Source organism: Macaca nemestrina, chromosome 10, assembly GCF_043159975.1.
Source record: "Macaca nemestrina isolate mMacNem1 chromosome 10, mMacNem.hap1, whole genome shotgun sequence".
In the NCBI taxonomy this organism is placed as follows: Eukaryota; Metazoa; Chordata; class Mammalia; order Primates; family Cercopithecidae; genus Macaca; species Macaca nemestrina.
This window is the reverse complement of record NC_092134.1, coordinates 75,042,677-75,331,034: the sequence shown is the minus strand read 5'-3', so window position 1 is coordinate 75,331,034 and position 288,358 is coordinate 75,042,677. Positions and strand designations below refer to the sequence as shown.

The window sequence follows — 288,358 nt, the reverse complement described above, 5'->3', positions numbered from 1 at the left end:
CGTGAAGGGATTGAAAAATATTCCATACAAATGGAAACCAAAATACAACAGGGGTAGCTATACTTGTATCAGACAAAATACATTTTAAGTCAAAAACTGCAAAGGGGGACAAAGAAGCTCTTTATACAGTGATGAAGGGGTCGGTTCATAAAGAGGCTATAACAATTATGTGTGTGTGTGTGTGTGTGTATGTGTGTGTGTGTGTGTATATGAACTTAAATATATAAAGCAAATGTTAAATGATCTGATGGGAGAGGAAGACTTTAATACAATAATAGTAGGGGACTTGGAATACCTCACTTCCAATAATAGCCAGATCATCTCTAGACAGAAAATCAATAAAGAAATGGACTTGAATTACTCTTTAGGCCAAATGGAGCTAATAGATATATACAGAACATTTTGCCCAACAGCAACAGAGTACACATGCTTGTCAAGTACACACAGAACATTCTCTCAGATAGATCATATGTTAGGTCATATCAAGTCATGAGACTTGATATAAATAAAGTCTTAAATTTAAGAGGATTGAAATAATATCAAGTGTCTTTTCTGATCACAACGTTATAAAACTGGAAATCAATAACAAGAAATTCCAGACAATTCACAAATATGTGAAAGTTAAATAACATGTTCCTTAACAACCAATGGGTCAAAAGACAAATCAAAAGGGAAGTAAAAAAATAGCCTGAGACAAATTAAAATTTAAACACAATATACCAAAATTTATGAGATACAGCAAAAGCCATTCTAAGAGTAAAATTTACAGCAATAAATGCCTATATCAAAAAAGAAGAAAAATCTCACATAAACCATATAATGTTGCATCTCAGGGATTTAGAAAGAGAAGCACAAACTAAGCCCAAGGTTAGCAGAAGGAGGGAAACAACAAACAGAGCAGAAATAAGTAAAATGGAGACTAAAATAAAACAACAGAAAAATCCAACAATACTGAGTTGTTTTTTGAAAAGATAAAATAGACAAATTCTTAGCTAGATTGAAAAAAGAGAACTCAAAATCAGAATGCCATGGAAATACAAAGAATTGTATGAAACTATCAATTCTTATACACCAACAAATTGGATAACCTAGAGGAAACAGAAAAATTCCTAGACACATATGACCTACAAAAACTCAATCATGAAGGAATAGAAAATCTGAATAGAGCTACAATGAGTAAGGAGATTAAATGAGGTTCAAAAATCTTCAAGAAAAGCCCAGAACCAGATGACTTCATAACTGAATTCTACCAAACATTTAAAGAACTAATATAATCCTTCTCAAAAACTGAAGTGGAAGGAATACTTACAAACTAATTTTACAAGAGTAGCATTATTCTAATACCAAATCCAGGAAAGGACACCATAAGAAATGAAAATTACAGGCCAGTAACCTTGATAAACATAGATGCAAAAATCCTCAACAAAATACTAGGAAATAAAATTCAACAATACATTAGTATAATACAACAATACATTAAAAGAATCATTTACCATGATCAAGTGGGATTTATCCCTGGAATGCAAGGATGGTTCAACATATGCATCCTTGCACTCTAGGAAAACATACACACATTAAAAAATGTCATAAACCACATTAACAGGATGATCATCTCAACCACGTGATCATTTCAACAGATACGGAAAAATTATTGCACAAAATTCAACATCCTTTCATGATAAAACTCTCAATGGTTTCAATATGGAAGTAATGTATCTCAACACAATAAAAGCTATACATGACAAACCCACAGCAAACATCATGCTCAATGGTAAAAAGTTGATAGCTCTGTAATCCCAGTCCTTTGGGAGGCCGAGGCTGGTGGATGATGAGGTCAGGAGTTCAAGACCAGCCTGGCCAAGATGGTGAAACCCTGTCTCTACTAAAAATACAAAAGTTAGCCAGGCATGGTGGTGGGTGCCTATAATCCCAGCTACTTAGGAGGCTGAGGCAGAAAATTGCTTGCACCTGGGAGGTGGAGGTTGCAGTGAGCTGAGATTGCACCACTGCACTCCAGCCTGGGTGACAGAGTGAGACTCTGTCTCAAAAAAAAAAAAAAGTTGATAATTTTTCCTTTAAGATCAGGAACAAGATAAGGATGCTCTTTCTGACCACTTCTTTCAACATAGTACTGGAAGTCCAAGCCAGAGCAATTAGGCAAGATTAAAAAAAGACATCCTAATAAGAAAGGGAGAAGTAAAATTGTCTCTGTTTGCTGATGGCATAATTTTATACATAGAAACCAAAGACTCCACCAAAAAAACTGTTGCAAATGATAAATTCAAAGTAAAGCTGCAGGATACAAAATCAATATATAAAAAGCAGTGGCATTTCTATACACTAACAACAAACTATCTGAAAAAGAAATTAAGAAAATGATCCCATTTACAATAGCAACAGCAAAATACTTAGGTGTAAATTTAATCAAGGGAGTGAAAAATCTTTATTCTGAAAAGTATAAAACATGGATCAAAGAAATTGAAGAAAACACAAATACATGAAAAGATATCTCATGTCTTTGGATTGGAAGACTTAATATTGTTAAAATTTCAATATTACCCAAAGTGATCTACAGATTCAAAGTAATCCATATTAAAATTCCAATGTCATTTTCCATGCAAATGGAAAAAAACAATCCTAAAATTTGTACAGAACCATAAAGGATCCTGATTAACCAAACCAACTGTATTTGTCCATTTTCTTACTGCTATAAAGAACTGTCTGAGACTGGGTAATTTATACAGGAAAGATGTTTAATTGACTCACAGTTCAGCATGATTGGGAGGCCTCAGAAAACTTACAATTATGGCAGAAGGTGAAGGGGAAACAAGGCGCATTCTTCATAAGGTGGCAGGAAGAAGAAGTGCTGAGTGAAGTGGGAAGAGCCCCTTATAAAACGATCAGATCTTGTGAGAACTCACTCATTATCATGAGAACAGCATGAGGGAAACTACCTCTATGATTCATTACTTCCACCTGGTCTCTCCTTTGACACACGGGGATTATGGGGTTTACAATCAAGATGAGATTTGGGTGGGGACACAAAGGCTCACCATATCACCACCCTTCAGCAAAGATAACAAAGCTGAAGGCATCACACTACCTGACATCAAAATATACTAAAAACTGTGATAATCAAAACACCATAATATCAGCACAAAAACAGACACATCGACTAATGGAACAAGCTAGAGTCCAGGAATAAACCCATGCATTTATGGACAACTGATTTTTGACAAACTTGTCAAAAACACACAATGAGGAAAGGACAATCTTTTCCTTTAAATGGTGCTGAGAAAACTGGATATGTACATGCAAAAGAATGAAATTGATCCTTATCTCATACCATATAAAAATCGACTCAAAATGTACTAAAGGCTTAAATATAACACCTGAAACTGTAAAACTCCTAGAAGACAACATAGGAGAAAAGCTCCATGACATTGGTCTGGATAATAACTTTTTTGGATATTACCCCCAAAATACAAGGAACAAAAGCAAAAATAGACAAACAGGATTGTATCAAATTAAAAAGTTTCTGCACAACAAATGAAACAATTAAAGAGATAGTCCACAGAATGGGAGAAAATATTTGCAAATCATACCATCCGATAAGAAGTTAGTTTTCAAAATATATAAGAAAATCAACTCAATGGCAAGAAAACAAATAACCTGATTTAAAAATGGTCAAACGACCTGAATAGACAGTTATCAAAAAAAGACAAATAGTCAATAGGTTTATAGAAAAATGCTCAGTCAGTATCATGAATCCTTAGGGAAATACAAATTAAAGCCACAATGAGCTATCACATCACACCTGTAAGAATGGCGATTATTAAAAAGATGACAGATAACAAGTGTTAGCAAGGATGTGGAGAAAAAAGAATCCTTGTACACTCTTGGTGGGAATATACATTAGTATAGCCATTATGGAAACAGTATGGAGGTTCCTCAAAAAATTAAAAGTAGAACTCCCATATGATACAGGAATCCCACTTCTGAGTGTATATGCAAAGGAATTGAAGTCAATATATCAAAGAGATAGCTCCACTCTCAAATTCATTGCAGCATTATTTAGAATGCCCAATATATGAAATATGAAACTAAATATAAGATTAAATATAACATATAATTAAATACTATGCAGTCTGAAAAGAGAAGGAAATTCTGTCATTTGCAACAACATGGATGAACCTGGAGGATATTATGCTAAGTGAAATAAATCAGGCACAAAACACAAATACCATATGATCTCACTTATATGTGGAATCTAAAAAAGTAAAATGCATAGAAGTAGAGAGTAGAATATGGTTACCAGAGGCTGGAGGTGAGGAGTAGGAGGGAAGAAAATGGAGAGATGCTGGTCAAAGGGTGCAAAGTTTCAGTCTGACGGAAGGAATCAGTTTTTGAGATATATTGCACAGTGAAGTGACAATAGATAATAATAATGTAATGTAATATTTCAAAATTGCTAAGAGAGTAAACTTTCCATGTTCTCATCGAAAAAAATGTTAAGTAAGTGAGGTGATGGATATGTTCATTAGCTTGATTTATCATGCCACATTGTGTACATATTTCAAAAAAATCACATTTTACTCTACAAATATATACAGTTATTTGTCAATTGTAAAAAAGAACTTAGTTTTAGAAGGTGAATGCTGATAAGCCAGTCAAGTGGAGATGTTGAGTAGACAGCTGTATACCAGTCTGGAGTTCAAGAGTGAGAGGAGATAGGAACTTGGGAGTTGCAGAATACAGATGGCATTTAAAATCATGGGAGTAAATTAGCTCATTTAGGGAATGAGTCAAGATAGAGGAGAGGATGGCAGATTAAACACTGGGCCACCCCAATGTTTAAAGGTGTGGAGATAGATAGAGTTATGTAAAGTGCTTAGAAAAGGGTCAGGCACATGGCAAGTGCTCTTTAGCTGCCATTATGAATTGGGAAATGACTGACTTGGGGAACAGAGGTTTTCTAATGGAGATCAAACTCTTTGATCTTAATGACCTGTTAAAACACCTACAAAAGGGGGCCAGTGTTCAACATAGAAAAAACAAGTGGCAAACTGGCCCATTCATGTTTTTGAATTCATGTTTTTGAATGCAATGGTATCAGACTTAAAAATACTTGCTGATTCTGGCTCTTTGATGCAAAATTCAAATTAATCTATTAATAGATTTAATCATGGCAACTTCTTAATTCATGAAAATAGACTATGCCAAACTTTGAAAACAAAAAGCTAGACAAAGGCATAATAATGCTTTTCCTAATTTTTCTACCTTTCTTTTAGTTACCTTTTTAGTTATATGAATAGTCTACAGCAAAACAGCTAAGTGAGGTTAAAGTAGAAGTTAGCTGGTCATTCTGGCATAAGTGAAAATGTAGAACTTAGAGTGTACCTTTGCTTAAAGTCAGTTTTCTTTCAGGAATCCATTTTAATTTTGTGATAGTAGAGACCATGGGAAAAAATATGAAAAAACTCGAACAAGAAAATAATCTTTAAAGAAAATTTGAGAGCCTTCATTTCCAAAATTTTATAAGTAGTTTTTACAAAAGACATGCCCATTAAGCTTTGCCAGGCCACTGTCAGCGTGGATACCACATGGTTAAATCTACCACATGGCATTTCTTATGCTACGTGAGTCATGGGATGCAGAATGACAGAATTTATGCAACCTTATGAAACATGCCAGCACAATGTAGCACTTAAGCTAAGATATTTTAATGACCCGATTTGTTCAGACTGCTTGAGGATAAAAAGTGATTTCACAGGATTTGCTACTATTAGTCACAGCAGCTTCTAGTGTTTAGTACATAGTGGGCAGGTGCTTTTAGGATTATATTAATAACAAGAAAAACAAGAGTGTTTTTTAATAGTCAAATTATAATGAAAGACAATTAATGTAACATTTTAAATTGTATAAAATGTCAAGGTTAGCATAGTATAAACTATATAATTAATGTATTAAATGCAGATGAAATAATATTAATTCATTGAGCAATTACTCATTCTGCTTACGGTAAGTAATAGATTCAGATGGAACTTAACTGGAAGAAAATAAAAGGCATTGTTGCTTAACTCCTGGTGTCTAGGAAGGAGGGAGAATACACTATATTTTAAGAGACCTCTGAAAAAAGTTCATTTACAAAAATGCCAGGACTCAGGTTTATTATTATTCTCCTGGGGCACACACTTTGAAATTATATTTTCACACAAGGTGGAATCTGAAATTTGAATCCTGTCAGAGCCACAAAATGCTGAAAGTCCAGCTCTCACAGGAAATAACATTTAAATATTAAATGTCTATGTCCAAGGCAGAGATGACAAGAATAAAAATGACTCAATTTCAAGTAAAATCTCTGTCCTCTTTGTTTTATAAACTGGGTCAAATTGGCATTTTTTGTTCAGTTTGGCCTGAAGGAATACAAAATAAATATGATAAGAGTTTGCAACTGTAATGTTTACATAGTTAAAACGATTCTCAATTTCACTGAAGGCTCTCCTTTGCATGGAAGCTTAGGATTGTTATTTATAGGCTGTGACACCAAAAAGAATGGTCCATCAGCCAAACTGGAAGCTTAGTGCAGTGGAAAAAACCAAAGATTTGATTGACTGAATTTTTCACTTTGCAACAAATTGTTTTGGCGTCAGAGAGATCTTATAGTCGTTGCTGTTTGGTTCTTCCCTTCATTTTTAGGATTGATGTCTTTCTTACACATGTCAGTCACTGGATATCCTAAAGAGCTTCAGCCTTATGGGTCTACTCTTTCCTTAAATATTTAAATAAAAATAGCCAGAGTCCCCACATCCTTTGTGTTATGAGTATTTGAGGAGCACACAATAAACAGCCTCTTTTTTTTAAACTTAAGTTCTAAATTAGTGGAGGAAAAAAATGCAAGTGATTGTGTATCAAGTGAACATTCAAATGATTGCTGACAGAGGCTAAGATGTCACCCAGAAAGAGGTCCAGGTTGCTGTGCAAAGTGCTCTGCTATATTACCTAGCCCATCCAATGGTGCTTGAAGTGTCTGAATAGATTGGGATGTGTGTGGAGACTGTGGCAGGCTGCTCCAGGTGAATTAGAGTGCCTGTCTTTAGAATTTTGGAGCAAAGCTCTGCCATCCTTTTTAGATGGCTATTCTTTGAGAAACTGCTTATGGATTGTTCCTTGGCCTTAGCAGAGACTCAACACTTGGTCATGGGCCACCAAATGAACAGGAGCTGTGGACAATAAACTGGGTGTTTTCAGCCCTCTCAAAAAAATCAAGAAGTTGGGTATGCAGTACAGCTTAAGTAGATCCTGAAGGCATGAGTAAGTTGCTTGGCAAGTTTCCCAGTTGCCCCTCCTCATGTTATCTTGCCTCCTCTCTCTCAACCCACATAATCAGCCCTCCAAATCTGAGAGTTCTGCATTATAGAGTCAACCAACTGAAGATAAAAACTATTTTGAAAACAAAAAAAGAAATAACAATACAATAATAAAAGTCATTCAAAGAAAGATATAACAACTATTTATACACCATTTACATTGTGTTAGTTATTATAAGTAATCTGGAGATGAGTTAAAGTATATGGGAGGATGTGCAAAAGTTGTATGCAAATACTATTCTATTGGAACTTCCACATCTGTGGATTTTGGTATTTGAAGATCACCTAGAACCAATCCCGCATGGATATCTAAGGACAAATATATATGGCTTATTAGGGGGTTCCCTATGTCAAATATTGACCGAAGAAAAAAATAGTTCAGGCCTGGTTTATAGATTGGTATGATATGCTGGCACATCCTAAAAATGGATAGCTCAGCATTACTGCCCCACTCTGGGTAATGAAGGGAGCTCTTATTGTTGAACTATGGTAATGAAGGGAGCTCCTATTGTTGAACAGTACTTCAAGGAGTACACCTACTTATTAATTTTTCTTGGAAAAGGAGATGGCCCCAGGTATGGCCTTATACTGGTAGGTAGTGGCTAATGGTTTGACTAGATGGTTCGTGTTACGGACTGACTGCATCCCCCCAAGAAAGAACACAACTAGACATTTGGTGACAAGGAGGTGTGTGGATAGATCTTTCTGAATGGGAATAGAGAGTGAAGACTTTTGTTCCATGTGATTGCTCATCAAAGAGCAACCTCAGTAAAAGAGGATTTTAATAATCAGATGAACAAGATGCCCTGCTCTGTGGACATCAAGAGGCTTTTTCCACAGCCACTCCATCCATGCCCAACGGACACATGAACAAAGTGTCCATGGCAGCAGGCGTAGAAGTTACATATGGACTCAGCAATATGGACTTCCACTCACTAAGGCTGATCTGTCTATAGTCACTGTTGAATGCCCAGCCTACCAACAGCAGAGTTCAACTTTGAGCCCCTGACATGGTACCATTGCCCAGGAGGCTGAAATAGCCACCTGGAGGTAGGTTGATTGCACTGGACCACATCCATCTTAGAAGAGGCAGTGCTTTGTTCTCACTGGAAGAGAAATTTCCTCTAAATACGGATTTGTTTTCCTTGCCCTCAAGGCTTTTGTCAAAATCACCATCTGTGGACTTACATAGTATGATTCACATCAAGGTATGCTAATAACACTGCTTCTGACAAAGGAACTCAATAGCAATTGCAGTGTGGACTCATGCTTATAGAATCTACTGATATTACCATGTTCCTTGTTACCAAGAAGTAGCTGGTCTGATAGAATACTGAAATAGCCTTTCAAAATTTTTAGTTTCCATGCCCTCTGGGAAGGAACATTTCACAGGTTTGAGATAAAGTCTTCAGGATGTGGCATATGCTGTAAATCAGTGACGAATATACAATGCTATCTTTCACAGAGATAGGATCCATGGATTCAGGAAAGCTGTGTGAGATGGGAGTTATTCCTTTCACTATTACCCACAGTGAGCCACTCTGTGTGGAAGTTCAGTGTGGGGTACCAAGCCCTCTTGAAGATCATGCCTGTTGTCCCTGATCTCCTGCTCATCCTGTTAGCACAAGGCAGCAGCCAAGCCCACAGCTCCCTAGCACCTGCTGGATCACCTCCTTTAGTTTCTCCAGATCCTAAGCTGGGTGTGTGTATGGCTCTGTGGTGAAGCGTGCCAGCTCCTTCTGTGCCATTGAGGCTGGAGATAGAGAGAGGGAGATGAAGGTTCCAGCTGGTCTTTGTAGGTTCCAGTTTATCCTTGTCCTGCCTTTTAAATGTCCGGCTGTTCTTACCAACTGCTAGTACTGAGAGGCTCTACAGAGCCTGCAGGCCTACAACAGACAAGGACCAACAGCCTGCCATAGGGTTCCTCAACAGCTCCTACAATTACATAAGGTGGAATTCCTATAGCAAATCCCGTACAGTGGCTCTGCTTGTCATACAAAGCCTAAATGACACAGCATCTGTTCACTATCTCTGAAGATTCTCAGGGAGGATTTCGTCCTCTTAGTCATTTATTGGACTAATTTTCTGCTCCTCAGAGTTTTCGAATTTACTGTCACCTTGACTCCTGTGTCTGTTCCCCTTTCTATGCCCCAAGTCAACCAAAATGTGTAACACAATGCCTTTTCCTTAATTTACCTCAAATGCCACTCATAAAAGCAAGGAATTTCACAGAGGTTCTATGGTAAAAATGGCCATTGTATTAAAGCAAAATGCCTATAGCAGTTTACTTAAAATTGAATATTAGTTGCCCCATTTTGAAAAGTCCAGTTCCTTGGCCTCCTGCCAACTATCAGTTTTGTTTCTTTTCTCTCTTCAGTCTCCCTAATCTGTCCTCCTGCGTCTTTCTGTCAACTCAAAACTCCTTTCATTAAAAAAAAAAAGTAGAATAATTCAGCTCTCTCATTGTCTTCTTCTTGATCATTGATATGGTTTGGCTGTGTTCCCACCAAAATCTCATCTTGAATTCCCACGTGTTGTGGGAGGGGCCTAGTGAGAGGTAATTGAATCAAGGGGGAAAGTCTTTCCCATGCTGTTCTCCTGACAGTAAGTCTCATGAGATCTGATGGTTTTAAAAAGGGGAGTTGCTCTGCACAAGCTTGCTCTTTCTTTGCTTGCTGCCATCCATGTAAGAGATGACTTGCTCCTCCTTGCCTTCCACCATGGTTGTGAGGCTTCCCCAGCCACGTGGAACTGTAAATCCAATTAAACCTCTTTCTTTTGTAAATTGCCCAGTCTTGGGTTTGTCTTTATCAGCAGTGTGAAAACAGACTAATACAATCATTGTTATTGCATGCTTTCATTTTTATAACCAAAGGCCATCAAAGAAAAGAGACTTTCTCCTGAAGAGGAAGTTTGCTGCCAGTTGTAAAACACAGGCCCTTCCCTCCCCCCTGTATCTTGAACTATCTTGCGTTAGATCTCAGTGGAGAGGGATGCCATATACCATACCATCCTGCCACAGATTTACTCAAAATCAATTTTATAAAACCAAAACCTTAAAAGAAAGATTGGCAAAAACAATCGTATTAGGAGAAGTAGGTCCTGCTAAGAAACAGCTTTGAGAAAGTTTTGAATTACAGGCAGTTTGTAACAGCTGTGGATTGCAACATTTTCCCTGGTGAGTTGTTTAGTGTGTCATTGTGTATAAATTTCAAGCTATCCTTCTAGAAGCTTTCATTTAGAAAGTTGATCTTTTACTTCTTTAAGGGCATAAAAGGAAATTGCAGGCTGTGCCTTGGTATGTGAACTGTGGGCAAATTGTAGCATGTCAGTCTCCCCTTTGGAGACATGTATGTTTGCCAATTTTTAAAATACAATTTAAGGAAGCAACAGAATTGTAGTGAGATGGATATTTAAATTCAGAGATGGGAGAAAATACAGAAGGAAATGGAGGAAGGTAGGAGAGTTATTTTTTAAAAATTTATCAAGACATGAATACAAGCACTTTATCTTAACCAAAGGACTAGTTGTAGCCATGCTGAATTAATCATTCTAATTAGATTTCCAAGATATTTGAAAAAACTCTCCATATTGACAGACTGATAGTTTTTCACTGACACTTTGCTATTTTTGTATTATGGGTCCAGAGCCTTATAAGTTTAGAATTTTTAATTCAATAAATTAGAATAAAAAGTGAAAGGGAAAATTACTTCTTTTTGACTAGAGAGATTCTAATCACAGGTTTTTATGTTCACAGTGTATGGATGTCTTATCTATCTATTTTTTTTTTCTTCTCTCTCTCTCTCTCTTTTTTTTTTTTTTTTGCTATGTGCAAGATAGGAAGAAGCGTTTTGTGGGAGAGGACACTTGTGGGAAATGCCTTCAGCAGCAGCTATGCAAGAGGACAGATGAGAGAAGGCCTTGTAGGTTTGGCATCCACAGTGCTTTTGACAACCAGTTGACTTGATGTTTCTAGTGATATGGCCAGAGCACCAGGATTCAGAGTATGACCCAACCACTATCAGATTCTACTTTTGGAGTTCATTTCCTTGAACATTGGTCTGAAGCAGTAGTTTCTTAACCTATTTTGGTTCATGGAGGTGTATGAGGTCATAGACCCTTTCCAGAGAAAAATGCACATATGTATACAAAAAAATTTGCCAACAATATTGGAAGATTATAGGCCCTATGAAACCTACCCAAGGACTATAGGCTATAACTCCCATTCTAAATCACTATCTTTTGGAGAATTGTAAAGGCCTTTCTATTTCATGTTAAGGGTCCTTTTCAGATCTAAGCCTGAGTGTCACTCAATTCTTCTGTGACTCAGCAGAGGATGATACAGCTTCTTATACCTCACTGTTGTTTAACACAAGGCTAGATAAATTCTAAAGTGAGGGCAGCCACAGAGAAGCCACATTTGTGTCTTATTTACTGTTATATTCCAGGAACATAGTGGGTACTCAAGAAATAATTGTTGAAACTTTTGCTTTAGAGTATAATGTGGTGGTAAAGTGAGGTGAGAAATTAAAGTGGGCTTTGTGTACTCTTGGAGCAAGAGGAGTGCTCAAATGATAGGTAGAATGTGCAACTGGGTCTCCAGTAAACCAATTAACAAGGGACTCCTTGCTTTCCTTTAGTTTTGCTGGTCACGAGAGGAAACTTGGGGCTGCATAAAAATTTGAACTGTGGGTAAGGCTGCTGGAGGACCTGCCTGTCAAAGAGAATTCTGCATTTGTCTTCTTTGTTTCCTCTTGCCTAAGGAAGAAGAATCCTTACCCCCTCGAGAGGAAAGCAGATTTAAGTAATAAGGTGAAGAGACTGCTGGAGGTGGAAGAAAGAGAGGAATAACCACAGGATTTGTGGATTAAGAGAAGTTTTTGGAGAGAGAACACACACTTGCAAATATGCATTTCAGATGATTTCTTCAGGATTGAGTTCCCAAACTGAAATTACCTGGTCAAATGGGGTAGATGTTTTTAAGACTCTTGATGACAAAGTGCTTTTGAGAGAAGTCAAGTCAATCATTTAACCCCCTCTCTTTTCCATTCCTGAAACATAAGAAGGTGCTCATATGTTGTCAGTATTTTTTACATTTTATAACCAAGACAGCAGCATTTTGGAGAATGTAAATACTTGCACAAATTGGTAAATACTCTATTTGTTCAATTCCAAATGACATGCTTTCTCTTACACAGCACCATGGTTCAGTGTTGAGATCCACAGAAAATGTGACAAGGTTGGCCTTTGACTTAGGCCTAGCAGCCCTGAGAATACGGATGGGGACTGAGAGAGAGAGAGCACAAGCTAGAGAGAGCTGTGGATCCAGGCTTCAGGGATGCAATGAAGCCTGCAAACACCTTTCTCTCACAAGGCTCAAGAACATCCAGTCACCTCCCTGACCACACTTCTCAAATCTGCTTTCATCTGACTTTCATGTTCTCAAGGTTAACCTTGTCAGGCTTGATGATCAACAAGGTTGCAATGAGTATTCATAGAAATTGGTACAGAAGTTAATGTCCAGATCCACGTGAAACGCAGGCAGAAATGAAGACAGTGACACTTACCAATCTTGACAGAAGGGACAAAAGCCTAAACTCTACAAGGAAACATTTGTAACCCTCATCAGCATGGTGCTGCATATTGTAGACAATACATGCGCTTTAAAAATCACAGGATCTAAGCATTATGGAAATGACAATGACAACTTAAGGAGAGCTGTTGTCACTGGGGAAGGATGCTTAGAAATACGCACTGCTTTTCAACACCATTAGGAAATCTTGAAGTCCTTGGTTTTAGGTAATTTCTTTTGTAAGTTTATAAGATATAGCTCTCAAATTCTTTCCATGTCTTATTAGTTCCTGGATATTTATGACTAATTATTCATTAAGTGGAAAAATGAAAGGAGGGGAGGGAAGATAAATGAGTTCCCAGTTTTTATAAATATTGTTTCCTTTTTTGTTCTGAGTCCTGAAAATAATAATATGGGATACATTCACACAGTCCAGAGGATGATCTGTATTGAAGGCACAGAGAAGAATAGATGAGTACACAGTATACAAAGTGAACAAATTCCCCTTAATGAATATTCAAAGCCTGTCCACCAAAAATTTCCAGTTTTCTGGTTTCAGTAGGTTTTGGAGGTTTGATTTTGTAGGTCAGACCTGGTAGGTAGGGTGGGGACTGGGTTATCTGTGCTTTTATGCTTCACTAGTGTGGGCCTGCCTTATCATGCATCCCTAGAGTTAATTAAGGACAAGATGAATTTTTGGGGCCTCTCCAGTCACCTTTCTTAAGCTTCCACAAGAAAGGTGACTTCTAGTGCCTTTACCTGATCTTGCTTGAAAACAGTCAGGGGAATGCTATGGTCTGAATGTATATGTCCACCCAAAATTTATAAGTTGAAAACCTAATCACCAATGTGATGGTATTAGGTGGGGTCTTCTGGAGATGATTTGATCATGAGGTTGAAGCCCTCTTGAATGGTGTTAGTGCCTTTATAAAAGAGGCCCCAAAGACCTGTCTTGCCCCTTTCTAACATGTCAGTTTACAGCAAGAAGACAGCCCTTACCAGATACTGAATCTGCTAGTGCCTTGATTTTGGACTTCCCAGTCTTCAGAACTATGAGAAGTAAACGTCGTTTATAAGCTCTCCAGTCTATGGTATTTTGTGATAGCAATCTCCATGGACTAAGACAGAGGCTGTTGCCAAAATTATAGGAAATATATTTAGAAAAGAAATTATTTTAAAATACCAGAAATTTATTCATATGGAGAAAAGACTCTTCTCTTAGAGAAGTGTTATGGCCTATAAAGGCTATACTTATTCATATATATGCTTTTTCATTTAATGTTGATGGCAACTCTATGAGATAGACATTATTATTATCTCTCTTTTATGGATGAGGAAATTGTGGCTTGGAGGGGTTTAGGTGACTTGTTCCTGGCTACACACCTAGTGAGCAATGAAGAGAGGAGGACTCACACATAGATATTCTGAGATGAAATTGTTTGGTCTTTTTGTTACTTCATGTTTCTTTGGTTTAAGCCACGGTGTATTATTTATCTTCCATCATTAGCATCCCTCATCCATGAAGTGGTTTTCATCTTGTAGGTCTAACATTGGGAGGTGTTTCCAGTTAAAAATTAAGAAGTCAAGAAGTCTGAAAGTACAACTCTGAGCTTTGGCCATTTGGATGTGAAAACAGCCCAGTCTCATCAAAATTAAATGAGAAAAAAGTGAGCAATGTATCAAGTAGGAATGCATTTGGCTGTAAATAATAGAAAAATGGAAGAATCTGGTCAGAGTGGCTTAACCAAATAAGAATATATTATTTTTTTCATAACAAGAAGTTTAGAGGTGGGCAGTCCATGGCGGGGAGTAGCTCCACATGCATCTGAGTCCCTGCTACTCAAATCCTTCCACTCCACCATTTTTACTATGGGACTTCTGTCTTCAGGTTTGTTGTCTAGTGATTGTAAATTGGGTTTTCCATCTTTAGCTCCATATCCATATTCCATACTGGTAGAATATGGGCCCAATCTGTTTGCCTTTGAGTCTTTCTTCTTGTTTGGAAAGGGATATTCTCTCTGAAGACTTCCTTGTAACAATTGGCCAGGACTAGGTCTCAGGACCACCATAACTACAAGGGAATTTAGGAAGGTGAATATTTTCAGCTAGGCCCACTTTCATACTGGAAAAAACATGGATTATGTTAGAAAGAAAAAATAAAAGAATGAATGTAAAGTGAATTTTTTGGAGGCGTTGGGAGTGAGAGTTGTGAATGAATGGTAATGATTAAAAATCACTTAAACCAAATGCTAGTTGAGCTAGGCTTCTAAGGAGGAAACTAGAACCTTGTACTTGGGTGTGTTCTAATGAATGAGGAACTAGTTGGGACAGCTTAGGCAGGTAACTGCATTGAAGAGCAGGCAGAGCTAAGTGGCTGTAATGGTGGTGAGAGATAATGACAGCAAGGTGGAACTCAATTATGAAATGGCCAGAAAAGATTAGGATAGAGAGAAGATGCCAAAGTTTATGGGGTCATACTTTTTAAAAAAATTATACTTTAAGTTCTGGGATACATGTGCAGAACGTGCAGATTTGTTACATAGGTACACACATGCCATGGTGGTTTGCTGCACCCATCAACCCATCATCTACATTAGGTATTTCTCCTAATGCTATCCCTCCCTTAGCTCCCCACCCCCTGACAGACCCCAGTGTGTGATGTTTCCCTCCCTGTGTCCATGTGTTCTCATTGTTCAACTCCCACTTATGAGTGAGAACATGTGGTGTTTAGTTTTCTGTTCTTGTGTTAGTTTGCTGAGAATGATGGTTTTCAGCTTCATCCATGTCCCTGCAAAGGACATGAACTCATCCTTTTTTATGACTGTTTAGTATTCTATGGTGTATATATCTCACCTTTTCTTTATGCAGTCTATCATTGATGGGCATTTGGGTTGGTTCCAAGTCTTTGCTATTGTGAACAGTGCCACTATAAACATACGTGTGCATGTGTCTTTATAGTAGAATGATTTATAATCCTTTGGGTATATACCCAGTAATGGGATTGCTGGTCAAATGGAATTTCTGGTTCTAGATCCTTGAGGAATTGCCACACCGTTTTCCACAATGGTTGAACTGATTTACACTCTCACCAACAGTGAAAAAGCGTTCTTATTTCTCCACATCCTCTCCAGCATCTGTTGTTTCCTGACTTTTTAATGATCGCCATTCTAACTGGCATGAGATGGTATCTCATTGTGGTTTTGATTTGCATTTCTCTAATGACCAGTGATGATGAGCTTTTTTTTTTTTTTTTTTTTTTTTTGAGACGGAGTCTGGCTCTGTCGCTCAGGCTGGAGTGCAGTGGCGCGATCTCGGCTCACTGCAAGCTCCGCCTCCCGGGTTCCCGCCATTCTCCTGGCTCAGCCTCCCGAATAGCTGGGACTACAGGTGCCCGCAACCGCGCCTGGCTAATTTTTTTTTGTATTTTTAGTAGAGACGGGGTTTCACCGTGGTCTCGATCTCCTGACCTTGTGATCCGCCCGCCTCGGCCTCCCAAAGTACTGGGATTACAGGCGTGAGTCACCGCGCCCGGCCAGAGCATGGAATGTTTTTCTATTTGTTTGTGTCCACTCTTATTTCCTGGAGCAGTGGTTTGTAGTTCTCCTTGAAAAGGTCCTTCACATCCCTTGTAAGTTGTATTCCTGGGTATTTTATTCTCTTTGTAGCAGTTGTGAATGGGAGTTCACTTATGATTTAGCTCTCTCTTATTGTTGTACAGGAATGCTTGTGATTTTTGCACATTGATTTTGTATCCTGAGACTTTGTTGACATTGCTTCTCAGCTTAAGGAGATTTTGGGTTGAGATGGTGGGGTTTTCTAAATATACAATCATGTTGTCTGCAAAGAGAGACAAGTTGACTTACTCTCTTTTTTTTTTTTTTGAGATGGAGTCTCGCTCTGCCGCCCAGGCTGGAGTGCAGTGGCCGGATCTCAGTTCACTGCAAGCTCCGCCTCCCGGGTTCACGCCATTCTCCTGCCTCAGCCTCCCGAGTAGCTGGGATTACAGGCGCCCGCCACCTCGCCCGGCTAGTTTTTTGTATTTTTAGTAGAGACGGGGTTTCACTGTGTTAGCCAAGATGGTCTCGATCTCCTGACCTCGTGATCCGCCCGTCTCAGCCTCCCAAAGTGCTGGGATTACAGGCTTGAGCCACCGCGCCCGGCGACTTACTCTCTTCCTATTTGAACACCCTTTATTTCTTTCTTTTGTGTGATTGCCCTGGACAGAACTTCCAATACTATGTTGAATACGAGTCGTGAGAGAGGGCATCCTTGTCTTGTGCTGGTTTTCAAAGGGAATGCTTCTAGGTTTTGCACATTCAGTATGATATTGGCTGTGGGTTTGTCATAAATTGCTGTTATTGTTTTGAGATACGTTTCATCATTACCTAGTTTATTGAGAGTTTTTAGCATGAAGGGGTGTTGAATTTTATCGAAGGCCTTTTCTGCATCTATTGAGATAATCATGTGGTTTTTGTCATTGGTTCTGTTTATGTGATAGATTACATTTATTGATTTGGGTATATTGAACCAGCCTTGTATCCCAGGGATGAAGCCCACTTGATCGTGGTAGATAAGCTTTTTGATGTGCTGCTGGATACAGTTTACCTGTGTTTTATTGGGGATTTTCACATTGATGTTCATCAGGGATATTGGCCTAAAATTTTCTTTTTTGTTGTGTCTCTGCCAGGTTTTGGTATCAGGATGATGCTGGCCTCATAAAACGAGTTCCATCTTTTTCTATTGTTTGGCACAGTTTCAGAAGGAATGGTACTAACTCCTCTTTGTACCTCCAGCAGAATTTGGCTGTGAATCCATCTGGTCCTGGGCTTTTTTTTGGTTGTTAGGCTATTACTGCCTCAATTTCAGAACTTGTTATTGGTGTATTCTGGGATTTGACTTCTTTCTGGTTTAGTCTTGGGAGTGTGTATGTTTCTAGGAATTTATCCATTTCTTCTAGATTTTCTAGTTAATTTACATAGAGGTGTTTATAATATTCTCTAATGGTAGTTTGTATTTCTGTGGCATTGGTGAAGGGTTTTTTTTTTTTTGTGTGTGTGTGTGTCTCTATCTCTTTCAGTCCTGTTCTGATCTTAGTTATTTCTTGTCTCCTGCTAGCTTTTGAATTTGTTTGCTCTTGCTTCTCTAGTTCTTTTAATTATGATGTTAGGGTGTCGATTTTAGATTTTTCCCACTTTCTCCTGTGGGCATTTAGTGCTATAAATTTCCCTCTAAACACTGGTTTAGCTGTGTCCCAGAGATTCTGGTACATTGTATTTTCATTCTCATTGGTTTTAAATAACTTATTTATTTCTGCCTTAATATCATTGTTTACCCAGTTGTCATTCAGGAGCAGGTTGTTCAATTTCCACGTAGTTGTGCAGTTTTGAGAGAGTTTCTTAAACCTGAGTTCTCATTTGATTGAACTGCGGTCTGAGACATTGTTAGTTAGGATTTCTGTTCTTTCGCATTTGTTGAGGAGTGTTTTACTTCCAATTATGTGGTCAATTTTAGAATAAATACTGAGAAGTATGCATAGTCTGTTGATTTGGGGTGGAGAGTTCTGTAGATGTCTATTAGGTTTGGTTGGTCCAGAGCTGAGTTCAAGTCCTGAATATCCTTGTTAATTTTCTGTCTCGTTGATCTGTCTAATATTGACATGGGGGTGTTAAAGTATCCCACTATTATTGTGTGGGTGTCTAAGCCTCTTTGTAGGTCTCTAAGAACTTGCTTTATGAATCTGGGTGCTCCTGTATTGGGTGTATATATATTTAGGATAGTTAGCTCTTCTTGTTGCATTGCTCCCCTTACCATTACGTAATGCCCTTCTTTGTCTCTTTGATCTTTGTTGGTTTAAAGTCTGTTTTATCTGAGACTAGGATGGCAACCCTTGCTTTTTTTTTTTGCTTTCCATTTGCTTGGTAGATCTTCCTCCTTCCCTTTATTTTGAGCTTATGTGTGTCTCTGCATGTGAGATGGGTCTCCTGGATACAGCACTCCAATGGGTCTTGACTCTATCCAATTTGGCAGCCTATGTCTTTTAATTGGGGCATTTAGCCTGTTTACATTTAAGGTTAATATTGTTATGTGTAAATTTGATCCTGTCATTGTGATGCTAGCTGGTTATTTTGCCGATTAGTTGATGCAGTTTCTTCATAGTTTCAATGGTCTTTACAATTTAGTATGTTTTTTGCAGTGGCTGCTACCAGTTTTTCCTTTCTATGTTTACTGCTTTCTTCAGGACCTCTTGTAAAGCAGGCCTAGTGGTGACAAAATCCTTCAGCATTTGCTTGTCTGTAAAGGAGTTTATTTCTCCTTTGCTTATGAAGCTTAGTTTGGCTGGATATGAAATTCTGGTTTGAAAATTCTTTTCTTTAAGAATGTTAAATATTGGCCCCCACTTTCTTCTGGCTTGTAGGGTTTCTGCAGAGAAATTCGTTGTTAGTCTGATGGGCTTCCCTTTGTGCATAACCTGACCTTTCTTTCTGGCTGCCCTTAACATTTTTTCCTTCATTTCAACCTTGTTGAATCTGACAATTATGTGTCTTGGGGTTGCTTGTCCCAAGGAGTATCTTTGTGGTGTTCTCTGTATTTCCTGAATTTGAACGTTGGCCTGTGTTGCTAGGTTTGGGAAGGTCTCCTGGATAATATCCTAAAGAGTGTTTTCCAGTTTGGTTCCATTCTCCCCATCACTTTCAGGTATACCAATCAAACGTAGGTTTGGTCTTTTCACATAGTTCCATATTTCTTGGAGGCTTTGTTCATTCCTTTTCATTCTTTTTTTCCTCTAATCTTGTCTTCATGCCTAATTTCATTAAGTTGATCTTCAATCCCTGATATCCTTTCTTCCACTTGATTGATTTGGTTATCGATACCTGTGCATGCTTCATGAAGTTCTTGTGCTGTGTTTTTCAGCTCTGCCAGGTCATTTATTTTCTTCTCTAGGCTGGTTATTCTGGTTAGCAATTCCTCTAACCATTTTTTAAGGTTCTTAGCTTCCTTGCATTGGTTTAGAACATGCTCCTTTAGCTCAGAGGAGTTGGTTATTATCCACCTTCTGAAGCCTACTTCTGTCAATTCATCAAACTCATTCTTTGTCCAGTTTTGTTCCCTTGCTGGTGAGGAGTTGTGATCCTTTGGAGAAGAGGCATTCTGGTTTTTGGAATTTTTAGCCTTTCTGCACTGGTTTTTCTTAATCTTCATGGATTTATCTACCTCTGGTCTTTGATGTTGGTGATCTTTGGATGGAGTTTCTGTGTGGATGTCCTTTTTGTTGATGTTGATGCTATTCCTTTCTGTTTGTTAGTTTTCCTTCTAACAGTCAGGCCCCTTTGCTGCAGGTCTGCTGGAGTTTGCTAGAGGTCCACTCCTGACCCTGTTTGCCTGGGTATCACCAGCAGAGGCTGCAGAACAGCAAAGAATGCTGCCTGTTCCTTCCTCTGGAAGCTTCATTGCAGGGGGGCACCCACCGGATGCCAACCAGAGCTCTCCTATATGAGGTGTCTGTTGACCCCTGCTGGGAGGTGTCTTCTAGTCAGGAGGCGTGGGGGTCAGTCAGGGACCCACTTGAGGAGGCAGTCTGTCTCTTAGCAGAGCTTGATTGCTCTGCTGGGAGATCTGCTGCTCTCTTCAAAGCCAGTAGGCAAGAATGTTTAAGACTGCTGAAGCTGCACCCACAGCCACACCTTCCTCTAGGTGCTCTGTCCCAGGGAGATGGGAGTTTTATCTATAAATCTCTGACTGGGGCTGCTCCCTTTCTTTCAGAGATGCCCTGCCCAGAGAGGAGGAATCTAGAGAGGCAGTCCGGCTACCGTGGCTTTGCCAAGCTGTGGTGGGCTCCACCGAGTTTGAACTTCCCAGGGGCTTTGTTTACACTGTGAGGGGAAAACTTCGTACTCAAGCCTCAGTAATGGCAGACTCCCCTCCCCCAACCAAGCTCAAGCATCCCAGGTCAACTTCAGACTGCTGTGCTGGCAGCGAGAATTTCAAGCCAGTGGATCTCAGCTTGCTGGGCTTTGTGGGGGTGAGATATGCTGAGCTAGACCACTTGGTGCCCTGGCTCCAGCCCCCTTTCCAAGGGTGTGAACAATTCTGTCTCACTGACGTTCCAGGTGGCTACTCGGGTATGAAAAAAACTCCTGTAGCTAGCTTGGCGTCTGCCCAAATTGTCACCCGGTTTTGTGCTTGAAACCCAGGACCCTGGTGGCATAGGCTTCTGAGGGAATCTCCTCATCTGCGGGTTGTGAAGACCATGGGAAGTGCATAGTGTCTGGGGTGGAGTCCACCGTTCCTAACAGCACAGTCCCTCATGGCTTCCCTTGGCTAGGGGAGGGAGTTCCCCGACCCCTTGCCCTTCCTGAGTGAGGTGATGCCCTGTCCTGCTTCAGCTCACCCTCTGTGGGCTGCACCAACTGTCTAGCCAGTCCCAATGAGATGAGCTGGGTACCTTAGTTGGAAATGCAGAAATCACCTGCCCTCTGTGTTGATCTCGCTGGGAGCTGCAAATGGGAGCTGTTCCTCTTTGGCCATCTTGCCAGCCACCCTGGGGTCATACTTTAAAGCCAAGTCAAATAGTCAGCTTCTGGAAGCCTGGACTCTACTTTTTCCAAGAGGAAGAACTTGCTTGTCTTGAAGTGGCCTTGTTTGCAAGCTACCTGCTTACACCACAACTCAGAGTGTCTCAGGAAGCTGGAGTATTGCTCAGCAGAAAAGCCCCACATGCTGCCATTTTTTTGGTAGTACTGTTGATTATTTCAGGAGCAACACAGTGATAGTGCTGGATTTTGAGCAAGAAGACTATAATTATCCAATGCCCCTTCTGTTAGGGAGATTATGTGACAATCCCATGGCTTGTGGAATGTGCATCTTGGGGTTTTTGTCTTAACCACTAATTATCTTCGCTTTTCCCTTTTGTTCTCTGTAACAACATTAGGCTTCTGCAGCACTGCTGGCCAGTTACTGGTGATACATCTGTGGCCATAGAATGGTGAGGCTGCCTGGAGTCTTAGTCTGTGACTTTGTTCACTTTAGTCTCATGTTAAAGCCATTAGAATTACATAGAAGTACACTAGAGTCCACTGCTACTGGAGCTCTTGTCCTAGAGTGGAAACTGGGGCCATGAGGATACAGCCCCACCGACAAGCTGGCTGCGGCCTGTCCTATGAGTAATATGTGAGAGTATCAAGCCACAGGCTGGGTTCAGAGATGATCAGCAGCACCATGCTGAAGGAGAAGCCAGGAAGGAGAACTCAGGCACAGAAGCCAAGTTGAAGAGGAGAGTGCTGTGGTTAGGTAAGCCAATACAAGGGAATAAACAGAGAAGATACATTTTGTAGAAGCCAGAGTCTAGGGAGCTCAGAACCCTTGGGGGTCAAGGCAAGGGATGGGCACTAGGCCCCAGAAGGCACAGTTCTGAGACAGAGTCAGGTGGCATGAGTGTCAGCTGGGGTGGCAGTGGTGGTTGGTACTGGGCCAAGTGGGGAGAGGTGCTGAGAGAAGGTTGTTGAAAATGCACACGTCTGGTTCTCCCAGTCCTGAGGCTTATCTGTCTTACAATGGTGGTCTGAGACTGGCCACTGTGAAAATCTGGTGCCTGGACCTGATCAGCAAAGGCTTGGCACTTGCAATTTCTCAAAAGGGATTGTTGGAACTCATTTCCATTACCAGAAAACTGTTTTCTAATCTACTTGGTGCAAGATGTGGTCCAATCGCTACATGCCTGTTCTTTTCCATTGTTTAAAATGGAGACATTTCCTAGTTTGCAGCCTGGAAGAGATGTTATGAATCCAAACGAGATTATGTAGTTCTTGGAATTCCACCGAGGAAATAGCTATGTAAATTCAATGTGTTGTTATTCATGACGTGTGGTTGAGCTGAAAACTCTAGCTACTACCCAACCATGCAAGCCCTAAAATTAGACTTCCTATACTGTGCACAGTAATTCTCTTTCTTACAATAGAAACCACAAACCAATTTTGCCTTACAGAAATGTGCTGTCATCCAAAATTTTTAATGCACATTTTAAAAACCAGCTCAGTTTTACTGTGGAGTCACATCTGAGAAAAGTGACATAGTCAGGGAAATGTCTGTCTTACATACAGGAGGAGCATACATATTTTATAAGCTTACCAGGAGCTGATTATGAAGATCACCCATCAAAATGATCTAATAACTTTCATTTTCACATCACTAGTTCAATTAAGAAATAATTTCCAATAATATTAATCCAAATACATTTTCATTTCTGGACATACATGTATTCATGCTGTGGGCTTTATTTGATTTTTTTATTACTCTTTAATTCTTTAACAGTTGCATTTTTTTTTCTTTGCAAGCGCATAGTGGGTAATTTATGTTGTTTTGATAGTTTGTTTCTTTGATATAATTTGCAATTCTGCACCCAGAGTTGTAATATACTACAGTTGATCTAAACTACAGTTTAGATAAACGACATGGAAATACAGAGGTTATCTATGTAAAATGATTCATATTTCAAAATAGGGACTTCTGTAAAATGAAAAAAATATATATTGCTATTAATCACACTTTTTATATTACTTTTTCCTTGACTGAGATTTGTTGCATTTACTATTGTAACATATTTCCAAAACACATTAGTTAAATGGGGCTGAAAATCACGCATGCATGTTTTATGGAAAAAATGCGCAGATATATTTTCAATTTTAAGCTATAAACTATGGCTTTTTTTTTGATGATTAAAATATTCTGGCCCATTTAAAATGAGCTACATAATAAAAGTGATGTGCAATAATAATTTTACAATGCTTAATATACTTTATCTGAAAGATGCTTTTAAAAGATCTTATGCATAATTCAAGCACTTTTGTTCTCTTCTGTATAGAAAATAAGTGAGTGATATGCAAGTGAAATCAGAAATTGAAAAGAATTTAAAAAAATAATTAAAAAACTGGACAGATTTCTGCCTCTGCTAAAATTAAGAAGTAGTGACATGTTAAAATGTTTTATGCTATTGGCAACAGGGGGATGTAGGGCAGAGTGACACAATAGAAAACATTAGGCCCAAACTTTCTCTAATATAGGTTTTCTGGCTTTAAAAAAAGGGGTACAAAGGGTCACTGAAGTTTGTTGAATATGCTTCTTATTGTCAATTCATGTCGACGAAGAGAGTTTGCCCTTGCTCACACAAGAGAGGAGCTTTCAGATCTTCAACCAGATACCTGCCAGGATTATCTTTAACATGCAAACTAGCCCAGGGAGTTTGCCTGCCTCCCAGTCACCATCAAAGCACAAGCACCCGAAGAAAGAGTGCACACGTCCTCCTAGTGCTGCCCCAGAGCTATCCCTAAAGAAGACGCAGGAAAGCCAGGTTAGGGAATTGTAATGTGTTTATTAATGAAGACTGGGCTTTTGTTCACTTAGAATCGTCCAAAAGATTAAAATAATTTTGAAAGGGGCTTACGGTATAAAAAGAGGTGTGGAAAATCAGCCCCAGTAAGAAACAATTAATTACTAATTCACAGTGGAAACCATGCTCGACATTTTTTTTTTTTTTAAATCTGAAGACATGGTAAACTATGGGTAGAATTTTAAAAATTACATATGAACCGATGACTAGATTGTAAAATGTAAAAAAGTGCCAGAATATCCAGTTGCTTTGGTACAGAATTCCATATGTTGTTTGTAGGTTTTATCTACCTAACACCACACTTTTGTTTGGGTGAATTTTTGTTTGTACTTGGTAAAGGTTTTGGTTGTATTGTCTGGCTCATTTGAGTTGGGCAGCCTGATCTTTTGTTCTAACTTAATCTCCCATGAACAAATTTCTAAAAGGATGGTTTTACTATTTATAAATTTGGTGCTTCTCAGAGGTCATTTAGAAGTTAGTGTAATTAAAAAGGCATAAATAAAACAGGAACCTGTTGACCTGACCTAGATACAATCTTACCAGAAGGCAGAGTTGTCATGTGGTTTGTTTTTGTTTTTGTGGGTTTTTTGTTTTTTTTTTTTTGGTGGGAGGTATTTACTTGATTATAGCCTTAGAAAATTCAGACAGTAAATAGTGTCCTGGAACTTTGTTTGTAAGAAAAGTTGGTTATTCTGGCTTCTATGCTCTCACTCTATTCTATAATCTTTCATGATAATCATGTCCTAATAGGTCAAGGTAAAGCTTTGCTGCTCTGGTAATGACTGGGAAAGGCATAGAGAAAAAGAGTGCATAGATATGCTTCCATTTCCCTCTATGCTTTCTTGCTTTCTGGATTTGGCCTTCTCCTTGAGGTCCAACATCTTTATGTTGAAGGGCCTACAGAGTAAACCGTGGGACTCAATAAACATTTGTTACTTGATTGATTTTAGAGAAAATTTGAATATAGCCTAAATAGACACAAGACTTTGTTTTGTTGGGGCAATATTTACAGAATGTCCCACTTAGTGTAAAGAGTAAAATGTATTTTAAATTGGGTTGTCTTTGGTTTATCCTTCTATAAATTAAAACTAGGCATTTCTGTTGAGAACCACTTTGTTCCCTTTACTCTTTGCGTATGACATTCACTTGTGAAACAACAAGACTTTAAAAAATCCTACAAACCTGCACGTTATGCACATGTACCCTAGAACTTAAAGTATAATAATAATAATAAAAAATAATAAAAAAATTAAAAAAAAAAACACGTACTTGCCCCAAGGACACAATTGCTTTAATACGACTGGGTATGTTAAGCTGTGAATTGTCAGTGCCATAGTAAAAATGGACTTGTGTTTGTAGGTTGTGTCCTGGAGATTGTTGTGAATGATATGGATTTTAGGAAATAATAAACTTGTAATATGTTAAAAAAAAAAATCCTTAGCCAAGTTTAAATCAACTCTGAAAAATCACTTGTTTAATACTGTCTTTTTTTTTTTTTTGCCATCTGCTGTCATTTATTCTGGTTTTATTTTTTTACCCAGAGCAACTCCTTAGAAGAGCATTACATGGGTAGAAATAATTGTTGGTTGATTGATTATGATTGGAGAGTATGTGTCCTGAAGTTTTAGGTTAAATAGAGCCAACACCACAGGTCTACATGGAATATATGTGTGATTGATTTGATAGAGAAAAAACCCAATTCACTACAGAGAGGGCCGGCTGAGATGCCTTGAGGGCCTTGGACAACACTTTTGATTTCTAATCTACACAGATTACTTTGGAACTGACTATAAACTAGTTAAATGATTGGCTGGTGACAAAAAAAAAGATGAAGAAAGTAATGAATGCTTACTAGATGGCACAAAAGATTTAGAGGGATTTGTATTAGCTTTGTAACCAGACTGACACATGGGAAATAAAATTTATTGTTACTAAACATTGAACATTACTCTTGAGCACTAAAATAATGAACACAGTAAAAATAAATAACATTGAACTAACTAAAGCAGTAAGACTTTCAAAATAACCCTCCAGAGAGAGGAAGGAAGGGTTTTTCTTTCTCATTGTGTAGATAATATAAAGCCACACATCACCTATACAATAGCATTAGGCTAATTATTCCCAGATAGCTGGTCAGAGTGTTTAGTTATGCCCAATTTATTGACTCTTTCCTCTTAAATTCCTAAGGAAGCATCAATATTTCTTAAAATATACATGTCAAGATTTCAAATTCCCAAGCTTTTAAAAACATAGCAAAAAATCGTAATACAGTTTGGATTAGAAAATGATTAGAAAGGTTTCAACTTAGCATCTGTGTTGAGTGTTGAATAAACCCATTAGACCTTGAGATATTGCCTTGGAAAACCTAAATGACAACAAAAAGTGTTCGTTTAGGGAGTAGCCTTCCCGAAAAGAGTTAGAAACTCTTATCACTAGAGACATTCAAAATGGCCATAAAATGTGTCAAGGAAGTTATTTTCTCTCTGATGTTATTCTGAGTATACATAATGAAGAAAATTCTTTTTATTTTGTCAGTGTGTTTTTTACTCTCAGTTCACCATTAAGTGCATTACAAATCAGTTTTGAATTTCACAGTAAACATAGTCATGTTTTTCAGGGTCTCCTCAATAGGTCCAGATAGTCATAGATTAATTGCTTAGGACAGTATCAGGTTTGTCACTTACCCAGGTACTGAATTTCAAACTGTACCTCTCTTTAGGAATAAAATTAGTTTTTATTGTTGTTGTTGTTGTCGTCGTTTTATCTCCCTACTAACTGCATTTGTCCCTCTTCATCAAAGTACACTCTGAATAGCCATGCTTTTGCATCTTACTGATGCACAGAGGTTGATCAGTTGGATTGAAAGACAGAGCTCAAAAGGTGTTGTAATGCTTTGTTGGTAGCACCAGATCAAGGTGGTATGCTGTGGAGGGGATTCTAGCTTTAGCTCTGCCACTAAAAAGCAGCTGGACTTTAGGTCAGTTGATTGGCATCCCTAGGTCTTGGTTTCTTCATTTACAGATGAAAGAAAAGTCTTTGCCCCTGTTCCAGGATGCTCTCAAAACTGTTTTTTATCCTTCTAACCACCAGGCTTTATTCCATCCAAGGGAGAACAATATAAATGAACAGTGCTGCTTCTGGAGGTCTCATCTAATGAGGGCTGAAAAACTCTTTCTTAAGGGACCAGAGAGTAAATATTTCAATTTTGTGAGGCAAAATTGAGTGAATTACGTAAGTATTTATGTAACATTTAAAAATGTAACTATTAGGAAATGTAAAACCCATTCTTGTGAGTGATATAAAAACAAGTGGTGTGTTGAATTTGGCCCTGCTGTGGTTGTCCACCCCTGCTCTAGAGGAATAATATACACAGATAATCACACCCCAATCCACAAGACAGAGGTAAGTAAGAGGCAAATTCATCTGAACAATTTCCTTCCTTGACCAGACACTTTAGTTAAGACAGCCTTTCTAGGTCGTGCAAGAGCCCTTTGCCTCACTGGGGGCCATGGAGAGCCCTCCTGCCCGTTCTTTTTCTCTCTCCTCTCATCTTTCTTTCTCTTTGTTTTTTTTGACCTCAATCTACCATTCCCATTTGCTTCAAGAGCTTTTTTACTGGAACAAGATGAGGAGGCCTGGGGGAAGGGAGGAAGGGAAGGAGGAGGCCAGCAAGAATTTTAATTTCCCATGCGCCAACATAATTACAGAGCAGATACAATTGCCTCCAAATCTTTTGTGCTGCTTTATATGCATTCATTATTTTCCTCATCTTTTTGTCACCAGTCAGCCATTTAACTAGTTTACAGTCAGTTCCAGGGAAATTTATGTAGATTAGAAATCATCGACCTTAACTGAAGCCCTGAAGACATCTTACCTGTTAGCATGTCGATAGATATTGTGTTTTAATAAATTCAGTTCCTCTATCAGAAACTTCATGTCAGCTGCAAGCACCTCTTATCACAGAGGCATCTGAACTGCCCTAAGTATGAAATATGGACAATCAGAAAGCCTCAACTCAGATTGTTCTGGAGGTTTACTCCAGAGAGAGTCCATCATTTTGGAAATTCATTTAAATAGGTAGAAGGAAAATATCAAGAGCCTTAAAAATGCATGTGATGCCATGCATTTTCCTTTTCGATGATTAATTTAAGTTCCCCTGGGAAATGTTACCCTTTGAAGTTGTAGATGAATTAGAATTTTTCTCTCAGAATTATTAACACATACCATTTCTGAAAAGTAGTGTGTTTCCTTTAACAATCTTTGATTTTTCTCACATTTAAATGCCATTAATATTGAATAAATGTCCTGTTGTCTTTCTTAGTATGAATTTCCTTTTGGAAATGTGTAAGGATATATACATGTTCTAAGATAAGATTTTATCTAAAACATTCTGACCAGTATTGGGTGTGTATCAAAAAATATGTGTTTCTTGATTTGAAGTCCAGTAAAGACAAAATGAAAAGTGGTGGGATAAGGCTGGTAAATTGCAGCTTAAGCCCAAACAATGACTATTATGGAATATAAACATGTTTGAGCTTGTCTCTCAAACTGGTGGGATGCTGCTGCAATGAAGCCTTTTTTGGTCACTACAGGTACTGGATGAGCACTCATTCAGAGAGGAGACAGGCTTGAAAAGCTTCATCCATTATTAAAACCATAGTCACAGCCAGTGTATGTGTGGATGACACAGGGGACAGATGCCCACCACTTAGCCTTATACCTGGCCAGTCCCCCATGGACTCAAATCTGGGCTCTAGAAGAGAGAAGACCTTGACTAGATTTTCTGTGTATGGAAGGTGATATGGCAGAATTGGAATCTGTGGCAGACACTGTCAGTTGCCCTTCCTACCCCAATAGCCATTTCCCTTCCTTTTTGTAAACACAATCTTGTTTTCTTTGAGGGGGAGGGGGGAGCCTTATGCCCCACTATGAGGGCTAAAATCATGATTGGTTTAAGTCATTAATGGCAATTTCATTACTTTGATAGTCTCTCTTTCCCAGAGGTCCCAGAGCTATGATGACCATGTGACCTAGTTCTACTCAACGCTGTGCAAGGAGAAGGCTGCAGCTGGGTTTCTGGGAGAAACTCTCCTACCATTTTGCTCACCTGATATTGTGTGAAGATGTGCAGCTTGTACCTGTGGCAGTCATCTTGTGATCAAGAGGTGGCATGTCCAAGAATGAAAAGCTCACAGTTGAGAATGGCATGGTCGAGGCAGAAAGAAATTAGATAATGGATGGTGCTATGGAGCTGCTACACCAAACTTGGAGCTCCACATCTTCAGAATTCTTATATCATGAGATCAGTAAATACTTTTATTGCTTAAGCCACTGTGAGCTGGGTTTTCTCTTTCTTTCAGCTGCTTGAAATCAAATGAGCGTAACATCAAAATGAATTAATGCATTTGTTTAATTCACCACGAAGCTTGGAGGACTTTCAGTAATTTGAGGGCCCCAACTGAAGAGGTAGCAGAGTTCAGGAAGGGTGAGTGTGTTAGGCCAGAGCATTAGTACCCAGAATAAGCAGTGGAAGTGCCAGTGGAGGCAGCGGTGCCCAGAGGCTATGGCAACAATATCTGGTAATCCTAGCAGAAGAGGCAGATATGCCAGACTGAAGTAATGTGAGCGGGGAGGCCCAGCAGGTGTAGTGGTCCCTGGTTGACACTGGGGTGCCTCATGTTGCAGAAATAGAAATAAAGAAGTTATGGCACAGAGTAGCTTTCTGGATAGCTGATTTTACTTGTTTATAGGCATATTTGAGGCATCATTTTGTATATTAAAGAGGATAATCTGCTGCCTCATTTATGCTAAGAATGTTTAAAGGCTCAAACACAACAGGAGTCTGTGTTCTGCTCACCTAACGGTGTGGTGGCCAGTGGATGGTTCTCTCTTTTTCTGGTGATTCAGGGGCTTTGGAGACTTCCATTTGGAGATTCTGAAGTTCCTTGGGACCTGGTTGTCATGGCATTCAGCTGGTAGAAGAATAAAGAGCATGGGGGAGATATGCCTGCTCCTTAAAAAACCTGTCTAGAAGTGGCACAAATTACCCCCTTCTACTTCACAGTGGAAAGGAGTTATATGTTTCTACCTAACTGCAAATGGAGTGGGCAATGGGTTTCCCTGGCTTGGCAGTTGCTCCAGGTTATATCTGGAAATAGGAGAATGAAACATGATCAGCAATCTCCACCAGCCAGGTACTCCTGGAAATATGATACTTGTTTTGAGGTGGGATTGGGGTGGGGCAGATACTTTGCAGAACCCTACAGTTCTGAGCTAGCTGTTGGGGTAAGCCAGTGACACAGAGGTAACAAGGCCAGTGATTCACCCATGGATCTTCTAAGTGTTGCCAATTAGAGTAGCTTAGGCAGAAGGGGCATTTTTCCCCCTGATTCCTTGGAATTATTTGCTTGACTATATCAAATTACTGAATAATTGAAAAACCCTCTCTTTTGTCTAACTACAGTCATGTGTTGCTTAATGACAGGGATACATTCTGAGAAAAATGTCAATAAGTGATTTTGTCATTGTGTGAATATCCCAGAGTGTGCTTACAGAAACCTAGATGGTGTAGCCTTCTACACACCTATGCTATGACCTATTGTTCCTAGGCTACAAACCTGTACAGCATATTACTGTACTTAATACTGTAGGCAATTATAACATGATGCATTTGTGTATCTAAACATATTTAAACATAGAAACGGTACAGTAAAAACATGGTATGATCTTAGGGGACCACAGTCATATATGCAGTCTATCACTGACCAAAACATTGTTATGCAGAGCATGACTATATTTAGATCTGGTATGGCCATAGTATTGAATTTCATTTATGATTTAACATAAACCAAATACCGACAGTCTAAACTCTAATATATATACCTGCCAGTCCTTTTATTATTGGAAACAAAGCACTTAAAAGCATGTGGTAGTTTTTTCTTTTTAAAAGTATTTCTGATGACTGCATGGCCTGTGACTACTAAGAAATGGAATTTCAAAATGAGCATCAGACTTATTCTTCAAGTGCCTTGTCATAAATGCATTGCTACCCATGTAATAAAGTAATTTTCCCCTGTGAGATAAATATAGCGCTAAAGAAGAATGAGCCTTGTCTGATAAAATAGCTTTTATTAATCTTCTAATGTTTTTATTTTGTTCCAGAATTACGGTTAGTTTCAAGAGAGTAGCAAACAGGTTATGATCAGAGTTGAGTATTATTGCTATCCAGATATATTTGGTTAATGCCTGCTGTTTATTTCAAAAACAAAATGTTCCATTAAGAAAAAGCAATGATAATGGTTGGACTTTATTATCGAGAAATTATACCTGTTATGTAAACCTTGCTAATTATAAGTGCTTGGATTCATTTGGGTGATATAACAGATGAAAAAGGCCATTTATTAGGAGAAGTACTTGGCATTTGTACCAGCATAATAAAACTAAAATAATAAAACACAACCCAAGGAAAGAAAAAAATGTTAATGAGGAATGGAATTTGCCCAGGAATGAATTATACCAGGAGACAGCATGGAGTGTGGGATTAACACTGAGTGCTTCATCCTGGATATCAATTTCCTATGACACCTCAAACAGCCTGTCCTTGTCTTCTCCTCCTTCCACTTTACTTCTTACTTTTTCTGTCTGAGCTCATGCATGTACATGCTTCAGCTTCTGTTAACTCCTAAGTCTTTGTAAGCTCAGCGCTGACCTCTTGCCCATGGTTCAGTCTGCCCTCTGGCCATCTCTGCCCGTATGTCTCCTAGGAACCTGAACTCTTCGTGTTCAAATAGAGTTTATCTCTCATCCTCTCCTTGAATATCACAGTGACAGCCCTCACTCCTCCCTCCCTCACACCCATATCCAATCAGTCATACCTTTTTGTTTCCAGTCAGAAATTTCTCTCTCAAATCTAGAGTCTACATTTGCTCCCACTCCTACCACCTTAGTCTGGGCCATCATCACCTTTTGTTTTAATGACTGTAACCTATACATCTAACCAGCAGGCTCATAAGATGTAGTCACTAAAGCAATTTTGTTTTTGTCTTCTATAGTCGTTTATTTTAAAATTGTTCTCTCAACTTTTAATTTTCAAATATTTCAAATCAGCAGAAAAGTTGAAATAACAAAACAATAAACACATATATAAACTTGACCTTCTACATTCATCAGTTGCTAACACTTTGCGAGCTTGCTTTCTCTGTGTGAATTTCTCGCTTTCTCTCGCTTTCCACCACCAGCATCAACCAACAGACATGTGAACACGCCAGATGATTCCACTCCTCAGCTGTTGAGTAACCCTCAGTCTTTGAGGCTTCCTCCTTGAATACACAGCTCTCAGAGGGCAAAGACAAGCCCTCCCTCTGTGCTCTGTTCAAATTTTTGACCCACAGAATCTGTAAGCATAATAAAATGGCTGTTCTATACCACTGAGTTTTAGGGTGTTTGCTATGCAGCAGTAGCAACTGGAACAGCATATAACACTTTTTTCTGGTTTGATAACAACTCTGTGATTTTTGATCATTTAAAAATGTTTTATAAATGAATCAATTTGAAGACATTTTCTTTATCCTATATCATCAAGGTTGTAATCTGAGAAATATCTCTGTGAAGTCCTTTAATTCAAGCATGCCTGGGTAGTCAGAAGAGCCTGCCTGTCAGGTAATTTCCCTAACAGTCTTTGCATGGAAGACCAACAAACCTTTTGAGAAAGAACTTAACCTGAGCAAAGAGACTCTCTGCTTAAGAAGTTGGTGCCAGGATAATGGTCTAATGTTCCAGGGCTGGTGAACTTTGAGAATAGTTCAGTACCATCACTTGACTTGCCTTCCAGCCCAGCCACCATAGACCTATCCCTGAATCCCACAGAGAGAGGAATTGCAATGCAAGAAAGAGGAAAAGGAAAGAGTGCTTCAGTTGCTCTTCCTTGGGGCCTTGGGAATATAAGTCAACAGGTTCAGCAGCACTGGTATCAACTGCCTTGGCCACATAAGGAGGCAACTGACCTAGGATGTTGGGCATTGGGTGCCCCATTGTTGATTTTGGTGGACTTAGCAGAAAGCCAGAGGAGAGGGGCAAATAGTGCTTGGTATGTGGAAGCTGGGAGGACCATATTCATCCATTTATTAATTCACTCTGTGGTGGGCACTATTAACTGTCCATGACTTATGTTTTTCTTTTCTGTAATAACAAAATTGTAGTTGGCATGTGGCTGCCAAGCTATCCTATGTTTTTCAGCTTCCCTTGTAGTTAGGTGTTGTCATGTGGAATGTGATAAGTGATTTGTGCTTCTTGCAATGCTGGGACTTTATACACCCAATATGCATCTTCATGCTCTCTTTCTCCTCTCTACTGGCTGGAATTTATCAACTCAACCTTTGGGTCTCTGAATGACTCATACCATGGGTCTCTGAATGACTATGTGGAGCAAAGCCACCCACTGACATGGAATTGCTCACCACTAATTTTTAGGTAAATAACAAGCTATCTTTTTTCAATCTTTGAATTATTGTTGAGTTTCTTTGTTTTATCGTTTTACCCTTAACCTAAATATGCTTATCTATCCAACAAATATTTACTGAACTATATATTAGGTTCTGTGAAAGATGATGAGGATACAATGGCAAGCTTAAAGTTCACCAGGGGAAGCAGACAAAATATAATTACAATTGTGATCCATGTTAAATCCTCTAGAGGAGAGGTGCATGGTGAAATGAGTGTATATAGTCAGGAGAATTGATGCAGTCATGGGCATTAACAAAGTCCTCTGTGAAAAAAATAATTGATTGAAGTCTTCAGGAAGAGTGAGATTAATTTGTGGGTGGGAGGCAATAAGCAGAGATCCTTCTAGGCAGAAGGGATAGCATGTCCAAAGGCCTTGGGGTAGCAGTTTGCATGGTCAGACTGGTCTAGAACTCCTGATATCGTGATCTGCCTGCCTTGGCCTCCCAAAGTGCTGGGATTACAGGCATGAGCCACCGCGCTGGGCCAGATCACATAGTCTTTGATGTCTAGTTCAGTCTGCTGTCTTCTGCATTGGCAAGGGCCTACTGAACACTTTCTATAGTGAGTGTAGGTCACCCTCTGGCTTGTTCCACACACAGATGTGAGTGTGGTGCGTGCAATCCTTATAGCGAGAAGAATCCAGGAATACTATATTCCATTAATAACAAAGATTTGTGTAAAAATGGCAATTTGATCCTGACATAAAATATTTGCCAGTTGTTTCTAGTTCCCCTTTCCTGCTCTTCGTAGCTGTCCAGATCTTCTGACTGCATCATGGTGTGGATCTGTTTACTCTAGCAACTCCTCTGGCTTCTGAGGAGGCATTTCTTTCTTTTTTTTTTTTTTAAGAGTATCAAATCAAATGATTTTATTATGAAAGATAAGCCATTTATTGATCATTCACTTTTCTAAAAAAACACAAATGTGAGGATAAAATAAACATACCTAAGACTCACTGGCCCCTCCAGGACAGGAAGCAGCCCTGGACAGAGAGCCTGCAAACGAGTTTCCTTATGTCTAATGTCTGAACTTCTCACACATTCTAGGATTTCATGTCTCATTACCTACTACAAAGGAAAGGAAACTGGCTAGAAGATTCATGTACAAGAAGGTCACAAGCTATCTGATGCTAATGACTTGTACAATCTGGTTTGCAAACTCTGAGAGACAGTATCAAATAAACACTGTCAAAGACTACTCCCAGCTAAACTTTCTGTCATTGTTTTTTGAAATTGTCTTTGGGACTGGCTATGTTCTCACTGTAGCTTCCGTTTATTCCACAGCACAAACCCTCAAGTCCACTCGCAGTCTCCATGTTCAAGTATAAAAGTCTGTTTCAGGACAACCCTGGATTGCTGTAGTGTTTCTCTGTGTAGTGTCTACTTGGTGTCATGCCCTTGGGCAGGCTGGCCAAATGGCAGCACAATGCAGGGGGCCACAGGGTCAACTTTCCCACTGCGGAACTTGCTCCCCTTTCAATCTGGTCACTGCCCATGGTCAAGGTTGAATCTTGAGATCAGTGACGACCTTGGCCTATCTTCGGTCTGAAGTTGCACTCTTACATAACCGAATCCACTTCTTCACCAGAAATTAACTTTCAAAAGGTGTCAGGCATATTCTTAGGAAGTGTCCTGAGATGGAGCTGGAAGGTCCTGGCCTTCGGGCTCTGGTGGGGGTGCTGGCGCAGCTGCTTATTTCTGGGCCGCCAGGAATACATGAATTGCTCGTTCTATTTGTGGCCTGATGATGTGGTTAAGTTTTGGATCCACCATCTGAGAAATAATCCTGTCTACTCCAGCTTCCAACATCCCTGACTGAACCACACTCTTCCTCAGACCATTTCGCAATTGGTTTTTCTTCATTGTAGGATTCCATTCCTGCTTGTCCAGATGTGTTGACACAAAATTATCCACTTTCTGCCTCAGGTTTTGGTAAGCTGGCTTGGTGTCCACGTCGGCCAGGCAGTCCCGGCGGAAGCTGTCAAAAAAGCCCCGTCTCTTGAGCTGTTCCACGATGAGAGCGATGAGCAGCGGGTCGCCGGGAGGCAGCGAGGCCGGGTTGACCGGGCCACCGCCCCCGCTGTCCCCAGTAGCACCAGTCGCTGCCCCGGCAGAGGTCTGGCCGGCTCCGCCACCGCCCACCACGCCCATTCCCCCGCCGCCGCCGCGGTCCGCCATGGCTCTGCCCCGGGCCCGCAAGGGAGACCGACCATAGCTTCTTCTCCACGACAGAAGGCCTTGAACGTGTAGAGGTGGCGAACGGGGCGGTGAAGGAGGAGGGCCCCAAGGAGGCAGCGGCGGAGGTGACGGTGGTGGTGAAAGCGGTGGCGATGGCTGCGGGGGAGGTGGTGGGGGCGGCGGCGGCGAAGGCCAGCTCTGAGACAGCAGAGGTTGTGGTAGACGCCCTGAGGAGGCATTTCTATTTTAAAAAGAGGAGTTTGCTGAGGGCAGCTATCGCAGCAAGAGGGTGACTGGAAATAATTGCTAGCGGTCTCCTGGTGGCAAGTGAAAGAAACTGAACTAGAGAACGCGGAAAAGAGGATTTACTGGTTAATGGAACTAGAAGGGAGGGGCGGTGTCAACATTAGGGACAACTGGAACCAGGGACTTGAACATTATGAGGAATTCTGTTCCTGCTGGTCTTGGCTTCTCTGAGCATCAGCTTATCTGCTCACATTGGCTTCTCAGGTGGCTGGAGCCGTAGCTGCTCCAGTCTCCCACATTTACAGTTCCAAAACTAGAGAGGAAATGTCCTCTCTCCTAAGCTCAAGTTTGAAAAGACCAGAGGAGAATTCTGATTGGCTGTATGGGGGTCACATGTTTATTCCTGGGCCAATCACAGTGACCAAAGCATGAGACTTTATGATTGGCTCAATTGGATCAAGTACCCACCTCTTGGCACATATTGGAAACGTTCACCAGAACTACCTGGTTTGAAAAGGCATCTGCCTAAGGATGCTGTTCTAGGCACTGTTTTAATACATTTTTCCTTCCCTCTATTTCCTTGTATTTATGTATTTGTAAAATGACATCAAAGACGGAGCCTCTCTTAGGTCTTAATTTCTCTACCAAGTGGTAGCATCTGAATATCCTTAACAAAGGGGAGTGGCCAATGTCTCTTTTAACAAGGAGAGTGTGGTTAGGGCAGGCGCCTCAGGAGCCCAGGGCAGGGTTCAGGCCGGGTAGCCCTGAGAAACAGGGCCCATTTAATATGTGTGAAATGCGGAGCACACACTAAATGGGCTGCAGTGGAAATCCCGCATCTGAGATACTGGAGTGGTTTCTGTATTTCTGGATGCTGGTAGATAAGAACCAGAAATTTCTGTGTGCTGAAAACTAGAGCACAGAAAGATTGGTGCTTGTTATATGAGGTGAGAGAGGGAAAGAGAGAGAAACTGTGCCGATTTTGTTTCTGACCCTGTGCTCACCACCTTCCTCTCTTTTTTGGCATGTCTCTCAACTCAGAAGTTTGCTTGGGGGCTTCCCCAGCCAGTTCTGTGCTCCTCAAGGCAGGAAACAATGCTTGCCAATCTTTTTGACTCTTTTTTAATCGGCTTGGAAATTTAATCAGAATAGTGCCAGGTACCTGCAATTGTAAAAAAAAAAAAAAAAAATCTATTAATTAGCTACCCACAGGCTTGCCTTCTCAAGTTAAATTTAAATCCTGAGGAGAAAATGACATACAGCTCTGTTCTATACCTCCAGGTATGGAAACCACCGCCTGGGATTAAAGCATCAGTGAAGATGCTGCTTTGGAGAGATTCAGATTTTAGAGAAGAAAAGAGGTCATGAGAGATCATTACTTTATCACTGAACTGGTAAGAATTATAAAGAGGTTGCTTTTTGCTTTTCTTGTATATATGCACTACATTCTTTTTTTTTTTGGTGTGACAACAGTGTTTATAAAGGACCAAACATTCACTCTGCTAATGACAGTTGACATTTCTAGTCATCTGAGAAACAAGGATGCTTAATTTCAAGAGATGTGCATCAAGATGGTACCAATGGGTACAGAGTGTAGACTCTTTGGGAAATTAAACACTCAGAATGGATACAGGTTTAATTTAGCTCAAAACACACTTAACATATACAGTAGGGCAGTTTGTCTGCAATGCCTAACTATTCTTTATGCCCATGACCTTGGTTCATTTATCTCCCCAGAATTCGATCAGGAGTAGCCTCTTGCCACAGCGGTGGCAAGTCTGCTGCCAAGTGGCTAGCCTATTACTGGGAGCTTTGATAAAATAAAGATCTTGATTCAATAGCGCAGGGGTGGAATCTGAGACTCTGCATTTCTAATTAGTTTCTGGGTGATGCCAAGGCTGCTGGTCCCAGGGTCACACTTTGAGTAGCAAGGGACCAAGTCACAGAGACAGGGGGAGTTAAGAGCCCAGACACCTTAATTGTGTAGCTGATGTGAATGTCTGGGAGCTTCTGGTGCAGAGAATCCCAGACAAGCCCTAATTTGTCCTCCGAGTCCTGTTTGTCCCATTTTTATTTTCCCCCTGCACTTCCATGGATTCCACAAGAGATGTGTCCTTGAACAGAGCCCCTTTTCTGAGCTAATTTAAGGGGATTCTATCCTTTTCTTGCAACCAGATGAGCCCTTGCTAGTTCAAGAAACAATTACATCAGTATTTAGAGAAGAGTCCACAGGTTAGGCGTGTATGAGGTACAAATAACCAGACTCTGCCTTCCCCTGCCTATGGCCTGTAACTTTCTCTTTCTTCCTTACCTCTCCATCAGCTGAACACTTCGTCTGTGCCTTCAGGGCAAGACCTTCTTTTGACCCTGTTAGCTTGCTCATTTCTCTAATCGACTTGTCTAGTTAAGAGATATAGTTTCAGAATGGAAACACCTCCAGTACTACAAAGTGAAGAAAGCAGAGCATTTAGCTGTTTCATATAAAAACAATCTGAAAATACAGTAAATGAATCCATGGCTAAAAGGCTAAACAGTAAATTTATTTGCAAAGTGAATCACACATCAGTCGTGCTTTTACTGTAGCCCAGAATAATTTCTAGTTATAGCAACACTAAATAGAAAATAGCTTGTATTCCGTTATTTAAAATATTCACAAAGTGGGGGGAGAAGACTAGAAAGAACTGAGTGTATAAATGTGACCGTTCTGGGGCTGTTTTAATGCTTAGCCTTGCATGGCATCCACGCCCAGTTTGGTTCAAGTGATGAAAATGAAATGGACAAATATATTTGGTGACATAAATAACAGTAAAGTTAATAGGTTTTACTCAGCACTTGGCATGTGAATGCAAAAGGAACCGAAATCCTCTGAGGTCACTTAAGATATACTGAGCACCTGCTTTTACTCAGGGAACCCTACTAAGTGTGGTGGGAGTTCAAAAGTGAGCAAAATGCTTCTTCTTTCCCTTCAGCTTTTACAGTCTAGGAAGAAAATGACAAGCAATGTTTTGTTCTCCTCCCTCCATTTTCTATTAGCTGACAACTACATGGATCCTCTTTTCCTTAATCTGATGGACTGTCCCTCTAGTGGTGAAATTTTAGTGTCAGCACCAGGCCAAGGAGTGAGGTATTTTGAACATTTTCAGTGTTCCTCGGATCCCATGATGCAGGTGACAGTCCCCTCTTAAGGCCAGCCCCTTAGGAGTCCATGTTTTGTCCATGTTTTCAGTTTACCCCACCTTTCCTAATCAGAGCCACCTTTTGCTCAGAAAATCACAGACACTTCTGGCAAAACAACGCTTTCCCTACTCTTTCAACCCCCACAACGTCCCTGAGAAATTTCTGCCTTGGCCTCTGCAAAAGGTCCACCTGACAAAGCGATATTAGGAGGCACATTGCAAAAAGGACATAGCCTGTGAACTGGGGGAGCCCTGCTACTCACCAGCCACTCTCCCAGCACAGCTTCCTCAAAACTTTTTTTTAATGAAAAGATGGTGTGTCATGGTGAATAAGAGCATCAGTGTGCCAGGGCCAGGCGTGCTATAAACTGTATCCCATCCCTAAATTCATATGTTGGAGCCCTAACCCTTCATGTGGGCTATACTGGAGATAGGGCCTTAAAGGAGGTAATGAAGGTTAAATGGGGTCATAAGGCTGGAGCCTGCCCCAGGAGAACGGGTGCTCTTAGAAGAAAAGGAAGAGATACCAGAACTCTCTCTCACCATGTAAGGGCACCACGGGAAGGCAGACATCTGTAAGCCAGAAACAGAGACCTCACCAGAACCCAGTCGGGCTGGCAGGCTGATCTTGGGCTTTTAGCCTCCAGAACTGTGAGAAAATAAATGTCTGTTGTTTAAGCCAGCAGTCCCCAACTTTTTTGACACCAGGGACCAGTTTTGTGGAAGACAGCATTTCCACAGACTCGGGGAGGGGGTGAGATGGTTTTGGGATGATTCATGCACATTATATTTATTGGGTACTTTATTTCTATTATTATTACATTATAATACATAATGAAATACTTATACAGCTCACCATAATGTAGAATCAGTGGGAGCCCTGAGCTTGTTTTCTTGCAACTAGATGGTCCCATCTGGGGGTGATGAGAGACAGTGACAGATCATCAGGCATTAGATTCTCATAAGAAATGCACAACCTAGATCCCTTGCATGCACAATTTACCATAGGGTTTACACTCCTATGAGAATCTAATGCTGCTGTTGGTCTGACAGGTGGCGGAGCTCAGCTGGTAATTCAAGCAGTGGGGAGTGGCTGCAAATATAGATGAAGCTTAGCCTACTTGCCTGCAGCTCACCTCCTGCTGTGTGGCCCTGTTCCTAACAGGCCATGCAGGGACTGGTACTGGTGTGTGGCCCTAGGGATTGGGGGACCCCTGGTTTAAGCCACCAGTCTGTGGTACTTTGTTAGGGCAGCATAAAATGACTAATTAATACGAGGGAGACTCAGGGATGGGGAGGCAAGCTGAGGTGGGCAGAAGGAGAGGGTGAGGCAGCTGTGCATGCTGCAGGCTGGGAACCGAGATGGCTCTCAGTAGAGGTCAGCTTCATCCATTTCTTCAAACAGTTACCCAAAGGATTATAAATCATGCTGCTATAAAGACACATGCACACGTATGTTTATTGCGGCACTATTCACAATAGCAAAGACTTGGAATCAACCCAAATGTCCATCAGTGACAGACTGGATTCAGAAAATGTGGCACATATACACCATGGAATACTATGCAGCCATCAAAAAGGATGAGTTTGTGTCCTTTGTAGGGACATGGATGCAGCTGGAAACCATCATTCTTAGCAAACTATCACAAGAACAGAAAACCAAACACCGCATGTTCTCACTCATAGGTGGGAACTGAACAATGAGATCACTTGGACTCGGGAAGGGGAACATCACACACTGGGGCCTATCATGGGGAGGGGGGAGGGGGGAGGGGGGAGGGATTGCATTGGGAGTTATACCTGATGTAAATGACGAGTTGATGGGTGCTGACGAGTTGATGGGTGCAGCACAGCAACATGGCACAAGTATACATATGTAACAAACCTGCACGTTATGCACATGTACCCTAGAACTTAAGGTATAATAATAATAATAATAATAATTAAAAAAAAGAAAAAAAAGAAAAAAAAATCCACATCTGAGAACCGTTTCGCTTCTTATGGATGGGCAGCAAGAAAAGCTGCCTGCAACATTTAATTGCGGGACTTCTGGTAAGAACATTATTTTGTTTTAAACTACAAAGAACATGCAGTTCTTATGATATAGATAGTGAAAGAGTCACATAAAAATAGGCATTTGGCCTCAGAACCACAGTCTTATGGCAGTTTAAGTTTGAATCCTGAAATTAATTTTTGACAACCCCAATAAACTGCACATTGAGACCACACTTCCCAACGACTAATCTGATCATTAGAGTTTCTATTTCTCAGGAATTATTGGGAGGAAAACCAACTATATCCAAGCTACTGGAAGATGCACAACCACTGATAATTAGGAAGAAATAAAATTGATAACTAAATGAATGTGCAGTTTACACGCAAAGGTAACCTTTTATTCTTTCCAATTAGGCTTTCTCCTGTAGGCTTGGCAGATGAGGCTGTGTTATAAATAGAAGTGGTATTTTGTAGGGTTCTTCAAACTGATGTGTACATGAGGTCAAATTATAATCAAGGTAATATATATAAGTAATGAGCTGAGTCCACATTCCCAGGCATTTATACATTTAGTGGTAATAAATGAGCAAAGATGAAAAGAGAGCTTCCGGACAAACGCAGCAAAATAGTTACTTGTGTGGCTGGAGCACAGCAACTTATCTCTTTGTAATGAATGCTTGCCAGTGATAATTGACTTCATTTGTTAATTGTATTCATGATATTAATGAGATCATTAGCATAACAGTCACATCCTATTCTCCTGTGGTCAAAGTCTAGGGAATTACAAGTTTTGCACACCTTGTTGCTATAGATATACTTATGCATCCCAGTGATGTACAAATTCGAATGCCATCTGTGCTGACTTTTACAAGGACACCCTGAAATAATCCCTTGCCTGTTTTTAAGGGGGCTTTCTGAGAATTTGGGAGAGATCTTTTTTCTCAGGATAATGAGTTTCATATTTATGGGAAAGATCCAAGTTTATCTCTTGTCATCTTTTTCTCCCCTGAATTCTACTTATTAGTAAGACTTAGCCATGAGCTAAGAACCTGGAAGGAGGAAGAGAAAGTGGCAACAGCCAAGTCTCAGTAAGAGAGGAAAGGGAAGTGATGGGGCCCAGGAACATCAAAATATGGCAGCCTGCCATTTGAGAAAACTGCAGAAGTGGAATGTCTCCCTCAACTTACTCTTTCCCCTCTCCCCTGAAGCAGCTCATAAAACCCAGGAAGGACACTTTCTGACTTTCTTGGATCCTTCTTCCCTAAAGCAGGTCATAACATCCTCATTCAGGAGGTACCCTCCCTACACCCAGAAGAAAGGAACATCCTTATCTCTGAAGACACAGGGACACAGAAGAATCTGAACAAACAAACCTGCCTTACTAAGTTCCTCCAAGTTTATTCCCATTAGGTCATACCTCCTTTGTCCAATCATACTTCCCCATGACTGTCCATCTTCAACAAACCCAAGCGTAAAAATATACAAGTTTCCATTTCTCTGGGTCTTCATTTCTTAAGGCCCTTGTGTCACATAAAACTTATATTAAATAAACATGTATGCTTTTTTATTTTTGGTAATGAGGCTTTTCTTATAGGTGCCTCAGCTACGAACCTGGTGAAGAATGAGAAAAGAAATCTTTCTTCCCCTACAGAAGTAAGTGAAAGTTTATCCCTTCTGGCTTGGGGGGTTGTGGAAAGAAAAACATAGCAGTTGGGGAGGCAGTGGGGAGATGGGTATGTGGGATAAGACATTCAAGAATGGGGTGGAGGAGATTTGTTTCAGTTTAGGTGTGAGATTCTAGAAGGAAACTGGATTACCCTATTCTCCCAGGCAACTCTGGTACCAATTCATGTGATGAGGTGTAGAGGAGACCCAGATGTGCCCATGTACCTCTTCTAGCCCCAGGAGGGATAGTGAAAGGGACTGGACAAGATCCAAGCAAGCCTGCTTTAGAACCCAGCAAGACATGAGGAAGGTGACCCCCAGCAGCTGGTTGAAGGATGTGGCAGAGCTTGAGTGAGTAGCTGGGGAGAATCACCAGGCCATTGTGGAGCTGCAAGGGGCCAGCCTGGCCCAGTCCAGCCCAGCCTAGCTTCTGCAGGAGACACTGATACTCCTCTAGATGTTGGCTGCTCCATGAGGGTCACTCTCCAGGAGCAGCCCAGTCTAAACATTTTGCTGCAAGGGATGCCATATGGAATCAAGGACCCTTTCCCCTCCTTGAACATTATCTTGGGGAAGAGAAGAAGGAGGAAAGTAGGAAGGAAGGAAGGAAGGAAGGAAGAAAGGAAGGAAGGTCGGACATCTGAAAGGCTGAACATTTGTCCCAAAGACATCACATTACCTAAGGACTCTGTTCAGATTTTGGGATGGCCTGTAATTTTAGAATTGACCTAAAATCTTTAGTTCCTTCTTTCTGCTTGCAAAGAGAATGGGGAATTTAGAGAGATTAATTAATGAGAAAATAGTGAAACTTCATTTTCTCTGGATTTACGAAGGTAGTGTAAGTGAATTGCAACCCTGCTACATATGAAATTGCTATGAAGAGGAAACTTCTTTGGTCCTGTTACTTCCCCAGTGCCATTCCAATTATTTGTAATAATTGCTCAGTATAATTATGTATGGAAAGGCCAGCAGGTCTGGAAATGGCTCCGTGACTGCTCTGTCAACATGAACTAGTTCTCAGGCACCATCTGAAGTTCCTGAGATGTGGCCCTCCCCTGATTATCCCTGTGGTGTTTCCTTACCTGACTTTCTTCCTGATTCTGCTTGGTACCTGGGATTCCTCTGCTTTCCCCTATGACCTTGACATATGCCTGGTGGGGAAGCCACTCCATGTCCTCAGCTGCCTGGCAGGGCCCATATGCTGGCCTTATCCTTGCGGTGCATTTTTCAGATGGGCACAAGGAGGCTAGGTGACTTGCCTAATGTCATGCAGTTGGTGGCAAAGCCAAGGTTTGAACTCATGTCAGGTTTCATGGTCTCTGTGCCTAACTCTACCCTCTCCTTTGGATCCTATACTCTTCCAGACCCAGCTTTTCCTGCACGCATTTGGTTGGAAAGGAAGCTAGTACACTGACAACTTAGCACAATATTTCAACCGACATGGATGCATTTTGCTTTGAAGCCAACTTCATTGATACCTAATTTATTCACTGTTAAATTATATTATCCATTGTTTTTTATGATCGAAGTCTAAAATTCAGGGCAGGACTCTCAGGCGGTGGGTGGAACTTGTTCGGATTGTGGCCACTCCAGTGACGGGGAAGTCCCTTGTTGTTGTGATCCCCAAATCCACGGAGAAAAGGTACAAGAATGAGCTTGTTCTCACAATGCTGAGCAGTGAGAGTAAATAACTCCAAAAGAGGTGTTTTCTGTATAACTCGCCTTGCACTTTCGGGTTGACAGTCCCAAATGAGGAAGTGAGAAGGTTTTTTCTAGTGTCCAAAAGCACTCCTTCCACAGCTTGGTGGAAACCAAGTAGTGCTTTACAGAAGATCTTCAGATCCCCTTGATCCAAGAGTGTCACATCCCAAACTGAAGAGTCCCTGACCAGATGGGCCTTCAGCTTGTGGTTGTAAAAGACGGTCCAAACTTTGTGAGGTTTCTCATACAGGACCCTGCCAAATCCTTTCACACTATCCCTACAGATAGAAGGTTTAGTAAGAAGGGCCTGAGAGCATGTGTGGGCCAAATGAGTCTGCTATTCTACCCCCTCCCCTATTGTTGTTGCTTTCACTGCGTGCTGGTGTGTTTAGTGTGTCCCTGGCCATCACCATGGTGCCCCTCTCAGGTTGGTCCTGCTGGGCTACTCCATGTCCAAAAATGTCCCTGTCTCCCCATTACCACCTTCTCTGAGCCTTTTTAGCTGTTCTGATGGATGGATGCTGTGGTAGCTAATTTTATGTGCCAACTTCACTGGGCCACAGTACCCAGATACGTGGTCAAACATTATTCTGGGTGTTTCTGTGAGGCTGTTTTTGGACAAGATAAACATTTATTTATTTATTTATTTATTTAGAGAGACAGAATCTCGCTCTGTCAACCAGGCTAGAGTGCAGTGGTGTAGTCTTGGCTCACTGCAACCTCTGCCTCCTGGGTTTGAGTGATTCTCCTGCCTCAGCTTCCCAAGTAGCTGAGACTACAGGTGTGTGCCACCACACCCAGCTAATTTTTGTATTTTTAGTAGAGACAACAGGATTTCACTGTATGTTGGCCTGGTTGGTCTCGAACTCCTGACCTCAAGTGATCTGCCTGCCTTGGCCTCCTGAAGTGCTGGAATTACAGGCGTGAGCCACCACGCTAGGCCAATATTAACATTTAAATTGGTGAACTTTGAGTCAAGCAGGTTGCCCTCCCAAATTTCAGTGGGCCTTATCTAATCAGCTGAAGGCCTAAATAGAACAAAAAATTGACCTCCCCCAAGCAAGAGGGAATTCTGCCACGGCCTTTGGATGTGAACTGCAATATCAGCTTTTCTTGGGTCTCCAGCCTGATGGTCCACCTTGCAGATTTCAAACTTGCCAGTTTAATTACATGAGCCAGTTTCTTAACATACCTCTCTTTCTATGTGATTTTGTACCCTATTGGTTTTATTTCTCTGTAGAACCCTCACTAATAGAGATGTATACAGCTTAAAACAATGGTTGTAAAAGAACTGTACTTCAGTGTAGTGGTTAAGAATGTGGGCTCTGAAATCAAATGCCTGTGCTAAGATCCCTGCTCTTCTGTGAGATCTAGGATAAGATACTCAACCTCTCTGTGTCTGTTTACTCATGAGATAATATTAATACATGCAAGGCACTTAGCACAGTGCCTGACAGATAGTAAGTGCTCAACAAATTACATAACTGGTTAGTGGTGGAACTGGGATTTGAACTCAGGTAGTCTGCTACAGATTATGAGCCCTTACCATTATGTGATATGTCCTGACGAAAAAAAACAGACTGTTTTTCCCTCTCTCATTCTCATTGCAAATACTTCCCCTTTGGTCACCAAAATATGTAGGAATTTCTCCCCACCAGCCAGAATCAGTTTTCCAGTGGACACCAGCTGGATGTTCTATAATTCAACTCTGACACTGTCTATCCAGAGTTAGCATCAGATCCAACAGCTTAGTCCCACAAGACTGCCCCACACTTCAGATGCCAAGCACAAGTCCCAGGTTGTGACCTATATTTCTGACCAACTGGCTTTATATAAATTGGGGATTCTCACAACCCTTTCCCTGGGTTTGATTAATTTGCTAGAGTGGCTCACAGAACTCAGGGAAAAACACTTATATTTACTTATTGTCTTAGTCTGTTACGGCTGCTATAAAAAAATACCTTAGATGGGGTAATTTATAAATAATAAACACATGTTTCTTACAGTTCTAGAGACTGGGAAGTTCAAGATCAAGGCACCAGCAGATTCGGTGTCTGGTGAGGGCTACTCTGTGTTTCCAACATGGCATCTTCTTGCTGCATCCTCACATGGTAGAAGGGGCTGAAGGGGTTGGGGCAGTCCGTTCATTTTCTTTGATAAGGGCATTAATCCCATTCACAAGGGTACAACCCTCTTGACTTAATCACTTCACCAAAGATCCCACCTCTTTTTTTTTTTTTTTTTTTTTTTGAGACGGAGTCTCGCTCTGTCGCCGGGCTGGAGTGCAGTGGCCGGACCTCAGCTCACTGCAAGCTCCGCCTCCCGGGTTCCCGCCATTCTCCTGCCTCAGCCTCCCGAGTAGCTGGGATCACAGGCGCCCGCCACCTCGCCCGGCTAGTTTTTTTTTGTATTTTTAGTAGAGACGGGGTTTCACCGTATTAGCCAGGATGGTCTCGATCTCCTGACCTCGTGATCCGCCCGTCTCGGCCTCCCAAAGTGCTGGGATTACAGGCTTGAGCCACCGCGCCCGGCCAGATCCCACCTCTTAACACTATTACTTTTGAGTTTAAGTTCCAGCATATGAATTTTGGAGGGACACATACATCCAAACCATAATGCCTATTTATTATAAGAGATATTACAGAGGATACAGATGAACAGCTAGATGGAAGGGATGCATAGTCACGGTATGCAGGCATGTGGAGCTTCCATGCCCTCTCCAGGCACCTCTACATGCTCAGCATTCCAGAAGTTCTCCAAATCTCATCCTTTTGAGTTTTTATGGAGGCTTCACTATTTAGGCATGATTGATGAATTCATTGGCTAGTGGGGATAGACTGAACCTCAGCACCTCTCCCCTTCCAGGAAGTCAGGGAGTGAGGCTGAAAGTTCCAACCCTCCGGTCACATGGTTGATTTCCCTAGTGACCAACCCCCACCAGCTGTTACCTCATTAGAACAGAAGATGCTCCTATCACCCAAGAAATTCTAAGGGATTTTGGACCTCTGTGCCAGAAGCTCCTATCACTCAGGAAATTACAGAGGTCTTAGGAGATCTGTGTTAGGAACTGTGTTAGAGACCAAATATTAGCCCCAGAAATGGGGACAGAGACCAAATTCTTGTATCACAATATTACACTTCCTCTCTCTTATTCTGATGCTGTTTGTCTTCTCTTGAGGACCTCTTTGTAACTTGAACTGGTTGGGGTCCACTTTCTCCCCACTCCCTTCAATTTCAATAGATCCACTTTAATCTCTTTGGGGTTTCCTAAAATATTTTATTTATTATTTTTATTAAAAAATTAAAGTTCGTATTATATTTAATTGGCCGATCATAACTGTATATAATATTTTATTTAAATAAAGGTTTCTGTGGCTAAAATATTTGAAAAATGCTGGCATAACATATTATTTTCCCAGATAACATATTTGAATTAAAAATGTTTATAGTTCTCCAAACCTCAGTGACTTCTAGTACAACCTACAAAACATAACTTAGTGAGAGGTTAAGGTCAGTCTAGGCTGGACCTCCATGGGCTGAACTCTGAGGGCATTGCTAGACAGGCCCTTAGGTTTGCAGACTTGGAGCAACTTTTCCATCCCTACCCCAATCAAACAAATAAAATATATATTATTGTGGGGAAAAGAAAGATCAGACTGTTACTGTGTCTATATAGAAAGAAGCAGACATAGGAGACTCCATCTTGTTCTGTATTTGAGGTGCTGTTAATCTGTGACCCTACCCCCAACCTTGTCCTTGCAAGAGACATGTGCTGTGGTGACTCAAGGTTTAAAGGATTTTGGGCTGTGCAGGGTGTGTTTTGTTAAATAAGTGCCTGAAGGCAGCTTGCTGGTTAAAAGTCATCACCATTCTCTTAATCTCAAGTACCCAGGGACACGTAAGTCACCACAGCATGTGTCTCTTGCAAGGACAAGGTTGGGGGTAGGGTCACAGATTAACAGCACCTCAAATACAGAACAAGATGGAGTCTCTTATGTCTACTTCTTTCTATACAGACACAGTAACAGTCTGATCTTTCTTTTCTCCACATTATTATTTAAGAATACATGTTTATCTTCAAAACCAGCAGCATAGCATCTTCAAATCTCTCTCTGCTTCTGCCGTCACATCACCTTCTCTCACTTTGACCCTCCTGCTTCCCTTTATAAAGGCACTTGTCATGACATTGATCCCACTTGGATAACCGGGACAATCTTCCCGTCTCAAGATTCTTAATCACATCTGCAAAGCCTCTTTTGCCATGACAGGTAATATATTAACAGATTGTAATAATTATGACATGGACATTTTTGGGGGACTGTTTTTTTTTAAAGCCGTAGAGGACTTATGCTAGGATCTGGTTAATAGATGGGAAGAAAGAAAGAAAGATGTTGGGCATGAAGGAAATGATTAAAGCAAGCTCAGAAAGCCATAAGTTGAAAACTGTGAGCATACAGATGAGCTCCACCTGGTTACAATGGGAGGCTTGCTGTCTTCTTCACCTCGTCATCTCTATTCCTAAAACTTTATAATATATGTGAATGTGACTTCTATGTCTGCAAACAATAATTCGTATAAAGTTTGAAGCAATGAGTTAACAAATTTGCTCAAAGCCATACAGCTTGTTCGTAAGATTATAACACGAAGTTAATGGGGTGCTAAGCTGTTGCTTAGCTTGTCAGTCCTATTACCAATGCTCATACTGCTTGTAGCATTATTTATGTACCTAGAGCACAAATAAAAATGTAATTCTGAACAACTAAATACATATACATACAGCAAGCTCCATGTATCTCTCTTGATATACCCGTATTCCTCCATCATATATTTGAAAATCTTCTCTATTTTCTTGTTTCTTCCTTTCTTTCTCCTTCCATGGTCCCAGCTTGAGTCCTAGGTTTTCTCCCTCACCCCAGGATTTAAACATGTCTGGGGGCACTGCTGAGTCATGGAGACAGAGCTGTCTGAGTCCATTTTTTTTTTTTTTAAATCACTGCACACATAGTCAGCATAGTGCCTGACACCTGATGGGCCCTCAATATTTGTTGAACAAGTTAGGGAATGACCCTATTTGTGGCAGAAACCGTGGAGTCCCATGAGAAAGAACTCAACCCAAGGGAACAGGGAGTCAGGCACACAATTTTAGTGCAATATGAAAATTCCAGGCCAGGTGCAGTGGCTCACGGCTGTAATCCCAGCATTTGGGGAGGCTGAGGTGGGAAGATTGCTTGAGCCCAGGATTTGGAAACCAGCCTGGGCAACATGGTGAAACCTGGTCTTGACAAAAAATAAAAAATTAAGTGGGTGTGGTGGCATGCGTCTGTCCGCCCAGGTACTTGGGAAGCTGTGGTTGGAAGATTGCTTGAGCCTAGGAAGTTGAAGCTGCAGTGAGCTCCAGCCTGGGTGACAGAGCGAAACCCTGTCTCAAAAAAAAAAAAAAAAAAAAAAAAAAAAAAATTCCAGGCAAGGAGATCACTTGGAGTCCAGTTTTTGATCTGTCACTCAGATTGCCCTCTGCCCCACTGTGAACTGGGTCCTTGGAAGGAGAACCTGAAATTAGAATTCATTAAAGAATTTGGATGACACCAGGAGCACCTGGCAACACTGCAACACTGCTTTGGAGACTGTGGTATTAGACACTCAGCCCAAAGTGGCCACATCTTAATGTGGCAGGGATGCAGGTGGTGCTGCTGTGTTGGGGCACAATTGACCTAGCATCATGCTTTGTAGCTTTGACCTAGCAGGGTAGCATTAAGGTGCTGTAGTTTTGGCTAAGTGACTATGAGGAGCACAGTGGGAGCTTGACACCAGCAACAACCACAAGGCTCCTTCTATGAGTCTTGGGAGCCTGAGCTTCAGTTATTACTACGTGGCCACTGAGAGGTCTGAGCACACAGGACATCTCCATGGCCCCTGGGAACAGTTGGGAAGACACCAAGGGGAAGTGAAGGGGCCACAATAGTGTGTGAAGCAAAAATCAGAGAACTACTGTTCACTTTAATGTGATCTTATTTTTACCTTTCACTCAACCCAAGGGAATAGGGAGTCAGGTGCAGTGGCTCAAGGCTGTAATCCCAGCATTTGGGGAGGCTGAAGTGGGAAGATTGGGACCAGGCTTGGGAAAACATAGGTAATGCATAAACAAGACAGGTATTGGATGTGCAAAAAATATTTACTCATAATAGCAATATAGGTAGATTAAATGTATATATATTATATATTAACATTAATATACACACATAAGCAGTATTAAATATATTATAACCATCAGATATATGCCTGTGTATGTGTGTGTTGTGTGTAAACATTTGCATAAACAGAAATCAATTGGTGATTGGAGTTTTTATTGTCATAGATACTGATCAGCTCAGTCACATGCAGAAAAATGTGAAAACAGTAAAGGTCATTAAAAAGCAACAAATGGCCCAACCTAATTTGAATATGGTCAGGCTAATATCAGAAAGCCCATTGCACTTGTGGAGAGCATAAAGAATTAGCACCAGAAGATATTGTAAGGCAGTCAGGTGTTTTTTTCTTATTGTTGCTTTTTCTTTTTCTTTTTTTTTTTTTCAGTAAGAAGGGATAGAAGAAAGATAGTAAAAACTACACTGGGTGCCAGGATTTATTGCGTTTATTCAAAGTAAACACTCTTAATGGCTCTGTTTCTCTGAGCCTGAAAAGAAATATATGATAACTTTTTTTTCACAGACGAGATTCCCAAAAGTATTATATTGTTTCCTTATTAAGAAGAAGTTAATAGAACCTTTGATATCAAGAATTACAGAATATCATGAATGGTATTTCCATAGTTAATTCAGAAAAATGTGGCCTTTTGTTTTGTTTTGTTTTTCTGTTTCTTTCCTAGTTTCCAGGGAAATAAGTAAGAGTTTTAATTGTGAGGTGTGTTTTGGAGGGAGGATATTTGTCTGGCAGAGGGAAGACGACCCTGTCGCTGTGTTTTGAATTTGGGAGGTCAGTGTGTTTGTGTGAACGTGTGGGTGTGTGTAACTATTTGTGACTGTAGGGTATTTGGAGATTTTATATCATAAAGGTAGAGGAGGAGAATGGCTTGTGTGTGGTTTGATCCTCAAGACCGGGAAGAGGAATTGAGGGCTGGAGATTCTGAGGGTGACAGAGACACGAGCCTTCCGGAGCAGGGCACTCAGATGTGGCACAATCTCGTGTAGTATGTTAGTTTTCTATTGCTGCTTAGAATAGATTACCATAAACGTAATGACTTAAAACAATACAAATTTGTTACCTTACAGTTCTGTAGGCCAGAAGTCTAGCAGGCTCACCTGAGGCTCTTCAGACTAAAATCAAGGCGTTGGCAGGGCTTCTTTCCTTTCTGGAGGCTCTCGGGGAGAATCTATTTCCTTGTTCATTCATGTTGTTGGCAGAATTCAGTTCCTTGTGGTTGTAGGACCGAGGTCCCCAGTTCCTTGTTGGCTGCCATCTGAAGGCTGACAGCTTTCAGAGGCTGCCTGCATTCCTTGACTCCTGGTTCTATGCCTCTATCTTTAAAGCCAGCAATGGCAGGGCAAGTCCCTCTTAGGTTTTGAATGTTTCCTGCCTCTTTTTCCACCTCACCTCTGATGAACTGTTCTGCCTTCCTCTTTCATTTTTAAGGGCTCATGTGAATACATTGGAGCTGCTGGGTAATCCAGGATAATCTCCCTATTTTAAGGTCTGCAACCTTAATTTTATCTGCAAAGACCCGTTTGCCATATAATGTAATACACACAGGTGTAACACCAGGGGGTAAAGATCTTGGGAGTCAAAATTTTGCCTGCCACACATGGGAATTACTATTTGGGTTACTTTTTAGACTGAGGCCCTAAGAATCTCAGTGATCATCCCTTTGGCCAAACTTGGTAGAGAGGGTACAAAGTTGTCAGTGGAGCTGGAGACTCTTGAATGAATCTCAAGGGCCTGGGAAGGAGTCACAGCAGTGGTGGCCTCATAAGCCCCAGGATTCTTCTCTGATCCAAAGATAGAGGATTCTGAAAAATGACTGGTGTTGGACTTCTGGCCAAACTTGGAGACCTGGGGTATGTAGCAGTTACGATGCTTTTAGCTACAAATAACAAAAGCTTGGGTTCAGCTGGCTTAATAATAAGAACCTCTGTTACTGTAGACAACACAAAATGCAAAGGTAGGGAGAGCTAAAGAGTTGGTTAACCTTGTGGCTCAAAAATGCCATCAGGGACCTAGATTCTTCTCTCTTTCTTCTCTGCCATCTTCAACTGACTGGTCTTGTCTTCTGGCTGTGGTCCCTTGTGGCTTTAAGTTGCTGCCTTGATTTCACATCTAGAGATGCCTGTATCCAATGGAGAAGAGACCATCTCATTCTGTGTCTCCTTAAAAGATGGAAGGAAATGTTTCCCAGAAGCTTTCTGCTTTCCTGTGTGTCTCAGGCCAGAATTGTACCCCATCCTCCTTCTGACAAGGTGCTCTGTTGGGACCACTCAGGATTCACTCACCTGGGCTAGAGCTGGGGTGGCAAATGATGGACATCTGAACAAAAATCAGGGCTCAGCTAGGGAGAACATTGGAATGGATGTTGTGCAGGCCACCAGTGGTGTCCCTGACAGGGAGAGGATCAGATATAATTTGATTTGGGAAAATGAAGAAAAATAAATGTGACATTTATTACATTCTGTTTCCACACAGCATCAATGATCACATTAATCTTACTGCCATGAGCAGGGAGACCTGGTCAGAGAGTTTAAGAGACTTGCTCAGAGCTACACAGCAGGTAAATGGAGGGTCATGGCTTGGTCCCAGATTTTCTGACTCAAATCAACTTCTCTTTCCACTACCCTGAAGTTGTGATATAATAATTGAATAGATCTTTTTTTAATACCAAAATTATACCATGTTCTTCAACTATGCATTTTGATTTCTGGCACAAAACATGTTTATTTCTAAACCACCTATTATAGTTTTGCCTAGGTCTTAAACAGATACCAAATTAATACATTGGAAGGAGATAAATTTCTCCCTGCCTTAAACACTGTATATTCACATTAGGAGAGATGACTGCAGGAGAAGAGAAAGTCAAGACATTTGTGGATCTTTAGTTTGGCATTCAGTGGGACATTGATGTAAACTTCTCATTTTTTTTTTTCTCAAGAAAAAATTTAACAAGAAGAGACAAAACTACTAAATTTAAAATTGCATTTAAAAATACCATCCTCAAATAAACAAAAACAAAGCTATAGGCAAATGGATTTTCTAAACTCTGCCTCAAATCACATCTAGCTGAGAAGAAAACAGGAGAAGTTTTAGCATAAAATATAATTATTTGGGACCCAATAAGATGCAGAAAACAAAGGTTAAGTAAGAAAGGACATTCTGAGCCAGAATAGTAATAAGTAGAAGTAGCAAGTCAGTGTATTTCAGCAAGAATACATTATTTTGTATGGTTTTTTTTTTTTTTAAGAGACAGGCTCTTGCTATGTTGCTGAAGCTGGACTTGAACTCTGGGCTCAAGCGAGCCTCCTGCTTCAACCTCCTGAGGAGCTGGGACTACAGGCATATGCCACTGCACCCAGCTCTTATGTGGAATTTTTATATGGAATGTGTAATGCATAAACTATTCAAATCGCTGAATGCTTGTGAGGTATTCATTGCACCTGGAAATTAAACCAGGCTATCTCTTCATATAAAAGTAGAGGAAACACTAAACAGGCTAAAGAAAATTACCTCTCTACCCTTGCCTCCTGCTTTCTGTTAGTCTTATATGAAGCTTTTAAGGGATAGTCAACTGCACAAAAGCAACATCTGCTTGACAGATTTCCTTTAGTCCTGGTGCCCACCATTCCGTTCTATCTCACTGAACATGTTTACTGGAAAGTGGAAGCACAGATGCATTTATTTAAGTAACTGCTTCTTTGGAACTGCTCTTTTAAAATGAAGGCAAGAGTTTTGGGACTGGTTACAATGGGTGGTAATGTCTACTTGTGGGAAATGTTGAATGATGGATAATGTAACAGCTGCAATGAGAATCTGGCAGAATGGAAAATGTTCTAGATTTAGCTCCCTTGCATTCATGTCCAGGGAAGGATTAGCACGTTGGCATGATGAGATCAGTAAGTCATTTATTAGCCAAAACACTCTCCAAGGTCAGAAGGTTAACTTTTGATTGTCTGTTGTGTTTTTAAAGATCTGCTGACACAGGTCTTGGGTTTTGCTTTTGAAGGTCATTTTCTGAATTAATGGTTTTATGGCTAGGAAAATGGATTTCAGTAAAAATCAAGATTGTATTTTTTAAAAAGACATTTATTGATTATTTAGTAATACATATAAATGGTTAAGATACATTTCTTTTCCCATATTGGTAGCAACTATTAGGTTGCACATATATAATTGCCAATAGTTGACAGTTTTTATCTTAAAGAAGGCAATTTTATATGGTCCAACTGAATATATACTACATTTCAATTCAATCCAATACCTTAACCAATATTAAGTTCCTGATGAGGTATTATGTTAAGTGTTGAAGCTACAAGGCTGAACAAAATAGTCATGGGTCTTGTCTTCACAAAGCTTACAGTCTAGAAGGAGTGGCAGACAATTAAACCACTGCTTTGATAGCAGAAGGACAGTAACCGTGTGAATTCAGAGCAAGGGAAGCTAATCCATTTTAGAGTGGTCAAAAGAATCTTCCCAGAGGAATGAAAGCTAAGCTGAACTTGAAGGATGAGTAAGAGTTAAATGGAAGAGTAGAACAGGGGCGAAGAGGCTCCTGGTAATGTCAATAGCAGTGTGAAGACAGGGAGGTAAGAGCAATACAGTGTGTGACATGACGGGAGCTGAGCAACACTCAAAAAGTGGAGGTGGGCTGTGTAGAGAGATGATGCTGGGAGGGAAGAAAGCCCTATGGTGAAGAGAAGAATCTGGTAATTCTGTAATAAAATATTTACCTCTCTATTCTGAAGACATCGAGGAACTACTGGACAAGGAGTGACATGATCATGACAGTGCTGTATAAAAAGGACCACGTGGTTGCTGTATGGAGCATAGGTTGGAATGTGGGAAGTCACCTAGGAGGCTGTTCCGGGAATCCAGGCAATAAAAGATGGTGGCCTGTACTGGGGCAGTGAACATGGGGATGAAACATGGAAGACTCTGTGAGCTGCTTGGGAGGCAAATTGATGGGTCTTGGTGATTCCAGGGTGGAGGGGGAGGGGAGGGCGGGGATGGGTGACAGGGAGATAGGAAAGAGGATTGCTGTCTGAATGTAGAACTGCTTCTGGGCCACTGGAATTTTCACTGGCCACAGTGGTTTGACTTCTTCTTCTTTTTTTTTTTTTTTTATTATACTTTAAGTTCTAGGGTACATGTGCACAACGTGCAGGTTCGTTACATATGTATGCTTGTGCCATGTTGGTGTGCTGCACCCATCAACTCGTCAGCACCCATCAACTCGTCATTTGCATCAGGTACAATTCCCAGTGCCATCCCTCCCCCCTCCCCCCTCCCCATAGTAGGCCCCGGTGTGTGATGTTCCCCTTCCTGTGTCCAAGTGATCTCATTGTTCAATTCCCACCTATGAGTGAGAACGTGCAGTGTTTGGTTTTCTGTTCTTGCAATAGTTTGCTGAGAATGATGGTTTCCAGCTGCATCCATGTCCCTACAAAGGACACAAACTCATCCTTTTTTATGGCTGCATGGTATTCCATGGTGTATATGTGCCACATTTTTCTTAATCCAGTCTGTCACTGATGAACATTTGGGTTGATTCCAAGTCTTTGCTCTTGTGAATAGTGCTGCAGTGAACATACGTGTGCATGTGTCTTTATAGCAGCATGATTTGTAATCCTTTGGGTATATCCCCAGTAATGGGATGGCTGGGTCGTATGCTATTTCTAGTTCTAGATCCTTGAGGAATCGCCATACTGTTTTCCGTAATGGTTGAACTAGTTTACAATCCCACCAACAGTGTAAAAGTGTTCCTATTTCTCCACATCCTCTCCAGCACCTGTTGTTTCCTGACTTTTTAATGATTGCCATTCTAACTGGTGTGAGATGGTATCTCATTGTGGTTTTGATTTGCATCCCTCTGGTGGCCAGTGATGACGAGCATTTTTTCATGTGCCTGTTGGCTGTATGCATGTCTTCTTTTGAGAAATGTCTATTCATATCCTTTGCCCAGTTTTTGATGGAGTTGTTTGTTTTTTTCTTGTAAATTTGTTTGAGTTCTTTGTAGGTTCTGGATATTAGCCCTTTGTCAGATGAGTAGATTGCAAAAATTTTCTCCCATTCTGTAGGTTGCTTGTTCACTCTGATGGTAGTTTCTTAAATGACTCAATGGACTCCAGTATCACAACTTGCCACCAGGTGCTGCTCTCCAACATCTGAATTCTAGCTTAAAAACTCTCTAGGAGGTTTTGGGCTATGCAATAGTTATTAGATTTTAGCTTTAACAATTCCAAAATATGTGCATGGAATTTATTTAACATGGAGGAATATCAGCAGAGTTTTGTTACTTGAAATCTGATGATAAAAGTTTCAATGTATAGTTCAATCCTATGGACATGGTAAGACTTTGGTCTTTAACTCAGTTCCATGTTCTGCTTAGAGATGGTGTGGATTTGAATCCAGTAAAGCTAGAAAGGGGTGAAGCTGGTCCATTGTTAGAAGATTGATTCTTTGAAAAAAAAATAGGGCCTGGATTTTCATTTGACAGACCTCAGCTCAGTTAGATCAGTGCTTTCAAGATGGCTCTTTCCTCTAGACTAGGAGAAATGTGAAGAGAACACTTATTTATTGAGTACCTATTTTTTTCACATACTTTAAATTTTACTTTAGTCCCCACACCAGCCTTTTGAGGTAGATCTTTGTATCTCTATGTTATAGATGAAGAAATCTAGGGCGAGACAGATTAATTGACGTGCCCAAGGTTACATAGCTGCCAAATAACACAACTGAGGCTTGATTTCAAAGCATACTTTTGCCTTCCACTTTATGGTGTCATCTCTGTCATGTCTCATACCCAAAGTATATCATCATGCCCATCATGCACAGATGCATGATTAAAATAAAAGCTCTTTGATATCCAACTTCAATTTCAGTTAACTGTCTTCTAACACATTCATTTAATCAGCTATGGTAGCAATCTTGTTCAAGTAAGATTAGTAGATTCATGTTGATAATGAGCTTGATAAATGAGTTGGTAAAAGGATACTGTTTCAACTGAAGACATTTTTGAAGCAGTTATTTGTATGTTTTAATGGATAAAAAGTAATTGTTACTATAGGATCTTTTTGGGGCCTCAGTGCTCAGGGCAGATGGAATCCCGTCAATCAAACTTTCAGATAATAACAATTTAGCCACCAGAGAGAAAGAAGCAATGCCCATATTGATATATAGTAGTTTACAGGGCCACCGAACAGAAGCTATTATGGCTGCTTGTAGGACCACTGAGTGGGAAAGCCTACCATGTTGCTGTTATGGCAGATATGATTATCTGGAGGCTGTCTGCAAGGAGAATCCACCCATAAGTGATTCAGAAGCTATCATATTCTATCAAGGAAAAAAAAGGTGGCTGGAGTCATTTGGGCCTCTTGAACAAAGAGGTCAGAACATGGTCAACCATTTTCAATTTCTTAGCGTAGACTGACAACTGTAATAAAGTCCACATGATTAGAAAAAAAGATGATGAGCAATATTTCGGACAGAAGAGGCTTCAAGAAAAAGAGTATTAGAGATGAAGAGGGTTTCTACATAACAATAAGGTTCAATTCACCAGGGAGATATAAAAACTTAAATTGATATACACTAATATCATTTTTAAATACATAAAACAAAAGTTGACAGAACTGTAAAGAGACAACCATGCCAGACATATCTGGTAGGTGAGTGGGAGATTTTAATCTACTTTTCTCAGTAATTAATAAATAAAGCAGTTGAAAAATCAAAAAGGATATAGAAAATTTTAATAATACTAATTGTGTTATTGGTCCAACAGACATTCACAGATCACTGCACCACCAGTCTTAGGAAATTTTGAAACATACTTTATGTAATTTATGGATTAAAGCAAAAATTATAGTGAAAAACAAAATACTGAGCAATAATGAATATACAACAAATAATTTATAAGAGACATCAAAACAACACCTTCAAGAAAATGTACAGCCATGAATGTATATATTAAAAAAAGAAGAAAGGCTAAAAATTAAAGAACTAAGCATGCAACTTAAGACATTAGAAAAATAGCAGCAAAACAAATTTCTTCAACAAGGAGGAAGATTATAATAAAGATAACATATATTAATGAAAAAGAAAATAAAGATACCACAGAAAGACTCAAAAAAGATAATTGTTGTATTTTTGAAAAGATTAATAAATTAGCAGTCTTCCTCTGGGAAGAACAATCAAAAAAGGAGAGAAGGCACAAACAGAAGCTGCTTGGGTGAACAAAACAGCATAACCATAGGTGATGTGGAGATTAAAAAGAAAGTTTAAGAACATAATGAACAACATTTTGCCTATAGATTTTTTTAAAGCCAAAATGGATCCTTTATTTGTTTGCTTGTTTTTTGTTTTTGTTTGGGAGAAAAATAATTTGTTGGCTCATGTAACTGGATGTACAAGAATGGACTTAAGGCACGGCTGAATTCAGGGACTTATGTCATTATATCTGCTCCTTTCTCCTTCTCTTGACTCCACTTAAATTTTATTTCTTTTATTCAGGGAAAATATCCATATGCAATTTGTCATCTTTACCATTTCAAAATGTACAGTTCAGTGATAGTAAATACATTTATAACCTTTTTTTTCCCTTATCATCTTCCCCCTTTCCCTTCCAGGCCTCTGGTAACCACCAATCTCTAACTCCAGGAGATTCACTTTTTTAGCTTGCATGTATGAGTGAGAACATAGCTTGCACATATGAGTGAGAACATGTGTTTTTCTGTGCTTGGCTTATTTCATTTAACATGATGACCTCCAGTTCCATCCGTGTTGCTGCAAATGACAGAATTTCATTTTTTATGGCTAAATAATATTCCATTGTGTGTGCGCATGTGTGTAGGTACATATACACACATACATACATCCATACACATACATTTTCTTTATCCATTCACTTGTTGACGGTCACTTAGGTTGATTCCATATTTTGGCTATTTGTGAATAGAGCTGCAATAAACATGAGAATAAGATATCTCTTTAATACATTAATTTTCTTTCTTTCTTTCTTTCTTTTTTTTTTTGAGATGGAGTCTTGCTCCATTGCCCAGGCTAGAGTGCAATGGCGCGGTCTGGGCTCACTGCAACCTCTGCCTCCTGGGTTCAAGTGATTCTCCTGCCTCAGCCTCCGGAGTAGCTGGGATTACAGGTGCCCACCACCATGCCCAGCTAATTTTTGTATTTTTAGTAGAGACGGGGTTTCACCATGTTGGCCAGGCAGGTCTGGAACTACTGACCTCGTGATCCGCCCGCACTGGCCTCCCAAAATGCTGGGATTACAGGCGTGAGCCACTGCACCTAGCATTAATTTTCTTTATTTTGAATATATTCCCAGTAGTGAAATTGCTGGATCATCATATGAAAGTTCTATTTTTAGCTTTTTTGAGAAACCTCCATACTGTTCTCCATATTGGTTGTATGAATTTACATTCCCACCAATAATGTGTGAGGGTTCCTCTTTTTCCACATCCTTACCAGCATCTATTGCCTGTCTTTTTGATACAAGGCATTTTAAGTAGAGTGAGGTGATACCCTGTTATGGTTTTGATTTGAATTTTCCTAACAATTAGTGATGTTGTGTATTTTTTTCATATACCTGTTGGTCATTTGTATGTCTTCTTTTGAGAAATGTTCAGATATTTTGACCATTTTTTGATCGAATTATTTGTTTTGTTTTTTGCTGTTGAGACAAGGGTGATTAACTGGCACAATACGTAAGGATGGGTTGTTAAAAAATTCTGTTTAAAAGACAAAAATGTACACTATTACCACTTCTATTCAACTTTATATCTTGTCTAACAGGCCAGAAAAGAGAAATAAAAAGTATAAAAATTTGAGAAGATATAGGAAGATTAGAACTATTTTTAAATGATATGACTTAACTCCCAAGGGTCTGTAGACAAATTATTATACTTACAACCTTGTAAAAGAGTTTTACAAGGTTGCTTGATCTAAGACTATTATACAAAAATCGAATACACTTCCATACATCAACAATGAACAGTTAAAAAACAAAATTTTAGCATTTAGCATTTATAATAGTTTACAAAATAAAAGGTACCTAGGTAAAAATCTCATCAAAGATGTGTGAAATCTTTATAGAGAAAATGATGAAACTTTATTGAAAGACATTTAAAAATGAACAGCCATATCATTTTCAAAGACAAGAAGACTCAATATCATTAAGAAGTAATCTATCTCCAAATTAGTCAACAGATTTAATACAATTTCAGTAAAAAAAGAAAGGTATTTTTGTGAATCTTGAAAAACTTACTCTAAAATAGAAACTGAGAAGCAAAGAACCAAGAATAGCTAATATATTCCTGAAGAACATGAGGTTGGGGAACTGATTGTAGTATAATATTGTAGATGATGTGACATTGGTGGATGGGTAGACAAATAGGCCAGTGCAACAGAATAGAGAGTCCAGAAACAGACACATCCATATAAGGAAAGATATAATAAAAAAAGATATATTTCAGATCAGTGGTGAAAAATGAAGCACTCAATGGGAAATGCTGTCTTTATGGGAAACAGTGCATTACTACTCTTACCATACACAAAATCAGTTAAGGACCTAAATGTTAAAGATGGAAGTTTAAAACTTTTGGAAAAAGGTATTGGAGAATATTTTTATTTCCTCAGGGTTGGAAAGGTTTTTTCAAAAACAAGACACAGAGAGCATGTACATAAAGGAAATGACTGATAAACTATACATTACAAATAACTTCTGTTCATTAAAAAGCACAGAAATAGGATGAAAAGGTGAGACACAACTTAAGAGAAGATAATTTCAACTCTACATAACTGGGCAAAGGCTTTTTTTTTTGCAGTTCATACAGAATTTCTAAAATCAGTAAGAAAAATATGGCTCAAGTCATTCAATGGTTCTTGAAGTGTCCATGGCAGACCCCTATAGATAAATACTAGTGTAGGCCTTTAGGGTTTTGAAACAAAGCTCTGCCGCCCTCTTCTGATAACTAGTCTTCTTTTGAGAAACACCTGGCTTGCTAGTGGGCCTTAGTAGAAATTAAACATGGACCATGGGTCACCGAGTTACTCTGTGATGTGAAGTACCCACCATGAACACTAGGAGGAAGTTGCTGTGCTTCTGCAGCTCTTCCTGTTAATTTGTTTCCTGGTAAGCATGGTCCTGTTTTTTTTTTTTTTTTTTTTTTTCTTTCCATCATGGCAGCTTAGTAGACGCCTCAAAATCTCTTCTCTAACTTTATGAGTGTTGAGAAGCAGGATGTGGTGGCTCAGATAGCATCAGAGGATTCCTTGAAGCCAGTAGTAGGGGTGGTGGCTACCCAGTCCCCTACTTCCTGATCATGCAGATTGTAACTCCTTTGGTGGACCAGTTTTGTCCCATTGTACAGGAAGTTGTTCCTGGAAGTTTAGTGTGTCAGTTCAGGTCGGCTGAGAAGCAGATGTCAAGATAGAAATTTCTCATGTGAGAGATTTATGGAGGAAAACGTCTGTGAAGAATAAAACCAGAAGGGAGCTGGAGTGGGCAGGGAGAGGTGCAGACCATGATGAGGCTCTGACATCATCCATAAAATGAGAGGGGAAGGAAGGAGGGTTGAGCAGGAAGAGACCTGGACTGCAGTGCAGCTCTGAGAAAAGTCTCGGCTAGGCTGATGCGCCCTACCCAAGCACAGCCTGCTTGTCAGAGGGGTCCTGCACTGGGCAGGAGGAGCCTGGCTCTAGAACTCCCACTGTACTAACTACTCACTGGCTTGGAGTCACTGGTTTGGAGCAGGCTATGTAAGGCGTGGCCTCGTGTGGATGCTGGGGTAGGTGCTGAAAGTGGCAACTGCCAGTCAACTGATCTCAGGGCAGGTTCTTTCTCAAAGAGAGAGCTGAGCAGCACAGTCCCAGGGTTGTTTAACTCAGCCTGGAGGCTTCTTTTTCTGTTTTTCTAATGATTTTTTTTTTTAGAGCATCGAAATTCTGTTTCAAATCACTCATCTTAAACTAGCTTGTACAGTTTCTGTTACTTGTAGTTGAACCCTGACTAATATAACTCTAAAGCTCAGCAGACTATCTGATGTATTGTAGAGGATCAATAATATTTCTTGTATTAATTAATTTAAGCAGAACGGTTAAAGCTCTTTTAAGAACAGAATATATATACATATATATATTTATTTATTATACTTTAAGTTCTGGGATATATGTGCAGAACGTGCAGGTTTGTTACATAGGTATACACGTGCCATGGTGGTTTGCTGCATCCATCAACCCATCATTTACATTAGGTATTTCTCCTAATGCTATCCCCTCTCCTAGCCCCCGACCCGCTGACAGGCCCCGGTGTGTGATGTTCCCCTCCCTGTGTCCATGTGTTCTCATTGAAGAACAGGATATTTAACATTTAATTGCTGGTTGTTTGCGTTGCTGCAGATACTCCTTTTAGCAAATTCTGATAGACCCACAGATCCATATTTAGGGGTGATGTGGCTGCCACCATTCATCAATCTGCTGATGCTTATATTGGGGTAGCAGGAGAGGTTGTGGTCCAGGAGTTCCAGGCTGTGTTTGGTAGTGAGTGAATTATTCCTGATGCAGAGAAGCAGCTGCAACTTGAATTCCATGCAGGTGCTGATGAAAGGAAAAATATAGTGCAGGGAGGTCACCTTAGAATGGGTGGGTTGGTGGCAGGTGGAGGCTGGTATATGGGTTTACATACAAAGCAATGAATTCCATATGTATCTTTATAGTTCTTCCTCAGATTTAAACATCAGCCATCACAACCACCTCCTTTTCTCTCTCTTGCTGCCATCCCAAGGAATGTTCAGTTCTTTATTAAAGTTAATCTGCCCTCTTAAATGGAAGGAGTAAGGCAATCACCCTAATTCTGTCTACCCGCAGGAAGGCTCATTGTGCTTATAAAATCTTAGCTACTTTCTGAGAACTATGTTTACTAAACTTTGAACCCTACCATCAAATTCCCCTAAAATATTGAATATAATGCGGAAAAATATTTTTGAAAGAGGTTGATGTCAACAGTTTTGCAGAAAAATTCTTGGACAAAGGGGAAACACACAACACATCAAGACTTCTAAATTTAAAATTAGTCAGCACTTCTCTAAAAAAGCTCACCTTTTTGGTGGGAAGAGCTTCAGGGAAACACACTTAACTGATTGAGACTTTTAAAATTAAAATTTAGTCAGCACTTCCCAAAAAACACTCACTTTTTTGCTGAGAAGAACTGCAGGAAACTTAGGTGGAGGAGGTAATTTGTCCAGGTAATAAACATGTTAAGAACAAGAGCAGCAGTCAAAGTTTCTCCTCAACCATATCTCAGGCTAATGGAGCAGAGTGCTTTCTGGTCGGGCATTTTTCATTCTGCATCTGGAGCCACCCAGGCTGATGAAAGAAACTGATCTATAGTAGTATTTAGTTTTGCCAAGTAGTGTTTAATATTCCGAATGAAAAGCTGTGGGATCTCACTTGAAAAGGCGGACAAATTTAAACCAGTGTCTAATTCTCAGGCTTCTTTTTTCATTTCATTATGGTAAACTGGTACTCCCTGCTGTCTAGTGCTTTGGTTCATCATTGTGTCTGTACAGGGACTGCACCTGCCATATAAAAGTACTTAATTTAAGCATTTGGGAAGATGCTATTAATAGACTTAAAGAAAAATGTTATATATATAATGTATGTATGTATATTTGGACCCACTGATAATTTAATATTTTAAAAACATTTATTTAAAAATAACAATTCTTTAATATCATAACATGTCTAATAAATTATATATAATAAAATTTAAAATTTATTAGCTATGATATTAAATAATTGATAAAGATATCTAATAAAGATATCTAATAAAATTTAAAATTTATTTATTAAAGAATTGTTGTCTTATTCTTTGTTTAAATAGTGTTACTCTTTGCTTGAGTCAGGATGTCATTAAGTTTCACACATTGTGATTGACTGACGTGCATTTAAGCCTCTTTTTTATCTACCTGCTCTCCCCATTCTTATGTCTCTCTGTCTCTGTCTCCCCTTGCAGTTTTATTGGTTGAAGAAATGAGGTCATTTGTTCTGTAGAATTTCTTACAGTCTGGATCTTGCTGACTGCATCTCTGTGAAGCCTTTTAACATGTTCTTCAGTTCTTTGTATTTCTCATTAATTAGTAGTTGGATGCAGCCTTGATCAGATTCATGGTTGCCTTTTGGCAAGACTCCTTCATAGAGAGTGCTTTGTGCTCCCATCAGGAAGTACATGATGTCTAGTTGTTGTGTGTGTGTTTGTGTGTGATGGCAGCAACTACAGGGGAGATCACTGACGAGATAGATTATTAATTCATGAAGTGGCTGCTGACTTTTTATTTTGAAATAAATATAAATTCATAGGAAGATGGAAAAATAGTATAGAGTCACATGTACTCTTTACCTACCTTGCCTTATCTATGTAAGGAACATGTAACCCTAGTTCAATATCAAAACAGGGAAATTGACACCAGTACAATAATCATACACTTCTAAATGTGTTCTGATAAGAACATTTTTCTTTTAAAAGTCCAGTGAAAGAATCGTAAAAAACTGTTCATAATTTGGTTAATTACATGTGACTTTCATAAATTTGTTCCACCTCAAAATAAGAATATTTCTCTGAAAACTAATTTATGAACCTACGTTAAAATACATCAAAGCTAGCTTTATTTTGAGCTGAAGATAGAATTGGCACTGTCTGATCCTGTTCCAGGACACTTATTTGTAATTCAGTGGTTTAAGTGTGGATTCTGGGTGTCCAGAAAAAAATAATGCCAAAGGCCCACTTTTGTTAAATGCAAAAGAAACAACCTTAGAGATGAGGTCACCTTCCTTTCCCTTGAAATGCAGGCAATGCACTTACATAATGAGTCCATGGAAAACTAGCATAGAACAGAGCTAACAGGAATGACAAAAACATTTTTAGTACTTTCTAATTTACAAAGTACTTTAGTTAAATAAAACTACCCTGTAATAGGATGTCTGAGCCTAAGAATCAGTGGAGGGCATATCTTGCTTAGAATATGAATTCGTTCTTTTGTGATAGCAGAGAAAAACTCGGCAATTTTGACATAGTAACAGTGTTGCTTATAGCAGTTTAAACATTGTTGTTTGTTGGAATATTTCTGAGGATTCCTTCTGGTCTAGTTTTGAAATTTAAAATTATTCTTTAGGTTCATAACTTGTAAAAATTGGGAGAAAATTTTGAAATCAATTGCGTTATCTACTCAAGATACACATGAGAAACTGAAGTCTAGAGAAGTGAAATACAGTCGTCCCTCAGTAAACTGGCAAGATTGGGTCCAGGACCCCGCGGACACCAAAATCCACGGGTGCTTAAGTCCCTGATATAAAATGGTGTTGTATTTTTCCACAACCTATGCACACTCTCCCATGTACTTTAAATCTTCTCTAGATTACTTATATTACCTAATACAATGTAAATGCTATATAAATAGTGGTTATACTATATTGTTTAGGGACTAATGACAAGAAAAAAGTTTGTAACTGTTCAGTTCAGATATAATCCACCACCCCGACAAAATATCTTCAATTTGCCATTGGTTGACTCCACGGATAGAGAGTGCTAGGGATAGCCAGGTATTTCTTCTAAACCCCCACAGTATAGAGGGCTGACTGTAATTTGCTTAAGGTCACCCAGTGAGGCTTTGGCTGGGCCAGCAAAGTTATGTCTCTCCACCACTAAGCCAGGATTTGGGGCAGATGAGGAGCATGTGTGAAGGCCCAGAGGCCAAAGGGATCTGTTTCAGCCATGAGCATGTCTGTGGCTTCTTGTTCCCTGTAGTATCCCCAGGCTTTCTGCAGCATCTGACATGGAAGGGAGAGTTTGGCTTGCGAGTGTCCAGTGTGGCTCTGGTGCAAGATTAATGTGGGGGAGTGACAGGAGATGAGACACTGAAGAGGCTGGCAGGGACAAACCCTCACACACTTTGTACACCATGTTAAAGGGTTGGAACTTTGCGTTGGTAGATGACAGCCCTGAAGAATTTTAATGTGACATAATCAAATTACCACTTTAGGAAAATCATTCGGCAGCAGATGAAAGATGAACAGCTAGAAGCCGATGAGACTGGAGTGGAGACAGCACACAGAGCCCTGGTGGAAAGGAAGGGGCTGATGATAGGAATCCCACTAAGGCAGTGACATGGAGGATGGCGTTCACAGAACTGCATTTGGAAGATGCTCAGGGGTGGACTTGGTTAAACGGTGACAGAGTGAAGGCTGACTCCTGAGTTCCTGCAGTGAGTAAAGTGGTTGATGGTCTTTTGTTTGCTAAGATAAGGAAGGCAAGCTGGCTGGGGGAAAAGGAGGAGATTGACTCTTGAGATGATGGATGTGGTCTGGAGCTCAAGAGAGAAGCGGCAGCCCCTCAGGGAGGAGATAGTGTAGTGGAAGCTCACAAATTTAACTTTTATTTTTTTTTGAGATGGAGTTTTGTTCTTGTTGCCCAGGCTGGAGTGCAGTGGTGCCATCTGGGCTCACTGCAACATCCGCCTCCCGGGTTCAAGTGATTCTCCTGCCTCAGCCTCCCTAGTAGCTGGGATTACAGGCATGCACCGCCTGGTTAGTATTTTTGTATTTTTAGTAGAGACAGGGTTTCTCCAAGTTGGTCAGGCTGGTCTTGAACTCCCGACCTCAGGTGATCTGCCCGCCTTGGCGTCCCAAAGTGTTGGGATTACAGGCGTGAGCCACCGTGCCCGGCCTAACATCTTTTAAAGTAGCGTTTTGTCGACACGATACAGACCTCAGTGTGTTTCTGACACTAAGTCACCCAGTCTGTATCTTTGCAGCAGTGATGAAAATAAAAGTGCTTCTGGTGGTTTCAAAACCTTAAAACATGATGTTAATCTCTGCTGTTGCTTTTTCCATGCTTGTTTGGAGAAGCTGAGGTTTTCAAAGGTGAGCCAAAATTTGGACCAGCAGCGGGCATCGCCCCCACTTGCACACTCCACTCAGCAACCCTGGAGGCCTGCATTGAGGTCCAGAGGCTGCTGAACACCTGGTTCTCATTGCTCTCCTTCTCACCCCCACTGCTCTCTCCCCAAAGCAGTTTAGCCAGGTATTTCTTCTAACCTCTGATACTCTCCTGGAGAGGGGTTCTGGGAAATACAGTTTTCTCTGTCTTATTACATTTCCAGATTTTGAAACCTGGTTATTGATTTTATTACATTCATCTATTTTTGCTTCTGTATCTCAAATCATAAGTTGTTTGAAGGGAGGAAGTGCAACTTATTCCTCTTTTTTTTGAAACCCAGATCCCAGTTTGGATCTTAGTACAGCTCTTAATAAATGGAGTCAAAATGAAAGTATTTTAGTTTCAGGTTTCTAATTTTTTTTTTAATAAAATGAAGTTTCCATAAGAATTGTTACAAGAACTTTTATAAAAGAAACAAGTGCCCTATTCTTTCTCATTTGGTTCATTCAGAAATCTTTCTTACATTAACAAAAGTACTTAGAATATAGAACTATTTTCTATCAAAACTGTTTTTTGAACTCCAGAGATAGTCTACTTTAGTTATTTTTGGCACTTGAATTTTTTAATGCCTTTGATTTTATACACATGACTTTAAAAATGGGGAATGGTTGCCTTTCGGGCACATTGAATTTAAGCAAATGTGTTTAGGTCTCTCATGGGTGGTGGCAAAGGTGAGTTTAAGATAATGCATTTTGCAACAAACAATTCAAATGATAAATAAGCTGTTCTCTGAGTTAGCCACTTAGGAAAGGCTGGGGTGTATGGAAATTAATTCTGTGTAGCTGAACATTCTTTTTTTTTTGGATTAAAAAATGGTTAGTCTTCATTCAAAGCTTATATATGAAGTGTTTTGTGTATATATATATATACACGTATATATTTTATTTTGTTTTTTAAAATTTTATTTTAAGCTCTGGGATACATGTGCTGAACATGTGGATTTGTTACATAGGTATACATGTGCCATGGTGGTTTGCTGCACCTATCAACCTGTCATCTAGGTTTTAAGCTTGGCATGCATTAGGTGTTTGTCCTAATGCTCCCCCTCCTTTTTACCCCAACTCCCTGACAGGCCCCAGTTTGTGATGTTCCCCTCCCTGTGTCCATGTGCTCTCATTGTTCAGCTCTCACTTGTAAGTGAGAACATATGGCGTTTGGTTTTCTGTTCCTGTGTTAGTTTGCTGAGGATGATGGTTTCCAGCTTCATCCATGTCCCTGCAAAGGACATGAACTCATCCTTTTTTATGGCTGCATAGTAGTCCATGTTGTATATGTGCTACGTTTTCTTTATCCAGTCTATCATTGATGGGCATTTGGGTTGGTTCCAAGTCTTTGCTATTGTAAACAGCGCTGCAATAAACATACGCGTGCATGTGTATTTACAGTAGAATGATTTATAATCCTTTGGGTATATACCCAGTAATGGGATTGCTGGGTCAAATGGTATTTCTGGTTCTAGATCCTTGAGGAATTGCCACACTGTCTTCCACAATGGTTGAACTAGTTTACACTCCCACCAACAATGTAAAAGCATTCCTATTTCTCTGCATCCTTGCCAGCATCTGTTGTTTCCTGACTTTTTAAGGATTGCCATTCTAACTGGTGTGAGATGGTATCTCATTGTGGTTTTGATTTGCGTTTCTCTAATGATAAGTGATATAGAGGTTTTTTTCATATGTTTGTTGGCTGCATAAATGTCTTCTTTTGAGAAGTGTTTGTTCATATCCTTTACCCACTTTTGATGGGGTTGTTTGTTTTTTTTTCTTATAAATTTGTTTAAGTTCTTTGTAGATTCTGGACATTAGACCTTTGTCAGATGGATAGATTGCAAAAATTTTCTCCCATTCTCTAGGTTGCCTGTTCACTCTGATGATAAATAATTTCTTTTGCTGAGCAGAAGTTCTTTAGTTTAATTAGATCCCATTTGTCAATTTTGGCTTTTGTTGCAATTGCTTTTGGTATTGTGGTCATGAAGTCTTTGCCTATGCCTATGTTCTGAATGGTATTGCCTAAATTTTCTTCTAGGGTTTTTATAGTTTTAGCTTTTACGTTTAAGTCTTTAATCCATCATGAATTAATTTTTGTATAAGGTGTAAGGAAGGGGTCCAGTTTCAGTTTTCTGCATATGGCTAGCCAATTTTTCCAGTACCATTTATTAAATAGGGAGTCCTTTCCTCATTGCTTGTTTTTGTCAGGTTTGTTGAAGATCTGATGGTTGTAGACGTGTGGTGTTGTTTCTGAGGTCTCTGTTCTGTTTCATTGGTCTATATGTCTGTTGTTTTGGTTACTGTAGCTTATAGTATTGCCTCCAGCTTTGTTCTTTTTGCTTAGGATTATCTTGGCTCTGTGGGCTTTTTTTTTGGCTCCATATGAAATTTAAAGTAATTGTTTTTCTAATTCTGTGAAGAAAGTCAATGGTAGCTTGATGGGAATAGCATTGAATCTATAAATTTCTTTTGGCGGTATGGCCATTTTCAATGAAAATGTTAGAAGCATGGAAGTTTACAAGAGAGACAGGACTTCAAAGGGAATTTCTGTTTTAAAGGCCTGGTAATGGACAAACAAAGCCTCATGTCTGAACAATTTTGTTTTCTTCCTAGGATCAGAAATTAATTGGGTTATAGAGAAAACATTTTTAACCCCTTAATGAAAAAAAATAGACCTTTTGTATCTCATGTTTGCATTCAGTTCTTTCAATTATGCAGCTTTTAATTTTTTAATGAAAAGTAAATTTTTAAAGAAGCAATCCAAAATTATTCTATGTTCTTAAAAATTCAAATAATACAGAAGTATATAAAAGGAATTAAGTTCTTTTAGAATGTCCTGCTAGTTTACTACCTCCTCCTCAGCAGTGACTACTGTGAGTGATGCAGACTCCTTAGCCCTTGTCTGTGTATTCATATATATATATATATTTCCATGTAAGCGTGTAGTTTTTATTTTTATAATGTAAACAAGAATATTACATATATTGCTTTGTAATTTGCTATTGTTTTCTGAATAATATCTTTTTGGCATTTTTTTTTGTGTTACTACATATAAATGCACCTTATTCTATTTGGCGTTTGCCCAGTGTTATATAACATATATGGTAGAGAGCATGGTTATATATGCTTTTCCAATAATCCCTTGATTTGCCAGGCAGAGGGTAGATATCCCCTGATCTCAGGGAAGGCCTTTTCCCCAACCAATCATGGTCCTTTTTACAGGGACCAAGGTCCTTTACTTCTAAACCTCCCTAATAGCTACAGTGATCATGTGACATGGTTCTGGTCTATGAAATGTAAGGGAATGCCGGCATACAGGCTTCTGGGAAATTTCAGTGTTCTTTGATCAAAAAGCAAGAGTGTTACAAAGAAAGGTTTTTCTCTGCCCTGGCTGCCCTCCCCACACCCCTAACTTCCTGCCTTTGAATGCAGATGTGATTTCTGGAGTTTGAAACCATCTTGAGACCACATGCCACAGGCCTAAGGATGGAAAGTCAACATGCAAAATTTATTAGTTAGTTTTGCTGTCTAACAAACAACCTCAAAATTTCAGTGGCTTACAACAAAAATATTTGTTTTGTTGCTCACCGGTATTTGAGTTAGCTTTGGCTCTGCTTGGCTTATCCAGGATTGGCTGGGCTTGGCTGTAAGCTATGAGTTTGGTTCAGCTTTGTATTTCTTCATTCTTCTTGGGTCAGAGGTTTCTTAAGAAATAATTCTTATCATGGATCACAGGAGTGCAAGAGAGTTGGTAGAAACATGAGATCCTATTAAGATCTTGTCCTGGAACTGGCACATACACAATTACTTTTACCCACATTCAGTTGGCCAATGCATGTTGCAAGGCCAACTCCAACATCAGCCCATTCTAGCACACTGCAAGGTTATACTGCAGATAAAAGGGGTAGAGAGCTGAGAACAATAATCAAATTGACATAAAAGGATGGAGGAGCAGAAGGATGAGACCTCAGGTCCTTAATAACAACATGGAGCAGTTGTGCCAACAATGGCACTAGTTTTTTTCTAGACTTTTGTTAGAAGATGAAAATGAGCCCCTGTTTATTTAAAGCACAATTTCTACTTGCTGTTGAAAACATTCCAAAATGATAAAATGCAGTTGTATTCTAATTTAACTCTCTCTTTATTGATGGGCATTTAAGTTGTTTCTAATTTTCCAAATAATGCTACAATGAACGTCTTATATAAACCTTGACCAACTGTATGTGCATTCTAATTGATAGATTCTTAGAAATGAAATTGTTGGGTGGAAGAGTATTTACATTTAAAGTTTTGATAAATAATATCAAGTTGCCCTCTACAAGACTTCATCTATTCGTTCTTTATATTCTTACTAATTCTGATAGTATATAATTTTAATGCTTCCAATGTGGTGGGTGAAATATTCGGTTTCATTTGCATTGCTATGATTAGTGAAGTTGAATGTCTTTTCATATATTCATTGGCCATTTGTATTTCTTATTGTGTGATCACATGTTCATGTTGTTTGCTCATTTTTCTCTTGTGTTTTCCTTTTATCTTAGTAGTTGGAAAGGGATCATTTTATTTTGTGCTTTTCTTGTCTGTTTTACACTTGATAAATATTGTCGTTTATTTGTCTTTCCTTTTTTAAAATATAATTTTATTAGATACTACAGAGATACAAAAGAGTATATATGAAATACTCTCAAACTCTAAAAAATAAGAATACAATAAATTACCGAGAATTCATCATCCAAAGAATTTGTACATTCTCATTGCCTTTGAAGTCCATCCATTTCCTCCTACATTTAAGGTAACTGAAACCTTGAAATTTGTGTTTATTATTCTTGTTTTCCTTTATACTTTTACTACAAACATATGTATCTAGAAACAGTATTTAGTTCACATGTTTTGACCTTTATATAAATGGAATCATACTATAAATATCCTTTGTTGACTTTTTTCATTCAACACGTGTCTAAGATTCATTCACTTTGTTGCATGTAGCAGTAATTCACAATGGCAAAGAATTCTATTATATGAAATAACAAAGCGTATTTATCTCCTTTTATTTCTTAAACATAGTAAACGTACTTGTCTGTTTACTCCAATATCTGAAATACAGAGGTTAGTTTATGTTGTCTGTTGCTTCTGCTGGCTCTTAGTCATGATGCCTCATATGCTTCTGTGGTTTAAGATTTGCTATGATCTGAAAGCGTGTATCTCCCCTCAAGTTTCGTATGTTGAAAACCTAATTACCAATGTGAAGGTATTAGGTGGAGCCTTTGGGGAGTGATTAGATCAGAGAGTGTGCCCTTATGAAAGATACCCCAGAGAGCTGGCTTGCCCCCTTCCCCCATGTGAGGATGCAATGAGAAGGTGTTGTCTATGAGGAATGGGCCTTCACTAGACACTGAACCTGTTGGCACCTTAATCTTGAACTTTACAGTCTCCAGAACTGGAGACTGTCTTGAAAAATAACAATAATAAAGTCGCATGGGAAGATGAGCTCAGCTGTCAGGCCTGGTGATGAGAAATGCTGCTGACATGTGGCTACCCTACATTTGAATTTGGTCAGTGGGAATACAAGAATTCAAATACCAGTGGACATTTCAGAAACTTCTTTTCTTTTTTTTGAATGTCAAAGCCGAAACTGCATGAAGGCTTTGGGGAAATTTTCTGCCTGGAGAACTAATCAAGGACATTCTTTTTTAATGCATATTTTAGGGGTTTATTTTTATTTTATTTGATTTTTTTATTGTACTTTAAGTTCTTGAGTACATGTGCAGAACATGCAGATTTGTTACATAGGTATACACGTGCCACGGTGGTTTGCTGCACCCATCAACCTGTCATTTACATTACATATTTCTCCTAATGGTATCCCTCTCCTAGTCCCCCACCCACTGACAGGCCCCGGTGTGTAATGTTTCACTCTCTGTGTCCATGTGTTCTCATTGTTCAACTCCCACTTATGAGTGAGAACATGCGGTGTTTGGTTTTCTGTTCCTGTGTTAGTTTGCTGAGAATGATGGTTTCCAGCTTCATCCCTGTCCCTGCAAAGGACATGAACTCATCTTTTTTATGGCTGCATAGTATTCCATGGCATGTATGTGCCACATTTTCTTTATCCAGTCTAACATTGATGGGCATGTGGGTTGGTTCCAAGTCTTTGCTATTGTGAACAGTGCCGTAATAAACATACATGTGCATGAGTCTTTATAGTAGAATGATTTATAATCCTTTGGGTATATACCCAGTAATGGGATTGCTATGTCACATGATATTTCTAGTTCTACATCTTCTAATCAAGGACATTCTAAATGGTGGCTTTGATCCCCAAAAATCTGTTTATTATTGTCATTATCTATATAAATTGCTGATCTTTTATCTATAGTTGAAGTTCCTGCCACTTTTGAATGCCAATAATTGAGATTGCTTCAGGTCGTATGTGTGAATGCATGAATCAGATATATATCTATGTTATCACTTAGGGGTGGTATGCATTTTGTCCTTTATACTTGTTTCTCTCCTAAACTTGATTACAACCTTGGAGGCAGATCACCTGGAGCCAGTTTCCATTAACTTTCCTCTAGTTTATTCATTTAAAAATATTTGAATGTGTCCTGTGAGCCCAGGGCTGTGCTATGTGCTCATTCAAGTCAGTGAGTATTTATTGCACACTCTGTGTTTGCTAGATACTACCTGAATGAGTAATGTGCATTCTTGGCATGAGAACATCACAGTTTAGTTAGAGATAAAATTTTAAATTTTAGGACAAATTATTTGGCAGTTTTACACTGACACAAAATATTGGATATAGCCACTTGGACTTGCTGCTTGTGAAAACTACACTTTGTATAATTATGTGACTGGGCTGCAACCCCAGTGGTTTTGAAAAACAAGAATCAGCAGAATTTTGCAGCTTTAATAGAATGTACAAGCAACTAAACTATAGTTTACGTAATTATTACACTTCATGTAATCACTTACTCCAAGTGAACTAGGAAAATATTGCTTTTTATAATTCATTCTTCTTTTGTACTTCTTTCTGAAACAGAGTAAGGTATAATGTCTCTTTTCCCTTTAGCATTTAACAAATAAGATATAAATATGATTTCCAATATACAGAAATGACCCATGCCACAAACAAAGGAACTTTATCTTATATCCCTGCAGTTGGGGATATTTCACGTGGTGCAATTTTCCAAGATCTGAAAAGGATTTGACTGAACAAAAAGGAGCAAGCCTCAGGAACTGGTTGAACAGCCTAGGGTTGACTTTAGACACCAACATAAATAACTGTGGGGAAACTAATCTATGGAGAGGGTTTTTTTTTTTTTTTTAAAGGAATGCAGTTTTCCTACTTTCAAAGACACCTAATAACGTAAATGAAGCAACACAACAAGGAATTACTAGAACCTGCTAAAGATTCTAAGGAAATCTGCTGGACTGACTCAGTATGATAGAACTGTAAGTAGTTTATCATTTTGTTAAGACAATGATGCTTTCAGATAAGAATAATAACAACAATAATAGCTGGTACTACTGAGTGCTTATTGTGTTCCAGTAACTTTTCTAAGTGCATTATTAACTATAAATTTTATGACAACCTGCTATGAAGAATACACTATTATATTGCCAATACTTTTAGTGGCAAAAACTTCAGTTACTTTTGTACCAACATATTATCTCCATTTTACAGACAAGAAAACTTAGGCATGGTGAAGTTAAGTACTTTGTCTAAGGTCACGATAGTGGTGGGGGCAAGATTCTAATTCAGGTGAACTGGCTCCAGAATCCATGCTTTTAAGCTTTATTGTCTTAAGATTGTCTTTTAATTATAATGGTATGAACAGTCAAGCTTTTTATCTTATTTTTAATAACATTTTTACCCCATTAATTCACTTAGCAAATCTTTTCTTCATAAATCGTGAAAGTGCCACGCAAGAGACTGTCTAATTTATTGAAAGTTAAGATTAGCAGGGTCCAAATATACAACTTGCAGGATAGGATTGTTTTTTACTGATGGTGGCTTATATTCTAAAATAGTAGTTATGTGTATTTTTATCTCTAAAAAATATTATTAAGAAAGCAAAACAGAGACAAAAACCTCACGTATACACAAAAGTCCACGGTGGCAGACTGGATAATTCACAATGGTGTATAGTCCTTTTAGAGAGGGATTATTTTCTTCTAGTCTTTGAATGTTCACACTTTTATTTACTGTAGTGTATGCTCATTAACCCCTTCAATTAGATGGTGGTCAACATTATGCTTCTGCTGTGCTTCTGTTCTCCCTTGGGGAGAGAGAAATGATGGATTCAGCATAAAACTGGACTTCACTGTATTAGTAAGTAGCCTGACTGCTGTGCACATCAAGATAACTTTCATGATACATAGAGGTAACACAATGGAAATCACAGCTTAGAAATCCAATTTATCTTGCTGTGAATAGAATTGCCTTCAGTACAAATACCAATTAGTTTTGTTCCATAACACTGTGATAGAAATGTGACATTGAAAAACTACTTGCAAACTACTAAAGCATTCATCTACCATGAGTTCATGTCATGGAGGGAAAAATGTTAATTCTACTTATGTGAGAAAGCATAAAAGTGTTTTTTACAAAGAGTGGCCACAAGGTCAGAATACGACTCTGAGGTAATGAAGTGAAGGCTTCTCTGAAACTTTTAGTTGCTTATATATTCTATTAAAGCTGCAAAATTCTGCTGATTCTTGTTTCTCAAAACCACTGGGGTTGCAGCTCAGTCACATTATAGATTAAGTGGAGAGTGATGCCGGCTTTTAATGTTTCTTCTTGAATGGCATCTGGACCTGCTGCTGATGCTCTTGGCTGGCTTGGTTTTCCTCTTTGGCTCCAGCATCCTCCGACTCTTCCTGTAATCACTGGTCAGTTCACTACTTAGACCATTTACGGTAAAGCCTCAAAATGTACCTTCACATTCATTATAAGAATAAAAAGTCCCAGCTAGAGTACTCTAGAAGTTAAAAAAACTGAAGTGTAGCTAACATTTTCCCATTCATCTGTAGACAAGCACACATCATAAGAACATGGTTATGGTTTAATAAGATTGGACTCAGTCATCTTGCAACTCAATTGTACACATACTTGTTGATCATACACAAGATAAAAGACATTGTTTAGGAAAAGCATGATACGGTGGAAAGAATATAAGAGCTGGAGCAGGACAGACTGGGGTGGGAATTCAATCTCCACCATTTACCAGCTCTCTGGACCTGAGCCAGCACTTAATTTTCTAAATTTTGGCATACTTTTTGTTAAATGGAGATAATAGCTACCTTGCTTGTATGGTTATTGAGAATTAGACATTATGTATATAGAGTGCCTGGAATATAATGTGTTGAATGATGTCTATTATTATTAAGCTATGTGGGGGTAATTAAGGTGAGATGTAGTTCCCATCTTTAAGGAGCTTGTTCTAGAAGGGGAGAGAAAACATGTGAACAAATATTTGTGCTTCAAGCAGAAAGGATTAAAGGCCATAAAGGAGCTTCGAAATGCCTTGATGAGAGTGCTATGAAGGGAACCTATTGGCTGGGGTATTGCAGCAACCTCCTAATTGGTCTCCCTGACTACTGTCTTGCCCCATCTAGTCTACTCTTCATTAACAGCTAACATAATCTTCCTTAAACACAGATCTGATCACATCAATCTCATGGTAAAATACTGCTGTGACTTTTCATTCCCTTTGTGACAAAGTGTCTAGTGTGTGAACTCTGGCTTAAATTTCCAACTTCATCTCTCTCCTTCCTTCTGCCTTGCCCATCCCCAAAAATACCCTTCATGGACTAGCCTTACTAAACCTTTTTTCAGTTCCAGGTTAGTTAGGGTTCTACCCAGGAACAGAACCTATATATATATAGGAGAGATATATGTGTGTGTGTGTGTATACATATACATATACATATACATATACATATACATATACATACATAAAGAATTGGAGTTTGAGAAGTCCCAGGATCTGCAGTTGGCAAGCTGGAGACCTAGGACAGATAGTTGTAAGTTTCTGTCTAAGGGCAGAAGAAGACAATGTTCCAGTTCAAGTAGTCTGGCTGGCAAAATTCCCTCTTGATCAAACTTTTGTTCTATTCAGGTCTTCATTTGATTGAATGAAACCCACTCACATCAGGGAGGGCAATCTACTTTATTTAGTCCACCAATGCAAATGTTAATTTCATCCAGAAACACCCTCACAGATACACCCGTGATAATGTTTGGTTGAATGTCTGGGCATCCTATGGCCCAGTCAAGTTGACACACAAAATTAACCATCACAGATTCCAAGAGCACGACATGTTCTGTTTTTCATCTGTTCCTTTGTACATTAGTTCCGTCTGCCTAGGTTACTCTTGGTCTCCTGACCCCTGGTCCACTTCTACAGGCTGTTCCGGTCTCAGTTCACAAGTCTAACCCTTCCAGACTGGGTTAGATCCCTCTCCTATGGTACCCTTCAGTTCCTCTATTATAGCATGCATCTTTGTACACTGTAATTTCCTATTTACCTGTCTCTGTCACGTAGACTGTCAGCTCACAGAGAGTCAAGAACTTGTCTTTAATGTGTCCACAATATCTCCTGTGTCTAGGACTGGATTCAGCATGTTAAATCATCCAATAGTTATTTGTTAAATGAATGAATAAATAGATTTAGTGGAGCAGGTGGCAGCTAATATAGGTCTTAGAGGAGGAAGACTTTGGAAGAAATTTAATACCCAATTTGGGAAAATCAACAATAGATAATACCAAAATATTCATTTTGGGATTAAGACTTCAAACATTTGTATAGTGATTCTGAAGACTAATGGTTATTTCACTATACCAAAAATAATTGTAGCTATCATGAGACACTCTCCAGGAGGTAAGGGGATTTGTTTTTCATCATATTCGAAGGACAGTTTTTATTATGAGAAAATAGATGTTGAAAATAGTATAATGAAGCTCCACATGCTAATCTTAAGTACCTATTAACATATCATCATAATTGTTTTTATTTTTATTTTTTGGTTGAAGAATTTTAAAGCACATCCAGAAAAATCTGATACTTTTTGTGCTTAAATAGTTCAATACATTTATACATCTTTAAAAATAAGGATATTTTCTTCATAATCACTATACTATTGTAGAACCCAACAATATTAGCAATATTTCTATAATAATATTTAACACCCAGTCCATACTTGAATTTCTCCAAAGTGTCCTTTTCTAAACAGTTAGTTTGTTTGAATCAGAGTGCAAATAAGATACACACATTTGATTGTCATGTCTCTTGACTCTTTTTAATCTATAAAGGTACTCTTGCCACCACCGCTCCTTTTTACCACATGCCACCGATATGTTGAAGACTGGGAAGACTGGGTCATTTGTCACGTAGAATACTTCTCATTCTGGATATGTTTGATTGCTTCCAAATGATGTCATTTAACCTATTCTTCTTTCCCTTGTATTTCCCATGAATTGGAAGTTAGAGCTGGAGTCTTGATTAAGTGCAGATTCAACATTTTCAACAAGGATACTTCATAGACAGAGCTGGTATGCCATATTACAACCTATCAGAAGTATATGCTGCTTTCTAGTTTTAGGGATGCTAAGAGTGATCATCTGGTACTTCTGCAATAAAGTTGCACCCCCCCGCCCCACACCACCACCACTTGCTAATGCTTATGTCAAATCAGTGGTTTATTACTTTGGCATAGTTATTGTTATCCTTTCATCTAATTGTTTTTAGCAACTGTTAAAGGTTGCTTGAACTATTATTTCATTAGGAATTGCAAAACGGTGATTTTTTAATGCAGTAATTCTTGCTACATTTATTAGTTGAAATTTTTCTCCAGAGTTCTTTTTCTACCTAAACTAGAACTATTTGGTGTTCTAAAATATAGTTTTTTTTTTTTTTAAATAAGAAAGGCAAGATGAATTCTAAATTCATTCTTTTTAAAGAGATTTTCTTTTGTCTTTTAAAAAAGATTCATCATGTATTTTTATATATTCAGTGTATTCCAACCAATCACAATCATTATTCATTTTGATGCTCAAACTGTTCCATCTCTGGCCAGTTGAAGCCCCTTTAAGCTGCTTTCTAAGACTTTTGAAGAGTCTTTTTAAACTTTGATAGCTTCCTTAAGCTCATCTTATATATTTCACGCCCCAGACCTGGAAACAGCTTTTTCTTTTCCTTTTTTTTTCTTTACTTTAAGTTCCAGGATACTCTGCAGAATGTGCAGGTTTGTTACATGGGTATACGTGTGCCATGGTGGTTTGCTGCACCTATCAACCTGTCACCTAGGTCTTAAGCCCCACATGCGTTAGCTATTGTCCTGATTCTCTCCCACTGCTGCCTCAATAGGCCCTGGTGTGTGTTGTTCCCCTCCCTGTGTCCATGTGTTCTTATTGTTCAACTCCCACTTATGAGCGAGAACAAGTGGTGTTTAGTTTTCTGTTCCTGTGTTAGTTTGCTGAGGATGATGGCTTCCAGCTTCATCCATGTTCCTGCAAAGGACATGATTTCATTTCTTTTTATGGCTGCATAGTATTCCATATGTACCACATTTTCTTTATCCAGTCTATGATAGATGGGCATTTGGGTTGGTTTCATGTCTTTGCTATTGTGAATGGTGCTGCAATAAACGTATGTGTGCATGTATCTTTATAACTGAATGATTTATATTCCTTTGGGTGTATACCCAGTAATGATATTGCTGGGTTAAATGGTATTTCTGGTTCTAGATCCTTGAACCAGATGATTCCTCATCACCACACTATCTTCCACAATGGTTGAACTCATTTATATTCCCACCAACAGTGTAAAAGCATTCCTGTCTCTCCATAGCCTTGCCAGCATCTGTTGTTTCTTGACTTTTTAATGATCATCATTCTGACTGGCATGAGATGGTATCTCATTATGGTTTTAATTTTCATTTCTCTAATGATTTGTGATATTGAGCTTTTTCTCAAATGTCTTCTTTTGAGAAGTGTCTGTTCATATCCTTTGCCTACTTTTTGATGGGGTTGTTTTTTCCTGTAAATTTGTTTAAGTTCCTTGTAGATTCTGGATATTAGCCCTTTGTCAGATGGGTAGATTGCAAAAATTTTCTCTCATTCTGTAGGTTGCCTGTTCACTCTGATGATAGTTTCTCTTGCTGTGCAGAAGCTCTTTAGCTTAATTGGATCCCTTTGGCAATTTTAGCTTTTGTTGTAATTACTTTTGGTGATTTCATCATAAAATCTTTGCCTATGCCTATTGCCTAGGTTTTCTTCTAGAGCTTTTATGGTTTTGGGTTTTACATTTAAGTCTTTAATCCATATTGAGTTAATTTTTGTATAAGGTGTAAGGAAGGGGTCCAGTTTCAGTTTTCTGCATATGGCTAGCCAGTTTTCCCAGCATCATTTATTAAACAGGGAATCCTTTCCCCATTGCTTGTTTTCATCAGGTTTGTTGAATATCAGATACTTGAAGATGTGTGGTCTTATTTCTGAGGTCTCTGTTCTCTTCCATTGGTCTATATGTCTGTTTTGGTACCAGTACCATGCTGTTTTGGTTACTGTAGCCTTGTAGTATGGTTTGAAGTCAGGTAGCATGATACCTTCAGTTTTGTTCTTTTTGCTTAGGATTATCTTGGCTATGTGGGCTCTTTTTTGATTCCATATGAATTTTGAAGTAGTTTTTTTTTTTTCTAATTCTGTTAAGAATGTCAGTGGTAGTTTCATGGGAATAGTATTGAATATATAAATTACTTTTGGTGGTATGACCATTTTCATGATATATTGGTTCTTCCCATCCATGAGAATGAAATGTTTTTCCATTTATTTATGTCCTCTCTTCCTTTAGCAGTGGTTTGTAGTTCTCCTTGAAGAGGTCCTTCACTTACCTTGTTAGCTGTGGAATCAGCTTTTTCTTCAAGGAGTCCTGGTTCCTTTCAGTGGTATGCAATATTTGAATCCCAAATCTGGTCAGTAAACATGCTCATTCCTGAGTTGTTATTGCTTTCAAGTCTTTTTAGTAGACAAGCGCTAAGGAATCTGTATTAAAACACCCATAAGTTCATTGTAAGATTTCCAATTCCAATTTAAATTTAATAGGGTTTTTACTTCACTTAAAAAATTATACATTTGCTTCTTTCCTTTTCAGTGAAAATCTTAATTCCTAATAACAAGATATTTTTATAGCTTTATCTTCTATATATATAATGTATAAGTACAAATAGTTAAAAATAATAATACCAATACTACCACTAACCATTAGATTACTAAATTAAGTTTCAGGTTTTGTGGGTTTTTTTTTTTTGCCCTTAGAAATAACTCATTAAATAAATATGGCCCAAATACTGTGTCTTAAAGCCATTTGAGTTATTTCTTTTTTCTGTGTGGTAAATTATCTTTTCTAATGACTTATACAACACAACTAATGAGTCCTCATTATACTTGAAAAAGCAAGGTTTTCATTCTAATAGACCTGGTTCCTCTAGGGGAGGGGTGCTGGAGATTAGAGTTGTGTTCTAAATTAATTAGTTGAAGCAACAAAAACCAGAGGAAAATCTGTTATGTAAATACGTGGTCACAATGGACTTTATCTTGAAGAAACTTGTCAGGGAGTGAATAGTAGATGCAGAATTTTTCTGCCAATGTGAGTTAGTGGGCTGCCTGCTTCTGTAAATTTTTAAATATAATCCCTTAGCAACCTATGGACAATACCAGATTTCCTATCACCTACTTGATTTTCAGGTCATTTTTGGTATAAGCATATACTCAGTAGAGAGTTAAGAAAGAAGTTGGATTAGAGCCAAAGGCAGTTGCTTTTCACCATTGTTGAAAGTGGGGATTAAGAAATCCTGCTGCTTCAATAGTGTTTCTTTTGAGTACGATTGGAGTAGTAGGAGTGAAAGAAAAGGCAGATTTAGGGAAAGGAGATGGAAAGATAGGAAGAGGGATAGGAAGATAAAGATTATAATAGCTCTTCTCTCCTATACCAGACACAGTGCTAGGCATTTAAATTAATTTAAACACTCTCAGAATGCAACTTTCACATGATCTCTGTAGGATGAACTGAAGGTTGTGTATATCAACACAATTTTAGCAAGAGGTTTTAGTTTCTTCTTAGGTCTGGTGTAATGCAGTGATCTGTTGATTAAAACATTTTATTAGACTAAATGTGTACTTTGGTTTGAGGTTGAGACCAAGTTTTTCACTCAATGTTTTTGTAGAGAAATAATTAGGAACATCAGTATTATCATCACTTTTCATTTTGTTTTCTCAAGCCTGCTACCTAGGGCCTGGCACATAATAAGGGCTCAATAAATGTTTGTTGAGTGATTAAATCACTCGGTTATTTTTCATTCCTTCCAACCCTAGATGGAATGGAGAAGTAAAAATATATTATGAAATTTTATACGGGCAAACAATTTGTATAAGGAAATATAGTGAATGGAAATGCCATAAATGTTGAAATAAGCCTAACCACTCTACGGTAGTAAAAGGAAAAATCAGGAAAATATGTGGATGATATAGTAAGGTTTCAGGGCTAAAAGGAGCTTTAGAAATCATCTGAATCTTCATTTTGTAGATGAGGACTATGAGGATCAGACATGGTTGCGACTTGTGCAGAGCCACACTCATGGTTAGGGGAGTCAGCTGATCCTGGTTTTCTAATTTCTTCCTCCAGGTGCATACCCTACCCTTACATCGCACCCAATGCCCAACAAAGACAGAGAGTAGGACTTCCATGTTCATTGAACCCCAAGCAATTACTTTGAGAACCCTGAAAGAAATCATTTTGGGACATTTACCTGAGATAAGAATGAAGCCCATAATGCAATTCAGAAAGCAAACAAGGGAGTTTAGCAGATCACGTAAGCCTGTTTACATTGAGAACCAGATAGAGAACAGTTCCTCAAGAGACTAGATAGAGGCTGCAATATTAGGGACATTTCTGTAGTGATGACATAAAACTATTGGGATGTCTGGGAGAGAGTGAGTGTTCCATCCCACTGAGAGATTGGATAGACTGGGTCTATTTTCAATTCTCCTCATTTTCATTATCTGTGTTTGGGATGGACAATCACAATCGTAATGATTTCTTTTTGGGGTAAGGGTGGAGGGCAAACCTAATGATGTCACCAGAGAAAGCACACAGAGAGTATTTACCATCCTGGAGATCAGTCAACTGAAAATTTTGCTAGCACATCAGTCCTAGGGTGATGAGCTCTGTGGGAGCTGAGAGTCGCAATGAGTTGTGCCAGCTACCCACTGAGGGTGACAGTTTAAAAACAATGGACTGAAAAATGTTGTAAATTTGAAAAACAATGAACTGCCTGGTGTCAGTGTTTAGAGATTGATGGGACTGGTGCCTGGAAAGCCAGATAGAAGGAGTATAGAAATTCACACTATTTTAACATTCAAAGCATCCCTTGAAATGATTCATTAAGAGCCATATAGATATAAATGCGTATCTTTGTATACAGATTTATATGCATTTGTACACATACACACATGCACATTATTTATATTATTCTCTCTCTGTGTTTAAAATGCTCAGGAGTTGAAACTTGTTTGGAAATATTCAGTCAAGCGCAATGTTTCCTTTTGCAATATGCAGCAAGTAGCTCATGCTGCCTTTAACTTTCTTTTTCCTTCCTCCCTATATAATTAAAGGTGAAGGGCAAGCAGGAGAGAGAATTTTTACTTATGCTGGTGCTCTCCTGAGTGCTGCTCCATGTGGCCATACAGGCTCTGCATCGCACAACATATAGATTATGATGTGGATGGCGCCTTCCAAAGTGGTGTGACAAGGCTGTCAGTCCAGTGCTGTAGCCAGGTGGGAATTTGGGGTTTGAAAGTGTGTTAGTTAACTATTGGTACTTGCTATCCCAAAACTTTGGGTTTAAAATAATCGTCCTTTATTATATTTCATGAGTTAAAGGATCAGCTGGGAGGTTCTGCTGACGGTCTCTGCTCTGCATCTCTGTGGTCAGCTGGTGAATATGCTGGTGGCGGTGAGTCTAGGATGACCTTGACAGGGACAGTTCATTTGTCCTCCATGAATTTTTCACATCCTCTAACAGGCTAGCTAAGGCTTATTCTCATGTTAGTGGTAGTTAATGTACAAGTGTTTTTTCACTTTTTCATCTCTGGGATATGGTTTGGATGTTTGTCCCTTCCAAATCTCATGTTGAAATGTGATTCCCAATGTTGGAGGAGGGGTCTGGTGAGAGGTGATTGGATCATGGGGGCAGATCCCTCATGAATGGCTTAGCACCATGTCTGTGGTGATGAGTGAGTTCTTGCTCAGTTAGTTCATGTGAGATCTGGTTGTTTAAAAGCGTGTGGCACCTTTGCCCTCTCTCTCTTGCTCCCACTCTTGCCATGTGACATGCTGGCTCCTTGTTGCCTTCCACCATGTTTGTAAGTTTCCTGGGACCTCGCTAGAAGCAGATGCTAGCACAATACTTTCTGTAAAGCCTGTAAAACCATGAGCCAATTAAACCTCTTTTTAAAATAAGTTACCCAACCTCAGGTAGTTCTTTATAGCAATGGAAGGACAATCTAACACACTCTGCTTTGTCAAGTTTGCTGCTTTTTCATTGGCCAAAGCAAACCGCATGGTGAAGTCCAAAGTCATGTGGGAAGGTAGTTCCAAAGGGTGTGGATACAGAGAGAAATGAAAAATTGAGACTCTTAATTAAAGAGTCTTAATTAAAGAGTTAAAGCAGTCTAATACAGAGGGTGAGTTAGCAAACAAAAGGCTCAAAGAGAGGATCATGAATGTTGCTCTGGTTTGAATATCCCCTCCAAAACTCAAGTTGAAATTTAATTGCTGTTGTGATGGTATCAAGAGGTAGGACCTTTAAGAGGTAATTAGGTTATGAGGGTGGAACTGTTGTCATGAGAATAGGTTAGTATTGCTGGAGTGGGAATCTGATAAAAGGATGAGGTTCAGCTCCCTTTTTCTTTCTGTCTCATGCGCTGTCATCCTCTCTTGCCGTGTGATGCCTTCTGCCATGGGATAACACAACAAGAAGACCCTCACCAGATGCAGCCCCTTGATCTTGGGCTCCCCAACCTCCAGAACCATGAGCCAAATAAACTTCTATCATTTATTAATTATCCAGCCTGTAGTATTCTGTTATAGCAGCAGAAAACAGACTAAGACAAATATCAATAGTCATTGTTATTCAAACAGTACTATTTTTCTTTGAAGTTTGTATTTATTCGTTTATTAATCCATCCAGCTTTTATCAGGTCTACTGCATTTAGACACTATTCTAGAGACTAACTTTGTGCTTAAAATGGTTACCTGGTGAAACAGGCTTTTCTTTGAGCTCCACGTCTTCTATTTCTTCTCTCATCTCAGATATGAAGAGGGTATTTTGTAAAATGAAATATCAGAAGCTTGCTCTATGAAGCAGTTCATGTTAACTCAAGAAAGATTGAAAAGTCTTGAAGCTTGCTCATCAGAAACATTGCCTCACCTGTGAGGAGCTGGGACTCAGAAAGAGGGAAAGGAAATAGAAAGAGGCCAAGGAGATAGGGGTAGAGGAGAGAAGGAGGGAAAAGGGAGCAAGTCCAGAGAGAAAGAGAGAGAGAGAGAGAGAATTTAGATGCTTGTCTCGGGTGAACTGATTGAACTGAGGGTGATAGCAAAGACATTTTACATCTTCCTCTGGGTTTTGTGTGTGTGCATAACTGGCTAATTCTTTTTTGTAATGGCCTGTCCTAATGTTGTCTCCCAGATACTGTGGGGGGTAAGTAAAGAATTTCATTATGTAGAAATATGGAAGAAGAATAATCATTTATCCTTCTCTCATCTTGCCTTCAGGACTACCCAATCCTCTCTTTATTCTTGTCATGTGCTAGTCACCATTACCTTCTTTTTGGCTTCGGGAGCCTCCCCACTAACCTGGACTTCAATTATTAATCATTTAAATGTTGCATTTTGTGGAATTCTGGAAGTCTCCTCTTTTTTATCATGATTCTTCCACAACATTTCCACATTCTAGCTCCCAGGATATAGCTTGATTCTAACTTCATCCATTCATGGAACATTTAGAGAGCTCCATTGTTCATCCATTCATGGAACATTTAGAGAGCTCCATTGCTCATGCATGACAGTGTAGTTACAAACAATATTATGAAGATAATAATTGAATACTTACTATGTGTAAGACCTTAGTGTAGCACATTTACTTGTGTAAACTTTATTTCGCAACAATATCATTATTATCCTCATTTTACAGATGAGAAAATGGAAGCATAAAGAGATCAAATCACTTGCTTGAAATAACAGAATTGGGAATTGAATCCAAGTGGGTAGGCATAACTACACTGGATAAATAAGGCCCATTTCTGCCCTCAGGGAGTGATGATACCTTCATTTTCTTCTTTTGTTACTAGCCTCTTACTGCTTCAAACATTTTTGGCCTTCATCCATTCTTAAGAACATTTCCTTGACTTTTCAAAGTTAACTGTTTAATATTTCTATGCTATTTTAATTCCTGTTTTTACTGTTTTCCTTCCTCTTGTTCTCACATCCTCTGAGACAATGCTCTTTTCATTACCTTGACTTTTACTTTGATCTTCGTCTGTGCTAGCTCCTTTCCCTCAATAAACAAACAGGCTGAGCATTGACAAAATCCAATTATCCTCTAACTTGTACTTCCTTGAAGCATAAAATTAAAAAAACTGTAGATCTTTAATAATCCACCTCTCGATGGGGTCTTCTCTCATGGCGTCCCTGAAACCAATGTCTTTCCCATCATGGCCGTCCTTCACTTCTCTGAATATGCTCTCCTACTTCTCTGAGTGTGCTTTTCTGTCACCACAACTGAACTTTACTCCGTCTCCTCTTGTTCTTGTTCATACAGGGGCATTGCCCCGTGTTCTGTCCTGTAGGCTTGTCTCTAATCTTTTTACCTTCTTTCTCAGTGATAGGGTGGCCATAGAACTTACTGCTCAAACTGGGACAATATTGTCTGGGACAAATGCCAAACTGGATGTTGCCAAACTGGGCAACCAGAGTAAACCAGGACTGCGATCTTTCCCAAACCTTCCTCAGTTCCACATTTCCAACCCTTGGCTGGTGGTTTCTACTTGTGTGTTCGGGGCTTTCAGCTTTAGATATCCTAACTTATACTCTTTTTTTTTTTTTTCTTTTCTAATCCACAATTCCTAAATTCCCGACTTCTGAGGGAGCTGCCATCCTGCAGTGTCTGAGACGTGACAACCTGGGTCATTTCTGAATGTCTCTCATACACACTGTCCATAGTATCAGTCTTCAGGTCTATTGATTTGGCTTTTATAATGTTTCACTTCATTCCTTCTTTTTGATTTTCAGTGCTGCTATTTAGTTCAGGCCTTTATCACTTCAAGCTGGGATTACTGTGGTAGTCTGATCCCAACCAACTTTTTATCTGTATCTTCTCCTACTTGTTCTAGAACTCTATGCATATCTAATATAGACCCTTTCCTGTCTCCTGTCCTGCATGGATTACTTTGGCTTTTGTTTGAATATGATGTGTCTTTATATGAATGTCTTTCAGTTTGTCCTACTTGAAGTTCATTGAGCTTCTTGGATGTGATTAATGTATTTTTCATCAAATTTGGAAAATTTTTGGTCATTAGTTCTTTAAATATTCATTCTTTTTCTTGCATCCCTCTGTGTAGGGAAAAGAAAGAGAGATCAGACTGTTACTGTGTCTATGTAGAAAAGGAAGACATAAGAAACTCCATTTTGATCTGTACCCTGAACAATTGTTTTTTTGCCTTGAGATGCTGTTAATCTGTAACTTTAGCCCCAACCTTGTGCTCACAGAAACATGTGTTGTAAGGAATCAAGGTTTAAGGGATCTAGGGCTGTGTGGGATGTGCCTTGTTAAGAATATGTTTGCATACAGTAAGCTTGGTAAAAGTCATCGCCATTCTCCATTCTCGATAAACCAGGGGCACAATGCACTGCAGAAAGCTGCAGGGACCTCTGCCGAGGAAAGCTGGGTATTGTCCAAGGTTTCTCCCCACTGAGATAGGCTGAGATATGGCCTCGTGGGATGGGAAAGACCTGACTGTCCCCCAACCCAACACCCGTGAAGGGTCTGTGCTGAGGAGGATTAGTAAAAGAGGAAGGCCTCTTGCAGTTGAGATAAGAGAAAGGCCTCTGTCTCCTACATGCCCCGGGAATGGAATGTCTCGGCATAAAACCTGATTGTACATTCGTTCTATTCTGAGATAGGAGAAAACAGCCCTGTGACTGAAGGTGAGACATGCTGGTGGCAATGCTGCTCTGTTACTCTTTACTCCACTGAGATGTTTGGGTGGAGAAAAGTGTAAATCTGGCCTACTTGCACATCCAGGTATAGTACCTTCCCTTGAACTTATTTGTGACACAGATTCCTTTGCTCACGTTTTCTTGCTGACCTTCTCCCCACTATCACCCTATTCTCCTGCTGCTTTCCCCTTGCTGAGATAGTGAAAATAGTAATCAATAAATACTGAGGAAACTCAAGAGACCAGTGCTGGTGCAGGTCCTCTGTATGCAGAGCGCTGGTCCTCTGGGCCCACTGTTCTTTCTCTATACTTTGTCTCTGTGTCTTATTTCTTTTCTCAGTCTCTCATCTTGCCTGATGAGAAATACCCACAGGTATGGAGGGGCCGGCCCCCTTCACTTCTGAGATTCTCATTATTAGTATATGGCTATATTTGATGGTATTCTATAGGTATCTGAAACTTTTTATATTTTTATTATTTTTCATTTCTCTTCCTCAGAATAGAGAATTTCAACTGACCTGTCTTCGGGTTCACAGATTCTTTATTCTGCTGGGTCAAATTTGCTATTAAGCCTTTCTAGTGAATTTTTCACTTTAGTTTTTGTACTTTTCTCTTTTTAAACTTTTCTTTTAGGTTCAGGGGTACACGTGCAGGTTTGCTATATAGGTAAACTCATGTCATGGTTGTTTGTTGTACAGATTATTTTATCACCCAGGTACTGAGACTAGTATCCAATAGTTACTTTTTCGGATCCTCTCTCTCCTCCACCCTCGGCCCTCAAGTAGGTCCCAGTGTCTGTTGTTCCCTTCTTTGGATCCGTGAGTTCTTATCATTTAGCTCTCACTTATAAGTGAGAACATGCAGTATGTAGTTTTCTGCTCCTGCATTAGTTTGCTAAGGATAATAGCCTCAGTTCCATCCATGTTCCTACAAAAGACATGATCTGTTTCTTTTTTATGGCTGCATAGTATTCCGTGGTATATATGTATCACATTTTCTTTATCCAGTCTGCTATCGACAGGCATTTAGGTTGATTCCATGTCTTTGCTATTGTGAATAGTGCTGCAGTGAACATTCACTTTTTGTGTCTTGAAGGTAGAATGATTTATATTCCTTTGGGTATATACCCAGTAATGGGATTCCTGGGTCAAATAGTAGATCTGTTTTTAGCTCTTTGAGGAATTTCAACTTTGCTTTCCACAATGGTCAAACTGATTTACACTCCCGCCAATGGTGTATAAGTGTTCAATATGGCCATTTTAATGATATTGATTCTTCTGATCCATGAGCATGAAATTTTTTTCTGTTTGTTTGTGTCATCTCTGATTTCTTTGAGTAGAGTCTTGTAGTTTTCATTGTAGAGATCTTTCACCTCCCTGGTTATCTGCGTTCCTAGGTATTTTATTCTTTTTGTGGCAATTGTGAATGGGATTGCATTCCTGATTGGCTCTCTGCTTGCCTGTTATTGGTATATAGGAATGCCAGTGATTTTTGTACATTGATTTTGTATTCTGAAACTTTACTGAAGTTGTTTATCAGCTGTAGGAGCTTTTGAGCTGAGACTATGGGGTTTTTCTAGATATAGAATCATGTCATCAGCAAACAGGGATAGTTTGAGTTCCTCTCTTCCTATTTGGATGCTCTTTATTTCTTTCTCTTGCCTGATTGCTCTGGCCAGGACTTCCAATAGTATGTTGAATATTTGTGGTGAAAGAGAGCATCCTTGTCTTGTGCCAGTTTTCAAGGGGAATGCTTGCAGCTTATGCGCATTCAGTATGATGTTGACTGAGGATTTGTCTTAGATGGCTGCTATTATTTTGAGGTATGTTCCTTCAATATATAGTTTATTGAGAGTTTTTAACATGAAGGGGTGTTGAATTTTATTGAAAGCCTTTTCTGCATCTATTGAGATAATTGTGTGGTTTTTGTCTAATGTGATGAATCACATTTATTGATTTCTGTATGTTGAACCAACCTTACATCCTGGGGATGAAGTCTACTTGATCATGGTGGATTCGCTTTTCGATGTGCTGCTAGATTCACTTTGCAAGTATTTTATTGAGGATTTTTGCATTAATGTTAATCAATGATACTGCCCTGAAGTGTTTTTCTTTTTTATTTGTGTGTGTGTGTATGTCTGCCAGGTTTTGTCATTTCTGATTGTTTATTTGGATCCTCTCTCTTTTCTTTTTAGTCTACCTAGTGACCTATCTACTCAAGTATTTTTTTTTGCAAAATACCAACTCCTAGATTTGTTGATCTTTTGAATGGTTCTTCATGTCTCGATCTTCTTCAGTTCAGCTCTGATTTTGGTTATTTCTTGTATTCTGCTAGATTTGGGGTGGGTTTGCTCTTGCTTCTCTACTTCTTTTAGTTGTGGTATTAGGTTGTTGTTAACTTGAGATCTTTCTAACTTTTTAATGTGGGCATTTAGTGCTATAAATTTCCCTCTTAACACTGCCTCAGCTGTGTTCCAGAGATTCTGGCATGTTGTATCTTTGTTCTCATTAGTTTCAAAGAACTACTTGATTTCTCCCTTAATTTTGTTATTTACCCAAAAGTCGTTCAGTAGCAGGTAGTTTAATGTTCATGTAATTACATGGTTTGGGTGATTTTTTTAAGTCTTGATTTCTATTTTCATTGCACTGTTGGTCCAAGGATGTGTTTGGTATGATTTCAGTTCTTTTGCATTGGCTGAGGATTATTTTATGTCTGATTGTGTGGTTGATTTTAGAGTGTGTGCCATGTAGCGATGCGAAGAATGTATAGTCTGTTGTTTTTGGGTGGAGTGTTCTGTAGAGGTCTATCAGATCCATTTAGTCCAAATATCTTTGTTAATTTTCTGCATCAATGATCTTTCTAATACTGCCACTGGGGTGATGAAGTCTCCCACTTTAAAGAGACATCAGATTTCCCAGATTTTGCTTTTAAGTTTTTTTTCAGCTTTTTATTTGTCTTGTTATTGTTACCCATGGCAGTTATAATGCTAAACAATTGCCACTGATTATTTTTGATTGATGTTGCAAGCGGAAAGGCTATTTTCACTTAATGACCTCTGAGTCAGGTCAAATAAAGATGAACCTTGGAAGTGGGGGCTTCCAGGGAACTTCTAGACAGATCAAATAGTGGGATGTGACTTTTGGACAACCCTAAAATATTCTGTTCCTTCCAGTAGGTGCTGGGTGACTGTTTTTCATCACTATTGTGATTGTGAGGCTGTTGGTTTTCAAGGCTACTGAAGAGCAGGGGTGGGGGGAATGAGACGTGGGTACATTAGGAAAACGATGAAACTCCTTGTTCTTACCAAGATTCAACCACTTTTCTTGAATAAACACTTTTTGGATTGTTACAAGCCTTTTACTATTTTCTAGAGTTCTTAGAAAGTTGATTTTGATAATTTTTCTAGTATTCTCATTACTTTTATGGGAATAGCAGTTTTTTGGAGGTCCTTATTTCATCATTCTAAAACATAGAATCACTGTATGGAATACTTTGACTTTCAGTTTCTACTTAACAAAATCTTATTCATTAATACTGAATTTCTAAGCACTTCTCTCACCCTAACAGCTTATTTCTATAGTGAATTATGTATAGCACTTACATCATTTTTCTTAGATGTAGGTGCTCATACAAATAACCCCCAGAGATCTGTATTCTGGACATCTATGGGGGGCCCAAGGATCTGCATTTTAAACAAGTTCTAGTGTATTTGGGATGCCAGTGGCTCATGGACCAAATTTTAAGAAATGTCCATCTAAATGATATTCACAATACTTACCGTATACCAAATTTATATTACCTATATATCTCTAGTTATTATTAATATGATTTTTGCATATCCCTATCTTCCCTACTGGAATAATAACTCTTCATGGACAGAAGCAATTCCTGTACCCTGTGAATCCCCAAGGGCTTCAATTTTATACAAATATATAAAATATAAATAAATATAGTCATATTTGCTGAATGAATCAATAAGTAAGAGCATTGTTTTCTCTTGCTTCTCTAGCTCTAGAGCATTGGGCAAATATATTCCCAATTACGAACTGCTGATTGACCAAAAAAACCTTTTGGAGTTTGAGAACTCATTGGTAAATTGAAAACTGCCAGCAAGAAACTAAGAAGGCACTTAAGTTTGCAAACATTTAAACTTAAAAGCATCACCTCAATTGTTTTCACGAAAAGTGCTAAGTAGTCAAACTCCAGGAAAATGTGTAAATGAAAAAACTTTCATCTTGAACTCTTTGAGAGAAAGGATAGAAAACATTAAACTGCATAAAGACACACACACACACACACACACACACACACACACACACACACACACACATATATATATATACTGCAAGGTATTCATTTCTTACTCACTGGAAATGATGATTTTAGGTGAGTGAAATGTCAGCAGTTTTGTCATCATTCATCTTTTTAGTCTCAAAGACAATAATTTACAGACTTTCTCTGCCATATGGCCATCTGTCTCTTGTGTACAAAATAGGTATGGGTTGCCAGGACTGGTGAGTGTGGCTCAGACACAGACAGTGGTGTTGTCTCTGGTCTCCGATGGTCTCTGGTCCTGCTGGAGTGTGGAGTATTTCCTGGTTGGTGAATTAACATTCTCTTGCTTGAGAAGCTGTGAGATTTTAAAAAAATATTCTGGAAGAGAAAGGTGTGGTAGGATATTAGACTGCATGGGCACCATTCCAGTTCTCTGCCAGAGAGAAGTAGATTGTTGAGCTGTGAGCTCAACAAGTCTTCAGTAGAATTCAGTTAATTGGCTTTCTCAAATGAAAGGAGCTCGTTAGAAATTGGTTAGGTGGTCACAGGCTCTCTCTCAATGTATTATATAAGTAGATCTTAGTTTTTGGCATATTTAAGATGATAGCAGTAAAAAAAATCATAACCTTTCTTTTCTCCTTTCTTTTCTTTCTTTCTTTCTTTCTTTCTTTCTTTCTTTCTTTCTTTCTTTCTTTCTTTCTTTCTTTCTCTCTTTCTTTCTTTCTTTCTCTCTTTCTTTCTTTTTCTTTCTTTTCTCCCTCCCTTTCTCTCTCTCTTTCTCTCTCTTCCTTTTTCTTTCCTTTTCTTTTCTTTCTTCTTTTTTCTTTCTCTCTTTCTTTCTTTTTCTCCTTCTTTCTTTCTCTCTTTCTCCCTTTCTTTTTCCTTCTCTTTCTCCCTGTCTTTCTCCCTCTTTCTCTCTCTTTCTTTCTTTCTTTCTTTCTTTCTTTCTTTCTTTCTTTCTTTCTTTCTTTCTTTCTTTCTCCCTTTCTTTTTTCCTTTCTTTCCTTCCTTCCTTTCCCCTCCCTCCCTCCCTTTCTCTCTCTTTTCTTTCTTTCTTTCTTTCTTTCTTTCTTTCTTTCTTTCTTTCTTTCTTTCTTTCTTTCTTTCTTTCTTTTTTTCTTTCTCTCTCTCTCTCTCTTTCTTTCTCTTTCTCCTTTCTCTCTCTCTCTCTCTTTCTCTCTCTCTCTCTCTTTCTCTCTTTCTTTCTCTCCTTCTTTCCTTCTTTCCTCTTGCTCTGCTGCTCAGGGTAGAGTGCAGTGGCATGACCTCAGCTCACTCAAACCTCCACCTCCCAGCTTCAAGCGATTCTCCTGCCTCAGCCTCCCGAGTAGCTAGGATTACAGGTGCACACCACCACACCCAGCTAATTTTTGTATTTTTTAAGTAGAGACGGGGTTTCGCCATGTTGGCCAGACTGGTCTCGAACTCCTGACCTCAGGCAATCTACCCTCCTCGGCCTCCCAAAGTGCTGGGATTACAGGGATGAGCCACTGTGCCCAGCCAAAAAACCATAATATTTCTAAGTTGTGTTCATGCTAAACATGGTTAGAAATAGGGAGTCTCAATTGTATGATTCAGGAAGCAGAGGGTAACATCATGGGGAGTTTGTTTATTAATTGATAAAAACTCTATTTTGATACAATTGATATATAATAAACCGCATATAATAAACTGCATATATATATAAAATAAACAGCATTATTTTAAAGTATACAGTTTGGTAAGTCTTGACATATGTTTATACCAAGGAAGCCATCACTAAAATCAAGATAGTGACCATATTCCTACCCCTAGAAGTGCCCATGCTCCTTTGTAATTCTTCCAAACTGTTTCTTTCTTCTTTTTTTAGCTTTTTCTTTCTTCTTCTTTTTCTTTTTCTTTCTTTTTTTTAGCTTCAGGAAGCTACTGATCTGCATTCTGTCACTATAGATGAGTTGGCATTTTCTTGAATTTTACAGAAATGGAATCATAGAGTGTGCACTCTTTTTTGGGGGGTCTGGATTTTTTCACTCAGAATAATTATTTTGAGATTTCTTCATGTCACAGAGTTTATCAATAGTTCATTCCTTTTTTTTTTTCCTTGAGTAGTTGTATTAGTCAAGGTTCCCCAGATAACTTGGAGATTTATTATAAGGAATTGGCTCACCAGACTATGGAGGCCAACAAGTTCCAAGTTTTGCAATCAGTAAGCTGGAGACCCAGGAGAACTGATGGTATAGTACCAGTCCAAATGCTGGCAAACTTGAGACCTAGCAAGAACGGATGTTTCTGTTTGTGTCTGAAGGCAGGAAAAAACCAAAGTTCCAATTCAGGGCAGCCAGGCAGGAGGAGCTCCCCTTACTTGCAGGAGGAGAGGATGGTCCCTTTTGTTCTAGCCAGGCCTTCAACTGATTGAATGAGGCCCATCCAAATTAGGAAGGGAAATTTTCTTTACTTAGTTTACTAATTAAAATGTCAGTCTCATCTAAAACACCCTAAAAGACACTTGCATAATAATGTTTAACCAAATATCTGCACACCTCATGTATAGTCAAGTTGATACATAAAATCAGCCATCATAAGCCTACCCATTGTTAACTTGGCACCCATACGCATTTTTAAAGTCATACTTAATCTCCAAATGCATACGATAACAGGGTCATAGTTACACCAAATATGATACAACTACTCTGTATACAATTGAAAATGCCCTAACTCTTTTCCAGAAGAGGAGGTAGTCTTTGAGTGATGGTTACTCTTTCCCTGGTATCTCGTAACTTAAATACTATGATATAAAATTAACTATACTTAAATACTATTCCATAAAGTCGATACATCTTACGTTACACGGTAAGGGAATAAATAGAGGGAATAAAACAAAGATATTTTATGCACACACACGTATTCATAACAAAATAAGGAGAAAAGACTCATGACAATTTTAGTCCTCATTTTTATTCTGAAGTCCATTTTGCTGACTCCACACATAACCTCCATTATGGCCACTTTCTTTATGAGCTCATTGGGTGAGGACAGGGGTGGGTGGGGAAAGAAGCTGATTGCTATCCACAGAATGGGCCATTCTATCCACTTGATTATGAAAATTCTCCTCTGCTGAGGTCACACTTGGGTGAGCATTCACATGGGTCACATATATCTTTATATTTTTTACCCATTCAGAAAGGTATATCCACATACCTCTTCCCTCATATCTTTGTGACCAGTTTTCCAATCACATTTTTTCTAAGTCTCTGACCATCCAGCCAAATCACTGGCTATAGCCCATGAACTGGTATACAATGGCATATTAATTCATTTATTGTAAGTACAAGCTTATAGTAATCCACTGTCATTTTAAGCAAAGTGCACAACCAGGTGCACTGCCCAAATTTCTTCCCACTGGAAGGATTTCCCTTCACTACCATTCTTCAGGGGTATCCCAGAAAGTGGCTGTAGTGCTGTGGCTGTCCACTTTTGAGTGGCGCCTGCATATCATGCAGAACAATCTGTAAGACAGGACTGAGTCTTCTCTTTCTCTGTTAACTGATTGTAGGAAACCCCTTTTGAGGCCATAAGTGCAGGTGGGAGAGAGAGACAGGAGTGGGGACCATAAACATTTAGGCCACTTTTTCATGCAACATTTTTGTGCCATTAGGGCTTGCTTGAGGCTGATCACTTATATGCCATTTCCATTTGATGACTGAGTGTTCCTATGCATGCCTATTTTTATGGTTTGGTAGGTCAGATAATACCCAATTCATGATGGGCAGCTCAGGTCACGTGGTAACTTGATGGCTCATGTCAAGTTTCAGTCTCTACTCAGGCCCGGTAGCAGTCCAAGGGCTGTTTCTTAGGAGGAGAGTTGTTATCTATGGAGAGTAGGATCTTTCTCTAAAATTCCAAAGTCACGATCTGTGATTCACATACAGGGCCCTGGCAAAGCCTCCAAACGGCATCCCTGTCTGCCACTGACTCAAGCACCACTCCATCTGCAGATCATATGGCCTAAGTAGCACAGCAGCCTGCACAGCAGCCTAGACCTATTACAGAGTCTTTTCTTGTTCTGGGCCCTGCTCAAAACTAGCAGCTCTTTGGGTAATTTGGTTAAATGGGCCAGAGTAACACACCCAAGTGAGGGATATGTTGCCTCCAAAATCCGAAGATGCCTACTAGGTGTTTTTCCTCTTTCTTGGTTGTAGGAGGGGCCACATGCAACAATTTATCCTTTACCTTAAAAGGGATATCTTGACATGCCCCACACCTCTGGACTCCTATAGAAATGTGACTGAGAGAGAAGACCCATAAATTTTAGTTGGATTTATTTCCCACTTTATGACACACAAATGTCTTACCAATAAAAGTCTAGAATAGTTGCTACTTATTGCTCACTAGGTCCAATCAGCATAATGTCGTCAATGGAATGAATCAGTGTGATATCTTGTGGAAGAGAAAGTGATCAATATCCCTGTGAAGTAAATTATGACATGGGGCTGAAGAATTGACACGCCCTTGAGGCAGGACAGTGAAGGTGTATTGCTGGACTTGTCAGCTGAAAGTAAACTGCTTCTGGTAGGCTTTATGGACAAGGATGGAGAAAGGGCATTTGCAAGACCAGTAGCTAAATAACAGGTACCAGGGGATGTGTTAATTTGCTCGAGCAATTAAACATCTGGTACAGCAGCTACAATTAGTGTCACCACCTGGTTAAGCTTGCAATAATCCACTGTCATTCTCAAGCATCTGTCTTCTGTACAAGCCAAATAGGAAAGTTGAATGGGGATGTGGTGGGAAACAACACCCCTGCAATTTTCAAGTCCTTGTAGTGGCACTAATCTCTGAAATCCCTCTAGGAGTGTAGTATAGTATAGTTTACTTTCTAGGTAGATGCAGTTCTAATGGCTTCCACTTGGCTTTTCTCATCATAATAGCACTCACTCTACAGGTCAATAAATCAATGTGGGGCTTCCTCCAGTGGCTCTGCCTATTTCAATTATGCATTCTGGAACTGGGGAAATAACCACCGGCTGGGTTCAAGGATCCACTGAACCTACTGTGAGATGGACCTGAGCTAGAACTCTATTGATCACCTGACCCCCACAAGCCTCTACTCTGACTGGTGGGCCACAGTAATGTCTTGAGTCTCTTGGAATTAGTGTCAGTTCAGAGCCAGTGTCCAATAGTCCCCAAAAGGTCTGATTATTTCTTTTCCCCAAATGCGCAGCACCCAGGTAAAGCATCCTATGTTCCTTTGGGGAAGGCTTGGAGAAAGATTAATAGAATAAATTTTTTTGCAGTGTTTTAAGGTCTTTCTTCAAGGGGGCCTGGCCTTCTCTACATTCAAGGGGTTCTGGGTCTGTAAACTGACTCAAGTCTGGGAATTGATTGAGGGGCCCTGACACTCAGTTTTTATGATTTGAATGAGACTTCTATTCACTTAGCCTAGAACTTTTCTGCTCATACAGATCAAGCAAGAATTTAGTAGACTTCCTATCTACTTCACTTCTGGGAACATGATGATCAACTAGACAATGTCGCAGTCTGTGTGAATCAGACCATTCTGATTGCTGCTTCAACTCAGCTGTCCATTATGGTAACCACACTAACCTTGACTTGGTGAGTAAGTCCTGCCACTTGGCTCCTGCCACCCCTGGATGTAATTACTGTATGCATTTAGGTTTCCAGATTTAGTCATTCCAGTTCCCACTGTGAGTTCTGTCCTACAGAGAAGAGTAATCACAGAGATCTTCGAAGATGTTGGGCTCCTCTCATAAATTTATTTCTTACAGTAGTGGTGCAAGTCATGTCTTCTGAATCCTCTGAGTATGACTGAGTATATCTTAAATGATAGTTCTACTGTAACATTCCAATCTGCCTAAGCCTTGAATCCCTTCCTCTATGTTAAACAAAGGCATGTCTAGCATTTCTGATTTGCTCACTGTGGGCCATCTTCTGATCCATATTTCAGCCAACCAACCAAAATGTTAGCACCATTTCTAGCCCTCAGAGGTGCAACATTAATTGTAGAATCTTTGCTTAGTGGGACCATATCAATAAATTTGGCCTGATCTAACTTATGAAAGTTGTCATATTCAGAATGGATTCACTTATGTTACAAAACAAAACAAAACAAAATGAAACAAAAACGACTCTGACAAATAGAGTGCAGAAGCCCATGAAGAGAAGGGTTCTCATGTGCAAATGCCCAATAACAAAAATATCAAAAAGGCTCTGCGAAAAGCGCAACCTTGCGCAAAGGCTACCATAACATTACACAAAAAATACTTCTATGAGAACATCTGTCCAGCCACTGCCTGTCCAACCTTGGACTGATGTTACCCCTTGTTATTGATCCTTGTAACCAAGTATAATCTTATCAAAACAACTATGTAATCCTTCTCATTTTTCCTTTAAAAACCTTTGTCTTCCTTTACCTCCCTGAATATACACACACATAGTTTATTATAGCTCATGTATTCACATCGCAATGCTCTATTCCTGAATAAATATCATTTTCTTTTAGAGAGCCTCTCTCTGTTTGTTATTTCAGGTTGACAAACTTTATGTTACTTTCACCATTATCTACCCCACTAATATCCATTCCCACACATGTTCCCCAGATTTCTGCTCATATGAATTGGAAAACTCAAGTAGTTCTTTCGCAGTGTTGCAAACCTCTTTATGGGTCATATTTGTACCTCAACTTTAGGGACCTGCTTGAGTCTAGTTATAGGTCTAGAAGCAAAGGTAGGGTGGTGGGGGTGGGTCCTGAGGAGAATCAGTGTTGTCTTGCATTCTCCCATAACAACTGCCCCAGGGGAAGTCATTACCATTTCCTCAGGCAATAAAGGGTTAGTCCCCTAACACTGAGGAGGAAAGACTGATATGCTGGGGGAAGAGAGGCCAATACCACTGGAGTGGAGAGACTCTGCCACTGGGTGGGGGTGTGTGCTGCCACTGAGTTTGAGAAGGCCACTTCTGCTGGGAGTGGTGAGGCCAATTTCACTGGTAAAGACTCATCAGCATTTAGGAGCTCAATGTCTTCAGCTTCATCAGGTTCTTCCCACACATCCCCATCACAACTATAAATCCAATTCTTTCCAAACCAATGCCCCCACTTTAATAGTAGTCACCCTGCAAGGATAGGAGTTTAACTTGCATTGCACTTCAGCCTATCACAGGATCAGGTTCTGCATTTGATTTTCAGCAATTTCAGCCCTGTGTCTATAGGAGATAAGGGACTCCCTCAGGGCACACATAGAAGGTCTTAGGTCATTTATACAGAGATCAACCTAGGAATTCAAATCCCTGAGCTCATCCTTTTCACTCACCACTTTGTCCAGCAACATTAGGAGCAACCAACCAACATCATTGTATTCATTAATTTTTAAAAAATGTTAAAAAATATATACAGGGTCACCCAGTTACTTGCTTCTTGTAAGTGGTTGTTTAGAGTTTCCAATTGCAGATATTTTGAATGGTTTTATAAACAGTTCACACTACAGACTATCAGTGCTCTCTTTACTACTGGAAATAGAGTCATTAGCATCTTTAAATCTAAGCAGATTAGAGAGCCAATTACAGAAATCCTAGAGCTAGCTTAGAAAACTCATCCTTAAAATTCTGTTTTTCTTGAACTATTCTCAGTACCACAATCTATATTAATCAGGGTTCTTCAGAGGAAAAGAACCAGAAGGGTCTATATGGATTTACAGGAAGAGATGTATTATGAGGACTGACTCAAGTGATTATGGGGGCTGAGAAGTTCTACAATTTACCATTTGCAAGCTGGAGGCCTAGGAAATCCAGTGATATACTTCCAATTCAAATCCCAAAGTCTGAGAACCCAAGGAGCCAGTGGCGTAAGTCCCAGTCCAAGTCCAAAGGCTCAAGAACTGGGGAGACAATGGTGTAAGTCCCAGTCCAGGTCTGAAGACCTGAGAAACAGGAGCACTGCTCTCTGAGGGCAGGAGAAGATGGATGTCCCAGTGAAGGAGACAGCAAATTCATCCTTCCTTTACCTTTTGTTCTATTCAGGCCCTTAACAGATAGGATGATGCCTAGCCTCATTTGGTGAGGATGATCTTTACTCACTCTACTGATTCAAATGTTAACCTCTTTTGGAAACACCCTCACAGATACACCAAGAAATAGTGTTCTACCAGCTATCTGGACAATCCTTATCCCACTCGATTTGACACCTAAAATTAACCACTGCAGTGGTCTGTAGTTTTTATCAGGTTTGAAACAATTTTGTCTACTATTTGTTCAATTTTTTTTTCCTCTAGCTTCTCCACTGCGGGATTCCACTTGAAACTTTCCCATAGCTCACTGATGCTGTGTTCATTTTTAAAAATTCACTTTTCTCTCTGTGTTTGATTCTGGATAGTTTCTATTTAGCTGTTTTCAAGCTTACTAAACCTTTTCTTCTGTGATGTCTAATTTGCCATTAATTTCATCCAGTGCATTTTTCATCTCAGACATTGCAATATACATCTACAGACATTCAGTTTGAATATTTTTAGATCTTCACTTCTCTACTTAACATTTTGAACATGTGGAATACAGTTATGATAACTTTGAAATGCCTTGTCAGCTAATTCTAACATATATGTTGATTTGGGTTTGGTTTTGATGGATTGTTCTTTTTCTTCATTTTTGGTTGTATTTTCCTAGTTCTTTTCCTGTCTGGAAATTTTTTTCACGGGAAAGAAAATATTGTGACTTATACCTTGTTGGGTGCTGGATATCTTTTTCTTCCTATTAATATTCTTGAGTTTTGTTTATTGGCATAGTTAAGTTACTTGAAAACATTTGGTATTTTTTGGTCTTGCTTTTAAGGCTTGTTTTCAGGGATGGAGAAGTATTTAGTCTAGGGCTAACTATTCCACACTGTTGATGAAAGTGCCTTCTGTGTATACGTTACCCAGTGCCCTGAGAATCATAAGGTCTGGCTGGTAAGAATAGGCACCAATCCCACCATGTGTAAGTTCCAGACACGGTTACCTTTAATCTTTTCAGGTGATCTTTCCCTGGCAACCCAGGTAGTTTCTTCAGACACATGTACTGATCAGTACTCAGCTGAGTACTAGGGGGGGACCCTTTGCAGATACCTGGAATTATGTCTTTGTGCATCACTCTCCTTTCCAATGCTCTGTCCTTCAAACTCCAGCTGCCTCAGTCTCCCCACATGTCTAGCTCTGCCTCCTTATCTCAGGGAGTCTGCTAGGCTCTGTCCAGATTTCCCATCCTTGTGCTGGGGCCTGGAAACTCAGACAGTGAGCTGGAGCAATCATATGTTTCATCTCAATGTCTTCTTTCAGTGACCAGTGTCCTTTGTTGCCTTATGTCCCATGTCTTAAAAAATTTAATTTCACATTCTTGTCAATTTTTGGAGTTAAGTGGGAAGGTAAATCTGGTCTCTGCTGTCTAATCTTGGCCAGCAGTTGGAGTCTCTGAGGAGTGTTTTCAAACATGAACTTGCTTCATTAGCCTTGTGACCAAACCTGAAGACTAAGTTACATGCAGCTCCTAAGTAGACCTTTTATTCTCTCAACATAATAATTCATTAATTTTTACTTTTATCATTTGACATCCACAGTTATCCTGATATTTTCCTGTCTTAATGAAATCAATTTGCTCTTTAGCAGGGGGCCAGTTGAGTGGATTCTACTTTTAATTGAAAAGATATTATTGTGGCCATTCTGAGAAGAATAAAATTATTCTCTTTTTTGGAAGAACATCAATGTTTCACTGCCATTTAATATGTGGGAGTGAAAATCTATTCAGTTTACTGGCCTGAGTTGAAAGAGTTCACCTGTCACTAGAGAGTGGGAAATTATCCACTGGTTTAACTGAGCCCCCAGTTTTTCTGACTTTGTCTTTCTTGAATATTTCCCTCCATTTCTGAGAAGATAAAATGTTATTTTATCATACATCTGTTGTGGCAGAATGACATAAAAGAAAAAGCATCAGAGTGGGACTCAGGAGAGCTGATTCCTGTACCTACTTTTGCCCATTATTAGTCATTTAACCTTGAGCAAGCTAACAAACTTCTCTAAGTCTCACAATCTGTAAAATAAGGTTGAACACTAATTTCTAATATTCTAGGACATATCAATGACTTTTTGGATCTATGGTTCAGAGTACAGATTTTTAAGAACACATACAAAAAAATAAGTCTTTTGACACACCATGAAGATGAACTAATTCCTTGGGTGAAGATGAATTAATTCCTTGGGCAATGTGGAGATACCCTCATGGTCAGCATCCTACTCAAAAGGCAAACAGGAAATTTGCAAAGCATTTCTATGACCTCACAAAGTTCCTTTTTGCCTCTTTCCAGTCAGTTTCTACTCCACTCCTCTTGAACTTTTTACAAATGTAATCATACAGTGCATTTGCTTTTGGGCCTGGCTTTGTTCACTGAATGTAATCCTGCTGTTGTATGTATCAGTAGTGCTTTCTTTTAAAAATTGCTGTTAGTGTTCCTTTGTATGAACATGCAATGATCTATTTACCTATCTACCAGTTGATCAGCTTTTGGGTTGTTTCTAGCTTTCGGCTATCATGGTTATGAACATTCTTTTGTGTGTCTTTTGGTGGACACTTGTACTCATTTCTCTTGGGTAAATACTCAGGGATGCAATTGCCAGCCCATAGGGAAGGTTCATGTTTGACTTTAGTAAATGCTGGCCTGGGCCTGATTTGAGGTTTTAAGTAGCTTTGGCATTCTCATTTTCCAAGAAAAGAATCACTTTGAAAGACTCACAGAAGCAGAGGGTTAGGAAGTAAGACATAAAGAAGAGATGTACAGAGTGATTTTGTTTAGGCTTAGTGTATGCTTGCTTGTTAAATGATGGCAGGTGAGAGGTCTAGGTCAGACAGGTAGGAGGGATCAAACTTGCAGAAAACGTAGGCTTGGATCCTCAGAGAGAGCCCGGGACATAAGCAGAGCCTATGGCAGTGCTGAGTGCATCTGAGAAATTCTTGCATAGGTTGAGGGGTGTGACTCTGTAAGGACTAAGATTGGGGTGGACCCGAGGGATACCCACATGGGCCCTGTTTAGTCTCCCAAGAGGAGAGCCATATGGTTTGGCTGTGTCCCCACCCAAATCTCATCTTGAATTGTAGCTCCCATCATTCCCACATGTTGTGGGAGGAACCCAGTGGGAGATAATTGAATCATGGGGGCAGTTTTCCCCATGCTGTTCTCATGGTAGTGAATAAGTCTCATGAGATCTGATGGTTTTATAAGGGGTTTCCCCTTTCCCTTGGCTCTGATTTTCTCTTGCCATGTAAGATGTGCTTTTGCCTTCCGCCATGATTGTGAGGCCTCCCATGCCATGTGCAACTGGCCACATGAGTCCATTAAACCTCTTTTTCTTTATAAATTACTCAGTCTCAAGTATGCCTTTATAAGCAGTGTGAAAATGGACTAACATAGAAAGATATGGGGAATGGAGTTCAAGTCAGAAACTGGAGCCACATTTCAGAGTCCAAAGCAGGGAGGCTGCCTCACACAGAACAGCTGGCTGCTCTATGCTCTGCCTTGCTTTCCTGTGGGGTATGGAAGTTCTGCATCTTTAATATGCAAAGGCACAGGATCTGTCCATTAGTATTTTTTTGAAAGCCAAGGATACATAAAAGAAGAGGAAGAGAGATCAGAGCACCCTCCACTAGCTGAGAACAGTGTGAAGGCGGCCATTTGCAAGCCAAGGAAGAGAGCTCTCACCAAAACCTGACCATATTGGCAACCTCATTTCAGACTTGTAGCCTCTAGAACTGTGAGGTAACTTCTGTGGTTTAAGCCACGTAGTCTGTGGTACTTTGTTACGGCAGCCCTAATGAACATAGTCAGGGCTGAGAACTGCTGAGATGAGTGTGAGTTGCATACTCCGAGAGAGATGGGTTTGGCACAGAACCTCCAAACTGGTTTGCCAAAGCTCTGCAATTTATCCCAGGGGCTTAAAAATATGCCTGAATTGGTTCTAGGTGTGCCAAGGTATTGAGTTTCCTCTTAATCCTGGAGGTGGCTGGATTGCCAGAGTAGTTATTAATAACATTGTAAATAATGTTCTCTGTTTATTTTCAGTGTGTCAAACAAATGTTATCATTTTCTTTAGGTCCTGTGAAAGTGAAAAAGGGTGGAAGAAGTGAGAGCACTCACCCCTGCTGCTTAATGCGGAGCTTAGCCCTGTCACACAGGATTTCTAGCTGAGCACCAGGCCTGGTTATGTGTGTGTTGGCTGAGGTGGGGGAGTGAAGATCCCATTTCTATAATAATAAGCCAGAAGAATAATTGTATTTAGACTATTTGTACATTGAGTTGCTAAATGATGAGAGATGGGAAGTAGATGAAATTAGAAGTAACAGCTAAAAATGGTCAGCTGAGGTTAAGAAATGAGTTAGTCTTTCCAAACCATTTCTCCTTGATACTTGTACCAGACAAGTAGGCTTAAAGCTGATTCTAAATGCAATTCATTAAGACATTAGGTCTACAACTTGCTATCTCTAAAAGAGATCCCAAGGAGTAAAATGACTAAAAAAAATTACTTGCATAATTCTCTCTGTTCTACGAATATCATTAAAATGGAGAGGAGGAATTCCCTAGGGAAAAATCCATCAGTTTTCAACTGTTACCAATCATGACAGTGCAGATTTCGTGACCCCTTCCTATTCATTCTCTTCCACCTGCCACTCTCAAAGGGAAAGCTCCAAGCAAGGATGGATTCCTGGGTGGTCTGGAGTTTGCACCTGGTGCATCCAGGAGGCAGGTTACTCATCATGAAGGGATCAATAGGAGCTCGGTGTAGAGAAGTTTTACGAAGAGAAAAATACTGTAGGTTCTTTCCCTCTCAGAGTCGTGGCACACAGTGGGAGAAATGCATGGGCAAACATGAAAGATTGTTTTGGGAAGTATTCTTAGGTAGAATACGCCTGGCACTAGAAAGAATTTTTTTCTAAGGTGAGTCCTGAGAAGCACTTGTTTCATTCTTCTCAGAATTTTAATTGGTGTTCTATGAAAAATATGTGTTTAAGCCGGGTGCACAGTATTAGCCCTTTCCAAACTTGTTTAACTACAGAGCCATGTTTAGTGCTTCACAGAGTGCATGTTAAGAAACCATGTGTTAGAGACACATGAAAATGGTGTAGACTTTAGATTGTTTTCTAGAACACTCCACCTAAAGCCTCTCAAACGCTAGCGGTGGAAGAGATCCGAGTTATTCCAAGTTACTCCGAGTTACCAGCTGCGAATCCTTATGGGTCTGCAGCAACTTCAGCTCCTTGCCTCCTCAGAAGAAGAATTCAACTGAGGCTAAGAGGCAGGGGAGACAGAGGCAGGCTTCAGAGCAGGAGTGAAAGTTTATTGAAAAACTTTAGAACAGTAACAAAAGGAAGGAAGGAAAGTACAACTTGGAAGAGGGTCAAGCAGATGACAAGTGCACAGTTTGACCTCTTGACTTGGGGTTTTATATATATTGGCATACTTCCGTGATCTTGCCTTACTTCTCTCCCACTCTTGAGATCTTATTGGGAAGCTGCTGGTCAGTTTCAGGTGTTTTCTATCTATCAGGAGCCTGCTGTTCCCTGGTGCCAGCTGTGAGCAGTTATTATTTTAGAGAAACAGTTAACCACGCCTGACCATCACCTGATGGTTGCTCAACACTCCTGGTGTATGTGTGGGGAGCCCTCTCCTTCCCTGCTGATACCTGACTAGCTACCTACTGTAACAAAATCAGGACCCAGGAAACTTCCTTTTCCTCCTAGTTTTCTTTTCTAATTTCTTTCTTCAAGTCCCTGCCAAATAGAAGTTCTTTTTTTTTTTTTTTCTTATAGAGAAAAGGTTTTTCTCTGTTACCCCCAGGCTGGAGTGCAGTGGCAGGATCCTAGCTCAACTGCAACCTAGAACTCCTGGGCTAAAGTGATCCTCCTGCCTTAACCTTCCAACTATCTGGGACTACAGGCACAAGCCACCATGCCTGGATAAATTTTATTTTTTTCTTTTTGATAGAGACAGCGTCTTGCTATGTTGCTTAGGCTAGTCTTGAACTCCTGGTTTGAAGTGATCCTCAAGTTTCAGCCTTCCATAATGCTGGGATTACAGACTGAACCACCACACCTGGCCGTGAACAGTTCTGAGTCAAGTCCTTGTAATGTACCGTGGCACTTAAAGAGAAATAAGGCAAGTTATTTGTTTGGTCTGGATCTCAGTTTATTCATTTGTGAAACAGGAAGATTGAATTATGATTACTAACATCTCTCCCAAATCTTTAATTCTATGCTTTTTTAATTTAAAAAGCATGATCCCTGATCCCAAGGTGATAACTGCCCAGATTGGGGTACAAGGCTGTCACAAACGACATAACTAGCCATCAATTGAAATGGTACATATCTGTGTGTCAAATTGTGTGGTGCAGATTAGAGGGGCTATATAAGTGCAGAGAGGGGAAACCAATGAGGCTGGTGCACTTCTAGCTCTCTATGTTTTTTCTTGCTACATTAGGCACTCAACAGAGCCCCTAAAATAATGATTTAATGAGAATGCATTTGGCTATAGAGATTTAAAATGCATTTACTACATGGAAGGACTTTGTTCTATGTCTACTTAAGCTCCCTTAATAACCTTGCAGAGGTTAGCTACCATGTGAGATTAATGAAAACATCTCTGTCAATGTAAGCATTTAATACTCATTGAAATAATCATTAGATTACTAATGCCTTTTGCAGAACTCAAAGACTTGAGCTAAAAAATGTTTTAGGTTGAAGGCATGAATAGGATCCTAGCATGTTAGAGCTAGAAGAGTCCTAAGGGATCATTTAAGTCTAGGATCAGCAAACTTTTCTGTAAAGGGCCGGATAGTAAATATTTTAGGCTTTAGGGGCCATTAGATCATGCTGCAACTCTTCAACTCTGCCATTGTAGCACAAAAGCAGCATAGACAATATGTAAATAACTGGATGCGGCTGTGTTCCAATACAACTTTATATACAAAAACAGGAGGCAGGCTGACTTTGGCTGGTGGACTGCAGTTGTTGAACCTTGATCTGAATGCAATCCAGGTTAGTGAAGGGGGTTGATCAGGGTCACACAGAGCTATGGACTGAACTGTGTCTCCCAAAAAACCACATGTTGAAGCCCTACCCCACAATGTGGCAGTATTTAGAGACAGGGCCTACGAAGAGGTAATTTAAGTTAAATGAAGGCATAAGGGCAGAGCCCTGATATGATAGAATTAGTGTAGTTAGAAGAAGAGACACCAGAGTGCTCTTTCTGCCATGTGAACACACAGTGAGAAGGTGGCCATCTACAAGCCAGGAACAGAGCCCTGCCCAGACTATGCTGGCACGCTGACCTCAGACTTCCAGCCTCCAGTACTGCGAGAAAATAAATTTCAGTTGTTTAAGTCACCCAGTCTATGGCATTTTGTTATGGCTGCCTGAGCTGACTAATACCCACAGCAGATTAGGGGCAAAGTGAGGTCTGGTATCCAGATCTTCTGAAGGCATTTCAAACAGCATTGGGTGGGAAAAGAATGAGCATATTGGTTTATGTTTAAAAAGGAAAGCATTTAATTTTTCCCATTTCACCTCTTAATACTTTGACCCAATATATAGATTAATAGATCAAATAATTAGATCTTCATTTTGGAAAGCTGAAGTGTTGAGTTGGATATAAAATAAAACCCTTTAGGAGATTGAGCAAGGGATAGATAAAAGTTGGGGATTTAGACCACATTTCTAATTTTGCCTCCGTCTCTTTTGGGGACTTAATCTCTCTTTGGCTACTTCTATTATCCATGTGCCTCTCATTTCCTGCCCTTTGCTACATGTCCGTCTTCATCTTTAAAGCTTCATGAGAGTAGGGTCACATTTTGTTTACATAAACTACAGTGCTTAGCTTGTGCCATGCATTGCATGTGAATGGAATTTAACAGTCATGGATGTTACAAATCATTCATTCTGTCACCAAATATTTGTTAAGCATCTATTAGGTGCCTGACTCTGTATTAGATGCTGAGGATAATGGCAAACTGAAAAGAGTCCACCCTTGCCCTCATGGAGCTCATAGACTGGTGGGGAAGACCGATGCAATAACACAATCATTCAATTGAAAATTCATTTACAAATTATGATAAATGATATAAAGAAAAGGTACTGATATAATGAGGGTGTAAAATGGGGAAACCCAAGAAGGTTTTCCTAAGCAAGTGATGTTTGTGACAAGATATAAAAAATAAGTCTTAATCAGGTGAAAGAAAGATGTGGGTGGAGGGAAGAACATGGCCAGAGTCGTGAGATGAAAGAAAGCGGTTGCACCTTAGGAATTGGTAGGGGCCAGGAGGGCTGGAACACAGATACACAAATGAGTCTGGAGAGAATGACAAGGGCTTGGCTACTTGAAACCTTATAAACCAGATTTGGAGTTGTTCTAAGCATAATGAGAAACCATTGCAGAACTTTAAGCATCTTTAATATAACTCAGGTGGCATGCAATGTATTGTGGAGAACAAAAGTGATTGGGAGAAGGCCAGTTCAGAGATTCCTGCTGTATGATGGTGGTTTGAATCAGGGATCTCAGTGTTAGTTGAGATGGAGAGAAGAAAATGGAGTTGAGATACTTTGAGGAGAACTTGGTGAGGATTGGATACAGAGGTGAAAGAGTGCAAGGTGTAGGATAATTCCCAAATACTTGGATTGTTAAACTAGAGATATAGGGTGTTTTTTCCTTAGGTGGGGAACACTAGAGGAGAACTGGGTTTCAGAGAGGAGCAGGTGGGAGTGGGTTGTGGTTGAGTCTGAGTTACCCGTAGAGATGCTGAGTAGGCAGTTGGGCAAATGGGCCTTTGTTAGGCTCTGCCTTAATCATAATTAAAATTTGTAGTATCTTCAAAGAGTAAAGAGAAAGCAGAAGCATTTTTGGTTAAAATGAGTCCAGAAAACTAATCCACATGCCTCTGATTCATGATCCTGGGGAGCTGTGTCTGACAGAAAATCCCAGTGCTGGGGCTGGCTTGAAGTAAAATAATACAGACCATGACTCTTCAATGCCCTCCTATTGAAGGAGAGATCATTCTTCTAAAATCTTGTAACATCTTATAGATCTAATGGTAGCTTCTTCAGACTGCAATACTGCATCCTTTAGTATTTTCCCATTCACATTTGAAAGAAAATCTAAACTTCCTTCTCACAAGATCTTGCATGATTTGGCCTCGGCCAACCTCCCTAATGTCATCTGGCATGCCTCTTCCTAGATTCTAGCTAGGCTGGCTTCCTCCTGGTTCCTCTCACGATCCAGACTTGCTTCTGCCTCAGGCCTTTTGAACTTGAAGCCCTCTTCCTGATGTGCTCCTCCCTTGCACTCTTTTGGCAGCTTTGTGTGAGGTTTGTGCTTAAATCTCACTTCGTCAGTGGGACATTCCCTGTTCAACCAATTTAAGTATTCAGCCCCATTACATTCTATTCCATTACTTTGCTTTGTTTTTGCCCAAGGCCGTGGGAGTCCACCTTTTGCATCAGTGTGCCCTGCATGTGAGACATGGAATCAAAGGAGATTATTTTGGAGCTTTAAGATTTAATGACTGCCCTGTTGGATTTCAGACTTGCATGAGGCCTTTAGCGCCTTTGTTTTGGCCAGTTTCTCCCATTTGGAATGGGAGCATTTATCCAATGCCTGTACCCCCATTTGTATCTTGGAAGTAACTAACTTGCTTTTGATTTTACGGGCTTTTAGGTGGAAGGGGCTTGCTCTGTCTCAGATGATACTTTGTTAATGCTGGAATGAGTTAAGACTTTAGGGGACTGTTGAAAAGGCATGAGATTTGGGAAGGGGCAGGGATGAAATAATATGGTTTGGCTCTGAGTCCCCACCCAAATCTTATCTCAAATTGTAATCCCCACGTATTGAGGGAGGGAGGGAGGTAACTGAATCATGGGGGTGGCTTCTGCCATGCTGTTCTCGTGACAGTGAGTGAGTTCTCAGGAGATCCGATGGTTTTATAGGCATCTGGCATTTCCCCTGCTTTCACTTCTGTCTCCTGCCACCATGTGAAGAAGGCCCTTGCTTCCCTTTCCACTGCGATTGCAAGTTTCCTGAGGCCTCAGAAACCATGTGGAACTGTGAGTCAATTATACCTCTTTCGTTTATAAATTACCCAGTCTTGGGTGTTTCTTTATAGCAGTGTGAGAATGAAGTAATACAATTTTTTTATTGATCTTTTACCAGGTGAAATTGAGTTTGTATGTTTATTCATCTATTTCTCCCTGCTGAATGAAAGTTTCTTGAGAATGGGAACCGAGTCTGTCTTGTTCAGTGCCTTATCACCAGCAGTTGGAGGTGCTCAGAAAGCTTTTGTTTAATGAATGAGGTTTCTATTAGGTTTTATTGATTTATATCAGTGTGAGAATGAACTAATACAATTTTTTTATTCATCAGGTGAAATTGAGTTTGTATGTTTATTCATCTGTTTCTCCCTATCGAATCAAAGTTTCTTGAGAATGGGAACCGAGTCTGTTTTGTTCAGTGCCTTATCACCAGCACCTGTTCCAGTGCCTGTTTGGTTGGAGGTGCTCAGAAAGCTTTTGTTTAACAAATGAGATTTCTATTAGGCATTGGGGAAACACGGATAAACACGGATAAATAAAACACGGATATTGAGAAGGAATGCTAAGCCTTGCAGGCTGCAAATGTCAGACAATGGAGAAATGTTGGTGCTTTGGAGAGGAGTAGGGTGTGGGGGACAATTTCTGAGCAGAGATGTTACTGGTGGAACGCATACTTAGTTACCAGTGGCAAATCCATACGGGTCTATAGCAACCTCAATTCTTTTCTCCTCAGAAGAAAGAATTCAACTGAGAGACGTAAAGCAGAAAAAGAGGCTGAAACAAGTTTCAGAGCAGGAGTGAAAGTTTATTTAAAAAGGCCAAGTGGTCACCTTGAAGAAAAGCATGATGTTTAACCATAATTCTAGCACTTCATGGGCTGCCCCTTTTCCCGTGATTCTTCCCTTAGCATGGACTGCCTGCATGTACAGTGTCCCCCTTACCCTTGGGAAGTGAACATGCACAATGTGTTTAGGAAGTTGTACACTTGCCCATCTGAGGCTTTCTTCCCTTTTCCGGTGGACTTCCCCTGGAAGGTCATAATCCGCCATTTTGTCTCTTAATGCACGTGCCCGGGAAGTTGCTTCTCACTGGCATCTGCATTCAGTTAACACTTTAGTGCAACAGGTATAGACCATCAGGAAATGGCCTCTTCCTGAGGCGGGCTGCCAATTTATCACTTTTAGAGAGGCAATGTGATAATTGCAGAACCATCACTCAACATTCCTAGTGGGTGGGAGAGCCCTCTCCTGCCCCACTTATGCCTATCTGTGACAAAGATACTGAGGACAAACAGTTCGGATAATCCCACTCTTCAGTACTCAGCATGTCATAGTCCTGGCCACTAGTTGGCAAAAGCTTTCAACTGTATTAGGAAGTTTAGAGAAAACTCTCAATTTTATGACAGTCAAGAGGAAAATGGGATTGATTTTTTAAATATTTAAAGTAAACTTTAAGGAGAAAATCCATAAGTGGAGGATTTTGAATTCAAAATGGACAATCTTAGAAGGTTTCAGAAGATGACTTCATTTGTTTATTTATTTTTAATTAATTTTTTATTATAGTTTAAGTTCTAGGATACATGTGCACAATGGCAGGTTTGTTACACGTGTATACATATGCCATGTTGGTGCGTTGCACCCATTAACTCGTCATTTACATTAGGTATATCTCCTAATGCTATCCCTCCCCCCTCCCCCCACCCCATGACAATTTAAATAAGGATTCTGACTACATTACCAGGAGTTTTCTGCCCTTTGAAGAGATCTGGAAATCTGTGTAAACAATCCCACTTCCTTGGAAATCAGTGGTTTTACTGTCTGAATGATCACTATATAGTTCTATAGCCCACATTCAAGCCCCACTCTAGTAGAGCTCACTGTCATGTGTTGTAAATGTGTAACCTGTTGTTCATGAACCCCAAACAACACAGGGGTTATTTATTAGAGATTTGAAGGAAGTGCATACAGCTCATTCCTCAGTGTGTGAAGCTGCTGCTATTGCATATTAAAACTCGTTTTTGGGAGCAGGTGGATTTTAAATATGAAAGCTGACCTCTATGCAGGTGGCTAACTGTAATGAAGCCCTTGCCACACAGCTGTGCTGGAACTGCATTAAATAAGCCAGACTTAGGGGCCTGAATTACTAATTGCCCCCTACTAATTGCGGTAAAAGAAATGAAGAATTTTGAAGAGCATTACATTCAAAATGGTAGGAAAGAGCTTAGTCCATTTCTGGTTTTCCACCTAAGTAACTACACAATGTTGAATGAGATCAAGTCCCTGCCATTATGGAGGAAACAACAACAACAACAATAATTATAATAATAATAAAAAATATTTATTGAAGAATTCCTATGCACTAGGGAGCCCCTCCAACTGATACATATGAACTATCTCATTTAATCCTCCTAATAACTTTGAGGTAGATTCTGTTATTATGATTATTTTCCAGGTGAAGAAACTGAGACACAGAGTTGTTATATAACTTGCTTAAAGTTATGTAACTTGGAAGTAGCAAAGCCAGGTTTTGAACTCAGATGTCACAGTGTACTCTCTTAGCCACGTACCCTGATGGATAATTACAATATATAAGTGCTACAGGATAAGTACAGTGGAAGCATTCTGAACCCTCCCTACCTAATTGACCTACTGTATTACACTCTCCTTCCTTGTGTAAAACATACTTACAGATGTCTCTAGCACATTGAAAACTACAACTGGAAGGCTACTGTATAGCACACTTGAACACTGTTATTGCCAACAGGTAAGCTGTTTGTAGAGACAATATAAGCTCCCTCTTGGAGAAATAAAATATACAATTAAAAACATGAATCTCTTCTAAGAAGGACATCATCTTAAAGGGAAACTAGCAAACCATCTATTGGACCTATGTTACTTAGTTTCTGTGTGCTCTTAAATTTGATTTACAACTTAGTAAACCAAAAAAAGTGTTTTGGGTAGCTCAATAATTGAGATGAAGATTTTTGAGGAAGATAGAAATTTGATTATACTTTCTGTCCTCTACAGTCGGGTCAATTTTCTTCACTGGGTTTTTCTTCTATGTAATATAAAGAGATAAGGACTGTCCTGCTGTCAAATTTTCTTGTTACAAGACTAAACTTCGATGCTTGTAAAGCCTATTTTAATTATTGCAGAAATCATAAAACATGGCTGGGGTAGAAGATAATCAATTATAGGTTATAAATTTTACCCACTTTAATCAAGTCAGATACAACTGAACCTGCAATGAACCTTCTAGCAACAACGTAAAGAGTGAACCAAAAAATGGAGAGTTTGTTATAATCTAAATCCTTAATAACCTCAGGTAGTGATAGTCTGCTGTGGTTTTCCCTAGCACAAGCCAGGCAAGCTCCTAAGCTGAGGCCATTTCACCCCAGATGGCACCTGGAAGGTCACTTTCAATGTTTGTCTCTTTGATCTGTTTATATGCTTCAATCCTTGACCACCTCTCTATGATTGAGGTACTCTTTTAAAAATACCATCTTTTTTTTTGAATATAAAAGTTACATGTATGTATTGTAGAAAATACAGAAAAATATGAAGATGGATGTTAAACATTTCTGTAACATGTGTTCAAGAAAAAAAGTTAACATTGGGGATATTTTAACCCAGATTAAGTTGTTTTCTTTTTAGAAAATCTGTATTATAATGCTTTTGTTTCACTTAATATATCGTGAACATTTCCCCTGACATGTTTGGGTTTTTTCTTTGTGAAAATGATTTGTACTGGCCTTACAACATTCCGTTATTTAGATGACTTAACTCCTCTACTTTTGTGCAAGTGAATTGCTTCCAATCTCTTTCTCTTCCTTCTTTCTTTGAATTTTGTAAACCTCAATTCAGTTTTTCCTTATTTTCGAGATGGCAGATTGGGTTACAAATTTAAATTGTAACTTGAAAATCTTAGTAACAAGACATTTAATTAATATCAATTTATTCAAAGTAATCATGGAAAAAACAAAAAATATAGACCGAGAAGCAGTAGGAGAGACACATGAGTAAGTGTTGTCAAAGTCTACATTTTCATTTTTAGGAAAGTTACAGTTTCAGGCCCAACATTATACAACATTATACAGAGAAAGATTTCATTGTCATATACTCTAGTTTCTAATTAGTCCACAAACTGCTTCCTGCTCTCTTGGGCAGACTGAGATGCATTTACAGAACCTTCTTTGTTTGCAGCTTTAAATCTGAATTGCTCTTATCATTTGTCTCCTTTCCTGCCAAGCTGAGACACTGCGTTTTTGCTCTACCCATTGGCCATGTGATTCTGTTCCTTTTGGTACATCATATTCTGCACCGAGTTCTGGTAACTCAGGCAATTCTGTTCTTTCTTGTATTTTTTATTATGCAGCCAATTTTGGCACGAGTCCTTCAAGAACAGAAAATTTTTCTTATGGACATCAAACAGTGAGCATCTGAAGCAAGGCCTGCTGTCTTTTCCAAATTGACTAAATCCTGGATGTGTTTGATTGAAGCTTGTGTCACTCTGCTAGCTAGTTGAATTGTTGCTGACCAATTTTACCAGTGAATTCTAGATAGCATCCCTATTTTTTCAGCTACATAGTTGAGCAACAAAATGTTACTGTGGTAGAGAAAGTCATCAAAATAACAACAGAAATTTCTTCCATTAGAAAATACATGATAAACCCAGTACAAAGCATGTAAGGTGCTGGACTTCAGTTTTAGGATGAAGCTGGAAGAAATCCTCAGGGATCTCCTTTCTTGTTATTTTTCATCTACTCTTCCTCCATGTTCAGGAAGAGGTGATAACAGGTGAGATATGACAGCCTGGTGTAACAGAACCTTACTCTTTGATATAGTTTGGCTGTATTCCCACCCAAATCTCATCTTGAATTGTAGCTCCCATATTTCCCATGTCATGGGAGGGACCTGGTGGAAGGTAATTGAATCATGGGGGTGGGTTTTCCCTGTGCCGTTCTTGTGATAGTGAGATCCGATGGTTTTATAAAGGGGAGTTCCCCTGCACACGCTCTCTTGCCTGCCGCCATGTAAGATATGACATTGCTTCTTATTTGCCTTCCACCATGATTGTGAGGCCTCCCCAGCCATGTGGAACTGTGAGTCCATTAAACATCTTTCCTTCATAAATTACCCAGTCTCTCATATGTCTTTATTAGCAGTGTGAGAACAGACTAATATCATCTTCTTTACTCCCCTTTCAGGGAGAGCTGTGGTCTTTGGGGAGGAAGCTGTAATGGTGGTAGCAGACATCAGACATGTGGGACAAAATAGTGAGAGTCCAGGCAGTGGTTGCAGTACCCTTGTGGCCCAGATGGCACAACCATTCAGCTGTGGTGCTAAGATGGCAGCTTCTCACTTTTTAATCAATAATTTTTATGAATTTCTTTGATAGATTAGAGTTCTAGAAGTATTTAGCAAGACATAAGTGTTTGATCTGTTTTTCATACGAACACTTAGCTTATTCTGTGTTGGTGGAAGCCCCATGGTCAGTCCTTGGGAAGAGCCCTATAGAAGTCAGGTGAGAGGCCTGAGCTCACAGCACCTGAAACCAACGGTGCAATACTAGGCCAAGGGCAGGGCTCTGCTTGTAGCCAAAATTTCCCTTTAGAAAACATTTTTCCTTGCTCAGGCCTCATTTTTTAACATTGCTGCAAGTTCAAGATGCAATCAGGATGGAACCAGGTCCTTTGGGCCTGCATCAGGAGTGAAGAGGAGTGGAGGGTGTCTATCATTACTGGTGGTGGCGTCCTCACAGGATTGATTTTGTATGTTGATGAAAGTTCTTCCTGACCATGTTATTATTCATTGCAACAATTTTAGTTAGTTAATTATTTATTACATTGTTCCCCCTAGTAGATGTAATGGAACAAGAATCTTTATACAAGGACTATACAAATGCTGTCCTTCTACCCTATATAATAGAAGGCACTTTTGCGAGTTCAAGATAATTGCTATCATTAAATATTGATAGAGCACAGCTTTTTTTTTTTTTAATTTCTAGAAGTAGAAATAGAGGAAAGAACTCTGGGAAATATAATCAATGTGTCTTGGACTTATCATCCAATGGACACCAGGTCTCAAGGAGGAAGAAAATTATTTGGGAGAAGAATGCTTTTCTTTTTGATTTTTAATAAGAGACCTCCCAGGTGCTGACTATCGCCTGAGCTGTGAGAGAAAGGAGACATTTTACAAGGCAGAAGGGAAGAAAGAAAAAGCACTTTTAAAGATCAAGCCAGAGTACATCTGTGTGTGTTCTTTAACCTTGGGCATGCTGCCCAGAAAAGAATGCAGAAGGAAAATATAAGTTGGCTTCTGCAGTAGGAGTAAGACTAATTAGAAGAAGGAGGCAGAGGTCTTTGACATCACTATACAGAGTGGAGTCTCAGGCCGAACGATTAAATCTGAAACAACAGCAGGCCTTGGACAGATGAAAGCAAATCAAATTGTGAGTGAGAGTCAACTTTGCCTCAAGCAGGCTAAAGAACAGAGAAGGCAAGTTACAGGGTTCTCTCCAGCAGGGCCCTGGCCCACGTGGAAAAGGCAGAGTTATGCCCTCTTCCTCCTTTCCTAGTGCAGTCGGAGTGGTTTTATTCTCATAAAAATAAAATGAACGTATTCATTCACTTTCTCTTTCCAAAAACGGTTTGAAGAGTTAATAGAACATTAAGGGCAAGCTTGAAAGAAGGCAAATAACTCACAAAGGGGTAATGTGGGGGTCTCAAGTAGGAGTTTCTGCCCTAGGACCGGTGGAGGGGATGGATTTGCCTCGTTGCTTTGGTTATGGAGTGCGATGGTAGTGGTGGGAACAGGGGCTGTTTAACTCATGATCGCTGTGTGTGTGGGGGTTTGTGTGTAGGACTGATTTGGCTTAACCACCTATCACTAGGCTTCACAGCTTTGGAAGGGAGTATGTGTTTCACTTAGGACCAAGAGAATGGGGATATATGGGGTACTTCCCTAACATTTAGATGCCCTGCTGGCTCCTAGTCTGGTCATGAATGCTTCTGTGGAGGTCTCAGGACGCTTGACGTCACGAGGTGGAACCACGCGTGCACACTTCCTCCTAAGTCAGCACAGCTCCGGGACCCCACGGTGTGGAAACACCACCCCACTGGTTCTCCCAGGGAAGTGTGGACATTGTTTGGCCATCTTTTTCCAGCTCTCAATTTTTTTCTCAGGTGCATCTTGATGAGATGAGACCAGCAAAAGAAAAGAAATCTTAACTTGGGGTAGAAAAAAAGCATTTGAAATAAAATCTATCATCTTAGAATCGGGGCGTGGCAAAGGAACACTCAGGACTGTGGGTAGTGGTGGGATACACACATAAATCTCACACAGATGTGCAAAGCAAATGGAGTTGGTTTGTTACTTAAAACTTACGCGATCTTCCTTACTGATCGCACTCTCCTGGATGGTGGTAGTTAGGGAAAGATGTGGAAACCAACTTTAAACTTGCCAAGTAACGCTATCCCAGAACTTTGGGATTTAAATAGTCACTCTCGGATGACTTAGTTTCTTTTGGGTAAGTGTTCAGTTGTTTATATTTCCACCTCATGCCCCTCCCCCTCCCCCTCTATGATGGCCCCTGATAGATCAGGGTGTGGGGCATGTGTGACCTCATGTTAGCAGGGGAGATACGAGAGTTTCCAATGCATGCGGGGCTCTTTGCATTCTCGCTGGTCTTTACTGCGTGATAGCTGAACTAGTGTGCTCCCTGAGCTGGTGTTGGAGGTGGGCCTATCTGGCTATTTGGAGATCAGGTACCTAGCACCGAGTTCATGCTTTTGCCTCTGGCCATGTAGTTCTTGAATGCTATAACCTTTTAATCCTGATTGCAATCCTCCACAGGCCCTCCTGTCCTGCTACACCTGATCCAGGGCCTACAGGAGGTCTCAGATCTCTTGTGAACCTTCCTGGGCGTTGGGAAGCCAGGAACGCCGCCAGGCCTCCTCCGTTTAGCCTCCTTTCTCTACCAGTCTGAACTTTTGTTCCCATGCTCTTTGGGATGAGGCCCTGGGTATGTTTTCTCCTGTGTCTTGCAGGCTCCCCAGACTATGCCGAGGGGAGCTTGCCAGTACAAATCCCACTAACAGCTCAAGTGCTCACCCATATCTAGCTGGATGTTTCTATCGTGTCTTTTCCTCCCAGGGTTTCGCTTCAGAGGCGGTAAGTGAAGTCATGAGTATTTTATCTGTTATTACTTATCTCTCCTCCCCATATTCCACTGGGGTTTGAAACATGAAGGCTTTCCATTTTCTCTTCCGGTCTGGTCGGAACTTTCTCGACCCCATACTCTCCTTCTTCTTAAGGGGGCATGTACTTTCCCTCCCACCATAGCATAATGATGAAATGCCTGCCAGGGAACCCTCACCATATATCAGTAATAGTTTCAAAAATATTTTTCCCATTGTGTGTATCAGGAGACAGTGGTGAGCCCCCTTTGTCCTTACAATTGTTATGGAAGTTTTCTTTTGAAACAGTTGTCCAGGAATGGAATAGGACTGGTGACTGCTCAAATACTATTTATGGTTTACTATTTAAACATTAAAACTGTGAATGTGGAAACAGAAACCTTTGCCTCTGTAAATTGAGCATCTGCAATTTTTGTGTTACAAACTACCATTAACACTCTTTGTTTTCAGAGCTTGGGATATTGCAAAGGTCCTGAAAAAAAATTTTGCAGTTTGGCTGGAAATGTTCATGCTTGATTTCAACACATTCACAGAGCATTCACAAGAAATAATTGCAAGTTCACACAATACGCTCTGTGGGTGTGACTCGGATCAGCTCTCAAGAGCACGGAATGAAGGCTTTCAGCCATTTAGACAAAGAAACATTAAAATAATGATAAAAGGATCCCACTGCAATTGAAGGGAGTGAAAAAGAATTAGATAGTAAGGCACACGTTTTATCTTCCTTGGGATCACAAGCTGCTGGGCACACCAGTGGATCTGAATTCTATTATATTGAGAAGTATTCTTAGGGTTTTAAGGATTTGAGCCATGTTCATTTTGTTTGTTGAATCCTGGTCATAGTAACATTTCACTTTGTGGGGGAATAATAGGAGGTAGGAGCAGGGAAGGCTCACGGAATGGAGCTTACTCTTTATGAGAAGAAAAGTGTGCTAAAGATTTGAGACTTTATTGTTACCAAATGTGGAAGAAAGGATTTTTATGAAGCCAGTCTTGTCTCCTGAGACCTCTCAGTTGCTAACATTGATCTAAACACTGTGAGGGCTGAACAGGAAAATGCGAGATGGGACCCTTACCTTAACATTCATATGCGCTATTTTGGGAGGTAAAACATGCTTCTGTGGAAGGACTAAATGAAAGTTAACACAAATTAAAGTGTGCCCAGCCTAAGAAACAGAAATCTGAATACCTAAGCACAGAAGACCAAAATCTTAGTGTATATAAAACAGTGATTTGTATAGCCAATGATCAAATATAGAATACACTAAAAATGTAAATATACTTCAATTTATTAATAATAATAGCTTGCATCTGTGTTGCCCTTGACTGTTTTCACAGCATTTTCACATACTTATTTCCACATTTCTCACTACTGTTGACCCATTGACCCATTTTTCTGGGACGCAGATACAAGGCAATTGTTAGAGCATCATACAATTATTATGCCATAGAATTGTCACTACTATTTCCTTTTCAGTTGGTTTTTAAAACATTTTTTTCTTTTGGTAGAGACAGTCTCATTCTGTTGCCTAAGCTGGTCTTGAACTCTTGGCCTCAAGCAATCCTTCTGCCTTGGCCTCCCAAAGTGCTGAGATTATAGGCTTGAGCCACCATGTCTGGTCTGATTTAACTTAGTAAGAATATTGCTTTTACCGTAACACTGTACTCCAAAAATCGTATGTCTGCTACAAAAGTCTTTATTTTCACTGTTGAATTTTTTCATGAGATAGACAGAAATATTGGAAATACTGGAGCTATTTTTGGAAAGAACAGATAGTGTATTTGAAACTTCAGTGATGACAATGATATTAAACTGACAGTTTTTAACTTTTGAAGTTTTTTCTACTTATGGAGTCACTCCATACGGCTTTCACTTTACCTTTTGTATATGCACAGAAATATTTGGAATAAAAAGTCAGTGAAATTTATTTAGAAGAACAGTCATTTGATGTAAATAAAAAGTCATGTCTCACAGAATAATACATAAATACATGTTCTGCAGCTGAAAGTGCTAAATCTTCATCTTTGGGCATAGTTGTCTTAAAATAATTAACTTTTGAAGTAGACGAGGATGGTTCTTAGGTTTGTCTTCAGGTTTTCACGTGGTCAGTGATCTCCTGATGGCCCTCATGGTGGATGGTAAGTCTTAACAAATATTCTTGAGACATAGAAATTCAGTACTTAATTTTTTATTAATAGTCACTTTTAAAAAGATCATTGCAGCTGAAAGAGTTTATTACAAAATAAAAAAATTACTGAACACCATATTATAAATGACAAAATCACTTTAGTAAGAGCTTTCAGACTACTTTCTATGATACATTCTATGGTAAAACTGTTCAGACTCTACTCTGATGTGTAATGTAATTTCCCACATTTCCCACTCAATGGTTAGCTGGGAGCCTGGCGTATCTGTGCATTTAGGCATTTCACACAGGCTGGTCCACCTGGTTCATTCGTGAAATCGCCAGCAGAGGGAGGAATGACTACATCTCCTACCACCTGACACTGGAAGTTTGCAAGTGCTTGTATCTGAGTATCTTTTGTCATGTGGGCAAGCATGCACCCTGCATGCTGTTCTTGAAAGTGAGCTATTAATCACGTTGCCTCTGAAAAGGGTTGGGAAAAGAGAGATGGATTGTTGATCATCTTTTGGTTTTAAACCATGTGTTAAAGTGAGATCTCTGTTCACTTCCCTGTGCACATTACACAAAGCCAAGTAAGAATTATGGCAGAAGCTGGAAGTACAAAGTGGAAGTCTACCAAACCTATCCTGACTTATTTTAATGCAGCTTTAATAAACATTCTTCAAATGGGACAAATGCTAAACTAGTCCTGGGTCAACAGGCATAAGCTAGTGCTGGCCTAGGGACGAGGAGAATGATGTTCACTCTAGTTAAGGAGAAGTAACCTCTTTTCTTTACCACATTTATCCCTTCACATTTGAAACTTTCTTCTCTGCCCCAAATGGATCTCTTCTCTAAGCCAAGCATCCTTAGTTCTTTCCTCTGTTCATCATATGAGGTGGATCCCCGCATTATCCCCTTCTTGGGTGAAGGGTAGGACTACTCAGTGTCCAGACGTTGACTTCATGTTTGATGGACTGTTCAGTCAGTTGTTTCTACCTGTGTGGATTAGCTTCTCTGGCTCTGCCCTTTGACATGATGGGCTTAAGAGGGGTTTATAGGAAAAGAAATTGAGGGACCAAAGAGGCAACCATTTCATGTTCCAAATTCTACCTGGAGAACAAGTGTGATCCCATCCTGTTCATTTTTACTCTCTCCTGTACTGTCTTCTTCATCTGCTTCCTCCATGACATTTCAGAGCTCTCTGTGCATCTGGGTCTGTCTCACTTTATGTAAAAGCAGGTGTAGAGGCCGCTGAGTCTGCTTTCTTTATCTAATCACAGTGGTCTAGCTCACCTTCACCTTTCCTTTAACCTGGGGGATAGATATGCTTACCACATCCTGTAGTTTTTTTTTCAAGACTTGACTTCCCAGGCTCAAGTGAGTCTCCTGCCACAGCTTTCTAAGCGGCTGGCACTACAGGTGTGCACCATGATGCCTGGCTAATTTTTTATATTTTTGTAGAGATGGAGTTTTGCCATGTTGCCCAGGCTGGTCTCAAACTCCTAGGCTCAAGCCATCCACCTGCCTCAGCTTCCCAAAGTGCTGGGACTACAGGTATGAGCCACTATGGCTGGCCCTCTGTTGTTCTTATAGAACTCATGTATTACTGTAAGTTAGCACCCTTCTAATGATCCAGAAAGAGGAGATACACTTTGTTCTGGAAACAGAATTAAAATAATTTCTTAGATTTCTTCTACAGCTTATTTCCACAAAACGTGATCCATGCCCTTATGAGGCTACTGGTTGCTCTTTAATTTAGATAGCTGTTGTGTAAACCATCAGGCATGAGGAACATACTAGTTCTCTAATCTCCTGCTAGAGATGCCTCCCTAGATCTCCTTTCCCTACTTCATCTGTGTTCGTTACATTCCCCCCACATTGCTCCAGGCAGAAAGTGAAAACGTTGGAGCGGGAGATAGCAAGGAGGTGAGTGCAAGACTGGACAACTTCACAAAGTGATTAGAAAGAGCAGAAGACTGTAGAAGGTGGTGAAAGTGATTCCTGTCCCACTCTTCACCCATAAAAATGGTGCAGAATTTGGCTTTGTCAATAGGATCATAGAATGCTGCTATTACTGATCAGAATCTTTGCAATCATATGGTTCCAGTCCCTTCATTTCATAAAACAGAAATAAGAAGTTGAAGGAGGCATCAGTCTGGGAGTAGAATATGGGTCTCTTAATTCTTTTCATCATGATATCTTCTTATTCATGGGTGCCTGGCATAGCAAAAGCTGGGGGACAGAGGAGGAAAGACTAGGAGTATTGGAAATAGTATTATTTTGGGAGTCAGAAAATTTATGTTCTAGTACCAGCTCTGCCATCAAATATCTGTGTAATTTTAGGGAGTCGATTTCCCTTTCTAAACATTAGTGTTCTCATTTATAAATTGATAATATCTAAAGTCTCTTTTGTTTCTAAATCTCCACTGAATTGCTGCTTTCCTTCTAGCATTCACTAAGCTTTACTTTTAGCTAGATCCTATTCTAAATACATAATCATATTTAACCTATAAGGAATTCTGAGGTACATTCTGTTACTATTCTATTTTACAGATGAAGAATCTGGAAAGCAGAGAGATTAAGTAACTTGCTCCAAGTCATGGGGCTAATAAATGGAAGATGAAACATGACTCCAAAGCCCACTCAGTGGGTGAAAGATAAATTTTGTGTGTGTGTGTGTGTGAGTGTGAGTGTGCGTGCACAAATGAAGGAGCTTCTGAATCTGCAATATTCACTGAGGGGGGTGTCCAGTAATAAAGAGCTGAGAAACATCAGCTTGAGTCCTACAAGTCTATGTAAGATATATATATTGGATACATTTATGGGCTGCTGATGCTTGAAGTCTTTGTGCAAATTGTCAAAAATGAAAGCATTTTCTTATTGAGCAACCAGGCACAAGAGGCACAGCTCTTAATTCTTAGATCTCAGAACACTTACCAATCACTCCGGCTTCATAAAATGCCTTTGTTCACCTTGGCTTGCAATCACATTTCCCTGATTCTCTCCTTGAGTTAAAATATTTTTCTCTACTCTTCTAAAAAAGAGGCTAAAAATAATAGACAATATTATAACAGGCAATTCATAATCAGAGAATTGATTTAAGACCTATTATGGCAGGTAAGCAAAAGTGAAATTTTAATGAGGGCTTGGAACAACACTTTTTCCTCTTTGATTCTGCAAATGACTGACGGTTTGTCATTTTTAAAAGGGCTTATATTTTGCACTGTCATTATGCTAGGTATAATGCCATATATTCTCTCCTATGAGGTGGTTTCTCAAATAGAACATACCTGAGGTTTTCCAGCTCCCAAGGAAAAATGCTCATAGCATTACTTCTTGAGGTGCATAGTTCTTCTAAAATGGTAATCTTCAAAATCTTTTGCTTTATTGAGAAAAAATTTACATACAGTAAAATGCACAGACCATAATTAAGTTCAATGGCTTCTGACAAATATATGCACCCATATATCATTATTGAAATTGAGATGCAAAACATTTTTATTATCCTCAAAATTTTCTGTGTGGCCCTTTTTAGTCAATTATCTCACTAAAGACAATCATTATAGATATGGTGGGTTTTTTTTTTTTTTTTTTTTACATTGTCTTCAACTTCACTTAAATGAAAGAATACAACATTTACTTTTTTTACTGGCTTTTTTTCCCCCATTCAACATACTGTTTTGAGCTTCACACAGGTAACACATCACAAGGTGGTGAGTTATCACAGTCATGGACAGGGTGCCAGAGAAGCAGCAGATGGTGCACAAAACCACTTGTGTGGGTTAGGCAAGGTCTCCTAGAGGAAATGATGCTGAGTTGATCCCTGAAGACAGGTAGTACTTCAGGAGGTGGGTCTTTGGGAAAAATCCTTTACCTGTCTTCTGACCGACACATATATGTCAGCACTGAGGCCTAGGGCAGAAGAGGTGCCATTAAAGGTGGGGGAAATGGGAGAGAGAGCAGATAGGTTTTCCCATCATACACCTGTGCCTGATATTAGCCCAGGTGAGAATGAAGCAGGCTGTCTGAGGTGGGCAGATATGGCAGATTGTTTTTGAAAGATCACAGTGATGCAGAATCCATAGGGTGTCAACTTCCGGTGAGAGGAATTTCAGGGTCCTTGAGGCCTGGGAGGCCCTGACACCACTGAGTACCATTGCTCTGCACTAGGGCTTCTCTCTGGATTCAGTGCATCATTGAACATGGCTTCACGGGATCGCTGATTATGGTGTTGAAAGGGGTGTTAAGCAATTTTCTGGTTCTCTAATTTTAGAGTGGAAGAAACCAAGTGACTTGCCCAATGCTGCACCATTGAGTGGGGACTGGTGTGCATGCTTCCTTGGCTAGCAGTCTGGACTGAGAGTGACAGTGGTAAAGGCAAATGACTAGCCATTTGGTCTGTGGCACTTCTGGAGAATGAGGGAGGGTGGGAAAGACGCTGGATTTGTCAATACTTAGGTGTTGAGGAGGGTGAATCTGGCAGGGACCACACATCAACATCAGCAATACATTGCTATTATCTTTCATTTTCACAGTTGTGCTTAGTGTGGGCAGAGATAGATCTTTGGGATCTTGACCACCCTTTTCATCTGGCTTAAAGCCTCTACCTCCAAATGGTAAACACATCTCTGGAGCCCTATATCAGCCTGGTTCCAGGCTGCTGCAGGTTTCCCCTCCTAGGTATTCCAGGGAGCTAATGCTACATTGAGGAGGCAGTGCTTCTGTGAGCCTTAAACCTCCCTGGTAAGGAGGTTTATTGTTTAGACTCTTCCTCTGAGCTGACATTCCGTGGGCGTAACAACATTGGGAAGATAGAATCCTACCTAGCATTTTAGAGCTAGAATCCAGGCCATGTGAAAGTGATATAAAGAAAAAGAGAAGAGGCTATATACATTTACAAACTGGGACACTCAAGGTACTTTTGAGAAGCACCTGGTTTGCTTTTTGTTTGTTGGGCTATAAATCCCTCTTCTCCCTCCCATCATTCTTCACTACCCCAATGAGATATATGCTTGGATGGTATTTTATAAACAACAACAACAACAAATGACAAGAATAGAGTTGTATAGAAAGCCAAAATTTAACAGTAAAGTACAGAGATAAAAGTTTATTTCTCTTTCTGATCAAGTCTGGGTGGCTGGTTCAGAGGTATGCCCCTCCACGGTGTCAGACACCCAGGCTTCTGCTATCTTATTGTTTGACCATGTGTGACTGCAGCCTCGAGATCCAAGATGTCAGGCTTGTATTCTAACTTGCAGGAGAAAGAGACAAAGAACAAGCAAAGGGCACCCTCACATGCTTTCTCTTAAGGATGGTGAATGACAGCTACCACGTGACTGCCATCTGCTTTCCATGGCCATGATAGTCACAGGCCAAGACTCCACTGAAAGGGAACCTGGGAAATGCAGTATTTATTTCAGGTAGCCCAGTGCCTAGCTAAAAATTGGGAGCCCTTACAGCAATCATCAGCCACATGAACCTGATGTCACATGATCCTCACATTAGCTCAGTCAGATGGACATTGTTGACCCCCTTTTACAAATGAGGAAAGCAAACATCGAGGAGGCCATGCAGGAGGTGCCTGAAGCTGAGCCCAGGTTTTCTGATTATTAATACTGCATCCATCCCAAATGGGATACCTGGCCCCTAATGCTTAGCAAGCGCTTCACACGTAGTAACTACTCAGTCAGTGATAGTTATTTTTATTTCTGTAACCATACATGGTATAAAACAGACCTCTTCTCTTGGTTTGGATGATCATAGGCCTCTTTTTAGTTCCTGGGGTCCCAGTCTTCTGTAGTATGCACCTCTCTCATATCGCAGGGTAATTTCAGCCCTATGACAAGAGCATTTCTCTCCCACACCGAAGAGTCTACCAAAATATTTGAATTGCTTGGATCTGCATTGCTTTCCAAAGTGAATCAAGCCAATAGTGTATGAAGGGCAATGGATACACCCAAATCTTAATAATTAGATGGGTTTTCTCATTTTGGCCTCATTAGTCAATTCAGTGCAGTACAATTAAATCAGGAGAGAGGAGACATTCAGGCAAATCGCTTCTCTTCCAGCCTCCAGCCTCTCTCTCCTGCGCTGGAACATTGTGGGATGAGAGATTTTCTTTCTTTCTGCCTGAGGTAACCAATGTGCAGCGGCTTAATAGAGTTGTATGAGTTTTGTTTTCATGCGACCAAAGGTTATGAGATTGTATTAGGAAAAGGATTAATACAGGTGGTGAAATTATTGAACTAATCGACTGATTAAGTCATGTAAATCTGGCCTCAGAGGTGACTCATAGCAATTGAGTGTTATGTGAACTATTCTATCTCTTTATTTTGCTTTTTAAAATAACTTTTTCCTGTGCCTGCGAATGCACCATGGACACCAAATTAAACATTAATTCTCTACAATTTAAATGTATTGTCTTATATTTGTTAATCTTATAGCCACTTAGATATTATCTGAGTAAAAGAAAGGCCTTACAGTTTGTATATGTCTAAAAAGCCATTTTATATGGTTATAACATTTTTCTCACCATAAGATTTTCTTTCCTCTTTATTGCCCCTTTATGGCTTCGCAAAGAAAATACAAGTCTAAGAGTGTTTTGAACAAAAAAGAACATGAGTATACGAACGGAATATCTATTTATTGAATTGAATCATTCACCTCTACCTCCCAAAATACTTTGTCGAGAAGTGTGTTATTCCAAACCTCAATTAGTAAAGCTACTTCTGAAAGCCTCAGCCATTGCTTTACACAGACAGTGGGAATATGCAGATGAGAGCACAATCTCTGTGAGAGCACAGTCTCTGTGTAGAATGGTGGCGAGGACTCTAGCCCTGGCCCCAGCCTGGCTGTGTTTGAATCTCAGCTCCTCCACTTGCCAGCCATGTCACCTTTACTTAATTTCCCCATGTTGCGAATTACTATCTGTAAATTAGGGTTGACAATAATAATAGTTAACTTGCAGGGTTTTGAGAATTAAAAATAAACCTCTATCATATTTTACAGTGCCTGACACAAAATAAATGCAAACATCAAGAGCTTGCTATAATTATTTGGCATTCTTCTCTAAGGCATGGTTTTTACTTGATGTGAACATTAGTGAAAGACCTACAGCACCCCCAAGATGGCCTGAGAGATATACAGCATCCCACCAAATGGCCTGAAGTAGTCGCTACTTGCGCCATTTAGCTCTCAGGATGGCTCATGTGAGTGGAGACCGGGGTGGTGTTGCCACTAATGAGGGCTTTGGAGTCAAACAGCTCAGGAATTAAATCTTGGCTCTGCCACTTGTAAGCTGCGTGACCTTGAGCAGATCATTTACCCCTTCTGCACCATGGAAAGGATCACCTGGAGGATTCAAAAGGGATAGGATGGAAAGCACTTTGCACTTTACCTGGTCCATGGTAAGTGCTCAATAAAAGGTAGGGTTTTATTATTGTGGCTAAGTCCTAGAAGGAGCCAATCCAAAAGATTTGAGTAAAAATGAGTAAAATATTTTTTCCTTGTTATTTCTGTATTTTCTCTGAGTGTAAGGTTAAAAACTACCCAAACAAATCCTTTGCTGAAATAATGTCTTAAAAAGTTACTAATGTTAATTGCATGTTAGCTAGTTAAATTCATTCATTCAGAGTATGTGGGAAACCTTTTGACAAATTAGACCGAATTACAGCTGAAGTATAAGAATATGAACATTCCAGTTCACAGCACGTGCAAAAATATCACTGTAGGGCTGTGTCTATACACATACAATTTAAAAATCTACATTTTCTTAATCACCAGCTTGATGAAATTATTTTGCTTTTCAAACAGCTGATTTGTTACCATGTTACTCAAACTAAGGTGTAAATTAAGCTATATACATATTTAAATACAAAAATCACTACTGTGGATAATTTATCTGCAATTTTGTACATCACACTGGTAAACTATTGTGAGGTGAGAACATAATTACATGTACAGTATTATATACAGCTGTCTTGTAGCTGTAACAACTACTATATTTTGCATATTGTATGACATGAACAAGTATTGATTGCATTTAACATGCAGAGTAGCTTGATAAATTCAGAAGGAACCTTAAGGCAATTCCCCCAAAACTTGCCTTAAATAAATGGCTTTTTGTTTTAACCCAGTTCAAACCATTACTCAATAGTGAAATGAACTCTCTCTGATAGTTTTTCACATGATGTGAAAAGGGATGGAGAAAGCAATTGAGCTCCAACAGCCTGGGAACAAAGCTCTGGCCCTGTCCTCTGCCCTTTGCTCCCCTGGGTACCCACAGGCTCTGGGGCTCCATTATTCCTGCTCCAGAGAGTACATCAACTTCCTGGAGAAACCACCTGGTCCCTCTCAGTGGCTCCCTGTGGGTTACTGGTCATTTGGGACAGACATTAGTGGCAAGATTTTGCCAGTCCATCTAGGCTGTTCAATGAATGCTAACTATCATAAGAAGATTTATTAGAGAGTTCCTGGTTTTCAATATTTGTTTCATTGTACATCTTTCTACATGAAAATTATAAAAATAAAACAGATTTAAGAGATTTACTGTAAAAAGTATATAAAAAAGAATGTAAATAGTACCCACAATCACACCTTTAATTCATAAGTACTGTATCATAGTATATATCTTATTATGAGGACTTTAAAAAAACATATGGTCTTGGAACCAAGAGAAAACTTGGAATGGTACCATATTGCTTTAAATGAAAAATGCCGGCCAGGCATGGTGGCTCAGGATTGTCATCCCAATAATTTGCAGCACTTTGGGAGGCTGAGGTGGAGGATCTCTTGAACCCAGGAGTTCAAGACCAGCCTAGGCAACATAGTGAGACCCTGTCTCTACAAAAAAGAAAAAAATCAGCCAGGCACGGTGGCACATGTGCCTGTGGTCTCAGCTACTCAGGAGGATGAGGTAGGAGGATGGTTTGAGCCCAGGAGGTCAAGGCTGCAGTGAACTGTGATTGCACCACTGCACTCTAGACTGGACAACAGAGACAGACCCTATCTCAGTTAAAAAAAAAAAAAAAAGCTGGAATTGAGTTCTTAGGATTAACTTGTCTTCAGTTCCAGCCTTTTCTGTACCTCAGTCCCATGCACTACTTGGCACACATTGCGTTCCCCACCTCACTGTTTCCCACTCAGCATTTTAAGTTTAAGTCTAACTTGCTACCATAACATAATGATAGTTACCATTTATTGTTAGCTAACGATATACTAAGCACTACATTAGAGTTTCTGACATTTCATTCTTACAGTTACTCTACAAGGCAGGTACCCTCATTTAACAAGTTAACAAAAGATGAGGTGTAGTGAAGTGATGAGCTTGTCCAAAGTCACATGTTAAGTGGCAGAGTGAGAAAATCAACCCATGCCTGACATTTAAAGCCTTCTTCCACCTGGACCCTGTTAGGAAACTCCTTACTCTGGCCCTATAAGTCTATTTACTGTTCTCCAACCTCTCCATCAGGGTTCTGTGTATATACTACCACTCTGTAAGGTCCAGTTAAGTCCATCTTCACTCATTTACCCATCCATTCATTCATTTAACATTGCTTGCATGCTGCAGGCACTGTGCTAGATGCCACTAGGAATCATTTCCCAGTCTGTGCTGTTTCCTGATTGCCATATCATCTATTGTATATCTTCCTCTAGATTATAAACCAATTGTTCTGAACTAGTGGTGGTGCTGTCACTTTAGAGAACACTGGAAAATGTATGGAAATCTTTGTTATTATAATGACTATCATGTATATTATAATGAGGCACCCCTGGCATTTAGTGTCCAGAGGCCTGGAGTATTAAATATTGCCCAATGTGCGGGATAGGACTGCACAATGGAAAATTGTTTCACCCAAAATGGCTATAGTACCCTCCTCCAGAAACAAGGTTGCAAACAGATCTAGAGCAAAATCTTTTTATAAACTTTCTGTATTTTTATCAAGCCTGGTATCCTGCTTACAGAGAGTGTTGGTTAGCTGAAATGATGACGTTCTTTTCATTAACTAAAAATTTTAAGCAGCATTTTCAGAGAGAGATTCTTTAATTGGAGATGTGGAATGTCATGTTTTCTAAAATTTATTTAGATAAAAGAAAGTCATGTTTTCTAAAACAAATGGAAACCCCTCTCTGCATATGTGAAATCTTAAGGTTATAGGAATACAAAAACTCCTTCCTTGACTTGTAAATCATTCCCCCATAATATTTCCATAAATGTCTTAAATAAGCTGGTAGAGTTCACTGCTGTTACTAGAGTTATGTCTACTTGTTTTCTAGGCCATGAACCAGAACTACCGCCCCTTTAAGATCCATTAACTTTAAGCAGATTAATGAGATGATAAAAGATAGTTAAGAGAAACTATATATTCATCTGTAGTGGACATTTGCCATTTTTATTTGGTCATCTAGTATCTAATCTCCCTTCTTATTTTTGGAGAATCCCTCATTATATGTAGTCTTGGTGGGAGATAGGATTTCCATTACACCCTTCTTGGATGCCAGGACATGAGCACATGAATTAGGCATGGGCAATCAGATACTGTGGCCCAGGACTCTGGCTCTCAAGTAAGTGACTAAAAGGATAAACAGACAGCTAGAATTTATTCACAGCAGTAGGAAGAAATGCATTATGTTAATGGTGGTAGTGCTCTTAGGTACCCCAGCTGACTGTTCTTTCTTAAAGATAATTGTTTCTTCTTCTTTGTCATCCAGAGCTTCCTGGGTTACTGTGGCAGAGACTGCCAATTCTCCCACATCCATTCCCCTTTTTTCCTTTTTGAAATAGACTTCATACACCCCAAATATTAGCTGGGTATTTAGCTACCTAGCTAGTGACTAGATTTTTCTGGCTCCCTTGCAGCTAGGGGTGACCATGTGACTATTTTTGGCCAGTTGGCTGTAAGTGGAAGTGATGTGCATAACTTTTAGGTCCCATCTTTAAAAGGAAGTGGTTTACTCTTTACTTCCTCTTCTTCTTTCCATGGGCTGGAGCCTGGATGTGGTACTGGTGATGCAGCCATGCAAATTAAAACAACATCTTAGACAATGAAAAGACAGGTGGAAGGGACCCAGGGAAGAATAGCTCACACCCCTTGCACCCTTTCTCCCGACATGATCCAGAAATGAATCTTCTATCTTGTTTAAGTCACTGTTATTTGGCCTCTGTTGAAGAAGCAGAATTCATATCCTAATTAGTACAGTTTCTATTTATTTTCTAAGCCTCGTACTCCAACGTCCTTTTGTTCCATAAATCCTTAATAACTTTTCAACAATTTCCCTTTTCATTTAGGATTGTCAAAAACCGCTTTAGTTGTTTGCAACTGTTAATGTATTTGAAGTGAAGACACCTAAAAATGTGGAATTGGCCAAACCCAGGAAGTTGAGTGGACTGCAGGTCTCACTATTCAAGTCTGGAAAATTATCTATTCTTATTTCTAGTAGTAAAATAGCTGATTGACCTAAGGCTTGCATGTAGTTTGGTGCTTAGATCTTTTGCCTATAAAGGCAGTAGTATGCTTAGCCTGAAATCGAAAAGAAAGGGAAAAAACCCTACAACTTTGTGAAGAGAGGCCTTTTATGCAGTAGTCTATAATCCAAAGTGGCTTAAAGTCTAGCAGTCTGAAAAGCTTCCTTTCCAAGCTAAAGTTAGTGCAAGCAAAAGCAAAGAAAGTAAAACACTCAGCTGAAGATAAAGGTCAGAGCTGAGAGAAGCCTGATTCCCCCGACTCCTCTCAGGAATCTCTGCTGTGTTCTCCCTGCTGAGAGCAGAAACGGTGATTTCTTTCATGAAGCTGCAGCAGGATGCAACCTTTGGGGAAGTCTTTTAGTGGTGCCTTCCCTGTACAGTCTATCTGAAATTGGCCCAAGGTAAAGACCATTAAATAAAGGACTGTACAGGATTGTTAGAAGAGAAAAATTCCCAGTCTTAGACTCAAAGTCTGTGACTTGACAAGATCTCTGCCTCGGTTACTAGTCACATTGGTTGGTTTTGGGTTAGGCACAGCATTCACACCGAGAATTAAAAAGAAGTTTCTGGAATCTTCTGGAAGGGGAATTTACCTGATGTTCTGTGGGTGGTACCTAGAAAGCTGGTCTTTGTCCCTGGGCTTAACTAAGCTAGCATGTAGCCCTAGAAGCTATCTGTGACAATGAAGGAAGCAGGCTTAGGATAAAGCAGACTCTGTGAGAGGCAGAGAAGAGAGATGGCAAGAAGTTGGATGTTTTGTAATATAGTGAGCTGCTATATATCAAGCCCAACCTAAGCCCCTGTTTATCTCTGAACTTTCTAGTTAGGTGAGCTAATAAATCTTCTTTGCTATTTAATCCAGGTCAAATTAAATTTTCTGTTAGTTGCAACATAAAGTATCATAAGTGATATATCTTTTTGTCAATCACCTAATTTAGAAGGTGGGCCATTTAACATTGGAGATTCTGCAAGGTCTATACCAATATTACCCAAACTGATTATGACAAGTCTTGTCAATGAGAGATTTTAAGTGCTGAATATTTGACCCTAAGTCCAACCTTCTCCCCAAATTTCAATATCATCTTAGTTAAGATCTGAGTGGTTCTTGTAGATATTTCTAAAACCCCAGGTACCTTTTCTTTCACCTTTATAGTTATCCCACTCAACTCTGTGAATAACAGTCTAATTTCAGGTGCTTCCTGGGGCAATATCCTCCCCAAAGGTTTGCCTTCAAGCATTCCATCTTTAGTGAGAACTTCTACTACCATTTGTTTCAGGAACCCTTAGTGAAGTCACCATAAAAATCACCATATTTAATATTTCCCACATCTTGGGAAAGATCTGGAGCTAACAAAGTGTTGTTATATAAATATCACCAAAATTGGTTTGTTCCTTTTTCTGGAGATATATGTCATTGCCCCAAATGGCATATGTAATACTTGCAAAACTACTGTGAAAAATCTTGTTCCAAAAATGGTGCCAGATTTCTCTTTAACATGGTTAGCAAAGATCAGCGAGGAACATGATTCATTCAATAATTCTTGAATGGGGTGACTGAGTTATGACTGGAGTTCATCACAGTCATTTCTGTCTAAACAGATTACAATGGGTATTGGATCAATTTCTTTTCAAGCAGGCACTTGTCTGAGGGCTAAATCCTCTACATATACTTACCAGGGTGAGAGGTTGAAATCTGCTTGTTCATATGCAATAAAAAATCACTGCACAGGGGGCTTAGACAAGGGTGATAATACCTGAAAGCTGTGTACAGAGAAGTAATGAGAGAATAACTCTTGACTCACCTCGACATCTTTTGGTTAGACCTGAAATTTCTACTTCATTGCTTATTTATTTATTTTTTGAGACAGAGTCTTGCTCTGTTGCCAGTCTTGCTCTGTTGGAGTGCAGTGGCACTATCTCGGTTCATTGCAACCTCTGCCTCCCAGTTTTAGGCGATTCTCAGGCTTTAGCCAACCGAGTAACTGGGATTACAGGTGTGTGCCACTACATCTGGCTAATTTTAAAATTGTTCATAGAGAAGGGATTTTGGCATGTTGGCCAGGCTGGTCTTGAACTCCTGGCCTCAAGCAATCTGCCTGCCTTGGCCTCCCAAAGTACTGGGATTATAGGTGTGAACCACCACATCCTACCCTCATTGCTTATTTTTAAAGAACCTAAAATTAGGTCTAACCTTAAGAAGAGAATCACTAAGTTGTAGCAGACATCTACTGCACCAGTGAAAATCCTCTGGCAGTGAAGGTGATGTGCCTCCCTAATCTTTAAGAAATGAAGGATACACCATGGGTATTGTTTACTCTGTTTCAGATCTCAACAAAGTTAGTGTTTATCCAGTGAGTTTAAAATGACTTGATGAGAATACACTTTGGAGTAAGTCATCCTGTATGCAGAAAGGAAATGCATTTTGCTTTGACACCTCTTCTTCTGCTCAGAAATTATGATCTGTGCCGTAGGCTATCAAACATCAGTACACAAAATTATTCACAAAGGGTTTATGGTTCAAGTGGTAAATCTAGGCATTTGCAAAATGTTGACCCAAGTGAGTCAGCACAGAAAGCTTGATCTTTCAGTTTGATGAAAATGTAATTTTATGGATGTCAAGTTGAAGTTCAAAAGTGACATATCGTGTCACACAGATAAATAGTTTTGCCTAAAGCAATGCCATAATTCATAAGCACTTGTCTGGCCAATAGTAACTATCAGGCTGATTAAGCGAAGTGCTTGCTAATAAATGCAGTCTTTATCCTCTATTATACATCAGTCTTCTCTGAATAATAAAGATTGCCCTATGTAAGAACTGAAATTAGTACTGCAAGCCGATATCCAACACAAAAATACTTACATATGTGCTTCTTTTGCCCTCAGAAGATCAATTTTAGAACAATGCTAAGTTACAAAACGTAAGTATCTGATATTATTTCCCTCCTTGGACCCCCACAGACCAACTGGATAATTATGCCGGAGGTTAAAAAAAAAAAAAGTAAATACAATAATAACAATAAATTATAATAAATAGCTGCTGTTCTTCAAATGCTTTTAGTGCTGAGGAGGAAACAGACTGGAAAAATAAATAATTCTCATATTCTGGCCCTGACCAGCTTTCCTGTCGATCTTGTGTTACCACCCTGCCTCCCCTCTAGCTCACAGAGATTTCTCCTGGCTCTCTGGCCCAGCCAGCCACACAGAGCTCCCTGCTGCACTCTGGATGCCCCATGCTCTGCAAATTTTGCGTGGTTGTATGTGTGGAATGACCTTTTCTCCCACTCTTCTGGTGGGACTTTTGTTCCTCTCTCAACACTAAATTTAGTTTCTGCCTTTTGAAAACATCTCTAATTTGCAGGGGAGAACTATTTTTCTCTTTTAATTTGATTACACTGTTACTGCCATCATCCCTTTGTTTTTTTATTTTTTTAATGAAAAGCAAGTTTCTTTAAAAATTTATATTTTTTCATTGCAAGTTGATAAATTATGGTTGTGTATATTTATGGGGCACAAATATCTGATTCATGAATACAATGTGGAATATGATTCATTAATACAATGTGGAATAATTAAAGTGATTAACATAACCATCACTTCAAATACTTAACATTTTTTGTGATGAGAACATTTGAAATTTACTTTCTTGGAGATTTGGAGATGTACAATACATTATTATTTGCAATATTCACTACCCTGTGCAATATATCTCAAAATTTAAAAAACCCATACTCCCTCTGGGTAATTGAGACTTTGGACCATTTGACCATTATCTGCCTCCCCTGCCCCCCACCCCCACCCCACCCAGTCTCTTGTAACCACCATTCTACCCTCTGCTTCTTTGAGTTCAATTGTTTTAGATTCCACATATAAGTGAGATGATTAGTATTTGTCTTTCTGTGCCTGGCTTATTTCACTTAACATAATGTTCTCCAATTCCATCCATGTTGTCACAAATGACCACATTTTTTCCTTTTTAAAGGCTGACTAGTATTCCATTGTGTATATATACCACATTTTCTTTATCCATTCGTCCATTCATGGACACTTAGGTTTATTCCATAACTTGGCTATAGTGAATAGCATTGCAGCACATATAGAACGGCAGATATCTCCTTAACATACTGATTTCAAATCTTTTGGGTAAATACCCAAAAGCGAGATTGCTGGATCATATGGTAATCCTATTTTTAGGTTTTTGAGGAACCTCCATACCATTTTTTTTTTTACAATGGCTATCCTAATTTACATTCCTGCCACTAGTGTATGATGGCTTCCTTTTCTCCACATCCTTGCTGACTTTTGTTACCTTTTGTTTTTTTCATGATAGCCATTATGACAGATGTGAGGTGATATCTCATCATGCTTTTAATTTGCATTTCCCTAACTATTAGTGATGTTGAGCATTTTTCATATGTCTGTTGACCTTTTGTATGTATTCTTTTGAGAAATGTAAATGTCTAATCAGATCTCTAGCCCATTTCTAAATTAAATTATTTATTTTCTTTCTATAGAGTTGAGTTCCTACTACTTTGGATATTAACCTCTTATCAGATGTGTGGCTTGCAAATATTGTCTCCCAATCTGTAGGTTGTCTCTTTACCACATGAATTATTTCCTTTATTGTGCAGAAGCTTTTAATTTTGATTGTCTATTTTTGCTTTTGTTGCCTGTGCTTTTGGAGTTAAATCTAAAATCAAGACCAACGCCATGTAGATTCCCCTTGTTTCCTTCTAACAGTTTTACAGATTCCAGTCTTGTATTTAAGTCTTTAATCCATTTTGAGTTGTTTTTGTATGCGATGTGAGATGTGTCCAATTTTATTTTTCTGTATATGAATATCTAGTTTTCCCAACACCATTTATTGAAGAGACTGTCCTTTCCCCAATATGTATACTTGTCACCTCTGTTGAAAATCAAATGACCAGTCATATGTGGATTCACTACTGGGCTCTTTATTCTGTTCCATTGGTCGATGAGTCTATTTTTACATTAGTAACATGCTGTTTTAATGATTATCACTCGTGGTATAGTTTGAAATCAGGTAGTGTGGTGCCTGTAGTTTTACTCTCTTTCACTCTCAATTTCCTTGGCTAGTCAGGTTTTTTTGTGGTTCCATATGAATTTGAGGATTATTTTTTCTATTTCTATAAAAATGATGTTGGAATTTTGATAGGGATTGCATTGAATCTGTAGATTGTGTTGGGTAGTATGGACATGTTAGCAATATTAATTCTTCTGATCCATGAACATGGGATATCTTTTCACTTATTTGTGTTTTCTTCAATTTCTTTCATCATCATTTTATAGTTTTCAGTCTACAAGTCTTTTGCTCTTTAGTTAAATTTATTTCTAAGGTTTTTTTTGTTGCTATTATAAATAAGATTGTTCTCTTGGTTTCTTTTAAACATAGTTCATTTTTAGTGTGTAGAAATGTTACTTGTTTTGTGTGTTCATTTTGTATCCTATGACTTAATTTTATTTGTTTATTAGTTCTAATAATGAAATCTCTAGGATTTTCTATATATGAGATCATGTCAGCAAACAATAATAATTTCACTTCTTTATTTCTGTTTTGGATGCCTTTTATTTCTTTCTCTTGCCTGATTGCTCTGGCAAGAACTTCTAGTACCAGGTTGAATAGAAAAGGTGAGAGTGGGCATTTTTGTCTTGTTCTGGATCTTGGAGGAAAAAGTTTCAAATTTTAACTGTTGAGTATAATGTTAGCTGTGGGCTTATATATAGCCTTTATTGTGTTGAGATGCATTCCCTCTGTAACTGATCTGTTGAGTGTTTTGTCAAATGCTTTTTTCTGCAGCTGATGCGATGATCATATGGTTTTTGTGCTTCATTTTGTTAATGTGATCTATCATATTTATTGATTTGTGTATGTTAAATCATCCTCATATCGCAGGGGTAAACCACATTTGATCATGGTGTATGATCTTTTTAATGTTTTGTTGAATTAAAGTTGCTTTTATTTTGTTGAGGACTTTTTCATGTATATTCACTGTGAATATTGTCCTGTAGTTTCATTTTCTTGTGATGTTCTTGTTTGGCCTTGGTTACAGGGCTTTGTAAAAATAGTTTGAAAGTATTTCCTTCTCTTCAATTTTTTGGAGGAGTTTGTGAAAGATTGATATTAGTTCTTTAAATGTTTGGTAGAATTAAGCTGTAAGACCATTAGGTCCTGGACTTTATGGGAGACTTTTTATTAGTGTTTCAATAACCTTACTTGTTATTAGTCTGTTCATATTTTCTGTTTCTTCATCATTCAGTCTTGGTAGGTTTTATGTGTCTTATTTATTTATTTCTAGGCTATCCTTTTTTTTGTATATAATTGTCCATAATAGTCTCTTATGATCCTTTGTATTCTGTGGCATCACAGAATACAAAGCATGTAATATTTCCTTTTTCATTTCTGGTTTTATTTATTTGAGTCTTCTTTTTTTCTTAGTCTAGCTAATATTTTTTCTATTTTGTTTATTTTTTCAAGAAGCTAACTCTTCATTGGTCTTTTTCCCCCCATATGTAATTTTATCTATATAAAATGTCCAGTTCAGGGAAATGCAGACAGAGTAGGTTATTTGTTGCTTAGGTTTGGGGGAGTTGGTTGGAGGGAATAGAAGTGTAAGACTTAAATAATATAGGGTTCTTTTGAGGTAATAAAAATATTCTAAAGTTGACTGTGGTGTTACTTGCACATACAAGTGAGTACGTAAAAAACACTGTATTGTATACTTTATTTTTTTAACTTTTATTTTAGGTTCAGGGGGTCCATGTGAGGGTTTGTTACATAGGTAGACTCCTGTCATGGGGGTTTGTTGTACAGATTACTTTATCACCCAGGTGTTAAGCCTAGTATCCAACAGTTACCTTTTCTGCTCCTCTCCCTCCTTCCACCCTTCACCCTCAAATAGACCCCAGTGTCTGTTGTTTCCTTCTTTGTGTTCATAAGTTCTCATCATTTAGCTCCCACTTAAAGTGAGAACATGTGGCATTTGATTTTCTGTTCCTGTGTTAGTTTGCTAAGGATAATGGCCTCCAGCTCCATCCACATTTCTGTAAATGACATGATCTCATTATTATGGCTGCATACTATCCTGTGGTGTAAATGTGCCACATTTTCTTTATCCAATCTGTCACTGGTGGCATTTAAGTTGATTCCATGTCTTTGTTATTGTGAACAGTGCCACAAGGAAATTTGGTGTGCATTTGTCTTTATGGTAGAATGATTTATATTCATCTGGGATGAATGGGATTGTATGGGTCAAATGATAATTCTGCTTTTAGCTCTTCGAGGAATTGCCATATTGCTTTCCTCAATGGTCGAACTAATTTACACTCTCACCAACAGTATATAGGGTTCCCTTTTCTCCACAACCTTGTGATATTGAGCTTTTTTCATATGCTTATTGGCCGCATGTATATCTTCTTTAGAGAAGTGTCTGTTCATGTCCTTTGCCCACTTTTTGATGGGGTTGCTTGTTTGTTTTCTTGTAAATTTGTTTAAGCTCCTTATAGATGCTGGATATTAGACCTCTGTCAGATGCATAGCTTGCAAAAAGTTTCTCCTATTCTGTAGGTTGTTTGTTTACTCTGTTGATAGTTTATTTTGCTGTGCAGAAGCTCTTAAGTTTAATTAGATCCCATTTGTCAATTTTTGTTTTTGTAGCAATTACTTTTGTTGTTTTTGCCATGAAATCTTTGTCCATTCCTATGTCCAGGATGGTATTGCCTGGGTTGTCTTTCAAAGTTTTTATACTTTTGGGTTTTACATTCAAGTCTTTAATGTATCTTGAGTTGGTTTTTATATATAGTGTAAGAAAGGGGTCCAGCTTGAATCTTCTGCATATGGCTAGCCAGTTATTCCAGCACCATTTATTGAACATGGATTCTTTTCTCTATTGCTTGTTTTTGTCACCTTTATTGAAGTTCAGGTGGTTATAGGTGTGTGGCATTATTTCTGGGCTCTCATTTCTGTTCCATTCGTCTATGTGCCTGTTTTTGTACCAGTACCATGCTGTTTTGATTATTCTAGTCCTGTAGTATAGTTTGAAGTCAAGTAACATGATTCCTCCAGCTTTGTTCTTTTTGCTTAGGATTGCTGTAGCTATTTGGGCTCTTTTAGTTGGTTACATATACATTTTAAAATAGTTTTTTTTCTCATTTTGAAGAATGTGGTTGGTAGTTTTATAGGAATAGCATCAAATCTGTAAATTGTTTTGGGTAGTATGGCTGTTTTAATATTGATTCTTCCTATTCATGAACATGGGATGTTTTTCCATTTGTTGGTGTCTTTTCTGATTTCTTTGAGCAGTGTTTTGTAGTTCTCATTGTAGAGATCTTTCACCTCTGTGGTTAGCTGTATTTCTAGGTATTTTGTTGTTTCTATGGCAACTGTGAATGGAATTACCTTTCTGATTTGGTTCTTGGCTTGGCTGTTGTTGATGCACAGGAATGCTAGTGGTTTCTATAAATTGATTTTGTATCCTGAAACCTTGTGAAGTTGTTTATCAGCTGAAGGAACTTTTTGGCCAAGACTACTGATTGGGATATGCAAGACCAGTTGCCTTCTCTGTGGAAATACATTATTGAGGTTTGCCTCCTTGCCTATTTGGAGTCTTTGGGTGGGCTTTGAGGCTAGCTGAATACTGTTTAAACTCCTGTGTCTGGCAGACCTAGCTCTGCTCTTTGCCAAAATTATCTGTGACAATTGTCTCCCTCCCCGGGTAGAATCTAGGGGTGGACTTTGAGGTTGCATGGGATGCTATGAAACTCCTGAGTATGGCACAACTAGCTCTTGCTCTTTTCTATAATTTGTTGCAGCAGTCATTTTCTTCCCTGGGCAAGATCCTGAGGTAAGATCTAAGGCTTGTCTTGTAGGCTAGTTGTTTAGGGATTCAAGCAAAGTAGCACTTCCCTATGCTTCTGGGAGCAATCAGATCAGCTTTATGGGTGGGCTGTGTTCTTAGCTGGAACTTCTGATTGGGCACTGTTGCTGCCAGGTACATAGAGCTATCAGCAAGATCTGCATGCTTGTGTGAGCTCTGCCTCCTTGCTTTGTTTCTACCTGAACCCAGATGGTCTAGCCATGCCGTTTTTTCTTGTGTTTCCTTTAGGTACAATGGGAGTGGGTTTCCTGGGAAGTATCTTGGAATGCTAGGGAAGCTGGGTGTCCACCTCTGGTTCTCTTTTTTCTTTGTAGAAACCATGGGCCATAGGGAATTCTTGTGTGTGTGTGTGTGTGTGTGTGTGTGTTGGAGGGGGCGGCGGGCGGGGGGTGGCACTGTGCTGACTTGGGGGTTGAGATGAGAGAGGTAACATAGTCAAAGTGAGACCATTTCTCCTACACTTTCTCTGTGGTTTTTATTCCATTTTGTGGATCGTGCAGGTGATTCAGGGTTATTTCTATTTTTTTTAAATTGTTTTCACCAAGGCGTTCTTATCTTTGGATGGTGACTAGTTGAACTTTCTTTGGGGGTAGTGAAGCCTGGGACTTCCTATTCTACCATCTTGCGGATGTCACTCCCCCACTCTCATTACTTTAAATTTAGGAGATTCACCCCTACTGCCCTCTTTGAGGTTAGGATTCAGGTATTTTACTTTCTGTATTTGTATAACCCAGCACAGTGACTGGCACATACTAAGTAGTGAATGAACAAATGAGAGTTAATTTAAAGAGACAATTTAGAAAGGTGAGCAGAAGGTCATAGAAAAGCAAGATTTTGATAAGCTACTTCCCTCTAGACTCAATTTAAAATCTGACTTGTTCAAAAACCTTTCCCAGAATAACAGCCTGCCTGCTCTCTAATTCTACAGAAATCATTCTGTTATTTGTCATTCTCCCAGCTGTTAGAGACACTCTTTGTATCAAATGGTTTTGCCCTTGTAGATATACTACTTTGCATTTTTAGCATCATGTTATTAATAATTTTGCCTGCAGAGGCAAGTTCTTTGTACTTCTTAATAAAAGTTTTGCCTCCTCAAAGTGAAGTCTTCATTTTATTTCATTTTTCTTAATTCTCCTCCTTCATGTTATATATAGCACAGTGTGCTGCTTTTAGGAGAAACTGCATACACACTTGTTGAAAAGATGAAATTAAAGAGATAATCAGGTATATTGAAATTTTATTTCTTTTGTTCTTCTCTCATATGATTATTTACAAGAAATCAAAATGGTATTAGGCACACTTTTAATTTTAAAAAGTTGATTTATATTCAAAAAGTTAGTATGGTTATTATCTTGAATTTATAAGGAAAGGTGCTCTTTGAATTTCTGTGAAAAGTAAAGGTCAAACCATAAATAATTAGGTGTATTAATGCTGGCTATTCCTGTCAGACATGAAACAGAGAGGGAATGTATATATTTTCTATGGAAAGACCTTTTGGTCACAAATCACCTTTCAGACATTCTTGACAAATTGATAGCAAGGACTTTTTTTTTTTTTTAATAGACTTGCTGAACGTTTTTAAAAAAAGAATAGTATTTGTTGCATTTCTTGAAATAATACAGGTGAATTTCTTAATTCCTAACTGATTTGATCCTTGAAGGTGTGAAGTAGTTCGTGAAAAAAGGAGGGAGCCATTGTAATATCATCACAGAGAAATGGTTTATTTATTTGAATGTAGGCAATTCAATATTATCATATTTCCTTGGCACACTGAAAATACACATCTTATGCATTAATAGCAGATTCTGAGACTTTCTTACAAATAATAGTAGAGATGCTTCTGAAGTACCAAACTCACATTGTGGGAGAGGCTGCCCATTGACAACACAGACTTTGTACTTGACCTTTAGGTCTGCTAGGTAGGTATTGACAACAGGGAAGATTTCATGTCATTATCCTAATATGTATGTGTCTTTTTTTTTTTTTTCTCCAGAGACATAATCCACTGTCAGATAAGCGGGAGTGCAGTGGTGCAATCATAGCTCACTGCAGCCTCCAACTCCTGTGCCCAAGCAATCCTGTTGCTTTAGCCTCTTGAGTAGTTAGGATTACAGGTATGAGCACCATGCTTCGCTGTTGTAATATACCTCTTTTGTAGTTCTTTTCCACCGACCTTTTTTCAACCTTTGGAAGCTCATAAAAATGCTCTTTTCTTATTGTCCAAGTAGATTACACAGAAGCATTTCCACTTTAAGGGAATATTTTCTTTATACGATACTGTCTGTACTAATTAATCAGCAACTTGTGCTACAAATGTTCCACTGGATCAGTAAGCTCCAGGCTTGGTGAAGGCTATGACATGTCTGTAACTTTGGAACCGATCTAACTTATCACTAGTTTACTTCATCTCTGACAGAAATATTACTTATTATGAATATGGACATGCTTAAGAGTATCCTTTAGTTTCAAGTGTTTTATCTTATTCACAACCTTCTTTTTGCTTTCAGTTAAATACATGTTATTATATATTGGTTGAAGTTCAACATGTTGACCTTGCCTCATTCTTATTTCCAAAAGTATTGTGTGGGAGATTTCATGTTTTTTTCTTTGCAAGATTTTTCTTGAAACAATTTTCTACTATTTGAAAAACCCAATGTGTAGATTTTGCCCTACAAAGCGCTTAATAATTTAAGGTATATGTAGGTTCAAGAAGTGGAATTGAAATAGCTAAATTTGTCATGTTTTGTTTTGGGGATTTTAAAAAGTGGTCTTAATTCTATCTGTATCCAGAACCATTTTTTCCCTGACATGTCCTTTCCTTTGTGTGTTTTGGTAAGTTATTTCCTACAAAATACAGAATCACTGTGTTTCATTTCAGCATTCTATTTTATATTATTTACTTCATCGCAATGATTGGAGCATGACATCAAGGCTCTCTGGGCTGATCCAGGGAGCAAGCCCTTTTGATAAGGTGGGAAAGAGTGTGCTGCTGTGAGATAACTGCCTCTTCTCCTATGTAGGTCTCTCCCAGTCTCACCTCTAAATGAAGCTGCCTCATGTCTTCAACAACCTACTGAAGACCCAGTCCGCAATAAAATAGCCAAGAGGCAGATTACATCTAGTAGGGGAATGTAGAGATCTTACAGATCACCGAAATCAAGGGGAAACTATCTTTCCCACCATCCCTCTCCTTTCAAAAAAGAAGTAAAGGAAATGCATAATAGGCCAAAAAAAAAAAAAAAAAAAAAAAAAGAAAAGGCAAATAAAGCTGACAAAGAGGAGCAAGATGGCCGAATAGGAACAGCTCCAGTCTCCAACTCCCAGCGCGAGCGACACAGAAGACCGGTGATTTCTGCATTTTCAACTGAGGTACTGGGTTCATCTCACTGGGGAGTACCGGACGATCGGTGCTGGTCAGCTGCTGCAGCCCGACCAGCGAGAGCTGAAGCAGGGCGAGGCATTGCCTCACCTGGGAAGCGCAAGGGGGAAGGGAATCCCTTTTCCTAGCCAGGGGAACGGAGACACACAACACCTGGAAAATTGGGTAACTCCCACCCCAATACTGCGCTTTAAGCAAACAGGCACGCCAGGAGATCATATCCCACACCTGGCCGGGAGGGTCCCACACCCACGGAGCCTCCCTCATTGCTAGCACAGCAGTCTGTGATCTACCGGCAAGGCAGCATCGAGGCTGGGGGAGGGGCGCCCGCCATTGCTGAGGCTTAAGTAGGTAAACAAAGCTGCTGGGAAGCTCGAACTGGGTGGAGCTCACAGCAGCTCAAGGAAACCTGCCTGTCTCTGTAGACTCCACCTCTGGGGACAGGGCAATAACAAACACAGCCGAAACCTCTGCAGACGCAAACGACTCTGTCTGACAGCTTTGAAGAGAGCAGTGGATCTCCCAACATGGAGGTTGAGATCTGAGAAGGGACAGACTCCCTGCTCAAGTGGGTCCCTGACCCCTGAGTAGCCTAACTGGGAGACATCCCCCACTAGGGGCAGTCTGACACCCCACACCTCACAGGGTGGAGTACACTCCTGAGAGGAAGCTTCCAAAGCAAGAATCAGACAGGTACACTCGCTGTTCAGAAATATTCTATCTTCTGCAGCCTCTGCTGCTGATACCCAGGCAAACAGGGTCTAGAGTGGACCTCAAGCAATCTCCAACAGACCTACAGCTGAGGGTCCTGACTGTTAGAAGGAAAACTATCAAACAGGAAGGACACCTACACCAAAACCCCATCAGTACATCACCATCATCAAAGACCAGAGGCAGATAAAACCACAAAGATGGGGAAAAAGCAGGGCAGAAAAGCTGGAAATTCAAAAAATAAGAGCGCATCTCCCCCGGCAAAGGAGCGCAGCTCATTGCCAGCAACGGATCAAAGCTGGACGGAGAATGACTTTGACGAGATGAGAGAAGAAGGCTTCAGTCCATCAAATTTCTTAGAGCTAAAGGAGGAATTACGTACCCAGCGCAAAGAAACTAAAAATCTTGAAAAAAAAGTGGAAGAATTGATGGCTAGAGTAATTAATGCAGAGAAGGTCCTAAACGAAATGAAAGAGATGAAAACCACGACACGAGAAATACGTGACAAATGCACAAGCTTCAGTAACCGACTCTATCAACTGGAAGAAAGAGTATCTGCGATTGAGGATCAAATGAATGAAATGAAGCGAGAAGAGAAACCAAAAGAAAAAAGAAGAAAAAGAAATGAACAAAGCCTGCAAGAAGTATGGGATTATGTAAAAAGACCAAATCTACGTCTGATTGGGGTGCCTGAAAGTGAGGGGGAAAATGGAACCAAGTTGGAAAACACTCTTCAGGATATCATCCAGGAGAACTTCCCCAACCTAGTAGGGCAGGCCAACATTCAAATCCAGGAAATACAGAGAACGCCACAAAGATACTCCTCGAGAAGAGCAACTCCAAGACACATAATTGCCAGATTCACCAAAGTTGAAATGAAGGAAAAAATGTTAAGGGCAGCCAGAGAGAAAGGTCGGGTTACCCACAAAGGGAAGCCCATCAGACTAACAGCAGATCTCTCGGCAGAAACTCTACAAGCCAGAAGAGAGTGGGGACCAATATTCAACATTCTTAAAGAAAAGAATTTTCAACCCAGATTTCATATCCAGCCAAACTAAGTTTCATAAGTGAAGGAGAAATAAAATCCTTTACAGATAAGCAAATGCTTAGAGATTTTGTCACCACTAGGCCTGCCTTACAAGAGATCCTGAAGGAAGCACTAAACATGGAAAGGAACAACCGGTACCAGCCATTGCAAAAACATGCCAAAATGTAAAGACCATCGAGGCTAGGAAGAAACTGCATCAACTAACGAGCAAAATAACCAGTTAATATCATAATGGCAGGATCAAGTTCACACATAACAATCTTAACCTTAAATATCAATGGACTAAATGCTCCAATTAAAAGACACAGACTGGCAAACTGGATAAAGAGTCAAGACCCATCAGTCTGCTGTATTCAGGAGACCCATCTCACACGCAGAGACATACATAGGCTCAAAATAAAGGGATGGAGGAAGATTTACCAAGCAAATGGAGAACAAAAAAAAGCGGGGGTTGCAATACTAGTCTCTGATAAAACAGACTTTAAACCATCAAAGATCAAAGAGACAAAGAAGGCCATTACATAATGGTAAAGGGATCAATTCAACAGGAAGAGCTAACTATCCTAAATATATATGCACCCAATACAGGAGCACCCAGATTCATAAAGCAAGTCCTTAGAGACTTACAAAGAGACTTAGACTCCCATACAATAATAATGGGAGACTTCAACACTCCACTGTCAACATTAGACAGATCAACGAGACAGAAAGTTAACAAGGATATCCAGGAATTGAACTCATCTCTGCAGCAAGCAGACCTAATAGACATCTATAGAACTCTCCACCCCAAATCAACAGAATATACATTCTTCTCAGCACCACATCGTACTTACTCCAAAATCGACCACGTAATTGGAAGTAAAGCACTCCTCAGCAAATGTACAAGAACAGAAATTATAACAAACTGTCTCTCAGACCACAGTGCAATCAAACTAGAACTCAGGACTAAGAAACTCAATCAAAACCTCTCAACTACATGGAAACTGAACAACCTGCTCCTGAATGACTACTGGGTACATAACGAAATGAAGGCAGAAATAAAGATGTTCTTTGAAACCAATGAGAACAAAGATACAACATACCAGAATCTCTGGGACACATTTAAAGCAGTGTGTAGAGGGAAATTTATAGCACTAAATGCCCACAAGAGAAAGCAGGAAAGATCTAAAATTGACACTCTAACATCGCAATTAAAAGAACTAGAGAAGCAAGAGCAAACACATTCGAAAGCTAGCAGAAGGCTAGAAATAACTAAGATCAGAGCAGAACTGAAGGAGATAGAGACACAAAAAACTCTCCAAAAAATCAATGAATCCAGGAATTGGTTTTTTGAAAAGATCAACAAAATTGACAGACCACTAGCCAGACTAATAAAGAAGAAAAGAGAGAAGAATCAAATCGACGCAATTAAAAATGATAAAGGGGATATCACCACCGACCCCACAGAAATACAAACTACCATCAGAGAATACTATAAACACCTCTACGCAAATAAACTGGAAAATCTAGAAGAAATGGATAATTTCCTGGACACTTACACTCTCCCAAGACTAAACCAGGAAGACGCTGAATCCCTGAATAGACCAATAGTAGGCTCTGAAATTGAGGCAATAATTAATAGCCTACCAACCAACCAAAGTCTAGGACCAGATGGATTCACAGCTGAATTCTACCAGAGGTACAAGGAGGAGTTGGTACCATTCCTTCTGAAACTATTCCAATCAATAGAAAAAGAGGAAATCCTCCCTAACTCATTTTATGAGGCCAACATCATCCTGATACCAAAGCCTGGCAGAGACACAACAAAAAAAGAGAATTTTAGACCAATATCCCTGATGAACATCGATGCAAAAACCCTCAATAAAATACTGGCAAACCGGATTCAGCAACACATCAAAAAGCTTATCCACCATGATCAAGTGGGCTTCATCCCTGGGATGCAAGGCTGGTTCAACATTCACAAATCAATAAACATAATCCAGCATATAAACAGAACCAAAGACAAGAACCACATGATTATCTCAATAGATGCAGAAAAGGCTTTTGACAAAATTCAACAGCCCTTCATGCTGAAAACGCTCAATAAATTCGGTATTGATGGAACGTACCTCAAAATAATAAGAGCTATTTATGACAAACCCATAGCCAATATCATACTGAATGGGCAAAAACTGGAAAAATTCCCTTTGAAAACAGGCACAAGACAGGGATGCCCTCTCTCACCACTCCTATTCAACATAGTGTTGGAAGTTCTGGCTAGGGCAATCAGGCAAGAGAAAGAAATCAAGGGTATTCAGTTAGGAAAAGAAGAAGTCAAACTGTCCCTGTTTGCAGATGACATGATTGTATATTTAGAAAACCCCATTGTCTCAGCCCAAAATCTCCTTAAGCTGATAAGCAACTTCAGCAAAGTCTCAGGATACAAAATTAATGTGCAAAAATCACAAGCATTCTTATACACCAGTAACAGACAAACAGAGAACCAAATCAGGAATGAAATTCCATTCACAATTGCTTCAAAGAGAATCAAATACCTAGGAATCCAACTTACAAGGGATGTAAAGGACCTCTTCAAGGAGAACTACAAACCACTGCTCAGTGAAATCAAAGAGGACACAAACAAATGGAAGAACATACCATGCTCATGGATAGGAAGAATCAATATCGTGAAAATGGCCATACTGCCCAAGGTAATTTATAGATTCAATGCCATCCCCATCAAGCTACCAGTGAGTTTCTTCACAGAATTGTAAAAAACTGCTTTAAAGTTCATATGGAACCAAAAAAGAGCCTGCATCTCCAAGACAATCCTAAGTCAAAAGAACAAAGCTGGAGGCATCACGCTACCTGACTTCAAACTATACTACAAGGCTACAGTAACCAAAACAGCATGGTACTGGTACCAAAACAGAGATGTAGACCAATGGAACAGAACAGAGTCCTCAGAAATAATACCACACATCTACAGCCATCTGATCTTTGACAAACCTGAGAGAAACAAGAAATGGGGAAAGGATTCCCTATTTAATAAATGGTGCTGGGAAAATTGGCTAGCCATAAGTAGAAAGCTGAAACTGGATCCTTTCCTTACTCCTTATACGAAAATTAATTCAAGATGGATTAGAGACTTAAATGTTAGACCTAATACCATAAAAATCCTAGAGGAAAACCTAGGTAGTACCATTCAGGACATAGGCATGGGCAAAGACTTCATGTCTAAAACACCAAAAGCAACGACAGCAAAAGCCAAAATTGACAAATGGGATCTCATTAAACTAAAGAGCTTCTGCGCAGCAAAGGAAACTACCATCAGAGTGAACAGGCAACCTACAGAATGGGAGAAAATTTTTGCAATCTACTCATCTGACAAAGGGCTAATATCCAGAACCTACAAAGAACTCAAACAAATTTACAAGAAACAAACAAACAACCCCATCAAAAAGTGGGCAAAGGATATGAACAGACATTTCTCAAAAGAAGACATTCATACAGCCAACAGACACATGAAAAAATGTTCATCATCACTGGCCATCAGAGAAATGCAAATCAAAACCACAATGAGATACCATCTCACACCAGTTAGAATGGCGATCATTAAAAAGTCAGGAAACAACAGGTGCTGGAGAGGATGTGGAGAAATAGGAACACTTTTACACTGTTGGTGGGATTGTAAACTAGTTCAACCATTATGGAAAACAGTATGGCGATTCCTCAAGGATCTAGAACTAGATGTACCATATGACCCAGCCATCCCATTACTGGGTATATACCCAAAGGATTATAAATTATGCTGCTATAAAGACACATGCACACGTATGTTTATTGCAGCACTATTCACAATAGCAAAGACTTGGAATCAACCCAAATGTCCATCAGTGACAGATTGGATTAAGAAAATGTGGCACATATACACCATGGAATACTATGCAGCCATCAAAAAGGATGAGTTTGCGTCCTTTGTAGGGACATGGATGCAGCTGGAAACCATCATTCTTAGCAAACTATCACAAGAACAGAAAACCAAACACCACATGTTCTCACTCATAGGTGGGAACTGAACAATAAGATCACTTGGACTCAGGAAGGGGAACATCACACACAGGGGCCTATCATGGGGAGGGGGGCGGGGGGAGGGATTGCATTGGGAGTTATACCTGATGTAAATGATGAGTTGATGGGTGCAGCACACCAACATGGCACAAGTATACATATGTAAGAAACCTGCACGTTATGCACATGTACCCTACAACTTAAAGTATAATAATAATAAATAAATTTAAAAAAAAAAAAAAGCTGACAAAGAAAAGGTACTTGTTTGTTTAGCTTAGTCCTCATCATTAAAAGTGTTCACTCACACTGGCCACCTTAGAGAGTAGGTTCAGAGAGCATGGTTTTTGTCATTTGAAGTTTTAAACATGTAAACAGACAGATAAGAGATTTGCCAACAGTTAAACAATAATCATTGAACCAATAAAAGAATAAATATTCATATTTGACAGAATGGTTAACATATGCTTATGTAATGCCTCTCATGTGCCTGTCACTATTCTCACCATTATAAATAGTAATTCATTTAATCCTCATAGCAACTCTAGAGGGAAGTATAATTATTCTTCTTCTTTCCCTGCATGGGGAAACTGAGACACAAAGCAGTTAAGCAACTTGCTCATATCACTCACCTTGTAAGGGGCAGAGCCAAGATAGAACCTAGATACTCTGGGACTCAAGAGGCCAACACTTAATGACTGTGCTGTGCTCCCTCCAGATGTTTCAGAGGCATCCAAATGAGGAGTTCCAAAGCTGATGTGGGCAATGTCAATGACATTGTCTGTGACTTCTTAATGACGTCACCCTGGTAGTGCTTTAGTCCTTTCATGGAAAACTTATTTATTCCTATCTGGATATAGCTCATATTGAAATTCGATTTATTGTATAAGCTATTTGAGATGCTGACAACCTTGCTATGACAAGAGAGGGGACTGGAGAAGTGAGCACAACTAGATCATGGTGGACCTTGTGTGCCAAGCCAAGAAACATCGGCTTTATCCTGAAAATAATAAGAAGTCATTAGAATTCATTCTCTCTCTCTCTCTCTCTCTCTCTCTCTCTCTCTCTCTCTGTGTGTGTTTATAAATTATAAATACATGTGGAGAGGGACTCTAAGTATATATAGCTGGTAAATACTATGTATTAGGGTTGATAGTAAGAAAAACTAATTTTCAAATAAATATTTGTACATAGAATTATAAATGTATGCCTTACAAATCACTTAATATTCCACCAAAAGGCATGTTTTGACACAGGTCTCTGCCTCTGAACATTACTCAGTCTCCCTGGAAAAATTTTCCTATTTTTTCCCACCAAGTTAACTTATCTCTCAAGATTCAGTTATAATAGTTTCTTTGGGAAGAATCCTTTGACTTTACCTTCCCTCTGTCACCTATAGAATAACTCAGGAGCAGCCCATCCTGTGTGCCCACAAGACCCTCTGAAGCCCTTTCATTGTACCTGCCATATTCTTCAGCAATAACTGGTTTTCTTGCTAGTTTTTTTCCCCACTGGACTGTGATTGGAAGACAGAGATGGAATATTTTAGCTGTGTCTATCTGGGGACTCTAAGCGTCTGGCAAAGTGGAGATCCTCAGTGCATGTTAGTTGAATAGATGGACAAATGGGATGTGGAGTTCCTATTTATTCTACAGGTTGTGATTATATATGGGAATCAACCCTCTTCAGCATTAGTTCAGGAACTATTGTGGAAGTAGAATTTCTAGAATGGAGTCAATGGAGGGGGAGAGAGAGAAAGAGGAGAGAGAGGAGTGGAGGTGGCGTGGCTGAGACCTGACGTGTCTTATAGAATGAATATCATGTAAAAGAAAACTGAAGAATTTGAGGAACAATCAATAACCTTTTTGTTTACTGAAAATTCTTGTTCAGTTATTACAGGCCAGGCATTATGGAGGATACCGACTAAAAGGAATAAGTTCCAGTTCTCCAGTGCTCTCAAATGTAAGAAAAACAACAATTTTAGGTTCAAGCACTTGAATTTTGACAGTTTCATTAACTTCAACCTCTTCAAGGCAGGGTAAGAGAATAAACACAAGAAAGGTTGGGAGTTCAAGGGAGAATGAAATCTTCTTCAGGTGGAGAAACCAGAAGCGTCTTCATGGGGTAGACAGCCTTTCAAATGAGTGTGAAAAGAGGGCACGGTATCAGCTGCAGAGACAGGTCAAGAGGGCAGCTTAAGCCAGTTCTGCAGAAGTGAGAACCCCTAGGGCATGTTCTGGAACAAACAATAAACCATTCTGGCTGGATCCTAGTGGGGACAGGGGTTGCTGATGAGGACTTTGAATGTGAGGCCAATGGTGGGCAATGTGGAGCCCTTGATAATTTCTGAGCAGAGGAAACATTTGAGTGGAATTTCTTTTATTTTTCATTTATTAATTTATTTTTTAAATGGAGATGAAGTCTCACTATGTTGCCCAGGCTGGTCTTGTACTCCTGGGCTCAAGTGATGCTCCTGCCTCGGGCTCCCAAAGTGCTGGGATTACAGGTGGGAGCCACTCTGCCTGGCCTGATTGGGACTTGTTATAGGAAGAATCTGATGTCAGTTTGAGAATGGATCGGTATGCTCTACTTCCCTTTGCCTCTGCTTTTCCCTTTCCTCTCAACTGGGCTCATGATTATGACACATGTTTATTAAGCCTCTGCTGCATGGATACTGTGCTAGGATGTAGGATATCAGGAAGAGAGACATATAATCCTTGTGTTCAAGGGGCTTATTCTGATGCTCACCAAGTCACTTCCCAAATTGGTGCCTTCCTCTGATTTGCCTTCAATACAGTTAGGCAGTATTTACGTGGTATTCTGTAGAGTATATGTATTGGTATCTTTATGTATCTAGAAAGAGATTTATTATAACGTATTGGCTCACATAATTATGGAGGTTGAGAAGTCCCACAACCTGTTGTCTGCAAGCTGGAGACTCAGGAGAGTGGATGGTATAGTTTGAAGGCCTGAGAGCTAGAGAGTCAATGGTGTGAACTCCAGTCTGGATTTGCAGGCCTGAGAACCAGGCACATTGAGGGCAGGAGAAGATAGATGTCCCAGCTGAAGCGGTCAAGCAGAGAACAAATTCAGCCTTCCTCCATCTTTTCATTCAATTCAGGCCCTCAGTGAACTGGATGATACCCGACCACATGGAGAGGACCATCTGCTTTAACTTAGTCTACCAATTCAAATGCTAATCTCTTCCAGAAATACTCAGAGACATGCCCCCGAATAATGTTTAACCAGAGATCTGTGCATCCCATAACCCAGTCAAACTGACATATGAGACTAACCTTCGGAGGCAGCTATTGACATGTGCCCCTTAGTGTTGTACAATGCACTGGCAGTGTTCCTAAGCCTTGAGAGAGGCAGTTATCTCTGGTTCTGAACCCATTACTGCTGATTTGCTCTTGATGTTGACCTAGAGGTAAATGTGGTATCATGAAGAGTCCTAAGCTAAGAGTTAGATGGTCTGTTTTCTCAGCCTGACTCCACCACTAATTAAAACTCTGACCTCATGTCAATGCCTTAACCTCTCTGAGACTCAGTTTTATCATTCTTAAATGGGCATAATGCCACCAGCTCTGTCTACCTGGCAGAGTAGTGAGCTCAAATGAGACATGTATAAGTATTGTGTTTTGACTGTTAAAAAGTCCTATGCACTTTTATTGTCACTTTTATATTTACCATTAGAGAAGATTGTTGTGGAACTTACCTGCTGTGTTATGGCATAAAGAATATTGCTTAATTTTAAGGCTTAAAAATTATCTAGTAAACCACCCATGAAATCTTGAATTTGCCTCTAGTGTCAAAGATACAGACTCAAAAAAAAAAAAAAAAAAAAAAAGAATTAAAGATTTAAATCAAAACTAGGCCAAAGCTTAGCCCTGTAACTGGTGATAGAACTTGCGCGATAAGGCCACTGTAGTCAGTTTTCCTGCATTGAATTTGCTAAAAGCAATTTCCTGTTTTTAACCCAAGTAGACAGCCCTGGTCCCCAAGGGGTTCATTAGCTTGGTGTTCCATGGGCAGTCTCTTTCCTGCTATTTGTTGGCAGCATGAAGGCACAATAGCAGATGGGGGAGGTTCAGCCTCACCTTTGTTGTTAATACTTACAATCTTATTAAAGGTTAAAGAAATACATGATCAGCTAACTCCTTGTATTACTAAAAACTGATTTACCAGCATCACATCAAATATTTACCTTGCCCTAAGCTACCAGTAATTACAAGCTGATATTGTTCAGGCTCAAACAAACACAGAGTAATGAATTTCTACTAATTATTAGGCACTGATGAAAAATGTGATTTGCCCACTCCCAGACTTATCCTGGGCATCTCATCTTTCTGCACAAGGGAAAATTTCAATTGATATGATATATTCTATGCTGCCGGAAAGCACTTCAGTGGTGTCAACCAGAAGTAATTACCAGTGTATCTGGAAAAGTGATTAAAATGACTTAAAATTAAGATTTTGGTTTTCCATAGTTATTTCTATGCAAATACATCATATTTTTCAACTGACATGGGTGTCTTAATTAAAAACAGGCTAAAGTTTTAGAATAACAAGAGATTTTTAAAATCCACTAAACCTTACACTATAAAAATAATGATTCCAGCCTTAGCTGCAAATGAAAGTAATCTTTCTTCTTGTAGATCTTGCTGGGCTTTAAAAAAAGTTACATTGCACCGTGTTATTGAATCATGCATTTCCTGATAAAGTGCTCAAATATTTCAGATGCTTTACTTCGCTTTGCAGGAAGACGAGTGAGTCTGCTGTCTGTCTGTTCTGTCTGTGAGAGCCAGGCGATGGCTTCTTATTTTTCCCTATGGTTGGCACCATCAAGGGGCATCCAGAGATGACTGATTTTTTCCCCTCCTAACTTAGAGGGAGGGCGAAAAGAGTACAGAAACCTACTGTAGGCCCAGACCCCAAAGCTTGAGGCCCTCCTTCTTTCTTTGCGGTAAATATTTCTTGCTTCTGTTTTCCTTAACTCTTCAAGGTGATCATATATAGAGTGTCCGACAGATACATCAGGGAGTCTTTAATTCTCTGTTAATTCCTTTAGGCCCAACCTGGGAATTAATTATAAACCAAGGGTTTTTAGGGTGGTCATATACTCAATAGGTAGGACCTGTTACCTCATTGCATTTCCCCTCTCTCCTTTTTGGAAGTTATGTGCTCTAAATCCATTCTCTCAGTGGTTATCCTAGCCATTTTAACATGTATATGCAAAGTTTAAAGTTACATATGTAGCATCTATATTACTTTAAAAAGCCTTTGGTATCTTAACCCAAGGCAGGAGTAAGGTGAAAATTCTAGTTGTTGCTGCAAGCTCAGTAGGGAAAAATTTACACTAGAGAGAACTCCACATGAAAACAGCTCCATTCTCCGTCTTCTTCTCTCCTCCTTCTGTACCTGCTTCCTGGACAAATGCAGTAATTCCTAGGGCTTCAGTTATCCCATAACCATGCACCTTTCAAAAGCACTTCTCCAGCCCACGCCTCTCTTGCAAGGTTCAGATCCTGTTATCTGCCGGATACTGCCACCTCGGTGTCAAAACATGTCCAGAACTGTATCTATTTCCCACCCTTGCCTTCCTTGGGACAGTCATCAAACTGCTTATATTCTTAATCTTGGTTATTGGTACTACCATTCAGCCAGCTGCTAGAGCCAGAAGTCAGAGCACTGTCCCTAACTACCCAACATTTCTCATTCCCAAATTCTCCAAGTTATGCTTCTAACCGTAATGTGGTGTCCATCAAATTGTACCCTCCCACCCCCAGCATCCATTTACTCCTCTAGTATCAGTAGCACCGTTACTGACTCTCTATGTAAAATTAGAGCCACAGTGAAACCAGGTGCAAAAGGAGAGATCAGTAATATGGATCCTGTCTTTATTTAACATTTTGATATTTTGTTCATCACAGATTTCCTTGTGTTAATTTAGATTTTAAAAAAATATTGCACTAAAATAATATTTATTTTTATTACAGAGTTTTTGGGTGCCCCTTCAAATTTTGTGTATGATGTGGCCAGTGCCTCACTTGCCTTACCGTAGTCCAGGTTCTGGGTGTGATTCTGGAAATTTCTATGTGGAATCTGAAAATGAAGGCAACCCAGATGAAGACTGATGCCATCATTTAAACCATGACTTGAACTGTGCCTGAAGCCTACACTTGGATCTTTCAGTTTCATGAAACAATGAATATCCTCCTTTTATTTATTTATTTTTATTTTTATTTTTTGCCTAAACCAGTGTTTTTTACTCTTAGCAGAAAAGATCTTGAATGATAAATTGGGCATTGAAGGTTCCTTATGACATGGCCACTCCTTGTACTTCTCTGGCCTCATCCCTTACTAGTTCATGGGAGCATCCCATGCCTCTGTCACATTGCAAGTCATGCTGGTTGCTGAATGCACTGTGCTGTCTTGTACTATCTTCCTCTGTGCACAGCGTGCCCTCTCCTGTGGACATTCTGGAATGTTCTTCCTCACCTGGTCTATCTGATGAAAACCTACTTATTTTTAAATACACAGTTTAAATGTCACCTAATATGTGACTGAATTACATCCATGGTTATTTTCTTTTGTTCCGGAGCTTACTATATTTTTCCCCAAACATATAACAAGTCATCCAGTTGTAATTGTGTTAAATTCCCTACTCAATCTATTCTCCTTTGCAGAGTTAGACTTTTTCTCCCCAAGTGAAATATAATGCAACATAACTGTGGAAATTAAAAACGTGGAGCACTCTGATAAGTAGTGCCAAATTCTAGATGTCTCTTCAGAGAGGCCCTAAGTGCCTTCTCACTCTCTTTCTCTTAATACACACTGGCTCAATAATGGAATTTTTCTTCTTATAAAATAAATATGGTATTTAATAACATAAATGGTGAGTGCTGGGTTTTCTATATTTTAGGCCATCCTAAGAGCCTCATTATTAGGAAAAGAAAATGAAAAAAGGAAATAGTTTAGTAGACCCCAACCTTCCAAGACTTACACGCCCACTTCCGTGGTATTTTTTTGTTCATGAATCCACAATTAACACAGATTGTCTTCTGCTTGGAAAACCATTTTTCCCCTTCTAGCTTCGATTTTACACTGCATGATTGACAGCTTCAGAACATATGCTACCTCATCTGCTACACGGGGAAAAGAGTAATCACTTTACAAAGTTAGAGCCCAAAGTGTCATTCCAGATACAATGAATCCACCTTTTTTCCTACAGTTCTGAATTTTGCACTTGGATTTCCTAAGCTATGGAAGGGTGGTGAGAACAAAGAAGACAAAAGCAAGGCTGGCACTTGAAGGTCTTTCCAGGGTTCTTAGCGATTGAAGTTTGAGCGTCCAAGTTTCTGCTATATGGTGCACATGCTCAGTCCTTCAAGGCTCCTGTCCCTAGGTGTGAGCCTGTTAGGATCCTGGGCCCCCTTGGGAAAACTTTGCAGGCATGAGTCTCTTTGACCCTTTCCAAGAGCCTCCTGTCATCACAGCTAATGGAATGTGAGGGAAGGCAGGTGATATGGTTTGGCTTTGTGTTCCCACCCAAATCTAATCTTGAATTGTAATCCCCATAATCCCATGTTGTCAAAGGGGAGACCAGGTGCAGGTAATGGAATCATGGAGGTGGTTTCCCCCATGCTTTTCTCATGATAGTAAGTGAGTTCTCGGGAGATCTGATGGTTTTATGAGGGGCCTTTCCCCCTTCTCTGGGCAATTCCTCCTGCTGCCTTGTGAAGAAGGTGCCTTGCTTCCCTTTGGCCTTCCCCAGGATTGTAAGTTTCCTGAGTCCTCTCTGCTGCACTGAGTCAATTAAACCTCTTCCCTTTATAAATTACCCAGTCTCAGGTATGTCTTTATTTGCAGTGTGAGAATAGACTAATACAGGGAGCTGGGGAGAAAGGACAGAACTCACCTTCGGGAATATTTTGAAGAAGGCTCCTTCTCAGATCTGTCTCTGCGCCCCTGTTTCCTTGCCACTTAGCCCTTTTGACCCATCCTCTCATGCTGTCTCCTGCATATATAAAGCTCCCAATTCCGAGACTCCCTCAAATCTGCTTTCCTCAAAGAGGCCCATGCTCCAAAATCACCTCCCCTGCTTTCTGGAGCAACCTTACGTATTTGTGCCAGAGGAGGCCTAAGGGATCATGTTGTCAATCCACAAACATTTCCCCATTAAGATAGTATTTGCTGTAGGCTTTTCATCTTTTTATCAGGCTAAGAATGTGGTCTTTGATTACAAATATGTTAGGTGTTTTTTAAAAATCATGGATTGATGTTAAATTTTATCAAATCATTTTCTGCATTGAGAGAGTTATGTGGTATTTCTCTTTTAATTAATGTTGTAAACTCTATTTATGGATTTTCTAATATGAAAATCCATAAATTGCATATTGTGAAAACCCTAACTTGATAATGGCATATTGGGGGATATCTTGAAAACATTGCTCTATTGTCTTTTATCCAATGTAACTGTTGAAAAATCAGATATCCATCTTTCTTGATCTTTTTTTGTACTGGTTGCTCATTCTTTCTGTAAGATTTAAAGTTTTCTTTTTGTATCGACATCTTCAAATTACACTAAAAGAGACTTTTTTTCTCTCTCCCCATTGACACTCCACCCTATGGCACTTTCAATCTAAGGTCTTTCATTTTTTTCTGTTTTAATTTCAGGAAATTTATTTTCATTATTTCTTCAAATACTTCTAATCACCTTTGAAAAACGTTTTATCTTTGAAACTTCAAACCCACACAAAAATTGAAATATCTTCTTCATTTTCATGTTTTTCTCTGTCCAAGATTCCTATTATTTGGATATTAGCATTTCTACTTGTACGTTCCGTTTTTCTTAGCTCTGTTGTATATTCTATTGCTTTGTCTTTTCTTTCTTTTTTGCAGGAGGTTGCCATAATAAATTCTTCTAGCTCTCCAATTGGTCCCTTGGCTGTTTCCATTCTGTTATTTATTTTTCTATTGCATTCTTTATTTCACTATTCTATACTATATATCTCATATTTCTTCTTGATTTTATGTTTTCCCCTTACCCACAAAACAACTCATCAGGTCAGAACTTCACCCTTTTCCCCTCCCTGTATAATAAGCTACCTTAGGAAGACACTGTCCCTCCAGGGTTATTCATAGCCCTGGGGCTGTGTTGGCAAGGATGGGGAAACAACTGCCAGGAGCAGTCAGTCTTCACCCATTTTCCTTCGCTCCTCTTGTAAGCTTAGGGGTTCCATTCCGCCCTGATTTTACTCCATTAGACACCTGGGCCAGGTGTGGGGCAGGCACTGCGTCCTAGGGCAGTGGCGAGGAGGGTGTGGGGTAGTCCAGAGCAGTGCTTCTTCCTCTTACCCCAGGGTCTCCCGGGGTTTCTCCATTTTCTCATGGTAGTTGCCACTCTTTGAGGGCAGGACTAGCAGATAGGCTGGCTTGGCACTTTGGTCCATTAGCTGTTCCTTTGCTCTGCTGCACTGTCCAACTCCAAATGGGCTTGTTCAGAGGTTGAGAAAAGCCCCAGGCCAATTTTCAAAAGATCTTTCTATATTAAGAAGTGAAGAAGTAGCCAAATACGACTAAGAAAATTGGACTAAGAAAACATTTAAAAGTTTTACTTTTAATAAATTAACACTTTTCATGTAACAGATAACACTGATTATGCTTTAAGCTTAATTTGGAGACCACATACCAAATCTAAACTGGGGCCGTTTCTCAGATATGAAACAGTTCTCTTTTTCTCACCTATGTTAGCCCTGCCCTTATCTGGCTGGAGTCTGGCATTGGGCCATACAGTTAAGTCATTTTGCTCTCCCTTTTTACTGAATTTCAGTTGTTAGCACTTTTAAAAAATCTGAGCTCTTCCTAACTGATTACAGCCAATTTCTCATTAGGGAGCCTGCAGATTTTCCTTGTGGGTATATGAGATGGCTATTTGAAACTGCATGTGCTTTCTACTGTTACACTTCTTTAGTTACTGGCAAACAATAGCTACAGACCAAGACTGTTCACTGAACTTTCTCTTCCCTCTCTGGTTGAGTTCTTTCTATCCCAGGTACAGCAATCAGGGGACTGCTCCTGAAGGCTTGGGAACCAGAACCTAGGGACTAGCCTTAGCCCAATCTGACCCGTCATTGTCTCTCCCAGGCGGCTAAAGAGGCTGCATGTTAATACCTAACGTGGCCTGATTCAAGAGCTTTTCCTGGATTTTCAGTGGTACTGGATCTAGGCTGGGGATCAAACTCAGATGCCCTAATGTGAAAAGTGTGAGAAAAGTTGGTAGGTGAAAAAATAATAATTATGGCCGTGCGCGGTGGCTCACGCCTGTAAATCCCAGCACTTTGGGAGGCCGAGGCGGGTGGATCACGAGGTCAGGAGATCCAGACCATCCTGGCTAACACGGTGAAACCCCGTCTCTACTACAAATACAAAAAATTAGCCGGGCATGGTGGCGGGCGCCTGTAGTTCCAGCTATTCGGGAGGCTGAGGCAGGAGAATGGCGTGAACCCAGGAGGTGGAGCTTGCAGTGAGTCGAGATCGCGTCACTTCACTCCAGCCTGGGCGACAGAGCAACACTCCGTCTCAAAAATGAAAAAAAAAAAAAAAAACAAAACCAATTATGAAGACGAGATTTGCCCAGGTACTGTCAATTTATAATTTCTGAATCTCATGTTCTACATTAATAAAAAAACGAAGGCTCAGAGAGGTTGCAACAGAAGTAGTAAAACTGTGCTAGATCTTAAAAGCTGTGAATGAGAAGAAATCACTCAAAATAATTATTTCCGAAGGCCCATCTAATTTTCTCAAATAGATGGAAAAAAGTACAAACAACTCTATATTCCTAAAATTGCTGACCACTAAAATTGTGTCTTGTTTATTTGCTGGTAGAAAAACTCGGAGAATCTTCAGGGAGAAAAATATATTTTTCCTTAGCATCTTAACATTTCTAAATACTCAAGCATGAAAATTTAATGAGAAAGAAACTTGTACATAATTTGTTTTTTATTTCTGCATTTAAAAAATGATTTTATGACTATCCTGGATATTTATAAGTCTTTATTCACAAATTTCTCTTAAAAGCTCTCTCAATTCTCTTAAAAAATTTCTCCACCCACACACCAGTGGTTCCAGGACTTACTGTTCTCCTTTATCAAAACCCTTCTTGAACTGATATTTTTTAATATAAGAAAATAATCTGATAAAACAAATGTAAGCTTACTTTTTGGCTATTACACAAGGTGTTTCTGCTTAGCCTAATGAGTCTCTAATGGGTCAAATCTCTATCAAATGGTAAGAGAGGCTGTGTGTGAAAATAGGCAGCCATAGGTGCTTGAATTATAGATGGAGGGTTTTAGGAGAGGCATTGGAGCAGGATTTCTCAATCTCAGCACTACTGACATTTTAGGCCAGATCATTCTTTATTGTGGGGGACTGTCTTGTGCACTGTAGGATGTTTAGCAGCATCTCTGGCCTCTACTCAGTAGGCCAATAGATGCTAGGAGCAGTTTGCCCACACTCCAGTTGGGACAATAATAAATATATGCCAAATGTCCTTGTGGGTGTGTGTATATGTATGTGTGTGCAAAATCTCCATTGGTTGAGAACCACTGCTGTTATTCGTTATAACAACAAAAGAAAACCAGCAGTAGCTGTTTTATGGAATATTTTATTAAATATTTTATTGAGTATATCCCATGAGACAGGTGCTATACTAAGATCTCTGTGTGTGTGTGGGTGTGTGTGTACATAATCTCTGTGGTTCTCAAAGTGTGGTTCCTAATTTAACAGCATTAATAAATTCTAGGCCCTATCTGCCAAAGTGGAAACTGGAGGTTGGCCGGGAGGAGTGGGGCCCAGAAATCTTTTTAGCAAGCCTTCCAGGTGATTCTGATGCTTGATTCAGGTTGAGTTTCAGAACCTTTGAGGTGTGTGTGTGTGTGTGTGTGTGTGTGTGTGTATGTGTGCGTGTATAAAGGGTCAATAATAAAGCGACAGCACAGATTTCTATGAGAATCAAAATAAGCAAATGCTAGTAATATGGCTATCAGTTATTGTGTACATTCTTCCTTTTCTAAATTATCACTGTGCTACAGTAACAATTGTTATATTAAAAGTGTAGAAAAAGCTCTACAGATGTGCTGTAGCTTCATTGTGCATGCATTATAATTGTTTTCTCAGGATTTAAAACAACTTAGGAGAACTAAGCAAACCTATCGTGAGAGAGACACTGAGGAGGAAAAGATGAATATGAGCTCAGAGTCCATCAAAAGAGATACCATGTAAACATAATTCAGCGCGTTTTTAGGCATTTGCAGATAACAGGGAAAAGTGAGTGTGTGTTGGGGTCTGGTCATAGGGATGCGTCTCCTGCTCTGAAAACCCAGAGACTCCCTTAATGATGACAGCACTTCATGAACTTTCGCACTTTTAATCCATTAATCACCCTACATGGGAAGAACTAGTATATACATTTTATCAATGTGTAAAACAAGACATAAGAAAGTTAAAACTTGCCCAGAATCATAGGCATAGTGAAAGGCAGAACTGGCATTTGAATCTAGCTCTATATGATTTAAAATCTTGTAGGCTTCAGCACTAGGCTCCACCACCTCTCTCTCTAATCAGTACCGGAAGGTCATCAGGCCCTGAGTGGCTGGCATTTATTAATTAGAATGTACTTGGGGCTGATTGGGGCACCAGAATGTCAATTTACTAATCTACAGTGAGAAGGAGCTTCACAGGAGCCAGAGTGTATGATTAGGTCCGTATGAGCAGATCATTCCCTTCCACACCCCCGTCCCCCCATTTTTGGGTACCAAATCAGTAAGCAGGTCAAAATGAAAGAAATGTAGTTAATCTCAGGGTAACATCCCTTAGTGATATTGCTCCAGGGGCTCCACACCTCTAGATGCAGCTGTGATGTGGGCCAAGGTACTCCAGGTCAGCATTTTCTCTTTTTTTTTTTTTTCCTATGGGGGCAGTTCTGAATGTTTTCTATGGAGTTTTTCTCTATTTTTCTCTTTTTCTGGACTTCAGATATTCCACAGCTTTAACATAATCATAAACTTTGCTTTGAGTTACCCTCCAATTACTTAATTTGAGGAAGTTCTCCAGCTGCTATGACAGATAATTTCTCCCAGCAAAGTTGATTTTGTAGTTTGACTCTCAGAGGAAGATCTTATTTTTCTTATTTTCAAGTTCTTGGGAGATAGCTTTCTGCAGTCTTCCAGTATCAATGAGATTAGTGGATAAAATATAAGTACATTTAAATATTTATTACTTTTAATGGCCCAAACTGTAATTACTTTTGCACCAACCTGTAACTCAATTAAAAAGCATATTTATTATGTCTTATAAATATTAAATTTATTTTGACAAACTGTGAATAAAGGCAGACATAAAAATTCCAAACATTTATCGAACTTTTATTAATAACAATTTAGCCAGTATGCTGTGGTATAATCCCAAAGTTTTGTAGCTGGTGTGTGTTCTGATTGGTAGATGACTATGCCATATTGATGGTAAAATATTTTGAATGTCATCCCTGGCTTCTATCAGGTTCTGGACACTGTTCTAGGTGCTTTCACAAAAGTTAGTCAGTTGGGTTTCAGTATTAAATTATATTTTCTCCTACAATCCTGATGGCTATAACTCTGGCATTTTTGAAAGTTTAGGATCTACTCAAAATCTATAGTAGTTTTTTGTTGTTTCCAACTTTTATTTTGGGTTCAAAGGGTACATGTGCAGGTTTGTTGCATGGGTAAATTGCATGTTGTGGGGGTTTGATGTACAGATATTTTTGTCACTCAGGTAATCAGCATAATACCTCATAGGGAGTTTTTCAGTCCTCACCCTTCTCCTACCCTCCACCCTCAAATAGGCCCTAGTGTCTTCTTTGTGTCCATGTGTACTCAATATTTAGCTCCCACTTATAAGTGAAAACATGTGGTGTTTAGTTTTTTGTCCCTGTGTTGGTTTGCTAAGGATTATGGCCTCTATCTCCATCCATGTTGCTGCAAAGGTCACAATCTCATTTTTTCTTATAGCTGCATAGTATTCCATGGTGTATATATACTACCTTTTCTTTATCCAGTCCACCATTGATGGCCATCTAGGTTGCCTCCATGTCTTTGCTATTGTGAATAGTGCTATGGTGAACATATACGTGCAAGTGTCTTTATGGTAGAGTGATTTATATTCCTTTGGGTATATCCCCAGTAATGGAATTGCTGGGTGAAATGGTAATTCTGTTTTGAGTTATTTGAGAAATCTCTGGACTGCTTTCCACAGTGGCTGAACTAATTTACATTCCCACCAGCAGTGTATAAGTATTCCCTTTTCTCTGCAAAGTGGCCAGCATTGGTAATTTTTTGACTTTTTGGTTATAGCCATTCTGACTGGTATGAGATAGTATCTCATTGTGGTTTTGATTGACATTGTCTTAATGATTAATGATATTGAGCAGTTTTTCATATGCTTGTTGGTCGTGTGTATCTTCTTTTGAGAAGTGTCAGTTCATGTCCTTTGCCCATTTTTTTTTAGTGGGGTTGTTTTTTGCTTGATTTGAGTTTCTTATAGATTCTGGATATTAGACCTTTGTCAGATGCATAGTTGGCAAGTATTTTCTCCCATTCTGTAGGTTGTCTGTTTACTATGTCAATAGTTTCTTTTGCTGTACAGAAGCTCTTTATTTTAATTAGGTACCACTTGTCAATTTTTAGTTTTTGTTGCAGTTGCTTTTGGAGTCTTCCTCATAGAATCTCTGCATGGGCTGATGACTAGAATGGTATTTCCTAGATTTTCTTCTACGGTCTTCATTGTTTTAGGTTTTACATTTAAGTCTTTAATCCATCTTGAGCTGATTTTTATAAATGGTGAATGATAGGGGTTCAGTTTTGACCCTCTGAAAGATAGGGATCCCGTTTTGACCAGCTGCGTATGGCTAGCTAGTTATTCCAGTACCATTTATTGAATAGAGAATACTTTCCCTGTTGCTTGTTTGTGTTGGATTTGCCAAAAATCAGATGGTTTTAGGTGTGTGGCTTTATTTCTGGGTTCTCTAAAGTGTTCCATTGGTCTGTGTGTCTGTTATTCTATCAGTGCCATGCTGTTTTAGTTACTGTAGCCTTGTAGTATAGTTTGTGTTTTAGTTACTGTAGCCTTGTAGTATAGTTTGAAGTTAGGTAGTGTCTTGCCTCCAGCTTTGTTCTTTTTGCTTAGAATTGCTTTGGCTATTCAGGCTCTTTTTTGGTTCCAAATGAATTTTAGAATAGTTTTTTCTAATTCTGTGAAAAAGGTCATTGGTAGTTTGATAGAAATAGCACTGAATCTGTAAATTGTTTTGGGCAGTATGGCCTTTTTAACAATATTGAGTCTTCCTATCCATGAGCATGGAATGATTTTCCATTTACATGTGTTGTCTCTGATTTCTTTCTGCAGTGTTTCCTAATTCTCATTGTAGAAATCTTTCACCTCCCTAGTTAGCCATATTCGTAGGTATTTTATTCTTTCTGTGGCTATTGCGAATGTTACTATATTGTTGATTTGGCTCTCAGCTTGGATGTTGTTGGTGTATAGAAATGCTACTAATTTTTTACATTGATTTTGTATCTTGAAATTTTGAAGTTCTTTGTCAGATCTAGGAGCCTTTGGGCAGAGACTATGGGGTTTTCTAGGAATAGCATCATATTGTCTATGAAAAGAGATTGTTTGAGTTCCTCTTTTCCTATTTGGATGCCTTTTATTTCTTTCTCTTGATTCATTGCTCTGGCTAGGACTTTTTACAGTAGTTTGAGATTAAAAGTCAGAAATTGTGATGGTTAATCTTATGTGTAAACTTGATAGGGCTAAGGGATGTCCACATAGCCAATAAAACGTTATTTCTGGGTGTATTTGTAAAAATGTTTCTGGAAGAGATTAGCATTTGAGTTGGTGGACTGAGTAACTCAGGCTGCCCTCCCCAATGTGGGTGGGCATCATCCAGTCTCTTTAGGGCCCACATAGAGCAAAAAGGCAGAGAAAGAGCAACTTCTCGCTCTGCTGGAGCTGGGATATCCATCTTCTCCTGCCCTTGGTCAGCAGTGTTCTGGGTTCTTGAGCCTGTGGACTCAGATCAGAACTTGCACATCGTTCTCCCTGATTCTCAGCCTGCAGACATAGGACCAAATTACACCACTGCCTTCATGGTTCTTCAGCTTGCAGGTGGCATATCTTGGGACCTCTTGTCCTTCATCACCATGTGAGTCAATTCCTATAATCTTCTTACATGTATCTCTATATATCCCACTGGTTCTGTTTCTCTGGAGAACCCTGAGTAAGACAGGGGTAAATATGTGTATGTGTGTAAGTGTATGTGTGTGTGTGGGAGTACAAAATACATGATAGATTTAAATAGAACCTAAAGTTTAAGGGGCCCTCCAGAGAGCATCCATGTCACCTCTCTGACTATAGAAAGGACAAACTCGACATATTTTATGTGGTGACCTGTCCTAGGTTCAAAACACTTGAGGGATTAACATCCCACCTGGAGACACATTAAGAAGTAGTTTTTTACATCTAGACCAAATGCTTTTGCTAAACTTTTTTTATTCAAAGGGCATTCAAAATATATAGTGGAATTTACATTTTGGGCTCTAGCTCTGGAAATAAGATTGACATTTGGTTGCACAAGAATTTTTTTCCCTCAATTTACAATGCAAAACCTGTCATCTAATTTAAATACAGTATTCAAAACAAGAAATCAGACTTTTAGAGATGGTAGAGATGGGTTGTACCATGTAGTGGAATTGCTTGACAGCCTCTCAATTTTCTCTGGAGACAAAACAGCTCTTCTACCAGCAAGAAAGTTTCAATGGAGATGGTAATATCCATAGCTATATTTCAAATTATGGTTGATAGAGTTATTTTTCTCAAACTGAATTGAAAAGCATATATTTGTTGATTTAAATTGTCCTCATTCTCATATTATTTGAATTAAATGATGAGCTTTTCAAAACATGGGAGACAGATAAAGTCTAGGAAGCCTTAATAAGAAATCACAATGTGAAGGAAACAATGTCATTTGAACTGATATGTGAGCCAGTCAGTCACAGACAAACACCTCTGCTTCAACACAGCTTACTGAGTTGAAGAGGGATAGTCAGGGAGAATGATTCAAGACATTCTTATTGACACTTTTATTATTTTTACAATAATTTAAAAAGGGAATATATGAACACTATAGAAAATTAATGCATTGAAGGGATATATGAAGAAAAATAAAAAGTGATCCCTGCTTCACTTTTATTCCTTCACTTTTATTCCTTCACTCATTGTTAATAATTTGGTATATATCATTTCTGTTTACTTTCAATGCACTTAGAAATATATGTGCACATTTATTAGTATGTATGTATTTATGCATGTATATTGTATATAAAAAGGAAATTATACAATATATTTCACACATTCTCATTTATATTAAATGTGTTAGAAACATAAGTGAGTCAGGTTTCAAGACTGGACATCAGACAGCAAAGCTCAGGGATCCTGGAAAGACAGGGAAAAGATGAAGTAAATTCTCTTTTGGTTTGTTTGTTTAAGGTAGGGTCTCACTCTGTTGCCCAGGTTGGAGCGCAGTGGCGTGATCATGGCTCACTGAAGCCTCAAACTCCTAAGCTCAAGTGATCTTCCTGCCTCAGCCTCCTGAGTAGCTAGGACTACAGGTGCCCACAACCACTTGAATTATTATTATTATTTTTTGTAGAGATGATCTTGCTATGTTGCCCAGGCTAGTTTTGAACTCTTGATCTCAAGTGATCCTCCTGCCTTGGCCTCCCAGTTGGGATTACAGGTTTGAGCCACACGGCACCCACCCGAGATGGGGCGATTTCTATAATTGCTCCAACTTTTTGTCTTTGGTGTCTGTTCAAATCTTTGGCTTGCTTACTGTGTCACAGATATACATACAAATATGGAAAGATGCTAGTAGGAAACAGAATACTTTTATATTGAATGAAGAAGGCCTTTCTTAGCATGGCATTAAAAGTACAAGCATGAAAGAATGATTTAAAACTTTTGTAGAGTGACATATTTCACAAGCAAAATTAAGGTCCAAAAGAAGACTAAAACAATATTTGCAAAAGCTATTAGAAATATAAGAAGATTCATATTAGAACACTTTAATACATCTTGTTCAGAAATTAACAGATTAAATAAATTAAAAAAAAGTGGGCTATACATGCCTGGATTGATCAAATAATCAATTTTCATACAATTTATATATTTGTCCAGTAAATTAAGAATAAATATTTCAGATGCATATGAAGCATTTTGCATTGTCCATGAGAAATGATACTGGTGATAATGATTATTGTGATAGGCAATATTTATTGAGTGCTGACTGTGGGCCAGCCACTGGGTTAAGCCTGTTACATGTACTTCTATTCCTCATGAACTGAGGTAAATATTCTTGTTATTCCCATTTTATAGATGAGGAAATCAAGGATTAAAAAGATTAAATAGACCATCCTGGCTAACACGGTGAATCCGCGTCTCTACTAAAAATAAAAAAAAACTAGCCGGGCATAGTGGCGGGCGCCTGTAGTCCCAGCTGCTCTGGAGGCTGAGGCGGGAGAATGGCGGGAACCCGGGCTGGGGGAGCTTGCAGTGAGCTGAGATCGCGCCACCGCACTCCAGCCTGGGCGACTGAGCAAGACTCCATCTCAAAACAAAACAAAACAAAACAAAACAAAACAAAACAAAACAAAAAACTAGCCGGGCGAGGTGGCGGGCGCCTGTAGTCCCAGCTACTCGGGAGCCTGAGGCAGGAGAATGACGTGAACCCGGGAGGCGGAGCTTGCAGTGAGCCGAGATCGCGCCACTGCCCTCCAGCCTGGGTGACAGAGCAAGACTCCGTCTCAAAAAAGAAAACAAAAAAAAAAGATTAAATAATTTCCAAAGACCACATAGCATCACAGTTTTCTTTTCTGTATGATAAAATATCAATTAAAGAATAATGTTCCATTTTCATTCTCTTTCACAGGAATTCTCTGTGAAAATCTAATGTTTAAATGTCTTCCACATTCTTAAGCAAATGACTATTTCTTTGCTGACTCCCCTTTATATCTCATCCCAGGCTCTTCTGTCCTCAAATTCCTTGAGCAGCTTTGAACAGCTCTGAATGTATTCTGTTGAAGTATTGGGTCTAATATGTCTTAGCCAATTCCATTCCGTAAATAATTGCTTACTGTGAGGCCTGTGGTTCACCTCTTAATGCTTCCGGGCTTGGATCTTGGCCCTCTTCTCCTAGTTCCATGGCTTTCAACGCCATCTATGTGCTTATGACTCCCAGATCTGTATCTCCATTCCAAACTTATATAAACAATTTTACTTGGTACTCATCTTGGACACTTGGATATCTTACAGGAGTATTGGACTTAACTCATCCAAAATGGAACACTTGATTCCTAATGCCTGGCCCCCATCCCTAAACGTTTTGTCCTCCACCCCACTACATCTTCATCTGAGTAAATGGTACATCTTTCACGTAAGTGCTCCGCTAAAATATCTAATGGTCATTTTTGATTTTTCTCTCTCCTCATGCCTTACAGTCAACCATTCAGCAAGTCCCACTGGTTCTACTTTCAAGACATATCTCAAATCCAACCCCATTTTTTTGTCTTCACTGTCCAAGTGGCATCTTCACCTATAAGAATTATGGTAATAGCATCAAATTATTTTACCAACTTCAACTCTCTTGCTCCATTTTCCATTCTCTGTAGAGCAGCCGGAACAATTGTCTCAATGTTAATTCAATTCACTCCACTTGCTTGAAAACTTTTAGTGACTTTCCATCACATTTTTAATACAAGAGAAACTGCTTTCCTTGGCTACTGAGCTCCTCTATGCTATAAATTCCGCCTACCTCTTCCTCTTCATTTCTCACCACTTGGCCCTCCTCTCTAAGCTCTGGCTGTGCTGGGCTCCTTTCTGTTCTCAAACACTCTGCATGCATTCCAGTTTCAGCACCTTTGCACTCACTGTTGCAGCTTCCTGTAACTCTTTCCCCAAGCTTGTGTCATGGTTGCATCCTTTCATCTTTCTTATTTCAGCTCAAACATTACCCCTTCAAGGGTTCTTCCCTGACCATCCTATTTAACATAGGATTATTCATTCCCACTTACTTACCTTCAAACCATCTTGTTTGTTTCCTTTTCAACACCCCAATTTGAAACTTTTGTCTTGTTTTTTATTTACTTGATTTTTAAACTTGATTTTTGTTTTTAATAAATACATACACATAGTTTAAAAAGTTAAATAGTAATACAAGATCTAGGTCAAAAAATGGTAATCCTCTCATCCTCTCCTCCATTCTTCCTCATACCTTTTCCTTAGAGGCATATACTTAGATTTCTTGTATTTTCTTTCAAAATTCTAAATAATCTTACATGATGATTTTGTAAATATTGTTTCATAACTGATCTTCAAAATGTAAAGACCAGATTTCCTTTCTTACAGAACCATGTGCTTTGCTTTTTTTTTCATTTGATTTATCCCCTAATTTAGCCTCTAAATGTCTGGAGGAAAAAACAAAACAAAGCAAAGCAAAACCTTCAAATGTCCTCTCAGAATAGGCAAATACATCAGGCAGTCTCTTAACTCATTTTTTTTTTCCTCTCCCCATCTTGGAACTCTCGACGATGGAGTCTTCTCTTTTCCTGCCCAATTTGTGCCATTCTGGGACTGCCTTTCCTATCATTCTGGACATTTCCTTTACCTCTTTCCTATGTTGGAAATTTGTTTTCTAAATTCCATTGCCATCTTTATTGTTTATGTCTTCATTTCAGCAAAGCACATCTTTTAATATCTTAGGAGCAGTGTATGAAAGGCACTATTATATCTTGTGATGTTACATGTCTGTAATCTACCTTCATCCTTGATATTTCAGTTAGTTATAAAATTCTAGATTGGATGTACTGCCCCTCAGAACTTTGAAGTTACTGAGTTCCAGTATGGCTGTTGAAATTCTGTCATCTGGATTCCTGACCTTTTATAAATAGCTCCTCTTCTTCCCTTATGTTATGAAACTTCATTGTATGTGCATTAATGGAGGTCTTTTCTACTAATCTCACAACACATTGGCTGGGCCTTTTCAATCTGGTAATTTATTTATGTTGTTCAGTTCTTAGAATATCTTTTTTGTAACTTATTTCTCAAATACTTTCCTTTCTGCCATTTTCTCTGCTTGCTCTGTCTACAACTGCTGTTAGTCCTGGATTGATTCACTAATTTCTTTATCTTTTATCAGCTATTTTCCATCTCTTCAGCTTTTGCTTTTCTTTCAGGGAGTTTCCTAACGTTGTCTTCAAATCTTTGATATTTTAACAGTTTAGCTTTAATATATGTAATTTCTAAAGAACACTTTCTTATTCCCTGAATGTTTTTCTGTAGTGATTTGTTCTATTAATGGATGTGATATCTTCTCTTATTTCTTTGAAGCTATTCATTATGAATTTTTTAAAAAAGTTTTTTTCTGTCCCCTGAATTGTTTAAATTTCTTCCAGTTTTTTCCCTGTTTCTTGTTTGATTTCTGTCTTCTATGATAGACAATTTACTTAAATATCTTATGATCTTTGGCTATCTATTTATGCCTAAGATTTCTGAATCATTACTTTAGGGGTGAGGCACTAAAAATCAAATTGGCAGTTATGCTCGTATGCACAGAATTTGCTAACTGATAGATTACCTAGGGTTTTATTGGGACACTCACTAATGACAGTATGTGTAGTTCTTTTCTATTGGTGGGCTCATTTTCCCCAGAAAGGAATCATTCAGACTTTGCCTGGGATGTTTGAGGCCAACTGCCAAGGTTCTGGGGGCTGATCAGGGGAAGGGAACTGGGACCTCACTGTTCAGTACGCCTACTTTTACTCAACACCCGTTTTCAATACAGTGCCTCTGTCCTGCTCCAGATTTCGTCCCTGAGTCCAGACTCTCTCTGCTTCAACCTCTGCAAAGCGTAAACCCCTGTTTTCTGGCCAGAGGAGAAGTGGAAGCCTGGGGAATGAAATCTAGAGATGGCTGTCTCACTGCTCCTTCAACTTTCAACCCAGCTCCTGTTTTCAGTACCCCCTGAAGCTCAACCTTAAGAGATGCCCTGTGCTTCCATCCCAAGACTTTCTGGGGCTTTGAAACTTGCTTCTTATTACTTTTCACACTGTAAGCAATTGGGTTTCATATTTCTCAGCTCTTCTAAATCGGATACTATTTCTCTGTTTTCCATAGTTAAAATTTTTGTTGTCATGGCTTGTCTGGGGTTATTTTCCGTTTTGTTCTCTTTGTCCCTTCTTTTTAGACCTTTTAAACCCTTGGCAGTCACTTTACTGGAATTTGGGAGAGGGTGGCATACCAAAGGGCCTGTGTTAAATTCATTGTGTTTATGTAGTTCCTTGAGATTTTACTTGTTGTCTGTTTCCCATCTCCCTAAAGTATAAATGCCTTGAGGGCACGCAGGAATTTTTTTGTGTTTATCATTTTGTACAGGCCTCTAACATACTTGGCATAGAGTAGGGACTTAAAATATTTGTTGAATAAATAGATAAAGGAATTTCATAGGTATAGTAACTTTGTGACATTTTAAAAAGTTCATTAAAATATAATTTACATACCATACAGTTCACCATGTTTAAAGTGTAGTGTTCGATGGTTTATAGTATAGTCACAGAGTCATATAACCACCACCATGATTAAGTTTACAACATTTCGTTATCCCCCAAAGAAACCCTGTACTCGTTAGCAGTCATTTTCCATTTCCCCAAACCCCAGACCCTAGGCAAACACTAATCTACTTTCTATCTCTAAAGATTTTCCTATTCTGGATATTTCATATATATATAATCATACCATGTGTGATCTTCTGTAACTTGCTTCTTTGACTTAACATTTTCAGGTTCATCTAAGTGGTAGCATGTATCAGTACTTCATTCTTTTTAATGGTCTAATCATATTATGTTGTATAGATAAACCACATTTCATTTATCCATTCATCAGTTGATGGACATTTGGGTTGTTTCCACTTTTTGGCTATTTTAAATAATGCTACTAAGAGCATTGAGGTACACATTTTTATTTGTATTTCTTGTGGGTGTATACATAGGAGTGGAATTGCTGGGTCATTTGGTAACTCTGTGTGTAGCATTTTGGGGAAGTGACTGTTTTCCAAAGAACCTACACCACTTCACATTCCCACCAGCAGTGTATGAGAGTCCCACTTATTCCATATCCCTTATACTCACATTTGTTATTATCTGTCTTTTTGATTACAGCCATCCTTGTGGGTGTGGAGTAGTATCTCACTGTGGAATCTTACGACTTTTAAACAAATAAACGTTTGCTGAATACTAATATATGCTGCGCACTGTGCTCTGGAAGATTAAACTATAAATGAATGAAGAACCTGGTTTCCTGCAGAGAGGGCAAATGCGTGGTATCTGAGCTGGGTGGTCCTGTCTTCTTTTCAGTTCTTCCTCAGTTACCTTTTCTTCTTTTGCTGCTTTTTTCCCCTTTCATTCATAGCTAAGTACAACATTTGTCATGACTGAGGAGCATGAGCAATGCTGCCGAAGTATCTGTATGAAGCAAAAAGGGAAGCTCTGCATTCTCAAGTGAAATGAGAAATAATTAGTCCCCAAGAGTACTCCAATTCTCATCAGAATAACTTCAACGTGTTTCTGTCTCCTGTCTGGGGTGATATTCCTTTCCTCATTTTACAGGATTAGAAGTCACCTCGACTTCTTTAGTATTTAGGGCATATCTCTAGGCTTCTCATTCTGTTTTCTTGTCATCCTCCCACCCCTCCAGACTTCTATAGCTTCTTGGTGGCAGGCTGTCAATCTGGTGGAAACCAGGATATTCTTGTTAAATGAATACTTATTAAAACTGCTTTTCTTTAACTATCAACATTCAAGATAACAGAAATCTGGAACTTCACTTTGGAATCGATTGCTTTTCTGTTTTCTCTGAATTGTTAATCATAAGAATTGCAAAAATACTGCTTTTTACTGTATTTTCTATAATATAGTAAATGATATTGCAGTTTTATCGTAATTTAAATATATTTCTATGAGTTGTCTTGGCACCAACCCACCACTTCTCACTTGTTTCTATGGGAACAATGCCATTCAAATTTTAACCCACTCCTTTGCCAAGATTGTGAGCACTACTTGGTTGTAATGCAGAAGTCCTTAACAGGTAAACCAGGGTATGAGCATAGTATCCCTTTAGTAGGAAAAGGTGAAGCCAATATGTCAGAGCCTGTGGTCATTTAGTACCAACAGTAAAGGGGATGGCATTTTACTTAGCAAATTTCAATCTGAAGTCCCTGTTGTGTACTGGAAAGAGCGTCTCTAAGGAAAGAAGTGACCTTGGGCAAGTCATCAATGCTCCTTGGATCCCACTTTCCTCATCTGTAAAATGAAAGAACTGGATGAGATGATTTCAAAGGACTCTTTTAGCTTTAACAGGGTTCAGTATATAAAAGCCAAACTCACTATGTTAAGTTGTGATTTTTCATTCCAAGTTTAAGATCTTTTAATAATCGATTCTTCATTCCTCAAACAGACTCATAAAAACAGCACTGAGGGTAAAATCTGACTCCAGCTGAATTGAGGTCATACCCTACTAGAGTAAGTCAGAGCTGCTGGAGATTTTCCATTTATTTGCTATAGATGTCTCTTCCAGCTTTATCCTTGAAGTCATTGGACTTCTGACCAAAGTAATTAAATCCAAGTGTACAATTCACCAAGTCTGCTTTTCCGTAATAAAAATATAATAAAAATCAATAGTTTCTTCTCATGGATGGACTACACTCATATATTTACCTTGTCTGGGAAAGGGTATGTTAGGAATGTTAACTAAGTAAATCGTGAATTCAAACCACAGACTAAGGTTCTGGAGAAGTGCAAAGGTGCTGTGTATTGAATGGGGATGTGGGCTGTCAGTATTCCTCTGATATGGCGGGTGTTTCCAGGACCTGTTAGAAACTTCCCTTTAATATTGTGACCTCAATATTAGGGACCCTTGGGATGTTTTTAGTTGCATTGTTTTTTTCCTCTGTTGAAAGCCTAGGAGGATTAGAATTAAGGTGCTTTCTGTATTGCAGCTGTGTTTTGTTAAGCTGCTAATGGTGCCCAACTTCTTCCCCGAGGAAGTTCTTGGACTTTGGCTTGGCAGATGACAGTTAATTTGTCAAAATGTTTGAATGCCTTATGTAAACAAGACCAAAGCTCTGTCTACACACAGATAAAATTTCTTGAAAAATACAGCATTCAGTCAAACACTAGGCTCTTTGGAGAAATACTTGTTAATGACCATTTGCATTTTAGTTCTTTGAGTAAAACTATTTCTGAAGAGTAGCCTGAAGCAGCATTTTTGAATTGTCATGGGTAGTCATTCTTGGGTTATTTAAATTTTCTAAAGTGCTTTAGCCCTGGGTACTTTAAAAAAAAAAAAGCCAAGGCACAGTGAGATTCATACTCTAGATACTGAGCTCCTCAAGTCATGGCCAGAGGTGTTTGGGAAGGAATCTATGAGTTAAATGTGGCCTTATACAAAGCCCCTCAGGCCTCCATCTATAGGAGTGGGTTCTAGACCCATAGTCCTAGTTTGCTCTAAACAGAGTTGTTGCCCCCACTTCCCAAGGTGAATTGCCCAGCCCTGATCCTCCTATGCAGCCTTGACACCATCATACCGCTGCTCCTGTGACTGCTGGTCTCTCTGCACTCCTCCTGCACATTTGGTCTTGTTAGTGCTCTCTGGCCTCACGTGGTACATTCTGGAGAACCATGACATCTGGTGTTCCAAATAAAATTAGGTTGGTGAAAAAGTAATTGCAGTTTTTGTCATTGAAAGTAATGGGAAAAAGTGATACGTTGAACTACAAAGTGTTACACTGAAATACAAAGTAACACATTGAAACACAAAGTAATACAGTGAAAGTAATACAATGAACAGGTGTGAGCTGGGTATGGGCCTGTGTGCATGTGTGTGTGGTGAAAGCACATATTGGCTGTAAAACATAGAGGTCCTTAAGAGTTAACCAGGGTACTGAGCATAGTGTCTCTTTCGCAGAAAAGAGTGCATATTCACTTTTCACATCCTGAGAATCCTACTTCTGTCAACTTAGCTTTTTCTAGTCCTGTGCTTTGGATGCCACATTTCCACAAGAATAAATTCTTAATTTTTTGTATTCTCCTTTTTTTTTTAAACTAAGTGGTGGTTTTATTTTGAACTCTTCCCCAGAATGACATTAAGGTGCTCATGGCTCTGGGGAGTGTTTTTTCTTATAAGAAAACAATGATCAGTTTGAGAATGGAATTTTTCTACTTACATATACACACATGCATGCATGCACACACTGGGGTTGGGAAGGTTTGTGTCTTTCATTATCTGAATGCAGTAGAGGATTGGGTAGCTGACCTCTGTTTTCATCTAGAGTTCCAGCTAGTAACAGAAGTCCACCACAGGGCTAACTGGGCCAGGCTCTTTTTCTTTCATCATCTCTTTTCTTCTTTCCAACAACCCTGTAAGGGTGGTACTGCTAGTATCCCTATTTTAAAGGCAAAAAAAGCAAGGATCAGACTAGTTGTAACTTGCTGAGGTTCATACAACCAGTAAGTGGATATTCATCTGTCTGATTTCAAATTGATGCATTTAACTATTGTGCTCACTGCCTGTGACTTCCTAAGAAGTCTAGAGCCTCCTTTTTTTTCACTGGTTGATTCTCACTTTCTGCAGGGAAGTATGAAGGCTGGGGGTGGGCAGGAATGGCTGGGTGTACAGACTTTTCCTTCCCACCCTCAAGATCCATTGATTTCTTTCCTTGGTCACTCTTCTGCTACTGACACTTCCTGACACTAGTTTAATTTCTCTCTTTATTGTTCTGTTTATTCTACTTTGAATATATCTTTAATGAAATCTTCCAAGGGGGATGAGGAGTAAGGAAATGACTTTCAAGGTGTTGAATGAAACTTCAGATGTTGGCAGCAGCTGACAAGAGAAAGGGAGAGAGTGGGAGGTTGGTCATTGGATTCATAAATGCAAATAACACTTTGTGGTTTAATTTTAGACCTTTCCTTCCTATAGAAACAGCTCTTTCAAAGGTCATCAGTTTGATACATAATCCTTACTGCCATGTGCTAGGCCCCGCCCAGTGTGAAACTAATCAACTGCCTTGGAGACCTATTGCAACTAGCAGCCCAGGAAGCCAGATGCCAGATCTGGAAGACACCAGCCCTTTTCTTCCTTTGCTGGGGCCCCACCTCCACCTGTTGATATACTCACCACCTGACCTATCCCAAATGGTGACCATGGGGTCATTGTTACCTTTGAACACTTATATATCTCTATGATATGTATGTTGCTTTATCTACAGTTGCAGTGATTAGTGTAATTGATCTATCTCTCTTGTTGGACTGTGGGATCTTGGAAGGCTAGGACTATCTGAGTCCACTCCAGATCTCCAGTGTGTTATATAGGGCCTAGTTCTTGGTAACTCCTCCAGAGACTGGAGACAGATATTGAATCAAGAAAAGCCACATTCTAGCAGGTGTCTGATTGTGCTGATGAATGTGTTGTTTATTCCAGGATCACGACCCTTCTTTTCATTCTCTATATCTTCCCTCTCTACTGGTTTTACGTAAAAGAACAGGCACGCACAGTAAAGAAATGATGCCTCTAAACTTTAATGTTTGGTTTACCTTTACAAGGAAGATGGCCCTATATCACCATCAACAGAGACTTATTTTATTTTTAGATGGTTTTAATAGTAGTTGCTTTGAGTGGGATCTTGTTCTGGAAAATACTCTAGAGTTCATCATGTAATATATGGTTAGATGAAGAAGTATTATAAGTCATTTTGTGATGCTGTAATTCCATGGTAAACTAGATAATTTGTAAGTTTTAATTTATGGCCTCATAATTGGGTTGAAATCTCCCAGGGTTTTTGTGGACTAAAAATTGGGGAAAACGTTGATTATCTCCTCTTAGTTTCTCCTTGTCTCCTCCTAGGTATCACATTATATCTGTCCTCACAGGCTTATTGACAAGAAAGGCTCAATTGAAGCAGGCCACATGGTGTAGTGAAAAGATCATCGCCTTTGGGGTCAGACTAAATACAAACTTTAGTTCAAACACTTAGGGATGTCACTCTGATCCTCAATTTTTAAATCTGTAAAATGTAGAGTAAAATATTCATTGCATATGGTTATGCAATGCGATAATATGTTAAAAGTGACTGATAAGCTCCAGTCAGTGCCCAATTAATGTAAATCTTCTTCCTTCTCATTAGAACTAATATTATTCGGTATCTAAAATGTAAGAAATTCATCTGCTGTATTTAAATGGCAACATTTACATGATCCATCATAATGATGAGAGGGATTTATATGAGTATAACAAAAACTCTTTTTAAAATCTGGGTTTATTTTATGAAGATAGTGTTTAAACCTTTTATAAACTTTATATGGATGTACATAAATTCGTGAATATGCTGTTCTTTCCTTTACAAAAGGTTGAGTATCATGAGTTCCTTATTTTTAATATAGTTTATGTTTTTATATTGTCATTTTTATCTTTAAAGCTTTAGCATTTTTTATTTCTTTATCGGATTAATATTGTCAATGAAAACACATAACCATTAAGAAGCGTAGTAGTGGGAATCGAAGACTTGAAAAAACTGTGAAAAGCAAAAAGCCAATTTAATTGCCTGGCTAGTGGGAATATAAATAATGAGCTAACATACTGAATTCCTCATTTTGGATGCTTTTGAAGGTGAACACTATACACATTAGTCATATAGATAGGAAACACCTAATTCCTTAGAGCTGAACCAAATCAGAAACATTTAAAAAGTGATTATCTTGCTATCCAAAAAATACTGTATTATGGAAGTAGTATTTAATTATTTTCATTTAATAACTACATACAAATCTGAAGTTAATTTTTAAGGAAAAATATAGAAAATTATCTACCTTATCTGTTTCATTTGAAAGATCTGGTAGTACACTAATGAAAGAGAAAATAGCAGAACTGGCATATAAAGTGAAGCAAAAGCAATATAACCAGAGAGAGGAGCAACCATAGAGAAGATATATATTCCTAATTATAAGGAAGCAGTCTCATTTTAATTTTGGCAAAAGTTATTTGCTATGATTAGTTCAAGGCTAAAGTAACTTTGTTTAGAACTGTGTGATATCAGGATTCTAGAAAGCCATTCCTTGCAGAATTGGTCAGGGCTAGCTGTCTGTACTAGCATGTATTAAATGCCCTGTTGTGAGTTATTGTTGGGACTGAGATGGGGCATATTCAATGTTCTGCTGGTCCAATCTACATCCAGAATTTAGATGACAGGAGAATTCTGTGCAGGTTTGATGATGATCCTTCCCTTTTAATGAAGTTCTTCACAGAGGAGATGTGATAGTCGTTGGGTCTTAAATGATGGGTACTATTTAGCTAAGCTATTATGGTTGGAGGGCTTTTATTGCAGAATGAACAAAATCAGCAGAGATAGGAAGATGAGAAAACACATGGCTATTTGGGAAAAAATATATTTAGAAGTGAAAAAGCTTTGTTATAAACTAAGAAGATTACCTGTTTGAATTTGGGAGTTGAGTACTGAAAGGTGTGTAGTGACACAACTCAAAATTGTTTTAGAGTGATGGTTGGAAGAGCCCTGAAGTAGGCCCATAGAAGGCAGCAGTTTCCATGTTTACCACATGCACATCCAAAGATTCCTGATGCTATTCTCATCATCCTTCCAGATCTCAGAGCTGCAGGTTCAGGGAGAAGTTATAGAGTAGGATAAGTTTATCTTTAGTCAACCCCGTGCCCTTCCTTTGTGCTCCCTCGCTCAGCAGACACCCATTGTTCTGTGCTGGCTGTCCAGACCCTTTCACTGGTGTGTCCACCTAACCTTGTCCTTACTAGTAGTGCAATATCTTGGATGTTTGGTTATGGGAAAAGCTGTTTCAAAGAGTGTCTCATGTGTAGCAGGCCATCAGGGGAGGCAGCTTTGGCTGAGGGGGAGGAAGAACGTGGGCTCCTCTTAGAGCCAGCCATGCATTCAGGGGAGTGTTGGGCATCTCCCCAGGAGAAGTCATGGAAACAGTGGGTGGTACATTTCTCTCCGTGTCACAGGAAAGAGGCTGTTCATTCCATAGGGTGAAATTCATCACGTGCATGAGCATGGCTGTTTTTCTGTCGGTGATGTGCCGTCCTCTGAGCCTGATGGTGGGGGGGCAAAGCTAAAAGCCTGGAACAGAGCTTGTCACCTTGAATACCCAATAGTAATTGGTAGCCAGAGTGTATTTTGTGTTTGAGACCTATTTGATATTTGAGAGATTTTGGAATATAAGTGTTTTTCAGCTCTTTGTCTTGACAGACTGAGATGATTAATGATATGTGATGTTTAAGGAGATAAAATGAACAAGGCTAGAATGCGTGTAGTGTTCCTGACAGGGGACTTTTAGAAGGCATTGGAGAAGCATGAATATGTTTCTCTAAGTGACACCTTGGTGATTTGTCCTTCACCCTGACTGACAAGTAGGAGACCTCCCAATCTCCTTACGCGAGCATTCTCTGGAGAATAAACCGATTGCGCGTTACAATAGGCATGGCTCAGATTTAGGATTCTACTTACTTTTAAATCAAGTAGAGCTTTAGTTTCAGTTATTGCACTGTGAAAACTGAAAAACTGTGTTTAGAAAAGATTTCCTCCCTTCTATTTAAATGTCCTTTTTTCCTTGAAAGTTAAGCTTATTTTGAAAGAAAAAAATGTTTACGCCTCACAATAAAAAATTTTTTCTGTAATTCTATGACTACTTTGCTGGAGATTAAAACCTCTTATTTGCAAGGAAACTTCATTAACCAAGGTAACAATCTTGGTGGAAAGCTTTTGAGGCACCCATAGAGTTAATAATTATTAGCATGCAAGTTCCTTTCAGGTGATCATCAGTCATTTTGGGTGTAGCTGGGAAGATGAGCAACATCATCTGTTAATTGGGAGTTTCTCCCAGTTACAAACTGTGCCATTATCTTAAGTTAGGAAGAATACTAAAATGTCCTGTTTTAATGTGTTGCCTCTGAGTGGAATAAATGAGATTCTCGAGGGGTCCCTGTTCATCATGTTTCTTCGTTATACTAGTTATTCCACTCTCACCCCTCTGAAAAAGAATGTTTCTATGATAGTTTCCTGGGGAAAGGATAACACTCCTATGGGAAATTTCACATATTCATCTATTCACACACGCACAAATTATCAGGTGCTTCTATTTTGCAGGGCACCATGTTAAGTGTTGGGCGGAATAATGAAGGAGGAATTAAGTCAGAAGTTGGGGGCTCTGGGTCGAGTTTATATAAAGAGATCACACTTAGCTTTTGTTACTTTAAAAGTCTCATTTCAAATATGTAAAATCCTTCCCTCTTTCCATATGTATATATATTTTACATCCTACATTTTTGTCCTCAGAGATTGAATTGGTAAGAAGATTGAAGATGTCAGTTTCAGGACCTGCCAGGCTTGCTACTAAAGCTAATTATTTTGCAGTGTGCAAATAATATGATTGGGGTGGGGGAGCGAGGAGAGAAAATGGAAAAGCATCTCAAGATGTGTAAGTATTCTTGGTCATCTCCATATATCTTTTGCCTTTAATTAAAAATCAGGTTAACTTTATTTCTGGTATAAAATCAATCTTTTTTATTGGGCAGTTATTGCTGAATTCTCCAATTTCAACTTATTCTTTTTACAGGCATCACAGTTAGACTGATGCTAGACTAACATGTGTGAAATAGATTTCTGGCAACTGAAATATGTAGACCCATTTGGGAGAATATATTTTCAGTATATGTATGTTTCCCTAAACGTAACACAGACTTCTATATTTAAAATACATAAAAGTCAGTTCTAAAAGCACACTTCAAAGGTGGAAAGGGGGAAAAATCAACACTCTATTTATTAGCTATAACATCACACAGAATTTCTATTCATAGATAAGAAAAAAATTCCTGCCTTTGGTACAAAAAAATTAAGAAGAACAATAATAAAATTAAAAAAAAGAAAAATCCCCTTTTTTTATCTTTTGTCAACATAAATAACTAGCTTTGCTTTAAAATAATTTGTCTTCTTTCACATGTAAGTTCTTGCGTCTTTAAAAATGCATACAAAATGATAAAACAGTAAAAAAAAAACCATCAGTAAATTGCAATTATCATGTGCTGCAGTTTTTAAAATCAATTATCTAACACTGTCTGTGGATAAAAAGCAGATCTTAAGTGAACACAGATTTGACACAACTTTGCTATTCGAGAAATTAGTATTATAAGAGCTACTTTTCTTTCATTGTCAAAAGAAAGTGGCTATTCAAATTTGAGGAAAAGGGTGTCCAGAGAATACTGTCACATTATTGGCTAGATAGGCTTTTGCTTCTTTCTGGCTTAATTCAAGTTGCCTCCATAGAGAAGGATGCAGATTTGGACATGTGCTGTGTAGGGAAGGCGCCTTCTCATACAACATTAAATCCACTTCCATTTATCCCATGCCTTTTCTTTCCTTCTGTTCTCTTTTTTTCAAGGTGTTACTTAGATTAGCAGAGTGATTGCACTGGGTGAGGAAGGAGAAACAGAGCGAACAACTGATGGTCCTTCTTGCCTTTGGCTTTTTAGCTGGGAGAAACCAGCAAAGGAGATCTTCTGAAATTCATTATAAACATTGAGAAACTTAGTAGTTTGCTGCCAAGGCAAATAACTAAGATGTATTTATATGTTTTATGTTGCATATTTGACAATTTGGTGAAATAAGTATTTTGCTTTTGGTAATGCCTTTTCTGTTAACACATTCCAAAATGTATAGAAATTGGAGCAAAGTTCTTGGATGACTAAGATCTATCTTAGGTCTTGGTTGGACCATCTGGATGGCCCTAATGAGCTTTCTGAAAGTCTTATAACAGGACAGAGGTGCATAAGACTGGCCAGGGGTACCCTTATTCCAGACCATGCCTCTGTACACGGTAAATCCCATGGCAGGAAAAGAGGTGACACCCTCACTGCCAGGACAAGCTAGCTAATTGGTAATTCCCAAACATCCATTCGAACTATTGCAGGAGGAAAAAAGAACACGTGATAAGAAATATTTAAAATGATGTAAATGCTTTATGTTGTAGAGAGGGAAAAACCAGGAAAAATATTCTTAAAGTACTAATGTCTTATTTTTTTCTTTGAATAGAGATTTGTTATTGGGACTGTTTTATTCATTGGCAATGACAGAAAAAGTACTTAATGAACAAGTACTTTTCAAGGGTTTAAAGCTTAAATAAGCTTTTCAAGAGCCTAGAAAAATCATTTAAAAATTTAAATTCCTTTGTTGGCTCCAAAATTAAAACAATATCCTGAAAAATTGAGATTAATTAATATTTAATTTAAATATCTTTAAAATATAAAATTTTAGCAGTCTACTGCAATTCAACTTGTAAAATTGTAAATAATTTCATAAATTATTTTAATACGTTTGATATGTTATTGAGGTGGTACCTCCAAAGTAGGAAGCCCTAGATCTTTCAAAGATCTTAAAATTTGGTGTGTGTGTGTGTGGGGAGGATAGGAGTTGGGGATGATAGCATGCAGCTACGAGAGGAAGTTGTAGGTGCGGGAAAAAGTTCTTGAAAGCTTTTGGTCAAAATTAAAAGCGATATCGTTCAATATGATAATTTTCAAGAAACTCATATGCAATTTCCAAAAGTGCTGCTAAAGACCAAATTGTTTCTTTTTGAACAAAGACCACAACTTAACTTTGAAATGATAAATGGGATTAAATAGAAGTCGTGATGTACAACTCAAATAAGTTTCAGAGTTGGCAGTCATCATTCCCCAAGCAATGAGTTAGAAAATCTATTCTTAATAATCATCATTAACATATGTGCAGATGTGCTTTCCTTGAAAACCAGATACATTGAAATTGGAATTCACAAAATGGCTATGTTAAAGAGTTACTTTATCAAACAATTCTTTGCTTTATAAAAGGGGTTTCTTGAAAATTAAGTCCTTTTAAAGGAGTGCACATGCTTGAAGCATTTGTTTAGAGGCCACTGTCTAATTGGAGGGGGAAGAGATGGGGAGATGATTAGAGAATCACAAAGTCCAGGCTGGGGGTGGTGTGGCTTACCCCTGTAATCCCAGAACTTTGGGCGGCTGAGGTGAGCGGATCGCTTGAGCCCAGTGGTTTGAGACTAGCCTGGGAAACATGGCAAAACCCTGACTCTACAACAAATACAAAAATTAGCCAAGCCTGTTGATGCACACCTGTAGTCCCAGCTACTCTAGAAGCTGAGATGGGAAGATCAGCTGAGCTCGGGGAGGTTGAGGCTGCAGTGAGTCATGATCATGCCACTGCACTCCAGCCTGGCCGACAGAGTAAGACCCTGTCTCAAAAAGAAAACAGAACAAAACAACCACCACAATGAAGAGAAGCACAAAGTCCAAACCCAACATGTCTAAAATTCAACCTGTTATCATCCAAAGCTGAACCCATTGCCATCCTTCCTCACATCCTCTACTCATCCTATCCTCTTCCTTGCTTACCTCAGTGCAAGGCACTTTTGTTCACTCAGAGCCTAGGTTGCGAGACTTTCCCCCATCTCCCAGAAGTTCTCTTTGCTACTTCTTGTACAGTTACCAATTAATTCGATTACCTGTGCCTCTTCCACTTGTCTTAAGTCTTGGAAGGAGATCTTTTTGCTATGTAATTTTATTTCAGCAATTCTTTTTCCTATGGAAGGATTTTTGCAATGAATCAGATGCTCCCAATATTTTCTTGCATTATCCTATAATTACTTCTTCCAGTTTTCTTGTAATGCAGATTATTCATATTAGGAGCCAAGGCAGAGAGATTAGAGGGAGTGAAGGTTGGGATGTGTGAAGAGGTAATACACTAACATTTACTGAGTCCCAGTTATGGTTCTGGCACTCTACTTGGTGCTTCGTATACTTTATCTGGTTTAATTCTTACAACCACTCTTGAGGTAGAAATTATATCCCCTTTCACGAATGAGGAGGAAACTGAGCTTTAGGGGTTAAGACATGGGCTCAAAGTTACATAAGCAGTAGCTGGTGAGCTTGGACTTGGGAGCCAGGCTGGTTTCTCTTCGTCACATGGTCCTTCCTTCACTGTATTCTCCGTCAAGGAAACCAATGATTAACATTAAAGTCTTTTGATTTCAATTCTAGTTTCCAAATGCCTTTATACAGGTATATACTTTTAATGAGTTAATATGTCTGGCAACAATTAGTAGAACACATGTTTATAACTAGTAATTGTTCTATTGCTAGAGAACTCTATTTCAACATAAGTCATTTTGAAATGACTCTTTGCTTTAATTTGTTAAAATATTTCTTATTTCTTTGAGTTCTTTGTAGGTTCTGGATATTAGCCCTTTGTCAGATGAGTAGATTGCAAAAATTTTCTCCCATTCTGTAGGTTGCCTGTTCACTCTGATGGTAGTTTCTTTTGCTGTGCAGAAGCTCTTTAGTTTAATAAGATCCCATTTGTCAATTTTGGCGTTTGCTGCCGTTGCTTTTGGTGTTTTAGACATGAAGTCTTTGCCCATGCCTATGTCCTGAATGGTACTACCTAGGTTTTCCTCTAGGATTTTTATGGTATTAGGTCTAACATTTAAGTCTCTAATCCATCTTGAATTAATTTTCGTAAAAGGAGTAAGGAATGGATCCAGTTTCAGGAATCACCATACTGTTTTCCATAATGGTTGAACTAGTTTACAATCCCACCAACAGTGTAAAAGTGTTCCTATTTCTCCACATCCTCTCCAGCACCTGTTGTTTCCTGACTTTTTATTGATTGCCATTCTAACTGGTGTGAGATGGTATCTCATTGTGGTTTTGATTTGCATTTCTCTGATGGCCAGTGATGATGAGCATTTTTTCATGTGTCTGTTGGCTGTATGAATGTCTTCTTTTGAGAAATGTCTGTTCATATCCTTTGCCCACTTTTTGATGGGGTTGTTTGTTTTTTTCTTGTAAATTTGTTTGGATCTAGAACTAGATGTACTATATGACCCAGCCATCCCATTACTGGGAATATACCCAAAGGATTATAAATCATGCTGCTATAGACACATGCACACGTATGTTTATTGCGGCACTATTCACAATAGCAAAGACTTGGAATCAACCCAAATGTCCATCAGTGACAGACTGGATTAAGAAAATGTGGCACATATACACCATAGAATACTATGCAGCCATAAAAAAGGATGAGTTTGTGTCCTTTGTAGGGACATGGATGCAGCTGGAAACCATCATTCTCAGCAAAGTATCACAAGAACAGAAAACCAAACACCGCATGTTCTCACTCATAGGTGGGAACTGAACAATGAGATCACTTGGACTCGGGAAGGGGAACATCACACACTGGGGCCTATCATGGGGAGGAGGGAGGGGGGAGGGATTGCATTGGGAGTTATACCTGATGTAAATGAAGAGTTGATGGGTGCTGATGAGTTGATGGGTGTAGCACACCAACATGGCACAAGTATACATATGTAACAAACCAGCACGTTGTGCACATGTACCCTAGAACTCAAAGTATAATAATAAAAAAAAAGGGGGGCGGAGCAAGATGGCCGAATAGGAGCAGCTCCAGTCTCCAACTCCCAGCACGAGCGACACAGAAGACCAGTGATTTCTGCATTTTCAACTGAGGTACTGGGTTCATCTCACTGGGGAGTACCGGACGATCGGTGCTGGTCAGCTGCTGCAGCCCGACCAGAGAGAGCTGAAGCAGGGCGAGGCATTGCCTCACCTGGGAAGCGCAAGGGGGAAGGGAGTCCCTTTTCCTAGCCAGGGGAACTGAGACACACAACACCTGGAAAATCGGGTAACTCCCACCCCAATACTGCGCTTTAAGCAAACAGGCACACCAGGAGATCATATCCCACACCTGGCCGGGAGGGTCCCACACCCACGGAGCCTCCCTCATTGCTAGCACAGCAGTCTGTGATCTACCAGCAAGGCAGCATCAAGGCTGGGGGAGGGGCGCCCGCCATTGCTGAGGCTTAAGTAGGTAAACAAAGCTGCTGGGAAGCTCGAACTGGGTGGAGCTCACAGCAGCTCAAGGAAACCTGCCTGTCTCTGTAGACTCCACCTCTGGGGACAGGGCACAGTAAACTAAACAAACGCAGCAGACACCTCTGCAGACGCAAACGACTCTGTCTGACAGCTTTGAAGAGAGCAGTGGATCTCCCAACACGGAGGTTGAGATCTGAGAAGGGACAGACTCTCTGCTCAAGTGGGTCCCTGACCCCTGAGTAGCCTAACTGGGAGACATCCCCCACTAGGGGCAGTCTGACACCCCACACCTCACAGGGAGGAGTACACCCTTGAGAGGAAGCTTCCAAAGCAAGAATCAGACAGGTACACTCGCTGTTCAGAAATATTCTATCTTCTGCAGCCTCTGCTGCTGATACCCAGGCAAACAGGGTCTGGAGTGGACCTCAAGCAATCTCCAACAGACCTACAGCTGAGGGTCCTGACTGTTAGAAGGAAAACTATCAAACAGGAAGGACACCTACACCAAAACCCCATCAGTACATCACCATCATCAAAGACCAGAGGCAGATAAAACCACAAAGATGGGGAAAAAGCAGGGCAGAAAAGCTGGAAATTCAAAAAATAAGAGCGCATCTCCCCCGGCAAAGGAGCGCAGCTCATCGCCAGCAACGGATCAAAGCTGGACGGAGAATGACTTTGACGAGATGAGAGAAGAAGGCTTCAGTCCATCAAATTTCTCAGAGCTAAAGGAGGAATTATGTACCCAGCGCAAAGAAACTAAAAATCTTGAAAAAAAAGTGGAAGAATTGATGGCTAGCGTAATTAATGCAGAGAAGGTCCTAAACGAAATGAAAGAGATGAAAACCATGACACGAGAAATACGTGACAAATGCACAAGCTTCAGTAACCGACTCGATCAACTGGAAGAAAGAGTATCAGCGATTGAGGATCAAATGAATGAAATGAAGCGAGAAGAGAAACCAAAAGAAAAAAGAAGAAAAAGAAATGAACAAAGCCTGCAAGAAGTATGGGATTATGTAAAAAGACCAAATCTACGTCTGATTGGGGTGCCTGAAAGTGAGGGGGAAAATGGAACCAAGTTGGAAAACACTCTTCAGGATATCATCCAGGAGAACTTCCCCAACCTAGTAGGGCAGGCCGACATTCAAATCCAGGAAATACAGAGAACGCCACAAAGATACTCCTCGAGAAGAGCAACTCCAAGACACATAATTGCCAGATTCACCAAAGTTGAAATGAAGGAAAAAATCTTAAGGGCAGCCAGAGAGAAAGGTTGGGTTACCCACAAAGGGAAGTCCATCAGACTAACAGCAGATCTCTCGGCAGAAACTCTCCAAGCCAGAAGAGAGTGGGGGCCAATATTCAACATTCTTAAAGAAAAGAATTTTCAACCCAGAATTTCGTATCCAGCCAAACTAAGTTTCATAAGTGAAGGAGAGATAAAATCCTTTACAGACAAGCAAATGCTTAGAGATTTTGTCACCACCAGGCCTGCCCTACAAGAGATTCTGAAAGAAGCACTAAACATGGAAAGGAACAACAGGTACCAGTCATTGCAAAAACATGTCAAAATGTAAAGTCCATCGAGGCTAGGAAGAAACTGCATCAACTAGTGAGCAAAATAACCAGCTAATATCATAATGACAGGATCAAGTTCACACATAACAATATTAACCTAAATGTAAATGGACTAAATGGTCCAATTAAAAGATGCAGACTGGCAAATCGGATAAAGAGTCAAGACCCATCAGTCTGCTGTATTCAGGAGACCCATCTCACACGCAGAGACATACATAGGCTCAAAATAAAGGGATGGAGGAAGATTTACCAAGCAAATGGAGAACAAAAAAAAGCAGGGGTTGCAATACTAGTCTCTGATAAAACAGACTGTAAACCATCAAAGATCAAAAGAGACAAAGAAGGCCACTACATAATGGTAAAGGGATCAATTCAACAGGAAGAGCTAACTATCCTAAATATATATGCACCCAATACGGGAGCACCCAGATTCATAAAGCAAGTCCTTAGAGACTTACAAAGAGACTTAGACTCCCATACAATAATAATGGGAGACTTCAACATCCCACTGTCAACATTAGACAGATCAACGAGACAGAAAGTTAACAAGGATATCCAGGAATTGAACTCATCTCTGCAGCAAGCAGACCTAATAGACATCTATAGAACTCTCCACCCCAAATCAACAGAATATACATTCTTCTCAGCACCACATCATACTTACTCCAAAATTGACCACGTAATTGGAAGTAAAGCACTCCTCAGCAAATGTACAAGAACAGAAATTATAACAAACGGTCTCTCAGACCACAGTGCAATCAAACTAGAACTCAGGACTAAGAAACTCAATCAAAACCGCTCAACTACATGAAAACTGAACAACCTGCTCCTGAATGACTACTGGGTACATAACGAAATGAAGGCAGAAATAAAGATGTTCTTTGAAACCAATGAGAACAAAGATACAACATACCAGAATCTCTGGGACACATTTAAAGCAGTGTGTAGAGGGAAATTTATAGCACTAAATGCCCACAAGAGAAAGCTGGAAAGATCTAAAATTGACACTCTAACATCGCAATTAAAAGAACTAGAGAAGCAAGAGCAAACACATTCGAAAGCTAGCAGAAGGCAAGAAATAACTAAGATCAGAGCAGAACTGAAGGAGATAGAGACACAAAAAACCCTCCAAAAAATCAATGAATCCAGGAGTTGGTTTTTTGAAAAGATCAACAAAATTGACAGACCACTAGCCAGACTAATAAAGAAGAAAAGAGAGAAGAATCAAATCGACGCAATTAAAAATGATAAAGGGGATATCACCACTGACCCCACAGAAATACAAACTACCATCAGAGAATACTATAAACACCTCTACGCAAATAAACTGGAAATCTAGAAGAAATGGATAATTTCCTGGACACTTACACTCTTCCAAGACTAAACCAGGAAGAAGTTGAATCCCTGAATAGACCAATAGCAGGCTCTGAAATTGAGGCAACAATTAATAGCCTACCAAACAAAAAAAGTCCAGGACCAGATGGATTCACAGCTGAATTCTACCAGAGGTACAAGGAGGAGTTGGTACCATTCCTTCTGAAACTATTCCAATCAATAGAAAAAGAGGGAATCCTCCTTAACTCATTTTATGAGGCCAACATCATCCTGATACCAAAGCCTGACAGAGACACAACAAAAAAAGAGAATTTTAGACCAATATCCCTGATGAACATCGATGCAAAAATCCTCAATAAAATACTGGCAAACCGGATTCAGCAACACATCAAACAGCTTATCCACCATGATCAAGTGGGCTTCATCCCTGGGATGCAAGGCTGGTTCAACATTTGCAAATCAATAAACATAATCCAGCATATAAACAGAACCAAAGACAAGAACCACATGATTATCTCAATTGATGCAGAAAAGGCTTTTGACAAAATTCAACAGCCCTTCATGCTAAAAACGCTCAATAAATTCGGTATTGATGGAACGTACCTCAAAATCATAAGAGCTATTTATGACAAACCCACAGCCAATATCATACTGAATGGGCAAAAACTGGACAAATTCCCTTTGAAAACTGGCATGAGACAGGGATGCCCTCTCTCACCACTCCTATTCAACATAGTGTTGGAAGTTCTGGCTAGGGCAATCAGGCAAGAGAAAGAAATCAAGGGTATTCAGTTAGGAAAAGAAGAAGTCAAATTGTCCCTCTTTGCAGAAGACATGATTGTATATTTAGAAAACCCCATTGTCTCAGCCCAAAATCTCCTTAAGCTGATAAGCAACTTCAGCAAAGTCTCAGGATACAAAATTAATGTGCAAAAATCACAAGCATTCTTATACACCAGTAACAGACAAACAGAGAGCCAAATCAGGAATGAACTTCCATTCACAATTGCTTCAAAGAGAATAAAATACCTAGGAATCCAACTTACAAGGGATGTAAAGGACCTCTTCAAGGAGAACTACAAACCACTGCTCAGTGAAATAAAAGAGGACACAAACAAATGGAAGAACATACCATGCTCATGGATAGGAAGAATCAATATCGTGAAAATGGCCATACTGCCCAAGGTAATTTATAGATTCAATGCCATCCCCATCAAGCTACCAATGAGTTTCTTCACAGAATTGGAAAAAACTGCTTTAATGTTCATATGGAACCAAAAAAGAGCCCGCATCTCCAAGACAATCCTAAGCCAAAAGAACATAGCTGGAGTCATCACGCTACCTGACTTCAAACTATACTACAAGGCTACAGTAACCAAAACAGCATGGTACTGGTACCAAAACAGAGATATAGACCAATGGAACAGAACAGAGTCCTCAGAAATAATACCACACATCTACAGCCATTTGTTCTTTGACAAACCTGAGAGAAACAAGAAATGGGGAAAGGACTCCCTGTTTAATAAATGGTGCTGGGAAAATTGGCTAGCCATAAGTAGAAAGCTGAAACTGGATCCTTTCCTTACTCCTTATACGAAAATTAATTCAAGATGGATTAGAGACTTAAATGTTAGACCTAATACCATAAAAATCCTAGAGGAAAACCTAGGTAGTACCATTCAGGACATAGGCATGGGCAAAGACTTCATGTCTAAAACACCAAAAGCAACGACAGCAAAAGCCAAAATTGACAAATGGGATCTAATTAAACTAAAGAGCTTCTGCACAGCAAAAGAAACTACCATCAGAGTGAACAGGCAACAGAATGGGAGAAAATTTTTGCAATCTACTCATCTGACAAAGGGCTAATATCCAGAACCTACAAAGAACTCAAACAAATTTACGAGAAAAAAACAAACAACCCCATCAAAAAGTGGGCAAAGGATATGAACAGACACTTCTCAAAAGAAGACATTCATACAGCCAACAGACACATGAAAAAATGCTCATCATCACTGGCCATCAGAGACATGCAAATCAAAACCACAATGAGATACCATCTCACACCAGTTAGAATGGCAATCATTAAAAAGTCAGGAAACAACAGGTGCTGGAGAGGATGTGGAGAAATAGGAACACTTTTACACTGTTGGTGGGATTGTAAACTAGTTCAACCATTATGGAAAACAGTATGGCGATTCCTCAAGGATCTAGAACTAGATGTACCATATGACCCAGCCATCCCATTACTGGGTATATGCCCAAAGGATTATAAATTATGCTGCTATAAAGACACATGCACACGTATGTTTATTGCGGCACTATTCACAATAGCAAAGACTTGGAATCAACCCAAATGTCCATCAGTGACAGATTGGATTAAGAAAATGTGGCACATATACACCATGGAATACTATGCAGCCATAAAAAAGGATGAGTTTGAGTCCTTTGTAGGGACTTGGATGCAGTTGGAATCCATCATTCTTAGCAAACTATCACAAGAACAGAAAACCAAACACCGCATGTTCTCACTCATAGGTGGGAACTGAACAATGAGATCACTCGGACTCAGGAAGGGGAACATCACACACCAGGGCCTATCATGGGGAGGGGGGAGGGGGGAGGGATTGCATTGGGAGTTATACCTGATGTAAATGACGAGTTGATGGGTGCAGCACAGCAACATGGCACAAGTATACATATGTAACAAACCTGCACGTTATGCACATGTACCCTACAACTTAAAGTATAATAATAATAAACAAATTAAAAAAAAAATAATAATACAAAAAAAAATGAAAAAAAAATATTTCTTATTTCTTTGTTAAGGAGTATTGCTTCTCCAGAAAGGGCCCTAACAACCTCAGAGATTGCAATTCCTTACATGCAATGGAATGTCAATGGACTTTCAGTGGAACTTTTAAACACAGGCATTAAATATATGAGGACACAGTCAGTGGTGAGTAGCCTGGAAGCTTTCATTGTAAGGTCATAACACTAAACACCTATATAGAAATGCTCAAGTGTATAACTATAGACAATGTTAACAGAGCCAAGAAATTATTAACAATAGAATTCACATAGCATGAATATAAACAAAGAGTAGATAAATACTAAGAAGTGGACTAGGCCGTAAGTGCTCAAAAATGGATTGACTGGATATTTATATTGAGGAGCTCTTGTTAAGTGCATTTAAAAAAGCACTCACATAAAAGAAAGACTCTTGAATGTTTAAAAAAATTGGAATTAGGGGAAAATTCTCCCCTTTTGTGGGTCAGTGAAAAGGTCCTGATTTTGGGAACCTGGAGGTCTGTACCATCTTTGCCATTAACTCACCACATAAAGGTGAGTGAGTTCCTTGAAAATGTTGATTCCCAATTGCCTTTCGGTAATTAGAAGGGGTTAGACTAATTCTCTGAGGCTCTTCCAGCTCTCACATTCCAATATACACCAAGATTCAAATTTGTTGCGACAGTTCTTTTCACCTCATAAAGAAAAAGATAATAATTCACTTCTTTCCATATTCATGAAGATTAATGTCATAACAGTGCTCAGTCTTCATGTTCATTCTCTTTATGAATTGCAACCCCAGAACTTGTGCTAGGCTGTATTCATGGAAAAACAAATGACTTTCATGCATAATGAGGCTCATATCTTGCTAATCTGTCTTGTATAAACTAAGTCCCTAAGGTATAACAATCATTTTTTAACTACACATTTGTTTAGATTTTCTGACATGCAACTGTAGTCATTTAAAAAGAGGCTTATGCTTTTATAATACTGAAATAAGACATTGATTTGTTATTATTACTTTTCTGGAAATGATTCCATCTATTTGCAAAACCACAATTGAACTGAATCACCTTAAATAATATAAATAGGTATCATGAATAAAGTAAAAATTCAACTGCCCCTTAAAACATGCCGTATGTTCTAGTAAATTTATGTTTATATGCCAATTAAGATGTGAGGTCAAAATTTATTTCATAACCCCAGAAAAGAGCTGAGGAATTGTAGCTAGGAGAGCAAACTGCCAAATATAAGCTCTGACAGCTAAATGCAACCTCCTCCCCCTCCCTCCCATCCTCCCCATTCTGTCCTCTGTACTTGATCATGCAGAGCTCCATGGGGGAGGAAATGAAAGCTCTCAAGTCCCAGGCAGCCCTGTTGAGGCTGCTTCACAGGACATTTCTGAGGAGATTTTGTTTGTGAGCCACAAAATTGGATCCATAACAAGATCCATAAGCAGGTCACTGAGGGGGAAACAAAAGCCAGAGACTTGTAGGACAGACTAAAGTGCCTCAAAATTCTTTATGGAGGAAAGACTTCATGGAGTTGAATGAAGCAGGAAATAGAAGAGCGGACCAAGCAAAAAGATTGAGGTACAACTTGGCCTTATTTGACTTTTAAAATAGATCAATCCCTGTAAGGGTTGGGCAACTAAACATAAAGGTTCTCTCAGAAAGATCAGCCATTAGCAATTCCATTCCAGTAGGGCTAAAGCTGGGTCTCTCAGATGAGATTCCAGTTGGTTTTCCCATTACGGGGTCCTCTGTTTTGCTCCCTTAGGGCTACTTCTCATTGTAAACTTTTCACATTCTCCCTAACTTCCCTATTTTTTGATATTCTCTTCCATGTTGCCCACTGCGGAGGCCAAAGCAACTCCATCTTGGAAGCTAATCTGTCCATCACGTCGGCTTCTGACTAATTCTTGTTCCAGGAAGGCTTTTAAAACTTACAGTTTATCTACTGTTCCTTGTGTAAGAGCAGGTACTGTAAATCCTTCCTTTGGGTAAAATAATCTTGACATTATCATTATCATACTTCAATTGCCCTATAAATCCCTTCTGAATCATTCTTTTCCCTGTGGTCTGTAATCCCTGGGTCTGGGGGGTACTGGGGGGATCCATCATCTTGTCTTGCAGCTGCCTGAGACCAGACATGTCCTTTGTTCATAAATCCCTATTAAATGTTTCTTCCTAAGAAACAAAAAAACTGAATTTGTCAGCCTCTTTCTTTGGCCCCTCAGCTTCCTCAGACTTTTGGGGATAGGTTTGCATAAACCTGCCCACTGCAGAACACCCTCCATGAACATTAGTAATATTTCACATTTTATCAAAGCCCTCTTTATCATTTTTCCTTAAGATTCTGAGTACCCATCAGCCATGTCACTCAGCAAGAGAACCTATTATACCCTAATGGTTTCCCCATGAATATGAATGCAGTATGCAGTTTGTGGGGCAGAAGATAAATGTCCCTCAAAGCTGAGCTCAAGAAGCCTTCCTAGAAAGTTTTTCTGACCAGTGTGGCTGTGGGCTCCAGGCCATGTTGTCTCCACCTGCCTGGAAGCCTCCAGCACTGGCTTGGAAGACAGCCTTGCTGTCTTCTCTGGGTCTTGGAAAACCTGTACTTCTTAGGACTCATTCAGGATGAGCATGTTCTGCACAAGGACTTCTTCAGGAAAGGCACTCCCTCCCAACTAAAGGAACGTTCCTCAAAGCAATCTGAGAAGTGCAGTCCACCTGCCTCCAGCTGGGTGGCCACAGACACCTCAGGCTCCTGCCTCCCTGTATTTTCATGCCCCACAGCAAAAAACATGGCGGGTATTTCTTTCCAGTTATGCCCTGAGCCAAATATTGAGCTTTTCTGCCCAAGAAGCACAAAATTCTAGCACTGGCAGGGGTGCAACCCAAGGGGTGGCTGGGGTTCTCACTGCCTTTGGCCATGGGGCAGACTGGTCTAGATAGCGGGGGGGATGTTTTCAGGGTGGAAGTTTCCCCTCCACCTACTTATGAAGACATTGGGTGCTGGAGCACCTGTGTTCCCATGAGGCCAGTGTGGGCCAGTCGTGACTTCAAAAGGCCCTTGAGGCTCAACTAAGTGTGCCAGTTTCATTCTGAACATGCTGCTGAGCATCCCTGCTGAGCCACAGGAGGATCAGATACTGTGAGCTTCTGGTCTGTTAATGCTCAAGAGCCAGGGCATGTGGGGAAGACTCCAGAACTCCTAACTCTTGCTAACCTTACATCTGGGATTCTTACACCCTCAGCTGAAGACCTTGATGAATTTCAACTTTGAAGAGTTTCTTCTTTTACTTGGCCATTTCAACCAGGCTTTGCTAAAGTCCTCTGAAATTGGGGCACTGAAAGTCAATTACTTGGATCACAAGTTGCCTGTGAAATCTGCAAGGATCTGCTGTCAGGGCTCATTAAACCCCAAAGTATGGCACTTTGGCATGCAGACTACTCTGACCCAGAGAAACTGGAAGGCCTCAGTAGCCAGGTCTTTGTCCTTCCCTCCTGGTTCCTGCCCCTTTTTCTCACCCAAAGTGAGTCACAGAAACTGGAATTCTTTTTCCTCAAGGAAGGTCATAGAAACTAGAACTCCTGTCTCCCAAAGCCAGCCATAAAACCTAGCAAGGTCACTCTCTCCCTTCTCCCTGGAAGACCTTCATTCCCGTGGGGTCCTGCCCCATACACAGGTGAAAGGGAATTGTACAGAGCAACCTTGCTGGGTTTCCTCACTCCATCCATCACTGTTAAGTCAGATCCTCTGTGTCCAATCATGTTTCTGCATGGCTGTTCATTCATCAAACCTAAATATAAAAATAAAGGTTTTCGAATCCTTTGACCCAGATGGTGGACTAGGAACAACTCCAGCCTCCAGCTCCCAGCGTGAGCAACACAGAAGACAGGTGATTTCTGCATTTTCAACTGAGGTACCGGGTTCTTCTCACTGGGTCATGTTGGACAGTTGGCGCTGGTCCGTGGGTGCAGCCCGACCAGCAAGAGCTGAAGCAAGGCGAGGCATCAACTCACCTGGGAAGTGCAAGGGGGAAGGAAATTCCTTTTCCTAGCCAAAGGAAATTGAGATGCACAACACCTGGAAAATCAGGTAACTCCCACCCTGATACTGCGTTTTACCAAGGGTGTTAGCAAATGGCACACCAGGAGATTATATCCTACACCTGGCCCAGAGGGTCCCATGCCCATGGAGCCTCCCTCATTGCTAGCACAGCAGTCTGAGATCTAACTGCAAGGTGGCAGCGAGGCTGGGGGAGGGGCGCCTGCCATTGCTGAGGCTTAAGTAGGTAAACAAAGCCGCTGGGAAGCTCGAATTGGGTGGAGCCCACCACAGCTCAAGGAGGCCGGCCTGCCTCTATAGACTCCTCCTCTGGGGACGCGTCATAGCTAAACAAAAAGCAGCAGAAACCTTGGCAGAGGTAAATGCCCCCGTCTGACAGCTTTGAAGAGAGCAGTTGATCTCCCAGCATGGAGGTTGAGATCTGAGAACGGACAGACTGCCTGCTCAAGTGGGTCCCTGACCCCTGAGTAGCCTAACTGGGAGACATCCCCCACTAGGTGCAGACTGACACCTCACACCTCACACGGTGGGGTACACCCCTGAGATGAAGCTTCAAGAGCAAGAATCAGACAGCAACACTTGCTGTTCAGCAATATTCTATCTTCTGCAGCCTCTGCTGCTGATACCCAGGCAAGCAGGGTCTGGAGTGGACCTCAAGCAAACTCCAACAGACCTACAGCTGAGGGTCCTGATTGTTAGAAGGAAAACTAACAAACAGAAAGGACACCCATACCAAAACCCCATCAGTACGTCACCATCATCAAAGACCAAAGGCAGATAAAACCACAAAGATGGGGGAAAATGCAGGGCAGAAAAGCTGGAAATTCAAAAAATCAGAGCGCATCTCCCCCTCCAAAGGAACGCAGCTCATTGCCAGCAACGGAACAAAGCTGGATGGAGAGTGACTTTGACGAGTCAAGAGAAGAAGGCTTCAGTCAATGAAACTTCTCAGAGCTAAAGGAGGAACTACGTAACCAGCGCAAAGAAACTAAAAACCTGGAAAAAATATTTGATAAATGGCTAACTAGAATAACCAATGTAGAGAAGTCCTTAAAAGAACTGATAGAGATGAAAACCATAACACAAGAACTACGTGACAAATGCACAAGCTTCAGTAACTGACTCGATCATCTGGAAGAAAGAGTATCAGCGATTGAAGAGCAAATGAATGAAATGAAGCGAGAAGAGAAGTGTAGAGAAAAAAGAGTAAAAAGAAATGAACAAAGCCTCCAAGAAATATGGGATTATGTGAAAAGACCAAATCTACGTCTGATTGGTGTGCCTGAAAGTGACGGGAAAAATGGAACCAAGTTGGAAAACACTCTGCAGGATATCATCCAGGAGAACTCCCCTAACCTAGTAAGGCAGGCAAACATTCAAATTCAGGAAATACAGAGAACGCCACAAAGATACTCCTCAAGAAGAGCAACTCCAAGACACATAATTGTCAGATTCACCAAAGTTGAAATGAAGGATAAAATGTTAAGGGCAGCCAGAGAGAAAGGTTGGGTTACACACAAAGGGAAGCCCATCAGACTAACAGCAGATCTCTCGGCAGAAACTCTCCAAGCCAGAAGAGAGTGGGGGCCAATATTCAACATTCTTAAAGAAAAGAATTTTCAACCCAGAATTTCGTATCCAGCCAAACTAAGTTTCATAAGTGAAGGAGAGATAAAATCCTTTACAGACAAGCAAATGCTTAGAGATTTTGTCACCACCAGGCCTGCCCTACAAGAGATTCTGAAAGAAGCACTAAACATGGAAAGGAACAACAGGTACCAGTCATTGCAAAAACATGTCAAAATGTAAAGTCCATCGAGGCTAGGAAGAAACTGCATCAACTAGTGAGCAAAATAACCAGCTAATATCATAATGACAGGATCAAGTTCACACATAACAATATTAACCTAAATGTAAATGGACTGAATGGTCCAATTAAAAGATGCAGACTGGCAAATTGGATAAAGAGTCAAGACCCATCAGTTTACTGTATTCAGGAGACTCATCTCATATGCAGAGACACACATAGGCTCAAAATAAAGGGATGGTGGAAAAGCAGGGGTTGCAATCCTAGTCTCTGATAAATCAGACTTTAAACCATCAAAGATCAAAAGAGACAAAGAAGGCCATTACATAATGGTAAAGGGATCAATTCATCAGGAAGAGCTAACTATCCTAAATATATATGCACCCAATACGGGAGCACCCAGATTCATAAAGCAAGTCCTTAGAGACTTACAAAGAGACTTAGACTCCCATACAATAATAATGGGAGACTTTAACACCCCACTGTCAACATTAGACACGTCAATGAGACAGAAAGTCAACAAGGATATCCAGGAATAGAATTCAACTCTGCACCAAGCAGACCTAATAGACATCTACAGAACCCTGCACCCTATATCAACAGAATATACATTCTTCTCAGCACCACATAGCACTTATTCCAAAATTGACCTCATAGTTGGAAGTAAAGCACTCCTTAGCAAATGTAAAAGAACAGAAATTATAACAAACTGTCTCTCAGACCACAGTGCAATCAAACTAGAACTCAGGACTAAGAAACTCAATCAAAAACACTCAACTACATGGAAACTGAACAACCTGCTCCTGAATGACTACTGGGTACATAACAAAATGAAGGCAGAAATAAAGATGTTCTTTGAAACCAATGAGAGCAAAGATACAACATACCAGAATCTCTGGGACACATTTAAAGCAGTGTGTAGAGGGAAATTTATAGCACTAAATGCCCACAAGAGAAAGCTGGAAAGATCTAAAATTGACACCCTAACATCACAATTAAAAGAACTAGAGAAGCAAGAGCAAACACATTCGAAAGCTAGCAGAAGGCAAGAAATAACTAAGATCAGAGCAGAACTGAAGGAGATAGAGACACAAAAAACCCTCCAAAAAGTCAATGAATCCAGTAGCTGGTTTTTTGAAAAGATCAACAAAATTGATAGACTGCTAGCAAGACTAATAAAGAAGAAAAGAGAGAAGAATCAAAGAGATGCAATAAAAAATGATAAAGGGGATATCACCACCGACCCCACAGAAATACAAACTACCATCAGAGAATACTATAAACACCTCTATGCAAATAAACTAGAAAATCTAGAAGAAATGGAAAATTTCCTGGACACTTACACTCTTCCAAGACTAAACCAGGAAGAGTTTGAATCCCTGAATAGACCAATAGCAGGCTCTGAAATTGAGGCAATAATTAATAGCCTACCAACCAAAAAAAGTTCAGGACCAGACAGTTTCACAGTCGAATTCTAACAGAAGTATGAGGAGGAGTTGGTACCATTCCTTCTGAAACTATTCCAATCAATAGAAAAAGAGGGAATCCTCCCTAACTCATTTTACGAGGCCAACATCATCCTGATACCAAAGCCTGACAGAGATACAACAAAAAAAGAGAATTTTAGACCAATATCCCTGATGAACATCGTTGCAAAAATCCTCAATAAAATAGTGGCAAACCGAATCCAGCAGCACATCAAAAAGCTTATCCACCATGATCAAGTGGGCTTCATCCCTGGGATGCAAGGCTAGTTCAACATACGCAAATCAATAAATGTAATCCGGCATATAAACAGAACCAATGACAAAAAACACATGATTATCTCAATAGATGCAGAAAAGGCCTTTGACAAAATTCAACAGCCCTTCATGCTAAAAACTCTGAAAAAATTCGGTATTGATGGAATGTATCTCAAAATAATAAGAGCTATTTATGACAAACCCACAGCCAATATCATACTGAATGGGCAAAAATTGGAAGCGTTCCCTTTGAAAACTGGCATGAGACAGGGATGCCCTCTCTCACCACTCCTATTCAACATAGTGTTGGAAGTTCTGGCTAGGGCAACCAGGCAAGGGAAAGAAATCAAGTGTATTCAGTTAGGAAAAGAAGAAGTCAAATTGTCCCTCTTTGCAGAAGACATGATTGTATATTTAGAAAACCCCATTGTCTCAGCCCAAAATCTCCTTAAGCTGATAAGCAACTTCAGCAAAGTCTCAGGATACAAAATCAATGTGCAAAAATCACAAGCATTCTTATATACACCAGTAACAGACAAACACAGAGCCAAATCATGAATGAACTCCCATTCACAATAGCTTCAAAGAGAATAAAATACCTAGGAATCCAACTTACAAGGGATGTAAAGGACCTCTTCAAGGAGAACTACAAACCACTGCTCAGTGAAATAAAAGAGGACACAAACAAATGGAAGAACATACCATGCTCATGGATAGGAAGAATCAATATCGTGAAAATGGCCATACTGCCCAAGGTAATTTATAGATTCAATGCCATCCCCATTAAGCTACCAATGACTTTCTTCACAGAGTTGGAAAAAACTGCTTTAAAGTTCATATGGAACCAAAAAAGAGCCCGCATCTCCAAGACAATCCTAAGCCAAAAGAACAAAGCTGGAGTCATCATGCTACCTGACTTCAAACTATACTACAAGGCTACAGTAACCAAAACAGCATGGTACTGGTACCAAAACAGAGATATAGACCAATGGAACAGAACAGAGCCCTCAGAAATAATACCATATATCTACAGTCATCTGATGTTTGACAAACCTGACAGAAACAAGAAATGGTGAAAGGATTCCCTATTTAATAAATGGTGCTGGGAAAATTGGCTAGCCATAAGTAGAAAGCTGAAACAGGATCCTTTCCTTACTCCTTATACGAAAATTAATTCAAGCTGGATTAGAGATCTAACTAAAACCATAAAAACCCTAGAAGAAAACCTAGATAATACCATTCAGGACATAGGCATGGGCAAGGACTTCATGTCTAAAACACCAAAAGCAATGGCAGCAAAAGCCAAAATTGACAAATGGGATCTAATTAAACTAAAGAGCTTCTGCGCAGCAAAGGAAACTACCATCAGAGTGAACAGGCAACCTACAGAATGGGAGAAAATTTTTGCAATCTACTCATCTGACAAAGGGCTAATATCCAGAACTTATAAAGGACTCAATCAATTTACAAGAAAAAAACAAACAACCCCATCAAAAAGTGGGCAAAGGATATGAACAGACACTTCTCAAAAGAAGACATTCATAGAGCCAGCAGACACATGAAAAAATGCTCATCATTAGTCTCCATCAGAGACATGCAAATCAAAACCACAATGAGATACCATCTCACACCAGTTAGAATGGCAATCATTAAAAAGTCAGGAAACAACAGGTGCTGGAGAGGATGTGAAGTAGGAACACTTTTACACTGTTTGTGGGACTGTAACCTAGTTCAACCATTGTGGAAAACAGTGTGGTGATTCCTCAAGGATCTAGAACTAGAAATACCATTTGACCCAGCCATCCCATTACTGGGGATATACCCAAAGGATTAGAAGTCATGCTGCTATAAAGACACATGCACACGTATGTTTATTGCGGCACTATTCACAATAGCAAAGACTTGGAATCAACCCAAATGTCCATCAGTGACAGACTGGATTAAGAAAATGTGGCACATATACACCATAGAATACTATGCAGCCATAAAAAAGGATGAGTTTGTGTCCTTTGTAGGGACATGGATGCAGCTGGAAACCATCATTCTCAGCAAACTATCGCAAGAACAGAAAACCAAATACCACATGTTCTCACTTGTAGGTGGGAATTGAACAATGAGATCACTTGGACACAGGAAGGGGAACATCACACACCAGGTCCTATTGTCGGGAGTGGGGAGGGGGAAGGATAGCATTAGGAGATATACCTAATGTAAATGACAAGTTAATGGGTGCAGCACACCAACATGGCACATGTATACATATGTAACAAACCTGCATGTTGTGCACATGTACCCTAGAACTTAAAGTTAAAAAAAAAAAATCCTTTGACCTAAAAAAAATAAATAAATAAAAAATAAATAAAATAAATAAATAAAGGTTTTCCCTGGGCGGGGGGGCGGGGAGGGGGTGTTGAAGTTTCTCTGACCTCTTCAGTGTGCGTATCTGTAAGAGCTACATTTATTAAGGTACTGATAGTGTTCTAGTCACCAAAATTTTAATGCATTAAGTCACTGAAAACTTACAATGGCCTCGTGAGAGAAATACTCTTATTGTTTCCATTTCATAGATGGGGAAGCTGAGGTACAGAGAGATTAAGAAATGTGATCAAACTTACATAGCTGGTAGGGGTAGGACCTGGCTTTCCAACTACACTGGTTTAGAGCGCTATCTTCTCCTCTGTCACTTGGGTACTAGACTTAACTCTTGATTTTGGCCTGTCACCTGACTTGTCATTGGAAACTCTTCTCAGTTTTGGTGACCTAGCTTTTGCGTGAACCACTTGGCTCATGGATTCCATGTACATTTGGATTTGTTTTCAGATTATATTCTTGGCTTGGTAACATAGCATTCCCCATGGCTAAAATTAAACATGACCCCTTTTCTTTCTCTTTCCTCCCTTAGCTTTATATTATTGCCTGGCCCAACTGTGTAAGGGATAAAGTTTGGATAGGATCCATTCATTCCCACTTTCTAGGACAGAATGCTGGCAAGAACATGATTTCAGAGTTGGGTCAAATGATTTGATTTCAGTGTTGAGCCAAATGACTTAGGATTGAGGATGGAGTTCTAGAACCTGTCCGCCTAACTGAAGGCACCATGAGGACATGTACTGTCTCAGTTTCGTTTACCTTTATATCTTCAGCACTGGCATGGCACTTGGCACATACTGAGCCCTCAATAAATGTTTATTGAATGAAGACATGAATTAATGACTGAAGAGGGGGAGGCAATGGTACTGGGCAGACTGTGGAGTGAGGTGTCAAAGTAAGGCCACTTAGATGCTTAGGCTTGGTGCCTTATCAACCAGGTGCCAGGTCTGTTGGATATATCCACAAGAGCCAGGAAAAGCCCCACCAGATGGTGGAAGACCCTGGATATACTTCCTGCTCCTGGTGGGGTCTGGTGTAACCGAAAGCAAACAGGTTCGCCGGTAGACTTTGTAGAAAAGACAAAGTTAGGAGAACTGGTCAAAATTCCCTAGTCTGCCATTCTTGTAAGCAAAAGTCTGAGGCAGGTCTCCTGTAGCTTCTTTAAAAAGTACTACTACTTCTCCTGTAGTAGTTGTACAGTCTCCCTTTAGCTTCTTTACAGGCAATGCTAATCATTTGCTTCAACCTTGCATGGACGCCTAGACTCTACACACATGCAGGGCATTAGCTCTGGGCACATTTGCCCCATTTCCTTTTTTTTTTTTCTTTTTCTGAGACAGAGTCTCACTCTGTCACCCAGGCTGGAGTGGAGTGCAGTGGTACGATCTCAGCTCACTGTAAGCTCCGCCTCCCGGGTTCATGCCATTCTCCTGCCTCAGCCTCCGGAGTAGCTGGGACTACAGGCGCCCGCCACCATGCCCAGCTAATTTTTTGTATTTTCAGTAAAGACGGGGTTTCACCGTGTTAGCCAGGATGGTCTCAATCTCCTGACCTCGTGATCTGCCTGCCTCGGCCTCCCAACATGCTGGGATTACAGGCATGAGCCACCGCGCCCGGCGGCCCCATTTCTTTAACTCAGCAAGGCACTGTGTTGGGAGGTAGCTGGGCATCTTCCTTAATCAGCCTCTATCATCATGCTACTGAAAACCCTCACTGCTATCACTTATGGCCTTCTGTGGCCTCTCACACTCTCACTAGAGATTATGTCTGTATTAGTCCGTTCTCACACTGCTATGAAGGCACACCTGAGACTGGGTAATTTGTGAAGAAAAGAGGTTTAATTGACTTACAGTTCCGCAGGCTGTATAGGAAGCATGTTTGGGAAGGCTTCAGGAAACTTACAATCATGGCAGAAGAAGGGGAAGCCAGTACACTGTCTTACATGACAGGAGCAGGAGAAAGAGACTGGAGGGGGAAGTGCTGCACACTTTTAAACAACATCTCATGAGAACTCACTATCACGAGAATAGCAAGGGGGAAATCCACTCCTATGATCCAATCACTTCCCACCAGGTCCCTGCTCCAACATTGGGGATTACATTTCAGCATGAGATTTGGGTGGGAACAGAAATCCAAACCATATCAATGTCTTATTTCATATCTGTATCCTCAGTGCCTAGCGAAGTGCCTGGCTTCGGATAGAGTTGATGCTCAAGAAATGCTTATTTCTTAAATAAATGAATGCATGGGAGACATATGACTTGGGCACATAGGTCAGTAGGGAATAGGTCAATAGGGTCAATAGGGAAAGTGCTAAGCATTGTGTGTCTCTGACACCAACTTCTTTTTTTGCATGCAAACATATCACCATTTCTATTTTTATTCTCCATTTTACATTTTGTACATTGAGTTCTCTGAACTTTTTATTTCATTCTTGTATTTCATTACTATGGATATATTTTGTGCTTGAATAAAGGCAGGCATTAAAGATATTGAGAATTTTAACTACAAATTTTTTCATAAATAGGGGAAATTTTGGATTTCACCCTTAGAAATACAAATCTTGAGAGAAAACCTTGAGTGAATAAGTAGAATGGATCATCTTCATCCTTCAAAAATAAAATTAAAAAAACTTTTGAGCCTTATTCCTTTGACTTATGATGTTGAAATTATGACCCAAAATATTAACTTGTGTTATTACCATATATTTTTTTTCAGTTAATTCAGCCTGAATAATGAATTTGGATGATTAAATTTGCATGCCTGAATATGAGACCCACTCTTGAATATGAAAAATACCAAGGGATAGGAATAGCAGAGGTAATTAAAATGATCCCCAGATCTACCCCTCTCATTTCAATAATTTATCTCAGTATCTCACACTAAGCTTTTTAGTAACAGGTAAGCAGAATCAACTAACTTGAGTGCCGTCTTCTCTAGTCCCCATTCGCCCTCCCACAGAAGTCCTGACCTGCGGTGCAGTGGCCACAGCTTGGCAGTGGGAGCTGCAACAGGAAACAGATTCCAGTTAGTTCACATTTCCCAGTCGGCTCCTGGAATAACTGAGGGTCAGCTGTAACAAATCTGGCTTTTATCTTAGAGGCAAATAATGCCAGGCATCAACTCTGTATTTGTTTTCCCTCTCAAGACCATCCCCCACTATAATATTTCATTTCTATTACTTTAAAAATAATCAAATAAAAATAAACCTTTATTTTTTCTCGCCCCAAATACCTTGCCTTTTATCCAGAGAAATAAAAATCTCATTTGCCTTTTATCCAGAGACATAAAAATCTTGGCAATAGAGCATATTTTTTGGATTTAAGTGTGACACCTGGGATGAGTATATTTATCTTTTTTTCTGACTTTTGTTTTGCGTTTAAGAAATGAAAGAACTGGTTCTGATTCATTACTTGCAAATACACTGGAGATTTCCTGCTCTGTCAGGATAAATTATTTTACATAATGAGTATTTGCAATTGTACCTTCCCCTTGCCATCCATGGAGGTGGGACTTTTTTGTTCTCTTGAAACGACCTCAGTTGTGCTGAATGAGGGGCGGGGAGGCGAATGGTAGCAGCCAAGTTGCAAAGGGGGCAGATTACATTAGAAAAGACGAGGGAGGAGAAGGGTGGACAAGGAAATTCAAGGGCAGAGATGTAGGGAAGGAGAGAGACATGGGGAAGGGGAGAGGATGATGAAGAATTACTGATAGTGAGAGACTTTGGATGTATTATGTGCTGAGGCTGGTTTCCAGGAAGCCCAGTTTTATGCAGGTTATGCTACTAAACATAGAGGGTTCAGCATTTATAAGAGTACGACCATTCTCACTATAAATATATACATCTTCATGACTTTTTTACTCATGTCTTTTATGTAGTGTATTTTTGCATTTTTTTTTATTCTCGTGAGCAACTCAAGCAACTTAAACAATGATGGATATATTGTTTTTATAACATACAATTCTATTGAGGGTGAAATTTAATTTTTATAGTCTGGCATTGGAGTGGTTTGTTTCAGGAACTCTTAAGTATACTTTCTCCTTTAACATATTTACATATTTATAAATGTTTATAAGTTGAGAAAGCGTTATTAAAAAAATCAGCTAAGTCCCAATCTGTACTCTGAAAGTACTATTATACAAGAACATTAACATAATTTTGATACTATTCTATGTATCACATTTGATACTCTGTGAATATCTTTCCTTTTCCTTTTTTTTTTTTAAAAAAAAAAAACAGATTCCAGGGTTTTTTTTGTTTTGTTTTGTTTTTTTTGCACTGGTTTCTAACATAATTTTAAAAATCTGTTTTTATTGTAGTTTTAAATTCATCCCTCCTTAATTTTGTTTGTTTCGGGGAGGGTATTTTTGCTCTTGCTACTGCTTAACTTGTTATTACATTCTGTAGCTTTCTATGCAGTAAGGTAGCTTTTGTCTAGTGTGTAGCATAGGGCTTTGTTTACAGCAGAATAAATGTTAGTATACTAACAGCGTTCCCTAACTACTTCTAGGGGACAATGGGTATGATGGCTTTTTCATATGTCAACTTGATGAGGCTGAATTATAGTCCCTAGTTATTCAATCAAACATTAATTTAAGTGCCACCATGAAGGGATTTTGCACATTAAAGCCTCTAATCAGTTGACTTTAAATTAATCAAGAGATTATCCTGGGTGACCTAATTAGGTGAGCCCTGTCAAAGAGGCCATCCCTGTGCTTAGAGATTGCAAATGGCTGCTGGGTCCACAATTCCTCTCCCCCTACTCTGAATCCTGGGGTTCTAGTCTACTTATTACTTTCCCTACCTAATGGCCAGTAAGCCTCAGCTGTGCCTGTAGAGTTCCAATCTACTTATGATCTTTCCTTCCCAACTGCCTGTGGAAGGAGCTTTAGCCTGTGCCTGTGGGTAACTGCTTTCTCATTTCTTCTCTAAGTGTCTAGCCTATAAACTTTTATAAACTTTAGACTTGTTTAACCACCCTTATGATTGGGCAAACCAATTCCTTGTAACAAATAACAGATACATGCACACACACATACACCCCTACTGGTTCTGCTTGCTTGGTTGAACCCTGACTCAGAGAGTGGGTATCTGATTCCTTCTCTTTTCTCCCCAGTGACTCTCATTAAGTTTAGTTCTCAGTAAACTTAACTGAGAGTGAATGATTTCTGGAATCCTCAAGGTCTAAAATGCAGTCTATCTACCTGAAGTATAATTTTAATAAACTTATAGGCTTTGGTCAAACTAGTGTACCTGAGAGTTCAGTGTTTCCTTTTTCATTTCAAATGTTTTCCTTTTTAATTGTTTTAAACGCTTTCTCAACTTATAAACCCTTCTTTTGACAAAAGAAAAACAGCTAAAGATTTTGAATATATTTGTCCTAGTTTCCCTCTCAAGTGAGCAATGAGACTGTGGACCTAGAAGGGACCGCTCCTGTTGGAGCTCCAAACAGCTCCATCTCAGTCAATGAAAGATGCTTGGGGGTTGAGGGCTGATCTTATCTGAGGGTGCTGGGCCAGGAGGATCTGTGTCATGTACTCACATCTTTAGTGGGAGGTCAACATTCTCTCCAGCCCCCTCACTTGTCCTGTTGAGGAGATAAGGGTAAAGGGCAAATAATAAAGTCACTAAATGGGTGGTATGGAAAGTAAGAAATACAGCTTTTAATTGGAGGAATGGTGAAATTGGAAATAGTAACTATCTTTCTGCCTGTCTGCTTTCTTTCCTTCCCTCCTCTTTCCCTCCCTGCCTATTTTTCTTTCCTTCCTTCCTGCCTTCCTGCCTTCCTTCCTTTTTCTCCCTATCATCTTTTTCCCTCCATGCAGCAGTTACGGTGAGGTAAGTTGTGATAAGATGGGTTGGAAAATATTTCTCAATGTCAGGTTATCAGACACTTGGAAGGCCAAGCAGTATGTGGTCAGGGTGAAGGTTGGGTTGGAGACTGATTGACATGTGAGGAAAGGAAGCAGGAAGTGGACAGGTTGATCACAGTGGGACCCAGATGGAAGGGGAAAAAAAGTTGGCTATCATCCAGACCTGTGTCAAAAGGCAAGAGAGATCCTGAGCCTCATAGCTACTCCCACTCGGTTCACTGGGATGGGATGCAAGCCGACTCAGGCACCAGGACCCAGAGCACATTTTCCTGGAGTGTCTTCTTGCTTGGACCTCTGGGAGAATATGGGGTAGGTGAACTGTCCATGGTGCTGGAGGAAGTGGCTGGCCATGGTCATGACAGACAGGTGGTCTTGGATTTAGAGACTCAGGATCCTGTCTGTCTCTTGGTTGCATGACTAATGGGAAGGTGTTCTAGTTCTGGCAGATTGGCTGGGACAACATGAAAGCCGCGTCAAAAATGTCTTATTTTACTTAGCCCTAATCCTACCGCATTTACTTTATAGGAGCAAAGTACATAGAGAAATAAGAGGTATAGAAGATTACCTAGACTTCTTTTGGGGGGCCTATTTAGTTTGGCTTGTGATGAAGAATAATTCTGAGGAACAATCTGCTAGAGAGATTTCAGAGAGATTAAGGGGATTATTAAAATGTTCTTCTTTGGTTATAGCAGAGGTTTGTAACACTTTTAAATCACTGTCAAGAAAACAAAGGGATGTCTAGGTAATGTTGTATGGAATACATAGAGCAGGATATTTTAATATTAATCTCTGTTTTACCTCCAGGAACACCAAATAATGGAGCAATTGTATTCTGCACCCAAAAATTATAGTTTATCATAAAAGGGTCACATGCTCCATTGCCTTACAAGAGAAATTTTATTTGAATTATAAGGCATTTCTAAACCTTGTGAATGATTGGTAGGAGGTGTAGTCTTTTGTAACACAGAAAACCACTGACTAGAGTTACAGTTCCCATTAACAGGAGTGTAAGTGAAATAATTTTGTTTCAACAGTCATATCCTCAGGGTGAATGGGTCATAGGAAGTGATTAAATTGAAAACATGAACCCAGTAATAATCACTATATATGTATCCCCTGTGGATGACCTCCCTTTTTTTCCCTCAGAACTTTAGCATTCTCTGACATTTACCATTGTATAAAGATATACTGATAACAATAATAAGGTGATTGAATATGCCATTAGATTTTTTCACTCTAAAAGTATTCTCAGCACAGGAAACTGCATATTGATATTCTTTTCTAAATTGAAATCTTATACAGAGGGCAAAAGGATTAGATAGATATAACAAATAATTTGATGGCAAGAAAAATACCATACATCAGAAACAATGAACTTTTGTAGTAAAAATACAAGTACGGTAATAATAAAAACAATGCTTTGCAAAGTTATAGGGCATATATTTGAATCAGAACAGCTCTTCAAACAGAAAATAATGGAAATGTTATGAATGTTTATTTAAAGTGATTATTCTGACCTGATAATCCTGAACAATTGGCAAAAATTAGAATTTATGCTTTAGCTCATAAAATGGAGGCTCTACTTCAGAAAATTATGTATGTCTTCAGAGCAATATGACTCTCTGAAGGCTGCTTATTTCTAGTGTATTTTTGGAGTTGCTTTAGCTTGGGCCACAATGGAGCTCTGGATTGTTAATGCTAGGGTTAATCCCAACATTATCTGCTCTCTATTGTACCTCCTTGCAGCTGAGTGAGGAGGAACACCTCCTCTGACAGATGTCAATACCTGATTTGTATACATTACACATGTGCTAACAGTCGCCTACAGCCTTGTGTACATTTCAGGGTCAAAACAGGTGTTGAGTGAGGAACAAGAGTGAGGTGCTAGGCATGGATGGAGACACAGAGACACAGAGGCAAGCACAGCAGGCAGCTAATCTGGAAATGGCCATTCTGATGCATGGAGAAACCAAAGGCATGAGATATATCAGAATCAAGCCTCAGTGATGGAATAGAAAGAAAGGAGAGCTGAATTAGGGGAAGAGGGTGGTGAATGCCAGTCAGGAAACTTCCACTAGGAATCCCCTCTCCTCCACCAGACAAATTCTTGCATAATGTAGAAGGGAGAGATTGCTTAATTCAAGATGTTCGTTGAATAAATGAATCCGTGAATGACTTATCATCTCTTCCTGCTCATTCCATTTAGGCATTTCCAAACTTCTGTTCTAAGCTCTCATCTTTTATCTTTCCCTCAGGTGATCACCTCTGCTTCCTGGGTTGAACTTTATGATACCATGTGTACAGCTCCCAGAGCTTCTTCTTCAGAACTTATTTCTCTCTTTTGAACTTCAGATCTGAATTTCCATTTGTTTGTTGTATGTCCCAAAAGTGCTTCCAATTCATCATGCCCAAGAGGGAATTAATTTCCTTCCTCAAGTCTGATCTTCCTTTTCCTTTGTTCTGTATCTTGAATTTTGTGATCGTGCCTTTCCTTGATTAACTCAATCTTGAAGTGTTGTTGTTATCTCCCTTACTTCTTGCATCCATTTAGTAAGAAATCACGTTCATTTTCCCTCTTCAAGATTTCTTGACTCATTCCCTCTGTGCCATTCCCATGGATAATGCCCTAGTTCAGAACTTTATTATCTCTACATTGCTCTTTGAATTATTTTCTGAAACACCCATGGCCATGTCATTCCCCACATGAAGTGCTCAGCAGAGCTGCCTGAGGATGCTGGCTTACCAATTCTCTGCAAAGTCCAAAAGAACCCAGTCTCTCAGGGTGAGGCAGGACTCACATTTGAGGATGTTTTACAAAAGTTGCTACTGCAAAATCCTTTTAAAAGTTCAATATATTCTAGAGATGGAGGTGCTTCTGACTTGATTTAGCCATGACCTAATTGTCTTGGTGAAAGCTATTAATATGCTGGAAGGAATTCCTTCAGGTCCCTTCCTTCTCATAATGAATTTTTTAAGGGCAACATTCAAAATCAAGGTCAGCACACAAAGGCGTCACTTGCCTTATGGTACTAGTTAGAGGTTTTAAGCCAATTTGACTCTGGGTTAATTTTTTTTTTTTTCCATGTAAAAACTAGCTGTAGCTAATTTCATTTAAGAAATCACAGTACATATAATACAGGAGACCTTATGACATTTCCCCCCCTCAAAGCAGTACCCTATAGATGACCATAAATGTCTGAAGTGGTCGTCCTAAGGCACTGGGCACTGGGCACAGAAGGGGTTTCTGGACCATGAGTGAGCTGTCTTCTGCCTTTATAATATGTAACACTTAGTCTGTTTTTCTCCATTAACACCTTGGTTTCTTTTTCCTTTTCTTTTCTTTTCTTTTTTTTTCTTTTCTGAAGTATTTTGAGATGGAGTCTTGCTCTGTCACCCAGGCTGGAGTGCAGTTGTGCGATCTCAGCTCACTGCAACCTCCACTTCCCAAGTTCAAGCAATTTTCGTGCCTCAGCCTCCTGAATAGCTGGGATTACAGGTGTGCACCACCACATCTGGCTATTTTTTTTTTTTCTATTTTTAGTAGAGATGAGGTTTCACCATGTTGGCCAGACTGGTTTTGAACTCTTGACCTCAAGTGATCCACCCGCCTTGGCCTCCCAAAGTGCTGGGATTACAGGCGTGAGCCACTGCACTCAGCCAGTTTCTTTTTCTTTAGTGACATTTTCTCCCTTTTGGACTATCTAGCTCAGGTTAAGCTTTTAAAATGTGTTTGTCTCAGTAAATTAAAACATTGAATTATATTGACTAGGGCTCTTGAGTTAAGTGAATACTATTGTATTCTAATTTTAAGAATACTGTATACATATACACAATATATTCCGGCAGTTCAGCCAGGCACCTAATTCTCAAACCAAGAAGCATTACAAAATGTGTGCTCTGTTGCTAGTGAAGTGTAGGCATAGTTTTTTTTTTTTTTTTCTTTTTTTAATGAAAGGATATTTGGTTTTGGTAAGGTGCTTGTTTTCTTTAATAATTGGAAATAGAAACTTAAGAGTAGTAATGAAACTGGTTTAAAATAAGAAAGGAGGTGGAAGTGTCCCAGTGGAGTGAGGTTAATTCCCTGTTGCGGAATTTGGGTTTTAGGTGCCTGAGGCACAGGAAAGCAGGAATGTTTGTGTAGTTTTCTAAAAGTACTTGAGAGTCCCTAGGCAATGTGGGATTGAAGGAGGGAAACACCAGGCCAAAGTCTCTCTGCCCTTAGGAGTTAAAATGCATTTGCTTAATTCAAGGCATGAGGATGCATATCTCATGGAGTCATGAGTATTGACACTTGCATTCTCAGAACTTTTCTAGGAAACACAGTTTATGAAGCAGAATTGTAGATTTATCCCACTTTAAACATGTCACATATTAAAATCCGATTTTTACAAAGCAAATTAAGTATTAATAACTTGTTTTATAAAAAGATTCACCATATGATTATTTAAAATGCAAACTCTCCTAGCATGGTTCATATGTGCTAGCTTTTTAATTTAATTTTATTTTACTTTATTTAAGTTCTGGGATACATGTGCTGAACGTGCAGGTTTGTTACATAGGTATACATGTGCCGTGGTAGATTGCTGCTCCTATCAACCTGCCATCTAGGTTTTAAGCCCTGCATGCAGTAGGTGTTTGTCCTAGTGCTCTCCCTCCCCTTGCTCTCCACCCCCGAATAGGCCCCAGCGTGTGATGTTCCCCTCCCTGTGTCCATGTGTTCTCATTGTTCAACTCCCACTTATGAGTGAGAACATGCGGTGTTTCGTTTTCTGTTCTTGTGTTAGTTTGCTGAGGATGATGGTTTCCAGCTTCATCCATGTCCCTGCAAAGGACATGAACTCATTTTTTTTTTTTTTATTATTATACTTTGAGTTCTAGGGTACATGTGCATAATGTGCAGGTTTGTTACATATGTATACTTGTGCCATGTTGGTGTGCTACACCCATCAACTCATCAGCACCCATCAACTCATCATTTACATCAGGTATAACTCCCAATGCAATCCCTCCCCCCTCCCCCCTCCCCATGATAGGCCCCCGTGTGTGATGTTCCCCTTCCTGAGTCCAAGTGATCTCATTGTTCAGTTCCCACCTATGAGTGAGAACATGCGGTGTTTGGTTTTCTGTTCTTGTGATACTTTGCTAAGAATGATGGTTTCCAGCTGCATCCATGTCCCTACAAAGGACACAAACTCATCCTTTTTTATGGCTGCATAGTATTCCATGGTGTATATGTGCCACATTTTCTGAATCCAGTCTGTCACTGATGGACATTTGGGTTGATTCCAAGTCTTTGCTATTGTGAATAGTGCTGCAATAAACATACGTGTGCATGTGTCTTTATAGCAGCATGATTTAGAATCCTTTGGGTATATTCCCAGTAATGGGATGGCTGGGTCATATGGTACATCTAGTTCTAGATCCTTGAGGAATCGCCATACTGTTTTCCATAATGGTTGAACTAGTTTACAATCCCACCAACAGTGTAAAAGTGTTCCTATTTCTCCACATCCTCTCCAGCACCTGTTGTTTCCTGACTTTTTAATGATTGCCATTCTAACTGGTGTGAGATGGTATCTCATTGTGGTTTTGATTTGCATTTCTCTGATGGCCAGTGATGATGAGCATTTTTTCATGTGTCTGTTGGCTGTATGAATGTCTTCTTTTGAGAAATGTCTGTTCATATCCTTTGCCCACTTTTTGATGGGGTTGTTTGTTTTTTTCTTGTAAATTTGTTTGGAACTCATTATTTTTTATGGCTGCATAGTATTCCCATCAAGCTACCACTGACTTTCTTCACAGAACTGGAAGAAACTACTTTAAATTTCATGTGGAACCAAAAAAGAGCCCATATAGCCAAGACAATCCTAAGCAAAAAGAACAAAGCTGGAGGCATCATGCTACCTGACTTCAAACTATACTACAAGGCTACAATAACCAAAACAGCATGGTACTGGTACCAAAACAGATATATAGACCAATGGAATAGAACAGAGGCCTCAGAAATAACACCACACATCTACAACCATCTGGTCTTTGACAAACCTGACAAAAACACGCAATGGGGAAAGGATTCTCTATTTAATAAATAGTGTTGGGAAAACTGGCTAGCCATATGCAGAAAACAGAAACTGGAGTTCTTCCTTACACCTTATACAAAAATTAAGATGGATTAAAGACTTAAATGTAAAACCTAAAACCATAAAAACCCTAGAAGAAAACTTAGGCAATACCATTCAGGACATAGGCATGGTCAAAGACTTCATGACTAAAACACCAAAAGCAATGGCAATATGTACTAGCTTTAAATCATAGTAACTACCCAGAACTTTCAGGAGCACCTTGCAGAGAGTAAGGAGGAGCTCTAGTTGCACATATGAACTTGGTGCACACTTGCTTCTATGTGAAAATGATCTGGATAAAGGGCATCCTCAGATGATCCTGCAATCCCTGTTGGGCCAAGAGTTTAAGTAAAGTTTTAGAACTTGCAGTTTCTGTAGAGGTATGATTTCTGCTGTTGCGACAGAACCAAAAATGGGGAGTCAGGCTCTGTCAGCTAGCTTCCTTTCTCTCTCTTTCTCTTTGACACTCAAGAAGGAAATACTATTTTCTCCTGATTTGAACTTTTCTCTAAATCTATTAGTAAAAAAGGGTAAAACAAATGATGTCTTTCCTTTGTCCTCTCTCTAGTAAAGATGGCCTGAAAGGAGATAAAGTGTAAGAAAATAAGGAAATCAAAGGGTATATAATGACTGTATAAAGTAATCTGAGAACTTATTTTTTAAGAATCTTAATGGTTTTATCTATGATGCACTTAGGAACTCAGATTTTTTAACTATGTTTTTATTTCTCTTCCTCCTTACATTTTTAGCTCCCCAAACACTTGACTTTTTATATTTTACTTTTGAAATAACATTTCCTTATAATTTTAATTATAAAATACTTGGGAAACATAAACCCAAAAAGCAAAGGAAACAACTGTAGTCCTGCCATTTAAAGGTAAGCATTTTAGTATACACACTTACAATCTTTTTTTTTTTTTTTTTTTTTTTTTTGAGACAGTCTCACTCTGTTGCCCAGGCTGGAGTGCAGTGGCACAATCTCAGCTCACTGCAACCTCTGCCTCCCAGGTTCAAGTGATTCTCCTGCCTCAGCCTCCTGAGTAGCTGGGACTATAGGTGCATGCCACCACATCCGGCTTATTTTTGTATTTTTAGTAGAAATGGGTTTTCGCCATGTTGGCCAGGCTGGTCTCGAACTCCTGACCTCAGGTGATCCGCCTGCCTTGGCCTCCCAGTGTGCTGGGATTACAGACGTGAGCTACTGCCCCTGGCCCACAATCTTTTATTTTTAAAATCATACAAAATTATATCAGTTAGCTATAATTAAAAAATACTACATAACAAACTACCCTCAAACATAGTGAGATACAATAATACCCATTTTATTCTCGTGTTCTTAGAAGAGTTCAGGTTAACTGCATATTGGTCAGTATGGACTTGGCTTGGCTGAGTCTCTGCTTCATACTGCACGTCCAATTACACTTTGGTCCTCACCAAAGCTGGGCTCAGGTATGCTCCACGTATATTCATTTTGGAGTCTAGGCTTAAAGAGCTCAGGCTGCCATAACAAAATACCATAGACTTGGTGACTTAAATAACAGAATTTATTTTCTTACCATTCTGGAGGCTGGATGTCCAAGATCAGGCTGCCAGCACGGTCAGGTTTTGGTGAAGGCTGTCTTCCTGTCTTGCAGATGGCCACCATCTTGCTGTGTGCTCACATAGGGCCTTTCCTCAGTGTGTGCACTCAGGGCAAACTCACTGGTGTTTCTTCTTATAAGGGCACTAATCTTACCATACCAGGGCCCTACCCTCGTGATCTTATCTAATCTTAATTACCTCTAGAGGTCCCATCTCCACCCTCTAACACATTGAAGGGTGGGAATTCAATATGTGAATTTGGGGAGGATGTAAACAGTCCATAAGAGGCAGCTCTTCTAACGGCTGTGGCAGAAGTATGCAAGCAATAACTCGAGCATGTTTCAAATCTTCTTGCATCACATTTGTTAAGTAAGATCCCATTGGCCGAGGCAAATCACAGAGGAGCCAAGAGTCAAGGGGTGGGGAATAGCAAAAGTGGGAGGAGCAGCCTAGTGGCATGGCAAAAGGAGTAGAATAAGGAGGGGTGAAGAACTGGGGCCAATAATTCTATCTACTGTGTATATGTATACATTTTCATTAAAACAATGATAGCAATATTGAGAATTATGGCTAACATTTATGTACTAAACTCTGTTGAGTGCATTAATGAACTCATTTAAACTTCAGCCTCAGTCCTATAAACTAGGTAGTATGAATAGTCTCATGTTTATGGATAAGAAAATAGAAGCACAGAGAAATTGAGTAACTTGCTACAAGTTCAGGGATGTGGACAATGACAGGTTTGCTGTAGACCCTGTGTTCTTAAGTACTACATTAAATAGTAAAAGCTCCCCTTTGCCCTCTTCTCATGCCACTAATCCTATTCCACTTCTCACAGGTAACTTTCTGTCAATAGTTTGGGTTATAAACTTTGGAGCTGTCCATGTGCAAACATACATATTTATATTATATGTACATTTGCACATACATATGCATATATAATATGTATATTTACACATATAAATGCATATATATACAACTAATATAACACAACTAGTTAGTTGCTGTGTATATATATACAACTAACATATACATACGTATATATACAACTAACATATTGTATCTTTTACATATATATGTATATACAACTAACATATAACATATTAGTTGTAAATATACTATATGTGTATATACATATACACAACTATATACATATATATAGACAACTGACATACACATACATGTTGTGTGTATGTATATTGACATAGATATACATGTACACACACACAAGTTACAAAATCAGACCATGCTATACATATTAAATATTTTTATTTTTATTTTGGCAACCTTGTTTTTCATCTCCAAGAACCCTTTCTTGCTTCTTTTTCTTGATAATCTGTTGGGAATACTAATCTTACTTTTCTCGAGTTTTTGTTCTTTTATTCTAGCTTTGGAGTTTACTGCTTATTCTGGCATCCAGGGAAAGCACAGGCAAAGTTATTATTTCTTTTTCTTGGTGCATCTATTTTTCTCAAAGATTGAAAAGAAATTTACATTATTAAAACAAGCAGCTTTACAGAGTGAAATTCAGAATTTGCAAGTATGTTATAAAAGAGGCCTTAAAGAGGGTTAGGAGAGAGGTTGAGTGAGTAGGGAGGGTGGCCTTTGGTGTATCCCATCTTTGGAAGCACTGGTCCTTCTCCTCACCCTTGCCTCTATGGGTTATTGTGGTCCATGGATCTAAGCATTTGCAGCCAGAACATTTCACTCTCAGGTTGGAAGGACCTGGCCAGCCAAGGAATAGCAGGACTGTTGTGTGTGGGTGGGATGGGTACGGATGGTCTTTTCCAGCTTCTTGGGGGGTTTGGAAGCTCCTACAGCAGCACTCAGGACTAACGAGTCTATAGTCTTTTATTTCTTTTTCTTTCTTTTTTTTTTTTGGAGACGGAGTCTCGCTCTGTCGCCCAGGCTGGAGTGCAGTGGCTTGATCTCGGCTCACTGCAAGCTCCGCCTCCCGGGTTCACGCCATTCTTCAGCCTCAGCCTTCCGAGTAGCTGGGGCTACGGGCGCCCGCCACCACGCCCGGCTAATTTTTTGTATTTTCAGTAGAGACGGCGTTTCACTGTGTTAGCCAGGATGGTCTCGATCTCCTGACCTTGTAATCCACCCGCCTCGGCCTCCCAAAGTGCTGGGATTACAGGTGGGAGCCACTGCGCCCGGCCTATAGTCTTTTCTTTGGTGAGCTTGCTCCCACCTTCTGAGACAAAAGGCATGCTCCCCTCTCCTCTGAATAGACCCTCTCCAGAATCCTACAACCATTTAGCCAAACTTCATTTGTTTCCAAGAAAAATGTAGGTATGCTTTTCCCTCTGTCAATATTTGACTTTGTTTCAGAGCCGATTTTACTAGTTTAAGCTTTGGTATTTGGGGGAGAAGTGTAAGAAGCAGCGTATATAAGGAATATCTGCCTCTGCAGAACAGGCTTAACTTAGCGGTTCAGCTCTCAAGCTTGTCAAAATTTTCTTCAGTGGATTCCAAAGTAGACAATGCAATATCAACATGTAGTTCAGTATAAAAATTGTATCTCATTTCCCCAGTCTTTTCATGAAATGTTTGATGATGGAGCATCACATGATTTGTCTCCCTGAGAGTGAATACCCTGGGAAGGAGAGAAAACTGTAAGTCCTTCATATTACTTTTATTTTCATTTGGGCTTTGGAACAGACAAATTAAAATCCTAGGGGATTAATTGAGGTGGGGCTTAAGGAGACGGGCACATGTGGGAGGGAAGGAAATTAACACTCAGGACCTACTGGATGCCAGTTGTTAAACCAGTGGCTTCATGAGTGTTCACAAGATATCTCAGTCTTTACAAGAGTCAACAAGCCTGCAGGTTGTTGGTGTTAATGGCAGGATTCTTAACTCTTTGTCATGTAACTGAGTAGCACCCTTCCACTTGATTATATATTGGCCCTGTGACTTGCTTTGACCAAGTGAATGCAAGCAAATGTGATGCAAGCAAGGGATGAAAAAATATTGTGTGATTGGTTTGGAAGTTAATCACACAAATTGGGTCATTCTTGTCATACCCAATTAAAATAGGGGCAAGAGACCAGGGAGAGAAAGCACTCAGGGCATGTAGCATTGATCCAAGAATGTAATTTTCTGCAAGCCTGGCTGCTGAAACTACCTATTGTAATCTGAAACTGGTTTTGTCTAATGTTACTGAAACAACCTGCTGCTACTCTAAGACTAGTTCTGTCTGTGGCTGTCACTCACCAATCAGAGCTTGCCCGCTCCCTAAAACTTTACTAATGCCAATGAACTTTCTTTAAAAACAATTCATATTTCTCCTTTTTATAAAACCTTCAACCTCCTCTTTGTTCTTTGGACATACGGAAGACTACCAAGTCTGTGTGTATGCCCCAGATTATAATTTTCTTGCTTTCCAGATATATTGTTTTAAATTTAGAGATTTGTCTCTATATTTTATTTGACTTTGACACTGGGCTTGTTCTCTTTTAGCATCTTTGCCATCTCATTTTTTTTTTTTTTTTTTGAGACAGAGTCTCACTCTGTCACCCAGGCTGGAGTGCAGTGGCCGGATCTCAGCTCACTGCAAGCTCCGCCTCCTAGGTTTACGCCATTCTCCTGCCTCAGCCTCCAGAGTAGCTGGGACTATAGGCTTTGCCATCTCATTTGAACAAGCCCAGGCTAGCCAGCTGGAGGTTGGGAGACACATGAAGCAGGACAAAACGGCCCGAATTGTGCAAGCTGAGGCCATCTTAGATCAATTAGCAGGTAGTCTAGCCCTGGCAGAGCCAACCACAGACTCATGAGCAGGTCAGCCACGTTGCAGGCACATGGATGTGTACAGCTAAGCCTGACTGAGCTCAGCTTGATCACCTGAACCCCACACACTCATGAGCTAAATAAATATGAATTGCTGTCTGTCACTGAAGTTGTGGTGGTTGTTATGTAGCATTATTGGGGCAATAAATAACCGATACTGCAAGGTTTGTGTTATTAATTGTTTTTTAATAGATGAAGACAGTGAGGCTCAGAAAGGTTAATTAATATACCTAAGGTCACATAAGAAAGTGACTGGGTCAGTGTGATCCAAGGTCTTCTGATGACCCCAAATTATATTCAAGGGATTAAAGCCAGGAAAGATGATATGATAAATTCATAATTTCTAAAATAATAAGCTTATGCTCCTCCTGGTCCCAATGCTGATTCTTTAAAACATTGTCAAATATGAATACAACGTAAAAGTGGATTAGCTTTGAGGGATGTAAAGCTATTTTAAAATGTAGCGTATTTCTTGCATTTATTAAATTTGTTTTTCCTTTTACATATTTTAAGCTGCAATCGTTCCTCACTCTGGTCCTCACCCCTTTTTATTTACGTGATATATGCCATGAAGACTATGTAAAAACATAGAAGGAACTCTTACTTTTCTTAGGTGAAGAAAATAAGAGTGTTATGTAGTTTTCTCTGTTGGCATAAATGAGCAGATTAAGCATAAGTAGGAGATTCAGCGTATCTCTATTTCCCTGACACAGAAATAGTGCGTTTGACCACTTTTTTGTGTGTTTTAGTATATTTTTGTCAACAGTCTTTTATTATATATAAAAAACCCCATCTCTATTCCTTATAGAAGTTTTAAAATCATTTCACAGCTGAGTGGAACCCTAAACAGAGCTATCTTAGTGTAATGAAGCAGAAAACGATTGCTTCTTAACAAGACTGGTATATGGTGACAAACAGCTCATAAAAATCCCATCTGCCACAAAATGCCTCTATTTTAGTTGCCTCAGAATCTAAATAGTATATTTCCCATTTCTTTTCAGAAACAACAGAGGAAATATAAAGCCTTCACCACCATCAAATTGTCCTGTGACAAGAAAAGCACTTCGCTCTTAATGTACTGATGTGGCTCATTCATAGGACCACACATGTCTGGTGATGCCCTTTAAAACCGTGCTGGGATTTTCTCCTTTCAGTTCTTCCCTACTTGCCCCCACTGCCCCACCCACTCTCTGCCCCGCCACCATTGCAGGCTCCAAAAGAGTCATATGATAATACAATGTCATTTTTTGATGTTTTAACATCAAAGAATGATCTGTATATCAGTCAGCTTTAGATTTTGTTTAGTAAAAACAAAAGACAACTCCAGAGTTTGCAGAGGTGAAGAAATGGGACCATTTGCAGAATCAAATGATTTTATGAAAAAACATTTGTATTTTGTGGGGAAGGTGTTGTTATTGATTTCTATTTGTGGCTTTAGATGACAACTATGTGTATGTGTATATATATCTGTTTTCCTTGGGTGGCTTTTTCAAAGTGTTTTCCCATCCCCTACTAATTCCGTATACTTATCTCAACCAAACAGCTTTGTTTTTGAAACATTTAAGCTCAACTTGATAAAAATATAAAATAAAAATTCCAGTGGTTTTATTTAAAACCAGACCATTCACCTTTGTACAGAAAATAAATGTACTGGAAATTTTAACAGCTTTTCAAAATGCCGTGTATCTATAGGTAATCTAGTATGACTTTTAAAATGTAAATATGTTACTTTGTGAAAGATTTGTAAACCAACTTCTTTGGTTAGAATGTAAAATACAATATGTAGTGGCTTATTTAAATACTTATTTACTTTTAAAAGAAGCTGGGAGGTTTTCTTTGAAAGGACCAATGCAAACTGATATTTAAATACATTTAACTTTCAAGTAGAATGGTGTGAAATCTTCTGGTCTTCTGAAGATACTACTGGCTTTCATGAATTGGCAGTGGCTCGGTTCCCATCTTACTTCACACCAGGTGGAGCTTTTTTCCTAAAGGATGTAGCACACCTGGTTTCCATCATGGTTGTAATATTCACTGAGTGATTACTATGCCACTGACTCGCAGTATCTCACTTAACCTTACAGGAAATTTCTGAGGTTGGTACTATTATACTCCATGACACAGAGGGAGATAAGCAGTTTAAGAAAGTGTGAGGTCACATGGAGGCCACACCACTGGTCAGTGGCAGAACCAAGGTTTGATTCCTGGTCTCTTTCCATTAAGTTGCATTGCTTCATGGAATAGGCAAAGGGATGAATATAGCAGAAAGAGCACTGAATTAGGAGTCAGGAAGCCTGGCCTTTTACCTTTTTTTCAGCCAATAGCTGTGTAACTCTAGGAATGTTGTTGTCATTTCACATTGATGAGAGGGCTGGACCAAATGCTGCCAAGGCTCCATAAAACTCATAGGTCTGTGATTTAAATGGATATTGCTATATGAAAGCATGCATATTGAAATCAAGGAGCTCAGTAATATCTGCTATGTATATCAGTCAAAATAAAATGCTCCAGTTCTTTGCCTACTTAAAAAATACATTAAATATTACTGAAAAGCCAAATAGTTTGCTTCTTCATTCTCCTGTTGATGGACATTTTGGTCATTTCCAGTTTGGGGTTATTCTGAATAAGGGTGCTAAGAACATTCTTGTGGAAATATTTTGTGAATATGTACACTCATTTCTCTTGGGTTTACAACAGGATGTGATATCTACTCATTCAATACATATTTACTGAGCAACTGCTATGTGCCAGGGACTGCTGTTAGCATTAACAATAAGATGGCGATTAAGCTGAAAAGATATCTGTGCTCATGAGGCTAACAATCTAATGGGAGGAGCAAGTGATAAACATTATGAAGAATATGGGAGTGATGTGAGGAAGAGTGAGTAGGTGATGGTGTGGAGGTAGTGAGGAGGGAGCAGAAAGTTGCTATTTCACACAGAGTGGTCAAGGAAGGCCTCTCTGAGATGACATTTGTGTTAGTTCGTTTTCACACTGCCGATAAAGACATACCTGAGACTGGGTAAATTATAAAGAAAAAGAGATTTAATGGACTCACAGTTCCACATGGCTGGGGGAGGCTTCATAATCATGGTGGAATAAGACATGCGAAAGGCATGTCTTACATGGCAGCAAGCAAGAGAGAGAGAATAAGAGCCAAGCAAAAGGGGTTTCCCCTTATAAAACCATCACATCTTGTGAGACTTATTCACTCCCATGAAAACGGTATGGGGGAAACTGCCCCTGTGATTCAATTACCTACCCCTGGGTTCCTCCCACATCATGTGGGAATCATGGGAGCTACAATTCAAGATGAGATTTGGGTGGGGATACAACCAAACCATATCAACACTGAACTGAGACCCCCAAATACTGGAGGAGCTGGCCTTGTGAAAAACCCACAGAAGAGCTCTCAGGTGGAGGAAAAAGCATGGTACAATATGGTAGAGTATAATCAGTATTTAACAAAGATCCATAGAATTTCAGTCCCAAGAGGGTCCTTAGACACCACCTAGCCTATGCCTTTTCACTTTGCACATGAGAAAACTTAGGCTGCTTTCTCAGTTAATGGTGGGGCCAGGAATAGAAACATGTTTTCTGGGTCCAACTCCCAGCTCTTTTTCTGTTAGCCTGTACCAGCCACCACTACTGCCTTTCTTGATTGCTTACTCTGTGCCAGACACTGTATTGAGCCGGTTACTCCATTTTCTCACTTAAGCTTTATGATACCTTATGGTATAAGTACCATCCCACCCATTCTGATTGCAAAACCAAGGCTCGGAGAAAGTTTAGTAACTTGTCACATAAGTTACCAAAGTTACTTGGAGCAAATAAAGGTTTGGGGAAGGTTAGTAATTTGTCACATAATTTAAACAAATGGTAGAGCTTAAATTTGATCTCAGATCAGTTCACCCCAAAGTCTGGACCTTTAACTGCTGGGCTGCGCAGTCCTGTTAGTGTGTTACAGTGCAGGGGTCCACAACCCTCGGGCCACACAGCTGGAGGTGATCGGCGGCTAAGTGACCAAGCAAGCATTACAGTGTGAGCTCTGCCTCCTGTCAGATCACTGATGGTGTCAGTCTCATAGGACCATGAACCGTATTGTGAACTGAGCATGCAAGGATCTAGGTTGTGTGCTTCTTAACTGATGCTAATGTCTGGTGATCTGAGGTGGAACAGTTGCATCGCGAAACCACCACCACCACCACCATCCTGCCCTGTGCCAAAAAGGTTGGGGACCACTGTTTTAACATATTTCTAAACTTGGAAAGTTAGTTGTTTTACACAATTTGTATCTTATTAAGTGAAAAAATACATCTAGAAATACCTTTACATCTAGAAATAATTTAAAAATTATTTTTAAAAATTGAGTGCTCAGACTGTTGAGTAAAATGACGCTGATTGAAGAAGAGAATAGAAAGTGCAAAAGATTATTAAAATTAACTTTCAACAACAGGTTTAGGTACTAAATAGTTGAAAGAAGCCAAGCTGTAAAATATGAACGTATTGATTCTGTTTAGTGTAGCACACATTATTGACACAGAATATTGTATTAGCCTTGCCACAGTAATTAGGCTATAACTTCTAAAATAAATGTTATGCATACCGGACAAGAGAAATAAAAGAAAGTTGTCAAATGACCATAGTCTGAAATAGAGTGAGGGTGGGGTGGTGGTGCCCATTTGAAAGGAATGAGCAGGGGCAAGGTGCTTAGTTTTCTAAGAGCCACCACAGGTTTACCAAGCTGTACCCAGCCAAATTCCACATGGGATTGTTTCTTATTTTCTTAAAAAAAAAAAAAAAAAAAAAAGGGAAGGACTCTTGGTCCACAGGGCTCAAATTCTCATTAAACATATTTTCTCTTTTGCTATAAGTATCAAACTTTTGTGGGTTTGTTTTGCAGATGTAACGATATTAGTTGCTGTTTTTGATAAAAGAATGGGCAGCTGCTAGCCCGTGTAATTTTAAATGATATGATGGTAAAGGATGCACAATGTGCTGTGTGTCTTAATGTGTTCCAAACTCGGACTTTATTCCAGTTCTCTAAAATGGAAAGTATCATAGGCCAAGACTATTAAAAAATGAAGCATAAGTAAATATCTGCACTAATCATGGCAGTTTATGCAGCAACAGCACAGGCTGAATCAGGGCTCAGAAGCCGGTATTCTCATTCTTTCAGGAAATGTCTATGATAGATCTTCACAGATTTCCTTGCCAGTTTTTCCACCCTGCCAACCTCCCTTTTCCCTCTTTCTTTGTTTTTGGTGTGTGAAGGCATCTAATTTCCTTTGTAATGAATGCAAGACCATACGATATTAAAACCATTCTTTTTAAGAAATGAGAGAAATCAGATTTTCTCCCAATTCTATTCTTCTGTCTGCTGGCTTTCATTTGAGGTTGATTGCATGGTTCATCTGCCATTGAAATGACAGGTATGTTTGGAAACGCTAACTCTTTTGCAGATGCTGTCATTCTTTATCTTTATGGGTTTCTTTGGTGGCATAAAGATAAAGACAACCATAGTTTATATTCTACAGCTTAAACCTAATGTGTTACATTAGGTGAAGGAAGCATAACATCACATTACATCTCTTGTTGGACCCTAGTATTATTAATTGCCTTATTACACTGCAATACTCTTAGGCTATATTTCTCTCAAAGTTACACAGGTAAAGCAGAAAACTATTCAACTGGGTAAAAATAAGACTTTTTTTTTTATAAGACCATGGACACAGTTTTCTTGCATTCTATAAATGGCCAGGGTTTCCCATATGTGGCAGTAGAGATACAAGCTGTCAGCAGGTGTTTCAGGTGTGAAGAAGAAGATGAAAAACAGATCACACTGAATTAATAAAATGAATTCTTGGCTTTGAAACTTCTCTGACAGGGAGGAAATAATATGGAATGAATATAAACATTCTGACACACACAAATAGGATATGCAAATGCTGGCTAAACTCTCACTTCCACCAGTCCTAGGGACTTCCTGGCCTCTGGCTATGACATCTAACACTAATTCGTGTTTCACTTAGGAACAACTTAGGGTGAAGTAGCTACAAACTCAGAGGTAGACGATGGTAAGGAGATAACTAGCAGGGTGTTTGTACAGGCTTGTTTTGGACTTCAAAATTGGGAAATGGTTATTTTGATAGAAACAGAAATTCAACGTGTCTGGAGATGCTTAATAGCGTTAGACTGTTTGAAGCGAGTTAAACAAATAAGAGGTAATAATATCTTCCCATTTTCCACTCCTAATCTCCACTTTACTCTTACAAATACAGATTTTTTTTTTTTTTTTAACATTGCCTGTTACTTACAATGGAATAGGCTATAAGCGTTTCTTTCTTTTCCTCATGCTACCACTTTTGTTTCCAGAATAAGGGACAAATAAACAGCAAGCTCAGAATTCAAATTTGGGTGACTCTTATGAGCATGTAAATTAAGATGGGAGATGTCCCTTCCCAAGAGGATCTTTAAGTAGTGGGTACGGTGCGTAAATAAACTAAAACACAAAAGAATGTTCTTCTTAAGAAAAGTCCTATGGGAGCAGCTGGTAAATTTCACATGACATTTAGCTTAAACTGTGCAAAATGCTAAGGCTGATGGAAATATTTAGCTTAGTTCTTATTTTCTTTCCATAAATGCTGCAAATCATGCGTGAATGAAGACATGATATAGTATGCGTGATGCTCTTTAAAATGTAAGCAGTGTCCACAAGAGGTAGCACTATGGAGATGTACAACACCCAAGGATATTTAGATACAGACAACAGAAACTGACTCTGGGTCAAAAGAAAATTTGTTGGAAGGCTATGAAGCAAAAGGAATCCTGGAAAATGGGGTTCAGAGCAGGAAAAGAACTGAGTGAACTCCAGGAATCCATGGGGCAGGAACTTCTCTTTGAGTTCTTCAAAGTGCTGCCACTAGAATGAACAGATGCTCAGGGGTCAAGTTCCAGGAAGAGGCATCTGAATGGACCACTATGGTCATACCTTCCCTCCACCTCATGGCTTACATGGTTTCTTAATTAATGATCTTACCACATTTTGCCCAGTGGAGGAGAGATGATTTCCTAGTACAAGACCAGAGTGCAGTAACCAAAAGTGGGGGGAATGCATGCTTATCAGCCCAAAGAAATAATTGTCCACTGCACAGTGTAATGTATTATTGATTTTATGTTATATTTTTTATAGCCTTATATTAGTCTGTTCTCACACTGCTAATAAAGACATACCCAAAATGGGTTAATTTATAAAGGAAAGAGGTTTAATGTACTCATAATTCCATGTGACTGGGGACACCTCACAATCATGGCAGAAGGCAAAGGAGAAGCAAAGTCACATCTTACATAGCAACAGGCAAGAGGCCTTGTGCAAGAGACCTCCCATTTATAAAACCATCAGATCTCATGACTTATTCATTACATGAGAACAGTTGTGGGGAAACTGCCCCCATGATTCAATTATCTCCACTGGCCCCACCCTTAACATGTGGGGATTATTACAATTAAAGGTGAGATTTGGGTGGGGACGCGGCCAAACCATATCAAGCTGTTAGTTCACAGTCTACGTAATTTGTCAGAAGATGGGAAGGGCATAGGGAGAGAATGAGAAAATACTCTTATCATTGCATATTAGATGACTCAATGTTGCATAAGTAACCCACATAAGCACTGGGCATAAAATGGTTAAACTATCAAAACTTTGGCCTGCTGTTGTCAGCAAAGATGTTGAATTTTAATACAGAGGAAGTAACATTTCATTGAATTTTTGCCCAATGGTGAATCTGTCTTAGCTGGCATCCATTTTTTAAGATTTCTCTCTCTACCACATGGAGGAGTTAACATAATCTCTCTCTTTGTCAAGGAGTGGGACAAAACACAGAGGTAACTGAGCCAGAGACCCCTAGACAGCAGAGCCATAGCCCCACAAACTGAAGACATACAAAATGAGTGCTATGTCTGTCTTGCAAAGCATGTGGTAGGGAAGGAAAGCCTTCTTAGTAATATTGTTGATAAATATCATGTATTTACAACTGCAGATGTAGAGAATGCTAACTTTGGACAGAAGTACCAAGTCCCAGATACTTGGTTGTGAATGTCCCAGAGCAGGCTGTCAAATGACAAGAGCAGATGAGGCTCAGGAAAACCCAAGCAAAACAAACAAACAAAAAATCCAGAATATTTCATCATGGAGACAGTTTGTCTTAGGCAGCTGGACAAGAGTTTTTGTGGACTAAGAAATAGGCATTAATTATACTAGTACATTCTATATACTGTTGATAATTTATTGTGCTTAATATTGTTTGGACTAAAAGTATAGTAAACAGCATGAGGTATTCATTCTATAGTGGTGGTTCAGTCTGTCCCAAGTTAGCTTCCTGCTATTTTCAGATAAGATCAGAGAAGAACTGGGCAGATCTCCAAATGGATCCAGAGGGCTCTACATTGTAACTTAATGGGGAAGGGGAATATAAGCAGCTGTAACTGCAAAACAAAACATGTTGGAGGATGGCACTGATGTGACACAAAGAACAAGATCGGTGGAGCCTCTGGCGCTTGAATGCAACTGGCCTTAAATCCAAATTTGCCATTTACTAGCTTTGTGACCTTGGGCAAGTCACTTAATCTCTTTAAGCCTACTTTTCAGATTTAAAAAGCTGGAATAACCTACATGTTTATTAACCTACATAATAAACTGATATACCTCATCTAAAAAAATGGGTATGATGAGATAGTCCCTATTCTGTGGGGCTGTGAGGAGACGAGGCATATCAGTGGTTGGCACAACACATAGTAAGAGTTCAATATATCTGAGCTTTTAGTTTTATATAAAGGTGAGATCTTAGTAATTTATATGTTAAAATAATGGGAAAGTAAATTTTGGGTAAAAGCTTTGGCTGTAGAGCTGGAGGCTGCTTAAATCATTGATAATTCATACCACATACATAATAATAAAACAACTGTAAATGCCTTAACATGGATTCATGGTAAGTACTTTGTAAGCTCTATGCCTGACCTGTGTAATTTGTCTGCCTGAAACTCCAATACAATCTTAGATTGCATCCCTGAAAGCACTATGTCCAGCTTATAAGGTACTCCATTGTACTTAACTTTCATTATATGATGTCTCAGTTCTGCATTCTGAGCAGTTGTGGGGGTAGAACACATTTTAAGAAGATAATTGACCATCTTGGTCAATTTCATGCTGCTATAACAAAATACTTGAGACTGGATAATTTGTAAACAACAGAAATTTATTTTTTTTAATGTCTGGAGGCTGGGAAGTCCAAGATCAAGGTACCAGCTGGTTCGTTTGTCTGAAGAGGGCTGCTCTCCGCTTCCAAGATGACACCTTGACACTGCATCATCCAGTGGGGAGGAAGACTGTGTCCTCACATGGCAGTAGGTGGAAGGGGAAAAGGGATGAACCCCCTTTGTCAAGTCTTTTTTATAAGGGTACCTAATCCCATTCATGAGGGGAGGAGCTCTCATGGCCTAATTCTCTCTTAAAGGCACCACCTCTTAATACTGTCACATTGAAACACCTAAATTTGAGAGGAGGCACGTTCAAACCATAGCACCGACATGTTATAATAGGTTGACAGAATTGGCAGAAGCTCTTGCTATTCATGTCAAATGAGAAATGTTTGAAGGAACTGGGGATTAGTTGGAACATTTGAGAGTAAAAGGAGATTTGATTGCTGTCTTCAAAAGTTGAAGGGTTGATAGTGAATCAGAAATTTGCCTGGATGCAACTGTTGAAAATAACAAGGAAGTATATTATGGCTCAGAACGAGAATACTAATCATTAGAGCTGCTATAAGTTCAGATGGCTTTCTCTATAAGCTTGTTAGACTCCTGTTCCTGGAATATTCACAGGTAAGTTGTAACACAGTAATAACACGCTGAGGGCACTTTTTCCTGGAGTTAGAGTTGTTAAGCAGATAACCTTAGTAGGTTATTCCAGCTTTTTAAATCTAAAATTTAATAAACATTCTACAAGGACAGAAATAAAATATGAGCAGTCTTGAAGCAAGTGGAAGCCCTAGTGCTTTCTAAAATGAATGAAAAGTTTCTGCAAAAGCGTGTCTGCTTCCACTGGATCTCAGGAATTGGTTCCTTTGACCAAGGAGGCTGTGAAAGGTGTGGCCAGACAGAGGCTCTAAGGATTGGGTGCTCAAAGTAGAAAAAAGGCTGTAAGAAAAAGTGGCTGCGCTTTTCTCATTGCATCCTGTTGATTGTGAATCATCCTTTGCTACTATTGACTTCTGAAGTCAAGAGCATTCATGATGCTAAGATCAAGTTTCTTAATGATTGGGTCAGACTTGGAAAGGACCCTATGCAGTCATTTAGCCTATTCCCTAGTTTTTTATTTTATTTTTTGCTTTTTTAAACAACCATGAGGCATATCTTGTTTTTAAAAATGACTACAGAAGAATTGGGGAGAGCATCCTGTCTGTGTTCTTAACCACCATTCTATCCTGCCTGGGGAGAAGAAAAAGGAGGGATTAAAGAGAATTGGCCTTCTGGAGACCAGCTCTGGAGACCCTGGCAAACTCCTCCTGTACAAGGCTCAGTTTCTTCATCTCTCAAATGGGTGCAATAATAATATCCACTTGATAGGTTAATTATAAGGACTGATTAAGATAATATATAACAAAGTGCTTAGCATAATGCCCAGCACATTGCCAGCCCCCAGGGAATGCTACTTACAATGAGCTTTATATCCATGTTTTCTGCTCTGTCATGGTAGGAGCAACCCATAGGGTCAAAAACTTTAATACAATTTCAAATATTTATTATTTTTACTAACCATATTTTAATTACTTGGGGGAAAATTAATTCAGAATCTGGAGATCTTTATTGAAAATATTTACTAAATTTTAGTTCATTTCTAGCCCTCTCAGAACTCTTTAAGCTGTTAACATCCATATTAAATTGTAGCACTCTAAATAGTAAAATGATGAGTAAGGTTTACTGGCAGACTTTCCTGACGTGTACTGCCATGTTTAGACTTGAGCTGCATATGATAATAATTGAGAAACACTTACAAATTTTTGAAACTAGATTAGTTATAAATAGCTACCCTGATAATTAGTCATGGAAGCCTGAAAGTAAAGTGCTTTAAGAAGTTCACATATCCTTAAACACTTGTCCTGTAAGTGGGGAAGGAAAGCACTAGATTTCTTTAATAATTATTGGAAAACTTGTATCAGATAGGCCTGTCTTTACAAGACTAATGGAAAAGAAATCCAGCAGATCCAAGTTACCTTTATGTTAAAAATTTCTTACTTCCTCTCGATAATATAAATTACTTCTTGTAAATGTGATCAAGCAACTGTTCTCTAGCCCTTAGGTTGTTATGTACTTAATTATTACAACAAGCCATATTTTACAACCAAATGGAAATTTCAAGAATTGCCATGGATTACATTATGTTGTATTTTTAAAAATTTGATTATTATAATACTGTAATTTCTAACCTACCACCAAAAAAGAATAAAATAATACTCATGTCTAGTTGAAACTCATTTATAATCAAGCAATATGAGAAATTAAATACAAAAAATGGCTGTGTTATAAAATTTCATGCCCCAAATTGCTTTGTGCAGGTCATTAATATTTATAACTAAACTGTCCTTTGATGTGCATTAATAATGTACCCTGGGATTACACAAAGAATAATTCATAAATATTCTGGAAATGGGGAAGAGGCTATAATTAAATCATGGTAATTAACATGGATATTGGGTTATGATTTGAATGAATCACAAATTCTTACTATGTAGGTTGGTATGTTGATTTTTCCATGAGATTCAGAAGGTTGAGATTCAGCAAATAGAAAGTAGAGATGTATGAAAGTAACTTTCTGGAAACAGGTTTTCCTAAAACCTGTGCTCACATTCACATTAACTTGTAAACATGAACTTGTCACTGAGAAAGTATAGTAGGCAACAAAATTATATTCATTCATTAAATATTTTTAATATTCAGGTTGTCTGTTGCAGAGCACAATGTTAATTTCTTTATTAATTCAATCAAGTTTCACTGATGTTAAGCTTTTTAACTGATTTTTTTAAATGTAAATTTAAAAACCAGATATTGCCTTGTCTATTAAGAAATTGAAATAGCTTACTTTAATATTTAATTTTGATGATGTTTGGGACTCCTTTAATCTTCAGGCAGAGCAGTTTTGTCAAGATCAACTTTATTAATAATTTAGTTTTTCTTCTAGACTTGAAAGCCTTCATTGTGTGCTGCTGCTATAGAAACTGTATCAAACCACTGGGCTCCCATGAAAGTGTATTATCAACATTCAAACTGTAAATGTGAGCTGGAATTTTCATATAGAGATGTTAATTGTTGTCTTTTCTGTGACATATTTATACTCATATGAATTAGGTGATTTATCATTAGTGGTTTAGGTGGTCCCCAGATCAGCTTTTTCTTTTCTTTTTCCTGTTTCAGAGAATGGCAATAGCATCTGCCCGTCACATGATCCTGATGCCTTGACTCCTTCCTTACTCCCAGTCACACACCTAGTCCCTCTATGACCTCAGTTTTCTTGAAAACATCAATGTCTTTCCATCTTCCCTACCACTGCCTTAGTCTGAATCACCGTAATCTCAGGGTTTCAGCAATGGTTTCCCTTTCTCTAGTGCCGATATCTTCCAATCCATTTTCCTCATGGTAACTGAAGGAATCTTGCTGAAATACAAAGCTGATCCCAGTGTTCCATCTACTCCTTTTCAATTTTGAGTATCTTCAACATCCTGTAGATGTTTTAACGAATATTCTGGTCTTGTAGTACCTTAGCCATTTCATCTGCAATAAATATTTCCTCCACTCCAATTCAGCATTCTCTCCACTGCTCCAAGTTCAAAATCATACATTCATACATTTCATTCCCTGAACAAGATGTCCTATATTTTTAGTGTATTTTCTCAATTATCTATGAAAACAACTATTTAAAGACACTGAAAGCTTTCATCAATTTTCTTCCTAATCTTCAGCCCTCTCTTGTCTTCACTTTTCTTCCTTATGCACTTTGAATCCATTATAATAGCTATACAATTTTTTATGCAAATAAGTAATTATAATTGTACTCTGGGAAATTCTACACCCCTGTAAAGTTTAGCCTTCCATCTTCTCCAAGCATATGCCCACACATCCAAGTGTTGCACAGAGAAGCCATATGGCAGGCAGGTTGGAGTAAACATACACTGGTGATCACCACCTACCTGAATGTTTGTCTTCCTCCAAAACTCATGTTGAAAAAATCCCAATCCAATGTAGTAGTATTAAGAAGTGGGGACTTCAGGAGGTGATTACATCATGAGGGCAGAGCCTTCATGAATGAGATTAATACTTGATATGGTTTGGCCCTATGTTCCCACCCAGATCTCACCTTGAATTGTAATAATCTTCATGTGTCATGGGATGGACCTGGGAGGAGGTCACTGACTCATTGGAATGGGTTTTTCTTGTGCTGTTCTTGTGATAGTGAATAAGTCTCATGAGGTTTGATGGTTTTATAAAGGGCAGATCCCCTGCCTATGCTCTCTCTCTTGCCTGTCACCGTGTAAGATGTGCCTTTGCTTCTCCTTTGCCTTCCTTCATGATTGTGAGGCCTCCCTAGACATGCTGAACTTTGAGTCAATTAAACCTCTTTCTTTTATAAATTACTCAGTCTCTGGTAGTATCTTTGCAGCAATGTGAGAACTGACTAATACAATAAATTGGTACCAATAAAATGGGGTGCTGCCGTAAAGATACCCAAAAACATGAAAGCAACTTTGGAACTGGATAACAGGCAGAGGTTGGAACAGTTTGAAGAGCTCAGAAAAAGATAGGAAGATGTGGGAAAGTTTGGAACTTCCTAGAGACTTGTTGAATGGCTTTGACCAAAATGCTGATAGTGATATAGACAATAAAGTCCAGAACTTGTTGGGAACTAGAGCAAAGGTGACTGTTGCTGTGTTTTAGCAAAGGGACTGGAGGCGTTTTGCCCCTGCCCTAGAAATCTGTGGAACTTTGAACTTGAGAGAGATGATTTAGGGCATCTGGCAGAAGAAATCTCTAAGCAGCAAAGTGTTCAAGAGGTGACTTGGGAACTGTTAAAAGCATTCAGTTTTATGTATTCATGAAGATATGGTTTGGAATTGGAACTTATGTTTAAAAGGGAAGCAGAAGATAAGAGTTCAGAAAATTTGCAGCCTGATGATGTGATAGAAAAGAAAACCCACTTTCTGAGGAGAAATTCAAGCTGGCTGCAGAAATTTGTATAAGTAACAAGGAGCCAAATGTTAATCACTAAGACTGTGGGGAAAATGTTCCTATGGATTGTCAGAGGTCTTCTCAGCAGCCCCTCCCATCACAGACCCAGAGGCCTAGGAGGAAAAAATGGTTTCCTGGGCTGGCCCAGGGATTTGCTTCTTTGTGCAGTCTTGGGAATTGGTGCCCTCTGTCCCAGCCATGGCTAAAAGGGGACAATGTAGAGCTATGGCCATGACTTTAGAGGGTGCAAGCCCCAAGCCTTGTCAGCTTCCATGTGGTGTTGAGCCTGTGGGTGCACAGAAGTCAAGAAGTAGGGTTTGGGAACCTCTGCCTAGATTTCAGAGGATGTATGGAAGTACCTGGATGTCTATATGAAGTTTGTTGCAGGGGTGGGGCTGTCATGGAGTACCTCTGCTAGGGCAGTACAGAAGGAAAATGTGGGGTTGGAACCCCCACACAGACTTCCAACTGGGGCACTGCCTAGTGGAGCTGTGAGAAGAGGGCCACTGTCTTCCAGACTTCAGAATCGTAGATCCACTGACAGCTTGCACTATGCACTTAGAAAAGCCACAGAAACTCAATGTCAGCTGGTGAAAGCATCTGGGAGGGGGGCTGTACCCTGCACAGCCACAGGGGCAGAACTGCCTGAGGCCATGGGAGCTCACCTCTTGTAGTGTGACCTAGATGTGAGACATGGAGTCAAAGGAGATCATTTTGAAGCTTTAAGATTTGATTGCCCTGCTGGATTTCAGACTTGCCTGGGGCCTGTAGCCCCTTCATTTTGGCCTATTTCTCCCATTTGGAGTGGGTATATTTTACCCAATATCTGTACCCCCATTGTATCTAGGAAGTAACTAACTTGCCTTTGGTTTTACAGGCTCATAAGTGGAAGAAACTTGCATTGTCTCAGATGAGATTTTGGAAACTTTCAGAAATGTGAGTGATATATTTCTGTTCTTTATAAATTACCAAATCTAAGGTATTTTGTGATCGTAGCCCAAACAGACTAAGACAACACCCTCAGTGTAAACCCAGCACTGGCATGCCATTCTGTTGCTTTTTTCTAGTAAGCTCATACTTCTATTCATCACATGGACTCTCACATCTTTTCATTTCTCAAACTCCCACTGAAGACCTTGCCTCAAATTCACTGAGAAAACATAAATCAACCAAGGGGAAATTCATCAGACTTTCCTCGTGAACTTCCATATCTATTTTCTCTTTTCTAGAAACAATGAAAGTTTATTTCTCCTACACTCAAAGATTTATTTTTCCATGTGTGCCATAGCCCTTTTCTTCTAGCCTCATCAAAGACTGTCCTTTTGCCATTTCCTCTGTTTCTTGTATCATCATTTTCCCCCTTCTCATTTGGTTCATTTTAATTAGTTTATAAGCATACTTGACTATCTCCCATTTTAAATAAACTCTCCCTGCACCCCACATACTGCATTAGCTGTAAACCATTTTCCTTTACTTTTCATAGCCAAATTTTTCCAAAGAGTTGTCTATAATGCTCTCTCCAATTTCTCATCTTTCATTTATTACCTTTAGAAATTATCAACTAAAAAATAAAAGCTAACATTTATTTATTGAGTGGCTACAGTGTGCCAGGCACTGTTGTAGTGTTTTACATGTATTCATTTGTTTAATTAACAAACAGCCCCATTGGGTAGGAAATATTATTAACTAAATTTTACAGATGAGGAAATTGAGAAGCAGAGAGTAGCAAGATCAAGATTTGAACCCAGGCAGTCCAACCCCAGAGACTGTGCTCTTAATAGTGAAACTACTGCCTCTTGAGAACAGAACATTATATATAAAGCTTCTCCACAGCTCCAAACATCTTCCTACATTTTCAGAGCCACTCTTATCATTATTTTAGCACATGTCCGGCCCATAATGTTTTGACATTTTATGGCATATATATTCCACCACAAAAAATAAAGTATTTTATATGTTTTCCTATTAGCATCAATATCCATAGATTTACCATATTTATCATTCAGCCTCATCCACTTAACATTATATTTTGGAGATTTATTTACATTGACATATAGTTCTAATTAATTTATTTTAGCTCTTCTATGGTATTCAATTATGCTTATATACCATAATTTATTGATTTATTTGACCATTTTTGGACTTTTAAGTTGCTTGCAGTTTTTTATGGTATCACAAAGACACAACAGTAAAAAATTTTTTAAAACTATTTATTTCTACTTTAATAACATGGTATCAGGGAATTTTTTCATTACAATGAATTCTTTAGAATTTGTTAAAACTTCTTTTGATCTTTATTATTTAGTCAATTTGTGAACACATCATGTATACCTGAAAAGAATGTGTATTTAATAGCTATGGATAAATAATTCTTTGTTTTCCCCTTTGCTGTTTCGAAAGTTAAATATTCTATTTTTATTTTTATACAGGTTTTCCTTATAATTTATATTTACTCTTAAATTTACAATATTTAAAATTAATTAGCAACTCTGTTTTCTTTTGGAATGACTTAAGGGAGTCTTAGAAAGTTTTAAACTTTATGCTTCAGGCTCCAGACTAATATTTCATGTGATTTTTGTCTATTATGTTCAGTTTTATTTTTTATACCCTTCTCAAATTAGTCCATTGTTGTTATAAATAATTTAATGTTTATTTACATTTACCCACATGTTTATAAATGTTTTGTCACTATTGCTTCTTATTCTATTATCCTTCTTTCTGTTTTCAATTTTATTTTTGCTGAAGTGTATCCTTTAGTAGTTCTTTCAGGGAGGGTCTGTGAGTGTAAATGCTCTTAGTCTCTGGTATTCTGAAAATGTTTTTTATTTCACATGAATTCCTTTGCCCTAATTTAGAGAAAAATAAAATTCAAGGTTGAGTTATTTCTCATGAGTACTTTATGCATATGTTTTTAAAATTGACAATTAAAAATTTTATATATTTATTATCTACAACAGGTTTTGACCTATGTACACATTGTGGAATAGTTAAATTGAGCTAATTAACCTATGCATTACTTCACATACTTATTGTTTGTGGTGAGAACACTTAAAATTTACTCTCAGAAATTTTCAAGAATACAATGCATTGCTATTAACTATAGTTACCATGTTGTACAATAGATCTATTGAAATTATTCCTCTTGTCTAAATGGAATTTTGTATCCTTTGACTAATATCTTCTCAACTGACTACTCCCAGCCCCTTGTAATCACCATTCTACTCTCTATTTCTACGAGTTCAACGTTTTTAGATTCTTTAATGAGTGAGGTCATGCAATATTTGTCTTTCTGTGCCTGGCTTATTTTACTTCACGTAATGTTCTCCAGGTTCATTCGTGTTGCCACAAATAACAGAATTTCCTTGTTTTTTAAGGATGTGATTGTGTTTATATACCACATTTTCTTTTTCCATTCATCTTTTGATGAACACACATATTGATTTTATATCTTGGCTATTGTGAATTGTGCTGCAATGAATGTGGGAGTGCAGATATCTCTTTGACATGGTGATTTCATTTCCTTTGGATATTTCTTTGGATATATACCCAATAGTGGGATGGCTGGCTCACATCTATTTATGATTTTTTGAGGAATCACCATAGTGTTTTCCCTAATGGTTGTATTAATTTTCATTCTTACCAACAGTGTGTAAGAGTTTCCTTTTTCCCACATTCTTGCCAACACTTATTATCTTCTGTCTTTTTGCTAATAGCTATTCTAACAGATGTGAAGGGATATCTCATTGTGGTTTTAATTTGTATTTTCCTGATAATTAGTGTGTTAGTTCATTTTCACACTGCTATAAATACCTGAGACTGGGTAATTTATGAAGAAAAGAGGTTTAATTGACTCACAGTTCCCTGGGCTTAATAGGAATCATGACTGGGAGGCCTTAGGAAACTTACAATCATGGCAGAAGGCAAAGGGGAAGCAAGGACCTTCTTCACATGGTGGCAGGAGAGAGAGAATGAGCAAAGGGAGAAGTACTACATACTCTCAAAATCATCAGTTTTTGTGAAAACTCACTCACTATGACCAGAACAGCATGGACAAAATCTGCCCCTATGATCCAATTACCTCCCACCGGGCCCCTCCTCCAACACATCAGGATTACAATTCCAGATGTGATGTGGATAGAGACACAGAGCCAAACCATATCAAATAGAGACCTTGAACATTTTTTTCATATGCCTGTTGGCTCCCATGAGTACTTTTAAGCTATTATACTATTGTTTTCTGGTTTTTATTATTGCAGATCTTGAGTCTAATTATCATTTCATGATAAGTAATACTTTTTCTCTAGAGTACTTTTAAGGTCTCTTTATGCCAACTACTGCAGTGCCAGAAAGAAAATTTTAATCTGGATTTGTTTTTCTATTTATCCTATTCAGAACTCAGTACCTTTTTTTCAGTTCCTTTGAATATTGTCTTTTCTCCATATCCTCTACTATCATTTTTGGACTTCTGATTAGATGTATGCTGGACCTACTCATTCTGGGTTTCCTCTCTCAACTCTTCTGTCATAATTTCCATCTCTTTTTCTTCATTTGGAGTTATTTAATCAGGTTTATTTCAACTCATTATTCTTTCTATAGTTATGCCAATCCATTTAGCTCTTGACATGTTTGTCCCATCCCCTGAGGTCTTAATTTAGCGGCTGTATTTTTCAGTTCTAAAATGGCAGTACATCATGCCTGTGCCCTGAATCCTGTTGCCTTCTCTGTTTGCATACTCTCTCTCTAGATGATCTTGTTTATTTCAGTGGTTGATGACTTAGTTTTATATCTTTGGCCTAGACCTTTCTCCTAAGTTCCTGACTTATATAGATACCCAATTCCTTTGTGACTTATATGTTAAATAGACATCTCAGACTTAAAATATCCAAAATGAAACTCTGTATTTCTCTTGGAAGACTTTTCCCCTGACTCCTCCTCATCCCAGTAAGTGATGCTACTATTCCTCTGGAGATCAAGCCAGAGTCTGAGACTTCATCCTGAATTCCTTTTACTCCCTTTTTGCCTACAACTACCTCTTTTGCCAACTTTAATGCTTTTAGCTTCTACTTTCTCTCTCTGCTCCCACAAAACCATTTTCATCTGTTACCTGGAAGACTGCAGCTGGCTCATAACTGGCCTCCCTGTGTCCACTCTTCCCTCTTATAATCCATTCTCAACATGGCCAATGGAGCAATTGTCTAAAAATAGAAATTAAATCATATCACTAACATGCTTAAAATTCTTCAATGGCTTGTGCTTGAACTGCACTTGGCATACCATTCTTCTCCTTCAGAATTCTTTGGTCTTCAAGGTCCTGTGTGGTCTGTCCCTTGCCCAGTTCTTTTCGGCTCTCTTCCCCTTGATCATATGTTCCTGCCCTATTTTAGCCATTTCCCATATTCCCCCTGTGTTACCATGTCACTTGATACCCTCCTTGCCTGAAATACCTCTCCCAAATCTTTACATAGTGGCTGTTTCTCAGCTTTCAAATCTCACTTTAAATGCTATGCCACAGTGATGCCTTCCTCAACCATGGAATTATAATAGGTCCCCTCCCAGATCGCCTCTACACAATGTTTTTCTGTGTAAGCAGACTACTTGTTTTCTTCACAGAACCAAGTAACATTTGGTAGTTACTTATTTACTTGTTAGTATCTTTCTTTCACCATAGGTTTCAAGTCCCACAAGGGCAAAACCATTGTGTAATTTTTCTCACCGCTACACATCCTGTATCTAGCATTGTATCTGATAGTTTGAGATTCATTCATTTTTCTTTCATTCATACAAGTATTTATTTAGTGCCTATAGCCAGACTCTGCTAGATGTTAGAAATATAACTATGAGCCAAGACAGACATGGTTGCTGCCCTTGCAGAGCTTGTAGTCTTATGAGTAATACAAGCAATTACAAAGTAGTATAAGTGCTTTAACTGAGGAAGTATGGGGTGGGAGGGAACACATAGATGGAAACTTAAACCAATGTTGTTATTGCGGGGTGTGGGGGAATGCATCAGAGAGGGTTTCCTGGAGGAAGTGACATTGCATCTGAGACCTGATGAATCAATAAAAGTTTACCAGATAAAGCATGAAGAAAGAGTTGTATTAATAACATACACAAAGATTTTGATGTGGAGGAAATTGTGGTATAACTGAGGCACATAAATTCAGTGTGGCTGCAGTGTAAAGGTGAGGAATACTGAGAGGTAAGTTTGTAGGGCCGTCAGTCATGAACTACTTTAATACTATGTTAAGAAATTGAAAGTTTTTCTAAGAACAATAAGAAGCATCAAAGGGTTTTTCAGGAGGTGATGGATACGATTATATTTGCATTAAAAATTTCTGAGGTTAAGTTGATTGGGGAGAGATGAGTTTTCTGCTGAGCGATAGGCAAGGTATCATGGGATGAACAATTGGGTAAACATTGTTCTCAGATGAATAGTAAATTTTTAAAAATGCTTATTTCATAATATAGTTATTCACTGGTATTGTAATACAAGTAACAGATTCACTAAAATAAATCAAATTCTATAATTATGTACTCTTTTACCGGGAAGAAGAATGGAGGAAGGGGGCAAGAATTATAATAGGGGAGCAAAGAGAGACATTTACAATTTATCAAAATAAGAATTCTGGCTTGTGCCTATTGATTTCTCAGATTTGAAGTCTCAGTTTAATGTTATCACTTCAGCACAATAGTTTTAAGTTCAAAAAATGTAGATAACCAGCATTTAATTGTAATAATAAAGGTTAGTCTCTATAAACTAATTGATATACCAAGGCAAGGCACCTATGACTAGGAGCTTTCCTGCTACCCATCTGCACTCTGGTCCTCATCTCTGTCTCTGAGCCAGCCTGGCTGTCTTTCGGTGTGGCATGTAGAGACATCTGAGGCAGGGGAAGGGCTGTACCACCCATAGTAAGGGATCTGGCTACAGCAGGGAGGGCTGGGAATGTTGATGGCCACAGCGATGTAGTAGAAAATTCCCAAGGAGCGATAGGTTTGAAAGGATGCTCTTGAGGAGCTGAAGTAGGCATAAAAATTCCGTGATAAGCTTGGAGTTACACAGTGCTTTATAGTTTGAAAGTCCTTTTATATTCACTCTTTATTTGAATGTCACAGTTTCACGCTGATGAATAGGCTTGTTCCCATTTTGCTGGCAAGAAAAACAAGAGTCTCATTATGTAAACAATTTGCCCCAATCACGCAGTTGCGAATGGAGTAAATCAATGTCAATCATATCTTAGCAGTTTCTTCATTTTTTTTTTTTTGCAGAAGTTCATCTCTATCTTTTATTTAATTAGTGCTAGTAGTCTGTACTCAAAGTAACCATAGGTTATAAAATGATCTTGAAAAGAAAAATAGAAAATCACTTTACAAAGCATCATTGTGGGGGAATGACACGTTCTCTCAAGCTAATCGTCCAAATAAAAGTATTAAAACATTTCATTTTTAATGGAAAATTTCCAAACATGCACTTTATCATTTTATTTTATCTGTGGTAACACAGTGCCCAGTAGACAGAAGGTACCCAGGATGTATTGAATTATCATCATAAACAACTGCCATTGTACATGAAGCCCTCTTTGATGCTTGCAAGCCTCTTTGCCTCTTTCCTGAATGACTCCAAGCTACTGTGCATTTACTGGTTTAGTTATTTCTGTTTTTGCCTTGTTGTTAGGCTGTTACTCTGTTACATCTTTGCATTTATAACAGTATCCTTCACTCCCCTGCTAACTTGCTATTCCTGATCTTCTGTGGTCTAGGAAACCAAATATTCAAGTTATTTGAATTCAATGACTTATTTTATTTCTTCTATTTTTACCATGATTGCTTTTCTGATGCTTAAAGGGAGAGTTTAAAGTGTGTGCATGAGTGTTAGGATAAGGTGATCCAGCAACAGACTTACTCAAATTGGATCTTGGTATACAGACTCCCTGATGGATGCTTAATATGCTGGGTCTTGTTTCTCCTCAGGGGCTAAAGTTATGGGACCAGAACATGAGATAAACTTAACCCTAAATTATGTGCTGTCTATATATTTTAATCAGAAGCTTAAAATCCCTGCAGAATTTGCTTCTGCAAGTCACCGATTTTGAACTCTGTCTCTGTGTCTGATTGCTCATGTAATATTAAACCCTAGTTGAGCCTTAATTTCAAGAAATATGAACCAAACTCTGTAAACGCAAATTTCAAGAATTGCTGAACTATGGGAAGTAGTTTTTTTTTTTTTTTTTTTTTACAGTTACTGAAAAATGCAAATAATGAACAGTTTCTGAGAGATGTTTCTGAATTCAGCTGTCATTTTTTAAATGGACAGGAATTATTAATGGTTGCATACTATATGACACGTTCCATTTAATTTAATGATATCTCCATTTGAATGTCTGATAGACATTTTAAACAATGCCAAAACAGATTCTTAATTTTACCCTCCCTTACCCTGACCTATTTTCCCCAAACTTTATATCTCACGAGAATGACCACCAGCCACTAGTTACTCATGCCCAAAACTTAGAAGTCCTTTTAAATTTCTTCCTTTCCCTCTCCTCCTGTACATAATCCATCAGCAAATCTTATTGTTTCAATCTCAAAAAAAAAAAAAAAAAAAAAATCAGAGTCTTTCTTTTTCTTTCCAGGTCTTCTGCCATAGCCTTGGAGGAGGCCATCCCCCTGGCCACAGTAGCCCTCTCTCGAACTATTCTCCCCGCCCTAGAGCGTATGCTTCTAGCGCCTGCAGAAAGTGATGGATTAACATTTTCTGAGGATATGCTGGTTGGGGAGAGATTGATGAGTTTTTTCTGCTGAGCACTTGAGTAAGATATCATGGGATGAACAATTGAGTAAACGTTGCTCTGGCCTCTCTCTGCTTCTCACTGCACTTAGAATAAAATACATGCTCCTTACCATCACCATTGGCCTTCGCAACCTGGAGCTCATTAGAAGCTCCTATGAGAAGTTTTAGTGGAGTTGTGTGAGTGGGCAGCAGAATGCTGAGGGTAGAGGAGCTAATAGCAGTTAGAAGTTGTGGCTAACAAGTCAGGAGGCCGGATATGAAAGGGAGGAGAGAGATAGGAGGCAACAAGAGAGGCTGTGGGGGTTAAGGCAGTGGGTCGTTTTTGATTTTTTTTTTTTGGAGAACAAAAAGACATAAGAAAACTTAAGTGGGGAAGGAGACAGAATAGGAAAACTTCACACATGAGGACAAGGAGATGACTGAGTAATGTCACTGAGGGGCAAGAAGTGGTGAGTGATTTAGACTTAGGCTCTGCAATAGCTATCTCTTGTTATGTAACAAATTACCTGAAAATTGAGCAGTTTAAAACAATATTGTCTCACACAATTTCTGGAGATCAGGAATCTGGGAGGTGCTTAGGTGGGCTGTTGTGGCTCAGGAGCTCTTGGGAGGTTGCAGTCAAGCTGTTGGCTGAGTTAGGGTCTCTGAAAACTGGACTGGAGCCACAGCATCTGCTTCTAAGCTGTTGGTAAGAAGCTTTGGTTCTTCACCCCACGGGCCTCCCCATAGGGCTGCTTATGAGAAGGTTTAACCTAGAGCACGTGACCCAAGAAACGGTGAGAGTGCAAAAGCCCGAGGCGAAAGCAGTGGTGTGTGTGTGTTTTTATTTTTATTTTATTTATTTTATTTATTTTTTGAGACGGAGTCTCGCTGTGTTGCCCAGTCTGGAGTGCAGTGGCAGTGATCTCGGCTCACTGCAAGCTCCGCCTCCCGGGTTCACGCCATTCTCCTGCCTCAGCCTCCCAGGTAGCTGGGACTACAGGCACCTGCCACCACGCCTGGCTAACAGTTTTGTATTTTTTTAGTAGACACCATGTTAGCCAGGATCATCTCGATCTCCTGACCTTATGATCTGCCCACCTTGGCCTCCCAAAGTGCTGGGATTACAGGCGTGAGCCACCACGCCCGGCCTGCAGTGGTGTCTTTTATAACCCAGTTGTGGAGTAACACGTCATCACCTCTGTCATGTTCGGTTCACTCAGATTCACTTTGCTACAATGTGAGAAGACACTATAGAGTATGAATCCCAGGAGACAGGGATCACTGGGGTTCATCTCAGAGACTGCCTACCCCAGAACTCAAAAAGAGTATCTTTGCTTTGTATGAAAGGAGTGTGAGAGAAAGGGGAGAAAGCTGAGAGAGAAGCTGGCCAGTGGCCCCTTCTCAGTGAAGTGGAAGGTAAAGTGATGTCCTGAGAGTGAGAAGGCTGGAGAGGCAGACTGGGGAGGGAGAGTGAGGTTTGGAGTCACCATTCAGGAGCATGGGAAAGGCGGCCCTTTTATGTGTAGAGTGGTCAGGTAGAATGGAGAGCTCAGCTGAGATGGGAAATCAAAGATGTGCAGAAGCACCAGTGTTCCTCCTTGTGTGATTTTTCTCTCTCAGCTGTAATGAAGCAGAAATGGGGACACCAGATGATTGGTGTGATCCTGGATAGGGCTTTTGTTAAAAGGACGTGGGCCAGGCAAAAAGAGCCAGGATAGTCCTCAAAAATATTGGGAAAATGATTGAGGTAATGTATCGTGGAGCTGGAAGGAAAGACTTGAAACCCAAGGAAGCTGAAAGAGGGTGAGAAAATGGACAGGTGGAGGAACTTAAGGTTTTGATATGGTTGAAGTGAAGGTGAAATTAGAGGAGAGAAGAAGGGCTGGGAGGCAGTAGGTGGTGATTTTGGTGTCAAAACATTCCATATAATGGGTACAGGAAAATGTTTCAGGAAAACGTGTTTAAAGTAAACTAGGTTTATAAAAACCAAAATCTGTATCTTCCATACAAAGTGGAGTTACACAATTATGATGTGTCTGCAAATGTGTTCCATGGGTGATTAAATCAATAAAAGTACACTTTCTTCCACTGAGGACTCTACCACGATTTTTTGATTTACTAAAAGGTTTTTCACTTTTCACACAAATCCATCATACATTTTATAAAATAATAAACACTTTCCTATATGGGCATATGATGATGACATTTGGTACATACAAATGGGTCTTGTACACCAATTTTACAAAGGTATTAAATGTGGGTTTTTTTCTCAGCGTTCCCAGCTTAGAAACTATTTCAGGAAATTACCTTCTTATAATAACTTTTTAGCAACTGTACAGAAGAGTGGCTCTCAAATTGCGTCCCCAGACCGGCATGATAGGCACCTTCTGGGAACTTATTAGAAATGCAGACCGAGGGTCCCACCCAGACTCACTGTGTCAAAAACTCAGACCGAGGGTCCCACCCAGATCCACCGTGTCAGAAACACTGGGGGCGAGGCCAATCAAGCAGTGTGCTCTGACGAGCCTTCAGGTGATTCTGATGCCCACTGAAGTTTGTAAACTAGCATAAAAGATAATACAACAATCAAACCAAACCAAAACTCAGCAGGCCTCTTCCCCCTTTGGGTTTTTAGTGTTTAATTCAGAATTACTGACAAAAACCATTTTTAACTTTGCCATAGATAGCTCAGTGTTTTAATGCTACCATTAATTACTGGTATATTTTAAAATCTTTATAGTCAGCTTCTTATAACCTTCTTCCAGACACTTTTTACTAAAATTTCCTGGTGTAAAGTTCACCAAACAAAGTAAAAACCTTATTCTGCAAGAAATAATTTCTCTTTATAAGACATATTTGTAATAGTTGAAATTAAGATTCAGGACCCTTCTTCTAGATAGTGCATTTGGTCGTTCTATTGTCCATAGCAATTTACTTACCAAAGCTTAGCCCATAAAACACAGTTCAAAGAATATACAGTTCAAACACACAATTATTAACCATGCACTGTACTGATAACAGTAACTTTTTGAGTGTACTGCCCTAGATATAATTGCTGGATAAACTATTTTTCCTAAAACTTTGTATAAATAAAAAGTGTCAAATTTCAGTTTCCTAAAGTAGAGAAATTATTTATTCAGCAATGTTGAGGACGGGTCTTCCATACAAATGAATTTTCTAGGAACCTACCTATATTTGTGTATTTTGGGCTATTTCTTTTTAGATTTTTATCAATAAAATCAGAAGGTAATTTGCTTTATTTATCAGAGTTTGATTTTTCTCGACTGTAGCTCTGTTTTGAATACATTTTATAATCTTCTTTTACTGTAATTAAATACATGTTTATTGAGCACCTACTATTTTCATGAATAGTATTGAGTGGTAAGATGAATGAAAAGATGAATAAGCTATGGTCCCTGCCCTCAAAGAGTTTATAATCTAATGGAAGAGTTGACTGTGAAAACAACTATCTATAATGCAAGTCCCTAGATTTAAACCCATACTCTTAAGGATTATTGGCAACCCTAGCTTCATTTTTATTCCTGTTAACATATTTCACACTATGTTAGTTGGAATTCAATTGATTGTATGTGACAGGAAGCCAAAACCTACTGGCTTAAGCAAAAAGAGAATTTGTCACTAACATGAGAGAAGGCTTAGAGACAGGGCTGACTTCAAAACGTGTCCGAGTTCAGAGATCAAAGTATATATATAAGAAGGTGATTTCCCTTCATCTCTCAGCTCTGCCTTCTGTTGTGCTAGGTTCATACAGCTGCAACCATGTGCAATGAATCCAAACCTAGCATCCTTTCAGGTTCAGGCCTAGAGGGAAAGAACGAAGATCCCAAAATCCCAGGGAAAAAAATTCTGTTTGTATTATTGGCTTTGATTGGGTAAAACATGCTGATTGGTATAGGCCTGGGTAATCAGCTCCACTCCTGCAGAAACCATGTGGACGCAGTGGCGCGATCTCAGCTCACTGCATGCTCCGCCCCCCGAGTTCATGCCCTTCTCTTGTCTCAGCCTCCAGAGAAGCTGGGACTACAGGCGCCCGCCACTACGCCCGGCTAATTTTTTTTTTTTTTTTTGTATTTTTAGTAGAGACGGGGTTTCACCTTGTTAGCCAGGATGGTCTCGATCTCCTGACCTCGTGATCCGCCCGTCTCGGCCTCCCAAAGTGCTGGGATTACAGGCGTGAGCCACCGCGCCCGGCCAGGAGTGATTCTTAAGTAGGAAACAAAAGCACCATTTCCAGAGGAAGACTGAATAGGTGCTGAGAGCAAAAACAAGGGCATGAACCAGACATTCTAACCAAGATGTGGCAGTTTCCAAGTGTATGTTCTTGTAACTTGTCAGCCTCTACATGACCAAAACATTTTTTCCCATTTGTTCCCTAGAGTTTTTAGTGCTTTAACATTTTAAATCTTCTTGTCTCAGGCCATTTCTATAAAGTATTGAAAACCTGAATAAAACAACTTTAAAATGCATTGTTATTTTGGAATTTCTAAATGGTTGCATATTTGATGATATAGAGATGAATTTTTACTAAGTCAAAATTTTTAAAAATCTCAATAAATTACATAGCCATAGTTTTATCTACTATCATTACAGGTTCTACCTATAGTACTTTGACCTCTTTACCATTTACTTTACATGTGAATATTCTTAGTTGGGAGGGCCTATGCCTAACATTTTTTTCCTCAAGTGCATTACTTTGCAATGTTCCTTCTCAATCATTCTGATATAAAGTACATAATGACAGCTGCGTAACAGTTGCACTGGATTTATATTTGCTGAATAGCAATTGTTCACAATACTGAATGTGAAGGTTTATATTTGGGTCTTTACAGATGACATTCATTTGTAAGCCACATTCTATGTAAACGACTACAAAAGACCCTATCCCTATTTATCTGCTCAGCTTCAATGCTCCCTTCCACTCCTGATATTAATATTAGCTCGAGATAACCTAATTTTCTTGAACTTACCCCAAACAATTTGCAGAGCTTTTAATATTTTGCACATTTGCATGATTAGTAAGACTTGCTAGACCTCAAATGGAAATGGCAAATGTTGTGCTCCGGGGAAGCTGGGAAAAGCCAAATTTCAATCCCTTTATCACCAAAGAAAATAAACCTTATTCCAGGGAAGGGCTGAGCTGATATTGTCAGTGGTGAGGTGAGAGAGAAATGAACTATGGAATTAGAATTTAAAATTCACAGCATGAATCTGAATATTAGAGAATAACTTATACATCGACCCTTCTGATGTTTAACAGAGGGAAGCATTTAATTTGCATTTCATTAAATATTAGAAATCAGATGGGATACCAGTTTTTGTCTTATAAAAAAACTTATGAAATTACCATTCAATCATCTATTTAAGAAATTCCAGTACATTCTCCAAAATTGTAAAATTGTATAGAATATTTCTTATTCACAAGGGTTGTAAGAATTGATGATTATAAAGGATTAGTGAATCTTAAAATTAGTTTAGTGGTAAAGTTATTCAGCTTTCATCAATGGTTACAGAAATATTATACCTTATCTTTAGCTCATGATCATGGAAGACTCATGAGGCACAGTTCTAATTTATATATACACATTTTTAAAAAGTCATGTTGGCTATGATGTGCAAGTAGAATATTAACTAATATAATTTATTTGTGCTTTTCTTATTTTTTTTTCTGTTACCCATACCTATTTTTTAAAAATAAAAGATGATTTAGGGGCCATAGGAGTTGTTCTAAGTAATTGAGTGATAAAACACTACTGTTCTTGAAACTTCAATTTTTGTTTCTGTGTTTACAACTTGGTACCATTAATGAGCTGACACTCTGATAAATATTCTAATTTTATATTTAATTAAGTTGACTATCAGAATCTAGTTCAATTTGGAAAATTTAATAACAGTATTTTACTTTTATTATATTTATACTATATACTTACTGTATTTGGTAATTTCTTCCATTGAAACTTACTTTTTTGGTATACCTTAGCATACCTTCTTTGTCAACTGAAGGTAATACAATGTAATAAACACATTCAGTTCATGTTACCTCATTAAAGGCCCGGAGTTGCTTACTCATTCATCTCACATAGCATATGGGCACTTTAATACTATCCTTTAAGAAAAAATGACCTAGTTTTGTTGAACAGTCCAAAGGATGTCTACAGTAGGATTTTAAAGACTAGTAGAGGCTGGGCGCGGTGGCTCAAGCCTGTAATCCCAGCACTTTGGGAGGCCGAGACGGGCAGATCATGAGGTCAGGAGATCGAGACCATCCTGGCTAATATGGTGAAACCCCGTCTCTACTAAAAAAATACAAAAAACTAGCCGGGCGAGGTGGCGGGCGCCTGTATTCCCAGCTACTCGGGAGGCTGAGGCAGGAGAATGGCGTAAATCTGGGAGGCGGAGCTTGCAGCGAGCCGAGATCCGGCCACTGCACCACAGCCTGGGCCACAAAGCAAGACTCCGTCTCAGAAGAAAAAAAAAAAAAAAAAAAAAAAGACTAGTAGAAATGTAAGCTCATAACACTGCTGATTGATATGGGACATTTTGTGCAGGGGTTTTGAAATACCTATAAGATTACATTATAATAAAGACTATTACTGAGAGTGATACCAGTTCTTAGATATAAATTCTTAGAAATTATAGAATTCAATGCCCTTGCTTTATAAATAAGAAAACAGATATGCAGGGAGGTTAAAATGCTCATTAGTACAAGAGCTGAATCAGCAAAAATCCTGAGTTTTTAAATTTTCTTTTCCACAGTGTTATTAAATCTATGGATTGATATCTTTATCTGTTTTGAAATTTTTTTGCCACTAAATCTTAAATATTGCTTCTGTCCTATTCACTCTTTTCTTTCTGAGATTACAACTAAGTGTATGTTAGACATATATATCCTCTATGTCTTTTACTTGCTCATCTGTAATTTTCATTCTTTTGTCTCTCTATGCTTTATTCTGGTTAGTTTCTTCTGACTTGCAGTATAGTTCACTAATTTTTGTTTGGTGATATTTAATAGGATATTAATTACCATTTTGCTAACTGCATGATATACTCATTGGATATACTTCAGTTCATGTGACAGTTGTCTTATGTTTTTTCATTCAGATTGCATTCAATTTTTCACTATTATAAACACAATGCTAGTAAACATATTTGTGCTCAAATTATTTCATTTTAAAATCAGGATTATTAATTTAGTATGCTTTCTTAGAAGCTAAATTGCTGGGTGAAGGACATGAATATTTTTAAGTCTCCCAAAACATATTCCTAAATTATCTTTCCTAAAACAAATTAGATGTTTTAGTTCCATATTCAAAATTCTCTCCACTTCTTTGCCACCTTGTTTCCTGGCCAAAATGTGTCAAGGTAAATATTGCCTTTGGGATAGTCTAACATAAAGAATGACAGTGAAAGACGAATTTTAAACTATACTGTGAGTGTGATTATAATTGAATAGTTTTTCTTAGGATGAAAGAAATAATTAAGTCCTATAACTTCTTGCAATGACGTTTACATCTTGAATGACTTCTTGCAATAATGTTTACATCTTTGAATTTACTGATGATCCTCTTCATAGCATTTTATAGAATGCGTTTTATTCACATCAGAATTCCCAGGGACTTTTTTTTAGATAAAATTATTATGTTTTTGTATTTTTATATTTTTGGCTATTTTGCCTACCTAACTAAATTGAGGAGGGAACTTAAATGATTAAAAGAGCTTTAGGGAGTAGGGGATCTGCTAAGCCCTAGCCGTGTAACTGTATTATAGAAAAGTTATTTCTTCTCTTCGATCCTCAATTTCCTCCTTTGTGAAACAGAGACAAACTGTTTTTGTGTGCTTATAGTAGTCTGACATTGTTTAGCCATGGGCAAACTTCTTCTGTTCATGTTTGAAGGAGGGAAAAACTAAAATAAACCAGCAAGAATTAAAAAAAAAATCCTAGTCTTTTCTTTACAGTAATATGGGGAAACTAAAGTATCTTAAAGTCGTGAAAGTACTTTAAATTCCTAGGATGAGGGGAAGCATTTAATAAAAAATAAAGATAAGTGAAACTATTTTTAAAATGCATAATTGGAGTAAATGCAGATTCAGACATACTAATTATCAAAGTCAAGAATATTAAGTTATTAAGTGGAATTTAATGGCACTATTTAAAAGTCACGACATTTTGTTTGATGTGCTGAGCCTAATTTATATGTAAATATAGGCTCTGTAGTATTGCCTAGATATTTAAGCACTTTCTTATTGGTTTATTCTGGGAAACTGATGTATATCTCTGCTTGAACATTGTACTTGAACTCTGTAAAACTATTTTGCATGTATATGAAAAATAAGAAGAGGCACAGTAGTTTTGGAAAAGCTCTGGCTGAAATAGGTTCAAAAAATGCTGAGGTATGTAATTATAATTATTTTTCAGTAAAGTTACTTTTGCACCAACTCTGGGGTTTTGTAGGAGAATTGGCAGCTGAAATGAGCACAACAGAGAGTTTTATGGTGACCTGCAGTAGTTAAGAAGCCCCTGGCCAATGACAGAGTAGAGAAAAGGCTACCCCAAAATGTGGGCCCCTTGGCATATTGAGTATTTTAAGCTGAAGGATATTTAGAAAATCTCAGAGTAGAAAAGTCTCTCTGAACTTCTCTCTTATAGACCCTCATGTGACAGGGTCCTGCCCTGTCCACAGAAAGAAGGAGTGTTACACAGAGAGGCCAAGAAGAATCTCAACAAACAGGATTTGCTAAGATCCCTTCAGTTGATCATCAGTAGGTTGTACCCTCTTTTTGTCCAGTCATACTTCTACACGACTCTCCATTCTTCATCAAACCCAAGCATTAAAATACATCAATACACATTGAAAGAGGCCACATATAATTATGAAATTGAGTTGTCTGTTTTCACTGGCTCTTTGGGTCTTCACCTGTGAAGGCTTCCGTGTCATGGGAAAAATTGTTCAGATAAATTTGTTATGCTTTTCTCTTATTAATCTGTGTTTGTTATAGGGGTGTCAGCCATGACCCTTGTGATGGGTGAGGAGAAGAAATGACTTTCTCCTCTATACCTACATGGGGGTACGTAATTCTGTACCCTAACTCCAAAATCTCTTGGGGGTATACTTGACATTCAACTGAATTCTGACCAATTTATAATAGAAAAAAATAGAAAAATAGAGTAATAGAATTTATCATCTGTGATTACTTGATCAGACCCTTGTATTCCCTAAAATATAAAGATTCAGATCCATAGACATAGTATGGACAATTTGCTTAGTTTAATGTTTCTGAACCATCTTTGTTGTGTGATAAGCCTGTGCTCTTCCTGGTGTTCTAATGATTTCATTACTTATCGCAGCTAGTTATCAATTCACCCCCCATTGCCAAAGCATCTGCTTTTTGCAGTAGTAAAAAGCAAGATTACAAAAGGGGCATTTGGGGTGACTGACATTTGTCATTCAACTGAGGGTGGTTCTTCACAGGCTTTGAAAGTGCCCAGGACAAGAAAACCTTTGTTTGGGATACACATACCTGCAACTGTAATTCCTAGAAATGTAACTCTATGCTGATGGACTACTGACTTTTGTATTTTTAATAAATGGAGCATAATATTAACCAGAAATCTTTGTTCCAGTAACCATGTCATGAACAGACGCATCAACACACAGTGAAGGAGGTCACATATAAAGTTGAAATTAAAGTTGTCTTTGTATAGTCAAAAAATCTAAACCTGGGGATAAAAATGACACCTGTGCCCTACATATCACTCAGAAGAAAGAAGCGAGTTTCAGAAGTTAGGGGGATAAAGACAGGTATTTCAAAAATAAAGTTTGGTTGAAAACATAAAAAGCCACAGGGACACCATGACCTGGGACGGCTGTAATTAACATGTAAAGCCTTCCACAGTGACTTCTGAGGGCTGTTCTTTTATCTGCAGTCTGCAGGCTGAAGGCAGACAGTTTTGGAATGCAGATCTAATCTCACAGGTCTGTAATTTTGGGGATGATTGAGGTGCTAATTGCTCTAGCATTTTGATTGCCATATTTGGTTTAACCAGGATTGTTAATCATGCTCTCATAAGACACTCTTATCTTTTTAGTAGAGTTGAAATTTCCTTGGGAAATTTGAAGTTGGAAATTGCTAATGAAATTCCAGTCTCTGATAAATGTCCACACAGGGGTGTAGCAACTTTAAAAATTCCAAATGGAACAAGCAGATAACTGAGGGCTGATTAGTATTAAAGGTTTATTTAGGTTTATGAAAGTTTTACTATGAGTTCCTTGGATCCTCTAACAATTATCAGATACTAGGGGAGATAGGGTAAAGACAGAGAAACTTAACCTAAAGTGTTAGAAATGATTCACATCGGGTGATCTATTGCAGATGAAAACAAAAACAAAATATGCCTGAAATTAAGTGGAAGAATCAGGTTTGACATGTGCCCAATTTCCAGTATCTAATTTATGAAGTTGAGCACCCTCTGTAGGAAAGGCAATGTGTAACTGACCACGTGATGGCACCTCTTGGTACTTTCTTTGGCCAATGAAGGTGATTGTGTGTGTTACATGATTGTGATTACATGATTGTGATTGTTACATGATTGTAATTGCTACATGATTGTGATTGGCCAGGGAGATTGTGATTGTTACACGAAGACTACTGTTTGGATTCAAATTTTGGTTTTGGCCTGAGTTACTTTGGGGTAATAATTAATTATTTTAAATTGCTTTTATGTGACTCAGTGGTAGACTTGGCTTTGTTGGTTCGGTTGCCCACAGCAACCTTAGGTTTGAAAAATCTAACAAATCACAGGTAATTTCTTTTGAAAGTCCCTAATTGGTGAAGACAAATTTTTGATAAAATATAACAGGAGTTAAATTCATACATTTTTAAACCTAAGAAGTATTTGCTTTTTCCTGAGGGCTTCCATACCTCTCTCATTTGAGGGCAAGTAGTAATCGATACTGTTTGTGTGGGGAAGAGGAATGGCTGGTGGAAAATTCTTTGGCTTTGATTTTGTTCAAGATAAGCAAAACTCAGAAAAATGTTAAATTAATACCTTGTTCACTTCATGCAAACAAACAAAAAAACATACTTAAACAAATACAGAGAAAACTCCCCATGCATTTCTGTTTCCCTCATAACTGTTAAAACTACAAGATAAGTTTGAATTTTTAAATTTGACCACATTCTCTTCAGTACTCCTAAGAATATCTCATCTTTCCATTCCTTCTTTTATCCTTTCATCTATGAATAGTAAAATAAGCTTCATATACTTGGTTCTGAGAGAGGTCCCTGCTTACAGGAAACAGTATAGAAAAGTTAACATATAGGTTCGATTCTTTGAAGGATGCAATACGTTAGAAAAGATAAAAACTTGTTCATTATTCAACATAGACCTCCTTCATTTTAAAAGAAAATTTCTTGGTTATATATCAGTTTTACTAATGTTTATTTTTTGTAGTTCAGAGTATTACCCATAACACAAATTACCCATTTTAATTAGACCAATTAATTCCTCTATGTCCTGTCCATTGTAAACAGAATCACTGTCTTGGATGTTACAGAACAAAGTTTTGCCCCAATAGCCAGCAAGTCCTAGGGTGATGGGAATAAGTATTGTTTAGAGTTTTGTAGTGCTGTTTTCGAAGTTGTGTTTTGAGCCTCTTAAACTTGGGTGCTCTGTCTTATTGTTTCCAAAGATGGACCTGGTGTGCATGTTCATAATGTTAAATAGCACAGTAGCGTTAAACTTCAATGCATAGTGTCGCTGGGTGCCAGGGCGTGCTAAATATCGCTTTAGGAAAAATGTATTTACACACATGCTGACAGTTCATTTCCAGGTGGGAGCCTCATGTCTGCCCCATACGCTGCAATTTCAATCTTCCCACTGTGAAATTTTAGACAGCTTGTCTGCAGAGGCTCTGCCAGACCTATTAATATTTATACATTCCATTCACACTCCAGTCAGAGCGTATAAGTTGCAGATCTTTCTGATTTGGAACCTATTAAGATTCATGACCCCTTTAGTTATTTACTTCTCACGGTCTAGGAGCCTTTGCAATCAGCTTACATTTAAGAAGAAAGCACAAATCATTACTGTTCAAATATTGTCCTGTATTGTGACCATTTGTAGTCCATCAAAAGAGTGTTGAGAACTTTAATGCATTCATTTATCTCAAGACACAGGTTATTAGATGAGGCATTCTTCTCCTGGAAAGGGATAGAATAGCAGTGTTTCTTACACCAGAAATTGCTTTTTTAATTCCAAATTAGGTACTCTCACTGAAGCTTCATATGTTATTAAGAAGCAATAGCTAATCAATTTTTTCTTCTTGAGAGTAGACATTGATTAAACAAATGATGGAGGTGATGTACCAGATAGAACAGAACAAAAGACAATCAAATTTTTAGGTGCACATTAGGCCTGTCTCTGGCGAAGCTCTGTTTTCTTAACATAGTAAGTCTTATGTGTCTCTGGTTTACAACGTGTTGTGAAATTGGAGATAGGTCTTATATTTAATTAACTTGTGGAATTATTTGGTATGTTTTATTAGTAGCTATAAGTCATTTAATCCTATTCTATAAAAATAGTCTGTTCTATTGAAAGAAAAGACTGAGAACATTAGAAGAAAATGTGTGGCGAGGAAAAAGAGGAAATTAATATTCGTTCAGTGCTTACTGTGGATTAAGCATTTTACATTTATTAACTATTTTGAACCTTACAACAGCTCATGAGGTGGGTATTATGATCCCATTTGCTGACTAGAAATGGAATCTTAAAAAAGTCAAGAGGCTTACCCAAAGTCACACAGTTAGTAGAGTTCGTGGGGGAACTGCAGCTTCCACAGTGGCTGAGCTGGTTTTTCTTTTGGAAGAACTGGAGAAAAACAATTTTCCCACAATAGGCACAAGGCCTTAGCACTAGGCTTCTCAACTATCTCAACTAAACTGGGACACTATAGTGACCCATGTTTAAATGTATTCAGTGTTTAGTAAATTTTGCAACACATTGAAATGGGTGAGATAAACTTGAGGGAAAAAGACTCAACATAACAATTCCTTTTATATTAAAAATAAACAAACCAAGAATAACAAAAGAAAGCATGGAAAATAATTACATATCAAAGTCAGACAGGCTTTGAAATGCTGTTTATTTGGGCACGTGACAAGTTTTTAATTTTTCATTGCTTTTCAAGATTACCATCTTTTTGTCCGTCTGGTTTTCTGAAGAGAGGACAGAGGATGAGGAACTGACAAGATTAAATACATGTTCATAGCCTCGATTTTATTTTCTATTTGTGTTCTTTCTCTGGCATCGCCTGGCTTAATGAGAAGTTGCCGTTTGATGAGGACAGGCTTTATTCTTGGGAAGCACTCTCTTTCCTTCCAAGGTTAAGTTTGAAGACAAAATCCTTCTGTTTCATTCAAGTTCTGGCATTCACAGCCTGTGAGGTCACTTTAAGACATCTCGGGTTTTGCTGTGATAAAGAAAAATAACCCAGGTTTTGTGCACCCAAGTACAAACTGAATTTGGTGATTCCTAAAATTTTCTGTCAGCTTTCTGTAGGTAGGAGGTTAAAAAGGGTAGCTGTTTAATCTCTGTTTAATCCTCAAAGTATGTGCCAAAAAAAGGATTTTTTCATATGATAGTGAAAATAGCTCTTTCATGCATATTTTCACCATCAAAAGGTTTCAGTAGGATTTTGAGATAGCTTCAATCACCCCTTTACCTATCTGACTTATTCTCATTTCAGTGATGCCGTTTGCACCTTGTCAGAGATGTCTGGGGACAGAGGCTTTCTAATAGGAAATTTAAAAGTAAAAGAGAGATGAGATAACCTTGTTACCCAACTGAATCATAATTGTGTTTTAAGAAGCTCATGGTACTTCAGGAACACTAAAATGCAGATATCTAGCGTATTATTATTATTAGGATTATTAATCATTATAATATTGTTAATTGCTGTCACTGAGCTACTGTGCAACAAAGCCTTAAACCCAATTCCTGTCTGAGTCCAGAGCCCAAGCTTTCCTAACCACCGTATCATATTGTTTCTTTGACCCTCCTTCTCCACCCACCCAGCCCTCACTCCAGGCCAGCTAATTGCCGCTTCTTGCAGAATGTCCTCATCATGACATATCTGTTCTGATTTGTAGCTCTCTGTATATGTGATAGTCCCACCTGCTGGGCTGTCACCTCTTTGAAAATAGGGTCGGTGCCTTATATATTACTGTATTTTAAGCCATGAAGATAACAGAAATGCAGATTCAGTCACTCGTCACTTGCACAGTCTGATTAACAGGGCGAGGTCTGATATAAAGAAAGTGACTTTTGGCCAGCGCGGTAGCTCATATAATTTGAGCACTTTAAGAGGCCGAGATGGGCAGATTGCTTGAGGCTAGAAGTTCAAGAGCAGCTTGGGCAACATGGTGAAACCCATCTCTACCCTAAATAAATAAATAAATAAATAAATAAATAAATAAGCCGGGGTGGTGGTGTGCCCCTGTAGTCCCAGATACTCAGAAGGATCATGTGACCCTGGGAGATCGATCCAGGCTGCAGTGAGCCATGATCATGCCACTGCACTCCAGTCTGGGCAGCAGAGTGAGACCCTGTCTCAAAAAAAAAAAAAAAAAGAACAAAATTAAAAACAAAGCAATTCTTAATTCCAAAGCTAGCTTAGGGGAAGAAGTACAGGCTTCCTGCCTTAAAGGTATTGCTTCCCTTCTAGGGCAGAAAGCAGGGGTTTTTAAAGGGGAACTTGGCATGAACAGTACTCAGGGTGGGGATCTATGTGACTTCGTGCCTTATTCACCGAGTAGTCAGCCTGGCATCATTGAGGACAGAACTAGATTGTAAAGTGGCCGTTGTTTCAAGATGCTCTACCAGTGGGAAAGAGTTTCATAGCAGGCTTACTTTAAGTTATAAATTACTCAAGGCAATCCCCTGGTGGGAGAGATCCCAGCTCTGAAGCTTCTAAGCATACAGTGAGATGAACTTGCCTTGTAGGGAGTGTCTGGTGAAGGGAAAGTAAAAGGTTATAATAACATTTCTAAAGAGCCAAGTAGGAAGTGGGGAACAGGGGAAGAGGAGGAAAGAGGAAGAAAAAAATAATTAAAAAATAACTCATTCTTTTTTTCTTAGAAAAATAGGGGTCCTTGATTACATTAATGGGTAGTTTCCATTTGCTTGGCACAGAATTGTCTCTTCATAAACATTTTATGAATTGTCTCTTGTTTATGAATTCAATGAATTCATAAATAACAATAAATAAACATTGTTTAGTGAATGATTACTCTCCTGAATAGTTACTATTTTACAACTTTATTCTTTAATGCACATTTTTGGAGTATAAAACTTCAGAAATAGAATCAACGTTTTTAATAATTGTCAGGCTTCACACAGAAAGAGGAGACAAGTTAAATAAACTCATCTTTGAAAAGGACTTTTAAGACTCTCCCCCAGTCATCACAAAACACAGGAAGAGGAAGCAGTAAAGCAAACCTGTGGCTTTGGGAGACACCTACTGCCAGAAAGGATTGTAGTTTGGGGTGGAAATATTTTTGATACCTAGGTTGGTGTTGTGCCAGTTGTAACAGTTGGCAAATGCAACAGTTTTTATTGTATTTGCTTTTAAGAAAATATTCATATCCCTTTGAGTACAGGTTCCCTGTAGTATCCAAATCAATAGTGCCTTTAGACTCCATGTGACATTAATCCAACAAAAAAATCAGGTTCTCGTGCACCCAGATTTCCACTTGCACCTGTCACAACCAATTAAATGGATAGTGACTACAGAGAGATTACTTGGCTTGCTGAAGACGACATGGCCAGGGAGAAGGTTCAAGGCTGGAGCCCAGGCCTTTTGCTCCAGTGTACTTTACATTTACCAGCTGCCTCTGGGCTAGAAAAACTGCAGTTGTGTTTTCTGCTCTTACTTCAAGAGGTTGTTATATATCATGAGGTTAAGTACCCGATAGTTGTAGGCAGACTGTAATATATACAAATGAATAGTACTAATATTAAATCTAACAGATTAACAAAAAGCTTTCCTCTCTGTAGACTCAACCAGGCAAATCTGGCCTCTTTAAGTTTGCTAAACTATCTAATTCCGGGAAAAATCTACCTTAAAAAATCTCAAGCACCCAAACTGTGAAAATAAAAATTAAAAGAACTTATGTCCCGTTGATGTTTAAGAATAAACAGACTTTTAGAAAACTCAATGTTATGGCAAAAAAGAGATTGAAGAAAGATATTTGTAAAGTTCCAAATTTTGGGAGTAGTTTTTTCTTTTACCTTTTCATCTTATCAGCCTGCCTCTATCCACAGTGGTAATTCTTTATTTTTTTCCCTAGGTTTAAATTTTTTCCTCCCAACTCAAGAAAGTCTTACTGAGAGAAAATGCTTTGCAGAATTGTTTAATTATCACTAGATTTCTCAAAAAAAAAAAAAAAGTGTGACAGGGACTAATAATTAAGATTTAATGTTCACTCTCTTTTTTCTACCACAATGGAACCACTGGTTTTTAGCTGTGCACCTGGCTTCTAGAACAGAAACTCTATTTCCAAACCTACGTTTTAGACAGGTGTGACCACGTGACTGATCACTGGCCAATGAGATATGAGAAGCAGAGATGTGTGGGACTTCTGAAACTCTTACCTCCTGAAAGCGGGCGGGAATAGTGTTCCCCCTTTTCCCACGCTCTTTCTTCATCCTGCTGCTCAAAATGTGGATTAAGATGAGCTACTTTGCACCAGGTAGATGAGAACAGAAACCTGAGGCTGTTGGAACCTGGGTCTTTCTTTTGCATGTGACAGGGTTTTGCTCTGTTGCCCAGGCTGGAGTACAGGGGCATGATCATAGCTCACTGCAGCCCTGAACTCCTGGGCTCAAGTTTTCCATCCTGCCTCAGTTTTCCAAAGTGTGAGGACTACAGGTGTGAGACACTACACCCAGATGAGCCTAGATCTTTTAATAAATTTGCAAAACAAGGCTGTCCTACCAGCTTTCATGATTAGAAAGAAATAAACTTCTGTCTTAAGACACTGCTATTTGGGGCCTATTAAACATGTAGCCAAATTTATATATCCCCTAATATAAATGCAGAGAAGGTGGCAGATTATTTTGAGATCAGAAATGAATTTGAGGGCTGAGCACGGTGGCTCACGCCAGTAATCACAGCACTTTGGGAGGCCAAGGCAGGTGGATCATGAGGTCAGGAGATCGAGACCATCCTGGCTCACATAGTAAAACCCTGTCTCTACTAAAAATACAAAATATTAGCCAGGTGTGGTGACCCATCCCTGTAGTACCAGCTACTCAGGAAGCTGAGGCAGGAGAATCACTTGAACCAGGGAGGCAGAGGTTGCAGTGAGCCGAGACTGTGCCACTGCACTCCAGCCTGGGCGATCGTCTCAAAAAAAAATAAAATAAAATAAAATAAAAAAATAAAAACAAAAGAGTTTGAAATAAAATAATGATAAAATGCAATAAGAAAATGATCTTGTCCATATGCTGACTATTCTATGGTGGCTAAACTTACAATAATAACTTGAATATCTGTTGATGGACAAAAGCAAAGAGAGAATTCAAAACTCTGTGAATCAAGATTTATTTTATTACATATTAGCACCAAAAAACTAGTTATTCAAGTCTTCTACAATAATTTCATTCAGATCAGGTCTATATTTCAAGCAATGGGCATTACTGATGGACTGTTTCATCAGGACAACAATCAACTATCTAATTTATCTTGTGTTTGAGAGAAGAATGCTTGCTGTTAATGAGGAATTCTACCTTCTCAGGATGAGGGCTTTAGAAGGAATATCTGACCTGTTAATAGTTTGAAAAGACTTTAAACCAATCTCAAGTCCCAGTAAATCTCAAACTTTGTAATTCAAATTAAACAAATGTTCATGCATCATTTTTAATTTGTGTTGTATTGAAAAGCTTAGGAAAAGAAAACTATCTAAGGAGATTAGGAGCCAGAGTGGGCAAGCCTGAATCTCACAGCGAGGAAGGAGGAACCAAAGTGTGACAAAACTCACAGAGTGTGATGATAAAGTTATGAGACAGACACTCATGAGAATAAATGAACACTGACTTACGGGCTAGATGGTCGCAACTTCATAGCTTCCTAGGGAATTTTACTGTTTTTACTATCTTACTTACATAGTCTGATCTAGCCTATGTCAACCATATAGGCTATCAAACACGTGGCAAAGCTAGGCCTTTTAATTTCCTGCCTTTCCCAAAGTAACAACTTAGTTCTTTTCCAGTCTGTATGATGGTTTGGAAAATACAATAAACTAAACATACTCTTGCAGACACACGCATGTGCACACACATACACACTTGCTCATCTATAGTAAATGTCTCTTGATTTTGATGAAGCACTGGGTGTCATGCTTGTACATTTCCTTACACATTCACTAATGCGGTTCCCACCACTATCTGTGAGGTGAGTATTTTATTATCCCCCACTTATAGATGAAGAAACAGTGACCATTTTTTGAGTGCTCTCTATGTGTAAAGTGCTTCAAATACATCATTCCATTATTTATGTATGTATTTTGATGTGTATAGTTTTTAATCTTTAAAGCCAGGTACGTTGAGTGCTTTTTTTTTTTTTTTTTTGAGACAGAGTCTCACGTGTGGCTTAGGCTGGAGTGCAGTGGTGCGATCTTGGCTCACTGCAACATCCACCTCTTGGGTTCAAGTGATTCTCCTGCCTCAGCCTCCTGAGTAGCTGGGATCACAGGCTTGTGCCACCATGCCCAGCTAATTTTTGTATTTTCAGTAGAGATGAGGTTTTACCATGTTGGCTAGGCTGGTCTTGAACTCCTGACCTTGGGTGATCTGCCCGCCTTGGCCTCCCATAGTGCTGGAATTATAGGCAGGAACCACTGCACTTGGCCAATTTTTGGTTTCTATGAAGGTGATTTTTGGGTGTAGATAGTTGTTAAATTGGTGTCCTTGTTGGGGAATGATTGGTGGCAACTTCTATTCTTCTATCTTGCCAAAAATCCCCTGATTTTTAAATTGCATATATTTAAGGCACACAACATGATGTTTTGACATAGTGAAATAATTACTACAGTCAAGGCAATTACTATATCCATTATCTCACATAATTACCTTTTTTAATGTCGTAAGAGCACCTAAAATCTACTCTCTTAGGAAATTTGCAGTATACAGCACAATATGATTACCTATAGTCTTCAAGCTGGACAGGTATATCTTGTTTTATTGCACTTCACAGATATTATGTCTTTTTACAAATTAAGGGTTTGTGGCAACCCTGCTTCAAGCAAGTCAATGGGCACCAGTTTTCCAACAGCATGTGCTCACTTCATGTCTCTGTTTCACATTTTGGTAATTCTTGCAATACTTTAAACTTTTTCACTATTATTATATCTGTTATGGTGATCTGTGATTAGTGATCTTTGATGTTACTATGGTAATTGTTTTGAGGCTGCATGAACTATGCCCATTTAAGATGACAAACTTACTCAGTAAATATGTGTGTTTTGACTGCTCCGTCAACTTGTGCCCTCATCTCTCTCCCTCTCCTTGGGCTTCCCTATTCCCTGAGACACAGCAATATTGAATTTATTATTAAGCCAGTTAAAAACCCTACAATATCCTCTAAGTGTTGAAGTGAAAGAAAGAGCTGTATATCTTTAAATGAAAAGCTAAAAATTATTAAGCTTAGCTTGGAAGACATGTTGAAAGCTGAGACAGGCTGAAAGCTAGATGTCTGTGCCAAGCAGTTAGCCACGTTGTGAATGTAAAGGGAAAGTTCTTGAAGGAAATTAAAAATTCTATTTCAGGAAACACACAAGAAAGCAAAACAGCCTTATTGCCTATATGGAGAAAAGTTTGAGTGGTCTGAATAGAAGATCCACCCAGCTACAACATTTTCTTAAGACAAAGCCTAATTCAGAGAAAGGCTCTAACTCTCTACAATTCTGTGAAGGCTGAGTGAGGTGAGGAAGCTGCAGAACAAAAGTTTGAAGCTAACAGCAGTTGTTTCATGAAGTTTAAGGAAAGAAGCCATCTCTGTAACATAAAAGTGCAAGGTGAAGCACCAAATGCTGATGTAGAAGCTGCAGCAAGCTATCTAGTAGATCATCATTGATGAAAGTGGCTACATTAGACAGCAGATTTTCAATGTAGATGGAACACCCTTTTATTGAAAGAAGATACCATCTAGGACTTTCATCACTAGAGAGGAGAAGGCAATGCCTGGCTTCAAAGTGACAAAGGAAAGGCTGACTCTCTTGTTAGGGGCTAATACAGCTGATGACTTTAAGTTGAAGCTAATGTTCATTTATCATTCTGAAAATTCTAGGGCTCTTAGGAATTATATTAAATATACTCTCCCTGAGCTTTATGAATGGAACAACAAAGCCCGAATGATAGCCCATCTCTTGACAGCATGGTTTACTGAACATTTTAGGCTCATTGTTGAGACCTACTGTTCAAAAAAAGATTTCTTTCAAAATATTACTGCTCATTGACAATGCACCTAAGTCACCCTACAGCTCTGATGGAGATGTACAAGGAGATTAATGTTTTCATGCCTGCTAACACAACGTCCATTGTGTAGCTTATGAATTAAGAAGTAATTTTGACTTTCAAGTCTTATTATTTAAGGGATACATTTTATAAGACTATAGCTGCCATAAACAGTGATTCCTGTAATAAATCTGGGTGGAGTAAATTAAAAATCTTCTGGAAAGGATTCAGCATTTTAAATGTCATAAAGAACATACTTTGTGATTCACAAGAGGAGGTCCAAATATCAACTTTAACAGGAGTTTGGAAGGAGTTGATTTTTAACTCTCATGGCTTACTTTGATGGGTTCAGGACTACAGTGGAGGAAGTACTGCAGATATAGAAATACAGAGCTAGAATTAAACATAGAGCCTGAGCATATGACTGAATTGTTGCAATCTCATGATAAAACGAACAGTTGAGGAGTCACTTCTTATGAATGAACAAAGAACGTTCATCCAGTGATATCTTGAGGTGTAATCTGCTTCTGGTGAAGATTCTATGAACATTATTCAAATGATCATAAAGGATTTAGAGTATTACATAAACTTAGTTGATAAAGCAGTGGTTTGAAAGGGTTGACTCTAATTCTGAAAGAAGTTCTACCGTGGGTAAAATACTATCAAATAGCATTGAATGCTACAGAGAAATCTTTCATGACAAGGATAGTCAGTCCATATGGCAAACTTAATTGTCTTATTTTAAAAAATTGCCCCAGCCACCTGAACCTTCAGCAATCCCCACCCTGATTGGTCAGCAGCCATTAACACTGAGGCAAAACCCTCCATCAGCAAAAAGATTACAATTTGCTGAAAGACTCAGATGATCATTAGCATTTTTTAGCAATACAGTATTTTAAAATTAAGGTATGGACATTGTTTTGTGTAGACATAATGCCATTTCACACTTAATAGGCTAAAGTATAGTGTAAATGATTTTATGTGCATGAGGAAACAAAAAAATTCACGACTTGCTTTATTGCCATATTTGTTTTATTGCAATGATCTGAAACAAAACCTGCCGTGTCTTCAAGGTATGCCTATAGTTTAGATCCTTAGATTTATTCATTCTACATAACCACAAGTTTGTACTCTTTCACCCACCTTTTCCTATCTGTTCTTTCCTTCCCTGCCACCTCTGGTAAGCACTGTTCTACTCCGTTTTTGTGTATTTGACTTAAAAAAAATTCCACATATAAAAGAGATCATGCAGTATTTTTCTTTCTGTGTCTGGCTTATTTTTATTAACTTAACCTGTCCTCCAGTTTCATCTATGTTGTTACAAACAGCAGGATCTCCTTTTTAAAACCTGAATAATATTCTTTTTAAATATTTATTTATTTTTAATTTCAATAGCTTTTGGGGTATAAGTGGATTTTGGTTACATGGATGAAGTGTATAGTGGTGAGTTTTGAGATTTTAGTGTACCCGTCACCCAAGTAGTGTACATTGTACCTAATGTGTATTTTTTTAAAATCCTTGGAAAGCTGTATAGTATTTTAGTATATACATATATACACACCACAATTTCTTTATCTAGTTATCCATTGGTGGGCATTTAAGTTGTTCACGTATCTTGGCCTACATAAGACCTGGACTGTAAAACTCCTAGAAGAAAACATAGGAAAAAGTTCTGCGATATTAGTTTTGGCAATGATTTTTAAAATATAATACCAAAAGCACGGGCAACAAATGCAAAAATAAACAAATGGGACTACATCAAACTAAAAAGCTTCCGTCCAGCAAAAGCAGCACTCAATAATATGAAAAGGCACCCTATGGACTGGGAGAAAATATTTGTGAACCATATATCTGATAAAGGGTTAATATCAAAATGTACAATTAACTCACACAGCTCAGTAACATAAAAACCATCCCATTAAAAAATAGGCAAAGGACCTGAATAGGCATTTCTCTGAAGAAGATATACAAACAGAGCCAAAAGGTATATGAAAAGATGATCAACATCCTTAATCATCAGAGCGATGCAAACTGGACATCACCTCACACGTGTTAGGATGACTGTTACCAAAATGACACGAGATAACAAGTGTTAGCGAAGGTGTGGAGAAAAGGGAACCCTAGTACACTGCTGATGAGAATGTAAATTGGTATGGCCATTATAGAACACACCATAGAGGCATTAAAAATTAAACATAGAATTACTATCTGATCCAGCAATTCCACTTCTGGGTATATACCCAAAGGAAGTGAAATCAGCACCTTGTAAAGATATTTGCACTTCTGGGTTCATTGCAGCATTGTTCACAACAGCTAAGGCATGGATACTTTATCCTGTTTAGTATTTACCTCTGCAGTAGTATTTACACCCATTTTACAGATGAAAGAACACTGAGTCCAAGAGAGGGGAAGTAATGTGCCCAAGGGTGCACAATGGGATTCATCTCTGTCATCACCCAGTCTGACGCCTCTTCACAAGCCTGCTCCTGCCTCTCTGTCATGCCTCACTACTTCACCACCCCACACAAACAGCCTCAAGAGGTTAAGGAACCAGCCTGTCTCAGAATTATCTGACAATTGAATGAAGAATTCTGACTTTGGCCTCTATCTACTTTTAAAGACTTGTTGATTATTACGTACTAACTGAGAGCAAGATTCCACTATTATTTTTAATGGTAGATTAAAATAGAGGATGAAAATAAATCAGAAGCAAACATTTTGGTAAATTTTGCCTGCCAACATTTATTCTGAGCTGAGAATTTCACACACAATTGTTGTCTAATAATATACTCCTTCAAAAGAAATAAATGAAATAAGGAATAAATGAAAAGAGCAAAATACGCCTTTAACCCTGCCCGTCCATTCTTTTGGACACCGGTGGTGCAGATGCAAATATGGATCTACATGTTTCAGTGGAGCTACATTTAGGGTTCACTTATTATTTAATTTAGTATATATTAGAATTGAGAGCATATTTCTTTTCTTTTCTTTTTTTTTTTTTTTTGAGACGGAGTCTCGCTTTGTCGCCCAGGCTGGAGTGCAGTGGCGCGATCTCGGCTCACTGCAAGCTCCGCCTCCCAGGTTCACGCCATTCTCCTGCCTCAGCCTCCCGAGTAGCTGGGACTACAGGCGCCCACAACCGCGCCCGGCTAATTTTTTGTATTTTTAGTAGAGACGGGGTTTCACCGTGGTCTCGATCTCCTGACCTTGTGATCCGCCCGCCTCGGCCTCCCAAAGTGCTGGGATTACAGGCGTGAGCCACCGCGCCCGGCCGAGAGCATATTTCATAAATCGCATTACATAAACGTGTGAGGCTAGGACCCCTGTATGACTCGTCATTGCAGTTACTAGAATGCCCAGCTGAGAACCTTGTGGGCTTATATAATAATGAGAGAAGAAGAATGCATGTTCAACTTTCTAAATCCTGGTTCAGTTTTTTTTGTTACATTTAGTTACACATGTGGTGTAAAGGAGACATTTGAGATAATTATCAAAAAATAAATCATAATTGTTTCTACTCCCAATTTTTTGTAACATCTACATTATTAAAGCAAAAAATTATTTGAGGTTTTTAGTTTTTATAGAAGAAAATGTTCTTAGGGTTCTGCTTTGGTTTTATTTAGTCATTGTGAAAATTGCCTCATCTTTACTCTGTGTAGATGTCCCAGATAATTGTGAATGTTTCTTTAACCAGGTCATCTGGCCAGTGGTAATGTTAAGTGATAAGGAGAGACCATGAGAGTTAAAGAATGCTGAGTCATTGCCTTTTTTTGCACTCCAGTGAATATATTCTTAAGGATTATTATTATTTTTTGAACCTATGTTGAAAGCAATAACATAAGACCTCTGGTTATTTCTTGCTCTGAATCATGTTTGGCAAAGCCAGACATTGTGAGGATAAACACTATGCTCTATTTGTGGCTTTTTGTTCTCATCTGAAAAATTATTGAGGATTTCAGTCATGGCACATCCCAGAGCAGAAATTGTCAGACACACTATTGTCAACTTGCCAAATATTCCTAGGAAGTCTGCAAGTTTTTTTATGCTGGAAAATTACATTGTGAAGAACAAATTCATCTTTTTTGTTTCTACGGTGGATAATAGCTGAATTGAACCAAGAGAATCTTGTGAGGGATTTCTTGATAAAGGGCTGCACTGCTTCCACATCTAGGTTTAACCCCTTGGAGAACATCCTCGATAGATTTATGCAGAAAATGCAGGCATGCTAATGAGGTGCAACTGCAAGACACAGTCAATAGAAACACAGTGAATTCTTGAGCTAATTGCTACCAGTCTGACTTAAGTAAGATAAGTGAGAGGCATGGTAGGTGCTCTTCTACCCTGAAAATCCTGTTTGCTCTTCTGAAAAATGCCAAAGCCACGAGATTACAAAGTTTTTAAAGCCCCAGCAGTGTGTCTCAAAACAGGAGGGAGTATACTAATTGGAATAAGTTTTTCTTTTAAAATAATTTTATTTCAGGTGCCATGTTAATGACTTTCCAGTAGTAAAATCCCAAAACAATGAATAAAATTTCAGTAAGATTATTCTAACTCTATCCCCTTTTGCATGAAAAAGTGGAAAACATTCTATGGAAGAAAGTAATAGTTAAGCACAGTAATTTGTTATGCAGCAAGAAAAAAACCAATACAACCTACTATAGACCAAATGTTTTTTTCTTACTAAAGAAAAAATTATTTGATGATACTTATTAAAGCATGGGTAAGGCAGACTTTATTCAGGACCATCATGGTTGGCATAGGGACCATACCAATGGGATTTTACAGACAGGGAGATTGGGCTTCACTCTGAATACAGGATGGGCAAGTGGGAATTTATAGCCAAGAAGTAGAGTGGGGAGTGGTTGGATGGTAAATTTCTTTCTTTCTTTCTTTCTTTCTTTCTTTCTTTCTTTCTTTCTTTCTTTCTTTCTTTCTTTCTTTCTTTCTTTCTTTCTTTCTTTCTTTCTTTCTTTCTTTTCTTTCTTTTCTTTCTTTCTTTTTTTTGAGGTGGAGTCTCACTGTGTTCCCTAGGCTGGAGTACAGTGGCGGGATCTCAGCTCACTGCAGCCTCTGCCTCCTGGGTTCAAGCAATTCTCCTGCCTCAGCCTCCCAAGTAGCTGAGACTACAGGTTCGTGTCACCATGCCCGGCTAATTTTTGTATTTTTAGTAGAAACGGGGTTTCACCATGTTGGCCAGGATGGTCTTGATCTCCTGACCTTGTGATCCACCTGCCTCAGCCTCCCAAAGTGATGAAATTACAGGCATAAGCCACTGCGCCCGGCCAGTTGGATGGTACATTTCTAAGAGGTAACACCAGGAATAGGGGAGATTCTGGCTAACCTCACCTAATAGGATTCTGGCTAAAGACAGGCCTGGGTGACCAGAAACCATCTGGGGGATAGTGGAGGATAAGGAACCTTGATCAGACATGGAGGGTGTCAGAACTGAGAACTGAGGGTGAGGAATTCTTGCTAAAACTGGATTTTATGAGGAAGTTCACAGATGGGCCTATGAGAAGATTGAGAAACCCAACTAAGGTTTGGTGAAGCAAAAAAAATCCTAATCTACAGCATGTTAACTCTATGCCATATTAATTCTATGCCCTTAGTAACAAGTATAATAACTTTGTTACTTGTCTTGGGAGAATTAAGTGTCAAAGGGGCTGACTGAATTTTTAAATTTTCGAATAAATATTTTGCATTCATGTAGTCAAAGTTTAAGGCTACTCATTTGAATGCCAAATAGATATTTCATAGTCATTCAAATAACTGATGGCCATTGTGAACCCCAAATATCTAAGACAGGTATCAGTCAGTTTAGAAAGTTTATTTTGCCAAGGTTAGGGGCACACCAATGACACAGCCTCACGATGTCCTGATGATATGTGCCCAAGGAGGCTGGGGTACAGCTTGCTTTTATACATTTTAAAGAGACATAAGACATCAATCATTATGTGTATGATTTACATTGGTTTGATTTGGAAGGGTGGGACAACTCAAAGAGTAGGGGCAGGGCATCCGGGTCACAGGTAGATTTAAACATATTCTGCTTGGCAATTGGTTGAAAGAGTTATTATCAATAGAAAGGAATGTCTGGGTTTTATCATGCAGATGAAGCCTCTAAGTAGAGAGAAGACTGTAAATATTTCTTATCAGACTTAAGGTTTGTGTTGATGTTAATGGTGGAGGGGTATGATAAGGCATGTCCAACCCCTACTTCCTGACATGGCCTGACCAGTCTTTTGGGTTAAATTTTATGGTGCCACGGCTGAGGAGGGAGTCCATTCGGATGGTTGTGGAGGGCCTTTATTTTTGGTTTACACCATCAATGCATTGGTGACATTCATAAGTAGGCATGGAATCTGTAAGGGGCAAAGTTTGGGTAGGCCAGCATTTTATTGAGGAAGGAAAGCTTTTAAGTGATGTGTAGCAGTTGTAATGGGAATCCAGAAACAACCACACAGGAAAGGACATTTAAATACCATCACTTGGCCTGAAAGCAATTCTTTTCTCCACTTAACATTCACCAACCTAGAAGGCATTCTTGGAGTGTTCTGAGTCACAGGGAGCCTCTTGGACAATTAGGTCATGTTTCCCCAATGTAAGAATATGTTTAAGAACACACAGGAACAGAAATAATAAGAGTATTAGATTTAGAATTACTAAATGCTTTATATAAGAAAGAGGAGAATTTGAACTAAAACAGCACAGTCATTAAGATCACTGATTTTTTGGAGAGCTAAGATTGAACCATGAGGGAATTTTTTTAAAAGTACATTATAACATCATTTTAAGACAGTTAAAATATCAGCTAAAACATTTTAAGTCTTTGGAAAGGATTCATACTAATATAATTCATAACACTAATGGGAGTTTTATTATCCATTATGAAATTATTTGACACCATTACCAATCTAAAGGCAGGAAAAGGTTGCTTCTGAAATATAATTAACCTGTTTTCACTTGGGAAGAATAGGGAGTTAAAAATAGAGTTATGCTCTTCATCTGTATCTTTGGGCAGATTCCCCTCATGAATGAATGGAAATTTCATAGAACAATGGAGGCTGCCACATTACTAATTTTCTAGTAGAGCTGTTTAAATATAGATGGTCTAAAGTTCTCTTTTAATAGAGCATACATAATAGAATCTAGAGTCCAAGTCTAATTTGAAAGTTATTATTTTGACTCAGCTTCATTAAGGGTATTCAGGGTATTGGCTTAAAGAGAGGGCATAGAGCAAATACTTGACAAACACTTCCTGGGTACAATGACAACAGATAGTGAGGAGAAAGTGGATAGGGTAGCTACTTCCAATTCATCTCCACAGATCTTGAAATTGGGAGTTTCCTGACACTCTTCAATTTCTACCCTAAGGCCACAGAGATCTTTTAAAAATCCAAATTATTAAATGGAAGCTCAGACTTTTTTGTTAAAGTTCACATCGTTTAGGTGCACGTGCCCGGCCTGTCAACATCTGTCCCCTGTTGGGGCCTCTGGCCTCAGCTCCTCCTGCAGCTGCGCTTAGTCTTTGGTCATCCCTCTGGCCATTTCCAGACGTCTGCCTCCAGGCCTTCTTAGTGTTGCTGCCTCTGGTTCCACCAAACATTTTTACATTTTTCGTCAGTGCGTGGTTGGTTCAGTTGACCCTATAGGATTGACTCCTATGGGAAGCCTACCCAGAGTGTCAGTCTAATCGAAACATCTTGTTCTGTCTGTGCTACCCTTTCCAGCAGTACTTAGGCTGTGAGTAATTGATTCACAAACTGCTTTCCTTGTTAGACAGTGATTTCCCTGAGAGCAGGATTACTCACTCAACTTTGTGTTCTTGAGACTAGTGTGCCTGGTGCTATCCTAAAAGACTTATATTAATTTCATAATTCTTAAAAAAACCCTTGTGAGGCAGGTATGAATTTAATCTCCATTATATCAATGAGGAAACTGAGGCCCAGAGAGGTTAAGCAACTTACTCAAGTCACAGAGCTAGTAACAGGTAGAGCTAAGATATGAACACCCAGGCAGCCTGGCTTCAGAGCCTGTTCCCTAATCATATGCTCTACTGCCTTACCAGTGCTTGGCATAGTGAATCCTCAATGCATTATGGTTGGGTGAATGACTGGATGATAGAGGAGGGTAACACTGAGGCAGGGAGGCCCCCCTGATTGTGGGCTGGTGTACAGGCTCAGAGAGCAATTACACAAGTTTCCATTAGAATAGAGATGGTTGGAGTGAAGAAGAGATTTTCTGGGGAAGCTATTCTACTATCTCTACCAAATTCATGATTTTAGTTTCCTGTAGTTCGTCATGGACTGTCCTTGAGGTCCGGAGATCCTCTGATATGTATAAGGATGTGAATTAAACAATTTGAAGAAAAAAACACGCCAAGTCAAAAAAATCACTAGTTTTTCAGGTACAGAATGTTTTTACTAATATACACACTTGGAAGCATGTAGTCAAGTAAAAATAAAATATTAACATCTTCTTTGCAACCATCGCTCTTCCAAGTCTTGTGAAAGATGCACAAAACAGCAGAGGCAGTGCCTAAGTTTGACTGCAATGTGCTCCAGTGCATAAAACAAATCATTTTCACGTAGAAAAAACCATGCTGTCATTGGATATGTGCTTCATATTCAGCTCTGAGCACCACAGCATTAGAAACATTATTAACAATATGATAAAGCTACAGCTACCAGAAATACTTATAATCATTTCATATAGTAAAATTATAATCCAAATGCTGTAAAAATGAGCATAAATATGCCATATACTGTGATGGTAGTTGAGGATCTAATATAGTATCAAGTATATATGTAACACTTAAAAGTATAATTCTTTTCTATCATAAACTTGACTGAAAACTAACATGACAGCTTTGGTTAGCATACAATATTTAATTAGCAATAATTTTCTATGCCTTCTAGGAGTGTCGAAGGGCTCTGCTGAAATAATTGGGATTACCCACGTTCTTAAAAGCCCTGTCCAAGGAAGTTCTTCTAATGCCATCTTTTTTCCTTCCTGAATTTTGCTGTAGCAAGCAGAGACATTGGAAATAATTCTACTCCCTTATATTGGCCTCAAAGTACTGCAGTAGTTACTGAAATGTTGTTGAAGATTTTATGATAATAAGGCTGCAGTTTGTCCCACTGCAAAGCATTTAAGAAAAAGTTACAATTAACTCTCACATTCTCCTCTTCCCCACTTCCACTGCTTCTAACTTTTCAAAGGAATAAGTGTGTTTGCTTTGATTCAGACCCACTTAAAGCAAACAGTGAGAGCTTAGTCTCTTCACGGTGTCCTGATGCTAGTGAATGAATGACATCAGGTGATAAGAGGGGGTGGGAGTGAGGTAAAAGGTAGAGAATTCTTATAAAATCATGGCTTCTGCTCCCAAAGTGCTTAGGGAGATTAAACAAATTCCTGGTTAACAGTCGTGAACTCTGTGGTATGGAATTCAATGCAATAGGTATTGAGAAAAGGCAGACAGGCATGTTGTTGCTGGAGTAGTCTGAAAAGGTTTTGGGAAGAAATTGAACACTGACCTGGATCATGAAAGACGAATCAAGTCTGCACATTGGCACAGGTAGAAGAAAGTCAGATAGAATTTCAAGAGCAGGACATGGCCTAAGCAGAGAAAGAGCTGCCTCGAATTTTCACTACTTGAGCTTACATTCACAAACAGTGGCTGGATTCCATTAGAGTGAACCACAATTTCAGGGTCTAACTGCAACACCAGAGAGATTTTATTTCTTGTCTGCCTTTGACTATGACCAGTTTTGTCTATAATGATTGCAAATGGTTACAATATGTTTTTATGGAAACCAATTTAAGTATTAGATATTTGTTAATCTCTATTTAATTATTTAGAGTATGTTACTAATTACCGTAATGCTTAGCATATTACAGCAACAAATATCTATTATCTCACATCGTTTATAAGGGTCAGGAATCCAGGAGCAGCGTGGCTGGCTGGTTCTGGCTCTGGGTCCCTGAGGAGGTCACAGTGAAGCTGTTGACCAGGCTGTAGTCTTCTGATGGCATGTAGGATCCACTTCCAAGTTCATTCATATAGATGTTGGCAGGAGGTTTCAGTTCCTCACCATGTGGGCCCTTTCATAGGGAATGTCATGACTTGGCAGTTGAACATGCTGAGCATGTGATCTGAGAGAATGAAAGCAAGACAGAGCAACCAAGATGGAAACTGCAGCGTCTTTTATAATTTAATTTCAGAAGTCACATACCCTCACCTATGCTTTATTTTGTTGGTCACACAGACCAACCCTGGTACAACATGGTAAGAAACTATACTGGGGGTGGGGTTTATCAGAGACCATACTGGAGACTGGCTACCACAGTCTGTATAACTTCCATATAAATTAGCATTGATACATATGTAGTATTTCAACAGGAAAAAGTGAGAATAGCTCATCCAACAATTGCAGACTCACACAGAGTCTTTGAAACTCTGTTCTAGTCTTGTGATTCTAATGTTCTAGGAATTTTAGGATTACAATAGAAAGTACTCACTGATTGTATTAGTTCCTTTTCATGCTACTGGGAAGAAAAAGAGGTTTAATGGACTTACAGTTACACATGGCTGGGGAGGCCTCACAAACATGGTGGAAGGCAAGGAGGAACAAGTCACATCTTACATGGATGGTGTGGGGCAAAGAGAACTTGTGCAGGAGAACTCCCATTTTCACAACCATCAGATCTCATAAGACTTATTCACTATCATGAGAACAACACAGGAAAGACTCATCTGCATGATTCAATTACCTCCCACCAGGTTCTTCCCACAACATGTGGGAATTGTGGAAGTTACAATTCGGGATGAGATTTGGGTGGAGACACAGCCAAATTATATCCATCTGCCCTGGCCCCTCCCAAATCTCATGTCCTCAAATTTCAGAAACAATCATGCCCTCTCAACTGTCCCCCAAAGTCTCAACTCATTTCAGCACTAACTCAAAAGTCCACAGTCTAAAGTCTCATCTGAGAAAAGCCAAGTTCCTTCAGCCTATGAGCCTATAAAATCAAAAGCAAGTTAGTTACTCCCTAGATACAATGGGGGTACAGGCATTGGGTAAATATAGCCATTCCAAATGGGAGGCATTGGTCAAAACAAAGGGGCTATAGGCCCCCGGCAAGTCCAAAATCCAGCAGGGAGTCAAATCTTAAAGCTTCAAAATGATCTCCTTTGACTCCATGTCTCACATCCAGCTCATGCTGATGCAAGAGGTGGATTCTTATGGTCTTGGGTAGCTCTGCCCGTGTGGCTTTGCAGGGTACAGCCTCCCTCCCAACTGCTTTCACAGGCTGGCATTGAGTGTCTGCAGCTTTTCTAGGTGCAGTGTAAGCTGTTGGTGCATCTACCATTCTGGGGTCTGGAGGATGGTGGCCCTCTTCTCAATGCTCCACTAGGTGGTGCCCCAGTAGGGACTCTGTGTGGGGGCTCTAACCCCACATTTCCCTTCTGCACTGCCCTAGCAGAGGTTCTCCATGAGGGTTCCACCCCTGCAACAAACTTCTGCCTGGGCATCCAGGTGTTTCCATACGTCTTTTGAAATTGAGGTGGAACTTCCCAAACCCTAATTCTTGACTTCTGTGTACTCGCAGGGTCAACATCACATGGAGGCTGCTAAGGCTTGGGGGTTGCACCTTCTGAAGACACAGCCTGAGCTCTATGTTGGCACCTTTCAGCCTTGGCTGGAGCCAAGGATGCAGGACACCAAGTCCCTAGGCTGCACACAGCATGGGGACCCTCAGCCCAGCCCAAGAAACCACTTTTTCCTCCTAGGCCTCCAGGCCTGTGATGGGAAGAGCTGCTGTGAAGACCTCTGATATGCCCTGGAGACATTTTCCCCATTGTCTTGGGGATTAACATTCGGCTCCTTGTTACTTATGTGAATTTCTGCAGCTGACTTGAATTTCTCCTCAGAAAATGGGATTTTCTTTTCTATTGCATTGTCAGGCTGCAGATCTTTTGAAACTTTATGCTCTGTCTCCCTTTTAAAACTGAATGCCTTTAACAGCACCTGAGTCACCTCTTGAATGCTTTGCTGCTTAGAAATTTCTTCTGCCAGATACCCTAAATCATCTCTCTCAAGTTCAAAGTTCCATAACTGTCTAGGGCAGGGTAAAATTCCTCTGGTCTCTTTGCTAAAACATAGCAAGAGTCCCCTTTATTCCAGTTCCCAAAAAGTTCTTCATCTCTCTCTAAGACCACCTCAGCCTGGATTTCATTGTTCACATCGTTACCAGCATTTTGGGCAAAGCCATTCAATAAGTCTCTGGGAAGTCCCAAGCTTTCCCACATTTTCCTGTCTTCTTCTGAGCCCTCCAAATTGTTCCATCCCCTGCCTGTTACTCAGTCCCAAAGTTGTTTCCACATTTTCAGGTATCTTTTCAGCAGTGCCCCCACTCTACTGGTACTAATTTACTGTATTAGCCTGTTTTCACACTGCTGATAAAGACATACCTGAGATTGGGAGGAAAAAGAGGTTAAATAAATGACCTTACAGTTCCACACAGATGGAGAGGTCTCATGAACATGGCAGAAGGCAAGGAGGAGCAAGTCACATTCCACATGGATGACAGCAGGCAAAAAGAACTTGTGCAGGAAAACTCCCATTTTCAGAACCATCAGATTTCGTGAGACTTATTCACTACCACAAGAACAGCACAGGAAAGACTTCCTCCCATGACTCAATTGCCTTCCACCAGGTTCCTCCCATGACATGTGGGAATTGTGGGAGTTACAATTCAAGATGAGATTTGGGTGGGGACACAGCCAAACCATATGACTGGTATTTCAAGTCCTTACCAATGGGTTACTGAAATGTGAATACATGTTTTATAATCTCTAAATATTATTTCTGACATCTCTACTTATAAGCTAATATATTTTGTAATTGAACAAAAGTGGAAATTGTAACCTGTAGGTAAATTCCGAAAGCTTGGAGATCTGTTTCAACTGTAGCAATAATCTTTTGTTGTTCTGCCAGATATCATAAATACATATTTTCTTTGAATGAGGCTTTTGGCTTAGTACAAGGCATTATTTGGGAATATATATATATGTGTTTGTGTATATATATACACACATATACATATATACACATATATACATATATACATATATATACATATATATGCATGTATATATATTTCCTAATCCATTGTACTCTGTTTGGTAGAATTGTTATGTTTATTATACATGATTATACTGATATTCCTTATTTAAGAATTCCACTTCTGAAATTTTAATTTATCCAATTTATAAAGTAAGGAATGAATTCAGTGTTTGCTCTCTGAAGACCTAGAGTTTTGTATGTGCAGAAGAATAAGGCCTGAGCATTACAGCAGGGCCAACAAACTATAATCTGTGGGTCAAATCCAGCCTCTCACCCCTTTTTGTAAATAATGTTTTATTAAAACACAGCTGGCCAGGTGCAGTGGCTCATGCCTGTAATCTCAGAACTTTGGGAGGCCAAGGTGGGTGGATCATCTGAGGTCGGGAGTTCAAGACCAGCCTGGCCAACATGGCAAAACCCCATCTTTATTAAAGAAATACAAAAATTAGCCAGGCGTGGTGGCGGGCACCTGTAATCCCAGCTACTCAGGAGGCTGAGGCAGGGAGAATCGCTTGAACCCGGGAGGTGGAGGTTGCAGTGAGCCAAGATCGCGCCACCGTACTCCAGCCTGGGTGACGGAGCGAGGCTCTGTCTCAAAATACAAACAAACCAACCAAAAACAGTTGTGTCTATTTATTTTTATATTTTCTGTAGCTACTTTTCAGCTACAGTGGCAGAGTTGGGTAGTTACGACAGAAACGGTATGACTCATAAAACCTAAAATAGTTACTACCTAGCCCTTTATATTGCTAACATCTGCTTTAGAGGTCATTTTGAAGTCCTAAATTTAAAAATCAGGGTAAGTTAGAAAGATACATTTTACCTATATGTAGTGGTATTTTTTGGGTGAGTTTGATAAGAAAGATCTTACTGAATGTAAATATTTATGGTTTTAGGTTGGTGCTAAAGTAATTGTGGTTTTTACCATTGAAAGTAATGGCAAAAACTGCAATTACTTTTGCACCAACCTCATAATTCACTAGGAATGGGAATATAGAAGAAAGTTTGGTATACTTATTTGGCAGATGGGGAGTGGGTGGAAAAAATAATTCCTTTGGTTTTAGGCATTTAGAAGTCACAACTTCTTTGTTAGGTAGGTAGAATTCATTTTTACTTATTTAGAATTGAGGAACTGAGAGGTGTGGTGACTTGCAACTGTCATCATCACAAACCAAGCACGAGACATCATTATGCCCAGAACAGGCATCTCCTGACTCCAAGTCCAGGCAAAGGCTCTTGCCTTTGTACAACATAGCCATTCCCTGAGCTGTGTGGTGTGCTCAATATAAGACATAAACAACCTAAGATTTTGCAAAATTAGTGGAAAATGGTTAGTAGTTCTACTACTGGTTTATTGCTTTCTTAAGAATATCTTAGTCTGGTGTGGAGAGATTCTCCTCCTTACAATGTAGTCACAGATAGATTCAAGGAGATTTCTGAAAGAGAGTCTAAAGATAGAGACTGAAGGATTTCTGGATTATCAAATTCCTAAAGGGAAGCATAAATATGGCCAGGGTTACCAGGGAAAGCCTTGTTAGATTTTAAAATGCCAGTGTAGAAATAATGCATCCTTAAGTTTTAGAAACTAGTCAAAAGAAATATAAGCTCTTATATGGAGGAAACTGAGTCTATAGGCAAGTTTTAATAACAATGCAGAAAAAACGACAATGTTTTCAATTCCATAGCAATGAAATGTTGAGTATCTCACCAAACTACTATGAAGACAGTCACAAATTAAAATGTATAATAATTCCACAAGACAGTTCCTTACTTTATTTTCTTCTTAAAGAGTCTTCTTCAAGGTTCTTCAGTGATTAACAGAGAAAAACTTAAAAGTTCTGCTTCTAGAATTATTAGAGCAATAATAAAAACTTTCTTTTCAAGTTGCTCATTTGAGCCCTGAAATGAAGACATTTCTGCAGGAGGACAAACATTGAATGACTAAATTCCGTAGGAGTAGGGCCCCCTTAAGTCAAAGGTATCAAAGAACAATCTAGTTCTGGGCATGAAGAGATACCATGGAAAGTGGACCAGCAAGTAGAAACGCTTTATAGCAAAGACTGACATTTGTATCTCTAACCTGGATCTCTTCCCCCAGTTCTAGACCTACATATCTAGGTCCTTTTACCCAGCAGCATCATTTGGATTGAAGAAGCAACTCAGATTTAACATGTCCCAAATGGAACTTCTGGTCATCAATTCCAAGCTTGCTTCTCTTTTAGTCTTCATTTCAGTTCATCTTTCCAGCTATTCAGGTTCAAAACCTTGAAGACTTTGGCTCCTTTCTTTTATACCCTACATCTAATGTGTCTGCCAATCTTATTGTTTCTATCTGCAAATATATCCACAACTCAACATTCTCACAATTGCTACTGCTACTTTCCTGGTCTGGGTCACCATCATCTGTAAGAGTTTCCTAACGGATCTTCCTGCTGCTATCTCCACCTACCCACCACACCCCACTGTGGCCTCCTCATTCAGTCTATTCTCAATATAGCAGCCAGAATAATCCTTTTGCAACGTAAGTCAGAGCATGCAACTTCTCTGGTCAAGACTCTGTCTGTAATGGCTCCCCTAATTCACTCTAAGTAAAAACCCTTACTATGATTTTCAAGACCCTGCATGTCCTCTCTGTGTCCTTGCTATTCTCTCCTCATTCTCTCTGTTCCGGCCACACTGGCCTGATTGCAATTCCTCCAACATGCCAGGTATGCTCCCGCCTAGTGCCTTTGGACTTGTTCTTACCTCAGCTGTTGTTCCAAGTAGTGTCTGGTTTACTCCCTCATCTCCTACAGGCCTTTACTCAAATGTCACCTTTTTAGAAAGGCTTTCCTTGGATATCTTAATCAAAATTGCAATCTGTTCTAACTTCCCAACTGTCCATCTCTCTCCCTTGCCTTATTCTACTTTTCTCCATAGTATTTATCACCCCTCTAATATACTCTACCTTTTTCTCCACTTTCCTGGCCTGTTTGTTCACTGCTGTATCCTCAGCACCCAGAGCAGTGCCTGGTTCAGAGTAGACAATAAATATTTGCTGAACAAATGAACAAATGACCATTATTGTTACTTTATGTGGTTGGAAATTCCTGAGGTTGGGCTTTGTCATCCTTCTTTCCCCGAGCCCCCTGATTCAGAGAGTTCATTTTAATTCCAGGTACTCCACTTCTGACATTGTGAAGGTCCTTGTCCTCATTCTCTAAAGAGTTTAGGAGACATATCCTGTTGCTCTGAGAAAAGCAAGTCTTTGTTTGGAAACTGTTGGCCAAGTACCCAAGTGAGGAAAACAACCCCAGGGGACTGTTTCTTCTTTCTGCCCCTTCCTCATGGTAGGACTCCCCCTGCTTTGAGTGGACTCTGCTGAGGGTATCGTTGGGATGAGACAGCCCTGAGAAGCTTGTTTTATAGCTGGAATGGGAGACACATGCCCCTGGAATGAAGATACCATGACCCAGAAAGTAGGCATTTTATGCGAAGGGAATGGATACATGTTTGTATCCTGAGATTCATGAGTTTTCATCTCTCTTAATCAGCATATATGCACTAATACTAGAAATCAGACATTGATAGTTTCATGATCTTATAGATGTTCCTGTGAATTAGGAGGCTTAACCCATCATTTTATCTGTACCTAACCTCCATAGAATAGGCAATATTTTGAAAATTCTAATTTTTTTGGGGAAAATTTTTTATGGTTTGACTTTAGATTTACAGCAAATTCTCTTATTCTGAGTATAAAAGATCCCACATAGCTTGCTAGAAATTTTTGCATACGCTATTCCTTACTAGGTGACACAAAAGCAGCAACAAATGATATGAAGGCCAATAACAAATAGACTGTGTAAAAGAGAACTAAATGTGGCCTGAGAAGGATTCTGTACTTCTATATTTGAGTCCATGTGGATAAACTGCAACCTAACTTAATAGGTAGACAAGATTGAAAACCTAACTTAAGAGTTTGTGCCTGTAACAATACCTGAGTCTTGGCCAATCACAGCAGCCATACTTCAGCTGGTCATATATACTGCTGAGTGTTCAAACTGTTCAAATAAGGCAAACGCCGACCTGTAACCAATCCAGCCATTCCTGTACCTCCCTTCCGATTCCTGTACATCACTTTACTTTTTTCTGTCCATAACTTTGTTCTGACCATGAAGTGCCCCTAGAGTCTCTCTGAATCTGCTATGATTCTGGGGGCTGCCTGATTCATGAATGGTTCATTGCTCAATTAAACACCTTTAAATTTAATTAGGCTGAGGTTTTTCTTTTAACAACTGTCACTAAATGGACTGTCCACAATTATTATATTGGTATCCTACCAAAGGAATATCATTTAGGAAATCAGTATGGTGTTTAGAAACAGAAAAGCCTAATTGAGCATGCTGTAGAATTCTGATGAAATGGAATAAAATGAACGTTTTGACAGTTGAGGGTTTTGGGTATCTGATTAAGTGCAGTTGATGCTATCTGTATTGCTGTGATTATAGCAAAACGCCATAGGATAAATATTCTAATAGCATCCCTCTTCCAAATTAATTGCCACATCTCCCCTGGCTTTGGCTTTGGAGAACCTGGGTCTCATCATGACTGGCCTTTCTTGGTAGCTGGCTTTAGTCCTGGACACCTTCAGTCATCTTGGATAAGACTAAGGGATCTCACAGGTGTGGTTTGGTGGAGAATGAGATCCAATGGCCTGAGACTGTCACGTAAGTGAACTTCCTGGGGGCTGTAGTTCCTTATACTTTATAGGGTTCTGCCTCTACCTCAGTCTCTAACTAGTTGTGGTATCCTGGACAAACCACTTCCTCTGATTAGCCCTCATTTTTTTCCATTTTTCAAATGAGTGGGCTGGATTGATTTTCTCTATCGTCCTCTGCGGTGGTAAAGTGCCAGGCTATCAGTAACCTGCCTAACAATAATGACCACTCACCTTTCTTATTTATCATAATAATATTAATACAATAGCTTTGAGCTGTATAATGCTTTATTCGTTTTTAACATCCGCAGAAACTGTGATCGCTTGAGCTAAGAATCATTCAGCACCTCTACAAATAAATCTCCCTTTTCAGGGAGTGGTGTTTAGGAAAGCTTTACAAATGAAGTGATCCCAGAGCAGGTGTTTGTAAGACATTTATAAAGAGAAAGAAAGAAAGAAAGGCAAGAGGAAAAGGCAAACTGTTTTTCTTCAACAAATAATGAGAATCAGTTTGTTTACATGCTTCTTTACATCCCTAATGCTTTAAGAAAGCTTTGTTGCTTAAACTGTAATTTCACAGTCAATTAATCTACCACATATTGTATGCTGGTATCTGTAGATTGCTGTTCTAGGCACCCAAATCTCACAAACTGCAAATTTTTTCTTCTTTTTTAGGTTAATTTAAATGTGACTGATGATTTGCACTGGATTTGTAGGGGAAAACACTTTAAAAATTGAATAAAAAACCAGAAGAACCTTTTGTCAGATACAGCTGCATGTTAGATACGACTCATGTTTGACTCTGGTGTATCAGAATATGAGATTTGGATCTTAGAAAGCAGTTCCTGCTCTCCTTTGCTGATGTTTTTTGTCAAAGTGCAGCATTATGCCAAAGTGTTCAGAGGAAACAGCGTAAAAGAGTCGCATGATTCCCTTCATGATTTTCATGAAAATCCATTGGGAAATAAACAAATGGAACATCTATGAGTTAGCTGGCTTCTGAAGGAGACAAGAGGGAAGAGTACTAGACTGTGTCAGGTTCTCATGTTCAAGTCCCAGCTCTGCTACTTGTTGAAGTGACCTTGGGTGAATCACTGCTCCTTGCCGTCAGCTCCTTCTGAAAATTGGTTGAGTTGATTGACTGCTATGCCCTCCTCCATGCTTTTAATGTACATGATTTTATGATTTGAGTCTTTCCATGAATCTTAATTGTTATTAGAGACATAGCAGAGAGAAACCATAGAAATAAACACATTTTCATTTCCAAATATTTTGGAATGTACGTGCAACACATGAACAAAAATTGGTAAGTAACTGTGGTCAGTGACAGAATTTTCTGTTGGGGCTGAGGACAGGGTTGTGTTGGTGGTGCTTGTGGCTTCTCCAATCATTTGGCTGAAAAAAACATTTTAGGGGTCATCATCTAGTGTTTTAGTTTATGTCTGAATGAGACTGTAAACTTCACAGGACAGGAATTCTGTCTTTTGTGCTTTATGTTCTATAAAGTACCATATAGATTTACACAGCTCTATAAATTATAAGAATAAAAATAAGTGCTGATCCAACACATTCATCCGTTTAATATTTAGCAGATTTTAGTGATGGCTTCAATATTTTATCCCCAGATATTTTATGGTGTTTGGAGTTTTTATGACGATCTCTCAGAGACAGACTTTAAGCTTAAATTTTGCCTTTTGGAGAGGCATCAATTCTGAATGCTCCTTCTGGGGCCCATTCTTTAGCCATTGAAAGACTCACGGCTGACTTACCCCAGGAGCCTTTTTAAGGCTATCTGCTGTTGCATTAGTCGGTTCCCTTTGGGTGACATACAGCACTTTTCATTGCTATGTATACTTTTCCAGTTTTACACAATTTATGGGCAGCTCTTTTTAGATGAATCTTTCTAAATCATTGACTTCATCATACCATTTTCTTGCTAAAAACTTGCAATGTTACTAAAATTAAGTTTTAACCTCTTGGCTTGAAATTCAAGATTCTCTATCAGCAGAGAAACATATTCTAGTATCTTTCACTTGCCAAGCATGCAAGCAAGCAAGCAAGCAAGCAAGCAATCAAGCAGACTAATTACCAGAAACTTCTCTTGAAGTCACCTATCCTCTATCACTGCTCTATCTGTTTTCTTTATAGCAAGGTTTATTGGAAAGGTTTTCTATCCTCAGTCTCCACTTTCTTACCTTCTAGTCACTCTTCAACCCACTCCAGTCTGACCCCGTCTCTCTAGTAAAAATACTTTTTTCATGGTTTCCAACAATCTCTATGTTGCCAAAACCAGTGGCCACTTCCCTGTCCTCCCTATCTTGACCTCTCATCAGTGGTCAGCACATTTTTCTGGTTTTCTTTTTGCCTCTCTCACTGCTTCTTTCAGCTTTTTTTTTTTTCTACCTCTTCTACTAGACTTTGGAATGTTGGAAGGTTTCCAAGCTCCGTCTAGAGTCCTCTTCTCTTTCTTCACTTTTTATCTGACTAAGTGTACTCAGTCCCATGGCTTTAAATATCCTTTACAGGCTGATGAGTATTTTTAAAAATATCTTTAATGACTCCCCTGGACCCCAGACTTTAGTAGCCAGCCATCTACTTTCAATCTCTACTTGGATATTATAGCTAAACACAGTCAGCTCTCTTCCCAGTATCCACTTTTCCCTACTAGAACCTTGATATTGTTTGGGATAGCAATGTGCATAGCTAAGAACAGTATTTTCTAGACTCTCTTCCAACTATGGGTAGCCATGGGAGATGCCAACCAAAATCTTCTGGGGCTTTCTGCAAATTGTTTAACCTTGATATAGACACACATCATTCCTGATATGGTTTGGCTGTGTCCCCACCCACAATTTATCTTGAACTGTAGCTCCCATAATCCCCACCTGTTATGGAAAGGACCTAATGGGAAGTAATTGATTTGTGTGGGTGGGTTTTTCCCATGCTGTTCTCATCATAGTGAATAAGTCTCACGATATCTGATGGTATTATAAGGGACTTTCCCCCCTGTTGCTCTGCACTTCTTACTGATGCCATGTGAAGAAGGATGTAATGATTCCGCCATGATTGTAAATTTCCTGAGGCCTCCCAAGCCATGCTGAACTATGAGTCAATTAAACCTTTTTCCTTTATAAATTACCCAATCTTGGCTATGTCTTTTTTAGCAGCATGAGAACAGATTAATACACTTCCTCATTTTGCTTCCTTCTTATTCCTGCCTGAAACTTGGACCAGAAGTTGGAGATAGAACACATATTGTAATCATGGGGCAGCCGTAGAATGAAAGCCATTATTTTTTTGGTGCTTGAGCAGGAAGAAAAAGGGATCCCTGAGTAGCTATATCAACCATATGTGGTTACATCTTCCTGTTTTTTTTTTTTTTTTTTTTTGCCATATGAGAAAAATAAATGCCTTACTGATTAGGCCCTTGCTACCAGGTTTCTGCAGGTAGTTCCTACCCATGAGAGATATAGGTATAAAAGAGGCACAAAAAATAACATGTCTAATAAGGAACTCTCTTGATTTTCCCCTGTCCACTGACCACATTCTTTTTCAGGTCATCCCCATTTCAGTAAGAGGTTTCACCATCTTCCGGACTGCTCAAGTCAAAAGCCTAGATCTCATCCTTGGTTCTTCTCTTTCCCTTCTCCCCTCTTCTATCAAAATCACCAGCATGTCTTGCATGTTCTGCTTTCAAAATACACCTCTAGACTGTTCACTTCTCTCACTCTTGGGGCCACCCCCAAAGATCCAGCCTGTGTCTTTGCTACAGGCTTCTTCTGATCATCTCCCTGCTTCTTTCCTTACCCCTTCCTCCATTATCCATTCTTCTCATAGCTACCAGTGAGCTTTAAAAAATATAAATTACATCACTTAACTTGCTTACCAGAACTCCTTGCCCAAACCTAAAATAATTTAATAACTTTCTGTTGCAATTAAAATAAAGGGTAGAAAAGGGCTGACAGTCGGTCCCTGCCTGCTCTGCTGAGGTGGCCCACAGCTCTCCCTCTCTCTTTCCCCGTGTGCCTGCCATGTCAGCCTTCTTTCTGTCTTTGAATATGAGTGTGAATGATTTTTCTCCACAGGACAAATGCTCTTGCTCTTCCCTCTACCTGAGACCTGCAGGTTGACTCATCCTCATAATTTAAGTCTCAGCTCAAATGTTACCAGAAAGAGGTCCCAATTCAGACCCCAGAGAGGGTTCCTGGATCTCATGCAAAAAAGAATTTGAGGCCACTCCATAGAGTAAATTGGAAGCAAGTTTATTAAGAAAGTAAAGGAATAGAAGAATAGCTATTCCACAGGCAGAGCAGCCCAGAGGGCTGCTGGTTGCCTATTTGGATGGTTATTTCTTGATTATATGCTAAACAAGGGTGGATTATTCATGCCTCCTCTTTTTAGAACGTATAGGGTAACTTCCTGATGTTGCCATGGCATTTGTAAACTGTCATGGCGCTGGTGGGAGGGTAGCAGTAAGGATGACCAGAGGTCGCTCTCATTGCTATCTTGGTTTTGGTGGGTTTTGGCCGGTTTCTTTACTGCAACCTGTTTTATCAGCAAGGTCTTTATGACCTGTATCTTGTGCCGATCTTCTAGTTCATCCTGTGACTTAGAATGCCTAACCATCCTGGAAGGCAGCCTGGTAGGTGTCAGTTTTATTTTACCCAGCCCCTACTCAAGATGGAATTGCTGTGGTTCATATGCCTGTGACACAAACACTGTCTCCTGAGAGTGGCCTTCCCTCAGTACCCTGATGGAAGCAAGCAGTCTCCTTGACCTGGAATGCCTGTTCTTTTATTTACCTCCAAATCACATCAAATCTACCTGGAGGCTTGTAATCTCTGAAGAGACTTTCCTGGATTACTCTACTCCACAAAGACTTTTTTGTTTCTTGATCTCCTCAGGACTTACCTGTGCCAGCTTTTCCAGAATATGACCATACTAGACCCAGTCTGTGCTGCTGTCAAGTTGTTTGGTTTGCATGTCTCATTTTCCTACATAGAGAGTAAGCCTTCTTTGTTTTTTTTTTTTTTGACAGGGTCTCACTTTGGTTGCCAAGGCTGGAGTGCAGTGGCAGGATCTCAGCTCCCTACAGCCTTGACTTCTTGGGCTTAGGTAATTCTCCCACCTCAGCTTCCTGAGTAGCTGGGATTATGGGCATGCACCACCATGCTGGCTAAATTTTTGTATTTTTAGTAGAGATGGGGTTTTGCTATGTTGGGTTTTGCAGGCTGGTCTCAAACTCCTGGACTCAAGAAATTTGCCCTCTTCAGCCTCCCAAAGTGCTGGGTTTACAGGCTTGAGC

The 288,358-nt window shown here is 39.2% G+C and overlaps 4 long non-coding RNA genes and 1 pseudogene across 5 annotated transcripts in view; 4 read left to right on the top strand and 1 right to left on the bottom strand.

Moving 5' to 3' along the window:
- Positions 1-24,158: 24,158 nt before the first annotated feature.
- LOC105474065 (uncharacterized) lies at positions 24,159-30,681 on the top strand. Its single transcript, XR_982653.2, has 3 exons — positions 24,159-24,286; positions 27,416-27,556; positions 29,313-30,681. It is a non-coding gene; the product is annotated as an uncharacterized lncRNA (long non-coding RNA).
- Positions 30,682-32,907: 2,226 nt separating this feature from the next.
- On the bottom strand, positions 32,908-36,566 carry LOC105474064 (biorientation of chromosomes in cell division protein 1 pseudogene; annotated as a pseudogene).
- Positions 36,567-36,921: 355 nt separating this feature from the next.
- On the top strand, positions 36,922-37,645 carry LOC112425268 (uncharacterized). The gene is made up of 3 exons (XR_003016335.2): positions 36,922-37,196; positions 37,294-37,407; positions 37,531-37,645. It is a non-coding gene; the product is annotated as an uncharacterized lncRNA (long non-coding RNA).
- Positions 37,646-98,973: 61,328 nt separating this feature from the next.
- Positions 98,974-224,198, top strand: LOC139356730 (uncharacterized). Its single transcript, XR_011609090.1, has 5 exons — positions 98,974-99,114; positions 182,974-183,115; positions 194,325-194,454; positions 196,148-196,265; positions 222,649-224,198. It is a non-coding gene; the product is annotated as an uncharacterized lncRNA (long non-coding RNA).
- Positions 224,199-282,786: 58,588 nt separating this feature from the next.
- The window catches only part of LOC105474062 (uncharacterized), a 16,138-nt gene continuing 10,566 nt past the window's right edge, over positions 282,787-288,358 (top strand). For both annotated transcript variants that reach the window (XR_982650.2, XR_982649.2), the window contains exons 1-2: positions 282,787-283,063; positions 283,729-284,359. This is a non-coding gene — a long non-coding RNA (uncharacterized lncRNA). The remainder of the gene's footprint in view (positions 283,064-283,728; positions 284,360-288,358) is intronic.